The following is a 243,793-nucleotide window of genomic DNA, read 5'->3' as shown; positions in this document are numbered from 1 at the left end:
GTGTTAATTCCGTGTCTCCTGTGTGTACTGTGAGTTTATTCTTTTTCTACGGTGTTTACTGTGTGTTCATTACGTATGTACAGTGTGTGTATTCTGTGTCTTGTGTGTATTGTGTGTGTATTTGCATTATGTTTCCTGTATGTACCGTGTGTACTGTGTTCAATCTGTTTCTACTGTGTGTACTGTGTGTTCATTCCGTGTCTACTACGTGTACTGTGTTTTCATTCCGTTTTCTGTGTGTACTATGTGTACTGTGTGTTCATTCCGTGTGTATTGTGTTAAATGTCAATATAAATATTTTATTTATATGCAGGAAGATTATTTTTTCGATACCTGTAATCAGAACCAGTAACATATTATAAATGTGAATCCTATGTGTGCAGTGTGCATTTAATTACTATGAAACTATGTTTAAGATTATTGATAATTCTATTTTTATTACGAGAATAATATTTAAAACTTGCATTAAAAAAACTTTAATATTTTCTACGCAATTTTTATCTAGGAGTTATATTATGCTATGAAACTTGGTATTACTAAACTGTTTACGCAAATAGAAACAAATTTATTTATTTTTGACTGTAAATTCAAAAAGTAATTTTAGTTTTCATTTAGTAGTTATTCCTAATGCCGCTAAGTAGAAGTGTTTTTAGTAATCCTCTTCTTAATTGGATAAATTCAACTCATTTTGCTAGTGCCTTCATGTAAATAAAAATATGGTTTCAATACAGTTACTGCGTTTGTTTTAATTTAAATAGTTACATGGTCAAGGGGCTCAGATTAGTTCTGCCCTACCTCTATTAGTTACTCTCTTAAAAATGTTCGTTGAATAGGTGTGACATATGCAGTTATTATTGTAGGCGCATACATGCAATTTTATTTAAAGTGAAATGGTTTGTTTATAGTATTTGGTAAAATTTATGTCGGAAACAAAAATAATTTTCAAACAATTTTTTAACGAAGAAAATAAAATTATGTCAAAAATACCAATAAAGGCCTTTTATATGACTCAAAAAGCAGTACGCATCAACCAAAAAGTTTGCCGTAACAACAGAAAAGTGACGGGAAAAATGAGAGTAACTGGAGTCACAACATTCAAACGCCGAAATATTGTGGTCAAAATGTCTCCCAGTCGTAAAAGCAAATGGCACGAGACAGTAAAAATTGTATTCTGAAATTCAACGATAACAGCTGAGTGAGCAGGATGCAATGCAACTTTTATTTTTTATATTTTACTAAAAATAATGTTATATGCACAAGAAGGCAGAGTGTGTAGGCAATATGAGTGGGCGCTAGCCTTGCTCAGATGACCACTACAATAACATCACGTGCTGCAAATCACATGCGGCGATAAGACGCGGAGGCGGACTATGATAAGCGGCAGCAGGTGGTCGATAAAGAGAGTTGACCACTCCGCGCAGCTATTGATAGCGTGGTCGAACGTACTCTCACCATGCGATCCAACTACGCCAAAAACGCGATTTATTGTAGGCTGCTGCTGCTGGTGGCTGTGCCGACCTTGTACTACGTGGCTGTGGGACCAGCGCCGCGCCCTGCACCGCAATACACAGGTAGGTAAGCTACGTGGCCATCCACCTTAATAACATCTGACAGTATCTGTCCATCGCCCAGTTGCTGCTGGTTGCAGTTCAGTCGCTGTACTACATGGCCAAGAGACTAGCTTAGAGCCATCACTAACACACATAGATAAACCACCTGGCCATACATTTGTTAACTCACCTAAAATCTTCTGTCGGTAGCTGGAAAATGTATGTACCGGGACAGGAGAAGCAGCTGAGAAGTTGGTACTCTAATTGACTTACTGACAGCATAAAGTTTAGGCGAGGGTTGGGTGAGAGAAGCCTGGGTTAGAACAAGAAAATGGTATGAATAGGCAATCCTAGAATGCGATCTTCTACTGGGGGACATCATCATGGACGTAGGCCAGCAGACGATAACGTTACGAATACATCGATTCTTTACTAAAACGGAGAACTAGTTTGGCACCATATTATTACTATTACATTTTGAGTTAGGTTGTTCGTAAACGAATTGCAGAACCTTTTTCAAATGAGAGTTAACTTGGAAAGACTCATGACACTACGTGAAATCAAGACATATATTACTCTTAAAAAGGAATAATATAATATTGGATTGTCTCAAATATTATTCAATTTTAAAGGAATGCATCAATAAATTAATTAATTAAGTTTAAAAATATTGAAAATAAACCTATTTAACAGTTATGTATTACACATAACCCCATTATAATATATGTATATTATCTTATTGCATGGGAGTAGTAGCTATATAAAGGTCCTATGTCTGAGCCCTAGGTTCTGGGTGTGGTATCAGTTTCGATGGTGGTGTCTGCCAACTTGGATTCTGACGTCACTGCGGCCATCTTGGATGACCTTGAATTTTACCTGTGACCTTGACCTTGATCTTCAAACTTTTCCAATAATGACACAAACTTTTCCTCTAATTCACCAAAATCGGGTAAAATTACTAGGTTTTTTGTAAAAATATTTTAACCAAAAAAACTCAAAAAAAAAAGGAAAAATAACAGGAAAAGGATGATGAGCTTCATAATATTAAATAAACTATACTTTGTTGTTTTTCCTTTATAATTTGCTTATTTAATTGTGTTTGGGATTTTAGGTTGAAGTATTTAATAATAATACGGGAAACACTAGCTTTTACATAAAATGAGAATGTAGCTATCCATGAAATTGAAAACGATATAGAATAATGTGAAACTCCCAAGATGAAAGATTGTGATAAATCACTGACAACATATATGTGGAAACGATATGATAAAATGAATAATATTGATACAGCTCATGGTAACATTGGTGATAGATATGATGTTAATAACTTTAAAGACTGTGATAATGTCATGGACTCAGAGAATTTAAGAATATTAATAACAAATATGTAACGAAATTGGAAGCAGTAGCATACGAGACATATTGTACATTGAGAGACAATTATAATGATTGGTAAATAGGGTTCAACTTCTACTTGGATGCTGAAAATCAAAGAAATATAGAGGCTACTAAGAATTGCGGGTTTTCTTTAGAACAAAATGAAATTTTGTTTGATCTGGTGTATATTGTCGCGGGTTGAAATTTTGCAGGGTTGTTGAAATCAAATTTAGGGACTTTACTGACGGGACTCTGGGCTGGCTGCTCTGTTCACTCGTCAGCGCAAGTGGCGTGACCATGTAATTGGGGCACGGGGCCGGCGCGGCGCGCTGCGGGCTTGCAGAATTTTGTTTGTTTGTTTGGCCGCGCGCTGGCGCAGCCACGGGCCGCAGTTACTGGGGCGCGCTGTCGTAACAAGCCGCGCGGTGTGGCCTGCACATTGGGGTAGAGGGGGGGTAGTCTTCCCAGATGTTCTAGTTAGTTGTTTAGTAAATTTGACTTCAATAACGAGCTTTTGTTATGGTAGGCGCGGCAGGGCGCGCGAATTTAAGCGCAAGTGAGTGGTGACTCGGGGCTCACTCAGGCGGAGGCTATGCGTCTCACCTGTGGTCACGAGTTGTTAGTTCGTTCGTGATGTAGGAATTCAAGCTTTCGGGCGGAAGCTATGGTCGACGCCAGAGGCCACGAGTCGTTTAATTTAAGTTAGGTCATAATGTAGTCGTCAAGCTTTCGGGCGGAGGCTATGGCCCTCGTCAGGGGTCACGCGTCATAGTTTTTAAAATGTAATGTTCGTTCGGGATTTCAAGGGCAGGAGAGGCCCCTACGTTATTTTTTTAAAGTAATCGATCAAGAAAGGCTTTTCGGAAAATGTGAGTATGGACTTATCTTTGTTTTAATTTTAAGTATTAATTATGATTTGAGGTATTCGGAAGGACTAGGGAAGTGTTTAGTGAAGTTCTCTCATTCTCTCTCTTGTAAGGTCGTTCAATCGTTAAGGAAGTAAAGAGATTATTGTTTTAAATTGTAATCCTGCTATTTAAATGTTCTTTAAAATGATGTTGAGTATTTGACTTTAAGAATAAAATAATTTTAATTAAGTATTATGTTATTTTGCAAAATCTCCTTAGTTCAGCTCTCACCAGACATCCTGTACGGGATGACGAACCTATGATCCTAGGTACAGTAAAGTATTTTATGAAGTTAAGACTAGTTGATGCCAAGCGAGTTGTTTCTATGTAAAGAGCTACGATTCTCGCCCCCCCCCCCCTCTGAAGGTGGATCGTGACAGAAATGGCGGTGGCACCGGCTAGGTGCCACGTGACAGAAATGGTGGAGGCGCCGGGTAGGTTCTATTTCTGGAGAGAGAGAGAGGTAGATTTTTATGTTTATTATTAAGTTAGTTTCAGCTTCTGATAGCAGGTTATTAAGAGTTTACTTGAGGAGAGGATTACGGAATTTTAGTCTATAGTGGAGGAAGTCTTTGAGATTTTTTTTTTTTTGACGTAACAGATGTTTATTTGAGGATACTTGTAAGGATAAAGTTTATAGTGATAAGTTGTTTTAAGTCGTTGAATTTATTGTAGATTTATATCGGGGATTATTACGTGAGGAGAATACGTTATAAGTTAAATGCTTATTAGAGATAATGCAAGTGGTTTAATTTAATTGAAGTTCATTTTAAGATTGTAGGTTAAGAGAATTATAATTTAAAATAAAGTTTTTTGTCGTAAATAGGAATTATTTTCAAGAGAAGTTTGTTTTGTTTTCGTGCGCGTAGGAGACGAGACGTACGAATTAAATCAGTCGAGGGAAGGATAAACGTTAGAAAGGAATTAAAGAGAAAACGAGAGTTTATGTAAAAGAGAGTTATAGAATTTATAGTGATGTTTTGTTTTAATTAGAAAAATGTTGAGAGTTGTTTCAGAACGACACGTCAGTGGACGTGGCAGAGTGAACACGTGACTGGGAGGTGCTGAGACCTAGCGGAGAACGGAGGAACCGCAAGCGAGGGTTGGCGCACCTGATGGAATTCGGTGACGTCACGGGCTCATACGGAGACGTGGACAGGCCGTGACCTTGTTTTGATCAGCTGTACGGTAACTTAGCGATAAGAAAATAGACTATTGGTTAAATAAATTTAAATTTAAGTGTGTTTTAGGAGAAGAGGAACTTTCAGTATGTAAGTAATTTAATTTAAGAAGTGTATGATGTATAGGCTAGAAGTGTTTCGTTGTAAGTTGTTTATGTTTTTGTTAGTTAAATTCTACCTCGGTTTTAAAAATATTTTTTTGGGATTTGTAAACATTATTAAGGAGGTACACTATAAAATCGATAAGCATTGAGAAAACTGGGAAGGCTAGATTTTGTGTGTAGAGGGAATTTACTCCAAGGGAACAGAGAGACAAAATTAATGTTTTCTTTAAGGCGAGGGACCCTAAGGTGAGGTGTTGTGTCCCTGGGAAGAAAGGGAATTGTAGCGCAGACCATAGGAGATGGGCTGACTACGGAATTAAGGGTCAGGAGAATCCTGAGAGTTGTGAGTAGTTTGGGGCAGGAGTTCCCCATGGTAGTACCGAAGTGGCTATCCTGTATGGGATAGGGTACCATTTCAATGAAGTTTGTTGGTGGGGTTAGAGCCCCCTGTGTAGTGGGCCTATAGCAGATAGGCACTACAGTGAAATTTTTGGTTATTTTGTGAGGTAAATTCCCTGGAGGTTAAGTAAGATTGGATTCAGTTAGGAAGGAGGGAAATGAGAAACATTGCTGTAGAGAGTTAGTGTACTTGCCTAATGTGAAATTGAATTTTACTAAATTAATTTAGGAGAAAGTTTTGTTCGGTAAATAAATAATAATGGAAGATAGCTAGATAATTAATTAATTTTTTTTTGAGTAAGGTGTTTTAAGTAATGAAATAAAATAAGGTGAAGTAATTTGAATAATTGGGGAGGAGTTTCTTTAAGAGTTTAGATAATTGTTTTTGAATTTATTGAGATATTCAGCCAGTGAAGTTTGAGTGTGAGAGATACAGTGAGATTTTAAGGAAATCGGTTGTTTATTAATTAGGACAAATGAGATTTTATGATTAAGAGTCAGTAAGCATAGTTAAAATTTACGACATGATATTTGTTGACAGTTTACAGTTATTAAGGAGAAAACAGAGTAATCTATTTATTTTTATTTTAATGGTTTGAAGATAAGATTATGAATTTTTTTTGGAAGTTTCTTTGGCATGTTGGAATAATTTTTTTTGATTTTTAGAATTTACAGAGAAAATTTAATTGATTTACATTAGTTTGGAAGTATGGAGGTTTAGTGTTCGATTAGCCCTAACTTGATGGTCGGATCTCAAAAGAATGCCGTAAAACCGATAGCCAATTGAGAGGAATGCGGTAGGCGCTTGTGTAGAGAGGGGTTGTGGGAAAACTCCTTGGGACTGATGGCAGATCAGGGGCCCTAAATAGTGTGTGATGCTGTAAAACCAGTGCAGAGAAAGCCTGGTATGCTTAAATTTTTGGGCACAGGTTATGTAAACCTGGGGTTCCATGGGATTTAGTCATGTTAGCTGCTGTGAGACATTAAGATTTCCAGGCTCCATAGTAAATTCAATGTAAATTTTTGTTTTCTTAAAATAATAAATTTGTTTTTAATTTTTTTGAGATATTTGATTTGTAACAGTGAATACAGACCCCGAGGAATAAGAGTTGTCATGATGTGAGAGGAGAAGGTGGTAGGCCTAAAAGGGTACAGGCACCACAGAGGTTATTTGTATTGCATAATTTAAATATAAGGAAACTTGAGAATTTAAAATTTTGTTGTTGGTTTGTACACCCATAAGAAGAGTATAGGCAGAATTTTTATTGTTATGAGATGTCTAATTTAATTGAAAAGAAGAAAGTTTAAAGATGCAAGGTAACATTATTATTGTAATAATTGAAAGAGATTAAGAGGTAGAGAGAAATAGGCAGTTTTTGTTTGTAAGTACTAAAGTTTACATATAGAAATTTAGTAACTAAGAATGAATAATAAGTTAAGTCTAGTGTAAAAGTTTTTTTTAAGTTTGTTAAGTTAAGAGTCACAAGTAAATTTTTTTTTAGAGAGAATGTCTTTGATAGGAAGTATTAGAAACTTATGGGAATTTTAGGGTAACATAAATAATGTAGGTAATGAATAATAAATAGATGGTAGGTCTTAAGTTAGGATTAACATTTGAAGCAAAATTTAATTAAGAAGAAGGAAAATAAATAGGCCTAATGAAAAGAACAAAAAAGGATTTTATGGTAAAGCATTTTTTTTAAGTAATAAACAATGAATAATAATGTTGTTTCAGGGTAATGTGTACTAATAATACAATTTTTTTTTTAGGACCAAAGAACAGGAATTATGTAATTTAAATTAACATGTATTTTTGAAACTGTTACAGATTCCTTAAGATGAGCTGAGCAGCAGTCCAGTTTACAAGATGACAAGAGTTCGAGAGACAAGATACAAGATCACTGAAACAAGAGCCAAGACTGAAGATTCAAGAGAAGAGAAAGCTGGCAGCCATGGACTTACAAGTGGAGATTAATAAGGTCATGTAAAGTTTTATTTTTTTTTATGGAAGACAGTAACTGGAGTTTTTTTTTGTTATAAACATTATTTACAGAACTTTTTAGGTTATAGTAATGTAATGGAACTAGTGAGTTGTGGTAGCTGTCAAAAAGAACTAATACCTTAAGTTTAATTTTTAAAGTTAATTTTCTTAATTTACAGAGGGATTAGTAGTTTTTTTTAAAACCTTATTTAGGTTGGAATTTAAATACAATAGCTTATTATAAATGTGTACGAACAGTTCAAGTTCACAGTACTGATAGGTAGGTCAGATGATCTTATTGATTTTGATGATTTGTTGTTTTGAGTTGATTTTTAAGTGTTGTGAATTAGACAATGAAATAGTTCTGAAAACTTAAATTATTTCAAGCTAAGAAATAGTAAATTTAATTGTAACTCGAAGGACACCAGAATTTACTTTTTTTTGAATTAGTAATGTTTGAAAATTTTATACTTTACAAGAAAGGTTATAAACAAACAGATCGGATGGAACAAGGATGCAGTAAATCACAATTTCAGTTAGAATTATTGATTTGCTTTTGAGGTTATGAAGGAAAAGTTGCTATAATTTAAAAGTTTAAATAAAATGTTTTTTTTTTTTTTTTTTAAATTTGTTTGAAATAGAAAGTTTAAAAGTTAATTAGTCATGATCTAGGTGGGTGATGGGGTGGGAATTGGCCACTCTTTTTCCCTATAACCTCCCTAACATGGCCTTCTATTACATCTAACAGAATAGAAGAAGAAAAATACTTATTATTAGTTAGAATGTTTTTTCATGAAGATACCTGATGAACTTTTATTGTTTGGAAGAATAGAAGCAAGGTTAATCAGATATTTTTACTCAGAAGAAGAAGAAGAAGAAGATAAAGCAGTTTTATGACTCGACAAGCCAGAGATTGGTGTTTCCCCTCTGCGCTTCTATTGACTACGTTGTTTACTCTCATGGGATAGCTGGTTCGGCACCATGGAGAGAGATTGGTGGGCATTGTGGTTGCCCCCAGAAGAAAAGAAGAGTAGAAGAGGTTATGGGTGGGTCATGTGAACTGACCTTCAACCCAGTTACTTCGTGGGGACTATTTGCTGTATAGAGAAGATCAAGACTCAAGAGTTAGGGAAAATCATTGGAGGTCATGTTTCCCTTCCTTAAGTTTTTCCTATCAAATTATTTGCCTGATTAGATTATGCTAAGGGTGGGATACTTTATGTTAGCAGTTGAATTAATTAATTTTATTTTTTTGTGTGTTTGCATCCTTGCCCATCGATTGCAGTTTAGTAGTTAGTTTTGTATTTGTCAGGCGTGATGGTAATGCCTGTTGATGATGTTTCAGAATTGTAATCTGTTCGTGATGAGGATGGCACAACTCCGAAGCAGATGTGGGGAGAAGTTGTGAGCTGCCCTGGAAGCCAGTCCAGTAGCTGTTGGAGTTGAGTGGTGTTTGCTGATGGCCAGCCCAGGGAGCTACTCTTCTCGACAACACTGACTTCGAGGAGTTGCACCAACCTTCACGAGATAAGCGTTTAATTAATTGAAACACTGTAAGGACACTTAATTTTTTTTGAAGAACGAAAGAAGTATGGTAATAAACGGAAACCGAAAAAAAAAAAATAATAATAATTATCAAGAATTTGCACATTGTTTAACGAATACTGAGAAACTAAGAACAGTAATTTAATTTGTAAAGAGAGCTTCACTAACAGAACAATTTTTTTAGAATTGAGAACTCGAGCCTCTGAAGGTTCCTGTGAGAACAAACCAGATAAAAGTTTTACATTTAATTTTATGAATACTTGTTGTTTTAAAATAAATCTTATGCAGAATCTAGATGTATGTTCAGACAGCAAGGAACTAAGAAAATTATTATTTTTGTGAAATGAGGAATTTATAGTTATGGTTTAATGGAAAAAGACAATTTGTAATTTTGAGGTAGCTCGATGGGGCTCGAGCTCTGTGAGGGGAGGGTTATGTCGCGGGTTGAAATTTTGCAGGGTTGTTGAAATCAAATTTAGGGACTTTACTGACGGGACTCTGGGCTGGCTGCTCTGTTCACTCGTCAGCGCAAGTGGCGTGACCATGTAATTGGGGCACGGGGCCGGCGCGGCGCGCTGCGGGCTTGCAGAATTTTGTTTGTTTGTTTGGCCGCGCGCTGGCGCAGCCACGGGCCGCAGTTACTGGGGCGCGCTGTCGTAACAAGCCGCGCGGTGTGGCCTGCACATTGGGGTAGAGGGGGGGTAGTCTTCCCAGATGTTCTAGTTAGTTGTTTAGTAAATTTGACTTCAATAACGAGCTTTTGTTATGGTAGGCGCGGCAGGGCGCGCGAATTTAAGCGCAAGTGAGTGGTGACTCGGGGCTCACTCAGGCGGAGGCTATGCGTCTCACCTGTGGTCACGAGTTGTTAGTTCGTTCGTGATGTAGGAATTCAAGCTTTCGGGCGGAAGCTATGGTCGACGCCAGAGGCCACGAGTCGTTTAATTTAAGTTAGGTCATAATGTAGTCGTCAAGCTTTCGGGCGGAGGCTATGGCCCTCGTCAGGGGTCACGCGTCATAGTTTTTAAAATGTAATGTTCGTTCGGGATTTCAAGGGCAGGAGAGGCCCCTACGTTATTTTTTTAAAGTAATCGATCAAGAAAGGCTTTTCGGAAAATGTGAGTATGGACTTATCTTTGTTTTAATTTTAAGTATTAATTATGATTTGAGGTATTCGGAAGGACTAGGGAAGTGTTTAGTGAAGTTCTCTCATTCTCTCTCTTGTAAGGTCGTTCAATCGTTAAGGAAGTAAAGAGATTATTGTTTTAAATTGTAATCCTGCTATTTAAATGTTCTTTAAAATGATGTTGAGTATTTGACTTTAAGAATAAAATAATTTTAATTAAGTATTATGTTATTTTGCAAAATCTCCTTAGTTCAGCTCTCACCAGACATCCTGTACGGGATGACGAACCTATGATCCTAGGTACAGTAAAGTATTTTATGAAGTTAAGACTAGTTGATGCCAAGCGAGTTGTTTCTATGTAAAGAGCTACGATTCTCGCCCCCCCCCCCCTCTGAAGGTGGATCGTGACAGAAATGGCGGTGGCACCGGCTAGGTGCCACGTGACAATATTATTAAAAAAATTATATACTTTAAAATTTAATCAATATGAACTTTATTTAATATCATTCTTAGTTACTTACTTTAAAGTTTTTGGTGCCTAAAGTGTTCATGGATTAATTAAAACACTATAATACCTGGTTCTTCGAATCAGCGTGTATATTTTACATTTAAAATTTGATTTTGTTGAAGGTCAATAGTTGAAATAATGCATTTTATTAAAAATTAGTCTCTCTTTAACTGTTTTGATTTGAAAGACTGTCTTTTTAAAGTATGTATGACCGATAGGATATTATGTGACATTGGTTTGATACTCTGTATGAATGAAATTAATGGAATAATTTGCTCGTTTGAGCTCAGTATGATACATTGAAAAAATATTATATATATATATATATATATATATATATATATATATATATATATATATATATATTCAGCTTGGTTGGTCTCGTTAGCCAATAACGAAAAAATGGGACAGTGGAGTATAATGATTTGTGGGCCTAGGGAGGATACAACGAGAAAAGTATCGATGGGATATGAAAGGTAGGATCCGATTAGCAGTATACGGCTGGTAGGTTAGGTTAGGTAATAATTATTGAATAAGTTGTAGTGGGCCTATAATAACTTATGGTTCGGTGGACTCTTCTTAGGTTTTTAATACATTTGTTATTAAGCTCGGTCATGATGAGTTTTGTCACTTTAAATCTCATTCGTTGAATATGATTAGGTTGAATTTGAATTTTTTCTGTACTTCGAAGATATTTGATGTAAATTGTTGCAATATTTTTTATAGTTTTTATCATGTAGGTACGTTAGGTTTAGCTCATTATGTGAGTCTGACAGTCCAAAGCTTTTATCTTAAATGTTTGAAAGAGGTATTTTTAAAGCATTAAGCATGTTAAATACATCTATACAGTAGGTGTTGTGGTTTGGAGATTTTTGGCTTGTAAGTCTGACATTTCACATGACCTGGTTGAAAAGTATGACAAGTATAGAAAAAACATGCCTCGTGGTTCGGATGCGTTTGGTATATATGTCTGATATTTGGACAGGTCTTGGTTGAAAGGATTTCCTAGCAATCGAAAAAGAAGGTTTCCTCTTTTTTGGAGACATTTGGTTTAAACATTTGTAGTTAGCGTTATAGTAATCATAAGGTGCAATGAATACTGACTCTATTGTAGGTATATATATATATATATATATATATACATATATATATCTTTGGTTGGGTAGTTGTATTGTATAGAGTCATTGTTTGCAGTGAATATTATTATTGAAATATTTTTTTAGATCCAAAAATTAATTTTTCCTAGATTAAATTTTGAACTAAGTACCTACTGAAATCTATCTAATTAATCAATATATTAATTAATACTTTTGTATGAATTTAGAATGTTTTTAGAACAGTAATAAATTATTTATGCACTCTAACTCGAAAATTAAAATTCTTTGACGGCAACGCAAACTAGCAGATGTCGCGTGTGCTACATGACACTAGCGCTCCTAGCAACAATTACAAAAAAAAGACGGTGGCATCACTCTCTCGTATGTGATGTGTGTTCAATAGAGTTCCTCGTAGCATGTATTGAGAAAAATACGGTGGTTCGGTCTCGAACAGATAATGCTAATATTCCTTCAAATTAAAAAAAAATACATACCAGAATATAAGTATTATATTTTATATATTTTATCCGACAAATGTCTCAATAACAGTGCAGTTAAATGAGTGAGTTTTCCTGCCACGAGCTATTTAGGTTAAAATTTAATTTAATAATACGATAAGGACAGTAACAACGTTGAAGTTAATGGAACATCGAATTTACATGCATGAGACAGAGGGATGCCGACGCTCTCTATGAACAAACATAGATGACGGTGTCCAAGTTGGAGGCCTCCAGCAGAACAAAAAATAATGATGTCGTCCAAGATGGCAGTCTCCAACAGAAAAAAATAAAGATGGCTGACATTATGGCATCCACTATGGTGGACTCAAACAGATGAAAACAATATGGTGGTTGTGATGCCATAATCTAGTATATAAAACCTACAGCAGACGAAATCAGATGCGGTTGTGATGTCATGGTCCAAGATGTCGACCTGCATTGTCTCGATAGATGACTGGAGCGGGCGAGGAACTGCAGGTAACTGAAGGCTCCCAGGACTTCGGGTCGGTATTTAGAGCCTTAAAGGTGAGTGAGGTGGTAGGCGAGTCAGAAAATTGGGTGGGAATGTAGGCAGGGAGAGTGAGAAGGGAAGGGGTGACAATTTATTTGGGAAAACAAGGGGTGGGGGAAGGGATAGGGGTTAATAGGGAGAAAAAAAGTATTTTTAGAGAATTTTGGTGGGGGGAAGTGGAGAGAAATGTTTACAAAAAAAATTGTTGGGGGTGGTGGTAAGAGGTGGAGGAAGAAAAATCCAATAAAAATCATGTTTGGGTTACTGGGAGGATGAGTGAGGAGTGGGTGTTGGTGAGGGGCGTACTGCATATATGCAATGGTATTAGTGGTAGGGGTGAGTCTGCCAGCAGTCATCTTGGGGGAAGGATCTGTCGTCATTTTTATTTTACCCTCACAGTGTTCGAACCAAGGACTCTGACCTCAATTAATTAAGTGCGATTTTTAAATATATATTATTATAATTTAATTAATAAATGTTTTATACATTTTGACATTTTTCCCGATTTTATAGCATAAAAATACTGTTTTCAAATTGGCGGGCGTAACGATAATCGCAACAGTTACGTCAGAATTAAAGATGGGGTCATGTCATTCTATTTGTCAAGGTCATAACCAAGGGCGGCTTGTCCATATAAAATTTAAGCCACTTTGGGGAATTTTGAAGCCTTTGACATTTTTGAGAAATAACGGGAAATTTTCCTTTCGTAAACGGAATTTTCTCTTGAAATAGAGAAAAATTTATTTTTTTAATATTTTTGTGATTTTATGAAGGAATTTTTTTCCTAAAAAAAAAGAAAGTTTTGGCGGATTTCGGTGAATTTTGCGCAAATTTAGGCATATTTAGGGTTATTTTTGGCAATTTTTCGAAGGTCAAGGTCAAAGGTGAAATTCAGCCAATATGGCCGATGTGACGTAACTATTCAAGATGGCGGTCGGCACCACTGTATTAAAGAAAAAAGCATGGCGCCGGAGCCCCATTTATATACTTCTAATATTAAGAATTAACATTATGAGTTTTGTAGAGTTATTTGACGATTGTATCAACTTCCTACAACAAAAGAAATGGAAAAATGATATTTTGTATAATATTAAATAAATTTATGTTTGAATCAAATCAATCGGGAGTTATATTGAGCACAAAAATATTCATATAAAGCGTTATTTAAGTGTTTTTTTTAATATTATTTTTATCCGTCTCCAAATCGGTGGAAAGGGTATGGATAAAGTTTTAACATACAAAATTCATATTTCTGGGAGGTAAGAAAACCAAGACGAATAATTAACTTACTTATGTTTGTATTGATATTATTTTGTTTTTAGAAATGAACCTAAAGTTTGTGAAAAGGTAGTAGTTAATTATAATAATTTTTATCGTATCACCAAGCAAATAAAGCAGGCCATAAGAAACCTTTATTGCGAGTTGCTTATAGGGTTTTTAAAAAAAATTTGTGATTTAAATGCAAAGTCGGCTAAAAGGTCGTCACTTGGATTTGTAATGAAAGGTCGTGTCTCCGAAATAAATCAAGCAGTTCTTAAAAAATTGAGAAATGATAACTGATATATTATTAACTTTCAACGTATATTATTTAAATGTTTTAATAACTTAATGCAAAGGGGATTAAACGGCAGTGTGTGTGGGAGTTTCGTTTGATTAAAACCTAGCAAAACTACTATTCTACAAACATGCATGATTAGTATTTTAGTACTATTAATATAAATTTTAAATATATTTAATTCAAGTAAATTATTATAATGACAGGGGTGCCCACAAGAGGGGGTAACGACGCAGACTGCTTCATTAAAATTTCAGGGGGGGGGGGGGGGGTTAAAAGACGAGAAAAATGTATATATTATTTACATAATTATAGCTTCTAATGTGAAAATACGTTTATGGTGCTTTGATAATTGAAAGGGATCTTGTAAATCAAATTGGCAACCCCACACTTTCCTCAACAAAAGCAGTTTGGCATCTGTCGGTTCAGGATGGAAATGTTACCTGATATGACCAAAATTATTATTATTATTAGAAAATCAGTTTTAATTAATGCAAAATGTGATAAAATATAATACTAAAAAAGTATAATATTATAAAATAATTGAGTAAATCATTGACAAAATTGCATAAATATTGGGGGGGGGGGGGGGGGGCGGTCGCATCATTAGGTTGGGGGGGGGGGGGTTGAGGTTAAAAAGCGAAAAATTAATTATTAATTATTATGGCATATAAAATTTCTTAATGACTGTGTAAATGTAAAACTGGGCCAAAACTAAAAGAAAAAAATAATGGTTGGTGTTATAAGAAAATCAAAATATGTTATCTGATAAATTGAAGAAAAAAAAAGTGATTTCAAAATTTTAAAATAAATATTTGAACACACTAAAACGAAGATATAAAAACGGCGTACCTACTTAATCTTAATTAAAAATTGAACACTTTCCCGTTACAACATTTAAAATTTCAACTTGATACTGATTCGTTATGAAATAAATCTTATACACATTTGATACCTTACTTTTTCTGTATTATTTTTTTTTTAGAAAAAAGGTGTTGAGTTATTCACAAGCACTTCCTATTATGGTGAATTTGATGCGCGAGCGAAACCACGGGTTATAAGTGAGTATTATAGAAGTTTCTCGAGCTATACGAATAATATTGACAACCTGTACTCTAAAAACAGGAAACATGTATCTAATATATCTAATATAGCTGCGTGAGTTGAAGGAAGACTGGTGTGGGCGGGGTGTGGGCGGCGCGGGGAGGTAATTACAGGAGCCAGGAGCCGGCGGCACTTGAGCGGCTGATGGCCGCCCACTTCCCGGCCAATCAGGCGAGAGGTCAGCGCGGCCTAGGCACGCGGACAGGCAGGCTGCACCTCTGTGCCACCCACGCTAATCACGTCTCTGCGGCACGCCATGTAACACAACCCTTGCTTACTGAACATCAAGGCACACCTACGCACAATTAAAAATATCACTTTCCGAGAGAGAGAAGTGATGCATATAGACTTCTCAACTACGTACTGGAAACTTTACTATGCGATTATCAGTTTTGAAAACGTGCTTCTTATTTTCTAAGTGGAAGCGTCTATTCAAATGAAAGAATTTATTGAAATATAATTTTAATGAATATGGTAAGTACCACTTTTTGTTCAGTGCATCAATTTTCATTCGCTGTATGTTATCATGTATAGTCATGCATAGTCTTCGATAAGTTTCTCGTTTATTCTAAACTAAGCTATTAATAAAAAACAATTAAAGAAGGTTGATTTTGCAAGTAAAATGTATGTTAGACTATTGACTATCATTTTTAATTAAAATTTTAACTTATACACAAAAGCAATATTTAAATTTTAAGATTGTTACTTCATTAGGCACCTGCATTATAAAAATGTACGATATAACTGTATGAAACCAGTTATTATTATTCACATGCCTCACTCTTAGCCTTGTTTCTCTAATAATACAATACAAAGTTTGAAAGTTTCTAATTAATGTACCTCTACAATAACGGCTAACAAATATCTGTCATTTATATTAATACTGTAATAAAACTTTTCTATGTCAGTACACTTGTTGACATATGAAAAAAGAAGAGTGATGTTTAACATACTTTCGTACTGTAAAAATATATCTAAAAACTATTTACTGTTGTGCTCTTTGTCTGTTTAACAACTTTTCTGTTTGGTCCAGCATTAATCATAAACTCTTTGTGTTTTGCGGGAACTGTTTCAATAATTACTTAAGGGTTTTGGCTAACTTAAAAACTAGGCTTTATACAATTAACATCTCCAAACCTAGTAGGTTTAGAAGAAGTGCATATGATTCAAAATAATTTAATTTAGCTCTAAACTAAAGAAGTAAATGAAAAACTACTGGTAAAAAAATTAATGTACCAAAATTTCCAATTTCCTTTCACTATTTGATCTAATTAAAAACCCAAAGGGTGTAAAAGTGGTAATTTTGTTATCAAAAAAAATTAATACACACTTCCTTATCTACAACACCTTGAGGAAATAAAAAATTACAAACATTTATATATAGACCCATTAACCCACTTTTCTAACATAACAGTGTATCCTTAAAACAATAAAGCAGTTGGTTAAATATTGGGTAAAAAAATATTACGACATATTACATTACATATATTTTACCATTTTGCAAGATTCGTGGCCTAATATGTTTGAAACGGGTAAGATATCGTGCGGCCGAAGGTCGGCCATCTTGCATTTGTAATGTCATGGTTTCCATATTAGATGACATTTGACTTGATATTTGACCTTTACGAACTCAAATTCTATCTTCGATGACATTAACCTTTGATATGGAGACCGGCTGCCATTTAAAATTTGTGTGCTATAGCTCTTAGCCTTTTTTCGTCTGCTGGAAGACATCATATATTTTATATGCTGGAGGACGCCATCATCGTTTACAAGATTATATCTCACACATGTAATGTTGTAATAAACCATTGTTGTGTGTAATGGTTCCTCCGGCGCCATCTTCAAGGTCATATATTGTGGATTGCTTCAACATCTTTAATTGCGACGTCACGGCAACCATATTTTAAATCTTAATCTTTGAACTCGACCACTTCAGCTATTTAGGATCCGCCATCTTGGATTCCATCTTTTTGAATTCCGCCATCTGGGATTCTGCAATATTTAATTCTAGAATTGTCTGCCATCTTTAACTCTGTATTTTGAACTATGATGTCACCATTGCCATTTTTGTAATAGTCACGATCTATAAAATCCATATTTATTATGCTATAAAATCAGGAAATTTTTTAAAAGTTATAAATAGTTATATGATAAATTTTTAATAAAAAGAAAACACCACCATTTTTATATTATGATGTCACATCCGTTATTTTTTAAAAATCCATAATATTCAAGATAATAAAATAGAAAGAATACATTTAATAATAAACAGTAAATTTTACTTGAAGGGGTCCGCGGGTCGAACACTGTGGGGTAAACATTAATTATCTCCCTGCGGTAACATATGACAGACAAACTCCCAACACTTTTCCAAATGCATATATGAACTGACAACCCCCGACCCATTTTCAAGCCCATTCAAGAAATCAATTATTTATTTCTCGTCACTTCAACCTCTTTGATTCCTTATTGGCCAGCAACCATACCCTCTTAACTGTTTGCTATTTTTCCACATTTCCTATTGGCTAGCATACCTGCCCTCTTTACTCAACCCTTCACCTTAATTTTGTGCTATAAATACTGACTCGTTGGTCCGGGACCCTAAAGTTTTAAAGCAGTTCCTCACCAAGGTATATTTGGGTACAGAGGACCTGATCATATAACATGTAAAAGCCTCCGGGAAGTAAGTTCGTGCCAAACAGTTCCCGGCGCCGGTTGTATCCACGCCTGATGAAAAGCACCAATGAATTGCCGAAATCACAGCCGGTCACGCCGGAATCATAATAGACGTTTTTCGTGAAATCGTGATGGACATAAATACAGTTTTCAACGAAATGTACCCCGGTACAGCAGACGTACTCACCGCCAACTACATATCGGCCGCGATCATATCGCTTTGAAATGAGACGAGAGCCACCGCCGACTAGAGTACTAGGAGCACGTCATAGTTTAATTTGTTGCAGTTGCTGCTTCCATTCTCACTGCCCCCTCTGCTGAAGACACTTTACGCATCGAAATCTCCGAGTTTTATTGGACAGTAGCTGTGGCCAACAGGATCTCTGGTGTCATCGTCGTCAGCACGATTGCTTTTATCAAGTTCTCCAGCGGTGGTCAGTTACATCGATGTAATATCTCATCGATGGTTGTGGGAGGGCTTTGGGCCTGCCGGTCGTCCTGTGGTTGCCTCGTATCGAGCCACGGCAGCCCCATCTTTTGAACTCAACATATAACAATGACCCATGGCCCCCCCAAAACCCGGACGCCGCCGTCATGCCGCAGCAGCCCCAGAGATCATTCCCCATGGTTCGCCCAACGGATATCTGCCATCAACTATATGGAGGTAGCAGACTGTGAGAACGATGGCGACGACGAAGGTAAGCACGACGACACCACTTGGACCTGGATCACTGCCCGGTCCCTGGTCTGTACGAAGCATAATGTTCATTTTCGAACTAAATTACTTTTTTCATCCGAGCCGTATTGCTGTAGCAAGTTTGGTTATATGCGACTTCTTCCTGTGTGTTTACTTCCTCCATCACATACCTAATGTCATACCGAGATGGCATGCAATTCCTGCTGAAATGAGAATCGAAGGATCCATACAAGACAGCGAAACCTGTGACAACCTTTGACTGGGAGGACCCCAACTACATCGTAAAGCTACGTCACCCGTAAGCAAGTTTCTCCTGCACGCTTCAGGAACTCATAACCTCGAAACGTCGAACATAAAACTCGTTACACGAACAGTGTAGTGAAAAAAAACACTGTCGCTATATTTAAAGGGATTAACCGCAGTAACGAAGGTTCGACACACCCAGCTGCGGCCATCTTTGCCATGTGGCTAGGATACACCTTTTGTGCAAAGCCGACTTTTCCGCGGCAAACCATATGAAAAACGGTGTGGACTAAAAACTATATATATATATATATAGTATATATATATAGAGTGAGAGACGAACAAGTTATGAACTAAGGACCAGTTTTCGCAGTCGGCGTGGTGGGCTATCCTATTAATGGTATTTAAACCTTTACACGGAAAAAATATTCAGTCATGAAATAGGGCACAGCAAGTAAAGCTAGCTTGTGATATTCTCTTTGTTGAGACAAGATAGAGTTCTATTACAAGCCAGAATTTTGTGTATTTTTTGTTATTTTTTCAATTTAAATTTTTTTTGTAAATTTATTTTTATATTATTTATTAAATATTTTTTCTGTTATTTTATAATAACAAAGAAAAGTGAATTGGTTTTCTCCGTGTGCTCCCAATTATTCATGTCAATATTATGATGGTTTTCTCCGTGTGCTCCTGATTATTCCTGTGGTTTCTTCAAGTTCTTCTGTCTATTCTGAGAAACCGCACTCTGCATGATGGTTGTTTTTACCTAATATGTTATGTAATTTTATTTGGAGTTACATTTAATTCGAGAATTTCTGTTACTAAATCAGCACTTGCAATTATTTTACCAGGTGGAAATAAAAAAATAAACAACCATTACTCAGTCAAATAATATACCTTGAGACAATCTGTGAAGCACTAACATGCAAGACGAACTTCCTTCTCCTTGGTGTCTAGCGAAGCCATCCTTCTTTTGCGATCGTTAGTGAGCATCCCGCATCCTACATAAAAGAACTAAATAAATTATGACTCAACACAACACGTGGCGAAATCTCATGCTAATAATCGAGACCACATGTAACAATTTCTTTTGTATGAGGTAACTTAATTCTCGCTGATGAAAAATTAAAAAAATATATTTAAGTACGGTATCTAATTTATTACTCAGTATGTTTCTGGCATTAGTCTCAGTAACTAATATAAATCCTGATTCGGTGTCTGTTGCTGTATCGAAAGGACACAGGTGTAAGTTTTGCAGCAAAGAATTTATCTTGAGTAAGAATGGAAGACATCACGAGAAGAATGATTGTGTTAAAAATCCACTACGTAATATGATAAGTTGTGTTCTATGTAGCAAGTCGTTTACGCGGAGAGAGAGCTTAAAAAGACATGACAGAACTTGTAACGCCAAGCCTGCGTACAAGCTAGAGGACAATGATGGCTATACTAGACTAAGAAAGAGTGATCTGCATTACGACAATAATTTTCCTTGTCTTGAGAGAGATTATGTTAGCGGCACTTCCGATCTCGACAAAGAACTTAAATTGAAGGACGTTGATGATTTATGGAAGAATGAAGAGAATGGAAGAATCCTTAACGTGAAAAGTGAGAATACATTCCAGCCGAATTCAAGTCGATCTTTCCTACTTTGTAAAAATGATGGACTCCTAGAAAGGAAGTATGAAGACGATGAAGACACTTCGACATCATCGATATCGAATTCTTACGGTAATCTGGGTGAAGACGAAGGCTTCTACGGTGACTCTGAGGCTGTTGACAAAGGCATAGCCTGTGATGAAGCACCTAAAGCTGACAAGATCGAAGACTGTGGCAGTGTCCTGAGACCGAAACTATGGAAACGTGTTATAATAAATACATCTGATAAAGCTTATTATGATCACTGGGACGATTTTGATATTAAAAGTATTTATAATAAACAAGCAAGTAAGATTGTGGTAGAAGAGATTGATTACACGTCATGGAAAGATCCAAATATATTGGTTGACTGGCTAAGACTTCCACATGGCTCGCTTTGTGCGGGAAACTATTCGTGCATCAAAGAAATATCCTTCATACTCAAAGAACTGAGGAAAGCTGGCTACATACAATAATGGTGTGTTTTACTTGCATTTGTATAATGTTGAGTATTATTTAAATAATGAAAGTAAAAATTTAATGTTTTTATTTATTGTATTCTTATTTCTAACTACGAATCAGTTATCGTAACTTGTGCTTCCAAATTTGCTTCCTGTTTGTTGATGGTGCTTCCAAAATGTGCTGCCTTTTCGTTGATGGTGCTTCCAAAATGTGCTGTCTTTTCGTTGATGGTGCTTCCAAATGTGCTGCCTTTTTTGATTGTGCTTCCAAAATGTGCTGCCTTTTCGTTGATGGTGCTTCCAAAATGAGCTGCCTTTTCGTTGATGGTGCTTCCAAATGTGCTGCCTTTTCGTTGATGCTGCTTCCAAATGTGCTGCCTTTTCATTGATGGTGCTTCCAAATGTGCTGCCTTTTCGTTGATGGTGCTTCCAAATGTGCTGCCTTTTCGTTGATAGTGCTTCCTTTTTGTTTATTGCGCGTAGTATAATATGTAGTGACTGAATATTTACTAGTTCGAAACCTCTTGGTGTTACTAAAATATTTTTCAAGGTCACTTGGTCCTTTAGTATGTATAAAAAATTCACGTTGGTCTAATTGAATATAATTACCTAACGACGAAGAAGGTCATGAGGTCCGGAAATGACTAGCTTATACGTCTGACATTGTTAATGACCCGTTCTCGCGGTCCGGAGACCCTTGGCCTGTATGTATGGCTTTGTACATGAACTATTTATAGGTTATTCAGATTATTGAACAATTAGACTTTCATGTAAGGCATAGCAGCACTGTATTTAATACGTTGGTCAGGTATTTTGCCTTGAGTGGTTTTTCGTAGAGTGAATGATTAATAAATTCCACGAAAGGTAATGAAAAACAAAATAATTAAATATATTTAATATTTAGATACACCTGTCAGTGGTCCAGAATCTAACCGAGGACAGGAATCCATCGATTCCATATGTAAATTAATAAGTGATGTATTTAATGAATTTTGTATTTTTTTCCCGAATTTCTAGCTAAATAATTACACGATTCCAAGATGATGCCCAAATTTCAAGATGGCGGTCACCTCAGTAAAATAAATTATTACTGCACTCTAGCGGGTTAGAATAAAACTAGCATGATGGTAATGATAGTAAAACGAGTACACATACAAGATGGTGGCCTCCAGCGGACGAAGACAATGTGTGCGGACATAGTGTCATATCATTTGAATATATATATATATATATATATATATATATATATATATATATATATATCATATATAAAATTCTAGTGTCACAGTGTTAGTTACCATACTCCTCCGAAATGACTTGACCGAATTTTATCAAATTTTGTATGCCTATTCAGTAGGTCTGAGAATCGGCTACTATCTATTTTTAATACCCCTAAGTGATAAGGGTTATCCACCCCTAACATTTGTTTTTAAATTTTTGACAAACTTTTTATTTTTTGATAATGTGGCATTAAAAAATACATACAACCCTAAATTTTCACCCTTCTATCACCAACCCCTAATTTTTGATAGAATTTTATATTTTTCAACCCCGGTTGATAGCTGATCAATTAACACTTGATAAACCTTCCCCGCCTACAGCGAGCTCATTACCTGTATTAACACATAGACCACATATTAATATGAAATTCCATCCCTAAGAGAGTGAAAAAGTGATAATTTCATTTTATAACAGAAAAAAATCATATATCATAGACATAAAAATAGTGAATGAGTGTTATTTCTCTATGTCTGCCACACGATCATACACATAGTAAGGTCTTGCAAATTCATAATTTTCTCCTTGGTGAGACCAGCCCGCTTAGTGGAGCTCGCAGTGGCTAGCAAAATAAGGGCGCTCATAACGGTTTTGTTCTTAACTTCGTCAATATATAGTTAGTTGCCTTGAATTTTAAACTCACCATTATTTGATGCGTTCGTCATGTATTTAATTTTCATTTGTTTGTGCCGTATGCGTCCCTATACCATTCATCCGATTGCGATGAAATTTTGGTGAGTAGTTATGCTCATGCCCGTGAAGGTTTCTGAGATGGTAGAACTATTTTGCAATAGTTGGAGCACAAATCGTTTCAAAAAAAGTGTTTATTTCATATTTTATAGCAGCACTTCGTCTGTTTTTGTTGTATAAGTGCGCACGCATGACAAAATTTATTTAAATATAAAAGAGCTACAGAGATAGAGTGATAAATATAGAGTGAGATAGAGAGACACGGAGAGGTAAGTTGAGATAGAGCGAGTTATAGAAAAATGAATTGGGTTTATATAAAGAGATATATAAATGTATAGAGCTAAATAGAGATAGAGATAGTTGGAGTTATATATGTATATATGTAGATATATGGAGAAAAGTAGAGATAGAGAGATACATAGATATATATAGATGTAGCTGAAGAGCGCTGAACAGTGCTGCTAAGGATTGAGCAGCGGGAACTTCCCTGAACCAGGTACTACCTGCTCGTAGTGGGGACTGGCGAGACTGCGCTAAGCCGCTTTTCTCTCTTCAAGATCAGGAAAGGGGGCAGTGAATTGTAACCTGCCTTTTTCTGACCACTGAACCATGGAAGTGCAGAGTATATCAGTGCTGTCGTTCAAGTTCCTTGTGCCAGCCGAAAGAAACTTGCATCAACAGCTTCTATGTTCAAATATGTAATTAGTAATCATATTGAATTCTTTAACATTAATTTTTATTAACGTTACCGTATTTTTCCCTGTTCACTTACAATTTGGTTTATCTCACACATCTGCCTCCCTACTCTCAGTACGCCTTCATGGCCAGTGACAGTAAACCTTGTTATCATAAAGGCCCGTTATGTAATGACACGGAAACGTAATCAAGCGAAAACGCATATCGTAAACGCAAGACGACCATTTACGGTACACCGTCAGCTCATTCTAAAGTGTACGGATTTCACAGAACCATAACAAAACTTGCGCCAATAAGCGTAAAGAATACTGACGTCACGCAACATCATTGTAAACAAGCTCAAACGTGAAATTTTAAACATGCATCGGTTTTTATGTTTAGTTTACGTTGAATTATGCATGATGACTTCTGTTTGATGTATTTATCTAGTCAAAAGGCTTATAATTAGAGACGCATGAATTTCGCGAATAGATTTCCTGACTGGTTGTATTGCATATCACTGCATCTCATATTCACGTAACTGATTGGGTGCTTGTTACTCTCGCGCATCTGGGCACTTAAAAAAATATATGTCAAATATCGTACCACATGTACGCTAATGTATGATTAATCACTTACTGTAATTTTTACATTTCGGAATGCATTTATACACAACACATTCGGTTTCGTTTTGATCAAACTTAAACAATTAGCTTGTCTGTATTTCACGGTAAATTTATCAATGTACTGAAATGTCACTTTTGGTTTTAAAGAAATAAGTTTTATAAATCATATTGTATAAAAACATAAAACTGTGTGAATTAGCACATAAAAAACAAGGTAAACCACCTAGAATTAGAATTTCATAAAATTATTGCTACATCCACCGGTTTTAAAGTCACGATGTATGTAGATTAACCGACATGCTGAAGGCATTACTTGTTGGAATTTCGCGCTTAATCTAGCTCTAAAACTAAATATTTCAATTCGTTAAAGGTGTGCCGTAAATATACTTCTGTTTGTTTATTGGCTTTTTTTTTTTTTACTTGAGCCATTGTCGTTACCCAGCCTTTTTTGGCCGTTGAAAACTGGTATTCTCGAAAGAGAGGTGTACACCAAACTAGACTTTTTTGATATTCCAGACAGAAGAAATGACGTCTAAAATAATAAAGCGGAAACAACTACAAATACATAAATATCGTATGGGGAAGGTACCTAAGGGTAGGGTATTGTACTCCGAGTGCAGACTTGTTATTGGGCGCCTGTAGATATCTGCGTGCCCTAAGGGATAAAAGCAATGAAGCCCTGCAATGGCGAAGCGCTTGAATGAGCGGAGCGGTGGAAACGGGAGATATAATGGACATGTACATGGTTTACATAGTGATAAAATTGTGCATTGCTATTAGCTGCATGGAAGAACGCATGCACAAGAGTTCAGCATTGCCCATTTCTCCATCTCTCTGACGCTTGCAGATGCGAATATGTGTACACTTACGTGTGAATGTAGAACGAACTTAGAGTGTCTTACGTTTCCCTTTTCTTGATACGTATACGTTTGTGTGTCACGGTCAAACGGGCCTAATCATTACTTGCATAGCCGTTTCATAAATAAGTAGGTAAATACTTAAAATTAAATGTATAACTCCTGTGCCCAGAAAACTGCTCGTAACTAAATAGGCACTTCGTTAACGATGCTAAGACTTTGCTGCAACTATTTTAGTATACAACGTGTATTTTAGTTAAATGTATTAACATTTCTGAATGCGTACTGCTGTATTTTCGTAGAATTAATACCGCACACGTGATATCATGGAAGTTGTTATTATGGCATAGTTGTAATGCACGTGTTAATGAAGTATTGTTTTATATAATCATCCTAACTACACTATTAATTTCAACGACAGTTTGTCATTTATTTGGAAAAAAAAATATCTTGGTTTTCATCTGAAATAAGTGCATATGGCCTGAACACTGGCGAAGTACACTGCTTTCAAATAACACTACAACAATTTAAATTACAAAAAATTACAACTAAAACTTTTTTATATATCTGGTTATTTACTAAAAATACTTTAATGAAATTTTAAAGAAAATAGACCCTAGTTAACTTAAAAGAAACCGCGTCTCTATGAAGATTTGAACCACAAAATACTTTTCTCTATATTAATATATACACTGCTAGCTAAACATACCCCAGAACAAATGAACAAGAATCACCAAAACGAAAATATTTAACAGAATTAGCATAAAATGTACAAAATAAAAAAGTTTTTTTTTACAATAGCATAAAAATTACAATATACAATAAGCGCGGATGTGAGTGTCTTTTAGTGCCTGGTTGTAATACTACTATAACAACCACGATTTAGTGAATGATTTTGGACATACGCCATTTCTGTTTTGAACTGTTAGTCATGTAAAAACCTCCAAAAACCAAATAAATAAATAAAAATAATATTTAAAACAGAAAAAAATAATTTCCAAAGAAAAACAAGACCGAGTCAGATGTATTCGAACACAGTCTGAACCAGCAAGAAAAATAAAAATAAATATGGACAATACAACGAAAACATCACAGACCAAATATTTAACCTCCAAAAAACTAGACAGCACAATAATTCCGTGAAACGAACTTAGTCAAAAACAGATGTATTAAACACAGACGAACACTGGACATACAGTGAGACAGATTGGATGCAAGCAGACAGAAAAACTGGACAACGCAGCAGACACATAAACAAAACGATGAAAATAAAAAATTCTCTGAACAACTCAACAACGACAGCACTAAAGAACACAGAAGTTATTCAATGACATCAGGCACAAACAGTCTGTTTGTGCCTGATGGCGGGAACAGATGTCAGTTCCCGAAACGTCGCAACTACTGTCATTGAAAAACTTCTGTGTTTGTTAGTGCTGTCGTGGTGGTGTCCATAGTATTAGTCTGAATGCTCGGTTCGCCCACGCTTTGTTATAATAAGTCCTATAGCATCGATCATACAATTCCGTATTCTTGTAGCTATCTCGCCAGATGCTCAAAGCTGTCATGAGTTTTCAAGAAATGATACAACCTCAGAATATTTTTGAAAAGCAGCATAATTATAAATCGGCCCCTTTGCATTACAGTTGTTATATTGAGGAAAATACATTTTGTGGGAACAGATTTTTTTTTAGCTGCAACCAATAAATAGTTATTGACTAAACGAATGTAGCACTAATAAACAGTTCAGTGACTGAGTAAATATTATTAATGTTACATATGATCAACAGCGTACCAAGCTGCTAAGTTGGTCGATATTGTACTATTAGCCCCGCCTCGAAGCTTAGTCGTGTCCCGATTAACCATTTCGTGTTATTATGAGTTTGTTTTGATACAGTGTTTACCATTTCCTTAACTTGAACTTATACTTGCAACATTGCACTTATTCACTGTCACAGTAAAATAATTTACCTCCCTTCAATAATTTGACAAAATTAGATTTTAATACATATGCAGAACTCACAGTCTACTTGACCAATCACTTGCAGCACTGACAAGACATGACAAGTAGTGAGTGATTTTTTAATGAATTTTTGAATTTTTTCCCGAATTTCTAGCAAAATAATTACACAATTCCAAATTGGTGCGCAAATTTCAAGATGGCCGGCGCTTCATTAATAACAAATGAATACTACAGCCTAGTAGACGAGAAATAATCTAACATGATGATAGCACACTCTATCAGACGAGAACAAAATGGTGGCCTCAAGCAGACAAAAAATAATATGTATGACATATCATACTTGCTGGCGATATATATAGCTACCTTGGCATAAGTGGTGGGAGGTCAGTCTGCTGGCGGCTTTTGTGAAGGAAGGATCTGTCGTCATTTTTGTATTTTTGCTTTACCGTGTTTAAACCAAGTACATAAGTCCATATTTTATTAAAATTGTATTAAAATATTTTTAATTTATTTGTTTCATTAATAATAATTTTTTTTAATAAAAATTATATAATAATTATAGATTTTAAGATGTTAAACCTGATATCATAATCCAAGTTGGCGGAGTGTTATTATATTAATTTTTATTAATTTTTTTATCAATTTAAAATTTTTTCCCATTTTTCTATCATACTAATCACATCATTTCACAATGGCAGGCGTAACTATAAGACAAAGATCTAGAATTTAAGATGGTGCCCGTAATGGAATGCGCAACTATTATGTCATACACGTCCAATATGGCGGGCCTAACGAGACAGGTGACATTTCTAGAATCCAAGATTGCGTCTAAAACAATATATACAACTGTGTTTTTTAAATAATTTTTATTAACTTAAAATTATTTTTTTTATAATTTTTAAAGTTTTATCCGATGGTGGCCTTATCGATGATTGAAGTGGTTATATCAAAATCGGTGATGGCGGGTTGACCTATGATAATTTTATTCTTTTTTCAAGATTTATTAAGAAAATTACATTTTTACTCTTGCCATGATTTAAACTGAGGAAACCGAAATAGATTAAGATATAAACATTTGAATTTTGCAATTTTTTTATTTTTTTATTTTAATATTTCGGAAATTTACTTTTGAAAAGTATAGAATTGTTATTTAATCGTCAAGGTCATGGTCATCCAAGATGGCTGACAGAGGCTTAGGGCGGCTTATCGTTGGGGAATTTCTGCTTCTTTGAGAAATTTTGGTTCCTTCTTAGGCAAAAGTTTTTTGGGGTTCTTCAATTCAGAATTGTTGATGTTTTGAGGAATAAAACCGGAAATTTTCCTTCAAAACGGGAATTTTTCCTCTAAAATGGGACAATGTTTGTCTTTTGAGTCATTTTTAATAAAGTTAGGGTTTCTTAGTGAATAAAACTGAGAAAATCTACTTTAATATGTTTTATTTAAAGTTACGAACGATTGCACAGCAAGAACACACACAAGTCATAGACATCTAGATAAAAATATGTAACAATGGGCAACGACCCCGTGGCTATTCAACCAAGAAAAAAAAATTATTTTTCTTGTTCTTTTTTTAACACTCCCACTAAAATTTTACATCATGAGAGCAAAACATATTTTACACTTAAACATTACACTATTACAGCTTATCCATTATTTGTTCTCTTAGAAAAACAAAAGGTTGAGTGGGCAATGGCTTTGTTAATATATCAGCAAGCTGATTCTTACTTGGGACATAGGATATATTTATTAAACCATTCTCAACTTTCTCTCGGATAAAATTGTATTTGACATCTATATGTTTGGTTCGTTTGTGAAAAACTGGGCTATTAATTAACTTAATGGCACTCTGATTGTCGACATACATCTTAATACAATCATATTTTTCATCCAAGTCCAACAACAATCGCATACTCGCAGGCTGCAACCAATTCTGCTTTGGTGGGAGAGAGAGCAATGGTCTTTTGCTTTTGGCTTAACCATGTTACTGGCCCACCATTCATTAAGAATATATATCCAGTAGTGGACTTTCGAGTATCAACATCGCCTGCAAAATCAGCATCGGAGTACCCAATAAGATCATTGTTTCTCCATACCTAATAAAAAAATTTTTCTATTAACCAATCATCTAATCACACGCTTCACTGCATTAATATGTTGTAGACTAGGATTATTAATATACCGACTCAACATGTTCACCGCATATGAAATATCAGGTCTGGACACTGAGCATAGAAACAACAGTTAACCAATAGCTTCCCTATAAGGGAATTTCACAGCAGTTTCCTCAAGATTTTTACATATAACAACATTCGGATCAGCAGGAGTTGATGCTAGATTGCATTCACTCATATCAAAATTTTTAACAATTTTATCTATGTACTCTCGCTGATGTAAACATATACAGTTATCAGACTTTAACACTTCCATGCCTACAAAATATGACAAATTCAATTCCTTAATTTTAAATGCCGGTTTCAAGGAACTAAATATATCTATAATTACCTTTTTACTTTATGATATTATGAGAGCATCGTCAACATATATTAGCATTATAACCTTGATATTTCAAAATTTCTAACATATACACAGTAATCAGCTTGTGACTGAATAAAACCATATGATTTTAAAATTCAGTAAACTTCTTGTTCCAACAACTTGCTGCCTGTTTTAACCCATAGAGTGGCCTATTCAATTTCAATACATTACTTTTTTCAACAAGCACACCATCAGGAATTTCTAAATAAATTTCTTCTTCAAGATCCCCGTTCAAAAAAGCAGTTTTGACATCAAATTGTTGGATTTCTAAGTTATACTTAGCTGCAATATTTAACATAATTGTAATTGAATCATACTTTGTGGTAGGAGAAAATATTTTCCGGTAATCAATACCAGGGACATGATTGAACCCTCGTGCATATAATCGAGCCTTGTAACGGTTTGCTTTTCAATCGTCACCCCTCTTAATGGAAAATACCCACTTGGCTGTGAGTGTTCTCTGTCCAGCTCGCTTCACTGGGGTCCCAGTCTGATTATCATCATGAGACCTTAGTTCTTCTTTAACGGCTTTCAACCATTCATTCTTCTGCGAACTCTTCATTGCCTCATCAAATGATGATGGTAATAAAAATTGCACTAAATTGGCTTCTAAATTCAAATTTATCCTTGGTCTCAGATTCATTGGTTCACATGTAGAATCATTTAGGGTCTGTGATGGTTCATAATTAGGATCATCATTGTTACAACTGAGCATACTTTCCTCATTCTCATCCCTGAATTTTAATTTAAAGAATTATCACTCAATGCAGGGTCGTTTTTCAGTATGATTTAAGATTTATCCTGTTGGACATTTTCATTACTTTCTTCTATGAATATTTTTGCTATATTCTGTCTTCGTTCAGGATATTTATTCTCATCAAAAACAACATTTCTTGATACTTTAATTCGTTTTGTTTTCATGTTGAACATTCTGTAATTGGTATTATCATATCCAACCAATATCATCTTTTCACTTTTTTTTCTAGTTTGGTTCTTAACTGATCAGGAATATGTACATATCCGTCACTACCAAATACTCTTACATGCTCAAAAATTGGTTTAACTCCATTCCACAACTCTGATGGCGTTTTGTCTGATGTTTGGCTAGATGAGGTTCTATTAAGCGAGTAAACTACGCAATTTATGGCTTCTGCCCATAAATCCAAATATACGTCACGTGCATACAGCATGGATCGAGCGCTTTCTACTATTGTTCTGATATCTCTTTCTGCACGCCCATTTTGTTCTGGGGTATATGGAGCAGTACATTCATGAACAATTCCTTCTTTATCTAAGTAGTCTTTAAATGCAGTATTAATATATTCACATCCATTATCTGTATGCAAGGCTTTTACACTGTGCATGTATTTGTTTTTCACAATAGCATTATATTTCTTGAAATATTCAAGAGTATTGCTCTTATTTCTCATGAAGTACACATGTCTGTAGCTGGTTGCCGCATCCTTGAATAATAAAAAATACCTCATACATTGAACCGATGTATCACTCATTGGACCACAGACGACTCTATATACTAGGTTACCAGGTTGTAGTTCTGCCCAACTTGATTTCTGGAATGGAATAGAGATTGTTTCCCATAAGCACATGCTTTACACACTAAGTCAGTTTCATTACTTTTTTTTCAATATTTAAACCTTCAACTATATGGTTCACACTCATTTGTTTTATTTCTTGAAAGTTTATATGTCTTAATCTCTCGGGCCACTTTTTAATATCACTTTTATTTTTCTGCACTAAGTTGCATGTGTCAGGAACAATTGTTTCAATGTCAAGTTCATATAAATTGTTCAACTTCATTTTTGCACACATCACAACTTCATCACCATTGTAAATTAGAGCATTGCTGACCTTCTTTACTGTGGAATAACCTTTTCTTGTTATCATCCCTTCAGAAAATAAATTTCTTCTTAAGTTAGGCACATGTAGTACTTCATGTAACATACCTAACTCCCAATGTCCATTGACATATCTTTTTATTAAAATTTTTCCAATTCCACATACTTCTATGGACTCTTTGTTCTCCAATGTCAATGATTTCTGAGTACACGCTGTAAATTCTTCAAATAATTCTTTTCTATATGTCATATGGGCCGAAGTGCCACTACCCAAGATCCAGGTGTCTTCCTCTGAACCACTGCCTATATTTGACTCATCAACTACATTAAAAGCTAGCATGGTATTGTTATCTTGAGCTGGTTTCTTATGTACTTTCTTTGGTGCACGACATTCTCTGGCAAAGTGCCCCCTTCTTCCGCAGTTGTAACATTCCAAACGATGCTTTGCAGGTTTCTCTTTGCTAATTCTACTTGTAATAGGTTCATTTTTGGTTGATTCTTTCTTCAGTTTAGTATTAGCAACCAAAAAGCCATTTCTTGTTCTTCTTCACAAGTAATATTAGCTTCCTCATCAAGTAGTATTTCCGTTAAGTTATTCGAGTTTTGTTTTTCATAATCCAGCGACATCCATGCTTGCCTAAGGGATCTATATTTAAGGGGCAGAGTTCCCAATATTTTCGTGATTATAGCATTGTCGCTGAAGCTTTCACCACTTTTTTTGAGCTGTTTTGCGAGCTTTTCAACCTTTGCAATATGTTGTGCAACACTGGTGACATTTTATACTGGTAAAACCGTTCATGAATTAACATTTTGTTCAATTCACTTTTTTGTTCATATATGGATTCTAATTTCGACATAATTTCCAAGGCGGTTTCACAGTTTTCTATTAGGGTTATTTGATTTAAATCCATCTACGACGAGATAACGTACATAGCCATGCCGTCCTTTTTTAGCCAAGCATTCGCATTTGCTTCTGTTCTTTGTATCGAAACATCGATTCCTTTTGCTTTCAGGGCACATTTTATCTGGAATTTCCATTGCCTGAAGTTTCTTCCGTCAAATTTATCCACACTCAAAGTTCGTTCCATTTTGAGGTTAAATGGCGTGATTTATTCGAAAATGCAAAATATGACTACTTCTTTACTGTTTTCTTAATTCTTCAGTTTTCAGAGCTTCCTGGGCCCATAACCTATTAAAGTTAGGGTTTCTTAGTGAATAAAACTGAGAAAATCTACTGTTATATGTTTTATTTAAAGTAACAAACGATTGCACAGCAAGAACACACACAAGTCATAGATATATAGACAAAAATTTGTAACACAATGGGCAACGATCCCGTGGCTATTCAACCAAGAATAACATTTTTTTAATTTTTTTTTTAACATTTTTTAGTCTAAGATGGCCGGCATGACGTCACAGTCAAAGATGACATTCAGTTCCTCTGGCTCAAAGCCATAAAGCTTGTCCCAGTAGCACCATTTGTACACTACTTGCATTCTACACTACTACAAATTTGGGTGATCCAAAACACATAGTCAATTTACAATGTATTCTAGCAAATCTTCGTTAGAATAGACTTAAGGATACATGCGATTCATAAATTAGTACAGGCTTTCAGTCATTTTTTTTGTAATCGTCTAAACCAGGTTAAAAGTACATATATTTAATGCTGAGGAAACACTTATAATGTTTTCCGTACACTCTGTAGGTCATGTCATTATTCCGACCTGTGAAAGGTGTCAGGTATGGTCGGACCCTTCAATTAACTTGGTTTCCCCGTTTCGGTAATATTTTCTTGTGCATAAACATAAACTCGGTAATCGTAAAGACCTCTTCTTCTGGCGCAGGTTCTTATTTCCCCTTCTTTGCAATTGGCTACTCGTCATCAACTTCTGTTTTCAGAGGGATGGGTGGTTCTTCCTTATTTTTAAGTTCGTCGAGAAAACTTTTTTTTTTGGTATGATAATTCTTAAATTTTCCTTTCACATGAAATTTTGGCTCTTCTAGCAAGTAAATATTTTGCGCGAACATAATTTACAGCAAGTTGAAGGTCACTGGTTAATTTCAACGTTATACTGCCTAAATATAGGTCGAATTACTTTCTTCTATAGCATTTATTCGTCCGCAGAAACATTTTCAATTCGAGCCTATATACTGCTATAACCAAATGCTGGAGTTGTTATTATTTTTATTTTTAGTCTAAACTGAATGTTCAAGTGTTTGGCAGCGGAAAAGTTCGCATCGCGCATCAGCCATGATCCAGCCACAGGACACAAATGGCAACACCAGGATGTCTCCCGGGTCTGTTGCCACCATGGCGAATCACTATAAATGCATTGAAAATGTTTTGTTCCGCGATACTACTGGCTTAAGTAAAGGTCATTGTCTTTGTTTGAGGGGTTTAAGAGTTCTTGTGCTTTGCAGGGGAAACTCACGTTCACGTGAGTGATCTTTGTGACACAGTTTGGGTCCTCACAGTTAATGTTTGCAACAGGTTTCACTGTATTGTAAAAATCATTCGGGTTCCATTTCAGCCGGAAGTGCATGCTGTCTCCACACATCTCAATGTAGGTAATGGAGATGACTATCACATCAAAGATGGTGGCGTAGCACCGTATTTTAAATTATATGCACTGCAGACTAGCAAGAATGGAAAAGTATCTGATTTCAGACTTCAGAGATGTTGCACAGCGTGCACTTTTCTATCTTGTATTGTTGAGGGTTCAGAAGGGGTCCCAGGACGAATTGGAGATCATTTTATTTTCCTATTCCTTGTCACCCTGGTCAAAGTCACTTTCAAACACGCTAACACATCTTTGTATTATTTGATGTTGTGTGTCCGCTGTGTCAACTAAATAGTTGACCTCTGGGCCTGCAGTTTGACGTGGAGCTTCCACGTATTGTTGTATATTTCCCACAGCTCTTTCAAGACGTAGGGGTCTCTTAGTTCCACTTGCGATGGCCACAGCATGCCCAGGTAGGTGAGTGGTACTGAATATATGCCCAAAGTTCTCCGATGACTCTCAAGTTCCTCATTGACATAACTGCTGAGTCTCTCAACAGTAGGCATAGCTGCCCCTTGGACAGTGGTCTTAACACTAGATTAAAACTTGGGCCTTTATTAATTTACTACACGCGCTGTCAAATCCACGAGGGGCAGAATCCGACGGGAAAGGACGTGGCCCCATATGGCGTTTCATCGCAGCCTGGGGCATCGTGGAAAAGCTATGTCAAGAGGCTAAGGCTACACATTCCAGCATCGAAAAGCCCTTTCAGCTACCAATAGCTATCCTGCTGGCTAAGCCCAAATGGCAGGCAATAAAATTGCCTATCTGGGCCTCTCACATCTCTGCGACTCCTCATAACACCCAAAGAACCCGTGATCTGGCCGAGGATCTATCCAACCTCTACTACCTCTCCAGGTTATTGCTGAAGCAAAAACGCTGCTCATCCGTCTGCTAGAGTTGGATTGGTTAATCATGCGGCTTGTTCGTAAATCTTAGAGCGACCACACACCAAGTGCAAGACTGACACCACATGGTGTGGGACCTTTAAGGAAACCTCAGGGAGAATCTCCCAGTCTACGATTGGCCACCCCGCACTACCGTCTGGATTTTTTAGCACTATAAGTTTCTCCATCCTGTTAGCCCGTAATCTAATGGGGGTAATTGCAGCAGTTCACTGGGAACTGGAGACCCGCAGGACTAATCTCTCAGATACCCACCGTCTCCCAGAGCTTACAATTTTTATGGCCTGGTTGCAGTTCGCTCCTAGTCTGGAGCCCCACCCTGACTAGCCATTGCTATAACACCGCATTCACAGTAAAATTAAAGGCCTTTGGGATCCACGGCCTGAGGGCCCGACATATGGACATCCCTTTCGGTCACGTTTCAAGGCAGTCTGCTGTTGTATGCATAGGGGGCCCTTCCATCTCGCTAGATACCACTTTTCGACAACTGAGTATGTCGAGGTATGTGGACTCCCTGGCAGAGCTTTCGTTGGTCAACAACCCTTGGAGCCACAAGAAGGTGCGGAGAGGCTATGTATTCGCATCCATGCACCCTTTACATGTTCTTGTTAGTTTGTGCGTCGGATATTAGAGCCTGGAACAGTCCAACACCGCAAAGGGATCATTTCCACTTCTTAATTATTAGAATCAGGAACACTCTCAAGTTCGCATAACAGTTCGCACAATGGAAATAACAATGTATATGTTGTGTTTCATACTTGGAGTTGGCAATTGTCTGTTTTATAAATAACTTTTACTAGCTGGTGAACTGTCATGAACTAAAGGTCCATAGACAATCTAATCCGTAGTTTTATGTTTTACAAAGTGGACGATTTGAAAATGCCAATTAAAAAATTAGCATAAATTATACACCCAGAAAGAGCAGCCCTTAAAACTAAAAATTAGTGTTGAAGGGTGTTTAACGAATATATAGCAAGGGAGCTTATAGCGATTTTAAAAGTGTATAGAGGAATGACCAGTAAGAAATATTTTAATGGAGGTATGGCCAATAATAAAGTTGGGTGGTAAATTAAGGCAGGTCACAGATGTGAAGGGCGTAAAGTAAAAGTGGGTGAGGTGTATCTTCTTATACATTTCTTCGTCAAAATAGTTGTGGTAAGTATGCTTCTAGTCCTCATGGAAGAATTATATATATATATATATATATATATATATACTAGCAGACCCAACCGACGTTGTTCTGTTCAAACGTTTTAAATTCGAAACTTTACAGGAAATTTCCCTGAATCTAATCGCAGCGTCATCTGCCGGGTCGAACTGAAATTACTATAATTACTATAAGATACTATAAATGTTATTATGTTATAATTAATTTTACAAATGTATATTTTTATTTTCAAAGAAACATCAATACGTCATAAGTTGCATAGAATAAAATGAGAACTGACAATTTCAATTTGGAGGTTAAGTTTATTGGTATTGAATTCACGTGTATACATAATTAAAATCACGGAAAATCATGTAAAATACTCACTTCAATACTGTACCTCACAAATCTGCACCTATATTTTTAATTACACTTTAAAATGTTATTTCAATAAATAATAATATAATAATCTCAATAACCAATTATATTTTAATTTTAATGTAATAACGACAATTCATAAAATCCATCCAAAGATTAACAACAACACATAAATTAATACACAACACACACACATATATATACTGTAAACCTAAACCATTCAAAGATCAACAACAATTTATAAATAAAAAATTAATTAAATAAACATTTTCCAGTGGACAAAATTGTGAATCTAAACCATTCTCGAATCCCCGTGAACTCACACAAAAAATTTCATCAAAATCGGTCCAGCCGTCTAGGAGGAGTTCAGTGACATACACACGCACACAAGAAATATAGTATATATATACTAGATAATGCCCGGCATGCGTTGCAATTCCTCAATCAATTTTTTTTTGTAATTTTTTAAACGTATACTAAGCATCTCTCTTTATCTCTCTATGCATATCTCTATAATTCTCTCTATATTTCTATTTATATCTCTATCTCTCTATATATCTTTCTAGCGGACCCGACAGATATTGTCCTGCCCAAATGTACTTTTTGTGAGATATGGATATGGCAGTAAGTATTTCTGCGCTGGACATTTTGTATCTTCTCATTATACATACCCCTCCTCTTGGGCACGCCACTGCCGTTACCAAAAACCTTTCCATGGTTACGCAGAAGGCAACAACAATGCAAAAGCCCGTTGCCATAGAGGCTAATTATCAACAATGCTTAGTTTTTTTTGCTTTTAAAGCGTGTATTTTTAGTTTTTCTTAACTCAGAATCGAGATAAAATATCCAATTGTGAATCTAAACCATCCTCGAATCCCCGTGAACTCACACACAAAATTTCATCAAAATCGCGTACAAACAGACAGACAGAAAAAGTACAGTTTTATTATAGTAAGATAGATAGATTATTCTTACATGTTCGCATCCATGCAGTATATGAAAAATCAGCATGCATAGCCCCACACCTATAACTATACGTATCTGCTGCCCACGACTTTTTCCGAATGGAATTTTGTATTATCTTGCATCATTTAGAAATTTAAACATTATAACATAACAGTTGATACAGTTGTAGTAGATTTCTTATGTTCACAAATGATAATTTTTCTCACCTCTATTTCAGTATTTGCAATAAAAATATGTTACTACCTAAATTTTGAGTAAATATTTTTTTTACTTTCAAATGTAATGACGGGAAGACACTTCATAAAATGTCTTTGTAAACCACATTTACTGTTTTTTCCGTCTCGAGATAGAATGTAAAGATTGTCTGCATTACTGACCCGCGAGCAAGCTACATACATTTCAGAGAGAGTGAGAGAATGACACCTATTGAATGTCTATCTAACTAATTTTTTTATGAGAGCATATTTTCATTAAATAAATCATGAAATCATTCAACGATAAAAGCTGTTTATTTAATTAGGCGGACGGGTTCGCTCCAAGGAGAAAATTGACGCGGCGAGACCTCGTGGACATAGAGAAATGACACACACTATTTGTGTGGCTATGAAACATGATTTTTTTCTGCAATTTAAATTGTAATATACAAAAAAGGGTAATGAAAATTGAAACAAATATGGCGACACTATAAACTGTCAGGATCTTAATTTTTTTCTTACTCTCTACTTAGTTCCTTACAATAGCAAAACTTAATGGCTTCTAATAATGCGTTGCAATTTTTGCTTTTAAAGCGTGTTTTTTTAGTTTTTTATTAACTCAGGATCGTGATAAAATATCCAATTGTGAATCTAAACCATCCTCACTATTTGTGTGGCTGTGAAACATGATTTTTTTTCTGCAATTTAAATTGTAATATATAAAAAGGAAATTAAAAATTGAAACAAATATGGCGACGCTATAACTTCTCAGGATCTTTATTTTTTTCTTACTCTCTACTTAGTTCCTTACAATAGCAAAACTTAATGGCTTCTAATAATGCGTTGCAATTTTTGCTTTTGAAGCGGTTTTTTTTTGGTTTTTACTAACTCAGGATCGAGATAAAATATCCAATTGTGAATCTTAACCATCCTCACTATTTGTGTGGCTATGAAACATGATTTTTTTTCTGCAATTTAAATTGTAATATATAAAAAGGGAATTAAAAATTGAAACAAATATGGCGACGCTATAAACTGTCAGGATCTTTATTTTTTTCTTACTCTCTACTTAGTTCCTTACAATAGCAAAACTTAAAGGCTTCTAATAATGCGTTGCAATATTTGCTTTTAAAGTATGTGTTTTTAGTTTTTATTAACTCAGGATCGAGATAAAATATCCAATTGTGAATCTAAACCATCCTCACTATTTGTGTGTCTATGAAACATGATTTTTTTTCTGCAATTTAAATTGTAATATATAAAAAGGGAATTAAAAATTGAAACAAATATGGCGACGCTATAAACTGTCAGGATCTTTATTTTTTTCTTACTCTCTACTTAGTTCCTTACAATAGCAAAACTTAATGGCTTCTAATAATGCGTTGCAATTTTTGCTTTTAAAGCGTATTTTTTTAGTTTTTATTAACTCAGGATCGAGATAAAATATCCAATTGTGAATCTAAACCATCCTCGAATCCCCGTGAACTCACACAAAAAATTTCATCAAAATCGGTCCAGCCGTCTAGGAGGAGTTCAGTGACATACACACGCACAAAATAAATATATATATAAAGACTAGATAATGCCCGGCATGCGTTGCAATGCCTCAATCAATTTTTTTTTTTGTGATTTTTTAAACGTATACTAAGCATCTCTCTTCATCTCTCTAATTCTCTATCTCTCTATGTATATCTCTATAACTCTATCTTTCTATTTATATCTCTATCTCTCTATATATCTTTCTAGCGGACCCGACAGACATTGTCCTGCCCAAATGTACTTTTTGTGAGATATGGATATGGCGGTAAGTATTTCTACGCTGGACATTTTGTATCTTCTCATTATACATACCCCTCCTCTTGGGCACGCCACTGCCGTTACCAAAAACCTTTCCCATGGTTACGCAGAAGGCAACAACAATGCAAAAGCCCGTTGCCATGGAGGCTAATTATCAACAATGCTTAGTTTTTTTGCTTTTAAAGCGTGTATTTTTAGTTTTTCTTAACTCAGAATCGAGATAAAATATCCAATTGTGAATCTAAACCATCCTCGAATCCCCGTGAACTCACACACAAAATTTCATCAAAATCGCGTACAAACAGACAGACAGAAAAAGTACTGTTTTATTATAGTAAGATAGATAGATTATTCTTACATGTTCGCATCCATGCAGTATATGAAAAATCAGCATACATAGCCCCACATCTATAACTATACGTATCTGCTGCCCACGACTTTTTCCGCATGGAATTTTGTATTATCTTGCATCATTTAGAAATTTAAACATTATAACATAACAGTTGATACAGTTGTAGTAGTTTTCTTATGTTCACAATTGATAATTTTTTTCACCTCTATTTCAGTCTTTGCAATAAAAATATGTTACTACCTAAATTTTGAGTAAATATGTTTCTACTTTCAAATGTAATGACGGGAAGACACTTCATCAAATGTCTTTGTAAACCACATTTACTGTTTTTTCCGTCTCGAGCTAGAATGTAAAGATTGTCTGCATTACTGACCCACGAGCAAGCTACATACATTTCAGAGAGAGAGAGAGAGTGAGAGAGAGAGTGAGAGAAAGACACCTATTGAATGTCTATCTAACTAATTTTTTTATGAGAGCATATTTTCATTAAATAAATCATGCAATCATTCAACGATAAAAGCTGTTTATTTAATTAAGCGGACGGGTTCGCTCCAAGGAGAAAATTGACGCGGCGAGACCTCGTGGACATAGAGAAATGACACACACTAACTATTTGTGTGGCTATGAAACATGATTTTTTTTCTGCAATTTAAATTGTAATATACAAAAAGGGTATTGAAAATTGAAACAAATATGGCGACACTACAAACTGTCAGGATCTTTATTTTTTTCTTACTCTCTACTTAGTTCCTTACAATAGCAAAACTTAATGGCTTCTAATAATGCGTTGCAATTTTTGCTTTTAAAGCGTGTTTTTTAGTTTTTATTAACTCAGAATCGAGATAAAATATCCAATTGTGAATCTAAACCATCGTCACTATTTGTGTGGCTATGAAACATGATTTTTTTTCTGCAATTTAAATTGTAATATTCAACAAGGGTATTGAAAATTGAAACAAATATGGCGACGCTATAAACTGTCAGGATCTTTATTTTTTTCTTACTCTCTACTTAGTTCCTTACAATAGCAAAACTTAATGGCTTCTAATAATGCGTTGCAATTTTTGCTTTTAAAGCGTGTTTTTTTTTTAGTTTTTCTTAACTCAGAATCGAGATAAAATATTTAATTGTGATTCTAAACCATCCTCGAATCCCCGTGAAGTCACACACAAAATTTCATCAAAATCGGTCCAGCCGTCTAGGAGGAGTTCAGTGACATACACACGCACACAAGAAATATATATATAAAGATATACCTATAGATATTTTTTGCCCTTTCTGGGATCAACGTCTATTGCATACAATATACCTTCCAAAATTAAAAAAAAATACTTATATATTAAATTATTAATGCAAATTTTTTGATAATTTTTTATTAAATTACCCCATTCTGGTGACTAACCTGGTACACTGGACTTGACAATTTCCAAAAACAAATTATTATATTTTTCTATTTTTCAGATGATAGAAACATATTTTGAATTTGAGGTAAAAAGTAATAGGTGTGTCGAACAACCCACTATATTACTTGGGGTATCATTTTTAAGTTCACCAGAGCTTAAGATCAAGGTCAATGACAGAATTTAAAATGGTGGCTGGTTATTAATTCGCACCCTACACAACAGCCTGAAATCGGTCCTCAGACCTACCAAACAGGACTATTTGTAAATATTTAGTTCTTTGTGAAATTTATGTATCTTAATTTTAATTATGTTCATAAGTTTTTTAATCAATTAAATTTTACTGTAGTAAATCAAAAATAAATTTAGCTTCAAATTCGTGTACAAAATTACAGACACAAATTTTTAACAATGGTTTGTAAAACGTTTCATACCAGCCTGTATATTCCATAATTATAACATTAAAGTTATAACTTTTAAACTACACTAAAGTAAAATATACCTGTGTCTAAACACATGTATAGCAATTAAAGTTCTAACTAAGACAAAATTATCTACTGGAAAGTCATCGTAATTTTTAATATCAAGATGATATTAAATTAATTCTTAAGTGACACTATAGCAATACGTACTGTTTGTTATTTTGGCTCAAAACTTATAGCTGTGACTTACAATTCTGGTTACCATTCTGTATTCTTGGCCTAACTCTAGACACATACGAGAGTGCAAGAGGAGAGAGCAGTGCAGGTGGCAGGCGCCTGCTGTGGCAGGCCAACAACTGCACACCGCCGGCCATCCTGGACTTCCCGCCGGACCTGTTCACGCCGCAGCAGAGGCGCTCCGGAGCAGCAGTGCTGCATGCAGTGCTCGCCTGCTACCTGTTCGTGCTGCTGGCTACCGTGTGCGACGACTACTTCGTGCCTAGCATTAAGAAGATATGTCGCTGTGAGTATCTTCCGTCACATGTTCTCCAGAGTTTCTTCTCTTGTTTTACAGTGGGCATTACTGTCCTACCATAACGAATGATATTGCGCAAGTACATTTAAAAACTTGTTTTTTTTAGCATATTCTTGCCTACCACTAAATTCACAATGTCTTTACTTCAATTTAGCATTTCTTATAATAAAGTCTGTCACTAGTCCTTTTTGGCATCATTTCAATATCTGCTTAGTAGTCAGTATAGTTAGTAGGGCTCCTGGCTGCCTCGAGTGGAAATTGCGAGTACACTTGCCAGCAGTCAGAGTGTGCTTTCAGTGTTGGGGTCCGCCATCTTAGATTGTAACGTCACGGCAGCCATTTTGAATTACCTTGATATTTGACCTTGACCTTTACCCCGGCGGCAATCATGAATGACATCATGTCCGTCATATTTGATTCTGCCATTTTTAATTATGATGTCAGTATAATTTGGCCAGTCCTGTGCCTGGTTTTGCTCGAGGAGCGAGGAACTGGTCAATGAACCAAGCCACCATCTTTTATTATGACATCACGGCCGCCATAAATGAAGGCTTTTGGGTTATCAAGTAGATATCTAAGGCCTAAAAGGAGGGCTAGGGAGTAGGGCTGTCAGCAAATATGGTGTGAATGGGGGAAAGGAGATTATGAAGGGGGTTATTAAGAGAAAAATTTTTTTTGGAAAAGGGGGAATTGTGAGAAAAATGTGGTGTTTAGGAGGTGGAGGATTTTTTTAGTTTTTATATGCATAAGTATAAGTAGTGGGGGGTCATTCTGCCAGCATCCACGATGAGGAAAGTCTGCCTCTTCATTTTTGCCCTTATCGGGTTCTAACTGGGGTCTCCAAGCTCCTTGACGTAAGTTAGATTTTTATTAAAAATTTATTAAATTTATTATGGCGGCCATAACCAAAATAACAACGGTTACATTACAATTCAAAATGATGTTATTCGATTTAGCACAATTTTCTAGAAAACCAAATTGTGGATGTGACATTACAATTTAAAATGTTAGAATCCTAGATGTTGAATCCCAAGCTGGCCACCACTGTTTGCTGCAAAAATTTCTTAAGGTTTTAACAAATTTAAATGCTTTCTTCTGTATCTTATCGAGGAAAATTCTAATCATCCTCACAAACAAAAATCACTTTGTCCAAGGTAACGTACCGATTAATAACTGAAACTATCACTAGGCATCGTATAAGCGCAACCCGATATGCCATACAACAATAGAGGCAAAGCATTTTAACATAGCATCACACCACTATGATTTTTAACTAATTTTACTATGTATGTGATTCATCAAAGTAAAAACCAATGAAAATAACATAGTCCGAAAATCTCTGTACCAGCAAGCTTGCTGTAAGGACCTTACTTGATCTGCTCAACGATTACTCATATCTATATTTCCATCATATAGGACAATTATTTTCGAACATAGAAACCTACTAAAGAACCATGCTTGGTATGGTTTTCACCTGTATAGTAATACCCTTAGACATTTTGCTTTGAGCCTATAGGCTAAACATACCATAAACATTAGAACCTTCACAAACATACTGTTAGGCATTATGTGAAATATATAATAATACTTATAATGCTTTGCATCTGCCATAGGTCAGATTTAAACACCGAGAAGAGTCACGAAACTAAAATGTTTAGTTATTACAAAGAAATTCTTGGTAGTCATTGTGTTTACTTCAAAGCGAACATTTTTTGACCTATGGGTCCTTCAAAACCAAGCTAAAACTTAGGCCACACATACAGGATTTTGTATACACACTGGGCTACACACCAAACTACACAGAATTTAACACACATACAGACACAACGACGCAAAATTTTAAGTACATTCTCTAACACAAATGCACAATTAGTTGCACATTCACCAAAATCGACACACAGTTTTAAGTGCAACACCATCCTCACAATTCAATGTACATTGGTCATCATTTAGGCACAATTCAATGCGTAAATTTAACCAAATAAGTTCACGCATGACACATGATTTGTCGCACATTCCCCAACATTGACCCCTACTCTATCACACAGCTGTAAAAAACATAACTCTAAGCTTAGATTAAGCGACATATGGCTACAAATCGATACACATAGCTACACACTGGTGCAAAATGAGTTACACACTAGACTACATATGGCTAAAAATTCTACACATTTGTCTCTAAATACTCCGAATGGCTCTCACTGACTTTACAGGCTACATACATGTCTCTATCCGGCTTTATCAGCTTGCTCCATATGCTCCAATTTTATTCAAATAGCTGTAACGGACTTCTCCTACTGGCTTTTACTAGCTCCAACTGACACCAACTAGTTCGAAATGGTTAAACATAATTTTTCCCTTGGAGAATGTAGGAATGTTTCTTGGATGAGAAATTTATTAAATACTTAATAGATAATAATTGTCATTCCTCTCGACACTCTGTGTTCAGCGATTACCGATAGGAACATACTTTTTGTAATCGGGTTTTCCTAGCTCACCTACACTTTTGTCAAATCCTTATACCACATCCTTTGTACTCGTACATGGTATAAATAAAAATAAAAACATGTTTTTATTTATATTTCTTCTCTCTTTTATTTTGTGCAGATCTCTCTCACCAAACATATTATATTATACCCTGCAGTTCAGGGTACTTAACATAATATTAATGTTTTTTTTTGCGAGAAAAATGGAACAGTTTCTTTTAAGCACTATGAATTCTCTGCGTGTTAATGTGTAAAATTTTATAACACCTTTTTCTTCATCCAATATGTTGCTTGGTGATATTAATATTTTTACGAGTATAATGTGAGGAAACTGGGTTCATAAGGGATAGCATAATTAAGTTTTATACATTAATTTTATTAACATTACTAACAAATAATTGTACCAAAAAAAATTCTGAACACCAATCACTCACACTTAAAAGTGGTCATTCGCACGTCACTCAATGCCTGTCAAGTTCCACATTTTGCACTCCTCACTGGAGCTAAGCTCGACAATGATTCGCTCATTACCACGCACCTGTCCTCACACACAGCCTCGCGCCACTCAGTCGCACTTTCATGGTCCCGTCACTCCTCGTCGCACCACTCTCGAGGGGGTCTCTCACCATCTTACTTCCCTTCACTCGCGATACTCTCCAAACTCTCGGAACTCACTCAGAACTCCCGGGGAGGCAAACGTCGCCCTTTTATACCCGTGGCGTCCATATCGAAGGGGCGATAGCGGCTGTGATGTGTCGCATGATCCCGGGATGACCCGATACCCGAAAAGTCTAGAAAGGCGTTGTTTAATCGCGCCAATCCTCGCGGCGACCTCTGTAAGCTCGCAATTCTCAGGCCGCTAAAGGTGAGAATAGCCCGAGGCATGACGGTGCGCAGGAAGTGGAGGGGATGGGTAGCGAGGACCCTTGTTATCCGGCCAGGCATGCGTGGCATGCCTTACGTCAATGAACAGCACTTGACGTCAGTGGCCGTGAAGGGCTGCCAGCCAGTTCCGCACCTAGCGCGCATTGCGGTCCTGGCTGCGTTCGTAATATTATGTTAGCGTTATCTGATAATGATGTATTTTAGTAGCTAACTTGCAAAATATGTTACATCACTAGCATACCAGCAAGTACTTTGGAAGTAAACCTCTAGTGTCCTATACTGACAGCCACTACTTGGATTACATCTGGAACTATAAAGAGTGACACTATTTTCCAATAGAAGCAATTTTTTTAAAATATTATTTAAAATCTGTCGCTTCCCGGAATATCGTTGCTGAAATTACAGATGGAATTCTGTGTTAGCTCTTTTTTTATACTAAAGATGAAGTCAAACTAATCTCAGAAATACGGCAGTATTCTTTAGCAGTCTACAAAGCCCCATTGTAAAATATGGCTTCCCAGGAACAAAAATATCCTAAAAACAATACCGTAGTTATTCGATATTTTTGTTTATCCTATTTGATTTGTTATTGATAAATGTTGTGAACTTTTGTCTGGCATTCTTGCTTTGGTCCTCAAGATCACAGAATGCGACCATTTTTCAAAACTTACCACACCAGTATCAGGCGCTTATGAAATATAAATATACAACACAGATACTCTAGCGGCTTCTGCCTGCAGGCAGTGAAATCATCAATGAAGTCATCCAGCATGGCTAACATCGGCACACGACCCAATCAATGCCTACCAGTAAACATTGTTATCAAAATGGCGTCAATTATGTAATACAACATGGCCGACAAACAACATGTGTTGAGGGGTGGGTGGGAGGCCCCAAGTGTGTAACTTACTAAAATTCTAGCATAGTATATCCAAGACATACAGTAATTTATCCCTTGCCCCATGAATAGCACACCACGATTTCATCCAATGTATGTTATAGTATAACTATTGTGCATAGCGTAGAAACTTTAGATTTTTTAGTGGGGTTTGAAGTTATAAAGTTTCTGTGTCTTAGCTGGACCATTAGCTTGATGAGGCAAATTCAAATGGCTTGGTAAGTTCTATCAGTTTATTCTTTCAAAGCACAAGCTATCTACTTAATTAATATAGACTTGTATTTTAAGCCTAAACTAATTCTAAGAAATTTTATACTAGATATTAATTTATTTTCGTCCAACCCACTTGGTCTATAGTGGATCGTGTCCAGCTGGTTGGCCAAAGGGATATGGTTCGTTTTCGGGGGGAGGGGAACTTTTAAAACTCCCTGGGTCCCGGACTGGATGGTCGTGACGTACCTTTCACCTTCATCCCGCGGTAGACAATGGCAAACCATCGCAGAATCATCTTGGCTTGGTAATGGGTAAAAGAACTCATATTCATAAATTTGATTTTGCCCATCATTTTGGCCAGTCCCGGGGCCAGGCTTTAGGCTGAGGTGCCAGGTGCCGGTCCACCAACTAGGATTGTGACGTCATGCCGGGCATCTTGGATGACCTTGACCTTGAACTTAAAAATTTCCTAAATTTGACCACATTTCGCCAAAATCTATCAAGATTTAAGTAATTTTTTAATAAAATTTCAGAAAAAAACCTCAAAAATATCAGAAAAATTAAAATTTCTCTATTTCAAGAGAAAAATTCCCGTTTTGAGGTAAAATTTCCCGTTTTATTCCTCGAAAATTCAAAAACTGGGCTCTCGAAAAACTTCAAAGACTTTTCTCTAGATATAACCAAAATTTCCACAAATAAGCCTAAAGTATGCATCTACAAGCCTCCAATAGTTCTCTGACGACCATATATGACCTTGACCATATACATGTTTATTTTATTTTTGACCAAACATTTTGGAAAAAAATATTTCAAAATATAAATTAGCTTCATTCAAAATATTTGTTACTAAATCTATTTCGGTACTCGGTTGAAACCCTGCGAGAATAAAAATGTAATTGGTGTTTTTTAAGAAATTAGAAAAATACTGCCTATTATAATACCCTCCATTTTGAATAGTTATGTAATTACTGCAATTTTCACTATGGCCGCAATTTTGAAAATCCGTATATATTAGGTTAAAAATTCAATAATCAATTAAAAAATATTAAAAAATAAGCAATTAACGTTTTAATAAAAACAACATCCTGATATCGTTGATTATTACGTCACGACAGCTATATTGAAAATCCGTTTATTTTATTTTAGAAAAAAGAGAAAATATATATTTTTAATATTAATAAATAAATTTTTATTAACATTCTGCCATCTTGGATTCTAGAAATGTTTCACTTTTGTTATACCCATATTTTTTGGATGTGTATTGTGTCATAGTTTCGCGTTTAGTTCCAGTTGCCATTTTGGATTCTAGAATGATGCAATTTACATTATAGCCGTCACCATGAAAAACCTTAATTTTTATTTTAAGAAAATGAGAAAAATTTATAAAAATTAAAAAAAAATAAAAAAAAAACATTCTGCCATCTTTGATTATAACGTCACGGCTGCCATAATGATAATCCGTAACATTTATAAAAAAATTGGGGAAAAAGTTTGAAATAACTAAATAAATTTCAATAAAATATTATTATTAAAACGCACCTTTGTCATGGAATCCTCTGTTAGAACCCGGCGAGATAATTCTTTTCAAATGGTGACGGAAACTTACTCTACGCAATATATATATAAATATATATATATATATATATATCGCTAGCTAGTATGAGGCCATTTACCCTTTTTTTTCATCTGCTGGAGGCCGCCATCTTGATTTTGCCTCCTAAATGCAAAGACACTATGTTAGTTCAGTTTTAACCACTATGATGCATTTATCGTTTACTATTACTGTGGTTCTTGCCATCTTGAAATTTGGACACCATTTTGAATATCTAAATTTATTAAGCTAGTAATTAGGGAAAAACTCGGAAATTTAAAAAAAAAACTCACTTATTAGATATATACTGGATGATTCCATCGATTCCTGACCATTGTTTGATACTTAATAGCATAAAAAAATTAATATTATGGAAAAAAAAATATAATTTCAATATATATTAAGAAAGGTCGTACGAAAATCTTAAATACCTCAACACCAGCCTCTAGTACGCCGATGAGGACATATTGATCACCATCTTAGGAAAAATTCCAAAAATCATCAAAAAAATCACTCATTAATATATTGGTTGATTCGATCGATATCCATTTTTTGGTTCGATACATGATAAATGGGCAAAATTTATTTTAGATAAAAAATACTTATATAATAAATCATGTTAAAAATCCTATAAGCGACTAACGTTTCTCATATACAAGCTTCCAGTAAGCCAACATGACCGCCAAACTTGAAAACTTATATTTATTGAAATATTAATTAGAAAAATTTCCAAAATTCGTCATAAAATAATTTATTTGAATAATGAATGACGTTATAAATTTCCGTCCTTGGTTTAATTCTCTGCCTGTAATTAGAGTAACTAAAGCTTCAAATAAAATTTTGATTCATATTACCTGTTGTAGAGTTTATTAATCAATAAATCTATATTAAACAACTATAGGCAAAATACTTGTCCGACAAATTAAATATGTTGTCACGCTTCTTAACACAGAAGTCTATTTTTTATGCATAAAATACGTTCCAACCAGATATTGTTCTAATTTAAACGTATAGACCAAGCATCTCCGAACCAAGCGGTATTTTCGATGATACTCGAAAATCCTTTTAAAACAGGCAGTTTCCAATGTCAATCTTTTAGACCAGACATCTTGGAAAAATTAGACTATCCATTTCCTGAGTACAGACTTAATGATCCACAATCAAAGAAAAGGATGCACATTTGGATGCACAATCAAAAGAGGATATACAATAGGAAGCACAATCAACAAAAAGGAAGAACAATTGGAAGCACATTAAAAACACAATCGGAAGAACAATCGACCAAATGTAGCACAATCAATGAAACGGAAGCAAAATTTAAGCACAATCAAATAAAAGGAAGCAAAATCAACAAAAGAAAGCACAATTGGAAGCACATACGACAAAGAGGAAGCACAATCACGAAAAAAAAGTACAAGTGGAAGCACAATCAATGAATAGAAAGCAAAATCAACAATATGGAAGCACAATAAAAAAGGAAGCATAGTTCGAAGCATGGTTAAAAAAGGAAGCTATGTTAGATGAACTCTTTCTTAGAAATCATATTACAAGAAATAAATAAATTAAACTTTTGAATTCCCAATAATTGATTTATTTTTCAATATTATTCACATCCAAGATACAAAAGTGATGATTGTATGTAGCCAGTTTCCCTCAGTTCTTTTAGTATGGAGGCTACTTCGTCTCACACATCAACCATTATGTTAGGATCTTCCCATAATATATAATTAATTTCTTCTGCTATGGTCATTTTACTGGAATTTCTGTTATTAATATTTTTTTTGATCATTATCGTCCCAGTGATCACCGTAAGCATGATCAGAATAATTTATTTTATCATGTCTTTTCCATCATTTTGGATCCAGGGCTTTCTTTTTAAGAGTCCATCATTATTCCAAATTAGGGAGGATTTATCTGATTTCAGCTTTAATTTATTTTCACTTTTCATGTTAAGGAAATTATTGTCTTCATTCTTCTTTAAACCTTCAACGCCTTTAATTTAAGTTCTTTGTGAGATGAGAAGAGTTATGAACATAATCTCGTTCAAGACCAGAAAAATTATTGACGTACCGGTAATACAAAACACCATTCTTTAGAAAAGTAGCTCCATCATTGTCCTCTAGCTTGTAAGGAGGTTTAGCGTTAAAAGTTCTGTCATGTCTTTTTAAGCTCTCTTTTTGCGAAAACGACTTGCTACAACGATGGAAACTTATTATTTTGCGTAGCGGATTTTTAACACAGCCATTCTTATCGTATTGTTTTACCATTCATTCGCAAGTTAAAATGTCTTGCTGCAAAACTTACACCTGTGTTCTTACGATACTGCTGCAGACATCGAACAGGGATCCATGTCGGTTACTGAGACTAATGGTAGATCTTTTCTGAGAGTTTTAAATTGGAACAATTTTTAAACATAAATTTCTAAATATTTCATCAGTGATAATTAATTTATCTCATGCAAGAAACTTGTTGCAATTAGTAACTATTCCTAACTAATAGTAATACATTTTTTGTTGAAGTAAATATTATTTTTTTATGCGGGATGCTCATTCACGGACTCAAGAGAAGGAAGGTTTCTCTAGACATCAAAAAGAAGAAAGTTCGTCTTGAATTATAGTGCTTCTTAACTGTTTCAAAGCATATTATTTTACTGAGTAATGATATTTTTTTTTGTTTAAATTCTACCTGATTGAAATATCGTAAGTGCTGATTTATACGAACATCGGAATAAAATGAAATACCTGATAAATTAAAAATTATTTCATGCAGACATTAAGTTCTCAGAAATATCTAGAAGCACTCGGGGAACACCAGCAAAAGTTTCGATAGGAATAACAGACATTTTAGGAAGATGACGATAGCTGAAGAGATTAATTGTATGTTATGGGTAGATCCTAAGATAATGGTTGATATCTGAGACTGTTGGTGGCATCGTTTCGTAGAGGACACTACTCGCACGTTGATGAAGTAGCCTTCATATTTAAAGAACTGAGGGAAGCTGGCTACATAGAATAATATATTGTTTACTTGGATGTGTCAATATTAAAAAATAAATCAATTATTGGGATTTAATAAATTTAATGATTTATTTCCTGTAATCTGATTTTTAAGAAAGAGTTCTTCTAATACAGCCTCCTTATTTTGACTCTGCTTCCAAATGTGCTTACATTTTTATTTTGCTTCCATTTTGTAGATTTTGGCTTATTTCGTTGATTGTGCTTTCAATTTTGCTTCATTTTCATTGATCCTGCTACATTATGTCGATTTTGCTTCCGATTGTGTTTTTATGTGCTTCCCATTGTTCTTCCTTTTTGTTGATTGTGCTTCCTATTTTATATCCTCTTTTGATTGTGCTTCCAAATGTACATCCTTTTCTTTGATTGTGGATCATTAAGTCTGTACTCAGGAAATTAATAGTCTAATTTTTCCAAGATGTCTGGTCTAAAAGCTTGACATTGGAAATTGCCTGTTTTAAAAGGATTTTCGAGTATCATCGAAAATACCGCTTGGTTCGGAGATGCTTGGTCTATACGTTTAAATTAGACAATATCTGCTTGGAACGTATTTTATGCATAAAAAATAGACTTCTGTAGTAAGAAGCGCGACAACATATTTGATTTGTCGGAAAAGTATCTTGCCTATAGTTGTTTAATGTAGATTTATTGATTAATAAACTCTACGACAGGTAATATGAATCAAAATTTTATTTGAAATTTTAGTTACTCTAATCAAAGGCAGAGAATTAAACCAAAGACAGAAATTTATAACGTTATTCATTTTTCAAATAAATGATTTTTTGATGAATTTTGGAAATTTTTCGATTTTCTAGTTGGTTCAATAAATATAGGTTTTCAAGTTTGGCGGCCTTGTCGGCTCACTGGAGGCTTGTATATAAGTAATGTTATCCACTTTTGGGAAATTTTACAAGATTTATTGTATAAGTATTTTGGTCTAAAATTATTTTTTTTCATTTATCATGTATAGAAGCAAGAATGGATATCGATTGAATCAATCAGTACATTAAGAGTGATATTTTGATAATTTTTTTTTTAATTCTGCCCGAATTTCTAGGTTAATTAATAAATATGAATTTTTGAGATGGTGGTTAATATTTCATCATCGGCTTACTTAAGGCTGGTAGTTAAAAAATTTGAGTTTCTAATATGAGTTTTCACCATTTTTATTTTTATTATTTTACAAAAAAATATATAATTTTATTGCATTATCAATATTCAACATGGGACAGTAATCGAAAGAACCACTCAATTTATAATTATTAGTGACTTTTTTGACGAATGTTTTTGTGGTATTCCCAAATTAGTAGCTTAATAAATACATATTTCCAAGATTGTGTAAAAAATTTAATATGTTGGGCACCACAGTAATAGTAAATGATTGATACATTATTTTGGATAAAAACTGAACTACCATGGCGACAGTGCACTCTAGCAGATGAAAACAAGATGGCGGACGTGCCGTCATAATAGCTAGCGATTTATACACCTCGGCATTAGTGGTGGTAGGTAAGTTTGCCGGTAGCTTCCATGGTGAAAGGATCCGTCACATTTTTAATCAAATGAATTCGCCAGCTTCAAACCGAGGACTCCATGACATAAGTGCATTTTTGATAATCTATATATATAAAAATGAAACCCGTTTTCCTTGGTCACGGCATCACGCGTGAACGGCTGGACCGATTTCACTAATTTTTTTTGTTGTGTTTGCTATGGTCAGGAGAAGGTTCTTATGAAAGAAAAAATTAAGAAAATTGTGCGGAAAATTAGAAAATTTAAGAATAAAGAATTCCTATTTCCCTTGGTCACGCCATCACGCGTAAATGACTGAACCGATTTAACTAATTCTTTTTTTGTTGTGTTTGTTATTGTCACGAGAAGGTTCTTATGAAAGAAAAAATTTAACGGAAAATTAGAAAATTTAAGAATACTGAACCACCATATATAAAATTATTTCCAAACTAACCCAACACTTTGTACAATATAAATATTTTTAAAGTAACCTTATGACGTTTGACATAGAATTGACAGAATGTTTGCTGCAAATATCTTCAAAGAGGATGTAAAGAAACTGTATCGTTTAGGAAATATTTATCAACATTAACGTTTTACTATTGAACAATGTCATCGAAGCCACAATATTGAAAGGGAAGTACAAAGGCGAAGATGTTTTAATCCCACGCATCCCTATGATATCGAACGACATGCCATTCAGCTTTAAGCGTTTACAGTTTCCAGTGCGGCTTGCATTTGCAATGTCAATAAATAAATCGCAAGGGCAGTCGCTAAGTGTATGTGGCATCAACCTAGAAAATCCATGTTTTTCACATGGCCAATTATATGTCGCCTGTTCCCGTGTCGGAAAACCATCAACATTATTTATTTACACGCCAGAACATAAAACTAAAAATATAGTTTATCAAAAAGCATTAGAGTAGAGAGAAGCAGTGAGGGGTACAGAGACTATTAGTTAATTTATAGAGCGCGCGTGGTATTAAGCTCATTGTTTACTTAAAAATGCCAAGTTGTTCAATAGCAATTTGTAAAAACATTAGTGGAATTATTGAATCCTATGGAATAAACACTATTTTGACAATATATATTTTGTTTTTTATTTAATTAAATTAGTAAGGTCCTTTTCAGTTATAGTGATACCAGGGAATTATGGATTCATTTTTATATGGAGGATATTATAGATTCCAGTTCAAATTGAATAGGTACTCATACCTAAGATAGGTCAGCTATACAAAATAAAGTAGTACATCATTGCTACGCTAAGGCGGTACGAAGTTCGCCGGGTCAGCTAGTATTTTCATAAAATCTGACTAACTTTTTTTTTTATTTCTCCAAATGTTTCTGAAAATAGTTACGGATTATTTATTTAGGTTACGTGATGTCATAACCCAAGATTGTGAAATGTTATTTACATTAAATTTCTATTAATATTTTATAAATGTTTAAATATTTACCAAATAACTACTTCTATATGGCAGCCGTAATGTAAATTGCAACATTCTCGTATCTACGATGGCGACCGTAACTTAAAGTTAAACGATGGTGTCATACACATGCGAGAAGGTGGCCATAACGAAATGTACAACATTTCAAGTACCGTAGACAGTGACCATAAATAAATGTGCCACTGTAAAATTTCAAATCAAGATAGCTGAAACTTTAAAAAAAATATTATTTATTGAATTTTTTTTTAATAGTTCTCGGTGTTTTAGCATAAAACAAAAGGATTTTCAATTTAGCTGTAGTGACCTAATAATCCAATATGTAGAAATGTTTTTATAAAAATGTTTAATAATTAAATTTTTATTAATTTTATAATTTTTTCCAGAATTTATCATTTAACCTTTACGGATTTTCCAGATGGCGGTCGTAACGAAAATTGCAATGGTTACATTATTATTTAAAATGGAGGGTGTTATAAAAGTTAGTATTTTTTGAATTATAATTCAATTGTAATTAGGAATTTTATTTTTTTAATAAATTACATTTTTCTCTCGTTGGGTTTCAACCGAGTACCGAAATCGATTTAGTAACTAAAAATTTTACGTAAGCTTACTTTATATTTTTAAAATTTTTTCGGAAATTTTTGGTCAAAAATTACAGTATGTTTTACATGTAGGTATATGGTCAAGAACATAAAATATGGCCACCAGAGGCTTATTGAAAGCTTGTAGGTCTGTACTTTTAGCCTCTTTGTGGAATTTTGGTTCTTTCTAAGGCTTTCTTTGAGGTTTTTAGAATCCTCAATTTAAGAATTTATGAGAAATAAAACGGAAAATTTTCCCTCAAAACGTGAATTTTTCTATTGACATAGAGATAATTTTTTCGAGTTATTTAAGATTTTTTTTCGGACCGTTTTAAAAAAATGGATATTTTGGTGGATTGAACCGAATTTTTGGCAATTTTTGGCCAATTTTGAAGGTCAAGGTCATTTAAGATGGCTGCCGTGACGTCAAAAATCAAGATGGTGGACCGACACTTGGCACCTCAGCCTGAAGCCTGGTGCCGGACCGGCTAAGGTATACTACTCCTGTCTTGTTTTTCTATTTACATCAATGATGAAAGGCTGAGCTGCAGTTAGGATAATTGTAGCGAGATAACCAAAAAATAAAAATAAAAAAACGTTAGTTATAGGCATAAAATGTAATTTGTAAAAACATTTTCCAATAGATCAAATATTTAAATAACAAGTGGTGCATGTGCGTTGCAGTACTGAACATGTCGGACGATGTGGCGGGAGCCACCTTCATGGCTGCAGCCACCTCCAGCCCCGAGCTCTTCATCAACTCAGTCGGCACGTTCATCACGGAAGGAGACATAGGCGTGGGCACCATAGTTGGCAGTGCGGTCTTCAACATCCTGGCTGTGCCGGCTTGCTGCGGCCTTTTCGCAGGCCAGGTGGGTCTCTGCGGTCATTAGATCCGGTCCGTGTCGCGATGTGGCTGTCGATCCACCCTTATGGGACTGCCCATTTCTAGCCCTTACCTATATATTTACTATCTATTATGCTTGATTGCCTTCTGATATAAGTTAACAAACCCAACAAAAATTTCCATGTTTCACATTTTTTGATACAAAATTTAGTAAATATTGTATGTACTTACTCGATACCAATACATTAGAGCTTGTAACACACTGACCTATATTTATAACAAAAAAATTGTATATTTTTATACAGATGTTAAATCTTATACTTCTTTAATAACACAAAATGTCTGACCAAGTATTTTTTGAATATATATTTTAAAGACCAATTAAATGGCATCATCCAGTTTTTTGCTAAGTTTATTCTAAATTGTGACCTTAAAAGGAACTCCTCTGAATAAATTGGGGAGAATAAATTGGGGTGACGCCAACAAATGGCTTTTGAAAACTTGAAAAATTAGATTTATTTTGTAAACTGACACACATCTGGTATAGGCGCAGTCCTAGCCCTGGAAAATTGACGTAGTTTTTTTATTTTTTTAACCAATTTATTATGCATACAGAGCTCTTACTCAACAAGTAAAAAAACTTCCGCGATTTATTTATAAGAATATTTGAGAGTATTTTTTTGGTACAGAAAAGTTTAGCCAATATCTATAACAATCAGAATTTTTATTTAAAATGATATTATGGCTTTGTCCTTGTTTCTGGATAATTTGAGATAATTAGGTGAAATCGGTGGTTAGTTAATGAAAACTTTATCATTAAAATTTAAGGCACATCATATCAGAGGTTCTCAAAAAATTGTTGTGGATGCTCTTTCTCGCATTTTTTATAATGCCAAACCTAGTAGTCTCTTGATAGTCAGCCAAATTGTCATATAGCTACTTTATTATGATTTTTCTTTAACAAAAAAAAAATTCCAAATCATGAAGATAAAAAAGAAGTTTTGCAGAAATTCTTATAAACTATTAATACATCTCCAAGTATAATGTTATAAGTTATATGCGAGGGTGTGTACATCCTTAAACACAAGAGGTTCATAAGTACTCATTTATTCACAAAGCAAACTGATTCCCATCAATCATAAAATTATATATTATTCGATTAAACACCGAATATTAATTGTGGTTCATAGTAGTATATAACAGTGGCTCCGGGGACTGGCTTCTGGCTGTGGTGTGTGGCCTGTGCTGCTGAGCCACATCTTGGATTGTGACGACACGGCGGCCATCTTGGATGTGTGTGACCGTGACCTTTGACCTTTAACTTGACCCCAAGCGGCCATATTGGATCCACCATCTTGGATCCACCATCTTGGATCCACCATCTTTAAATCGAGCGCCCCACTCATTATGATGACATTTTCGTCTGACCGCCATATTGATTTTTTTTCTGTTCCACTAAAGGCCGCCATCTTGGATGCCATCGACTTTGTTTCTGTTGTTTATTCTTATTGAGCGCCGGCGTCGCTCTATATTTTTTTTGTTCTTCTGGAGGCCACCATCTTGGAAACCATTGACTTTGTTTCTGCTGTTTGTTCATAGAGGGCGCCAGCGTCGCTCTGATTCAAAACATAAGGTCGATGTTCCATTACCTACCATAGCTATTATGGTCCTTATAGACATATTAAATTTAAATTTTTATAATAAATACATTGGAAGCACTGTGATTCAAACCATCGCAGCTCTGATCTTTAGGTTTGGAAAACATACGCCTTTAACCGCACGGCCATCGAGACATTTACCTGACTGAGAATTAAATAAGGTTTATATAAAAATAACATGCATATTCGGACTTGTAATTTTTTTAATTTGAAGTAGTAATAGCACCACCTGTTCGAGAAATAACCACCATCATGTATTAAGACGTAACTGTTGCAATTATCGTTACGGTCGCCATCTTGAAAATCTTAATTTATTACACGATTTTAATAAAAAAATTCCAAAATTTATCAAAAAATTTACTTATTAGAATACTGATTGATTAGTTCGATTCCTGTCCTTGGTTCGAAACCACTAAGAGCAAAAAAAACATCAGATCCTTCCTCCACAGTAGCCACCTACAGACTGACCTACCACCACCAATATCAAGGTATACATATCGTCAGCTGGTATGATGTCATGTCCGCAAATATTGTCTTCATCCGCTGGAGACCACAATCTTGTTTTCGTCTGCTAGAGTTTGCTGATACCATGTTAGTATAATTGTCTGTTCACCATACCTTTGTCCTCAACTGTTCGTATTGAACTTTGACCTTGACCTTAAATTTGAACTTGACCTTGAAATTTGACTTTGACCTTGTAATTTGACCTTGACCTTGAAATTTTTCTTTCACCATGACGACCATCATGGATCCGGCATTTTGCATTCAGTACATGCTACCAGGAGCTATAACCGGCTAGAGGTCATTGCCATCATCTTGTTTTTGTCTGCTGAAGGACACCATCGTGTGCATGTACTCGTCTTATATAGTACATTACCATCATACTTGTCTAAGTTTTATCCGCTAGAGTGCAGTTATAACTGAGTGCCTGCCATCTTGAAAAATGGGTGCCATCTTGGAATCGTGTAACGTTTTAGCTAGAAATTCGGGGAAAATCCAAAATTCATCAAAAAATTCACTCATTAAAGTAATGATTGATTACATCAATTCCTGTTCTTGGTTAGATCCTTCGATGATGAAAAAATTAATTTTATGTAAAAAATAATAATTATAATAAATTATGTTCAAGTCCTTAAAAAGACTTAAAATCATCTACTACCTTCATCCATTAACCATTTCGACGGCTATCTTAAATTTTTGTATTTATTGACTTATTAGTTCGGGAAAAATTCCAAAATTCACCAAAAAAAATCACACATTATTTTACATATTGAACCGAAACTTACTTCGATCTATGGACGAAGCTGAAACTAAATTTAATTTAAATATCAGAAAATTGTCAGGTTCGAGAAATAAAACACCGCAAGTTCTTTTACAAACATAATATTTATTACATAATTTCTATCCTACTACAGGAACACTTGCGAAAGCCAGCAAACTTATAAATATATAGCCCTGCATAGATGTGAAACGACTAATTCTTACCTCCAACAGCTCCAACTGCTCCAAATGCTCCAACAGCTCCAAAGGCTCCAAATGCTCCTACAGCTCCATATGCTCCAAATGCTCCAAATGCTCCAAATGCTCCAAATGCTTCAAATGTTCCAACAGCTCCAATGCTACAAATGCTCCAATGCTACAAATGCTCCAACAGCACCAAATGCTCCAACAGCTCCAAATGCTCCAATAGCTCCAAATGTTCCAACAGCTCCAAATGCTACAAATGCTCCAACAGCACTAAATGCTACAAATGCTCCAACAGCACCAAATGCTCCAAATGCTCCGAATGCTCCGACAGCTACAAATGCTCCAAAGGCTTTAAATGCTCCAACAGCTCCAAATGCTCAAATGCTCTAACAGATCCAAATGCTTCAAATGCTCCAAATTCTCCAAATGCTCCAACAGCTCCAAATGCTCCAAATGCTCCAACAGCTCCAAATGCTCCAAATGCTCCAACTGATTTCAATTACTTTTTTTATCGAACTTGACATGTTTACATGCATGGCTTTATGAGTATACATTTTGTATCTCAGTGATGACTTTTTTACACCTTTTAGTTATAAGTTTTATTTAGAAATAAGCTTTCGCGTAATGATAAAATTCAATTTTGAAAAAAAAAATTATAATTTTTCTTCACGTTTATACAAATGCATTTAATTGAAACCGTTATTTTATGTAGCCAGCTTCCTTCAGTTATAAAAGTATGAAGGATATTTCCTTGATGTTCGAATAATTTCCTGCACAAAGCGAACAATGTAAAGGTCTTAGCCTGTCAACCAATATGTTAGGATCTTCCCATGAGGTATAGTCAATCTCTTCAGCTACGTTCATCTTCCTTGTATGTTTATAATAAATATTATTATCCCTGGTGTATTTTGTTTCAACACCAACCGCAAGGGCACTTTAATACAAACGCTGGGCTGCAGGTTAACACTCAAAAGTGAATAATTAAATTAAGGCCTTGGAAGCGTCAGCCCAGAAAACAAAACAATAACAACAATAATCACAGAGGTGCCCAGACGTCGTATAAAAGAATTTTATTTATAACCTCCTAGCAACTCTAGTAGGCTATGTGGATCGGGGATGAATACTAATGAAATAACAAGTCTGGTGGTTTGATTTATATAAGTGCCCTTTTTACTAAAGTAATTTACTTTTTTTTATCTTTTAAGTACACTGGTATTAAAACATATTGATTGCAAAATGGAGGGAGCCCCGGGGCAACAAAATACATATAAAAGTAACACCATAATACCTCTTGAATTTAATACTGGTTTTAAGTTAGCTCGCAGGCTCAAAAGAAAGAAACCATTACATTGAAATTTAATTATATCTTGTGTCCTGGCACCAGAGGTTTCGGCAGATTAAAGTCCAGAAGAAATCATTTTGAGTAGAAACTCGGAGTTAAACTTGGAGTGGAGCTTGCAGCTAATTTTGGAGCTAGCAGCTAATTTTGGAGATAAACTTCGAAGCTGAACTTGAAGCTAATTTTGGAGCTCATTTTGGAGGCTGATTTTGGAGGCTGATTTTGGACCTCAACTGGGGCCTCAACTTGGAGTTAAACCTCGAGGCTGATTTTGGAGCTAAACTTGAAGTTCAAATTGGACCTCAAATTGGACCCCGCCTGCAACCAAAGTCCCAAATTACTTAGACTGGTTAACAGGCGGCTAAACCTGGGCAAGACTATGCCCAGTGAAAGGCAAAAAAAAAAGGGGGGGGGGTAGAGATGACGACCACTTACCCAAAACAGCGGGGTGAAGTTCATGTCGGCTGCCTCCAGGAGCAGGGAAAGCAGCTCGCGGCACGGAAGTTCTCGATAATCATGATTAGAGAAAATGAAATAAATTTAGAATAACAAAAAAAATACTATTGCGGGCAGCAAAATTTAAAAATTAGAAAATTGAGGTCTCTATGCCTTGACGTTGGCGACTACATGACGTAGTGTCGAGTCTTGGAGAGAAACTTCGGAGATTAACTCTCTCGGATCGCGACGCGTGGTCCGCACAGACCAGGTGCTGCCCACCGAATCTTCAAAAAATGGCGTCGGGGCGCCTAATTAAAGGAAGCAACTGCCCTTAGCCCAAGAAGGGGGGAGAGGTGATTGCCCGAAGGTGTCCGGAGATGCCCGAAGAGGCGAAGCAGACTGCAACATGTTCGCTGCGCTCTCACGCGAGTCGTAGGCGAACTAAAATCGCAATCGCACTGCGACTGCTGCCAAGGTCGATTGTGACAAGCTGTCTCTTATGGGAGGGATGAGTATTGCACTCTGGTGGCCAAGACGAGAACCTGTCTGGAGGGTCACAGAAACGTCCGCCAGAGTGCAGTGGGCGCGCTCGCGACCATCGCTCAGAGCAAGGTTAGGGATTTTTCCCGCCGCTAGGCTACGCTGAGGGCTCTGTTAGACAAGTGGGAATGTCCTTGGGGAGACAATGCCTCCACCCGGGGTTCACTGGGGGTCGTTGCTCCGGGTTTGAGTTCTCGTGAAGCCACAGGTGGGTGATGAGGGGAGGGGGGTTTAAATTTGCTAAGTCGCCTGGTAAAGGCGTCATGTGGACCGTCCCGAGGCTTCGCCGCTGGCTGTAACTTGGTCCAGAGGCGTGACTGCAAAACCCTTACATATGCTTGCCTCCGAGAAATGAAAGTTGCTAGCAGTGGGGTTGGAGTAGCGTTCACTAACACGAACGTCATTTTGTTACATGGAGAAAACGTGACGCGAACCGCGGCCGAGATGCTGCGATCGCAAATCGTCAGCAAACAGTATCTAATTGAAGCCTGCGTACAAGCGCAGGTGCACTGGGTTGCACAAGATTACGTCGGAGTGTACAGTAATGGAAACAAAATTTAATAAAATAAAAATTACAAATTTATTATTGGTTTCCTTCTTTAAAAATTAAAATTTAAATTAAAATTCGTACATTTGTGCCTGAAAGTGGCACTGAAACGGCACAACTTTCATCATCGAACCAGTGATTATCACAAGCGTGATTAGGATAATTTATATTATTACATCGTTTCCATCGTTTTGATCTCAAGCCACCATCACTGTCTTCACTCTTGACCGCTTAAGGTGCTTCAGCACAGTACTCAATCATGTTAGCCTTAGATGTGTCAGCACAGTCATCGATAATGTTAGCCTCAGATGTGTCGACACAATCTTCAATCATGTCTGCTTCAGATGTTTCATCACAGTCTTCAGTCTTGTCAGATTCAGGTGGTTCTCCATCTTTCACATTTTCATGGAGACGACTAGATATTGGTGTAAATATATTTTCATTTCTAATGAGGTTGCTACTTTCTTCGTTTGCTTTTAATTTTAAATTATTGTCTTGATCTAAATCAGTATTTTTAGCATTAGTTTTTTTACATTCTTCATAATCATTATTGTCGTCTAAAATTCTGCCTTCGTTCCTCTTCCACGATGTTGGAGCACAGTCTTCGTTATCTTTATTCATCTTAGTTTTACAGTTATTGCAATGTATATCCAATTAATATCTTCTACCAAAGGATTTATGACACTGGCTGCAATTAAATGGTCTTTGACAAGGACCCAAACTACACTCGCTTCTCTCATGTCGTTTAGCATTCTTTCTCAAGGTAAACACCTGGCTGCAGTATCTACAGTGATGTCGGTTTGATACAGCTACAGGCAACGAACCAGGGTACATGTTAGCTTCTGCGACTAATGGCAGATGCAAACTAAGAGTTTTAAATTTAAACCATTACTAAAATAGAATTTTTTAAATATTTCGTCAGCGCGAGTTAAGTTAACTCATGCAAAAGGACTGTTTGTAAGTAGTTCTGGTTTTCATCAACAGATGACGCCACGTGTTGCTTGCAGGTAAATAATATTTATTACTTTTATGCGGAATGCGTGATGCTCACTAACGATCGCAAAAGAAGGATGGCTTCGCTAGACTCCAAGGGGAAGGAATTTTGTTCTTCCAGTAAGTGTTTCTCAGATTTCTCAGGGCTTATTAGGTATTATTTGACTGAATAATTTTTTTTTTGTAAATTCCACCTGATAAAAATATTGCAAGTGGTGATTTAGTAGCAGGAATTCACTAATTAAATGTAACCTTGAATAAAATGACATGTCTCATTAAGAGTATAACTCCTTCATGGAGAGATCGGTTTCTCAGAAATAACCAGAAGCACTTTGAGAAACTACAGGAATAATCGCAAGCACACGGAAAAAACCATCAAAATATTGACAAGAATAATCAGGAGCACACGATAAAACCATCATAACATTGACATGGATAATCGGGAGCACACGGCGAAAACCACCACAAATTTTCTTTGATAAATTAAAAAAAAATTTAAAAAAATTAAACAAAAATTACAAAACATACAAAAAAATTCTCGCTTGGACTAGAACTCTATCTTTGCTCAACAATGAGAAGTTCACAAGCTAGCAGAATCAGTTGGCTACATAAAATAAGTTTAGCTTGTCAAAAACCATTTCATTGCAAACAGTGTCAGAAATCCTTTGGTAGAAGATATTACTTGGATAGACATTGCAAGACCTGTACAATCAAGATGAATAAAGATAACGAAGACTGGGCTACAACATCGCGGAAGAACGAAGGCGATAAAGCTAATGCTAAAAATACTGATCTAAATCAAGATAAAAATTTAAAATTTAAAACAAACGAAGAAAGTGGCAACCACATTAAAAATGAAAAGATATTTACTCCAATATCTAGTCGTCTCCATGAAAATGTGAAAGATGGAGAACTACATGAAGCTTACAAGGCCGAAGACTTTAATGAATCATCTGAAGCTGGCATGATTGAAGATTGTGGTGACACATCTGAGGCTGACATGATCGATGACTGTGCTAACACATATAAGGCTGACATGATTGAGTACTGTACTGAAGCACCTAAAGCAGGCAGATTGAAGACTGTGATGGTGGTCTGAGACCAAAACGATGGAAACGACGTAATAAAATAAATTATCCTGATCAAGCTTGTGATGCTGACATGATTGAAGACTGTGCTGACACATCTAAGGCTAACATGGTTGAGTACTGTGCTGAAGCACCAAAAGCATGCAAGAGTGAAGACTGTGATGGTGACTTGAGACCAAAACGATGGAAACGTCGGAATAAAATAAATTATCCTGATCAAGCTTGTGATAATCACTGGCACGATGACGAAAGTGACCTTGTGGTTGGTGTTAAAACGAAAGACACCAGAGATAATAATATTTATTACAAACATGCAAGGATGATGAACGTAGCGTAAGAGATTGACTATACCTCATGGGAAGATCCTAACATACTGGTTGACAGACTAAGACTACTACATTGTTCGCTTTGTGCAGGAAACTATTCGAACATTAAAGAAATATCCTTCATACTCAAATAACTGAGGGAAGCTGTCTACATACATTAATGGCTTGAATTAAATGTATGTGTATAAACTTGAAGAAAAATTAATATTTTTTTCAAAATGGATTTTATCATTTCTCGAAAGCTAATTTCTAAATAAAACTTATCACTTATAGGTGTAAAAAAGTTACCACTGACATCCGAAATGTATACTTATAAAGTCGTGCATGTAAACATGTCAAGTTCGATAAAAAAAAGTAATTGCAATCAGTTGGAGCATTTGTAGTAAATGGAGCTGTTGGAGCTGTTGGAGCATTTTGAGCATTTGGAGCTGTTGGAGCATTTGAGCATTTGGAGCTGTTGGAGCATTTGGAGCTGTTGGAGCATTTGTAGCCTTTGGAGCATTTGGAGCTGCTGGAGCATTTGGAGCATTTAGAGCATTTGGAGCTGTTGGAGCATATGAGCATTTGGTGCTGTTGGAGCATTTGGAGCTTTTGGAGCATTTGGATCTGTTGGAGCATTTAGAGCTGTTGGAGCATTTGGAGCCTTTGGAGCATTTGGAGCTGTTGGATCATTTGGAGCATTTGGAGCTGTTGGAGCATTTGGACCCTTTAGAGCATTTGGATCAGTTGGAGCAGTTGGATCTGTTGGAGCTAAGTATTAGTCGTTTCACGTCTATTTAGGGCTAAATTTTTAATAAGATTGCTGGCTTTCGCAAGTGATTCTGTAGTAGGATAGAAATTATGTAATAAATATTAAGTTTGTAAAAAAACATGCGGTGTTTTATTTATCGAACCCGACACTTTTCTGGTATTTCAATTAAATTTATTTTCAGCTTCGTCCATAGATCGAAGCAAGTTTTGATTCAATATGTAAAATAATATGTGATTTTTTGGTGAATTTTGGAATTTTTCCGGAACTAATAAGTCAATAAATACAAATATCTAAGATGGCGGTCATAATGGTTGAAAGGTTGATGGTAGTAGATGATTTTAAGTCTCTTTTAGGACTTTGATCATAATTTATTATTATTATTATTTACATAAAATTAATTTTTTTCATCATTCAAGGATTGAACCAAGAACAGGAATTGATATAATCAATCTTTAATGAGTGAATTTTTTGATGAGTTTAGTATTTTTTTCCGTATTTCTAGCTAAATAATTACACGATTCCAAGATGGCGGCCAAATTTCAAGATGGCAGGCACCTTATTAATAATAAATTATTACTTCACTGTAGCAGGTAAAACGTAGACCAGTATGATGGTAATGTACTCTATAAGACGAGTACACAAACAAGATGGTGTCCTCCAGCAGACGAAAACAAGATGGTGGCAATGACCTCTAGCAGGTGGTAGCTCCTGGTAGCATGTACTAAACGCAAAATGCCGGATCCATGATGGTCATCAAGATAAAAGTCCAATTTCAAGGTCAAGGTCAAATTTCAAGGTCAAGGTCCAATTTCAAGTTCAAGGTCAAATTACAAGGTCAAGTTAGAATTTCAAGGTCAAAGTTCAAGGTCAAGGTCAAATTTCCAGGTCAAGGTCAATTTTCAAGGTCAAGGTCAAAATTTTCAATGCCAACAGTTGAGGACAAAGGAATGGTGAACAGACAATAATTATACTATCATGGTATCAGCATAAGAGCGACGCTGGCGCTCTCTATGAACAAACAGCAGAAACAAAGTCAATGGTATCGAAGATGGCGGCCTCCAGAAGAACAAAAACAAATATAGAGCGACGCTGGTGCTTTCTAGGAATAAACAACAGAAACAAAGTCGACGGCATCCAAGATGGCGGCCTCCAGTGGAACAGAAAAAAAATCAATATGGCGGTCAGACAAAAATGTCATCATAATGAGTGGGGCACTCGACTTAAAGATGGCGGATCCAAGATGGCGGTTCCAAAATGGCGGATCAAATATGGCCGCCTGGTGTCAAGGTAAAGGTCAAAGGTCACGGTCACACACATCCAAGATGGCCACCGTGACGTCACAATCCAAGATGTGGCTCAGCAGCACAGGCCACACACCACAGCCAGAAGCCAGTCCCTGGAGCCCCTGTTATATACTACTGTTCATGAATCTATGTTTGACAACTTCAAAATATCGTGCTTCGCTTATTAATTGGCTTTGAACATAAAAATATTAGGAATTAATTCTAAAACTAATATCCATACATTAACAAACAATTAAAAACAGAAATAACTGTGGTCATTAAAATACTACTGCGTATTAACTTTATTTCATATAGTTTCTCAAACTGCTCCCATGTACTTGTGAACCTGGAAATCACCCGAAAACTCTGCATTCATATTTTTGAGGGACGATTTATAATTGTGCCTTAATATTGGAGCTTAAAAACATATCAAACATTGTGCCTTAATATTGGAGCTTAGAAACACGTTAAAACATTTTTACAACTAGGCGTAGATAAATTAATGTTAAGGTAACCACCGACGAGCATGCGGTTACTTTCGCTGTGGTTACTCGCTTCATTTTATGGCCACACCATAGCTCTTAGCGGTACGGGGGCTTCCCCAACGAGCAAGGAACTCGCTATCATCGATCACATTTGGCTCCGGGAAGAGGAGAACTCGCTCACAGTCACATACTTTCACATCGACAAGGACTCGTAGTCTTCCTTCCATGTTAATACCCTCAGAAACTCACACTGGGTATCGAACCAGCTGCGATGTTTGAACACCTCAACATTCCTGATGTCTGCCACTCACTGCTCACAGGGCAAGCGAGTGTCCTTCACTCCTGCCGCACTGCAACACCTCACCCTCTGTTGTTTAGCCCGAATGCCCTCATGCTTTGTTGAACTCCTCTGCTTCCTCGTACTGATCGGGCTACTCTTGGGATTCCTTGGTCATCTAGCCATCACTTTACTCCACATAGGTGTTACTCGTTCCCCACGTTATTAACTCGTTACTCACTGAGCGAATATTCATATATTACTCTGTAATTTTACCTGGAACCCTTGGTATTGGTATGTCACAGCCAACACCTCAGTAGTGATACGTAGTGACTGGACGTACCCCTATGATGACGTCCTCTGGTCGGCGAGGTAGGTGGGCAGAGCTTCACAGGGTCACTCGTTGTGCGATGTGATTTCGTCGACCGTTGGTGCTGTCGTTCTGTGTCCTTTATGCTAGAACTCGGGGAGATATGTTCCTTCAGGGGCAACGGTCTTTAAAGCCCAGAATATTCTTTATTCCATTCGCCCCACCTGTCCATAATGCCGAACTCCCGTTGATATGTCGCGGTCTAATGAACGAGAACGATTCTAAGCAAGGGATCGTCCATTAATCACGTGAGGCTCTAAAGAGGGGGGGGGGGTCGGGAAGAATCACGAAATATCACAAGGGGGGAGGGGGGTGTAGAGAGATATCACGTGTGTATATTTTTTCGCGCGATTTCTACTAAACCGTAAAGCGACGCGTGACCTTGACTCGCCGTAGCCAGGCAACAATATTCCCGCCCGCCGCAACATGAACCACCCGGCTCGGCTTGCCAGTCACCAGTTAGACTGTGATTTTGGCGCCGAATACATGCGTAAATCGTTGCCGCGAATGTTATGCTTTAAAACAATGCAACGATGTCTAAACTAGGAGAACTGTATAAATACCTATTTGCAGAGTATAAGAAGGTGAAAAAACATAGCGTGGCTCAGAAAGAATTTAATGAGTTGTGGGCTAACGCGAAACAAAAATATACCACGAAAGAAGAATTTACAAAGTAGGCGAATGATCTTTTAGTGGATTACCATCGTAAGCATCAAGCAAAGAAGGAGTTCTCTTCGATGTGTTCATCCGGAACGCTTCGTGACACCACCTTACTCGATTTTGCAGTCGTTCAGTGGCCTATGTATTCTAAAGCCTCAAGAGCATGATGGCAAGACGTTTGCTACATTTCTTATGCGTCGGTCTCTTGAAACTACACCAATGCATGAGGGCTTTGACAAATTGCCTTATGATATGTATTGACCTAGCCTGAAGAATTATCGTCAGCAGCTTGTGGGAAGGACATGCCAGCGGTGTGGACTGTACTTCTGTACAAAGAAGAATGTCAAGGCACATGTAAATTCATGTCACAAGCAACCTAATGATCCGAGCAATGATAGTCCTGAAATGCACAATGTTCGGCCTTCGCGCATCCTCACGCGACGATCGATCGCTAGATCGAGAGAGATTCTCTGCGTAGTGCGCGAAAATGATGCCGCCGAGTGGCTTAATGAGACCGACGTTGTTCTTTAACAAAGCACAGTGCCAACAGCTGACTTGCAAGATTCTTATCCACTTGTTAGTGTTGAAGAAAGTCTCACTAGCCCGTGATCCGAGGACAATTTCCATTAAATATATCCATGTACCAATTTAATTATTAAGATATATGTTTTCTTCACATATAAGGCTTTCCTTTATTATTTTTATGCCAGTGAGAATAAACTTGCAACCTTAATGTGTGTCTGGACATTTTTATCACTGTGCTTAATTTTCAAGAATTAAATTAGATTATACCTATATTTAAAGATAATATTCTGAAATTTTTAAAAATATTTTGTACCAAAAAAATACACGTGATTTTGAGGGGGGGGGGAGTCTAAAACCTCACCACAAATCACTTGGGGGGAAGGGGGGTTAAAAATTTGCTAAAAAAACATCACTTGATTAATGGATGACCCCCAACCTGGCTGAATCTTTGCGGGTCCCCTAACATACAGGTGAACTGAGGGGCCCTCACGGATTGGGAGGGCTGTGGGTTGCAACCATCAAAGCATGCAACAAAACAAACTTTGCACATCGTGGGGAAAAAAACTCAATGGTTTGTCTTAAATCAGTCTAACAATCTAAACTCAGGAATTCAACAAAAGCCTTACTCTCTGTTAAGTTTTGTACTGTAAATAAAAAAATAAAAAACAGAAAGTTTTGTTCTACCAAAAGTTTTGAATTATGTTGTGTTTGAATATTTTCTCTCATTTCCTATTAGCGCTCATATTAATATCTATTTAACAATTGAAGAAATCCAGAGACTTTATTGGAAGGGCATGAACTCAGTAATTGCAGAACAAATAAAATTGTGTAACCTTTGTGCTCTTAGTAAACCTGCTGAAAATACTCAGGTTGTTGAGAAGCCTATGTAAGAACTATTAATTGATTCGGTTAGTCCTCTGCCTAAAAGTAAAAATGGAAATAAAATGTTATTGGTTTGCATTTAAGCTCTTTCTAAATATGTTGGGTTAATTAGTAGTATATGTTGGTTCCTCCTGTCACAGGGTCCAGGGTACGGATTGTTGATTGTCGACGCCATCTTGGATTGTGAAGTCACAGTGGCCATCTTGGATGATGACGCCAATTATGCATTTATCGTTATGGTCGCCATATTAAGTCTAACATTACAGTGGCCATTTTGGTTGACATTGACCTCGATCTCAGCTGCCATCTTGAAATCTAAAAATTTCAACCATATTAGATTCTATAACGTTGCTATTTTCGTTTTGGCCGTATCTTGTATGTGTATGACGTCACTGATGCACTTTTCCTTATGGCTGCCATCTTGAAAATCTGTAATTTATGTGGTAGAAATTTGTGAAATATTTTAAAAACATTAACAAATTTAATTATTAAAATTTTATTAAATAATCACTCGCCCACTTTGAAATTAATCCACCATATTGAAAATCCGTATTATTTGATTAGGATAATCAGGAAAAATTTTAAACGTCATAAAAAATTACTTAACTAAATAATAATTTTGGTAATAAAATTCAAAAAAGGACTGAGTTCATACCCGGTGAAGTAATTAGATTAAACATAGTGATGGATCCTTTCTCCAAGGAAGCCTCAGACTGAATGACCTCTTGCCATTAATACCAAGGCAGATTTTTAATCAGCCAGAATGACGTTATGGCGGCCATCTGGTTTAAGTCTGCTGGAGGACTCCATCTTGGATCCGACATATTGTTTTCTTCTGCTAGAGGGAGCTGTCACCATATTAGTTTAATTTTTAGCCGGTAAATGGCAGGTATTATTTATTTCCAGGATGCCCACCATCTTGTCGACCATTTGGCCTGCCATCTTGATATTCCGTTATTCTTTAGCTATAAATTCTGAGAAAATTCTAAAAAAAAATCATCAAAATAATTAAACAATTGTAATCACGATTGTTTCAATCGATTACTGTGCTTGTTTCAATCATTCACTTATGAAATAATTGTTTATTCTAGGTAAAAACCACTTATTTAATAATTAATGTTAAAAATCATATAGCAGCCTCCAGTAAGAAAATGATGACTTAATGGCTGCCATCTTTGAAATTCGTATTTATTAACCTAAAAATTCGGAAATATTTCCAACAGTCATAAAAAGTCAGCAATTAATTTACTTCATGATTCGGAAGATCCATGTATGTGGTTTTATACCAAGCCAAACATTGTTAATTAAATTGACAATATATATATTAATCAGGCTTAGGTCCAGAATACAATAAATAAAAATCATCAATATCAAATGAAACAACAGGAAACAGGAGAAAAGATTTATCACACTCACAAACATACACCAAGTGATAGTCACCCATGTGGCAAGGACCACGTGCTGAATACCAATCTGTAAATATTATATTTTAATTTGGTCTTGTATAGAAAATAACTTTCAAAACATGTGAAGCTAAACGCATTCATGTACGAATAGTCAAATACCTAAATTCAAGCTCGTTTACCACAAAGTTTTGAAAAAATTGTGAAGTTTAGAGACAGTGGCTGCCAGATAAAGCACGCCTACCGGTAACTTCAAATAAACATTGATATCACGCGCGAGAGTTGCAAGCTAGCAAAAGTCTCGAGTGGCAATCCAGCTGCTTGCTGGAGGCACGTGACGCACCGACCATCGCAGCAATATGTAAAAACATGGTTGTAATCATAACCCAGTATATTAAATTTACTTGTTGCAATGGCTTTAAAGTACAAAAAATTGAACGAGAGTATAACACTTGCCTACCAAAGTAACATTTTTACCCCTAATATATTTGGTTGTGCATACCCCAGAGTCGAAACCAGACCACATGCCACAAAAAAAAATGACATCGCCACGAATAATAAAAAAAAATTTCATACAGGCCAATTGAAACGGAACCACGAGACACTGTTTCATCGATAATCCGCGAACATTTAAAACATACCATGTACAAAATCATGCACAAACGCCAAGCGTCTTAAAACCAAGAGGTGTTTTGCGATGATACTCAACGAACATTTTAAACAGATCATGTCCAATGTCATTTGTTTAAACCAGGCATCTACGAATAACGAGAACATCCATGTCCTGAGTACAGACATACGACCCACGATCAATGAAACAAAAGCATAATTTTAAGCGCAATATGCGAAAAAGGAACACGTTTGGAAGCACAATCGGAAGCATAATCCAAAAATAAAACACAATTGATAAAAGTAAGTACAATTGGAAGCACGTCAAAAAAGGAAGCTCCTTCGGAAGCACGATCAAAAAAGGAAGCATAGTCAAAATAAAGAAACACAACTCAAAGCACAATTAAAAAAGGAAGCACTATTGCAAACACATTCTAAAAATAGGTACAACTGGAAGCACAATCATCGAAAAGGATCACGTTTGGAAGCACAATCAAAAAAGAAAGCACTTTTGGAAGCTCAATTAAAAAAAGAAGCTGTATTACAAAAACTCAGACTTAGTTAGAATTTAGATTTTGTGAAATAATCCCTTTTAAAATCCAAACATAATTTACTTTCCGCTTTATACAATGCAAGTAAAACAATTCATTATAGTAAGTAGTAGCTTTCCTCAGATATTTTAGTATGATGGCTAATTATTGGATGTGCGAGTAGTTTCTTCCACTAATCGTTGCCATCAGTAGATTCAGGCAATCGATAAATATGTTATGATATTCCCATAACCTATATTCAGTCTCTTCTGCTATCGTCATCTTCCTGGAATATTTGTTATTAAAATTTTAAGAACACTATGGTCCCAGTGATCATCTTAGGCTTAAAGAAAAATTCATTGTTTTATGTCGTTTCTATCGTTTTAGTCTCCGCACTTCATCACAGTCTTCGATATTGCCAGCTTTAGGTGCTTCATCACAGTCTTTGGTCTTGTCACCAGCTACAGTTTCACTGTCACAATGTCACGTGTCACGACTTCATCGTGGAAGTCAGCGTCTTCACCTGGATTTGTGTAAGAATTCGAATTCGTTGAAGTCAAATCTTTTTTGTCGTTTAAAAACTTTTTATTTAAGAGTCCATCATTGGTCCAAAGTAAGGATATTTTACCTGAATTGGGCCATAGAAGAATTATAAAAAAATATATTAAAATTACAAAACAACTTCTGCAACTTATGAAGTCGTCATTTGTTCAGCAAGGATATAGTTTCAGCAAAAGTCATAATATGTTTTGTAATTTTTACTCTAATATTTTTACTCAGACGATTACTTTGCTTTAAAACAACTGAGAAACGTTGTAATGCAAGATGTGTGTCAAGCTCACTCCTGTTCTTCGCAAGAATATAATGAGAGACCTCTGCATTTCGGCCAGACAAGATGGTTTCTCAGCTTGAGTTAATCCCGATGAAAAAATATTTGAAATCACCAGAGTAGCATTGCGAAGTCTTTAAATGAAATTCTCATTAAAATTGAAAGATTAGCAGGTGGTCAACTCCGTTTACTGCTTTTGTTAAATAAGACCTTTTGTGACTGCTGGTGCTATTGTTCACATTAGCAGTTCCACTCCTGAGAAAACACAAAGAAACCCCACACCTTTTGTTTAAGGATTGTCGCCCAGGTGAAAGATACTTTGTCAAAACTTGGTTCTGTCATCAACATTTGCCTCTGCCTAACTCTTTTCTTTTCATAACAACTGGGCTTCACTCGAGCTAACATAATTTACTCGAGAATGTTTTCCCTTAAAAAATTTCCAATATATGTACAGTAAAGGCTAAATTTTCCTTAATAAAAAACTTCCAAATGAAATAAATGGTTATATTGTGGCCCTTATAAAAACCTTCAAAGGAAAATAAATTGTCCCCATAAACCACATTTCATAATAACTGGAGAAGAAAAGTTTCTCTACTTTGCTATAATGGGTTGATGAAGGAACAGGGGGTGGGGGTGATCACATAAATATCTACCCCCCCACCCCCAGGGGCCAACAGAATTATCATCCTCACTCGCTAACTGTGTTACAGAACAATTCATTGTTGCTCCACTATTGACAGCTGAGTCGTCGAAGTGCGTCATTACATCTTGAATGGTAAGTCCCATAAATTAAGTCGTGTTAAATTATGTTTTAATAATCAACTTCGTTTTAAAAGTCTACTACCTTCGTATGATAAAAAAGTTAATATTTCAAAATTATAATTGTTTTGAAATATTTCGGCATGTGTAGTTAAATTTCCGCGTTATGTTTACTTGTTACTTAACTGTTTTATAATGACCTTTACTATAATTTGACCTTTTCCAAATTATTATGTTCGTGAACAAAATAAAAAAAATCATTTTTATATTAGTGAAAAAAAAACTTTATTTAGTGTACAGTTAAAATTTATAGAGATGTTTACTCTGTGATTAATCTACAAAATACTTTGTTAGAATATACAGAAATTATTCTAGGTCTTAATTTTCACAATCGCATACGACAGTCCTGCGGGCTGCGAGAACTTAACGTATTTTTCTAAGTCGCCCCCGCGGTCATTTCCTGCAGGGCGACACATAAACTCGGGATGGGCTTTGTACAATATAAGTCGGCAGACTTTGCTCGGAAAAACTGTTGGGTTGCAGCGTAGATCTGTGCTACAAAAGCGGATAAGTAGTTGCGCGCCACCCTGCGACGTGTTCGGATGACTTCTTGACTCGAGGCCCCGACAGCTCTCAGCGCGCCGGACTACGCAGCATGTGACAGAGTGACCCTCGGTCGGAGTGGGCCGGGTGTTGAAGAGGGGGGGGGGGGGGGTTTGCCAGGTGGAGGAGAGAATGATGAAAAGATTCGTAGAGCCAGAGCCAGTCAGTCGAATGAGACAGGAATTTTAATGATTCGCCGCTACTTTTTTTGAAATAAATATTAAAAAAAATTTAATTAGTTACTCGAAAGTGCTACCACTGTTTTTTTTTCTTTTTCATTTTTTTCTACAATTTTTTTTATTGTTCAACTGGTGTCAAATTTGGCTTTTTTCTCATCTGAAATAATTTAATTACCTAAGAGGAAACCTCCTATACTGTTTATCTTCTATTTTCTATAGCAAGTGTGTACACTAAATAATCAAATTTAGTTTATTTTCTAGTTTCAATTTTCTTTGCATTAATTTTATATTCAGCAAGAATTTACACTAACTTTATACATTAATTTTATAAACTAGTGTTTATCAGATAACACTACAAAACATAATTTGATAATGCTTTTGTTTACCTTATTTTCTAGGCTTAACTGCTTGTTTTGAAGATGCTGATCATGGATGATTTTCCTGAATGTCGATATTTTGGATGTATTAATCCATATTTCAGTATTGTTTAGAAAAACCAAAACAACAAGTCTATTTAATGTAACTATGGACGTAAAAGAGGAATAATATAGGTACATATTTTATTGGTTCTATAGTGGTTCACATAATACTGAATCATATTTTATTTTCAATAAAACAATGTCATCACTGAAAAATTTAAACGAAAACGGCTTTTCCTTTTATGTTCTTCGGATCACTCTGCAAGTACTATTCCCCATACATAGTTTACCTTCATTGCACAATACCAACGTTCCTTTTTTTTTTCTTTCTATGACCTGAAGGTCCTGGTCGAACCATTCTCCATATTCCTCACTCACCTATCCTTAATTTGGTCTAAAGAAATCAATATGGGTAAACAAATAATGAAATTCACAGGCATTCTGCACCCAAGCACACAGTAACTCTGTATCCAATATTCAAACAGTTCCTTGTAATTTTCATTTCTTTTATTATCCAGGAAATATCGCACTACCTTACTAAAAGCTTTAAAAGCATTACGTTCTTAAAAAGTTATTACATATATAAGTTATTTAGATGGTCAAATCGTACGAATTTGAGGTCCGGTAAAAATTCCCCCTTCTATTTTTGCTTCAGATATCTTGGGAAACATTTGTCTGATGAGAGTTAGAGCCACAGAGTTACCGTTAAAACCTTTGGTAAATTTTTTCATAGGTCCCAGTTTTATATGGATTGGGGTAACAGAATCTTCTCACTAAACCCAAGAGGTACATGTTTTACGTTGTGTGTGCTTGGAAGCAATTATTTTCTGGTTGTCCGATGTAATGCTGATCGTCTGCCCTGCTATCCCACAAGAATACTTAATGTAGCCGCCTTGAAGCCCCAGAAGAAACCCCAAAATTTTTAAATCACCACAAATATCCAACTTGTGGCACCCATAGTTGAGTTTTTCCAAGACTAGCTTGACGTTTTCACATGATTATTTCAGGTGAGTAAAATTGATGGGATGGAAGGAAACTTGTTCCTGTTGTAGAGTAGGACAGCTTTGAGACTTGTATTTGAGGTATCTGTGCAAAGGCGCCACTTGTATAATTCATAAGCAATCTCTATGTGTTGAAAGAGAGCATTAAAATTGCTGCAAAAACAAAGACGTGCTGACATTTCATAGAAGCAGGCAAAATCCTTGTGCCGTACTCTGTATTTTGTTTTTTTGCATCCTTCGGCACGAAAGTTATTTTCCGTAAGACCGGATGCAAGGCGTTCGGCCTTCATTTGGTTAGTTCCAATTCCCTTATTAGGTCTTCCAAAGTTTTTTGAATTGAGAGATGTAGATCCTTGTAATTTCTCTCTTCACTTTTGGAGAAATCACTGTCATCACTAGACTTTTATACTTTTTCTTTAGTATTAGAATAATCTGTTGGTAATGGAACAGGCAGCTCCTCAGAGTGCGATACTGGAGGAATAGATAATGATATGCTAGGATATGGAATATGTTTTATATTATTGGTACTTTTGTAATGTGTAATGTCAACCATAAAAAAGTACCAGTTGTCGTAATGGTTAGTTGGCTGTCTCTATAATCGAGGAACTGCATACGGCATTAATATTCTTGTTCTTGTAACCAACCCTCAAAGGTAGACCTAAAGCTACCACAAGACACATAAGGAGCCTATGCAACATTTTGATCTCCAAACTGGTTCACCGAAATAAACTTTGTAAGCATTGAAGAATGTTGTCCCAAGTACAATTATACGTTTCTCTTGTTGATATCCGATATAATGTCCACAAAAGTGGACACAATTATGTGTGCAGGCAAACTACAATGTCTGGATACTGACACGTTTAATTTAAAGAAAACAACCAATCCTTTTAATACCACAACAACAAACAGTATTCCACAAACAAGAGGAAGAATGTTTTACAACCAATCGATATATGTGGATAGGATTGTTACAGATGTATTGTATACTAATTTTAAAATTATAAATGCCACTGCCGTCTATTACTCGTCGCTTCGAACTACTAAGATTATCAGAAAAAAGCAGTAATTTAAAAACTATTAGTAAATTATTAAAATAATAGTATACATTTTAATTTTGGAAACTATCGACTATTGAAAAAATGGTATATTTGTGTACAGCTCGTTAATTTTATCCAATAAACACTAAAAAAAGGAAGATAAACAATGTTTTCTTACATAGTGTAATGTTTAGAAAAAAATATTTTGACATCAGGTACACTGAAGTTAAATATATTATTTTTACTTAGAGTAAATATTTTTTAATCATTACACAGTTTACAGTCAAGATTATTTTTAAGAAAAAAATCAACTTAAATATACTTTACTAATTATTTAGTTCATTTTGTAAGTAAACATTGTTTACTGAATACCTGTTACACCTATTCTTTTCAAAGTTTACATTTTTTCACTGGTATTCAACTGACATTATTAAGACTTAATTTGCTGGTATGTTTTAATTTATTCTGTTGGAATGATTTTTTGAACGTTTGTGTTTAAATTTTTAATCATACAATTTTACACAACTCTGACTGATTACATATTAGATATCACTTTGTAATTATACTATTTTTAAAGCATGTAGCATGTTCATTTATGTGTTTATATTAAGTTTAAACTTCGTTATATTGTATATATGCGTCCAATCGCAAAGCTTGTTTAATCATTGATAGTAATCATGAAAATACTTCTTGTACACTTTAATGGCAGGCTTTATGCCAGCAGTTAGATGTGGGGAATGTACTATTTTGTATCCTGAACGTCTAGAGGTTTTTGACATGAAAGGTATGACAGTAGTATATAATAGGGGCTCCTGCGGCTGGCGCCGGCGCGTGGTTGTGGTAGCGGTGTCAGCCATCTTGGATTTTGACGTCACGGCGGCCATTTTTGACTCAAAATTCCTCAAAAATCCTCAAAATTGACTCAAAATGACTCAAAAATTCCCGTTTTCGAGGGAAAATTTCCCGTTTTCAAAGGAAAAATTCCCGTTTCGAGGGAAAATTAGGATTTCGAAAAACCACAAAAGTCGTTTTGCATTAAAAACCACGAAATTCCTAAAACTGGCTTAAGCATCCTTAACTCAAGCCAGCGTTAAGCCATTTATAGGATTATGACGTCACCGTTGCTATTTTCGTTACGCCCGCCATCTTGAAAATCCGCAATTTTTATGTTAGAAAATCGGGAAAAAATTTTAAAATTCATTAAAAAAATTATTTGATCGAATTAAAAAAAAAAATTAAAAACCACTGTTGCAGTTTTCGTTACAGTCGTCATCTTGGATTATATAAATGTTGCATATTTCGTTACACCCGCCATCTTGGTTGAGTAACATGTCATTCTTACACTTTACGTTACGACCACCATATTGGATCCTATTAATGTTGCAATTATCGTTATGGTCACCATCTTGAAATTTAGTCACCATCTTGAAATTTAGACGTCATCTTGGAAATCCGTAATATTTATGTTAGAAAATCGGGAAAAATTCCAAAATTCATCAAAAAATTAACTTAATAGAATTCTGATTGATTATATCGATGTACGTCCTTGGTTCGAAACCGGCGAGGGCAAAAAATAAAAAAAATCAGATCCTTCCTCCACAGAAGCCACCTACAGACTGACCTACCACCACCAATAACTAGGTATTTACCATCAGCTGGTATGACGTCATGTCCGCCATCTTGTCTTTGTCCGCTGGAGGGAACCATCTTGTTTTCGTCTGCTAGAGTGTGCTGGAGTCATGTTAGTATAATGTTCTGTTCACCATAACTTTGACCTTGACCTTGAACTTTGACCTTGACCTTGGACTTTGACCTTGACCTTGAAATTTGACCTTGACCTTGAACATTGACCTTGAACTTAAACTTTGACCTTGACCTTGAACTTTTACCTTGACCTTGAAAATTGACCTTCGCCTTTGACCTTGACCTTGAACTTTGACCTTGACCTTGAAATTTGACCTTGACCTTGATGTCCATCACGGATCCGTCATTTTATGTTCAGTACATGTTATCAGGAGCTACCACATGCTAGTGGTTTTTGCCACCTTCATGTTTTCGTCTGCTGGAGGACTCCATATTGTGTGTACTCGTCTTACCATCATGATAGTTTTATTATAACATGCTACAGTGCAGTAATCATTTATTATTACTGAGGTGCCCGACATCTTGAAATTCGGCCGACATCTTGAAATCATGTAATTATTTAGTTAGAAATGCGGGAACAATTCCAATAGCCTCCTAAAAAATCAATTATTAATTTACAAATTGAATCGATGGATCCCTGTCCACGGTTCGATTCTTGACCAGAGACAGTTGTAACTAATTATTAAATAAATGTTAGGTTCCGTTTTCCATTACCTTTCGCGGAGTTAATTAATCAATCACTCTACGAAAAAAAAAAACTCAAGTCAATATACCGGACCAACGAATTAAATCAGTGCCGATTAGCCTATTATGAAAGTCTAATTGTTCAATAATCTGAATAACATATAAACCGTTTATGTACAAAGCCACACATATAGATCAATTGTCTTCAGTCCATGAGACCGAGTCATGTCATTAAAAGACGTATAGGCTAGTCATTTCAGGACCACATGACCTTCGTAATCCATCGTGACATTTTTATACATTCTAAAGGACCAAGTGACCTTGAAAAATATTTTAGTAACACCAAGAGGTGATAAACTAGTAAATATTCAATCACTACATTTTGTACTACGCGCAATACACAAAAAAGGAAGCACCAACAACGAAAAGACAGCACCACCAACGAAAAGGAAGCACATTTGAAAGCACCAACAAAGAAAAGGCAGCACCGCCAACGAAAAGGTAGCACATTTGGAAGCACCGACAAAGAAAAGACAGCACCGCCAACGAAAAGGAAGCACATTTGGAAGCACCGTCAACTAAAGGCAGCACCGACAACGAAAAGGAAGCACATTTGGAAGCACTGACAACGAAAAGGCAGCACCGACAACGAAAAGGAAGCACATTTGGAAGCACTGACAACGAAAAGGCAACACCGACAACGAAAAGGAAGCACATTTGGAAGCACCGACAAAGAAAAGGCAGCACCGCCAACGAAAAGGAAGCACATTTGGAAGCACCGACAAAGAAAAGACAGCACTGACAACGAAAAGGAAGCACATTTGGAAGCACCGTCAACGAAAAGGCAGCACCGACAACGAATAGGAAGCACATTTGGAAGCACCGACAAAGAAAAGGCAGCACCGCCAACGAAAAGGAAGCACATTTGGAAGCACCGACAAAGAAAAGACAGCACTGACAACGAAAAGGAAGCACATTTGGAAGCACCGTCAACGAAAAGGCAGCACCGACAACGAAAAGGAAGCACATTTGGAAGCACTGACAACGAAAAGGCAGAACCGACAACGAAAAGGAAGCACATTTGGAAGCACTGACAACGAAAAGGCAACACCGACAACGAAAAGGAAGCACATTTGGAAGCACCGACAAAGAAAAGGCAGCACCGCCAACAAAAAGGAAGCACATTTGGAAGCACCGACCAAGAAAAGACAGCACTGACAACGAAAAGGAAGCACATTTGGAAGCACCGTCAACGAAAAGCCAGCACCGACAACGAAAAGGAAGCACATTTGGAAGCACTGACAACGAAAAGGCAGCACCGACAACGAAAAGGAAGCACATTTGGAAGCACTGACAACGAAAAGGCAGCACCGACAACGAAAAGGAAGCACATTTGGAAGCACTGACAACGAAAAGGCAGCACCGACAACGAAAAGGAAGCACATTTGGAAGCACCGACAAAGAAAAGGCAGCACCGCCAACGAAAAGGAAGCACATTTGGAAGCACTGACAACGAAAAGGCAGCACCGACTACGAAAAGGAAGCACATTTGGAAGCACTGACAACGAAAAGGCAGCACCGACAACGAAAAGGAAGCACATTTGGAAGCACCGTCAAAGAAAAGACAGCACCGCCAACGAAAAGGCCGCACCATCAACGAGAAGGAAGCACATTTGGAAGCACAAGTTACGAGAACTTAGTCTTAGTTAGAAATCTGAATACAAGAAAAAAAAAACATTAAATTTTTATAATTACAATTATTTATTTCTTTACATTATACAAATACAAGTAAAACAAGCCATTATTATATGTAGCCAGCTTTCCTCAGTTCTTTGAGTATGAATGATATTTCTTTGATGCACGAATAGTTTCCTGCACAAAGCGAGTCATGTAGAAGTCTTAGCCGGTCAACCAATATGTTTGGATCGTTCCATGAAGTGTAATCAGTCTCTTCTACCACCATCTTACTTGTTTGATTATTGTAAATATTATTTTCTCTGGTGTCTTCCGTTTTAACACCGTCCTCAGGGTAACTTTCATTATCGAGACAATGATCATCACAAGCTTGATCCGATTTATTTAATATATCACGTTGTTTCCATCGTTTCGGTCTCAGGACACCACCACAGTCTTCGATCTTGCCTGCTTTAGTTGCTTCATCACAGTCTATACCTTTGTCAACAGCCGCAGAGTCGCTGTAGCAATCACCGTAGAAGGCATCATCTTCACCCAGATTACCGTAAGAATTCGATGTCGATGATGTCGAAGCGTTTTCATCATCTTCATGCTTCCTTTTTAGGAGTCCATCATTTTTACAAAGTAGGAAAGATCTACTTGAATTCGGCTGGAATGTATTCTCACTTTTTACGTTAAAGATTCTTCCATTGTCTTCATTCTTCCATAAATCATAATCGTCCTTCAATTTAAGTTCTTTGTCGAGATCGGAAGAACCGCGATCATAATCTCTCCCAAGACAAGGAAAATTATTGTCGTAATGCAGATCACTCTTCCTTAGTCTAGTAGAGCCATCGTTGTCCTCTAGCTTGTACACAGGCTTGACGTTACAAGTTCTGTCATGTCTTTTTAAGCTCTCTCTCCGCGTAAACGACTTGCTACATCGAACACAACTTATCATATTACGTAGTGGATTTTTATCACAGTCATTCTTCTCGTGTTGTCTTCCATTCTTTCTCAAGATAAATTCTTTGCTGCAAAACTTACACCTGTGTCCTTTCGTTACAGCAACAGTCACCGAATCAGGATTCATATTAGTTACTGAGACTATGGTCAGATGCAAACTGAATTAATTAAATTAGATACATTACTTAAATATAATTTTTAATATTTCATCTGCAAGAATTAAGTTACATCATACAAAAGAAATTGTTATTTGTGGTCTCGATTATTAGCATGTGATGTCGCCACGTGTTGTGTTGAGTCATAATTTATTTAGTTGTTTTATGTGGTATGCGGGAAGCTCACTAACGATCGCAAAACAAGGATGGCTTCGCTAGACATCAAGGAGAAGGAAGTTCGTCTTACATGTTAGTGCTACACGGATGTCTCATGACATATTATTTGACTGAGTAATGGTTGCTTAATTTTTATTTCTACCTGGTAAAAAAATTACAAGTGCTGATTTAGTAACAGATATTCTCGAATTAAATGTAACTCTAAATAACACGTCATGACTCATTAGGTAAAAAATCCGTTATGCAGAGAGCGGTTTCTCATAATAGACAGAAACACTTGAAGAAACCACAGGAATAATCAGGAGTACATGGAGAAATCCATCATAATATTGAAAAAATAATAGGGAGGACACGGAGAAAACCATCGCACGTTTCTTTGTTATCATATAAATACAGAAAAAATATTTAATAATAAAACAAATTAATAAAAAAATTTAAATTGAAAAAAAATTAAATTGAAAGCAGGAATAATCAGGAGCACACGGAGAAAACCATCATAATATTGACATGGATAATCAGATGCACTCGGAGAAAACCACCACACGTTTTCTTTGATATCATAAAATTACAGGGAAATTTTTTTTTTAAAAATAAATAAAAAAAATTCAAAAAAGGAAAAAATTACCAAAATACATAAATAGATTCTGCTAGCTTGTGAACTTCAATTTGTGTAACAAAGATAGAGTTCTAGTACAAGCCAGAATTTTATGTATTTTGGTAATTTTTTCCTTTTTTGAATTTTTTTTATTAATTTTTAAAAAAAATTTTCCCTGTAATTTTATATCAAAGAAAACGTGTGGTGGTTTTCTCCGAATGCATCTGATTATCCATGTCAATATTATGATGGTTTTCTCCGTGTGCTCCTGATTATCCCTGCTTTCAATTTAATTTTTTTTCAATTTAAATTTTTTAATTAATTAATTTTATTATTAAATATTTTTTCTGTATTTATATGATAACAAAGAAACGTGAGATGGTTTTCTCCGTGTGCTCCCTATTATTTTTTCAATATTATGATGGATTTCTCCATGTACTCCTGATTATTCCTGTGGTTTCTGCAAGTGTTTCTGTCTATTATGAGAAACCGCTCTCTGCATGACGGATTTTTTACCTAATGAGTCATGACGTGTTATTTAGAGTTACATTTAATTCGAGAATATCTGTTACTAAATCAGCACTTGTAATTTTTTTACCAGGTAGAAATAAAAATTAAGCAACCATTACTCAGTCAAATAATATGTCATGAGACATCCGTGTAGCAATAACATGTAAGACGAACTTCCTTCTCCTTGATGTCTAGCGAAGCCATCCTTGTTTTGCGATCGTTAGTGAGCTTCCCGCATACCACATAAAACAACTAAATAAATTATGACTCAACACAACACATGGCGACATCACATGCTAATAATCGAGACCACAAATAACAATTTCTTTTGTATTATGTAACTTAATTCTTGCAGATGAAATATTAAAAATTATATTTAAGTAATGTATCTAATTTAATTAATTCAGTTTGCATCTGACCATAGTCTAAGTAACTAATATGAATCCTGATTCGGTGACTGTTGCTGTAACGAAAGGACACAGGTGTAAGTTTTGCAGCAAAGAATTTATCTTGAGAAAGAATGGAAGACAACACGAGAAGAATGACTGTGATAAAAATCCACTTCGTAATATGATAAGTTGTGTTCGATGTAGCAAGTCGTTTACGCGGAGAGAGAACTTAAAAAGACATGACAGAACTTGTAACGTCAAGCCTGTGTACAAGATAGAGGACAACGATGGCTCTACTAGACTAAGGAAGAGTGATCTGCATTACGACAATAATTTTCCTTGTCTTGGGAGAGATTATGATCGCGGTTCTTCCGATCTCGACAAAGAACATAAATTGAAGGACGATTATGATTTATGGAAGAATGAAGACAATGGAAGAATCTTTAACGTAAAAAGTGAGAATACATTCCAGCCGAATTCAAGTAGATCTTTCCTACTTTGTAAAAATGATGAACTCCTAAAAAGGAAGCATGAAGACGATGAAGACGCTTCGACATCATCGACATCGAATTCTTACGGTAATCTGGGTGAAGATGATGCCTTCTACGGTGATTGCTACAGCGACTCTGCGGCTGTTGACAAAGGTATAGACTGTGATGAAGCAACTAAAGCAGGCAAGATCGAAGACTGTGGTGGTGTCCTGAGACCGAAACGATGGAAACAACGTGATATATTAAATAAATCGGATCAAGCTTGTGATGATCATTGTCTCGATAATGAAAGTAACCCTGAGGATGGAGTTAAAAAGGAAGACACCAGAGAAAATAATATTTATAATAATCAAACAAGTAAGATGGTGGTAGAAGAGACTGATTACACTTCATGGAACGATCCAAACATATTGGTTGACCGGCTAAGACTTCTACATGACTCGCTTTGTGCAGGAAACTATTCGTGCATCAAAGAAATATCATTCATACTCAAAGAACTGAGGAAAGCTGGCTACATATAATAATGGCTTGTTTTACTTGTATTTCTATAATGTAAAGAAATAAATAAATGTAATTATAAAAATTTAATGTTTTTTTTTTTCTTGTATTCAGATTTCTAACTAAGACTAAGTTCTCGTAACTTGTGCTTCCAAATGTGCTTCCTTTTCGTTGATGGTGCGGCCTTTTCGTTGTCAGTGCTTCCAAATGTGCTGCCTTTTCGTTGTCGGTGCTGTATTTTCGTTGTCAGTGCTTCCAAATGTGCTTCCTTTTCGTTGTCGGTGCTGCCTTTTCGTTGTCAGTGCTTCCAAATGTGCTTACTTTTCGTTGTTGGTGCTGCCTTTTCGTTGTCAGTGCTTCCAAATGTGCTTCCTTTTCGTTGTCGGTGCTGCCTTTTCGTTGACGGAGCTTCCAAATTTGCTTCCTTTTCGTTGTCAGTGCTGTCTTTTCTTTGTCGGTGCTTTCAAATGTGCTTCCTTTTCGTTGGCGGTGCTGCCTTTTCTTTGTCGGTGCTTCCAAATGTGCTTCCTTTTCTTTGTCGGTGCTGCCTTTTCGTTGTCAGTGCTTCCAAATGTGCTTCATTTTCGTTGTCGGTGCTGCCTTTTCGTTGTCAGTGCTTCCAAATGTGCTTCCTTTTCGTTGTCGGTGCTGCCTTTTCGTTTTCAGTGCTTCCAAATGTGCTTCCTTTTCGTTGTCGGTGCTGCCTTTTCGTTGACGGTGCTTCCAAATGTGCTTCCTTTTCGTTGTCAGTGCTGTCTTTTCTTTGTCGGTGCTTCCAAATGTGCTTCCTTTTCGTTGGCGGTGCTGCCTTTTCTTTGTCGGTGCTTCCAAATGTGCTTCCTTTTCGTTGTCGGTGTTGCCTTTTCGTTGTCAGTGCTTCCAAATGTGCTTCCTTTTCGTTGTCGGTGCTGCCTTTTCGTTGTCAGTGCTTCCAAATGTGCTTCCTTTTCGTTGTCGGTGCTGCCTTTTCGTTGACGGTGCTTCCAAATGTGCTTCCTTTTCGTTGGCGGTGCTGTCTTTTCTTTGTCGGTGCTTCCAAATGTGCTTCCTTTTCGTTGGCGGTGCTGCCTTTTCTTTGTTGGTGCTTCCAAATGTACTTCCTTTTCGTTGGTGGTGCTGTCTTTTCGATGTTGGTGCTTCCTTTATTGTGTATTGCGCGTAGTACAAAATGTAGTGATTGAATATATACTAGTTTATCACCTCTTGGTGTTACTAAAATATTTTTCAAGGTCACTTGGTCCTTTAGAATGTATAAAAATGTCACGATGGATTTTGAAGGTCATGTGGTCCTGAAATGACTAGCCTATACGTCTGATAATGACATGACTCGGTCTCATGGACTGAAGACAATTGATCTATATGTGTGGCTTTGTACATGAACGGTTTATATGTTATTCAGATTATTGAAAAATTAGACTTTCATAATAGGCTAATCGGCACTGATTTAATTCGTTGGTCCGGTATATTGACTTGAGTTTTTTTTCCGTAGAGTGAATGATTAATTAACTCCGCGAAAGGTAATGGAAAACAGAACCTAACATTTATTTAATAATTAGTTACAACTGTCTCTGGTCAAGAATCGAACCGTGGACAGGGATCCATCGATTCAATTTGTAAATTAATAATTGATTTTTTCGGAGGCTATTGGAATTGTTCCCGCATTTCTAACTAAATAATTACATGATTTCAAGATGTCGGCCGAATTTCAAGATGTCGGGCACCTCAGTAATAATAAATGATTACTGCACTGTAGCATGTTATAATAAAACTATCATGATGGTAAGACGAGTACACACAATATGGAGTCCTCCAGCAGACGAAAACATGATGGTGGCAGTGATCACTAGCATGTGGTAGCTCCTGGTAACATGTACTGAACATAAAATGATGGATCCGTGATGGACATCAAGGTCAAGGTCAAATTTCAAGGTCAAGGTCAAGGGCGAAGGTCAATTTTTAAGGTCCAGGTAAAAGTTCAAGGTCAAGGTCAAAGTTTAAGTTCAAGGTCAAATTTCAAGGTCAAGTTCAAAGTCCAAGGTCAAGGTCAAAGTCCAAGGTCAAGGTCAAAGTCCAAGGTCAAGGTCAAAGTTCAAGGTCAAGGTCAAAGTTATGGTGAACAGAACATTATACTAACATGACTCCAGCACACTCTAGCAGACGAAAACAAGATGGTTCCCTCCAGCGGACAAAGACAAGATGGCGGACATGACGTCATACCAGCTGATGGTAAATACCTAGTTATTGGTGGTGGTAGGTCAGTCTGTAGGTGGCTTCTGTGGAGGAAGGATCTGATTTTTTTATTTTTTGCCCTCGCCGGTTTCGAACCAAGGACGTACATCGATATAATCAATCATAATTCTATTAAGTTAATTTTTTGATGAATTTTGGAATTTTTCCCGATTTTCTAACATAAAAATTACGGATTTCCAAGATGACGTCTAAATTTCAAGATGGTGACTAAATTTTAAGATGGCGACCATAACGATTATTGCAACATTAATAGGATCCAATATGGTGGTCGTAACGTAAAGTGTAAGAATGACATGTTACTCAACCAAGATGGCGGGTGTAACGAAATATGCAACATTTATATAATACAAGATGGCGACCGTAACGATAACTGCAACAGTGGTTTATAATATTTTTTTTAATTCGATCAAATAATTTTTTTAATGATTTTTAAAATTTACCCGATTTTCTAACATAAAAATTGCGGATTTTCAAGATGGCGGGCGTAACGAAAATAGCAACAGTGACGTCATAATCCTATAAATGGCTTAACGCTGGCTTGAGTTAAGGATGCTTAAGCCAGTTTTAGGAATTTCGTGGTTTTTAATGCAAAACGACTTTTGTAGTTTTTCGAAATCCTAATTTTCCCTCGAAACGGGAATTTTTCCCTCGAAAACGGGAAATTTTCCCTCGAAAACGGGAATTTTTGAGTCATTTTGAGTCAATTTTGAGGAATTTTGAGGAATTTTGAGTCAAAAATGGCCGCCGTGACGTCAAAATCCAAGATGGCTGACACCGCTACCACAACCACGCGCCGGCGCCAGCCGCAGGAGCCCCTATTATATACTACTTATGACTTTCCTCATGATATTTTCATTAGTTGAAGACCTTCGAGAGGTTCAATAAAATTCCAGAGAATGTGTAGGCCTGTGTATACAAACAAGGATGTTTTGTAGATGTGGGCTTAAATTCTTTTACTCATGCAGTTGTTCATCCAATTCTCATTGCTTCTGCACGATATGATCGCCATATAAGTCTTTTGGGCATTGGTTTGACTTGTGCCCCCACTATTTTTTTCATTTCCTGCCAGTTAAAAGTATGTATTTTTTTCTTTGTTCTCACCTCTCTTGCTGTCATAAATGTATTAAGTAGGTGTGCAACAGCTATCTTCAGTATTTCCGTACTGAGGGTAAGTTGAACCCCCACATTATTTTGTTATGTCAACGCTCAGAAGTTCGCCCAGTATATCCCACTGAGGAGAGAAAATGTTTCGAATTCACTAAAGTTGCCAAGAAGTAATGTATGGGCTTTGTTACTTATTGCGACAATGAGACCTATCTTGAACCGATCTCCTCTTGTTTACTAGAGGCTTATGTGTCTAGCATAACGGCAATGTATGAGCACGTGCCTTATGCATGTATAATTGTATTATTTTGTTATTAAATGCTTTGGTTACCTGACTTGTGCACTTTGAAGGTGAGAACTTTTTACCGACATAATAATTATATTACATGATTGTCATTACTAATTGTGTGTGCGATTTATGCTAAAACCATTCCCATGAAAGCCCAGACTCCAGCCATTGCTGCGCAATTGGCAAGTGAAACGCTCTGCCATGTACGTAAGTAACAAGAAATTAGGTGACAAGTCAGTACTGGACCATGTACTCATGAGATTTGTGGATATGCATATTCTAAGTGTAAACTAGCATTTAGACTGTAGAAGAGCAAGCTAATATATGTTTCCATAATATACATAATTATTTTGCTTATGTTTTAATGGACCTGTTATTTGAAAGTTATATTGAACAGCTGGACAGTTCCTCCACTTTGGAAAATTCTGGCGAGGTTAAAGTCTTAGATCTGAATCTTAAATGTTACAAGAACATAACAAAGTACAAACCTGTTGTGCTCTAAGTGCTTGCCCTCTCCGTTAGTTTACCTTTGTTGTTATTAGTTAATGAAAACTTGCATTCGATGCTTGCGGGTTTGCAACCCGCAATGCTTGCGCGCCTAGAAAGTAGTCTGTCGTCCAGGCGAGCTGTGGTACTATGTGAAGATAAAAGTGTTCCAGTGATAATAAAAAAATATCATCATATTGTCATAATCCGCAGATGATGTCGTACCGGAAGGTTGCCATTGCTACGACTACCTAGAAAACTCTTCTATAAGGTTCTCTTCTGGGCCAATCGTCGCTACTACTGGTATATAAACTCTGTAGAGCGAGTAAGAGCAGAATCCCCCGGTGCCTACTACACCAAGCATCATCACTACGCCCGCCGACACATAGAATCCATAGACGCCGTTACGCTGCCGGATCGACGTTGGAACGACGCAAATGTGCTATTGCAATACAATACTTAGTCAAATTTTGGAACTTGAGGTGATAGAATATTTTAGAGGTGTATCGCTGCAAGTGTTGGGTAAAAATATTCTATGTCGAGTTGGGACTTTACCATCTTTGGGGGGGATTTTACTGTTGCATAAAATGACTGATGTAGCCAATGAACGTTTGATCCAAAATTTTGTTGGAGAAAATGAACGTTGGAACCAATGACTGATGGAGCCAGTGACTGTTGGAGCCAATGACTGATGGAGACATTTTATCCTATCTTAAAATTGGCGATCGCATCATATTTTGTAATAAGTTTTTGTCCTTTTTTTAAAATGGATGTAGTCAATATTTTATCTCACTGCTGAGAATGTATCCTTTTAGTTGATTGAGCTTCCAAATGTGCTACATTTTTGTTAATTGTGCTTCCTCTTTAGTCGTATGTCTGATTGTGCTTTCTTTTCGGTGATTGTGCTTCCAATTGTGCTTCCTTTTCGTTGCTTGTATTTTCAATTGTGCTTCCTTTTTGTTAGTTGTGCTGCCAATTGTTTTCCTTTTCTATTATTGTGTTTACAATTGTGCTTCCTTCTCTTTTATTGTGCCTCCTCTTTGACAAAAATACTTCCAATTTGGCTTCATTTTCTATGATTGTGCTTCAAAATGTACTTCCTTTCAGTTTATTGTGCTTCCAATTGTGTTTATTTTTCGTTGGTTATGCTTCCAATTATGCTTCCTTTTCATTGATTGTGCTTCCTCTTTGTCTAATGTGCTTCCGATTGTTCTTCCTTTTCGTTGATTTTCTTCCTTTTGTTTGGTTGTGCTTCCAAATGTGCGTCATTTTCGTTAAATTTATGTACTGTGTGTTCATTTCGTGTCCTGTGTGTACTGTGTGTTCATTGTGTGTCCTGTGTGTACTGTGTGTCCTGTGTGTACTGTGTGTCCAATGTGTGACCTTTGTGTACTCTGTGTCAATTAAGTGTCCAGTGTGTCAATTGTGTGTGTTCTTTTTTTGTTGAATGCGTGTGTGTGTCATTTCATGAATTGTGCGTAGTAAATTCTGTAGTGACGTAATATTGACTGGTTCAAAAGCTGTGTTTCTGGATAAAAGCGTAATATATGTTCCGTTGGTATAAATAATTGCTATTGATTTTATGTTAATATAGGTCTGACAGTTCGAAGACTTAGTCTTGACTGGTTGAAATTTGTGATATTAGCTAACGACGAAGATGGTCATGAGGTTCAGAAATGTCTGGTCTCTACGACTGAGATTGTTCATGGCCTGGCTCATGGACCTGAGACACTAAGCCTATACGTATACCATTGTACATGAACAGTTTGAAATGTATTCCATGCATCGAAAAATTAGACTTCCATGTTAGGTATAACGACAACTTAATAAATCGTAGAACAAGTATTTTGTCTAGAGTTGTTCTTCTTAGAGTGAATGGTTAATAAACTCCTCGAAAGGTAATGGGAAACAAAATATAAATCTTATATTTAAATTTCAGTTATCCCTATCACTGACCGATAATCAAACCAAGGACGGAATTCTATCACGCCAATCATTATTTGAATACGTGAACCTTTTAATTAATTTTAGAATTTTCCGTATTTAAAGGTCAATAAATACTTATTTCCAAGATGGCAGACATAACGACTTAATTAAGGCTGGTATACTACGAAACTATGCTGCTTTTAGAATTTTGAAAATGACTTATTAAATAGGTATTTATTTACATAAAAATAAAATATTTGCATTTGTCAAGGATCGAAGCAAGTACATGAATCCACCATTTCAATCATTAAATTAATAAGTGATTTTTGAACTTTTTGCCGAATTTCTAGGTTAATATTTACGAGATTACAGGATGACGGCCATGTCAGCTAATAGGAGGTTGGTTGGCTAGGAAACTAAGCTTATTTTAGGACTTCTCAACATAAATTATTCAAATTATTACTTTTTAATATATAATTAATTTTTTTTGATCGCCCAGGGATCGAACATGACAGAAACTAATAGAATCAATCAGTATATTAATTGCAAATTTATTTAATGAATTTGAAAAAAATTTTCCGCATTTATATTTGAATAATTACGGATTTCCAAGATGGTGCCAAAATGTCAAGATGGCAGGTGCCACAGTAATACTAATGATAACTGTACTTAAGTGGTTGAAAATTAAACTAACATGTCAGCAGCGCACTCTAGAAAACAAAAACAAGATGGTGACCTATAGGATACGAAAAAAAGATGTCGCACATGACATCACACTAGCTGACGATAAATATACCTTGTCATTAGTGGCGGGAGGTCAGTCTGCCGGTGGTTTCCATGGAAGAAGGAAGATGTCATAATTTTTTTTGCCCCCGCTGGGTTTGAACTAAGGACTCTATGATGTAAGTGCGTTTTTTATGTAATGTTTTATAACAAAATTGGTTGAATGAATTTTTTTATAAATTTTAAATCTTTTACTATTTTAATTAATAATAATCATGGATTTTCAAGATGGCGAACGTGATGTCATAATCCAAGATGGCTAAGGTTTTAATTTAAATTTTTATTAATTTTAAAAATTTTTCGCGAATTTCAAGCACAAAAAATACGGATTTTAAGGATGAGGGCTGTAACAAAATTTGCAATGTGGTTTTTAAATAAAATTTTATTAAAATTTGATAGATCTTTCTATGAAATTAAAAATTTTCCCCGCTTTTCTAGCATATAAATTTTCAATTTTCAGGATAACATCCGTAACGAAATTTAAAAATTTTTGGATTGGGGCATTCGATTCCAAGATAGTGGAAAGTTCAAGAAAACAAAATGCCAGATCCTGGATGGCAGAAAGTTCGTGAAAACCAAATTATGGATCCAATATGACCACCGGGGTCAAGGTCAAGGCCATCCAAGATGGCCACCGTGACATCACAATACAAGATGGCGGCCGGCAACACGGCTTCACAGCCTGAAGCCTGGGCCAGAGAGAACATTTAACTACTACTCATGGCGGCCAAAGTCATCCCAATCCGCCAAAGTTTCAAATTTAAAAAAAAATGAGCATAAATTTTAAACATAATTGAAAAATAAAAAGTTTCTCTATTTTGAGGGAAAAAATTCGCGTTTAGAGGAAAATTTTCCTGTTTTATTTCCTAAAAAATTCAAAAATTTCGAATTCGATAAACTTTAAAAGACTTTTGCCATAGAAAGAACACAAATACCTAAAAGTGTCTTAGGATTTCTAAAATCAAGCCGCCCTAAGCCGCTGATATCAGGACGTTGATCTAGACCGTAAAAATAAAATACTTTAATTTTTGACCTAGAAATTTGGAAAAGATTCCAAAAGGTATTTTAAAAATTGCTTACTCAAATGCTTAGTTACTTAATTGATATCTGCCCTTGGTTATATTCCCGTCAAAATTAAACTAATATATTTTAGATGATAATAATATATTAATGGATTCTTAATAAAAAATTAGAAAATAAGAAATATCATACTTCACACGTTATCTTTAATTATGATGTAATCGTTGCTATTTTCGTTACGGCCACCACCTTAAAAAAAACTGTATTTTTTTGCTAGAAATTCGGAAAAAAATATAAAAAATTTTAAAAATATTATTTAAAAATGCATTTACGTCCTCGATTCGAACCCGGTAACAACAAAAATAAAAAAATGGCAACCGATTATTTTTTCACAGAAGCCGCCGAAAGACTGACCTCCCACCACTAATGCCAAGGTATATATTTATATCGTGAGCTTGTATGACATCATGTCCGCCATATTGTTTTCATTTGCTGGATGTCACCATCTTAATTGCATCTGCAGAAGGCCACCATATTATTTCAATTTTTACCCACTGGAATACAGTAATCAATTTATCTTTACTGTGGCGCCCGCGATCTTGAAATTTTGAACGTCATCTGGGAAATTCGTAATTATTTAGCTATAAATTCAGAAAATTTTCCCAAATTTATTAAATAAATTTGAAATTAATATACTAATTGATTCGGTCGACTCCTGTCCTTGGTTTCATCCCTGGGTGATGCAAAAAAAAATTAATATTATGTAAAAAAATATCTTATTTAATACAATGTAGTGAAAAGGCGTAAAGAGGATAAAATTGTTTGTATACCATCCTCTTATAAGCGAATGATGACCGCCATATTGAAATTCTGTAATAATAAACCAAGAAATTCTTGAAAAATTACAAAAAATTTCAAAATATTCTCATTTATTTACTGATAGAATTGATTTAATTAAATATCACATTAATTTACCATAAATGTAAGAGCTACGAAAAAAAGTTGTTTTTTTCTTTAAATAAAATTTTTTACATAATTTCTACTGTACTTCAGGAACACTTGCGAAAATTAGCAATCTAATAAATATTTAGTCCTGCATCGGCTTAGACTGACTAATTCATAGATCCAAACGGTATTCTGATCCTTTGCCTCCATAGTATTTTTCTTCCCGACAGAGTTTCCCGATACTATGTTTAACAGACTGCCTCAAATCGTTAGCGAAACATTGTACGAGAATGATTCTTCATGCATTTACTCCGCTCATGTCTTCGTGCATCATAGACAAATGCAAACGACATATCGCAGTAGCCGCTAGGATGTCTAGTTGATGAATACGAATCGTTTAGACCCGAACCGAATACTAATGAAACAGAGGTGGTAATAGTTCCTGGTGTACTCTTAAGTGGTTTAATCAATCACTTAGTGAAACATTTACTTTCTGCCATGCAGTAACACCTCTGCACTTCTTCATGTGCGTTTAAATATTATCTTTTCTGTCAAACTGATTATGACATTTCTCACAGGCAAACATTTGGCGAGGAGGATTCTAAGCACATTCTGTATTTTCGTGTCGTCAATTATGACTGCTGTTTCAGAAAATCTTGCCACAGTAACATATAGATGCTTGATAGTTGTTGAAGAATCTCCAGCCATTGAAGTCTCCGTCGAGGGCAAAAAGTCATTCATTATATTTTCATCTGCAGCCAGCACTGCAAGCATTAAATTCTCTTCTGCTGGTGGATGACACCAGTTGAAGTCTCCTTTAGTGTTGTCGTTGACGTTGCCAACGGGATCTGCATTACAATCGTCGTCGCTGACATCAGGGATCCCGTAGACTATGGTACAACTTCCATCAAGTTCAACGTTAAATATGGTAAAGATGCCATCGAGTTTACAAGAACAGCTAATTACGCGGCATAGGCACCATATGAGACCAAATAGGTGATATTTACACCCGCCACAGCCAGTAATAAAATGAAATGACCTGGCGTTTGGGAACTCGAATATATACACACAACCAGTCGAATAAAATGCTAGTAAAAACAAGAACCAATTTCTATGATACATGAGTCAAATAAAAATTTAAAAAATAAGCACACTAAAAAAGCTAGCAAATTTGTAAGCAAACTCGACAAATGGAATGGGCACGTAATACACGCATTGGACACGCAATGGACACACAATACACATAGAGGACACGAAGCGTACACACAATCAGACACACTGGACACGCAATGTATACACAATACACAGGATGAACACGTAATGCTTACAATTACACACTGGACACGCAATACACACAATTACACACACTTGACACGAAATGTACTCATAATACACACAATGAACACACAGTACACACACTTGATGAGTAATAAACACACACAGTATACACTTGATGTGCAATGAACACACAATTCCACACACAGCGGACACGCAACGACCACGCAATGACCACGCAATGTACACACAAAAAACTCCATTTACACACCAAACATGCAATGTACACACCGAACACGTAATGAACATGCAATGTACACCGAAAACGTAATGAATACGCAATGTACAAACAGAACATGTAATGAACACGCAATTTACAGACCGAAAAAGTAATGTATACGCTGGACAAGCATTTTAAAAAAAGACGAACATTTGGACGTAATGTCGACTAATAGGACGCACACTTAACAAAAAGGACTCACATTTTGACGAAAGTTCAATTCATTTTGATACGATCGTCAATATAACAATAAGATATAATATCTCCAAAAGTCAATGGTTATTGGCTTCAACATCATTGTTTCCAACAGACATTGGCTTCAACGGTCATTGACTCCAACAGTCATTGGCTACAATGGTCAATGGCTCCAACGGTCAATGGCTCCAACGGTCAATGGCTCCAACAGTTATTGGCACCAGAGGACATTGGTTTTAACGGTCATTAACTTCAACGGTCATTAGTTCCATTGGTATTTGGTTCCATCAGTCTTTGTTTCTATCGGTCTTTGGCTCCAGCAGTCTTTGTCTCCAACAATCTTTGGCTCCAAAAGTATTTGACTCCAGCTGTCTTATTCTTGGCTACTATTTGGCAACGAGACTAAGAGGCTACGAAGCTGAGAGTCTATGGGACTACAAGGCCTCAACTGGCTACGAGTCTACAAGACTACTTGACTTAAGACTACTAGTCTACAATACTACTAAGCTACAAGCCTATGAGGCTACAAATCTACAAATCTATGAGACTTGTAGGCTACGAGACTACTTGTCTCTAACTGTCTTTGATACCATTTAAATGCAAGAGTTAATTTATATCATACAAAGGAACTTGTTATAAGTAGTCCCGATTCTTGCCAACAAATGACGCAACGTGTTGCATGTAGGTAAATATTTATTTATGTGGGATGCGGGATGCTTACTAATGATTCCAAAAGAAGGAAGGCTTCGCTAGACATCAAGGAAAAGGAAGTTCGTCTTACATGTTAGTGCTTCTTAGCTGTCTCAAGGCAAAGTACCTATTTGGCTGAATAATGGATGTTTCTTGTTTGAACTCCACCTGATAAAAAATATTTTTAGTGATAATTTGGTATCAGAAATTCACAATTTAAACGTTACTTAAAATAAAATTGCGTGTGTCGTTCAGTAAAAAAATATTTCGTGCAGAGATCTATTTCTCAGATATAGCCAGAATCTCTCGTTGAATATTAGCAGAAGACAACAGGATTAATTAGGAGCACACGGAGAAAATTAACTCACGTTTTCCTTAAATTAGAAATTAAGAAAAATTAATAAAAATAAAGTAATGAGAAATAAAATTTGAATAAAAAATTATAAAATGTTCTGGCTTGTACTAGAACTCGATCTTTGCTCTAAGAAGGAGAAGTTTACAAGATAGCAGAAGTTTTTTTTGTAATTTTTTATTCAATTTTTTGTTTATTTCTTTTTAATTTCTTTTTCTGTGATTTTCTGATATTAAGGAAAAGTGTGCTATTTTTCTCCGTGAGCTCCTGATTATTCCTGTTGAGACTTCTGCTGATATTCTATGAGTGCTTCTGGCTAATTCTGAGAAATCGAATTCTGCAAGAAATTATTTTTTTTTACTTAACGATCACGCAATTTTATTTTGAGGTACAAATAAATTTTGAATTTCTGATACCTAATTATCACTAAAAATGATTATCAGGTGAAATTCAAGTAAGAAACATCCATTACTGATCAAATAAAATGCCTTGAGACAGCTGAAAAGCACTAACTAAAAGTGAAGTCTTTATTTTTTTTGCGATCTTTACTGACCATCCCGCATCCCACATAAAATAAATAATATTTACCTACATGCAACACATTTCATCATATGTTGGCAATAATTGGTACTACTTACAAGTTCCTTTGCATGAGATAAATGAACTCTTGCAGCTGAATACAGTCAAAGACATTAATAGACATAGTCTCGTAGCCTACAAGTCTACGAGTCTCGTAGATTTGTAGACTTGTAGCCTTATTGGCCTGTAGCCTAGTATTCTTGTAGCCTAGTAGTATTCTAGCCTAGTCGTCTTGTAGCCTCGTAGCCATATGAAGTCTCGTAGTCCTGTAGTCTCACAGATACGTAGCCTCCTAGTCTCGCTGCCAAATAAAATCCAAAAACACTTGTAGCCAAAGATAGCTGGAGCCAAAAACTTTTGGAGACAAAGAATTTTTGGAGCCAAAGACTGTAGGAGCCAAAGACCTATGTTGCCAAAGACTTGTGAAGCCAAAGACTGATGGAGCCAATGACCGTTGGAGATAATGACCATTGAAGCCAATGACCATTGAAGCCAATGACCATTGAAGACAATGACCATTGGAGCCAATGATCGTTGGAGCCATTGACAGTTGAAGACAATGACCACTGGAGCCATTAACTTCTGGAGGAATTATATCCTGTCATAAAATTGACGATCGTATCTTACTGTGTCAATCATGTGCATTATAGGCACCTTTTTTTTAATTTTATAATAATTGGGTTTTTTTAATTTAAAAAAAATTATACTTAATTTTATTGGCCTCTTTCCTCTCCACCCCTTCCCCCCTTAACACCTTCAGATCTCAAACTCGCCGAAGCTGCGTTAAGCAGCCATCTCCCATAACTCCCGGCTCCAGTCAGGCCAGGCGTCTCAAAACCCTACACGATTTCGTGACCAGAAAAGCTGTGGCGAGCACTGGCGTCGCTCCCAACGGACTTGGTGGAAGTATGGCCATCAGCAGTCTTCAAGCCGGAGCAGACACGTAGCGGCGTTCATTTGCCGCGAATATCTATCCCCCAAGCAGAAATTTTCCCCTCTCCCCGCGTCTAGAACCCTGCCTGAGGTGACCCCGGTCAATGTTCCCGCTCAAGGCTAACCCCCCCCCCCCCCCCCCCACAGGGCCTCTACCTTGGTGGCCTTTCAAATAAACTTCTGGGCGCACCAGAAGTGACAGCTCGCCCCATCTAACGAGAGCTACACCAACTAGCCATATGTCCTTCCCCCGGACCACCGCCAGAGCGCTGCTCTGTCCACTACCTCTTTGCGAGGCAACTCGCAGGAGTCGACAATGCGCTTGAGGGTTCGAGAGATCGAAGAGTCCCCCTGGACCCAAAGGGCAGAGCCCTCGCTTTTAATTAGGACGTCCTCTTGATCGAGGAGGATTCTCTGGGCAGCTTTTCAACAGAGCAGACGGGCGGGTTTCTCCGCTGATCCGCACCTCACACGCATAGCGCCGAATTCCGTCATCCGCCTGCGGAATTTAGTTACCTACATCAAAGGCACCCTGGCCTTATTACTTTAGTCTTACATTTATCTTCGGTAGTCTGCCCAGAGCAGTTAGAAAAACTTGTAAATTCTTTTGTAATTTATTAAGCTCAAAGAACATGGCTTCCGCGACGGGCACCAACCCGGTACCGAGACGGCTGAGTTCTCCCTGCTCCGGTAAGTGTTCACTACTGCTCCTTTTTTATTTCATCCCTTCACGAGGACAAATTCCGCCCCTCCCTTAACCGCCTACAGATCAGGCCTAATTTCTTTGATTGGTTTGGTCTGTAGGCGGGTTCAAGAGTACCGCCAAGATTCCACCGACCTGACGGCTCCAGGAGTGCAGGCCGAGCCTCCATTGTTCAGCCCCATTAGCCGGTCATCAACTGGGATACCACCATTCTGGTCTAAACTTCGTCCCGGGCAACTGGACAGAGAATTTCCCATCTTCCGCCGGCAACATGCCCTAAATAAAATCAACACGTGCCAGCTGGGAGACAATTTAAATTTAGTTTGTTTTTGTCTTTATAAATGTATTTTATATTGTTTTTAAGGAAGGTTTTAACTTTAATGTATAACTGGTATAATTCTGTGTAGGGCCCGGGCCAACTTAACATTTGTTGTTGTTGTTTAAGAAATAATGTTGTTTATTACAATTGAACCAGAAAACTAAAAGAAAAGAATTTGAATGATTTAATTTAATACATCAAAAATAATCCTAGCAACCTAAATCTTGACTTTTTATTTAAGCTCATAACCAAACGATCCTCCAGCTCCTTGTAAGCCATTCAGGAACTATATGAAATTTCTTGTACACTCTCTCTCTCTCTCTCTCGTGCACCTCTGTTATTCTTTTGACCAGTTCGTTTCCAGCAATTTCATGTCATTCAGATTTATTTCAAAGTGTTTCCTAATTTTGATAAGGAACTTAAATAACTTTTACAAGACACCAGGGAGGGGCGTTAAACTACTGAGATGATGTTCGTGAAAATGTAAGTCCTTTTGTTAAATATACGTCCTGTTTGTCAATTTTTCGTTCAAAAGTGCGTCCTTTTTCGTTAAATGTGCTTCTTTTTGTCCACCTGTCGCGTTATTAACCTTACCGATAATCACTACGAAGACTCCTAATGATCGTAAGATGTTTAAAAAATTTTACTAGAAATACGAATACCCCATTTTCTTTATATATTGCAACTTTTTTAATTGCATTATAATCTGATGATACTAAAACGAAAAAAATGAACATGTATGTTGCAGGTGTTGGTTCTGGACTGGTGGCCCCTGAGCCGCGACTGCCTCATGTATGGAGTGACGGTGTGCATGCTGATACTGACTCTGTACGACGAGCGTGTATACTGGTACGAGGCGCTGCTGCTCGTGAGCGCCTACACGCTCTACATCTCAGGTACTCTTCCAGGGACATCAATATGTATTTCAGGTGCTTTCTGCCCTGCAGAGTTGTTTGTACTTTCGCCGAAACAAAACGGTTTTTTTAATCTATTAAATTTTTCAAATTAAACAATATTTACTATTTTAAAAACCCAAAAAGTTATTTAGTTACTATTAGGAAACATGCTTTAGGCTGAGGTCCGTTGTGTGTACGAATGATCAGAGCCTGGATACAGCCATTTTGTATTTTGGTACACTTTATGATTTAAAAATATCAAAAATTTCCCTAACTGTCTGATAATGTACCCTTTTCATTGTATGAGCTTCATTATGAGGAAAAATTTTTATTTTATTCCCAAAGATTTTCTGAAGCATATAAAACCTAAAAGTGACTTAATTTGTATTTTTTTAAATTTAAGTACGAATAGTTGCTTAATACCATTACATTTGAACTTCACTATGATTGAAACTTCACACTTCGAGTGAAATTTGATACCGTTATTGTGTTTTAACACAAACAATTTTTAAAAGTATAATATTTATATTTTGTAATAAGGTTTTTTTTCGTATGCCTTCAACTTCATAGTCCTTGGTTACAACCAGCCGAGTAAAATATGGCTATTAATCAAAAAAATTATTATATAAATTAAATAAGCTCTCCCTGTATATATGCATACATATAAATGCAGGAAAATAATAACAAAACATGTTGCCAGATCCAAAAATATTAGTTTATAGGTTAATGCATAAATGGGTAAACTTTATAAGGGGAGGATCAGATGAAATTTAAAAAAATCTAGGCGGGCCGAAAAAACTTGAACAAACACATTTCCATAAGTGATAAACTTTATTTTGTATTTTTTAATCACACAAAATTTATATTATATGCTACAATGTTAAAAAAACTTAGAAAATGTTACAAATTTATTATTCTTTAGAAAGAGTATAAAGGCGTATGTAACAGAAGAAATTATCTGAGCTTCTAAAAGTTGTTCATAATCTGGTCGATTCTGTAATGAGCTGATTCGCAGTAGTGTAGCTAAATTGTGGTCAGTCAATCGGTTTCTAGCGCTGTTTTTGCGAAGCTTCATAGTAAAACATATATGTTCACAGATGTAGGAAATTGCAAACATCGCAATTATCTTCTGAGCGTGAGATTTTAGGTTTGGGAAACTTGATTTTGACAGGGCGATGTAGAACTCAATTTTAGAAACGTTGAGAAAAAGTTGCTTCAATGCAATGTTACATTGCAACTCAATTAGTTCGATCTGCAATTCTGGTTTGACTGATTCACAATACACTTAAAATGGCATGCTAAAAATGTCCAGATCTTGCTCGATAAATTTGAGGTTTTTGAATCTTCGTTCAAATTCTTCATGAAGACATTGCACGCTTTTCTCAGAGCTCTAAATTTTTCTCCCGTAACTGCCATAGTTTTAAGTCTTGGAAAATGAGTAAAGTCTATCTTGACTAGTTGTTCGGAAAAAAGAATTAATTGGAATGTGAAACCCCTAATATGACCCCATATATCATGGTTTATTTGATTTCTTTACTGGAGTTTAAGGTTCAATTTATTTATGTGACTGAGAAGATCTTTAAAAAATGCAGTCCGAAACCCATACAATATTTTTGAAATTTTCACACTCGTCCCTTCCTTTTTCTTCTATGAAAGAGATTATTTCGTCTATAAGATACCAAACTCGTACGAAAACCCATCCTGCACTGAGCCACCATACTTCATTGTAGTAAAGTTCATCAGAATATTCAGACTGCAGACCTCTACTAAGGCACTATGCCTACGCGAGGTTGCGTACAAACTAAGTTAATATTAGATGATACCATAGTAGTATATATTGGCCGGTACTAGATCAGGATGCAGGTAGTGGAGCCGAGAGCCGGCTCCGCCATCTTGGATTGTGACATCACGGCGGCCATTTTTGACTCAAAATTCCTCAAAATTCCTCAAAATTGACTCAAAATGACTCAAAATTTCCCGTTTTCGAGGGAAAAATTCCCGATCCGAGGGAAAATTAGGATTTCGAAAAACCACAAAAGTCGTTTTGCATTAAAAACCACGAAATTCCTGATAGAGGCTTAAGCATCCTTAACTCAAGCCTCAGTTAAGCCTCTATCAGGATGTGACCTCGACCTTTGACCTTGACCTTGACCCCGACGGCCATTTTGGATCCGCCATATTGAAAATCCGTAATTTTAATGCTAGAGATTCGGGAAAAAAAATTAAAAATCAAAAAAATTAACTAATCGAATTAAATAATAAAAAATCCTTAAAACCACCATTGCACTTTTTCGTGACGGCCGCCATCTTGTCTTCGTTGCTGGACGGTGTCCGCCATCTTGGATTGTGACGTCACGGCGGCCATCTTGGATTGTGACGTCACGGCGGCCATCTTGGATGAGCGTAACGTGACACTTTTTCGTGTGTGCAGCCGGCGTAACGGGACACAGCGTAACGGGACATATCGTAACGGGACATAACGTAACGGGACAAGTAGATAACGGCGGCCATTTTGGATCCGCCATCTTGGATCCGCCATTTTGGATGACGTCATTGTGTTCTAGAAAATTCCGGTGATGTGTTTTCCGCCATATTGGATGATGACGTCACCGTTGCAATTTTTGTTACGGCCGCCATCTTGAAATTTGGACGTCATCTTGAAAATCTTTATTTATTATCCGATTTTAATGAAAAAAATTCCAAAATTCATCAAAAAATTAACGTATTTAAATTCTGTTTGATTATATCGATGTACGTCCTTGGTTCGATTCCCGACGAGAGTAAACAGTCTATCCTTCCTCCATGAAAGCTACCTAGACTGATCTATCACCACCAATACCAAGGTATATATCGTCAACTGGTATGACATCATGTCCGCCATCTTGTCTTCATCCACTGGAGACCACCATCTTGTTTTCGTGTGCTAGAGTGTGCCGATATCATGTAGTATAATTATCTGGTCACCACACCTTTGACCTTGACCTTGAACTTTCACCATGACCTTGAAATTTGACCTTGAACTTGAACTTTGACCTTGACCTTGAAATTTGACCTTGACCTTGAAATTTGACCTTGACCTTGAAATTTGACCTTGACCTTGAACTTTGACCTTGACCTTGAAATTTGACCTTGACCTTGAAATTTGACCTTGACCTTAAAATTTGACATTGACCTCGAACATTGACCTTGACCTTGAACTTTGACCTTGACCTTGAAATTTGACCTTGAACTTGAACTTTGACCTTGACCTTGAAATTTGACCTTGACCTTGAAATTTGACCTTGACCTTGAAATTTGACCTTGACCTTGACCTAGAAATTTGACCTTGACCTTGCCCTTTGACCTTGAAATTTTACTTTGTCCTTGAAATTTGACTTTGTCCTTGATGTCCATCACGGATCCGTCATTTTATGTTCAGTACATGCTACCAGGAGCGACCACCTGCTGGAGTACACCATCTTGTGCGTGTACTCGTATTACCATCATGCTAGTTTTATTCTAACATGCTACAGTGCAGTAATAATTTATTACTGAGGTACCCACCATCTTAAAATTTGACCGCCATCTTGAAATCATGTAATTATTTAGCTAGAAATGCGGGAAAAATTCCAATAGTCTCCGAAAAAATCATTTATTAATTTACAAATCGAATCGATGGATCCCTGTCCACGGTTAGATTCTTGACCAGAGACAGTTGTAACTAATTATTAAATAAATGTTAGGTTCTGTTTTCCATTACCTTTCGCGGAGTTTATTAATCATTCACTCTACGAAAATCAACTCAAGTCAATATACCGGACCAACGAATTAAATCAGTGCCGATTAGCCTATTATGAAAGTCTAATTTTTCAATAATCTGAATAACATATAAGCCGTTCATGTACAAAGCCACACATATAGATCAATTGCCTTCAGTCCAAGAGACCGAGTCATGTCATTATCAGACGTATAGGCTAGTCATTTCAGGACCACATGACCTTCGTAATCCATCGTGACATTTTTATACATTCTAAAGGACCAAGTAACCTTGTAAAATATTTTAGTAACACCAAGAGGTGATAAACTAGTAAATATTCAATCACTACATTTTGTACTACGCGCAGTCAACAAAAAAGGAAGCACCAACAACGAAAAGACAGCACCACCAACGAAAAGACAGCACATTTGGAAGCACCGACAACGAAAAGGCAGCACATTTGGAAGCACCGACAACGAAAAGGCAGCAGCGACAACGAAAAGGCAGCACATTTGGAAGCACCGACAACGAAAAGGCAGCACCGACAACGAAAAGGCAGCACATTTGGAAGCACCGTCATCGAAAAGGCAGCACATTTGGAAGCACCGACAACGAAAAGGCAGCACATTTGGAAGCACCGACAACGAAAAGGCAGCACCGACAACGAAAAGGCAGCACATTTGGAAGAACCGACAACGAAAAGGCAGCACCGCCAAAGAAAAGACAGCACATTTGGAAGCACCGACAACGAAAAGGAAGCACCATCAACGAAAAAGCCGCACCGCCAACGAAAAGGAAGCACATTTGGAAGCACCGGCAAAGAAAAGGCAGCACCGCCCACGAAAAGGAAGCACATTTGGAAGCACCGACAAAGAAAAGGCAGCACCGACAACGAAAAGGCAGCACATTTGGAAGCACCGACAACGAAAAGGCAGCACCGACAACGAAAAGGCAGCACATTTGGAAGCACCGACAACGAAAAGGCAGCACATTTGGAAGCACCGACAACGAAAAGGCAGCAGCGACAACGATAAGGCAGCACATTTGGAAGCACCGACAACGAAAAGGCAGCACCGACAACGAAAAGGCAGCACATTTGGAAGCACCGTCATCGAAAAGGCAGCACATTTGGAAGCACCGACAACGAAAAGGCAGCACATTTGGAAGCACCGACAACGAAAAGGCAGCACCGACAACGAAAAGGCAGCACATTTGGAATCACCGACAACGAAAAGGCAGCACCGACAACGAAAAGGCAGCTTATTTGGAAGAACCGACAACGAAAAGGCAGCACCGCCAAAGAAAAGACAGCACATTTGGAAGCACCGACAACGAAAAGGAAGCACCATCAACGAAAAGGCCGCACCGCCAACGAAAAGGAAGCACATTTGGAAGCACCGGCAAAGAAAAGGCAGCACCGCCCACGAAAAGGAAGCACATTTGGAAGCACCGACAAAGAAAAGGCAGCACCGACAACGAAAAGGCAGCACATTTGGAAGCAACGACAACGAAAAGGCAGCACCGACAACGAAAAGGCAGCACATTTGGAAGCACCGACAAAGAAAAGGCAGCACCGACAACGAAAAGGCAGCACATTTGGAAGCACCGACAAAGAAAAGGCAGCACCGCCAACGAAAAGGAAGCACATTTGGAAGCACCGACAAAGAAAAGGCAGCACCGCCAACGAAAAGGAAGCACATTTGGAAGCACCGACAACGAAAAGGCAGCACCGCCAAAGAAAAGACAACACATTTGGAAGCACCGACAACGAAAAGGAAGCACCATCAACGAAAAGGCCGCACCGCCAACGAAAAGGAAGCACATTTGGAAGCACCGGCAAAGAAAAGGCAGCACCGCCCACGAAAAGGAAGCACATTTGGAAGCACCGACAAAGAAAAGGCAGCACCGCCAACGAAAAGGAAGCACATTTGGAAGCACCGACAACGAAAAGGCAGCACCATCGACGAAAAGGAAGCACATTAATTTGTCATTGACTTCAATATTCATTGGTTCCAATATTCATTGGCTCCAATATTCTTTGGCTCCAATATTCAATGGCTCCAATATTCATTGACTCCAATATTCATTGGCTCCATCAGTCATTGACACCTACAGTCTTTTGGTTCCAAAAGTCTTTTGGCCCCAAATATATTAGGCTAGAATTCTTCGAGTCTAAGAGACTATGAGACCACATGGCTACAGAACTACGTGACTACGAATCTTCAAGTTTAAAGACTGCGAGGCTACAGAGATACGAAGCCTCTAGTACACAGGTTTACGTGACTGCGAGGATACAGGACTACCAGTCTGCATGAGTACTTGACTACGAAGCTACTTGTCTACAAGGCTACAATTACAGCATCTGTTTTCGTCAGAATTTTCTCTTTTGCTCCAACTGCACCACCAGCATTATGTTATAAGATTACAAGGCCGCCTGCTTACGTAGCTTCAAGTCTACGAGGATACTTGGATACGTAGCTTCAATTCTACGTGGTCCTAAGACTTCATGACTACGTGACTTCGAGCCATGAGGTTACGAGATTACGTGACTACGAATCTTCATGTTTACGAGACTGCGAGGCTACAGAGCTACGAAGCCTCTAGAAAACGAGTTTACGTGACTGCGTGGATACAGGAATACAAGTCTGCATGAGTTCTTGACTACGAAGCTACTCGTCTGCAAGGCTCCAATTGACACATCTGTCTTCGATGGAATTTTCTCTTTTGCTACATCTACGCCATCAGCATTATGTTATAAGATTACAAAGCTACTTGCTTACGTAGCTTCAAGTCTACGAGGCTCCAATACATCATGACTACGAGACTACGAACCATGAGGTTACGAGACTATGCGATTGCAAGTCTTCAAGGTTACGTCATCGCGAGGCTATAGGACTACGAAGCTTCCAGAACGCATGGTTACGAGAATGCATGACTAATTGGCCGCATGGCTACGAAACTTTATGTCTCTGACTGACTACAATAGCACTATTCAGTGGTGAGAGTTAATTTATTTCATGCAAAGGTACTTGCTGCAAGCAGTTCCGCTTTTCAACATCAGATGACGTCACGTTTTGCTTGCAGGTAAAATAATATTTATTTATTTTATGCGGGATGCGGGTTGTTAACTATCGGTCGCATAAGAAAAATGGCATCGATAGTCTTCAAGGAGAAGGAAGTTCGTCCTTCCTGCTAGTGCTTCTCAGATTTCTCACAGTCCGCCATCTTGGATTGCGACGTCACGGCTGCTATCTTGGATGGGTGTGACTTTGACCTTTGACCGAAACCGCAGGAATGATCGCAAGCACACGGATTAACCATCATAATATTGATAAGAATAATCAGGAGCACACGGAGAAAACCATCATAATATTGGCAAGAATAATCAGGAGCACACGGAGAAAAACGACACATGTTTTCTTTGATATCATAAAATTACAGAAAAAAAATATTTAAAAATAAAAATAAATTAATAAAAAAATTTAAAATAAAAACAAAAAATACATAAACTGATTCTGCTAGCTTGTAAACTTATCATTGTTGAGCAAAGATAGAGTTCTAGTACAAGCCAGAATCAGTTTATGTATTTTTTGTTTTTATTTTAAATTTTTTTATTAATTTATTTTTATTTTTAAATATTTTTTTTCTGTAATTTTATGATATCAAAGAAAACATGTGTTGTTTTTCTCCGTGTGCTCCTGATTATTCTTGCCAATATTATTATGGTTTTCTCCGTGTGCTCCTGATTATTCTTATAAATATTATGATGGTTAATCCGTGTGCTTGCGATCATTCCTGCGGTTTCGGTCAAAGGTCAAAGTCACACCCATCCAAGATAGCAGCCGTGACGTCGCAATCCAAGATGGCGGACTGTGAGAAATCTGAGAAGCACTAGCAGGAATGACGAACTTCCTTCTCCTTGAAGACTAACGATGCCATTCTTCTTATGCGACCGATAGTGAACAACCCGCATCCCGCATAAAATAAATAAATATTATTTTACCTGCAAGCAAAACGTGACGTCATCTGATGTTGAAAAGCGGAACTGCTTGCAGCAAGTACCTTTGCATGAAATAAATTAACTCTCACCACTGAATAGTGCTATTGTAGTCAGTCAGAGACATAAAGTTTCGTAGCCATGCGGCCAATTAGTCATGCATTCTCGTAACCATGCGTTCTGGAAGCTTCGTAGTCCTATAGCCTCGCGATGACGTAACCTTGAAGACTTGCAATCGCATAGTCTCGTAACCTCATGGTTCGTAGTCTCGTAGTCATGATGTATTGGAGCCTCGTAGACTTGAAGCTACGTAAGCAAGTAGCTTTGTAATCTTATAACATAATGCTGATGGTGTAGATGTAGCAAAAGAGAAAATTCCATCGAAGACAGATGTGTCAATTGGAGCCTTGCAGACGAGTAGCTTCGTAGTCAAGAACTCATGCAGACTTGTATTCCTGTATCCACGCAGTCACGTAAACTCGTTTTCTAGAGGCTTCGTAGCTCTGTAGCCTCGCAGTCTCGTAAACATGAAGATTCGTAGTCACGTAATCTCGTAACCTCATGGCTCGAAGTCGCGTAGTCATGAAGTCTTAGGACCTCGTAGAATTGAAGCTACGTATCCAAGTATCCTCGTAGACTTGAAGCTACGTAAGCAGGCGGCCTTGTAATCTTATAACATAATGCTGGTGGTGCAGTTGGAGCAAAAGAGAAAATTCTGACGAAAACAGATGCTGTAATTGTAGCCTTGTAGACAAGTAGCTTCGTAGTCAAGTACTCATGCAGACTGGTAGTCCTGTATCCTCGCAGTCACGTAAACCTGTGTACTAGAGGCTTCGTATCTCTGTAGCCTCGCAGTCTTTAAACTTGAAGATTCGTAGTCACGTAGTTCTGTAGCCATGTGGTCTCATAGTCTCTTAGACTCGAAGAATTCTAGCCTAATATATTTGGGGCCAAAAGACTTTTGGAACCAAAAGACTGTAGGTGTCAATGACTGATGGAGCCAATGAATATTGGAGTCAATGAATATTGGAGCCATTGAATATTGGAGCCAAAGAATATTGGAGCCAATGAATATTGGAACCAATGAATATTGCAGTCAATGACAAATTAATGTGCTTCCTTTTCGTCGATGGTGCTGCCTTTTCGTTGTCGGTGCTTCCAAATGTGCTTCCTTTTCGTTGGCGGTGCTGCCTTTTCTTTGTAGGTGCTTCCAAATGTGCTTCCTTTTCGTGGGCGGTGCTGCCTTTTCTTTGCCGGTGCTTCCAAATGTGCTTCCTTTTCGTTGGCGGTGCGGCCTTTTCGTTGATGGTGCTTCCTTTTCGTTGTCGGTGCTTCCAAATGTGTTGTCTTTTCTTTGGCGGTGCTGCCTTTTCGTTGTCGGTGCTTCCAAATGTGCTTCCTTTTCGTTGGCGGTGCTGCCTTTTCTTTGTCGGTGCTTCCAAATGTGCTTCCTTTTCGTTGGCGGTGCTGCCTTTTCTTTGTCGGTGCTTCCAAATGTGCTGCATTTCGTTGTCGGTGCTGCCTTTTCCTTGTCGGTGCTTCCAAATGTGCTGCCTTTTCGTTGTCGGTGCTTCCAAATGTGCTGCCTTTTCGTTGTCGGTGCTGCCTTTTCGTTGTCGGTGCTTCCAAATGTGCTGCCTTTTCGTTGTCGGTGCTGCCTTTTCTTTGTCGGTGCTTCCAAATGTGCTTCCTTTTCGTGGGCGGTGCTGCCTTTTCTTTGCCGGTGCTTCCAAATGTGCTTCCTTTTCGTTGGCGGTGCGGCCTTTTCGTTGATGGTGCTTCCTTTTCGTTGTCGGTGCTTCCAAATGTGCTGTCTTTTCTTTGGCGGTGCTGCCTTTTCGTTGTCGGTTCTTCCAAATAAGCTACCTTTTCGTTGTCAGTGCTGCCTTTTCGTTGTCGGTGCTTCCAAATGTGCTGCCTTTTCGTTGTCGGTGCTTCCAAATGTGCTGCCTTTTCGTTGTCGGTGCTGCCTTTTCGTTGTCGGTGCTTCCAAATGTGCTGCCTTTTCGTTGTCGGTGCTTCCAAATGTGCTGCCTTTTCGATGACGGTGCTTCCAAATGTGCTGCCTTTTCGTTGTCGGTGCTGCCTTTTCGTTGTCGGTGCTTCCAAATGTGCTGCCTTATCGTTGTCGCTGCTGCCTTTTCGTTGTCGGTGCTTCCAAATGTGCTGCCTTTTCGTTGTCGGTGCTTCCAAATGTGCTGCCTTTTCGTTGTCGGTGCTGCATTTTCGTTGTCGGTGCTTCCAAATGTGCTGCCTTTTCGTTGTCGGTGCTGCCTTTTCTTTGTCGGTGCTTCCAAATGTGCTTCCTTTTCGTGGGCGGTGCTGCCTTTTCTTTGCCGGTGCTTCCAAATGTGCTTCCTTTTCGTTGGCGGTGCGGCCTTTTCGTTGATGGTGCTTCCTTTTCGTTGTCGGTGCTTCCAAATGTGCTGTCTTTTCTTTGGCGGTGCTGCCTTTTCGTTGTCGGTTCTTCCAAATGTGCTGCCTTTTCGTTGTCGGTGCTGCCTTTTCGTTGTCGGTGCTTCCAAATGTGCTGCCTTTTCGTTGTCGGTGCTTCCAAATGTGCTGCCTTTTCGATGACGGTGCTTCCAAATGTGCTGCCTTTTCGTTGTCGGTGCTGCCTTTTCGTTGTCGGTGCTTCCAAATGTGCTGCCTTTTCGTTGTCGCTGCTGCCTTTTCGTTGTCGGTGCTTCCAAATGTGCTGCCTTTTCGTTGTCGGTGCTGCCTTTTCGTTGTCGGTGCTTCCAAATGTGCTGTCTTTTCGTTGGTGGTGCTGTCTTTTCGTTGTTGGTGCTTCCTTTTTTGTTGACTGCGCGTAGTACAAAATGTAGTGATTGAATATTTACTAGTTTATCACCTCTTGGTGTTACTAAAATATTTTACAAGGTTACTTGGTCCTTTAGAATGTATAAAAATGTCACGTAGGATTACGAAGGTCATGTGGTCCTGAAATGACTAGCCTATACGTCTGATAATGACATCACTCGGTCTCTTGGACTGAAGGCAATTGATCTATATGTGTGGCTTTGTACATGAACGGCTTATATGTTATTCAGATTATTGAAAAATTAGACTTTCATAATAGGCTAATCGGCACTGATTTAATTCGTTGGTCCGGTATATTGACTTGAGTTGATTTTCGTAGAGTGAATGATTAATAACCTCCGCGAAAGGTAATGGAAAACAGAACTTAACATTTATTTAATAATTAGTTACAACTGTCTCTGGTCAAGAATCTAACCGTGGACAGGGATCCATCGATTCGATTTGTAAATTAATAAATGATTTTTTCGGAGACTATTGGAATTTTTCCCGCATTTCTAGCTAAATAATTACATGATTTCAAGATGGCGGTCAAATTTTAAGATGGTGGGTACCTCAGTAATAAATTATTACTGCACTGTAGCATGTTAGAATAAAACTAGCATGATGGTAATACGAGTACACGCACAAGATGGTGTACTCCAGCAGGTGGTCGCTCCTGGTAGCATGTACTGAACATAAAATGACGGATCTGTGATGGACATCAAGGACAAAGTCAAATTTCAAGGACAAAGTAAAATTTCAAGGTCAAAGGGCAAGGTCAAGGTCAAATTTCTAGGTCAAGGTCAAAGTTCAAGGTCAAGGTCAAATTTCAAGGTCAAGGTCAAATTTCAAGGTCAAGGTCAAATTTCAAGGTCAAGGTCAAATTTCAAGTTCAAGGTCAAATTTCAAGGTCAAGGTCAAAGTTCAAGGTCAAGGTCAAAGTTCGAGGTCAAGGTCAAATTTCAAGGTCAAGGTCAAATTTCAAGGTCAAGGTCAAATTTCAAGGTCAAGGTCAAGGTCAAAGTTCAAAGTCAAGGTCAAATTTCAAGGTCAAGGTCAAATTTCAAGGTCAAGGTCAAAGTTAAAGTTCAAGGTCAAATTTCAAGGTCAAGGTAAAGTTCAAGGTCAAGGTCAAAGGTGTGGTGACCAGATAATTATACTACATGATATCGGCACACTCTAGCACACGAAAACAAGATGGTGGTCTCCAGTGGATGAAGACAAGATGGCGGACATGATGTCATACCAGTTGACGATATATACCTTGGTATTGGTGGTGATAGATCAGTCTAGGTAGCTTTCATGGAGGAAGGATAGACTGTTTACTCTCGTCGGGAATCGAACGAAGGACGTACATCGATATAATCAAACAGAATTTAAATACGTTAATTTTTTGATGAATTTTGGAATTTTTTTCATTAAAATCGGATAATAAATAAAGATTTTCAAGATGACGTTTCAAGATGGCGGCCGTAACAAAAATTGCAACGGTGACGTCATCATCCAATATGGCGGAAAACACATCACCGGAATTTTCTAGAACACAATGACGTCATCCAAAATGGCGGATCCAAGATGGCGGATCCAAAATGGCCGCCGTGATCTACTTGTCCCGTTACGTTATGTCCCGTTACGATATGTCCCGTTACGCTGTGTCCCGTTACGCCAGCTGCACGCACGAAAAAGTGTCAAGTTACGCTCATCCAAGATGGCCGCCGTGACGTCACAATCCAAGATGGCCGCCGTGACGTCACAATCCAAGATGGCGGACACCGTCCAGCAACGAAGACAAGATGGCGGCCGTCACGAAAAAGTGCAATGGTGGTTTTAAGGATTTTTTATTATTTAATTCGATTAGTTAATTTTTTTGATTTTTAATTTTTTTTCCCGAATCTTTAGCATTAAAGTTACGGATTTTCAATGTGGCGGATCCAAAATGGCCGTCGGGGTCAAGGTCAAGGTCAAAGGTCGAGGTCACATCCTGATAGAGGCTTAACTGAGGCTTGAGTTAAGGATGCTTAAGCCTCTATCAGGAATTTCGTGGTTTTTAATGCAAAACGACTTTTGTGGTTTTTCGAAATCCTAATTTTCCCTCGGATCGGGAATTTTTCCCTCGAAAACGGGAAATTTTGAGTCATTTTGAGTCAATTTTGAGGAATTTTGAGGAATTTTGAGGAATTTTGAGTCAAAAATGGCCGCCGTGACGTCACAATCCAAGATGGCGGAGCCGGCTCTCGGCTCCACTACCTGCATCCTGATCTAGTACCGGCCAATATATACTACTTACCATATTGAAAACGCAATAAGAAGAAAATCGTTATTCTATTCTAGCTACGCAGAAAATACATTTTGTCCTATGTGTAATCGTAGGGGTTTTCATAACCATGTCACAGGCCGGATTGACTAGCCCGAAGGTGCACTTGGTCCGCGGGCCGTACTTTGCCGAAAATTTAAATATTTCACTAAAAACGTGGACTATACTTAATGAGTTAAGAGCGCGGTATATATTGAATTTATGTAGTCTATAACCAGTTTGTGTAGATAAATTTTAAAGTAAAACATTTAGTAGATTTGAAAAATTATTGCTTAATTTCTCATATAACTACAGATATTTAAACATAAAACTTTATGAAACCATTGTCAATGACTAAAAACAATGGATATTAATGAGAAAGCCGTTAGAGAAATTAGAATTATTGGAACCCTCGAAGCAATTTAATCTAGCCGGAGGCAAATGCAAGTGTAGCCAGAAGGAGTTCAATGAAAAAAGTTGGATCTAAATATAATTTAAGCCAGTTGGAGCCAAATATAGTCAGTTCAAGCCAAAAACGTATTCAGCTGGAGACAATGTATTCAGTTGTATTTATTTCAGCCAGTTGGAGCCATTTAAGTAGTCATAGCTTTATACTCGTGTAGCTAGTTATATCCAAATGTTATTGGGTACTATAGTTGGATCAATTTAAATTTGCGCTCATGTATAGCCTTGCATGCTAACCCAGGGTTACAGTTCCTGTGATTCATAAACACTTGGTCCTGTAGTAAGCGAAACACATTATTAATGTGATCAATGTAGGATTATTATTTTGTGTATGATTTTATTATAACTGGAAAGAAATGATACTGTCTTTAGTTTTGTCTCTGTTATTCATGCAATATTTGGTTTATATGCTTGAAATGCACCTAATAGTATTCGATAAGCACTTCATGTTATTTCCGTACTGTAGTTGCGTCAGTTGGGAGAGGCTCGTTCTATATGCTTGCATTTGGTACTGTTGTAGTTAAAGCTGCACTGCATATGGTCTCTATGACCAGTGTTAATTTCACTATGTGACATATTTATTCAATCGGGCAGCTGCCTTGTTTATAGGGCTGGTTTCTAGTGAGGACAATTAGTATACTCATGGACAAAATTCAGAAAAAAGAAATGTTGTAATTTCAAGTGTATTTCATATATTAAAGATCGAATCATGGAGCGCAACCGATAATTTTTTTTATTAAAAAGCATATTAAAATAATTTTAAACATTTCTTTCTGAATTATTTGTCATATTTAAACATGTTCTAGATTGTTGCACAAAAACTGACACTAGGGTGGACACTGAAATCTGACGATCTGGTTGACACTCGTGTGAACTAGCATGTGTCTAATGAAGCAAGATAATGGCTGAAACTTTTTTACTCTAGCAGACTTGAAAATCCAACATGGTGGCACCTGTTCTGGTTCTCTTGGTGTCACATTTGCCGATATATTATACATTCCGGCAGTATAAGTGCAAGTCAGTCCACAATAAACATTTTGGCCAAAAAAATGTTACAATTTTTTTATGAGTTTACCCATTGTAAACAGAACTTGGGACATTGTTTGCCCGTAATTTAAATGTGTTTTTAATAAAAAAAAACCTTTATTTCTTAAAGTATTGTTCACCTTTTATATATATTTTTTAATTAAAATTATTTTTTGTAACTGAGGACACTAAACTTAATTAAGTAAGAATTTTTTTTTTATATTTCTTTAGTTAAAAAATAATTGAGTTTTTTAGTAAACACATATTAGACGTGTCAAATTTCACTTCAAAAGTGCAATTTCATTTGTAGTTAGGGTAAAATGATAAGGTATCGATCTAGAAGCTCCCAATTAAATTTTAAGAAACTTCATTTTAAGAAAAGATTGGGAAAAATTACTAAAATAAAATTTTTTGTTATATTTAGAACATTTTGAAGATCAAACCACAGTAGAATCCAATATGGCTGACCCAAAGTTCCAGTCGTTGAGGCACTTCTCGCACCTCAGAATGCGACTTGTATACTCGGCTGTTGTTTACTACTTGTTTATGTCATTTATTTTTTAGTTCGGTAATTTCCTAAACTTTAAAATTATAAAAGAAAACAGGTAAATTTTGCAGTAAAATCCATATTGGTGTTAAAGGATTCCTTTTAAAATGTTGATAAAAAATTCTGAGGAAGAATCAACTATCTTAAACAAAGAAAAGCAAGAAGGCATTGTATCCAAACGCAGATGGAGGCATTGTAGCCAAATGCAGATGGTAGCATAGATTTAAACACTATTTGCATAACCATGCTACAGAATGATGTAAGTTACATATTAGAGCAATAAACTTATCTTGAACACATACGAAAACTGACATAAGCAAAATGACCGCCCATTTTCACACTCCTCAATACACCAAACATGTTAAAGTCGCGCCAGTGAAGTAGCGGCCCGATCCATCATGACATACAAAGATGTTATGAAAAGATAATATACAACCTAAACAAATCTACTTAAAAACATATTTTAGCAGCATTAAAAATTAACATATTAAAGCTAAAACAGTAATTTAATTATTGAAAAGCTAAAATGTATTGAGTCTCAACTCTCTGAAACGATGTTTCATTAATAATGCCGTCCTACATCCTAAACCCAGTGAAAATTCTTGAATTATATTGTTTTATAGATGTATGACTTCACATTTGATGACTCCGGAGTAGTATATAATAGGGGCTCCGGAAACAGGGTTCAGGGTGTGTATTGAGATTGCCGAGCGCTATCTTGGATTGTGACGTCACGGCGGCCATCGTGGATGGACGTGACCTGGACCTTTGAATTTGACCTTGACCCCAGCGGCCTTTTTGGACCCGCCATCTTGGATCTGCCATCTTGGATCTGCCACCTTGGATGACGTCATTTTGTTTTCTCGAACATTCCGGCATTTTGTTTTCCGCCATTTTGAATTATGACGTCACCGTTGCAATTATCGTTACGGTCGCCATCTTTAAAATCTTTATTTATTATCCGAATTTAATGAAAAAAAATTTAAATTTATAAAAAATTCAATTAATAAAATTTTAATAAAACATATTTAAAAAACAAACATTAACGACACGGAGCTCGGAGTCCTTGGTTCGAACCTGACGAGGGCAAAAAAATAAAAATGGCGACCGATCCTTCCCCCGTGGTGGGTGCTGGCAGACTGACCCCCACCACTTTTACCAACGCATATACGAACTTACAACAGCCCCCCCTCCCACCCCCCTCATCACCTCACCAAAGAAATTAATATTTTACGCACATGACGATCCACACCTCCCCCACCCCCTTTTTTAATTTTTTTTTCCATCGTAATTAACCCCCCCCCCCCAACACCATCACTATTACTTTTGTTGTTCACCCTCCCTCCCTCTCTCCCTCTCTTTCCCGTCATTCTATTTTTTCCTTGGAATTTTTCCCCCTCCCCTAAATATTCGTCTCTCGGAATTTCCCCCCCTCTCTTCCCAAAATCACCCCACCTTCCCTCGGCCGAAAAAATTATGATTATTTTTTCCTACCATGAACCCACCATTACCACCTCCACCACTTACCCCCACCGCAAATTTCTGACCCCTATACCCCCTATCCTACCTTTTAGCCTATAAATACCAACTGCCGGCCCCGGTAGCCTTCAGTTTACATCCTCTTCGCCAGCATCGAGGTCCTTGCAGCAGCTAACATGTCAACGAAAAAATCAATCGATGACCCATGGATGCTGGAGTCCTCGACGCAAATACGTAGTGACGATATAAGCGATGAAGAAGACGAGGAAACGTACCTTCACAACTGGTATGCCATCGAGTGCTGCAGACGACAGGGACGTCGCTGGAAGCGAGACGAGCCATGGGGTCGATCCCCCGATCGTGACGACTCACCAGTAGAGTCTGCGCGTCAAGTGTTTGGAGAGGTGGACTCTCGATCCAGCTCCTTACCACCATTGCTGGTGCTGCCCGAGAGCCTGCTACATCTCGTGATGGATCACCATCTTTGTCATCTTCCACCCTAACGAGACCATTGTCGCCGCCAACGTCAATTGCATCACGTCGATTGGCAAATTCTGCGAAGTCTACACCGTCGCCATCGCTACCACAACACCATCCCGTGCCGAAGTGTACGGATAGTCAACGTTTTATACCAGAGTTCTCAGAAGAAGAACAATGATCTGCGTGACGTCAAGTATAGCGTGATATATTTACAGTGTTCAAGCTTTGTCACTCCTGTACGATAGTTATTTTTCCGCAGCTATATCAAAACTACTATGTGAATCAAGTGTGAACTAAATAATCATAATCATCATCAGTGATTTAAAATTACGTTTTATATTTTTATCACCCATAAAAATTTATATGATGTGTGTGAGATTATAAAGAAAATATACAAACTGAACTATATGTAATGAACTACGCCTCTACATTGAAATGCGTCCTCTGTATTCATCTGGTACCAGACGGGGAATTGTAGGAAATAAAATAAATCCAATTTATGTGTGTATCTTTATATTAACCCTCCATCACTATACTAAATTAATGTATCAAAAATATTAAATATTCTAGTTTCACGTTAAATATTATGTATTAAAAATAGCAGGGAAAAGTTATTTACATTTATAAAAAAGTTCATATTAAAAATAATAATAGGTTACACGTATAAAAAATTGATATTTAAAATATTTATGTGTTACATTTATAAAAAAAGTGATATTTAAAATAAAAATTTTCTACATTTATAGAAACATCTACGTGAATACAGTTCAGCAGTGCTAGGAGAGGAAACGAATGTATACCATGCATACGGCGGGTGATGACCACGAAGCACGTGCGTGTGCGTCTTAGGCGGATGGAGGAGAAATTCGCAAGCGCATGTCCGCTCACCGACGGAAGCGATAGCCCCGCCTGCTCCTCCAGAACCGCATGGAGGGGGAAGCTACCTTCATTTCTCCGTTGGACGCGCCAAGAAACACTGCGCGGAGGACACCGCTCTGACCATGCACACAATTTACAGCAATTAAAAATTTTTACTACGCACATTAAACGAATGAGACACATTCAACCATAAAAAAAACACAGGAAAAAACGGAATGTACACACAGGAAACGGAATGGACACACGGAAACACACAGGAAACGGAACGTACACAAGTACATACAGGAAACGGAAAGAACATACAGGAAACGGAATGATCACACACACACAGAAGCGGAAACACAGGCTTAGTTGGAAACCAGAATACAATAAATAAAACATTAAATTTCCATAACTTAAATTATCTATTATATTTCCCAACATTATACAAATGCAGGTAAATCAAGTCATTATTGTATGTAGCCAGCCTCCTTCAGATCTTTGAGTATGAAGGATATTTCTTTGATGCTCGAATAGTTTCCTTCACAAAGCGAACCATGTAGAAGTCTTAGCCGGTCAACCAATATGTATGAATCTTTCCATGATGTGTAATCATCTTCCACCATCTCCCTTGCACGTTTAGAATAAGTATTATTATCTCTGGTGTCTTCCGTTTTAACACCAACCACAAGGTCACTTTCATCATCGAGTCAGTGATCATCACAAGCTTGATAAGATTTATTTAATATAACACGACGTTTCCATCGTTTTGATCTCAGGACACCATCACAGTATTCGGTCTTGTCCGTTTTAGCTGCCTCAACACAGTCTTCGATCACGTCGCCAGCTTCAGAGTCACTGTAGCAATCACCGTAGAAGGCATCGTCTTCACCCAGATTACTGTAAGAATTCGATATCGTTGATGTCGAAGTGTCTTCATCGCCTTCATACTTCCTTTTTAGGAGTCAATTATTTTTACAAAGTATGGAGGATCTACTGAATATAGGCTTGAGTGTATTCTCACTTTTCACGGTGTTGATACTTCCATTAGTTTCAGTCTTCCCGAAGCCATCAGCATCCTTCAATATTTGTTCTTCATCACGATCGGCGTGCTACGGCTTCCGTCTTCTTTATATATTATTATTAGTCTTTAAATCTTCGTGTTCGTGTCACTATCACAGACGCAAAGTCAATCGTAACTACAAGTTATAATACCAGGAGCTCCATCAATATCACTCATTTTATGATATCGTTTCCACATTTCAGTTGTCAGAGATTTACCACAATCTATGATCTTGTTAGCTTCACAATATTCTCTATTGTTTTGTAGACATGGTTAGCTCCATTCTCATTTTCTTTAAAAGCCTATGTGTCCAGTTTTAGTATTTAATCCTTCAACCCATCATCCCAAACACAATTAAATCATCGTAGTATACAGAAAAAAAATCAACAAAGTTCCTCCATTTAATCTTAGGAACCGCATCATCCTTCCCAACTATATTGTATAGTTTCTTGAGCCCAAGAGTCTTACATTATATACCATGCAGTGTTCTTCAAGAGATGTGGTATACAACTAGTTCTACACACAAATCCATCCTATCATTGATTTGTCGACACATTAGAAAAAAAAAACATCCAAGTTAATTATTACGTGTTTTATTAAATTATCACTTCGACTAAAATAATCACCACACATAGTAATTCCTAAAAAAAAAAGTACACTTTTCCCAAGACATTTTAACCATCATCTCTGAAAACAACCATGTCCCATCTATAACACACAGTAAAAGAGAGTTAGAGGAGATAGGTCAAACGACAAGTGCTAGTCACTCATAGGGTAAGGAACATGTGTTCGATACCTATCTCAGTCATTGTAGCATCTATGTATTTTTCTTACCTCATGTAGAAAAATATCTTCCAATACATACGAATTTTAAATTATTCTCGTGCGACTAGTAAAAAGTACCTAAAATCAAGCACGTTAACCTCAAAGAAATTTAAAAAAAATTCTCAAGGATAGAGGCAGAGACTACACGATCGAGACACGCCTACCGTCACCCGCAAATGAACATTTACCCCATCGCGCGGGAGTTGCAAGCTAGCAGAATGCTGCAACAGTCATATGTTTGCCCGAGACAAGCGTAGGTACATCACGTCGCTAGTCTTCCCACTCATTTCACTTAAAACTCCAGTGAAATCGTAATCCAGCATACGTAAAGTACTTTCTTGCTGGAACCACTTCAAAGTATGCATCACTGAACCAGAGCAGAAAATCAGCTTACGAATGAATAACTTGCTACCAACAAAAAAATTTGTAGCACATATACGAGAGGAGTCGGACCCTACATACCATACTGTGAAAGTCGATACTCCGTTAATTATAAGCGGCAAAATATTTTTATTCAAGACCCCGACCAGTATACATTTTTTTTCATGTTGTAAAAATTCATGTTAGTCATCAGCAACGAAGGAGTGAGTAACTTGGACGAAGAACCGCTTACCAAGTATCCAGAATCTTACTGATACAGCCCATCCATTGCACCAGCTTACTCCGAAGTGTGTTTAAGTGATTATCATTCTTTAATTTTTTAATATCACCACCGTAGTGTACACCAATATATGGCGGGTTACGATTTAAAACCATAAATTTCCCACAAGTATGTTATGTCTATTTCGGGGAGTAATAAATTATTTCTCAGAAATAATAAATCAATTCCCTATCAGATTTGCTCTAATGTTACGGTATTACCTGTACCAACACATTACCAAAAAATAACTCATAAAAAAAATCTTAAGAATGCAGATGACATACTCAGACAATAATAATTTTAGCAAAAAAAAAACTGTCTTGGGCATTATTGGTAAAAAAAAATAATACACACAAATAAGACAAAACGCGCATTACAAATTCGGCCAAAATTACGTGTCACATTTAGTTTATTACATTTAGATAAACGATATAGGCTAGGAAAAATAAATAAAAAATTATTTAATTCTATAATTTATTTAAAATTTTACATATATATACAAAGAAATCTGACACGGTATGTGTATATATATATATATATATATATATATATATATATATATATCGTTTACATTTTTCAGTCCTTGCAACATTCATTTGTATTAAAATAATTATTATATTTCGTTTTAAGAGTGACAATATACAACTAATTCATACAGATCACGTTACATCAGATCAGGAGTGTAACACCTTATAGGACCAGAGATGATGCTAGAAACCCACCTTTACAAAATTTATAATGTTTTTTCAAGTAACATTTTCGTGTAACCTGTACACCGCACTTCTCACACAGAAATTTGACACGGTCAAGATTTCTTCTGCAGCCATTATTTTCATGGATACGTGTACTTCGTAGTCGTTCAAAACGTTTACCACAGTAGCAGCACTGATACAGATATTCATCGCAATTACCATCGCTTCCCCGATGTTCAACTTGCAAATGAACTTTGCTTTTACAATGCCTAATCAAATTACTTTTGTTTGTGAAATGTACACCACATGGCTCACACGGAAATGTCACACGATTAGCGTTTCTTCTACAGACATGATTTTTATGTCTTCTTGCATGTTGACGGTATTTAAAACTTTTGTCACAGTACGTACCCAGATGTCTCCTCGTTAGACCTTGAGTCACTGACGGCTCGGAAAGTATATTACTTTCATTGTAAACTGCTGTTGTAGGTGGCTAAGTCCCGTATGTTGCATGAGCTGGAGATTTCCCAGTCGACATTGACAGATCATCTGTACTGGATGTCAAAGAATCTGAAGTATGCACGACTGATGCAGAAGCTGGGAATTGCTCACAAAATGTTTTATTTACCAAATGCGGTGTAGTTGCAGGTATCGGAGTCTCCTCTGCGTTCGTTAATGCACACATTGAAGTCTCTTGGAGTGAAGAGACACTAGATACGGCCATCATCGGGATCTCTGGATATGGTAGCCTCGTTACCATCGGAATCTCTGGAGCTGCCCTCATCGTTGTCATCGGGATCTGCTTCGTCATAATCGCCTCCGTCGTCAGGGACCCCGGTGAAGACGCGAGACCCTCCGTCAAGATATCTGCAGCCCTTGACCCCGCCAACATTGAGATTTGTACCTATGTCGACGTTGCTACCATTAAGTTCGAATACATATGAATATTCATATACCAGACTTATATGCAGACAAGACAATTCATCAGATCTGCACTGTACCACTTCAAGAGGTGGACTGAGGGACCTGCTGTCTAAGACTCGCTTAAATAACAGTGTCCGCTTGTATAATATGCAAGTCAATACATCATCCATTGTTATTACTTAAAAAATAGGAATTTCAAGGAATAAAAGTTTAAATTATATATTCAAACAACAAATCGCACATCGTACATACAAGGTTCATTTAGACTTACTAGAGGAGCAAGAGTCTGTAAACAATGGAACTTTCAGAATCCAAACAAAATTTAAGCTACTCAAATGTAAATTTTATTATGTACAGCTACACATAACCTCCAACTGAAACCAAATGTCTACAACACATGACTAAATTATTTTATCCGATACCAGGCTAGGTCCAAAGTCAATTATTTTTTGTACATCTCATCTACAGTTCAGGGGAGCTTCAGTGTTGATATAGCTACAGCCAAGACATGCTCAGTACCACGCATCTTCAAAATCCTAACCCTTCAGGGTCGATCCTTGTTAAGCCTTACGACAAAAGTCTCCGAAACAAGAGACCTACTCTATAAGTTTACCAGATATTTTTAAGCTTGTCATAGCACACATCGGTAAATATATTCGTAAATAACTCTAAATATTATCAGACCACAAGCATTCGATTTATGGACATACAGTAGGTCACCAACATATTCATCAACACAAGTCCAATCTACATTAAGCTCCTCCCTTACGTCCATCAGTCTACTCGGCTACACTCAGCATACAAAAACTACAAGAAGTCAATTATCAACCTATTATTTATTTAACAGCATGCCGTCGGTTAGTTAAATAAGCCTGACAGTGAACATGTTAGCAAAGTTTACTTTTATATATGACCAGGAATCCATTGAACCTTCAGAACCTAGCTACACATACACAGTGCTGGATGCAAGTTAATTCTACACTCATTTGCCATCACTGACACTTATATTAGATCATAGACACTCGAGTCAGCACTCATTGTCCATAATTAACATGCAATCAAATGCAAATTAACCATCTTCGACACTCACTTTCCATAATTGACACTAAAAACAACACCCATTTTCCATAATCCACATTCAATTCGACACTCATTTTCCATCATCGACACTTAATTCGACACTCATTTTCCATCATCGACACTTATTTCGACACTCAATTCAATCACCGACACTCAATTAGACACTCAATTCAATCAACGACACTCAATTCAACACTCATTTTCCATCACCGACACTCAATTCGACACTCATTTTCCATCATCGACACTCATTTTACATCACCGACACTCAATTCGACACTAAGTTTCCATCATCGACACTCAATTCAACAGTAATTTTCCATCATCGACACTCAATTCAACACTCATTTTCCATCATCAACACTCATTTTCCATAATCGACACTCAAATCAACACTCATTTTTTCCGTCATCGACACTCAATTATACATACTCTTTCCAACTTCGACACTCATTTTCCATCATCTACATACTATAAAATGGAAACTTTCCATCATCCACACACACATAGATATATATTAAAATATTCATACTCAACTCAATTCTTTAAAGTAGCAAACACATGAAATTTATCTGGGTATTAATAACGACACATTTTTAATATTAATTTTCAAAATTATATTTATATATAAAATACAAAAGTATAAAAATTCGTCAGTCAATACACATTAATATCTTATTCTATATACCCTGAAATTCTTAGTTCATCAAGAATAGTCCACGTTTCTTTGATAACTGATAAAATTTCGTCATCTTGTGAAACAAGTAAAAGTCGCAACCTGTTCACCAACACGTTCGGGTCTTTCCACGATATATAATCAATTTCACTTGCTGACACCATCTTCTTCGAGTGTTTGCTAAACATATTCTGAAAATCGTTGTAATAATGTTTATGATAATTTAAATCATCATCATCGGTGTTATCCACATCTTTATCAAACGCACTGACATCCTCATCGTGCTTATCCCAGGATTTCGAATTTTTTGACATTGGAGTACCATCATTTCCATCAAGTTTACTTGATAATTCACCAAAAAAATATTCCAGTGTCCGTAGAAGTCTACCATAAGTCGACTTGCCACTTTTTGCTGGAGATGTTACCTTCATTGTCTTCTACCTTACTTATATCTCCAATACCATTTAAGCTATTTCCTTTCTCAAGACCTGAAGAGCATATCGTCTACATCTATTTACTTTATCTCCTGCGCGAGCCTGGCTTTACAAGATGGTGGTTCGGCTCCCGGCTCCACACCCAGAAGCCAGTCCCCGGTCCGTCATTTACATACTACTCAAGCCAAATATTTCGCAGAGCTCATAGTAAGCTGGATGAAGCCAGAGAGCATAAACGTGGCTTCATGCAGAAAGGTGGAGGTTGAGCATGCTAAGCGCCAGGCAGCTGCTCGGACTAGAAGCTCGGAGAAGGCGGAGGCTCAAGCCCAGGAAGGCTGATTGCGTCTCAGCGCGCATCTCAGACGGCCGGAGAGGCAGTTGTGCGTCAACGCGCTATGCTTAGCGACTAGCTTAGTGTCAGCAAGCACGTGCCAAGAACACTTGGGATGTTTCTGAAAAATGTGTACTTGACTATGATCAATCTTTTGAATATGGTAATCAAATGCTCATCAAAATTTACATTATCTGTAAGAATTGCAGATTTTGTGGGGCACTAAAATGTACGATAGAAAAGGCGGAATTATGTTGCACGGGGGCCAGGTAGCAATTCCCAGCTTGGAAGAGTCTGTGGATTCTTTAAAAGAACGATTATTTTGGCGAAACCAATGAATATTGGCACTTCCGGATAAAGAAATATAATTCGTGTTTCAACGGGACTTCATTCGGGGCAGATAGAGTTCTTGCATGCCGGGATTTTCACCCACGTTTACGGAGCAGGTGCAATTTCACCATGGAATAGGGCCGTTACTTCCTCTGTCATACAGTCAGCCATACATTTCCAGTTTACTTCATGGGAGACAAAGAAAAGGGGACTGATATAAGTTATCAAATTATTCAAGGAGTCGAATCGACGATGCTGCTGTATTATAAGTAAAATACATGACAATGTATGACAAAGCTGAAAATTTGTAGAACCATAACTGCAAATTTTGTTAACTGAAAAGAAAAAAAAGATTTAACATGTATTACTTTTAAGGGCCTGTAAATGAACCCTGCACAAGAGTGTTTATATATATATATATTTGTGTGTGTGTGTTTATAAAAAATCTCTACTGAATAGTTGATTAATAATAGTGTTACATGATAATTTTATGTTACGTTTCGGATGTTTAATGCTATGTAAATTTTGGTTTGCAAATGTCATGAAAATTTAAGCTATGTATAAATCAATTAAAAGACAATTAACTATCAAAATGAAGTGTAGGGGGTTAGGGATATACAATGAATTACCTCAAATATGAAAGCTCATAATTGAGCTTAGTTTGCGAGGATGTTAGTAAAACGGGCGTCACCCAGTGTTGTGGACAGCGTGCCCGTGATGGGAGACAGCCGGGACGAGGTGGCACGGTGTGTTGCAGCGATGTACTTCAACGAGGCGATCAGCGGCTGGTTCCGTCGCTGCTGCCGCAAGCCGTACACCGAGGTGGTGGTGTGCGGGGAGGAGGAGGCCCTGCTGCCCGACTCAGGTATTGTCCTGTCACCCACCAGTGTTTCAGCGTGGAAGCAGCTCAAAACATGTTTATTAATATGCCGTTAAACAATTTTATTTAATTAAGGCTTGTGAGATTTTTTTTTGTTCACAGCTGTCTGTTTGTTAATTTTTAATTCCTGTGTCAGAAAGGCGGTAAATCTAGTCACGCGCATGTGGTGATTTTATTATAGTATGCTACAATTAGATGAGGGACCGCAGCTCTTGTCACAGACGGCTAAAAGAGTGCGCGATCGGGTCGGCTGTGATGCATTGTTTTAGAAGATAACCATGGCTGGTCGCCCTTACCAAAGACTGCTAGGAGAGCGCACTGTAGGGTCGGGGGTGATGCATTGGTTTAGAAGATAACCATGGCTGGTCGTCCTTGCCACAAACTGCTAGGAGAGCGCACGGCCGGGTCAGCTGTGATGCTTTGTTGTAGAAGATAGCCATGAATGGTCGCCCTTACCAAAGACTGCTAGGGGAGCACGCGGCTAGCTTGTCTGTGATGTCTTGTGCTAGGAGATAGCCACAGCTCGTCGACTGGGGAATAAATAGTTTCGTGTCGCATATTTCACACATCGTGCACGAAGCGAGAGGGAATTATCACAATCCCAGCAGTACAATATTTTTTAAAAAATATCAATTTTGAAGTTATAATTTTTAGGCGCATTGAGGTTGTGACATTGGTAATCAACGGATTTGCAATAAAATATTTGCACACTATGGACCGAAATTGAACATAATGAAGTATATTGTATTTGTGTTGAAACATCGAGATTCTTTTTTATCAGGTTCTACATTCTCCTTTAGTCATCTATCAACATCGCCGTGTGTATGTACAGTAGCCTTCTTGTCAAATGTTTAAATCTTGGTGGATGTGGTGATGCAGGGTCCAGAGCCTAGAGCCTTTAAAATACTGCATTCCGTAACTTTAATTTTACAGGAACTATCTTGGATGAACTTGATCTTAAAACTAGTTATTTAAATGTAACACTTGGAAGGAAAAGTGATGGTGCGCCAATGCAATTTGACATTTTTTTTTTTCAACTTTTTGCTAAGAAATATTTATAATAAACCAAATATAAAATAATTGTAAACAATTATTCTGAATCATATTGAATCTGAACCAAGAGCAAACACTGTCCCGTGCTCAGTAAAAATTTTTTCTTAGTCTTGTGGGTCTGTGTATACCTTTCTAATAACCTTCTCTATGTAAGCAAATACCCGGTCTGGGGGGAATCATGGTTGTCCTGTAATTGGGAATATTAATTCAAATTCATTTACATATTAGGAGCTTTAAAAGCCAACCATTCTGACAAAATTATTTTAATAACATAGTTTTATTCTGGCCTACATCCGTCGAACATTAATTTGATTTTTTTTCTTACGAGTAAGTATCCACTTCAGTAAATAAACACACTGCTTTTAGAAAGTGAATCTTTTGAAGTACCTTTACATACCGAGAAACTATAAGCATGCCGAATGTAGTAACGACTATAGGTAACTCATGATTATTTTGGCAATCAAAAGAAAATACAGGAGGGTCATCAGATTTGTCCTTAAGAAAATTAAAGAAAGATTTAGTTTTAAGAGAATGTACTGTCTTTTAATCATAATTTTATTCTTTGTGCTTTGGTAACAACTTAAATTTTTTTTTGTCATTTAACTCTAGGCAGCGAGAGCACACTTGTACTGCATGTGTTTGAAAACCAATATTCAAATGTTTTATAGCATAGGATGTGAAAAAAATCATATTTTTAACCTTAAATTAATATTTTCACGTTGTTGTTTGTTCATTCGCCAAATTTTGTTAAAAGATAAACGACAAGCATCCAGTGTAACAGTGGGTTTCCTGCACTTGAAGTGTGTTAAGAAACTTAGTATTATTGACGTGACAACGTCTAATAAATCGATGAACGCCGACTACACGCACCAAAAAGTGTCCCGTAACGCACATTGTCCCACTACCATGTGTCCCGTTACGTTCATTATACGCTTGCGCCGCATCTATCTCTCTTCCACTCGATTGGAACAACCATCGATTTGACTTTTCAATCATGTTTTAGTCTTTTGAACTATTAATATTATGTAATTTAACGATCGTCCACCGATTTTCAGCACAATCGGTACGGTTATTTAAAAGTAATGTTGAATTTTCAAATACGTTTTTGTACGAACAATGGTGTTTTACAGTTACACATAATAATTCAAATTACACCCGGGATTTTTGCACAATGATTAAAAAAATATTGTAACACGTTATAAATAAGTTTGGTGTATTTGGGATGCATATTTGTTATAAAATCGTATTATAAAAACGAAATAATATTATTTACCTACAGTGCTGTCATCTACGGTGACGGACGCGAACCGAACGTATCGTGCAATCTATCCGCTTCCGCGGCAACCAGGCACTTGTTAATACATATTTTCCTTTGTTTATCACGAGGGGCGTTATTATTAATGAATTATAAATAAAATTTCGTGCCCGGGGCCACAATTGCATATCATTTTGAGCACTAGAAGACATAAAAACGTAAAATATTCTCGACAAATTTTAATCTCGGCCCCAGCGCACCACGACCGTCTGGGTTGGAGATTAAAGAGGAATTTCTTTCTTAAACTTACTAATACTTATTTTATTAAGTGCAAGGGCTTTTTTATTAAATTCTACGTTGAATTTCATGAGAAACAATCTTCGTGGTTAAATGTGTAATTGCGAAAAAGCGTAAAACATTCTCGACGATCTTGAAGTTAAATAGCAAACATGTATAAAAGTTATAGTTAAAATAATCTCTTCGTTAAAGTAAAAAACATATTTGAATTAATGAGTGCAAGTAAAAGTAAATTTATCAATTAAATAGTAGATTTAATTTCACTCCTTTGTATACATACAAAATAGTGATAATTCAATAAAAATTATTCATTTTTATTAACAAAAGTATGCAATCATTTCATTAATATTTTGTTATGACGTCACGTTAAACTATCGTCCGTAAACCGACTTTACAGACAACCAATTTTTTTAATTGGTATCTGTAATTTTACGAGATCTGGTAACATTACCCCTCGTTTATACTATTGGTTCACCAATGATGTAATGTTTCTTAAAAATATTTTGCACTCACTCCTTCAAAGTATTTAAAATAAAATAAAAATTTCTTCTGGCAAACAAAAACTTTTAGCTAGAATTAATTTTTTTCATTTTTACAGAATAAGAGATAGAAATAGTTTTCTTTGAACTGTTTGGTTTGCTTGACGTATGGAGTTTTGAATTTTGAGCTGAATATTATATTAGGATAAAATTATTCACCACAATTTTGTCTGGATGTTTATAAAACATGGCGTCGATGTGTTTAATATCACTCCTCGAAAGTTGATAAAATTTAAAGGCAGTTGAGTTGGGACCACAATACGGTCAAACAGGAGATCCATTTTGAAGAATACCTATAACTTAAAAATAAAACCGGTATTTATAGAGAAATTTCATATGAAATCATTTCAATTTCCAACCATCTTCAATTCGCTTTATGCTTAATAAACAACTTTGATTATTATTTTGTGTAATAGATTACATGATTTAAATTAAAACTCTTATGAAGAGTTGGTAGTGTTTACCATAGCCCTTACCTGTTTAATTTTTGCTTGTGTTTTTCATAATTACTGGAATTTATGGTTTGTTTACTTCCTTTTCCGGGTTGTTGAACAAATAACTCAATAGTTCTCCCCATTGCAAAGTTTATTGCAAAGCTGGTGGTTTTAAAATTATAATAGATAAAAATACATACATTTAACGAAAAGGATGCAATCGCCAATTTACGGTATGCTACAATTCTTCCAAATGTCTTTGACTCCAACTGTTTTTGTTTCAAAAAAACATTGGTCTTTGGCTCCAAATGTCATTGGCTCCAAAAGAAATTTGCTTTCGGTCAAGGATCGAACCAAGGACAGGAACTAACAGAATCAATGAGTATATTATTTGAAAATTTATTTAACGAAGTTTGAAATTTTTGCCGAATTTATAGGACAATAAATACAAATTTCCAAGATGGTGTCCAAAATTCAAGATGGCTGGTGCCTCAGTAATAATAAATTAATACTACACTCTAGGCAACAAAAAATAAATTAAAATTATGGTAGCGCACTCTAGACGACGAAAACAAGATGGCGGAAATGACGTCATACTAGCTGTCGATATATACCCTGGCATCAGTGGTGGGTGGTCAGTCTGCCGGTGGCTTCCGTGAGTGCAGTAATAATATGTTATTTAACAATTGACTAAAAAATTATGGTGATTCATATAATTGATGATAGATATTTTATTACAGTTTATTTATATGAAAACTTGTTCATAATTATATTTAAACTCTATAGCTAAACGCCAGTTTTTAAAATTAATTACAAGTCATCTACACGTGAACTGTTTCGTCGACTGTTTACAAAGTGAAGTGAAATGTTAATGTGGTTTTCATTGCTTATTCCAAAAACAATTTCGGCAATAAAGGTTAATTATTCTTGCATTTTAAAAATCTGAATACTAGTATAATTTCAAGTGTTTATTCTTTTATTATTAAAATAAAAATGATTAAATTTTATTCATAAAAGTATGCAATTATTTCATCTATGTTATGACGTTGTCAAGTTAAACTATCGTCCGTAAACCGACTTTACAGACACCCAATTTTTTAAATTACATATAGCAGGTATTTCATCAATTCTTGGAGAAGTAAACTTCATTTACACAACTATCAATATAAAGTCACGAGGAATAAGACCTTAAACAATTCTTTTATTTGTATATCATTAGTATCACTGCTATTTTATTATTATTATTATTATCATTACCAGTACTAGCAGGAGCAATCCCAATATTTTTAACTGATCGTAAGTCATCCGGAAGTATATATTCTAATTCTACCTGAATTTATTATAATCTCACATATTATTTCTTACGAAAGAGGTAAAAAAGAAGTTTTTTGTAATTTAGGAATAATTTTCGCAATACCTGCTATTGGTTAATTAGGTTTTGTAGTCTTAGCTAACCATATATTAACAGTAGGTATAGATGTAGATACCCGAGAACATTTTACTTCAGCAACTATAATTATTGCAGTACCAACAGGAATTAAAGTATTTATATGATTAACAACAATATATAGTTCAACATTAACATTTAGCCCATTATGTTTATGAGCTATAGGCTTTGTATTCTTATTTACATTAGGAGGTTTTACAAGTATACGTTTTATGTAATTAATATATTGATAGGTATTACCTTACATGACAATATGTAGTAGCTCATTTTCATTTTGTATTATCTATAGGAGCAGTATTTGCTATTATAGTAGGATTTATTCAATGATTTCCCTTATTTATAGGACTATCTCTAAATCCTTTATGATTAAAAATCCAATTCATTAAAATTATTATTGGAGTAAATTTAACAATTTTTCCTCAACATTTTCTTGGGTTAGCAAGCATACCTCGACGATATTCTGATTATCCATATATATTCAAATCATTAAATATTTTTTTCATTAACAGGAGCTTTAATCTCAACAATAAGAATAATAATATTATTATAATTATTTGAGAAAACTTATCATCTATACGACAAACAATTTTTAGATCACAAATAATTAGATCATTATAATTAAATCATAAACTTCCTTCAACCTTTGAATATATATATACTGTATAGAAGTCGCCAGCCCAGGTTAAAAATTTTAATACGGTTTGAGGTAGTTAATTCACATCCGCAATCGCCACCATCTCTAGGGCATCGACATGTGGTGGTCCCTAGCGGACAAGTGTCGAACTCTTCAAACACCCCTTCCCCACCCTCCCTCAAACACGCGTTGTCCTCCACCCACCCTCTACCCCACCTCTCATCCCTACAGTTTTGTGACGCACAAACTCCCGTTGAACGACCTTGAGCTGCAGTGAATAAATGGTGGGGGGTGCGGGGGAATGACAGCGGGCGACAGTACTGCGCTCTAACGTGCAAATAACAACCTAAGACGATACAGGGCGTTACGGCAGCGCACTGCAGCGGTGAAGTTCCCAAGCTGCTCATCATACACTCCTGAAAAACGTAGAGTAAATCATATCCACTCGCGACTTCTATATCTTTATATATATATTTCTTGTGTGCGTGTGTATGTCACTGAACTCCTCCTAGACGGCTGGACCGATTTTGATGAAATTTTGTGTGTGAGTTCACGGGGATTCGAGGATGGTTTAGATTCACAATTGGATATTTTATCTCGATTCTGAGTTAAGAAAAACTAAAAAAAAACACGCTTTAAAAGCAAAAATTGCAACGCATTATTAGAAGCCATTAAGTTTTGCTATTGTAAGGAACTAAGTAGAGAGTAAGAAAAAAATAAAGATCCTGACAGTTTATAGTGTCGCCATATTTGTTTCAATTTTCAATACCCTTTTTGTATATTACAATTGAAATTGCAGAAAAAAATCATGTTTCATAGCCACACAAATAGTGAGTGTGTGTCATTTCTCTATGTCCACGAGGTCTCGCCGCGTCAATTTTCTCCTTGGAGCGAACCCGTCCGATTAATTAAATAAACAGCTTTTATCGTTGAATGATTTCATGATTTATTTAATGAAAATATGCTCTCATAAAAAAATTAGTTAGATAGACATTCAATAGGTGTCTTTATCTCACTCTCTCTCTCTCTCTCTGAAATGTATGTAGCTTGCTCGCGGGTCAGTAATGCAGACAATCTTTACATTCTAGCTCGAGACGGAAAAAACAGTAAATGTGGTTTACAAAGACATTTTATGAAGTGTCATCCCGTCATTACATTTGAAAGTAGAAACATATTTACTCAAAATTTAGGTAGTAACATATTTTTATTGCAAAGACTGAAATAGAGGTGAGAAAAATTATCATTTGTGAACATAAGAAAACTACTACAACTGTATCAACTGTTATGTTATGATGTTTAAATTTATAAATGGTGCAAGATAATACAAAATTCCATGCGGAAAAAGTCGTGGGCAGCAGATACGTATAGTTATAGGTGTGGGGCTATGCATGCTGATTTTTCATATACTGCATGGATGCGAACATGTAAGAATAATCTATCTATCTTATATAATAAAACAGTACTTTTTCTGTCTGTCTGTTTGTACGCGATTTTTATGAAATTTTGTGTGTGAGTTCACGGGGATTCGAGGATGGTTTAGATTCACAATTGGATATTTTATCTCGATTCTGAGTTAAGAAAAACTAAAAATACACGCTTTAAAAGCAAAAAAACTAAGCATTGTTGATAATTAGCCTCCATGGCAACGGGCTTTTTCATTGTTGTTGCCTTCTGCGTAACCATGGGAAAGGTTTTTGGTAACGGCAGTGGCGTGCCCAAGAGGAGGGGTATGTATAATGAGAAGATACAAAATGTCCAGCGTAGAAATACTTACCGCCATATCCATATCTCACAAAAAGTACCTTTGGGCAGGATAATGTCTGTCGGGTCCGCTAGAAAGATATATAGAGAGATAGAGATATAAATAGAAAGATAGAGCGAGTTATAGAGATATACATAGAGAGATAGAGAATTAGAGAGATAGAGAATTAGAGAGATAAAGAGAGATGCTTAGTATACGTTTAAAAAATTACAAAAAAAAAATTGATTGAGGCATTGCAACGCATGCCGGGCATTATCTAGTAGTATATATATTCAAAGCTTCAACTGAACATACTTATAGAGAAATACCTTTACTAATTAAATTATAAAATGGTAGATTAGTACAATAAATTTAAGCTCTATAAATAAAGAATAAACTTTTGTTAGAAATAACTACAAGACCAAGAATTTATTAACAAGATATAAATTCACCTTTCATAGCACAATCAATAATTATTTTCATTATCATATCATAATAATTTTGATAATAATTATAACTTCTGTATCATACATAATTATGATATTTATTTTTAATATTAACATATATCGAAATCTAATTGTAGGAAAATTAATCGAATTAATCTGAACTATAACGCCTGCAATAAAATTATTCTTTATTGCAACACCATCACTACGATTATCATACTTAATATATTACATTAATAACCCAATAATAACTACTAAAGCAATTGGACATCAATGATAGTAAATATACGAATATTCAGATATGAATAATTTAGAAATCGATTGGCATATAATTAATAGAGAAAATAATAACTTTCGTCTACTAGATGTAGATAATCGAACATTTTTATTCGAATAATTGTTACATATATAGATGGAATCCATTTATGAACATTACCATCAAGAGGAGTTAAAATTGACGCAACACCTGGACAATTAATTCAAGAGAGTATAATATTAAACCGAAATGGATTTATTTATGGTCAATGATAAGAAATCTGTAGAACAAATCTTATATTCATACCTGTTGTTGAAAGTGTACTATTAATAATTTTATTAAATTATTATTATATTATTCATTATAATATTTAATTTTAACAAAATAATTTAAAAAATTTAGTAAATTGATTTAAAAAATAAATAATGAAAAAATCAGAACATTATAACAAATCTATTCTCGGTTTTAATCCAAAATCAAGAAATATTAATTTAAAAATAAACTTATTAGGATCAATAATTGGATTAAGAATTATACCTATCTACTTTTTATTAATAAATAACCAATTTAAAATTGTTATAATAAAACCATTAATATATTTAAATAGTGAATTCAAAAAATAATAATAATTAATACAAATAAATGAACAACTTTATTTTTATTTCATTATTTATAATAATTATAATTTATAACATCATATGATTATTTCCATACATTTTTACAAGAATAAGACACTTAATAATAACATTATTATTATCTTTACCTATATGATTATCATTTATACTATTTGGATGAACAAAAAATACAGAAAAATACCAATACCAATAGGAACACCTACAATACTTATACCCTTCTTAGTGTGTATTGAAACACTCAGAAATATTATTCTTCCAGGAACCCTATCAGGACGATTAACTTCTAAAATAATTGCTGGTCAACTAATTTTAACCCTATTAAGAAACACAACAAAAAAATTAAGATTAAATGTAGTACCAATTATACTTATTATTATTTTATAAGATTATTAACTTTAGAAACAGCAGTAACAATTATTCAAAGATATGTATTTGCTGTGTTAAATACACTTTATGCAAGAGAATGAAATTAATGTCAGCTAAAGAAAATCACCCTTACCATTTATTATAAATAAGACCTTGACCTTTAGTAGGAGCAATCTCAACAATTTTAATGTTAGTAAGACCAATTGGATTTTTTCAATTAATATCAAAATATATTATAATATTAGGAATCCAAATAACAACTAACAATAATTAAATGATGACGAGATATTTAGTACGAGAAGGAACTTATCAAGGAATACACACTAAAATCGTAATTAAAGGATTACAATGAGGAATAATTATATTTATTATTTCAGAAGTACTCTACTTCTTAACTTTTCTCTGAGCTTTTTTCCATAGCAGATTATCACAAACTATCCAAATTGTAACAATATGACCATCTAAAGAAATTTATCCTTTCAATCCTATACAAATCCCATTATTATATACACTAATCCTTCTTTCATCAGGGGTTTCTGTAAGTTGAGCCCATCATACTATAATAAATTAATAATAATTTTAAAAAATAAACCAAAGATTTATAATTACAATGAACATAGGAATTTATTTTAGAATCCTACAAATATATGAATATAATTATGCGCCTTTTAAAATTAGAGACTAAATTTATGGATCAACATATTTCACAATAACAGGTCTCCATGATATCCATGTAATCATTGGACAATATTTATTTGTATAACTATTACGACAAGTAAATCTCCAGATTTCAAACACGATCACGTTGGTTTCGAAGCAGCAGCATGATACTGACATTTTGTAGACGTAGTATGAATATTTATTTCTATTTCTATTTACTGATGAGTAATTACTTCATATACAATTATATTTAACTTCCAATTAAAAAGTCTTAAAAAATCAGACTATTTAATAAATACAATTAAAGTAGCAATAATGGCTTTATTAATTACAAATAAATAGTAATTATAAATGTCATTCTATAAAAATAATCAATTATAGACCAAAAAAAAATTTTACGTTTTGAATGTGGATTCGATCCTAAATCATCCCCACGAATCCCATTTTCACTTAAAATTATTTTTGATTGCAGTAATCTTCTTAACTATCGATATCGATATCACCCATATTACCAACTATAATTTCATATCAAATAAATCAATGAATAGTTATATCATTTTTATTTATCTTAATCATAATTATAGGACTTTATCATGAATGAAATCAAGGAGCATTAAATTGATCAAAATGGGATTTTAGTTTACTATAACATTTGACTTGCAATCAAAAATTATTTTTATCACAAATATTCTCAAATATGAAGCATATTTATTTATTAATTTTTGACCTAAAAAATATAAATAAAGTAATTTTTATTTATTAATTGAAACCAAAATAGAGGTTTAACAATGTTAATGACAAAATTTTATAAATATTCCGATTAAGGAAGTATGATCATCAAATAATAGCTGCTAACTAATTATTCTAACGGTTAAATTCCGTTTATATTTATATAGTTTAAACCAAACATAACATTTTAATTGTAAAATCAAAATATGATTTTTATCAATTTTTATAATAAATATTTTGCCTTAGTATCTTTAATAGTAAAACTCCATATAAACTATATACTTTAAGTAAATATTAATATAGTTAACCAAAATAAAATAATAATATAAAAAAATTAAAAGCTTTATTTTGAATAATCTGATTATATAAATAAATCTTCCCAGGTAAAAAAAAATAAACCTTTGACGCCTATAAACTTAAATCAACCAAAATATTTACATATACTAAACCACAAATCAAGTAAGTATTTTACAACCAGTCAACCAACTCTCGCATCACAGAAGCAGACTATCAACATGCACTTGCTTTGTAGCAGGCATATACTGTAATATCCTGGGAGAGTATGGTTATATCTACTTGAAGACTGATGTCCTATTTCCCGATGAATTTGATAATTTTAGAATACTGCCTGAGCACAAATGAACTGGATTGGATTCATACATGACTTCTCCAAGATGCGATGCTGAGAAAAAACACTATTGAACTAAAATATTTTTTTAAATATTATGTGTACAAGTTTCTCGGGCCAGGCTTACAGGGAGAAATAACCTAAAGTATAAAGCATCACTGCAAGTTTAACAGCGATTATTTGTAAGAATTTTATAATGAATGTTAACTATCGACGTATCTACATTATGTAAACACAAACAATCTGTATGGATGGTCAATGTCACAACCACTGCCCCTGCGTGACTACGAGTTGGTTAACACAGTGTGGAAGTACCTAGTGATAGCTAACATGGTACATAATCGAGTACATAAAATACTCAGATGAACTTCATGATCACCATAGAGATTTGCCATTTCTGCCAATAAATGAGCTTGCGCCTGGCTCGACACAATAAAAACTATTGACAACCATAAAATATAAGAAGAGTTGCATAAAACATTACCGGAACCTAAAAAGAGCTATGGAACGTGGTCTGAAGAGTCCATAAAATACAGTGTATATTTGTGTTCAAACAGGAAGTCTGGTTGAAACCATGTAGACATGAATTCTGAAAGAGGAAACATTGCAGCCAACGATTTTGCAAACGATTTCTAAACATTATCAAATAATTGTATATTTAGAAAATCGTTGAAGATCCTGAGAAAAATACAGAACATGGAACTTCTGTGCTAGGAGAGACACCCTAAGGAGATAGTATCTAAACCAACGGTCAGCAACAGACGGACCGCGGTCCGCAAACGGACCGCGAAAGGTCGAACCTCCTACCGCCAAATATTGTAATGTATTGTATACCAAGTTTTAATTAATACGAGATAAGGTATACTTTACCTTTATTAATTGAAATAATATTTTTAAGCCACATAGAAAATAACTTATTACTTATTCTATTTTAAGTTGCCTAGTTAACCTGTTTTACAAGTAACTACAACTGATATGGTTTGATTAGTTTCCTATCTAGCCTGTGTGTGTTAGTGCGAATTAGTTTTAGCTGATGTGATTTAAATATTTTTAAATCTTTGTTATTTACACGAAACATCCATAAATTGAACTACGTACCATTTTTATGGAAATATGTGCGGAAGCATTTCACAGCGCCCCGCGTACTTACCTTACTGCGGCGCGCTTGCGACTGTTTTGTTTTGTTGAAAGAAGCGCGAGTTGGTATCAAAATGGGGGGAGCGGGCGTGTGGGCGGGGGGAAGCAGACGCCAGTCGGCCAGTCGCAGCGCAAACCGCGGAGCAATCGTTCATTTGTTTTGTGATTTGTCGCGTTTTCGTTCCTTTAATAAAAATTATTTTATTACCTACGTTAATATGGATCTTAAAAAGCTAAAAGTGGACAGTGAAAATAGGATGTTTCTGGCAGAATGGACTGAACAATATTGTTTTACGCTGCCTGATAGGCCTCAAGCGGTTCCAGTGTGCCTTATATGCAATAAAACTATCGCTATTGTTAAAAGTGTAAATTTGAAGCGACACTATGAAATAACTCATCAGTAATTCCACAAAAAATTTCCTCTTGGCAGTGAGGCTCGTAAAGAAAAACTTCAGGCATATCTCAGTTCTTACAATAAAAGCACAAAATTACTAGTTCGTTGCTTTAGCGAGCAAGAAAAATCCACAGAAGCAGCGTTACATGTGTGCTGGATGCTTAATAAACACCAGAAACCTTTTTCAGATTCTGAGATAGTGAAGGAATGTATGTTGGCAGTAGTCACGGCACTGTTTGAAAAAAAAGCGAGAAGTAATACATGAAGAATTGAAATTTTAGCTGCTGATATTAAATGCACTCTTCTCAAACTTCTGCAAAAGTCACCTTGCTATGCCATAGCACTTGATGAATAATGTGACATTGTTGATGATGAACAAATGTATATTTTCGTAAGATTTCTTGACAGTGAGTGTCAAATTTTTAGGGAAAAGTTGCTAGCAATATTGCCTTTTAAAGGTAACACTCGAGGAGAAGATTTATTCAAGGTCATTGATGAATTTATTACTAAATCTAACATCAGTTACGATAAAATGGTGTCGCTTTCAACTGACGGGGCCCCAGCAATGATTGGCAAAGAAAAAGGTGTAGTAAAGAGAATCAGGGATAAAAATTAAGGTCTAATATCGTATCAGTGCATAATTCACTAGGCATCCCTTTGTGGAAAACTTAGTGCTACACTGAAAAAAATTATGGACAGTTTGGTTAAGTTAATTAATTTTGAGATCTCATTCTGCTCTTCAGCACCGACATTTCAAGGAGTTTCTTTCTAAATGTGATTCAGCGTATTCTGACTTACTGCAACACAACAATGTTCGTTGGCTAAGTAAAGGGCAAGTTATTCAACGCTTCTGGCTAATAAAAGATAAAGTTACCTCCTTCTTGCAAAACTTAGATACGCAGGGAGCCAGGAAGCACTTTGAGTTCGTAACAAATAAGCGCAATATGCTGGTTGTGGCTTTTCTAAAAGATATTTTGAAATATTTAAATGCGCTCAACACAGAGTTACAAGGAAATGGAAAATTAATACGTGATCTGATACAAAGCGTGTCTGCTTTCGTCGTAAGCTGGATATCTTTGAAAAAGATATTGCAAGACATGAATTTATTCATTTTCCGGCAATTCTTGAATATAAAAAGGAGAACTCTGAAGAAGATATTGCAGTGTTTGTAAAATTTTTGGCCGATCTTAGGAACGAATTTGCTATAAGATTCCAAGACTTTACAGAAATGGGCAAGCTATCTCCGTTTCTTAAATCGCCATTTGAAATTGATGTAGTGGCATAATGGACAGATGTGGCTGCCAAGTAGTTTAACATGTCAAAGCCATCACTTTAGACGGAAATAATTAATATGCAAGAAGATGTGTCTTTTCAAATATATAAAACTGTATCCACTGAAGAATTTTGGGCCAAACATGTTCCAGAAAAATATGAAAATTACAAAAAACTAGCTATCAATTTGGCCACTATGTTTGGCTCGACATACGTATGTGAATCATCTTTCTCAAAGATGAATTTTTTGAAAAACAAATATCGTTCGATATTAACGGACGCCCACCTAGAAGACGCACTTAGAATTTGATGTTCTTCTCGAGAACCAAACTATAAAAAAACTGGCTCAAGACCGTCGGTGCAGTTTCTCACATTAATTTTAAGTCTTGTGTTTTATAATTCAGAATTTTATTTGAAACCATTCAATAAATAAGTAGCACTTAATTATCATTAGTTGTTTTTTTCTGGACCTCGTTAAAATTTTCCCACAGTATCCGGACCCCACCTAAAACTACTTGCCGACCCCTGATCTAAACCTATATTCAAAGAACGAAATGTATAATCTGAAAATTTTTCACTTGTGAAGTTGGAAAAGGAAAGAATATTATTTAACCAACCAATGTACACAGAATTTTCAGTGGTCGACATATTCAAGAGCCTAATACATATATTTTATTATGATATAATGAAGAAGTTCAAAGACAATACTGCTTTAGCATACATGAACACTGATTCAGTCATTAATGAGATAAATTAAAGAATTTTCTATCACTTATGATGGGTATTTTGGGAATATATCTCGATGTATCGCTCTTTGACAGATTTTGCTGTTCTTCAGTATGTTTCTCTGACTGCAACAGCTGGTACAACTTAGTTATATCACTTTTGTCCCTCAGGATTGGATTTTTTTTAAATTATACTGTGACTGTTACGCTCTCTGGCAGCTCCCATTTGGGGTGAAATTATAGGTATTACCAATAATAGGGTTGGGTTGGGAGGAGTAGAGATATAAGCACGAATGGAATATAACGATATCTACAATTACTTTTAACATAGTGTCAAGCAAAGATGTAACATATTTTTGAATTGACAATAGTGTACCATAGTTTTAGGGTATGGCATACCATAATTTGTACCCCTAAATCTGCTCTTAAGCATATGGAATTTTATATGGCTTCGAATGACCTAACTTATTTTAAAACCATTTCAATATTTTCTGGGTATTTTATGTGTAGCTTAATTATTTGTATGTATGTGGAGGGGGGGGGGGGGTTACGAGACGCATCACCTTACAAACCTGCGCTCGAATATACAAAAATAAATTAAGTGATTCCAGCTGGATGGAACACACAGATGTTTCTGATGTTGCGTTGAATCAGAACAAATGCAAATTTCATACATTTAATCCATTATGGATATTTATTCCGTCTAACAACGACTATAATGTATATGATGTATATATAAATGGTAAACACAACGAATTTATAGAAACAGGTACAGATAGTATCATGTAACGCGCAATACAGGCTCCCAAGCATTTCATTAATATGATTATATATATATATATTTCTACGCAATTGCGTATGCTAACACTGACATTCCAGAAATTATACATTATAAGTAAAGCGACATGTTTTCATAGGTGGGTAGGTTATAAGCACTCGCAGTTGCTATAAAGATGAATTGGCTCATTAAAACAATATTAATTAATACCCATAATAAAAGGCAAAGGCCTTTAAACATTTAAACACTACGTCGTGGGTCTGCGCATTCATACGTGCCTGGTCGGCAGGGCTAAGGGCGCACATGCAAACTATGAGACTGTGAAGCAAGCTAAGGCGAACTTAAATAAGGAAAAGAGAAGAATGTTCAAATATGTTTAGACAAATTACTTTAGGAAAAGTCTCATATCGCAAGGCGACAAACAACAATAACTATTACTGCTCACCACAAGTGGGTCAGTCAAAAGGGAGGGGGGGGGGGGGGGCCGTTGCGCCTTTACAAGTTTAACTTGCCCGGTTGCAAAATATGATCCAAATGGTTACTTTAAACATGGCCAAGCGCAAAAAGAAAAAAAAAACGCCAGGTCACGGGAATGCAATCCCGCGGAAACAGATATCAGGAGAGCTTATGGTCGGGAAGGTACTAGGTTGTTACCGACACAAGATAATATATAAACTAAACATTTAGCTCTAGAAATGATCGCAACAACAAGAGCACAAACTTTACGGGGAACAGAGCCGGTTACGGTACGTTCGCGATGCATGGCTGCAACATGCACAAAATCAACAAGAAACCAAATACCGACCATGACGAAGCCCAGACGACCAGCACCCGCAGTTGATTTGAAGGCAAGAGAACAGCGACAACTAAGCGACAGACCCGAGGCCAAGTGCCTCGCACCCTTATATAAAAAACAAAGATGGCGCTAGAGTCGCGGCGCTGCGAATAGAGGTGGGCACGACCTCATGAAGACGGTGTAGCCTCTTCAACCTGTTAATTGTTTATTTAGTAATGTGGCTAGCACTCCTGATTTTGATCTTTGATATTAGCAAATGCAGTCTTGGTGCAAAACCAAACAATTTCTCATATTTTATTTTGTAAAACTAGCATTTTCTAACAGTGAAACGAGGCACAATCAGTGACGTTATCCACCATTGCGGACATATGCAGTTGACACTAGTGATGTTAACCAAAGAGAATGGGATTCAAAATTCTGACCAGGAAATTATCCATCGTGACTGTCGTCAGCAGACGAAAGCAGGAGACGAAACTGGGTGGGTAGGAGAGGGAGAGAGGCGTGGGAAGACAGGAGTGTATATCATTGTTTTTCCTTGCACACATACAGCATTCGATAATACCTCACTTGTTTACAATCAATTCCTGGAATATTATAACATTTTTTCCAGCATGGTGTACCATGATTATCCTGCTAGCTAATTTTTTTTATGACAATATAAAGCTTACATCTTTTCACTCTCTTAAAAAACCAAATCCGGGAAACTGAAAACAAAAAATATAATTCGTAACATTCTTAATTTCTAACCTTTAGATCTAGTAATTTTAGAATTATGATTTTTTTTCTATTAACCAAACTTAAACACATTACACTCCTTATGGGCGGAATCTTACGAATCAGTAAATTAATAATTTGATGTATATAATTTTAAAAATTTTCATTTACATCTTATTTATTTAGTTGATGAGCTACATTTTTTTTAATTAAATAAAAACTTAACCAGTTATTTATCCCCATTTATAAACAAATTCTTCTCATAAACACTAAAAATAAGAAATACGTTCTTCTAGATGTATATTTTTTAGTGTCAGGCTTCCAAATCTATTATTTTAATAATTTGATTTTCTTTTTAAAAACATACCTAACTCTTTTACCAACCTTAGGATTTGAATTTCCCAAAATTGTATAATTATTTATGGTATTTTTCGTGTATTTCTTATTGGTACCCATTATAATTTATTACCTTTATTAAATTTGGAGAAATAATTAATAATGTTACGAACGTTAGCAAGGCCGCGTCACGCGCAGGTGCACACCGTAACATGAGATGTGCCGTGCGCACCTGGATCGCCACTTTATCTCCCTCCAGCCCTCCGCTCCCCCCCCCCCATCACCCCGCGACACTGTTAGTTTGACATCCGAAACCTTCCAGCTACGAGCCGCCGACACGTGTTACGAGAGATCTCTACCGTCGTGTCGGCGTGCAATGACGCGACAGGCCTCGGCCGCTTTCGTTAGTTCTGGAATTGCACCGAGGCCTCTATATATGCCCGAGGACGCCGGCAGAGTCAGTCAGTGGAGTTCAGAGTGAAGTCGAGAGTTTTCCCGCGGCGGAATTTCCGGGCGATAGAGTGGCGAAGTCCCTGGACGAAAGTTCCAGGGCTGAAAGTTCAGTTCCGGGCGATAGTGTCGCGGGTGCAGTGAAGTTCCGAGCGAGGCGTTGAGTGGGATCTCGGCGAAGGGGAAGTGCGACAGCGGCGGTGGAGTGCGGCGACGGAGTTCTGCGACGGAGGACCACGAGGGGAGCTGCGTCGAGAGTTGCGCCAGAGGCGCGGCCCAGAAAAGTGTGTGTATTGCGAGAAGCAAGTGACTGGAGGAGGCAACATTTTTTTTAGTGCAATTGATTAATTGGCATTTTTAGTTTATTAGCTAGTGATGTAAATAGTGGCAATAAATAAAACTGTGTTGGTGATAAAAATCTTTAATTGGGCTATCCTTTGAACCCGCAGTAAATCGTATCATTTTGGGGTCAGAAGTGGGATAGCCTTAATTAAATATTTTGCAAATAGTTAATAGTGATTAAAAAATTTAATTAGAGTTTAGATTGTCGGTATCAAAATTAGTGTTGGGAAACATAGTTAGTTTTGAGTGTTAGTGTTTAGTAAGGGTTTAGGTTAGCTCATAGGGGAAATAACAGTGGTGTTAGTCTTGTAGTGTATATGGACAAGAAATATGGCTGCCGACGACCTTAAGAATGTCATGGCATTCTTGGTCGTAATTAAGAATGACATGAAGAGTAACAAGGAAGAACTGAAGAGTAGCCAGGAAGAAATGAAGAATAAAACTGATAACAGCCAGAAAGAAATGAAGAATAAAATTGATAACTGCCAAGAGAAAATGGAAAACAGACTGGACGAGATGAAGAATAAAATTTTTAACTGCCAAGAGGAGAATGCTATGAAGACAGAGATATAGGACATCAAGAAAAACCAAGAAGAGATGCGAAACGAAATAGTTGCTGCACAAGAAGACATGCGAAACGAAATAGTTTCTGCACAAGAAGAAATGAAGTAGAAGATGGATGAAACCAGCATCCATTTGGAAGGCAAAGTGCAGTGTTTGGAGCAGCATCTTGCAGAACAATAGCAACATGTAGTAGAACATGAAGAACTAGTAGCGCAACAGCTGGCCCAACTCGAGCACACTACAGAACAGCAATTGGCACAGCAGCTAGTTCAGCTCAAGCAGGCCACCGAACAGCAAGTAGCAGCTGTAACAGAAGAGTGCCGTCGGATGATCAAGGAAGCTGCATCGGCTACGAAAAGGAGCAGTTATTCTGGAGATGTGAAGGTGGAAGGTGCAACTGGTACCCAAAATACAAGCCACCCACCTTTGATGGGCAATCGTCGTGGGCTGTCTACAGTGTGAGGCAGCTGCTAAAGTAAATGGGTGGGACGATGAAGAAAAGCCTACGGCACTCGTCTTGGCCCTGCGAGGATCTCCACTAGAGCTGCTGCAGACCATACCAGTTACAGACCAGAAAGAATATGGGGTATTAGTAGAAGCTCTTGAGCTGAGGTATGGCGTCCGACACATGGGCGAGGTGTATATTACAGCCCTGAAGACACATCAACAGAGATCTTCGGAAACCCTCCAAGAGTTCGAAGCCGACATCGAGCGCCTCGTACACCTTGCCTACCCAGAAGAACCAACAGAGTTCTGCCAGCAGCTAGCAACTAGTGCTTTTATAGACGGGCTCCGAGATGCGGAGGTTCAGCAAACTCTTCATTTGGACTGACACAAGAAGAGCTGCGAGGCCTTAGTTCATGCCCTGGAAAACAAGGCAGCACACAGTACCTCAAGAAACACAAGAATCAGGACAAGGATAGCTGGACTGGAGCCCTACAAGGCAGCAAATAATAGAAACAACACTTATGAAGTAGATATTCTAATGGTATTGAAGAAGCCGCTGAATGATACTCCAGGTAACCAGATCAAAAGATCAGGAGGACGCCCGGGGTGCTTCATCTGCAATGAACTAGGACACATCAAGTGGGACTGTCCGACACGCAGGAAGACAACACAACAGGAAGAAAAAAAAGATCAACAGGGAAACGAGCAATATATGGTATGAATGGGCGCATGCCAGCTCTACATGAAATGGTAGCCCCTAGGGTTTTTCCTGTATCCGTATTTTGTAGAGGCCATGGCAGTTTGTTGCTCAATGAATGGATCAATGGCAGACAGTGTTTACTTATTGTTGACACAGGAGCATTTGCATCTATTATGCCCACAGATATTGTAAATAGAGAAAAACTGAAGAGAACACCCATTCCATACAGACTAAAACAGCAACCGGCGATACATCACCTGTGCATGGACAGTTGGATCTGGAGTTAAGGATTGGAACATGAACATTATCACAGACCTTTCGTGTTGCTGATATCACCGATGAGGTAATATTAGGAGTAGACATCATGAATCGATACGGATTCGTTATTGACATGGAAGGACTGGTACTGCGTATTAAAGATGAAGAGGTGGCTTTGTTTACTCCCGACCAACTAGAAGTTCCTGTAATGCAAGTTGTAGTTAGCGAAACTCTTTCAATTCCAGCAAATCATGAGAAGATTATAGCAGCTAGGATTACGGGAAACCCTAGGGGCAACATGAGCTACCTGATAGAGCCAGATACGAAGTTAGGATTGTAGACACTCCTGGTAGCTCGAATCATTGCAATATGCGGAGAGTTTGTACCACTCAGGGTGGCCACCCTCGACTCTCGAACAAAGGTCCTTAAACCAGGGGACCCAATAGCTAGCTGTGAACCAGTCTCTTGGGTAGGCCAATGCGAGTCTTCCTCACCTGTTAGTCATGATGCGCAAACACTTGACCCGAATATGGAGCAACTACTAATGCGATGCCAAAATAATCTGACAGATTGGCAAATAGAAGAAGTAGCAGCTTTTCTGGTAAACAACCAGGAGGTAATTTCCTCAGGGGATACTGACCTTGGGAGAACAAACCTAGTCTATCTTCTCATCAACACAGGTGATGCAGAGCCGATCCGACAGGCACCATGACAGCTGCCTCTAGCAAAACAGGAAGAAGCTGAGAAGTTGATCGCTGGTATGATGGAAGGTAGTGTAATAGAACCATCAGCAAGTCCTTGGGTTTCCCCAGTTGTTTTAGTAGCGAAAAAGGATGGCCAACTGAGGTTTTGTGTGGACTACAGGAAGCTGAATGACATCACCAAAAATGACAGCTACCCCCTCCCACGTATCGATGACACACTTGATACATTCTCTGGCACCAGATGGTTCTCTACATTGGACCTGAAGAGTGGTTACTGGCAAGTGGAGCTACACCCAGAGGATAAGGAGAAAACTGCTTTTACGACAGGCAGTGGTCTGTTCCCGTTTACTGTGTTACCATTAGGGTTATGTAATGCTCCTGCAACTTTTGACAGATTAATGGAGCTCGTCCTTCATGGCTTGAATTGGAAAACATGCCTAGTATATCTGGCGACATTATTGTAGTAGGTAATACAGTGAAGGAACATTTGCAAAATCTCCAGGATGTATTCCACAGGCTTCGCCATGCCCAGCTTAATTTAGGTCCTAAGAAGTGCTTCTTGTTCCAGCATGAGGTAACATTACTTGGGCATATAGTATCACAGCATGGAGTGCGAACAGATCCTGAGATGATCTGTTCTGTTTTGGAGTGGCCTCAACCTAAAAACAAGCTTGAAGTAAGAAGTTTTCTGGGACTCTGTACTTATTACAGACAGTTTGTGACCGGGTTCTCGACAATCGCAAAACCGCTGCATCAGCTGACTGAGGACAAGAGACAATTTATTTGGACCTCGGCATGCGAGACTGCATTTCAAGACCTCAAGAAATCCCTGTGTTCTAGCCCCATACTTGCCTACCCCCATCTACATGGAGAGTATATCCTCGACACAGATGCGAGCGGATATGGTTTGGGCATGTCCTGTACCAGGTTCAGGGTGGAAATGAACGAGTAATAGAATACTACAGCAAAGTTTTGTCTAAGCCTGAACGCAACTATTGTGTCACAAGACGAGAACTCTTGGCTGTAGTAAAGTCTTTGCAACATTTCCACAAATATTTATATGGGAGAAAATTTATTTTACGCACTTACCATGCCGCACTTAAGTGGCTACTACAGTTCAAGAATCCAGAGGGACAACTTTCTAGGTGGATTTAACAGATACAGCAATATAATTGTCGGATAGAACACAGGAAAGGCCGAATTCACAGCAATGCTGATGCCCTCTCCCGAAAGCCATGCAATGTAGACTGTAACCATTGCAACCGGGGCAGAGAAAAATGGGGCGATTGAAGATATTTGGTGAACAACGATAATTAACGGGGAAGAAAAATACGATTGTCCAGCTTGAAGGCAGCGCCTTTGAGAGTGGTGCTGGACGTCCAAAATGGCATGAAATCTCCATTGACCGAAGGGCGGTGAAAGCTTACTGGGCATAGTGGGATTCCTTGAGAATTGTGGATTGGCTTTCAATGAGGGCGTGGGAGAAGTAGTTACCATGCAACTACTCCTTCCAAAGAGTCTAGTGGCAGAGGTGTTGAAGTAAATTCATGATGGTACATCTGGTGGTCATCTAGGGGTGAACATAATATTAGCCAAGACCCGTTAACGCTTCTTTTGGTTGAGGTGTCGCCAGGATGAGAAAGCTTGGTGTAGACAATGCGACGCATTCTCGGCTAAAAAGGGGCCACAACTCCGGAGTCATGGGAAAATTAGGGCATGCAATGAAGGAGCCCCCTTTGAGAGGATAGCCATCGACATCGCTGGACCATTTCCCAAGACTAAAGATGGTAACCGGTATATTCTGGTAGCAATGGATTATTTCAGCAAGTGGCCAGAGGCTTATGCACTTCCTAATCAAGAAGCCTCCTATTTTGCAGATGCAATAGACAACAACTTCATTTGCAGATTTGGAGTACTAATGGAGCTCCACTCGGACCAAGGCCGCAATTTTAAGTCGACAATATTTCACTAGGTGTGTCGGTTACTGGGAATAAATAAAACAGCCCTACATCCTCAGTCCGATGGCATGGTGGAGAAGGTCAACAGAACTCTGTGTGACCGAGCATCAACAGCATTGGGATCAACACATCCAGTTGTTCCTAATGGCATATAGATCTTCCATCCATGACTCCACTGGGCAGACCCCTGCGAGTATTGTGTTTGGACAGGAGTTGAGGCTGCCCTGATATGTCAACTTCGGTCGTCCGCGCAAGTAGCCGACCAGCACCACTGAATATGTAAATCATCTAGAGGAGCGAATTTTACTTGTAAACAAGGAGACCCGCAGGAATCTTCGATTAGTGACGAATCGAATGAAGACTAGGTATGACCTGAAAGCCAATTCATCCGAATTCCAGAAGGTTGATTTAGTGTGCTTGTATAACCCGCAACGAAAAAAGGGAAGATGCCCTAAACTTCAACCATCATGGGAAAGCCCCTATGAGGTCTTAAAGTGCCTAAATGATGTAGATTACAGGATCCAGAGAGGAAAGAGGGGATGTATGCAAGTGGTACATTTGGACCGCTTGAGGGAATATGCAAAAAGTTATGCGATTCCTGTTCGGGACGAACAGGTTTAAGAAGGGGGCAATGTTACTAACTTTAGCAAGGCCGCTTCACGCGCAAGTGCACGCCGTAACATGAGATGTGCCGTGCGCACCTGGGTCGCCGCTTATCTCCCTCCAGCCCTCCGCTCCCCCCACGCGGCACTGTTATTTTGACATCCGAAACCTGCCAGCTGCGAGCCGCCGACACATGTTTTCGAGAGATTTCTACCGTCGTGTCGGCGCGGAATGACGCGACAGTCCTCGGCCGCTCTCGTGAGATCTGGAATTGCACCGAGGCCTATATATATGCCCGAGGACGCCGGCAGAGTCATTCAGTGGAGTTCAGAGTGAAGTCGGGAGTTTTCCCGCGGCGGAGTTTCCGGGCGATAGAATGGAGAAGTCCCTGGACGAAGGTTGCAGGGCTGAAATTTCAGTTCCGAGCTATAGTGTCGTGGGTGCAGTGAAGTTCCGAGCGAGGCGTCGAGTGGGATCTCGGTGAAGGGGAAGTGCGACAGCGGCGGTGGAGTGCGGCGACGGAGTTCTGCGACGGAGGACCACGAGGGGAGCTGCGTCGAGAGTTGCGCCAGAGGCGCGGCCCAGAAAAGTGTGTGTATTGCGAGAAGCAAGTGACTGGAGGAGGCAACATTTTTTTTAGTGCAATTGATTAATTGGCATTTTTAGTTTATTAGCTAGTGATGTAAATAATGGCAATAAATAAAAGTGTGTGATATAAATCTTTAATTTGGCTATCCTTTACGAACCTGCAGTAAATCGTAACAATAATATTAAATAAAAGTATTTTCACCCCTTGTAGTAAGAATTTTAGAATATAATAATTAAGTTTTTGGAATTATTCAAATGTTAATTACTGGTACAAAAAAATTAAAACGCTTAGTTAAATTCTGATTCCTTATTATTGACCTTTAAAGCATTCTTAAACCAGTTCACGCCATAGGAGTGGATTTTGCTAAATAAAAAATTTAGGTTAGTATTTTCGTATGTTTATTAATAGTACGAATATAATTCACAACAATTGATAAATTTGTAAATAAAATTATTTTTCTTATATTATACATAAGTACTATTTTTTCACCCCTTTGAGATAGAATATCGGAAAATATAAAAAAAAATTTTTAGTATTCGTACTTGTGTTTGTTAATGTTATTTTTCATATTTTAATTATTGGCATCTAAAGTATATATTACGCTTTCTTAATTTTGAGTTATAATATTTATTCTTTAACCATACTTACCTCTTATTTACCTCTTATGTTTTCAATATAGCAAAATAAAAATTAGGGTGGTAGTTTTTGTATGTTTATTATTGATGCCCAAATTCATTTAATTTCTTTAATTAAATTCGGAGATATAATTATTAATCTTGAAAAAATTGTTAATAATTTTACCCTTAGTTTTTGAATTTCGCAAAATAATAATTGTTTTTCGTAAGTTTTTTATTGGTACCCAGTATCATTTAATAAGCTAAATAAATTCGGGGATATATATTAAACTTTAAAACATACTTAACCGTTTTCCCCTTAAGAGAAGAAATCAGCCAAATATTAAAATAGTTTTTGATAGTTTTGAAATGTTTTTTATTGGAACCAAATATAATTTGCTATACTAAATTAAATTCGTACTTATTATTATTTATCTTTAAAAATTATTTTCCCTTTTACCTCCTAGGGCAATATTATTAAAAAAAATTAAAATTTGAATGGTCTTTTTGTATGTTAAATGTTGGTACCGAATAAATTTTATTTAGCTGAGTTAATTTCAGAGATATTATTAATTATCTTAAAACAATAATTTACCACTTTTTTTTTCCTTATTTAAATCTGTAATTAAAACTAGCCTAGTTTTTAAGTTACCCATCGGCTTTTCTAATAAAAATAGTTCATCGAAATACGTCAAGTAATTAACGATTTATTCTCGAACAAACAACTGACAAATAAAAAAAAACAGAAAAAAATATAATTGTTGAGTTCTTAATAAAGTAAATAGCCATTTCCGATGTGTTTTTTTTTATCAGCAGTTAACTGCATCTGTTACGTATTTTCCATGCTTCTGCTATCTTTGATTTTCTCCGTCATTTAGCTCTAAGTGTCACCTCCCCTACCATTTCCCCCCTTGTTATTCCCTTTCCTTTCCTTCGCCACTCCCTTCTTTTCCTTTGGTTGTGCATTTCTCCCACTCATTCACCTGTATAGCTACTTTCGCGCAGGAATACATTTTCTAGATTATATAAGGTCATGACAGCTTTAACATCCTTCTTGTTAGTTTAGTTCTCATGAGCAGATAAGTGTTGGTGTCAGAATCGTTCAAGGGAGTGTAAGTATATTTCCTTGAAGATATACTTATGTTTGCATTTCTTAAGTGCCTTAGTATGTAACTTGTTTCATAATTCTCTAATCATTTTTTTGTCCGCCACGCTCAAAATTTAGTTAACTTATTTCTTTGTTTTGCTACGTCGCTACTCAGGCCATGATCGTTTCCGCCGAGGCTCGTTCTTAAATATCTTATATTCACCTAAACATATACATGTCTACCATAATGATTTATGGATAATTATTCATATTTACTTAATTTTGTTTTGAGTTACATATGGCGTATTGCCTTGCTCACATTCTAGTCGGTGCATGTATCTTGTTGCATGTTGCATGTTTAGGTAAACTATGAATTTGTTTATTAATTTATTATTGGTTTATACTTGAATAAATACTTAAATTTCTTTTTTTATCTTATCTTCTTTCATACATGAACTAACCAATTGCAGGAGCCTTCTACCATTAGGGGCGAAATGTTCTTGACATGATTTTTTCTTCCTTTTTTTTTTAAACATATTCCTGATCAAAACTTCTATCTCCTCAGCAGGTTGTAGCATCCTCTGACGGAGATTGTTATCTGTTGTTTTTATTGGTCACTGCACTGTATGCTGCATATCAATTCATCCATTGTACAGACGTTTTGTTTCGAACAGTTTTATTATTATTTTATATGAAGAAGAAGTGGAAATCTTCAAACGGCAGCACAATGTGGACCCACTGATATACCCACCAACACATATCTAACCATGTGACGAAGGAAACAATAAATATAAGTAAAAAGTAGTAAGACATATATAAAGACTCAGAGAATAATATATGATCAAAGAAAACGTCCACTATATCAAGATCTTAACAAACTAACAATGTCTAGGATTAGTCTGACCGCCTATAGACACCACCCAAAAATACCTACGCCCATTTAGAATACAAAGCGTAACTTTTATAATGATATTCTATTTTAATATTTTCCTTTAGGTACAATGGCAAACCAATAAGGGGGGGGGGGGGGAGAGAATCAGTTAAAAGAATAATGTGACGCATAACTTTACACAAATATATAGCTGGATACTGGTTTTGTAGTTCCTCATGTAGTTTTTTTTTTCTTTTTAGATAAACTGCAAAAAGTCTACACAACAGGCAATGAAGAAAAAAATGCAATGTTTACAGAACCAAATGGAGCAAAAGACGTGGAAGACTGTGATGATGGTAAGGATTTCTTATATTATTTACGTTCTGAATATAAGATAAAAAATTCGAAGTTTATTTTAAAAATTTTGTATAATAAAAAAAATTCTAACTGCGCTTATACTTTATAAACCGTAAAAAAATCCACATACATGATTTCAAAATATATTATGATTAAATTTTTATTATAATATAATTATTTTTTATTTTAATAACTAATAAGATTCTATTAGAAGGAGTATTTACAGTTTTTTTTTAAATGAAACAACAATTTTCTTAATTTTAATGGTTTTATGAAAATAAATAATACGATAAACTTTGTAAAAAACATTTATTTAGGAAATAATGGAAATTGTATAACATACCATTTTATACATATTGTAAATAAGTTTGTTAAAATGCCAATTACAAACATATTAGTGCAAACAGATCAGATCCTTAATAAAAAAATTAGCTTTAGTCTTATACACATTTGTAGAATGAATTTTTGGTGTAAAGAATTTTTTTTGTTTATTGCAGCTTATTTCATTAATGAATTAAACAAATTTGTTGCCAAAACTTTAGTCCTTAAAATATTTTTTTACTATAACGCAATTAAAATGTGTATAAATATTGAAGCGTTTGTTAAAAAAACTCAATTACAAGTTTATATGAAAATATGTTTTGTGGATAAAATGTTTTATAAATTATTTAAGTAACTGTGTTCAGATACATAATTTTACAATTTTCGTTAAAAATGTATTGTGAATTGCAAAAATATACAAAGAAAAAATATTATAATTCGTGTTTTGAATATAGCATGTTCTTTTATACAAAAATATAATTTTTTGGAAAAATAAGAACAAATGAAAAAATTAAATACTGGACAAAAAATGTTAGGATACTAAACTCGGTATCAGCAGAGCGCCCACGCTGTCGAGATTGTTTGTTTGTATAAATTCCACATACATTTCCACGTCTCTAATAAATTAATAAATTTTCATTCTTCCTTTAAGAGTACATATTATTAAAATGACATTATTTGGACTGCTATTCATTTAATTGTTATACATAATATTATATTACTGTCAATATTATAACATATATGGTTTTGGCACCATGCATATACCTTATGGTAAATTCGTCGCAGGATGAAGAAGGTACATAATTTATTATAATTTAAAACAATGTTTGAAAATTGAACCTAAAGACCAAAATAATATTTTAAAAAATAACTAGAATTTACCTTTAGTAGTTTTCCCATATACATTTGTGCTTGACCACCACAGTAGCAGAAGACCACAGTACTCGCTGTTGTTGCAGTCTCTAGCCCGTGGACCTGGCCCCAGGCTGCCACACTGGGCGTGAAGCTCTGGTGGCTGTTCACGTGGCCTATCATGTTCGTGCTTGACCACCACAGTAGCAAAAGACCAGAGTACTCGCTGTTGTTGCAGTCTCTAGCCCGTGGACCTTACCCCAGGCTGCCACACTGGGCGTGAAGCTCTGGTGGCTGTTCACGTGGCCTATCATGTTCGTGCTTGACCACCACAGTAGCAGAAGACCAGAGTACTCGCTGTTGTTGCAGTCTCTAGCCCGTGGACCTGGCCCCAGGCTGCCACACTGGGCGTGAAGCTCTGGTGGCTGTTCACGTGGCCTATCATGTTCGTGCTTGACCACCACAGTAGCAGAAGACCAGAGTACTCGCTGTTGTTGCAGTCTCTAGCCCGTGGACCTGGCCCCAGGCTGCCACACTGGGCGTGAAGCTCTGGTGGCTGTTCACGTGGCCTATCATGTTCGTGCTTGACCACCACAGTAGCAGAAGACCAGAGTACTCGCTGTTGTTGCAGTCTCTAGCCCGTGGACCTGGCCCCAGGCTGCCACACTGGGCGTGAAGCTCTGGTGGCTGTTCACGTGGCCTATCGTGTTCGTGCTTGACCACCACAGTAGCAGAAGACCAGAGTACTCGCTGTTGTTGCAGTCTCTAGCCCGTGGACTTGGCCCCAGGCTGCCACAATGGGCGTGAAGCTCTGGTGGCTGTTCACGTGGCCTATCATGTTCGTGCTTGACCACCACAGTAGCAGAAGACCAGAGTACTCGCTGTTGTTGCAGTCTCTAGCCCGTGGACCTGGCCCCAGGCTGCCACACTGGGCGTGAAGCTCTGGTGGCTGTTCACGTGGCCTATCATGTTCGTGCTTGACCACCACAGTAGCAGAAGACCAGAGTACTCGCTGTTGTTGCAGTCTCTAGCCCGTGGACCTGGCCCCAGGCTGCCACACTGGGCGTGAAGCTCTGGTGGCTGTTCACGTGGCCTATCATGTTCGTGCTTGACCACCACAGTAGCAGAAGACCAGAGTACTCGCTGTTGTTGCAGTCTCTAGCCCGTGGACCTGGCCCCAGGCTGCCACACTGGGCGTGAAGCTCTGGTGGCTGTTCACGTGGCCTATCATGTTCGTGCTTGACCACCACAGTAGCAGAAGACCAGAGTACTCGCTGTTGTTGCAGTCTCTAGCCCGTGGACCTGGCCCCAGGCTGCCACACTGGGCGTGAAGCTCTGGTGGCTGTTCACGTGGCCTATCATGTTCGTGCTTGACCACCACAGTAGCAGAAGACCAGAGTACTCGCTGTTGTTGCAGTCTCTAGCCCGTGGACCTGGCCCCAGGCTGCCACACTGGGCGTGAAGCTCTGGTGGCTGTTCACGTGGCCTATCATGTTCGTGCTGGCCATCTCCGTGCCTGACTGTCGCCGGAGTGCCTGGCGGAGCTGCTACCTGCTCACCTTCTTCATGTGCATCCTGTGGATCGGCACAACATCATACACAGTCGCGTGGATGATAACTGTTATTGGTGCGAGCATTTCCCCCCTCATTTACGTCATTTGTGCGTTTTCAAGCTTTATTATAAACATTCATGAGTAAATGTTATAGGTTTGCATGCTATTTTTATTTATATCTTAGCTTTTAAAACGCCCAAATTCCATCAATTACTGCTCGCTGTCAAAGTTTAATACAATACGAACAGTTATAAGAAATCATTCATAGTTAAATAAATTTTGCTTGCGGTTTTTGCATGCATCAAGTTTGATGAAATATTTGCGCAAACTCAGTTGAAATTGCAGTCGTTACAACCCTGAAAATATGAAACCTTTTAATACCTATATCATAAAGAGGATCTATAAAAATAATGTAAATGTTTACGTCATATTTAACGTTGTTTCTGTATTTGCTACCTTATCAGCCTAAAATGTTCCATTGTTAACCCATTTCAAATGAATCAAGTCAACACAACTTGTATAAAAGAAAACAGCTAATTTTAAGCAAAATTATCACACCAAACTTCCAGTTTGACCCCTCCTCTGGTGTGCCGATGTGTGGCAAATTTCTGTTGTGGGACGAGCACTATTTCCAGCCTCACCAATTCCTATTCACGATTTATTTGAGCGTAAATAGTTTCTTTTTCATCACTTAAAATGGCCAAAAAGGAAGCACAACACCACCTCCTGTCGATTTGTTTTGCACCCCTGCCCTTAATGTGACACGTAGTTGCCGCTGTCCTTGTAGGATGGGCTGCGCTCACTTCGCGCCTTTACTCAGAGGCTCTGTGGAAACATCTCCTGGATCGTAGTTTTTATCTCGAACTTCACTGAACAGTCTTCAAGCAATTGGGATTTTCGTTATAAATACTTTGAACATTTTATTTACACAAAAATATAGACATACGCAGTATGTTTGGTGGTTCAGAGACTCTCGTTCTATATTGGTTTTCACTTTGTTATAATGCGTACCAAGCATCATTACTTTATACATAGTGGTTCGAAAAACATTAGTATATTAATTGGAGACTAATACTTTTTTTACTGATAACCAAAATGACCTAAATAGACAGGAAAGAAATTAACTTGACCACTTGTGCTTTCATGATTAATTTGGTAAATGGATTTTTTGCGGTATATTAATGTAGACATTGTTAATAACTTAAATATAGATATTAAAACCAGCATGCTTAATAAGCACATAGTATGTCTAAATTAAAAAAAAAATTAATGTTTTTGCTTACGATTCGCAGAAGTTCAATTTTAAACAGGTTTTGATGCAATATACATCTTTGACACACTTAAAAATTTATAAGTCCAGATGACTCTACCAAAGAGAAAAGTTTCAAAGCATTTCTGATGAGAACTCTTATTTTATAAAAAAAATTTTGAATTTAAGTATTTTGGTTATGTCAGGGATAGGATTACTTAATTATGGGTGATGTGGAGGAATCGCGGGTATATTTTACTGCAGCTGTTGTGCTTATTCAAGTACCTTCAGCCAAGTGTGAGGTCAGCAGCGTGGCTTACCTGCAGGGGACACGCTGCAGATACCTGACTCGGTGATGGGGATCACCTTCCTGGCCGCGGGCACCAGCGTTCCTGAAGCAGTCTCCAGCGTCATTGTAACCAACCAAGGTCAGGCCTTGGCTCCATGCTGGTTGCTATGTCTCAGCATATTTCACATTTAGTAAACAATTCTAAACAAACTAAGCCAATGTAAGAGATATTACCAAATTTATAATTTTATCCACTGGATTCGCAATGGAAAAATTTAAATAAAGTATTATTATTGCTTCAATTTCTTATTTTTAAAATCTTATTACAAAGTTATTGTTTTTATTTAAAAAAAATACTTTTTTAGTTATAAACAAGTTCAGAAATATGGAGAGCCATTAAAAATTAATGCAATTTTATCTATATATAATTTTTTTTAATGTATCCTGCCACATATAGAAAAAAAAACATTCAGTGCAGCATAAACGTTCCATTACTCTTATTGATTGAATATCTTTAAGTTAAAACAAGAACAAGTATTTACAGAACATAAGTTAGGAAATATAATTTTCAGCCATATGTGACATTATTTATTGCCATAGAAAAACAACTGTTATAAACTACAATCTGTGTTGCAGGTCACGGTTCAATGGGGATCAGCAATTCCATCGGCTCCAACACATTTGACATCCTTCTGTGCCTAGGGCTTCCATGGCTTCTCAAGTCTACATTCTTACCCGTCATCCCAGGACAGCACTACGTTATCATAAACTCCAAAGGGATTGGATACAATGCTGGCTTGCTAATGTCCACACTCTTGCTGCTGTACGTCAGCTTCGCCACCAACGAGTTCAAGCTGGACCGCAAGATTGGTATCATCACCCTGTTCATATATTTGGGCTTCCTCACGCTCGCCTCGCTCATAGAGTTGAATGTGTTCTTCCCCGTAAACTTGCCAACCTGCCCTTCTTGACCTGACTTGCACAGCCTCACATAGAGCTAAACATATAATTCCCTGCAAACTTACCAACTGGTCTTCTTGACTGGCCTTGTAATGTCTAGCTCATCGAGCTGAACAAGATCTTTCCCGTAAAATAACCAAACTTCCCTTCTTTAGATGCCTTGCACAGCCTCGTTCATAAAACAGAATCACTTATTCCCCGTCAACTTGTAAACAGGCTCTTCTTGACTTGCCTTGCACAACTAACCTTATCAAGCTAAGCATGTTATTCTCTATGAACTTTCCAACTTGCTATGCTAGATATTCATTTCACTGCCTCACTCATAAAGCTAAAAATTATTTTTACCAAAATATTGTCAAGCTGCCTTTCTTGATTTGCTTAACAAAATTACCGCTTTTCGAGCTAGGCATGTTCTTCCTCAAAAACTTGACAACTTCTCTATATTGACAGGCCTTGCATAGCCTCGCTCATCCAACCGAACATGTTCTTCCCAATGAACATTTTAAACTGCAATTCGAGATATACCTTGGACAAAATCGCTCATCCAGCGGAACACGTTCTTCACCATTAACTTTTAAACTTTACCTTCTTGACTTGCCTTGAAAAGCCTCGCTTGTCAAGCTAAGACTTTTTTCTCTCATAAACTTGCCAACCGCACTTTTGACCTTCCTTGCACAGATTATCTCATTGAGTCGAGCATGTTCTTCCCAATGATATTGCCGTCTTGGCTTTCTCAACCAGTCGGCGTGTTTGACTTCTGAAACTTGCTCACCTGCACTTTTGGCCGGCATTGCATAGCCATGCTCACTGAGCTGAACACATTTGTTCCCATGAACATGCACAGCCCAGCTTAGCGATCTGATAATTTTCTTTGCTCTGAACTATTCTAATATTATCTTTCTTTCTCTTTTTTACTTATTATAAGTTAAAAGTATCATTTCCCTATTCAAGTTAATCTTCGTGCATTCGCAAACCTATTTTACTATAGAATTTTAGCATAATAATTGAAAGTTTTACTGTTAAATCAGAATACATAAATATTTTTATATTTTTAGTTTTTTCCGGATGATTCATTTACATAAAAAATTTATTTATTTATTATAATTTACTTTTTATTTACACGTGGCAGTTGTACTAGTTTTAATGTCAAATGGCAACAGAAATCATTATGTTATATATTTTTTTTTGTTTGGTGAATATTTGTTCACATTAGTCAAAGAGAATGATTTTATACCATTTTTAAAAATACAATAGACTTTAAATTATTTTTTAATTACCTTCTTGTCTTATTACATGTTTGTATTCAGGTGTGTGTGGTTTATATCCCTATTAAACCCACTTATACAAATTTCATACACATAAATGTTTAATTCTTTTGATTTATTTTACTATGTTTTATCATAGTTGCTTTGTCCAAACAACAATATTTATGCTCTAAATAACAAGTTATGCAAGCTCGCAAAATACCCATTGCATTATATAACAAACTAATCGATTCTTTAATTATGCTCAGTGTTTAAAATAAGTTTAAACTTAAAACTACACTGTTATATTGACTTTTTGGGTTAATATTTATGTGTGCATTTTTTGTCCAAATAATTTGCAAGAATGTCTTATATAATAAGCAAAAATTCTAATAATTGGGGATCTAATATTAAAACAAGTACATTATATGTAGAATGCAAGTGGCTGCGTTTGCTATGTTCAACAACAGATATTTTTTTTTCTTTAAGGATGTGCTTGTGAAGATAATAATTGTTACACACGTTTGTCTTAGAACTATCAAGTTATCACCGTAGAAAATTATTTGCGTAATTGTGTAAGTTTCAGTGTTTTACATAATATTTGAATGATTTTTAATTGAGTGAAAATTTTTGTTTTGACTGATGTGGCCTGAATATTACTGTAAACACCTAAAGTATTATAATAAAATATTACTGTTACATAAAAGGATTATATATCTGTTGATAATCCCTTCCTTGTTGCACTTGACCACCAATGTCTGTCGCCTTTTAACTCATTAATCCTTTAATTTTAATTTAGTAATGAAAGTAAAATTATAGTAGTGTCTGTCCATTAAGATAACGCAGTGATGAAACAATTGTGGACTTACGGGCCTAAACATAATTACATAAAGAAAAAAATAAATATAACTTAAAAATACATATATAAGTGAGTACGAAAAGTAAGAACAGTTAAAATAGAACCCCTAAATTCCAGTTGGAAAATCCTAACCCTTAAATAAAGCTATTAAAGTAAAAGTATGTAAGATATTCAAAGCCATTTTGGGCATCCAAGGTCCAAGACGCATTTAAAATTAAATTAATTTCTAACAAATTATTTATTATTTTATAAATTTTTATGCAAACTATTTAATAATATCACAATGTCGGTTGAGTTCAAGTTCAAAGATCAAAGGTCAAGTTCTTGACCAAAAGGTATGAGTTTTTGCAATTTTAAGTAACTTAGATATAAATCAGGGAAATTAAGCTGGGAGTTTTTAAGGAACAAAATGAACTTTTTCCTCAAAAACGGGTAAAATGCCCTCAAATAGGGAAATTACAATGAATTTTTTAGGAATTAGGTTAGTTGGAGGAGGGAGCCGGTTCTGCGACAGTGTAAACATTGCTGATGTAATGATGGCAGGCACCACTTTAACGCCACTTTGACGTCGTCTGCAGGAGGCCACCATATTATTGACATCCGCCATCTTAGTTCTACCTTTCGCTCCCAGAGCGCGCCACCATCGCTCCGAAGGTAGAAATAGTGTACAAAAAACCCAAACAGCAGCTGGGATTTGATAAGGGGGATGTGAGCACATCAAGGTTAGAAAGCAGTGACCTTAGCCACGAGACCAGTTGAGGAGTAGAGAAAGAAATAAGGAATATATGCTACAGTACTATATACCACCAGAGTATAGTACGGGCTATGTTTAAATTTAAAAACATAACACCTCCCACTCCGAGAGAATACCACAGAGCACTAGCTATGTTTAAATGTCAAAATAATACCAACCCTGCTCTGAGAGAGCACCAGTGTAGGTACTAGTTATGTTTAAACTTTAAAAATATAACACATCCTGCTCCGAGAGAGCCACAGAGTACTAGCTATGTTTAAATAAACGCCACCATACTACTATGTTTAAATACAGCTCCCAGCGAACACCACATACACTCTCAGCCATCTGTAAGGCCAACACATGCCACCAGAGTGCACTGTCATGTTTAATGCCAACAATCACCACCAGAGCACTCCACAGAGGGAGCTCCACAAACCCTCGCCGTCATCTAGTTGTCGTCTGCTGAGACTCTACGTACACAGTGCATAACAATAATTCCCCACATAATATTTTATAGTAATAAAATAAAAACATATAGTACTAGTTCATAATATCACATAAAAATAGCATAACCATACCTTTAATGTGTGAAGTGCTGAGTAATAAAATAATATAAATAAAAATGTATCATACTGGTTTACATTTAAAGACTATTAATTTAAAAAACTAGTCCATAACAAAGATAACAAAACATATATACTACTAGCTCTCTTCAGTAGCATTACAGTGTGTAATCCATTATGAATAGTAGTATAAACACTATAGTGCTATCACTGTGCTGCATATTATGCTCAAAATCATATAGTTTTTGCGGTCCGGGAATGAAACTTTCCAAGAGGCTAGCACACGATGATACAGGTGTCAACTCCCTTGACGAGGTGTGCCATCTCCACGATATGAGCTATTCTAAAAATGATAGCCTAAATGACAGACACATAGCTGACGGTAAATTAGCAAACAAAGCTGCACAAATACATAGAATCCCACAATAAAATTCGGGGGAAAAGTCGCAGCGAGGGGTGTAAATAAGATAATGAAAGTAAAACGTAAGATCGGCGGTGGCTTCTCAACAAAGAAAAACCGTGTGAAAAAAGGTAGACTATTAACTTTCATCTTCCCAGCGCTAATAGAGCTAGGCAGTTAGATAGGCGAAGTGGCAGGTATAGCCAAGGCGAGAACATGGTTAAACACAAGGCTAGATTGTTTAGTCAGAATGCACAGCACAATAGTAAAAAGCCAGCACTTGCAAAAAATGGTACAGTATATAAATTCGTCCCTACCACAAGTCCGGGGAGGAGTCAAGCAGAGAAGAAGGAAGAGGGAATAAAAAGGAAATGCAGATACTGAGTAACCTGCTAAATGACCCCTTTACCACCACAGACATAAAGAGAGCAATTAGGAAATTAAAAATCCCACATTTTAGAAATGTATTTATGAAGGATAAACTACCCACAAAACCCTACACAATGAAAGCAGTATTATTAATTTAGTTACAAGTACAGGACCCAGAACACACTGGGTGGCGTACACCAAGTCCGGTTGTACGGCTCAGTATTACGATAGTTTTAGGGACCTGCCACCTCCTTTAGAAATGCAGAAATACATGAGGGGCTGCAAAATAATATATAATTACGATAGACAGTAAAAGCTAAATTCATTCAACTGTGGTTAATTATGCATAAAGTTTCTCATCTCTGTAAGCATTGTGAATAACATGCAGTCGAATAACCATAGGACTTCTAAACCTATCCTGAACTCTGCATTGTGTTATAATCTATCCTAAACATGTTCATCACGACAATACTAAGTGGAAACACATCGGAACTGTGTTCAACACACTTCCCTCCGATCAATGTAAGTGAAGGGTTATGTCAGCTCGCCCTCGTGAATTTTACCGTACACAATTCTATCCCGAATGTGGATGCAAGTATCCCGATATTCAGGTACAAGCTGAAGAATGAAGAAATGGCATGAGAGACACCTATAGGTTCTTACAAAGTCTTAGACATTTAAATTTATATTAAACAACACCTACCTGCAGACAAAACATTTTGGTTGAAAGGTAATCCAAACACTCTAAAGTGGGTATCGCAAAGCAATGCGCGAATCGACTTCAGTGGCGATGGCTCCCTGGCCCCAATGCTTGGTTTCGAACCAGAAATCTATGAGGCGAATGAAGTTCATGAGCCGACCCAAACCATAAACGTGATTTCGGTAAATGTGATTAGAACCACGGCGAATATCATTGGCCACAATTTCCTTAATTGAAAACCAAACATTACAATACACTAATTATCCCCGAACATTCCTCCAGGATATAAGATCAATAATATGCCTCAAACACTCATTTACAGTCCAGTTACCATGTAAAAAATATGAGAGTTGGTTATTAGAGTGTTAGACCAGTACAGTAAGTCAATCAACTTTAGAAACGAGGTGATTATTTACACTTATAATTGAAAAAATTATGGTGGTAAGATACTTTGGTTTGCATAAAGGATCGGGAGTGAGCAAGCATGGATTCAGTACGAAGGCAAACATCAAACGTTTAACAACGATTAACATGAGGTTTCTACAAAAATTAGGTTTCAAAGTATTTCCAAATGAAATATAATATACTCGACATTGAACAGTCACCACAGATTGACGATGCAGTCTCAAATTGTGAAATGAACACGTATAAACCATACATTGTGGGACCATATGAGCCAAGTTCCGAGATAGTAATAGCAATACAAAATTTCAATGTGTATACACACAGATCTAAATCGTTTCTGTGAATTTGCGATACTTTCATGAAACTAAATGGGCCAAAATCCGACAATGCAAAAATCGTAGACAATGGTATATTGCATATGATAAATCGAATATTGCTTGAACTCAATGGGGTTACAATTGACATGGTATGCGAGGTTGGAATTGTGACAACAGTAAAATAAACTATTATTTGTTGTGCACACATGATGAAAAGGTAATAAATTAAGGTGGTAGGATGATTCACCGATGGTGATAATAGTTTGCCACTTATGGCGCAAGGGGAGTTTTAAATATGTGTCCCTTTGGACCAGTTGCTAGGCTTCCCAGGAAAATACAAACAAATACTAATAAATTTTAAAAACACTCATCATCACCATAAACAATTATATTAATGCTATAATCGACACAAGTGATCAGCCACAACAAGTGACATTTATTTTGTAATCAATCGAGCATGTAACGTTTAGCCCCACCCAGCGCACACGACTGTTGAAAATGGTTGAAAAGTGTTGCGATTAGACATTGCTTTCAGATCGTGAGGAGTAAAAGTATACCAGAGTTTACTACCATCACAGAGTGATAGTTGGGCTGTAAAATCTAGCTTCTCTAGCGAACATCCCCATTATATAATAGTGCCATTGCAACCTGGCAGGCGCAATGTCCTAGCCGCAAACAAATCTAAGTTGGTTCATTGTAATTTACAAAATATCAAGGTTAAATTAATTCCTTGGCATACCCTTATTCGGACCTAGCAATGAACTTAACGAATAACTCCTACCTACTTTCCTATAATATATACTCAGACTTCCAAGCGATCTACTATGGTGGACTAAATACACCTATAATTGACCCAGAGGGTTTTAAAGATAAAGCCCCTCATTTGTTTTTGATGTTTCGCATTTAACCGAAAAATTAACCTATACTATGATGATTATAAAATAGACATTACCACAGCAAACAACATACCACCACTAACACAGGCATATGCCAATATTCTGCATGATAGATTAGTATTGTACAACCTCAGGGATCAAAATATTAGAATAATGAGCTAAACGCAATGTAGGCTCACTCGCATCTCAGCTGCCATGGCAAAGTGTGTAAACCTTCAAGGCTTCTTCTCGCAGTGTAGGTTTATTGTTAATGAAGTTAGCATTGCCGACTCGGAGGGAATGTGATTTTGTGCTCGTTTCAAACACCATTTGCATGGTTAATTAAAGGCATCAAAGAACAAATGCATGGCTCACTAACAATTTCCACAAAATGAAATGATAAGACGGAATATTTCCCTACACAAGCCTGCCCACCATATTGGTGGCGCACTTGAGTGGGACTATAATGGTCGCCTGGAGCGAACAAAACGTTGGCTGGTAAACTTTGTCGAAAATGTATGCGAATAGTCAGCATTCAAAGTGAATATGGCTGACCATCATTAAAGTTATTATATAAATCTTATTATAGTAACAACCACTGAAGTATAAGACCGGTTTCGTATCGTCAGAACGCAGTGCTTCTCGAAGCCTGGATGGTTGAAAACATTGTTGGGAACAATAAGAAAGTGGAAATGCCAGAGGAGGTCGAATTGCTGGTATAAATACCCCCAAGTATGCCTAGGGTAGCTATTAGACTTGCAACCAACGTGCAACAGCTCATGCAAGTACTACTACTACACAATGTAGTTCGACCTGACCACTCAATAACGTCGATGTATTGGCCGGGTATCAGTCGGTTAGTTACATAGCCATTGATGGTCGCAATTGGATGGAGGTGTGCACAGAGCTGGGCCTCAGTATTAGTGGTGAACTCGTAGATGGTTACCCTGACGATTTCGAACTACCCTGAACCATTCAAAAATGCCCTATCAGGTTACTGCATACCGGTAGCCAGTTACCATGCTCACTAGAGGTGCTATGTAGTGCCGCTGCAGCTGAATACATTACTGTCGCTGGGCAGGGTCAGGGTTCTGTCACCTATGATTTACACCGCCCTAATGACATTCTTATAAGTTGGAGCGACGAGTGTGATGCTTTCCATCATGTCAACTACCTCGAAAAGGGCAGCTTCTCATGGTCGGAAGAATGTAACACTGTTGTGTGTTAGCTATACCTCAACGAAGCCATCGACGACAAGATATAGAGAAGAATGAAGAGGAGGTGAGATACATGCGGGACCAACTTCGCAGCTAGACTTCAGGGTTGCAGAAAATGGCGAGGAAGTAAAAATCATTAACTGGGGATGTCGAGATGCTTGTATAAATAGACCTGGGAGGTCCAGAGCCAACCAGTCAACAGGCAGTCTACAGCTGTGGGGAATGACACTAGCCAAATCTATGATGTTCGACCCAACAGCACACTACCTGGAGGTAACGCCAGGCTTCCGTCGCGTGAACTGTCACTGAGGACGTTCGGATCCATCTGCAAATATGCAACTTCGATCATCATTGGGTGAGTGACTGCGATGAGGAGAACCCTGACATCCGCGAGATGCTCTGCAAGCTGTCAGACTGTGTTGTAAACCATTTATGACCAGATACTACATTTCCCACAATTTCCCACAATGCTAGAAGAACTTAGGGAAGCAGCCACCACAGAAACTATAAGCTCAGTTCCTGACTATTCCTCTGTAGTGTGTGAACTGACACACAGCACAAAGCAGAGACAATCATCCGTTGTGTAAAGCGGTGTGGCAGTTTTATTCAATATACTGTATATGGTAATCATAGATGGTACACATCATGCAGTTTCCTACAGTGTATATTCAACTGCTTCAACCCCCTCATGTAACATCGCTGTCTGTAAATGCTAGTTAACTGGAAACCATAGCAGACTCTGAGCGAAGCGGCTTCAGCAAGACGTGATGTTGGGTGCTGGGATGCCGACTATGTCCCTGATGCTATATACATACACAATTATCCTGTATTTTACCCGCTGTGGAACCTACCACCGGAACCAACACCCCGTGAAAAGCAAGCACGTATTTTGTTTGACCCTACTGAAAGAAAAGATACATGATTAACTGTGAGGGTTTGCACTGTATAGAATACATAGTATGATTCTTGGCTACAGACAAACCAAACATTATCACAGCCTTCACATACTTCGAGTCTTGCAGGGGCAACATGCAATTTTGATTGAGGTGGGAACCGAAACAGCCATATAATACTGTGCGATGTATGAGTGTGTTTCAGTGTGAGGATAAAGAATTTGTTGTAAATTTGAGCCATCCTTGTGCACCCTTCTCATGTACACTCCAAGATCTCGAAGCATCCAAAATACCTGCTAAAGAATCCAGTTATATCAAATCATGTAACGGATCATCACAATATCGCTGTGACCCGCAAATAAAAACAAGATAGATACAATCAAATGAAACACCTTATATTCACCATTTCTGTCCCTTGGCGTGAGCCTACATATTACAATCAAAAAAATTGTAGTGTCCTATATTTGCCCTCGGCCTCCTCTCTCTGCAACCAACATGGCCGTCTCGCAAAGAAAGCCGTATCCCAACAGGCTTCTCTACACCAGCCGTGGGATATAGGCTACGAATGGTGCCGCAAACATACCATAGATGGCAGCAAGCATTTTAATACTTTTATAACAGTGGATATGGATTAATTAATGAATGTATAATATAAAATGTGTGTAAGTGCTATGTATGTTTTAAGTAAATAGTGACCTGGTGTGTGAATTATTGGGAGAGCACAGAATGACCCATGTGGGGCAAAATATGTCGCTCTTGTCAGTCACCATTGTAGGGAGGAGATCTATTTAAGCTAGGTACAAATTGTGCCTAGCTAGAGCTCCTCTCCAAGTAATTGGCAAATACAACTTGATAAAATTGGAAACAGAGGAAAAGTTATTGATCTCTCCCTTGCTCTCACCTCCCTTCCTCCCTCTGGAGTGGTCCTTGGGTGCTCGCTCTAGAATCTCTTCCCTCCTTCCTCTGGAGCGGCCTTCGGGTGCTCGCTCTAGAATCTCTTCCCTCCTCCCTCTGGAGTGGCCTTCGGGTTCTCGCTCTAGATCTCCTCCCCTGGAGCGGCCCTCGGGTGCTCGCTCTAGGAACCCTCCACTTCCCCCCCTTGGAGCAGCCTTAGAGTGCTTGCTCTAAGACTCCAACTTCCCCCCCCCCCCTCTTCGCTCCTCTCGACACATTACTGAACTGCCCTCCCATCCTCATGCCCAGCAAAAGGGCTGGCAAGAAACACCCTAAGGGGAGCAAGGTGCGTGGCCAAGAGCATCAGAGAGCTCAGCAACGGGAATACTTCTCTGGACCTGTGGACGCTGTGGCATCCAGCCCAGAATACAGCCCCCTCCACTCCTTCGACTTCGACCCCGTTCCCTACTCTCCCACACCCCTCTCGCCACCCGAGCCACTGTTTCCTCATTCCCCGACCCCCAGCCAAACTCCCCGCCACTCCCTTGTCCTCGTTGACATCCCGCCCCCTCCAGCTCGGCGTCCACCCAGGCCCGACCTCGAGGACCACCAGCCCAAGGACCCGCGGCCCCAGCCTCTTTCTGCCCGACTCGCTGCCCGACTCCAGGAGCTGTTCGGCAGCTGCGACTGAGGGCATCCAGCTCCAGGGGGTGTGACCTCCCACCACTGGCCTCTACAGCACCAGCCCCGGTGCCGGTACACGTCAATTTGGCGCCCAACGTGGGGCCAGCAACAGTCTGGATAGGCTGAGGACCATGACCTACCGCTGCTAGAGCTTCGCATCACTGCCGGACCAACATCCACTTCCAGGAGTGCAGCAAAAACCTGGTGGCGCCCACCCACTACTATGATGGCATCATCACAGGGTACCGCATCTGATGGCAGCACCCAAGAAAGAGCCAACATCAGCTGCGTATGCTGCGGAACCGCTCTCCACCAACCCGGCGTAAGGGAGGCCGAGCTCGACAACAACTCCCAAGACTTTTTCTACATTTGCTGCTCCTGTCAAGAGCAATTACGAGATCAGAAGCCCACACCTGTAGTACCCCGGCGATGCTTCGCCCCGGGGTGTCCACAGACTGCAGTCCTCTTGACAACATGCCAGAGTTGTTCTCAGGGTACCATCTTTCTTGTCTAGGCTGGGAAGGAGTCCCACTAAACCTGGCAGAACTATCATTCAAGTGTGATGAGTGCAGGAACCCTCCGAGTCCCGTAGCACTGAAGGTGATGGAGACCAAGGTTACCCTCAGACCTTTTAGGGGGCAAGACCACGAGGATCCGCATCAACAAATCAGGCAATGGGAAAAGGCATTATGATCACAAGGAATTCCCCACACCAAAAGGGTTGACCATATCGGAGAGTTACTACTAGAGGAAGCAGCCCGGTGGTGGAAGAACCACGAAGGACTATATTACGACTGGGAATACTTCGCCTCCAGCTTCATAGACAATTTCAGCAGTCAGACCCGGATAGCTGAACTCACGTCACAATTGTTTGGTAACAAACAGAGGGAAAGTGAAGATGTAGAGAGCTTTATCACGCGGAAGAAGAGGCTCTTCAAGAGGTTGCACCCCAACAGGGATGCCAAGGAGTTTCTCCCGACTGTCCTAGAACTCATGAGGCCCAATCTACGGCCATTCCTACGGCACCCAATACTTCAAGACTGGTCAGAACTATGTCGCCGAGCTGTGGCGGTACAACGAGACTACCAGGAGACTGGAAACACGAGCACCAACAAGAACAATGTCTCACCACCCCAGGAAAAGGAGAAGAATGCTGCTCAAAGAGAGAGCCCGAAGTACTGGTTCTGCCCTGGAAGACACCTGAATGCAGACTGCCCGGTCCGAGGCCAAGCACCAACACCCCTGAACCCGAGGACCAACCAGGAAAACCTTTAAGGGAAAGGAATGCAGCCCCCATAATCTTTCCCGATAGGAATAAAAAGCCTCATGGCAGTCACAGGGGCAACCAGGAAGCTGGACAAATAACCAGCATCCTCCAAGATCTACCTCAGATTCTTCCCCGCCTCTCAGTACAGCTTGCGCACGAACAAATTATGCCCTGTTAGACTCAGCGGCTACAAACAGCTATGTAAAAGCCAGCTTGGTCAGACGCATTGGCGCATCCATAACCTCCCATATACAACAGGCCCAATTGGCACAGCAAGGCGCCCGACTGAGACTACAAGGGTGGACTGCCTTACAATGTCAAATTGGAGACAGGGAGGTGACGATAAGCTGTCTAGTAGCCGAGGATCTACATGAGGATCTAATCCTGGGACAAGATTGGCTGGTCGAGCAACAAGCCATCATGGACTTCGAGGCCCAGAGAATATGCTTTGGTAAAGCACCTCGCCAGTCCCTCTACTGGGTGACCAAGCGGGGTTGCGAAGAGGAGGTCCCCGCGTTGACACTGAAAGACCTCCAACAGGGATTCCCTGAACCACTGCAGCAGCAACTCCTGCTGACCCTGCAGCCTTTTCGGACAGTGTTTAAACCCAATGGAAACCTACCGAGAACCGCCAGCGCATGCCACCAGGTGATTCTGAAGGATGACCGACCCATATACATTCGACCCCGCGCCCCATCTCATCTCAAGCGAAAACTGATCATGGATCAAGTAGCAGAAATGAGGGCAGCGGACATCATAGAACCCTGCCGGTCAGCCTACAATTCCCAAATTGTAATAGTAGAGAAGAAAGACAAGACACCCCGATTCTGCATAAATTTTCAACCTCTGAACCATGCAACCATCAGCGCTGCACCACCCGCCGTGAACATTCATGAGACACTGAAGGACATCAGAACGGGGCGGGTCTTCTCAACCTTGGACCTCAAGTCTGGCTATTGGCAAATCCCCATGCACCCAGAATCTAAACCTCTTACTGCATTCACCACACCCACCGGAGAGCGATACCAGTTTAAGGTTATGCCCTTTGGGCTTAAGAACGCACCTAGCACCTTTCAGCAAATGATGACTCAAGACGTACTGCCTGACCTCATCGGCCAGTGCTGCTTTGCATATCTAGATGATATAATAGTGTTCTCCAACTCTTGGGAAGAACATCTCCAACACTTGGCGCAGGTACTGGAGCGGTGCCAACTACATCACTTGACTTGCCATCTGAATAAATGTCATTTCGGAAAGGAATGGCTAGAATACCTAGGGCACTTGGTGTCAGCTGAGGGGAACGAAGCCAACCCGGAGAATATCCAAGCCATAATGTAGGCAGAAACTCCCCGCACTGTGAAGCAAGTTCGAAAATTTCTGGGACTATGAAATTAGATGAGGGAGTTCATTCCACACTTCTCCAGTATCTGTGGACCCATCTCACAGCTACTCAGCCCACAAGTATGCTTCCACTGGGGCATCGAACAGGCTCAGGCTCTGGCAGATCTTCGAGAAAGATTCTCTAACCTCAACAAGCTGAGTAGACCCGACCTCACGCAGCCTTTCATCCTTCAAACAGACGCCAGTCAACGAGGGTTGGGAGCCGTGTTGTACCAGGTGTCTTCTTCCGGAGATAGACGAGTCATCTCCTATGCCAGTACCAAGCTCTCCCCCACTGAGCAGAAATACCACAGCAATGAGTTCGAGTGTCTGGCCATCATGTGGGCAATCAAACGATTCAGGCCCTACCTTGAAGACAGGCACTTTACGCTACGTATGGATAACAGGACACTCACCTGGCTGGGCTCCATGAAGGACAGTAAAGCCAAGCTCGCACGCTGGGCACTGCTGCTGCAGGAATACAACTTCACAATCGAACATTGCCCTGGGAAGGAAAATGAACTCGCGGACTCGCTATCCCGAAACCCCACCGGCCCACTACTGGAAAACAATTTTTAGGATTGTGATAGAATGCTGTTGGACCCTAACGAGCTCCAAGACCCAGGAAGTTCAGAGATAAGCCTCCAACAGACCGAGGTACCTGGGGAAAGTCTTTGTCACGAAGTAATAAGGAATCAACAGTCTGATACCAGGATATGCGCTTTGGTACAGCACCTGCAGGACCTGCAATGTCGATTGCCTTCAGAACGGACCCCTGGTGACCAACGTTTCTTCCAGACTCATCGCCTCCACTCGGGTAGTTTAGTCTGGTGGCCCGAGAATGGAGACCCTCCACAAATAACCGTTCCCCGGGATTTACGGCAAAAGGTGCTGAGGGAATACCATGACACAAACCTCGCCGGCCACCCCGGCATGGCCGAAACCCGACGAGCCATACACAAGGGCTACACCTGGGAAGGAATCAAACGGGACGTTGAGGAATACGTGGCAAGGTGCCGCCGGTGCAACATCGCCAAAGCACACCGTCCAACCAGACATCGGCAGCTACGACCCCGGCAACCTGAAGGAGTGTGGGAAACCATGGCAGTCGATCTTATGGGACCCTACCCGAAGAGTGTCCGAGGGAACCGATTCCTGTAAGCAGTGACTGACCTATGCTCAAGATGGGTGGAAGCATTTCCCATGAAGACCGCTAAGGCACCGAAGGTGGTACAGGTCCTGGAGACCGAGGTCTTTCCCCGCTGGGGATTCCCCAGGCAAATCCTCAGTGACAATGGGAAACAGTTTACCAGGGGACAATGGAACCAGGCCTGCCAACTGTGGCGGGTCAAAATATGGACAACTGCCTTGTACCATCCTCAGGGAAACCCAACCGAAAGGCGAAACCAAGAAATAAATAAGGGCATACGCCTCCGACACCGGGAGGACCATCGTCAATGGGATCGCCACATTCCTGCCATCCTCTTCACACTCCGGACCAGATTCAATAATGTAATCGGCTGCAGTCCCAGCCGATTACTGATGGGACAAGACCTCCGACGACCCGGGGAGTGGGACTTACCAGCAGTCCAAATTAACGTGAATCAAGGTGTCTCACCAGGATGTCCTTGCTCCCAAGCCGAAGCGAGACAACAAGCGGCCAGAGAGCACCAATCATAATACCATGTTCGGACCCAAGCCCCAACTTCCGGAGACAAGCCGGACTCATCTCTCCGAGTAGGGGACCTCGCATACTGGAAAACCCACCACTTGTCCTCCAAGGATGACAACTTCTGTGCCAGCCTTGCTCCACGCTGGCAAGGTCCATACCCAGTAGTGGGAAAACCAGGACAGGTTTTCCATCTGCAGCAGAAACCGGGGAAAGTCATCAAGGTCCACCAGCAAGAACTCCATAAGTCCTTGCAGGGGGATCAAGACTCATCGTCCAGTGTACCCCAAAAGGACTGTCCTACCAACTCACCGCGAGACGACAACCTCCCAGAAATCCCGCAACCCCAGAAACCTGCTAGTCCCTCCCCACCAGGTCCAGAGTGTACCTCCAGAACCCTCAGACCACGGGACCGGCTGATCAGACCAGCCCGCTACCTACTAACCTCCCCATAGTGCAGTGGCCAGTGTAGCGAGGTCAGCCCTGGGACTGAAGCCCAGGGTACTAACCTCTGGCAGGTGCAATGATCCAGGCCGAGGCCACAGAGAGAGAGGGCGAATTGTTGTGTCCTATATTTTCCCTCGGCCTCCTCTCTCTGCAACCAACATGGCCGCCTCGCAAAGAAAGCCGTATCCCAACAGGCTTCTCTACACCAGCCGTGGGATATAGGCTACGAATGGTGCCGCAAACATACCATAGATGGCAGCAAGCATTTTTAGACTTTTATAATAGTGCATATGGATTTATTAATGACTGTATAATATAAAATGTGTGTCAGTGCTATGTATGTTATAAGTAAATAGTGTCCTGGTGTGTAAATTATTGGGAGGACACAGGATGACCCTTGTGGGGCAAAATATGTCGCTCTTGTCAGTGACCATTGTAGGGAGGAGATCTATTTAAGCTAGGTACAAATTGTGCCTAGCTAGAGCTCCTCTCCAAGTAATTGGCAAATACAACTTGGTAAAATTGGAAACAGAGGAAAAGTTTTTGATCACTCCCTTGATCTCACCTCCCTTCCTCACTCTGGAGCGGCCCTTGGGTGCTCGCTCTAGAATCTCTTCCCTCCTTCCTCTGGAGCTGCCTTCGGGTGCTCGCTCTAGATCTCCTCCCCTGGAGCGGCCCTCGGGTGCTCGCTCTAGGAACCCTCCACTTCCCCCCCTTGGAGCAGCCTTAGAGTGCTTGCTCTAAGACTCCAACTTCCCCCCCCCCCTCTTCGCTCCTCTCGACACATTTCTGAACTGCCCTCCCATCCTCATGCCCAGCAAAAGGGCTGGCAAGAAACACCCTAAGGGGAGCAAGGTGCGTGGCCAAGAGCATCAGGGAGCTCAGCAACGGGGATACTTCTCTGGACCTGTGGACGCTGTGGCATCCAGCCCAGAATACAGCCCCCTTCACTCCTTCGACTTCGACCCCGTTCCCTAATCTCCCACACCCGTCTCGCCACCCGAGCCACTGTTTCCTCATTCCCCGACCCCCAGCCAAACTCCCCGCCGCTCCCTTGTCCTCGTTGACATCCCGCCCCCTCCAGCTCGGCGTCCACCCAGGCCCGACCTCGAGGACCACCAGCCCAAGGACCCGCGGCCCCAGCCTCTTTCTGCCCGACTCGCTGCCCGACTCCAGGAGCTGTTCGGCAGCTGCGACTGAGGGCATCCAGCTCCAGGGGGTGTGACCTCCCACCACTGGCCTCTACAGCACCAGCCCTGGTGCCGGGACACGTCAAAATTTTCAGTGGGTTTATATATAAATACCTAAGTAACAGGTCGTGCATCGACATGACGCCTATTCGCTCCACTCCCCATGTGAATCCATCCATGACCCTGCTATTAGGAAATGAACTTTTCAGACTGTTGCGAATGCATAATACATTTCATTACCCATTGGTAAATATCGTTTTAAATAGACACACTGGCTCTTGTGTGAATAGTCGTTCCGAAACATTGACGGTGTGAAGATGGCTAGATTTAATCCCCGGAACATGTATTTAAATGAAACTCCAGGCATGGGCAGTGTTGAATACAGCGAGTGGAGTCAGGGTGAATTAAGACATGTTATGGAAGAATGTGACTCTACCGTCCACTCGAAACATATACGCAACCCAAGACCGGAAAACCTGTCTCTAGAAGTGTTTGCTTGCCCTGGCTTTAGAGAGTGCTGAGTTAGTATGCTACACAACGATACAGCTCTACCCGCAACAACTGAAGAGGTCCACACACATGCATTCGACCTACCAGCTACACAGCCACCATTGCCTGCCTGCAGCCAGACTTCCCACTATGTGAGCCCTACATCACCGCAGCCACCATCGGTAGAGGAGACACCAGCGCCGCACTTCCTCCCGCAGAGCGCGGGACTGTGATGAAGGAGATCTAGGTCTAGCGGTGAGCCATGATTGTTGCCAACCATCGGACAAAAGAATGTTAGACATTGCCAGAACTTCACTGCGTAACTTGCTTACAGACCTTATAACGAAAATATAAGTTAGCAATGTTAACTAAGTACATGTAATTTTGTTATACTATGTAATGTGTTTTCACATCATAATATATAAAAGTGTTTTCACATTAAATTATATAATCTTATAGTTTATTATGTTGATTCTTTTTAAGTCAAGTTATATAAATTATACGGTTTACTACATATATGTAACCTGATTTTAATAAAGTTTTCACATTGCATTATAAACGTTTATAGTTTAATACATTAATTGTTTTCCTACTTTGATTTTAATACCATTTTCACATTGCATTATATACTTTTATAGTTTAATATTTTGATTGATTAGGTACACATTAAAGTGTTTGTTTTTATAGTTTAATATATAAATTGTTCTTAGTAATTTGGTTTTACCATGTATATTCATTTTCTACTGGAATATATATTTTTATAGTTCAATACATATATGTAACTTGATTTTAATATGTAACACAGTTTTCTTGTTGCATTATATACTTTTGTAGTTTAATAAGGAAGATTGTTTTCACATTAAAATTGTTTGTTTTCAGTACCATGGTTTTAACACATACATGTAAATATTTGATTTATATATGTATATGTAATTTGATATTAGCACAGTTTTCACATTTAATTGTTTTCAGCAGCTGTTTTCACCTTTAATTGTTTTCACATTTAATTTTTTGTTTTTATAGTTTAATACATAAAATTGTTTTCAGTAACTGTTTTCACATTGCATTATAAACTTTTATTGTATAATACATTAATTGTTTCCAATAACTATTTTTATTACTATGTAAGCCTATATTCGTTTTCAAACTGGAATGTGCAGTTATATGGTTTATTATGTACATGTATTTGGATTTTTGGTTTTTCTACAGGATTGGTTTGTAACTTTTGTGTTGTTGCCCACGGGTGTGTTTTATCCGTTTACTATTTAATAAATAACGAATGTCTCGAATCTTTTCTTTTCTAATTTACCACTGAAAAACTTCATAAGACAAATAAAAGTGTGGTGTTTTCCAGGCTTTATGAAATAATGTTTTCACTTGGTAAAAAAATATAATTTATGTCTAGGTGGTTCTTAAGACAAAGTGGAGAAGGAGGGGAAACAGGTTGGTTTGGAAACTTACCTGTCACACATGCTTAGGGTGCGCGCATAGTAACATGGTCATGGCCGGTCACATACCCAGATAGCAAAATAAGCTTAATTCAAGCTTGAATCAAGCTTGCCATGTCAAGCCTGCAAGCTTGAATCAAGCTTGTCACGACAAGTGTGTTAGCTTGAATCAAGCTTGATTCAAGCTAAGCTAGTTTACACATGACAAGCTTGCAGCAAGCTTGCCATATCAAGTTTGCAACAAGCTTGCCGCGACAAGCCTACAAGCTTGCTGCAAGCTTGTTATGGCAAGCTTGATTCAAGCTTGCAGCAAGCTAGCCGCATTAAGCTTGCATAATGCTTGCCGCGACAAGCTTGCAGCAGGCCTGCCGCGACAAGCTTGCATAATGCTTGCTGCGACAAGCTTGTGGCAGGCTTGCCACGACAAGCTTGCATATTGCTTGCTGCGACAAGCTTGTGCCAGACTTGCAGCGTCAAGCCTGTCGCGACAAACGTAGGCTTGTCGCGACAAACTTGTGCCAGTCTTGCCATGATATTCTTAAGGCAAGGGTAAAAGAATACAACCTAAATTCTCGCTTATATATTGTTCAGTCAACAATATCCAAAAGGAATATTACCCAGGGTCAGCTGCAATGAATTCAACTACAATTTGTGTGGTAATACTAGCTTAAACAATTGCTAGGTACGTTGATGAAATAAAAAAGATTTAGGTTTGAGACCCAAAAGGTGTATTCAAAAGATAATAATTTACAAAACTTTGTTGTATGTTGGTGTTTCAGAAAACAACACACACAGTAAATTTTTTTTATTAAAACCATAGTAAACTATATATGGATACCAGATAATTGCACATATTAAGATTTTGAAGAAAATTTAATGAAAAAATAATAATTGAGTTTTAATGTAGCAATTCAATAATGCAAACAATTCAGATTCAGTGCCATTTTATCACTTTAAAACATACTCCATATTTCCTAGTTACAAAGTTTTCTTGCATAACACTATAAAATTGCTGTCATTGGTATACTAATTCAAAAGAAAGATGACCACTCAGTTGCTGGTTCAGAATACACATTGTTAAAAGTAGTGTATGCTAGACATACACTTGCTTCATTGTTATGATCTTTATTACTAATAATTTAATTAGAGACATGTGAATGTAGAAACCACATCATTCATTAACTCTCTACCTTCTAAGTTACATAAAGTTCTGGACCTTATGAGATGTATTGAAATGTGTGCAACACAAACATAGCAAAACAGCTTGTAAGAATTCAGTAACCTAACTTAATAGTATTATGTAATTTGGTAATGTATTAAACTTAAGCCTAAACCTTAACATACAACTTTTCACAAGGAATTTCTCAAAGTTGTTATAAGTATGAGTAAATGTCGGAAGTAAATGTGACAATGTCAACAAAAAAAATTCTGCTCTTTCCTTAATACCTATTGGCTTCCTTCATTGTCTATTTTTAAAAAAAATCGAGTGTTTAGCCAACTTTTACATTCTGAGATTTTGCGTGTCAACAGCAGCTCTGCTGATAAAGTCAGACAGTTATATTTTTATTTAGAATTTAAATTGAGGTTGTTTAATCAGTTTTTAATTAGTAAACTGTTTTCCTGAAACAAATTGGGGTGTAACTATGAGGGACGGGTATTACAGAGTTTGTCTTGAGGTCGGGATAAAATATTTCCCCGAACATCACTTTAACAGTGTTTTTCAATTATCCATTGACCCCTTGCCAGTCATTACACCGGATAACCAGGAGTCTACTGTATTACAAAATTTAAAAAAATGTAAGAACAGAGATGACAAACAAAAGGAGAAATAAGTCAAAGCATATTACAGTTACTAAAAATTTATTAATATTATAATTTATACAATAAGCAATCTACTATAGTATCATATATAATTTTAGTGGCCTGGATCATTTTCAGCTGGTCCTTGTTGCTGGTTTCTGTTTCCTCTGGAACAAAAAAAAATATATATATAAACACTGAAATTGATGCATCACATTAACCAACACATTTGCAAATACCTGTTGCAAAAAAAATTTTTAAACAATAACACATGCTTCTACTTATTATTGGCATTTCAATAAATATCTGTTGTTTTCAGATTAAGTCATAAGGTTTTAACATTTTACTGCACAAATTACATAGTAACAATCAACAACATGGCTAGCATAAAAATAGGGCAGACAATACATATGCTATTACATACTCTAAAACAAAATATGTGCGTATTGGCCCGAATGTAAGGCAACCCCTTAATATCAGGCAACCTGCAGTTTCAGGAGGCCAAACAAATGTAAAAATTCATTAGTCATTACATTTGTATGATAAATCCTATTTGTGTTGACTGATGTATAATAATATATTTATGTCTATTTATCTCATTACATATTTGAAAAAAGTTTGAATGGCCTACCCCAAAAGTCAAAAGAAAACAATTACAAAATATTTACTGTGTTTTATTATAATATAATCGTCGCGCATGTGTAATTGTCGCACTGTTATTTTAGGGCTAGGGCGTTAAAATTTGGAAAAATTTATTTCACAAAAACGTTGCATGATGTTTTTGGCCTAGCTGTTCAGTTCCTGGCTTTGTGTAGGTAGTAAATAGTAAACATGACAGGATAAAACGAGAAACAGAATCGGTTTTCAAGTTGTCAGGCAGTTTAGTAGTTATAATCAGAAAGTACAGTAATTAAAATTTTAGTGAATCTCATTTAAGATTTAAATTGCACAATGCCTACGATTTCCCGTCCAAAATGATTGAATGAATTGGTCCCACCATTTTCTTAGTACGACAAACTATTTTTTTTTAAAGCTGTTGACTAAGTTTCTAGTCTCGTAAGAAACGATGTATTTTAAACCCAAAACTTATTATTAGTTTAAATATCACCGCTTACTAATTTAATGTGCCAATTTTTTAAAAGATGTTTTAAAAAGTTTTAACTTTTTACACGTCCCATCTTTGTCGCCGTCCACTATCGATAGCTCGCCGATTGTTGCAGTGTGCGCGATCTCGTTCCGAGTAAACTACATTTCATAGCCCGCATTGTCACACTATTTCTTAGTGTGTACTAAGACTACGACAATAATTATGCATTAAATTCTGCCTCTAGTTTGAAATACCTAGGTTTTTTGTTTTTCTATTTTAAGTTGATCATAATAAGTTTTAGTTTCACGATTTATTAATTTAAATGGATTTGTGTGCTTTGGTGTACTCTATTTTCAATTAAACGTACTTTCCATAATAAAGTTATTGTCATTTTCAGAGCTACTTCCTTCCTCTGAAGTACCACTTGCCTCGTCCAATTTTCGCATCTCTCATTTAAGTAAAAATGGTCGCCCTATATACTACAGACCCATAGTCTACGGTACTTTTATGATACTGTTTTAGCCAGTTCTATAATGACATGTAGATATATACTGGAACCACAAATTAGATTTGGCATATTTAGCTACCAATTATACCCCATATTCTTTCTCAGATTTCTCCAACACATATGAACTGCCAAACACAGTCTCAATGTCCATAAGAGCCAACCTAAAATAATGAGATCATGCTAAAATTCTGTGTACAATGAGATGAGTACAATATAAATAAGTGATGCAAAGACATATTTTTATTTAGTAACATAATAGCCAAAGTGATTAATACACATGTAGTTAAACTAATCTCTCACTTAGCACATCTTTAAATTGTGCACACTTATTTAGCTTGTTATGAATTTTACAACAGTGAAACCCCTTATTTACATTACCGTTATTTACAATTCCCATTTTTTGCACAATATTCTTCAGGTGCCGTTTGGTTCCCATTTAGTCCAATACAATACTTTCACGTGAATTAAATCTCAAAAATTGCATCCATATTTCTAGTTAAATCATGTAACACGTAACACACAAGCAACTTGGTGCAATCGCCATACATGATGAAACTGTAAAAGAATTGTCCGAGAATAAACATGTGAAACGTGAAATTAAAAACTGTATTTACAAGTTGCCAACACTGGCCTAGTAAAGGCAGGCTTCGAGAAAACATTAGCACATGATGCTAGAGATACAATTTATAGAAATTCCTTATTTTTGTTAGTACTTATACATACAGAATTATGTACATTATGTATTTATTTCTGGTGTTAATCTTAGTCAACGTCTAACTTTTTCAGCAATATATAATTATTGTAAATAAGGAAAATTTTTTGACTTTTATCTGTACGTTTTTTACAAGATGGTAGAATGTAAAAAACAAGGAAAACATTTTAGATTGACGAAAAACTCAACTAAGTGCATGAACGATGACAAAGAAACTTGTGTTTCACTCACTGAAAGGTTAGGCGTGCCGATTTCCACTCTGAACAAAATTGTAAAAAATCGCGAAATGATTGAAGAAACTGCATCCCAGTTGTAGTGTTTCTAATACATATAAAATACATTCGTGAATCGAAATATAAGGAAATTAAAGTACTTTAGAAAGAATGGTTGGTGGGTGCACGGGCCCTGGAATGAACCATAAAATGTGTTTTGATTAGACAAAAGGCGCAATTTTAGCTACATGGCTCGGAATTGATGAGTTTCATATATTCATTGATTGGATTGACAATTTCAAATGACTAAATGTCCATTGGAATTTTTTTTAAATACTGAAATAATGTTTTTGTAAAACTTGCTGTATGTTGTTTTTTAAATGTAACTTTTACTGTAGTAAACTATTCTTATGTATTTACATTTTTATCAATATTCTTAATCTGCAAACATCTGATATGAATTGCCAGCTACAGTATGAAAGTACGTATGTATTTTATAGATGCTTACCTACACTTCACAGAATGTAAATAAGAGATTAAATATTAAATGTCAATTATTATTTTTAGATATGCTTTAGACACTCATAATAAGGAATAGTTATGTTTATATGTTAGTGCAATATGTTAAGGTTGTATAATATGACAGTTATCTGACCAAAAAATGATTTTCCATACATTTCCCTTATTTTACACTTTTTTACTTTGTGCCCACGAACAGTGCAAATAAGGGGTTTCATTGTATCCTAGTCTAGTATTAACACATACGTAAATTTATCATCACATTGCAGAAAAAGAAACTACATAGTTAAAGATTCCATTCAAACTGTGCTCCAAATTAAATTCAACAAGTGTTAAATTAAGCAGTACTGAATCGAAAACCAAATATATTTTATTTTAATTTTTGTTGCAGAAATACACAGATGAGAAATATCATGTAATGAAAGTCTGTAGTTCTTAATTTTTTATAGGACAAAAATCTGGAAATCCAAATTCCACTCACTACCAGAATTGAAAATTGTAAAATAAAATTCAAAATTAATTTTTTTGTATATAAAAGGCAACTAGACAAAAATACAATCATGGACAGCTTTCAATGTTACAATAAAAAAGTTGTTAAAATAAAGTTGTAAGAATAACTAAAGTTTTACCTCCTCATTACTCTTGTTTTGCTCTGTTGCAGCCACAGGCAGTCACCTCAATATGGGTAACTTTATGAAGTTTCAGGACAGCAGCTGCAAAAACCAATAAATAAATAACATATCAGCCATATTCACAATAAAGATTAATTCAGACACTTTATCCCCAAAATTTTAAATTATGTCTAGCAAGAGCAGATCCAAGAATACTGCACTTTTAATTAAGCTGTGCACAACAATTTTGGTCAATTATAAGTTGTAAAGCTAATTACTTCAATGCCTCTTTTCTAACGTCCAAAAGATGCATTAATAAATTTATTATTAAAAAAGACCAAGAAATTCTAAAGTTATGTCTCTTAGCCCTCATTTAATAATTATAATGGTATCTTTGCCTCGTAAGGAAACTTAGGGAGACAGGATTGGAATTATATATAATATTGTGGAAGCAAGAGTACAGGACTTTAATAATATCATAGAAAAGCGAAAATGAGATAGTAAGGCCACGTCCACAGAAAGGCAAGAGAGAGGCAGACTAGGCATCAAGAAAGAAGACCTACATGACAACACTATTCTAACTAATGGATGTTCCTGCATTTTATATACAGTGGTTGGCATGAAAACAAAATGCAGTAGAACTGACCCAGCCAGTAATACCAGATAAGCAAGTTTCCAGGGTACAAAAAAATCCTACAAATTCAACAAAGCACATGACTTACTTTTCATAGTTACTACTGGCAACGGTTCTGTAATAAGGGAATTGTGATAATTCAAATAAATTAGAGTTATGTTTGTTTTCAGTTTTAACAACTAGGCCTACATATAAAATACTATAACATATATGTAGGTGGTTGGTTAGGTTAATTTATTTATAATCAGTAATTCATAATCAAATTCATGATTTAAAGTTATTTTTAATAAATATAACTAAACTTCTTATTAAAACTCTGTAATAGTGAAGCTAAACTACTTTACGTATCCTGTTATGAATATATCCTGTTATGGAATACTTAGTTTAGTAATTATATAAATTCAGTGAAATAATTTTCAGATATTTTGAACATCTGGTATTTATTAAGATAGGCCTCTTTTTCGTAAAAATTAAGATAAAAAAAATCTGAAACAACTTTCATTAAGTGCATAAAAATTTCCTGTTTTTATAGCAAAAAGGTGTATTACGAAATTCCTTCCCGTTTCAGAGAAATAATAGTTTACATGAAAGTTTAAAATACCTATTCCTTAAAATGCCAACGGACATTTGTTGTCATTGTAAGTTCGTGAGAGTGGTTTTTAGTAGTTTTCAAACATTTTACGTTCCATTTTTTATCCTAAAACAAATAAAAATTTTTGAAACATGGGTTTTTGGCAAATATGTAATGTAGTTAAGACACTAAAGTCTGCGTATTTTCATATATGTAGCCATCATTGTTTGCACGACTGCAGGACTACGCTATTCAATTGGGGTGTTTTTCTTTTGGAGAATGTATTCAAATGTATTCAAACGGTGTTTTATTTCTTTGTTAAAGACGGCCTACAGCGCAGCGTTTAGAACAACAGAAATTTGCGCTATTATGTTGCAGCCGTTAAAGGGAATACGTCAATCTAAATAAATAAAAATTCCCATTTTTATAGCAAAAAGGCACATTACGAAATTCCTTTTTGTTTCGGAGAAATAATAGTTTGCATGAAAGTTTACAATACCTGTTCCTTAACGCTGACATTTGTTGTCATTGTTTGTATGTCCGTGAGAGTGGTTTTTAGACGTTTTCAAAGGGTATTTTTTCTTTTGGAGAATGTAGTCACGTGGCAGGCAAATTTGAAAATCTATTCAAACAGTGTTGTATTTCTTTGTTAAATACGGCCTACAGCATTTAGAACGGCAATTTGCACTATTAAATGTTGCGGCCGTTAACGGGAATATGTCGATCTAAATCCTTGTAAATTCTGATATTGATATGGCTAACTGTCTGGGTACTAGAGAACTATGTGGCAGATGTTCCTTGGACATATTAGATTTTGTACACAATGAACTTTTTTATAATGCATCACAAATCCTTACAGTAGATGCAACGGCTGCCATGATAATTTTTGTTTACGTTCATTTATATTACATACACGACCATGTTCTTAAATAAAAACAAGCATATAGTGACTGACCTAACCCAACCTAACCCTTCGCATTTTTAAATTTTAATTTTTGATTGATCCCGGGGTTTTGCTGGCAGCGAAGGATTTGTACCCGACTCCAATATATTAATGTTAGTTTTGAACGTTTAAAATATTATGTTAAATGTTAGTTTCGGTTAGGTCAGGTTATGATAGATTAGGTCAGGTTAGGTTGGGTTAGGTCAGTCATAATAATTATGCTTGTTTTTATTTATGAAAATTGTTGTAAATATAATATAAATGTACGTAAACAACAACCAACATGGCGACTACCGCCATCAATGGTCAGGTTTTATAATGTAAACAATAAATGGTAATTACTCCGAAACGGTAAGGAATTTGGTATGCGCGCCTTTGCTTAAAAAATAGAGTAAATTTTTTGCACTTAATGAAAGTTGTTTCAGGTTTGTATCTTAATTTTTACGGAAAAGGCGCCAATCTTAATAAATACCGAACATCTTTTAGTGAGAAGCCCCTCGTACTAAGTTGGGTTAATAAACTACGCAAGAAATGCCAGATGCTAAAGTTATATAATTTTATTGGTAAACTACCCAAAAGGCGAAAACACAATGCAAGTATTGGCCAACTTTCAACTCCTTGTATTTCTGCTTGCATTTCTGTCTTTCGTATTTGAAGTAAAGTATTCCAAAATTTCTCAAAAATGCAATAGTTGTGAGCATAGAGTGCCAAAATGGTTTTATTTGAAGGTACCTTTTTACTTTTTAAAATTTGTAGTTACAGAAAATAACACTTTCAAAACCAATTATTGAAAATTGCATTTTTTTTCTGTAAATATAAAATATCAAAAGCATGCGGTAGATTGTTTCCAATATTATATACACCCCCTTGTGCGACTCACTGACTGACTGACTGACTGATCTATACAAATTCTAACCCACTGCCAGCCGTGCTAGAAACTAAAAAATCTCACAGGCGGTAGCTCTCGTCCCGCAACCGATAAGGAAAATTCCGAAAAGTTGAAATTTTTCATTTCGAAAAAAAAAAAAAAAAAACCTGCCAAAAAATTGCGATGCTAGGCCATAATAGCATTGTTGTACACGTGACAACACGAATCGGGCCAATGTTTATTTGCAAGCCATGGCCATAGACAAAATAACACGCAAATACTGGACAAGCTTTGCTCTCTTCATTGATCGATGTATTTTTTTGCTACCGAATCTAACATAAATGTGTCTATGATGTTTAAGTTGCTACTGAAATTGTGCATGTATTTAGCCCCCAACGAGCGATGGAATTTCTTATCTCCGCCGCTTTTAATGAAGAGAGGAAGTTTAAGAGCATATAATAAAGGTATTTTTGGATTTTTAACATTTTTTTTTCGCAAATACCGCTCAACTACATATGATGAAATTTAAAAATTCGATATCTCCTAAATTATTTGGAATTTCTTACCGCCGCCACTTTTAATGAAAAGAGGATGTTGAAGATCATAAAATAAAGGTATTTTCGGATTTTTAACATTTTTTTTCGCAAATACCGCCCAACTACATATTACCTTTGACTATTATAAACAACCGTAATTTTGTTGCATTAAGGCCGCTGCACACGACAAAATGTTTTTTTACAAGCTTTAGTATTGGATAGTTTACAATTTTCAAGTTTCCAAGCTGACATACTTTCTATGATACAAGTTTTCGCTGCACATGATACTGGCTACTTTGATGGTTGTGGTCTGAGCATTTTCAAAACAATGAGTTATCAAAACGATTCTTTTCAAAACTGCAATATGAAAAATTTAAATGTGGTAATTACTACATTTCACCACATACAAACAAAGAAATTCTATGTAAAAATGTATTATTGTTGTTAATTGGTCTTTCGTCCACTTCTTTCCTTCCATATTTATGTTTCTCAATCTTGCGCGCCAAATTCTAATGTTTTGATTCATTCTGATTGGCCGCTGCTTAAATATAGTAGTGAAACTCGTATGAAAAATAGGACACTGAGATTAGGCTAAACCAGTAGCCGATCTCTCAGGGCTGCTCGTAGCCAGCAAGTTTTTAAGTGATAAAATTTATAGCAAGCCAGGATAACATCTCATGTACAATATTATATGAAAAATTGTGTCGTGTGCAGCGGGCCACTTGGAGTTGCATCAATCACTTTATAGTTTATAAACCTAGCCTAACTGATGTTAGGTTAAATACATTAATAGAAATACTGTTAAATTTTTAGAGAACTTAAGTTAAGCATTACCTATTTTAAATGAATACACCTAACATAACCTTCAACACTACTTTTGAGAATTTTTTTCCATAGCTTTCCTAACCTCGCCAACTTTTAAACAATTTAATGCTATGAATGTAACTAACAACTATTACAAGGGTAAACAACTACATATAAATATACTATATATATGGCAATGAACTTTCACAAAATTATCATTAAACATGTAAGAAGTAAGAAAATGCAAGTAACTTTTTTTTACATAGTATCATTTAAGTAGGCCTTCATGCTTAATAATTTTTAAAAAATCTGCAATAACCCACTCTCATTAACCACTCTCATTAGTAGTATATAATAGTTCCTCCTGAAACAGGCTTCAGGCTGTGGAGCTGTGTGTCCTTTCCGCCATCTTGGATTGTGACGTCACGGCGGCCATCTTGGACTCAAAATTCCTCAAAATTCCTCAAAATTGACTCAAAATGACTCAAAAAATCCCTTTTTAAGAAAAAATTTCCCGTTTTCGAGGGAAAAATTCCCGTTTCGAGGGAAAATTAGGATTTCGAAAAACCACAAAAGTCGTTTTGCATTAAACACCACGAAATTACTGATAGAGGCTTAAGCATCCTTAACTCAAGCCTCAGTTAAGCCTCTTTTAGGATTATGACGTCACCGTTGCTATTTTCGTTACGCCCGCCATCTTGAAAATCCGCAATTTTTATGTTAGAAAATCGGGAAAAAATTTAAAAATCATTAAAAAAATTATTTGATCGAATTAAAAAAAAATATTAAAAACCACTGTTGCAGTTATCGTTACGGTCGCCATCTTGGATTATATAAATGTTGCATATTTCGTTACACCCGCCATCTTGGTTGAGTACCATGTCATTCTTACACTTTATGTTGCGACCACCATATTGGATCCTATTAATGTTGCAATTATCGTTATGGTCGCCATCTTGAAATTTAGTCACAATATTGAAATTTAGACGCCATCTTGGAAATCCGTAATTTTTATGTTAGAAAATCGGGAAAAATTCCAAAATTCATCAAAAAATTAACTTAATAGAATTCTGATTGATTATATCGATTCCCGTCCTTGGTTCGAAACCGGTGAGAGCAAAAAATAAAAAAAAATCAGATCCTTCCTCCACAGAAGCCACCTACAGACTGACCTACCACCACCAATAACTAGGTATTTACCATCAGCTGGTATGACGTCATGTCCGCCATCTTGTCTTTGTCCGCTGGAGGCAACCATCTTGTTTTCGTCTGCTAGAGTGTGCTGGAGACATATAAGTATAATGTTCTGTTCACCATAACTTTGGCCTTGACCTTTAACTTTGACCTTGACCTTGAACTTTGACCTTGACCTTAAAATTTGACCTTGACCTTGAAAATTGACCTCGGCCTTTGACCTTGACCTTGAACTTTGACCTTGACCTTGAAATTTGACCTTGACCTTGATGTCCATCACGGATCCGTCATGTTATGTTCAGTTCATGCTAGTGGTCATTGCCACCATCATGTTTTCGTCTGCCGGAGGACACCATATTGTGTGTACTCGTCTTACCATCATGCTAGTTTTATTCTAACATGCTAAGTGCAGTAATCATTTATTATTACTGAGGTGCCCACCATCTTGAAATTTAACCGCCATCTTGAAATCATGTAATTATTTAGCTAGAAATGCGGGAAAAATTCCAATAGTCTCCGAAAAAATCAATTATTAATTTACAAATTGAATCGATAGATCCCTGTCCACGGTTCGATTCTTGACCAGAGACAGTTGTAACTAATTATTAAATAAATGTTAGGTTCTGTTTTCCATTACCTTTCGCGGAGTTTATTAATCATTCACTCTACGAAAATCAACTCAAGTCAATATACCGGACCAACGAATTAATACAGTGCCGATTAGCCTATTATGAAAGTCTAATTTTTCAATAATCTGAATAACATATAAGCCGTTCATGTACAAAGCCACACATATAGATCAATTGTCTTCAGTCCATGAGACCGAGTCATGTCGTTATCAGACGTATAGACTAGTCATTTCAGGACCACATGACCTTCGTAATCCATCGTGACATTTTTATACATTCTAAAGGACCAAGTAACCTAGTAAAATATTTTAGTAACACCAAGAGGTGATAAACTAGTAAATATTCAATCACTACATTTTGTGCTACGCGCAATCAACAAAAAAGGAAGCACCAACAACGAAAAGACAGCACCACCAACGAAAAGACAGCTCATTTGGAAGCACCGACAACGAAAAGGCAGCACCGCCAACGTAAATACAGCACATTTGGAAGCACCGACAACGAAAAGACAGCAGCGACAACGAAAAGACAGAACATTTGGAAGCACCGACAACGAAAAGGCACCACATTTGGAAGCACCGACATTTAAAAGTCAGCACCGCCATCGAAAAGGCAGCACATTTTGGAAGCACCGACAACGAAAAGGCAGCACCATCATCGTAAAGGCACGGACCGCAAGAACGGGTCATGTCAATATCAGACATATAGACCATGAACTCAGTACACACAGGAAAAACGAATGTACACGCAGGAAAACGGAACGTACACGCTGGAAAACGGAATTTACACTCAGGAAAACGGAATGTACACGCAGGAAAACGGAATATACACTCAGGAAAATGGAATTTACACTCAGGAAAACGGAACGTACACGCAGGAAAAACGGAATGTACGCGCAGGAAAACGGAAGGTACATGCAGTAAAACGGAACGTACACGCAGGAAAAACGGAATGTACACGCAGGAAAACGGAAGGTATACGCAGGAAAACGGAACGTACACGCAGGAAAACGGATCGTACACGCAGGAAAACGGAATGTTCACGCAGGAAAACGGAATGTACACGCAGGAAAACGGAAGGTACACGCAGGAAAACGGAACGTACACGCAGGAAAACGGAATGTACAAGCAGGAAAACGGTTCGTACACGCAGGAAAACGGAATGTACACGCAGGAAAACGGAATGTTCACGCAGGAAAACGGAACGTACACGCAGGAAAACGGAATTTACACACAGGAAAACAGAAAGTACACGCAGGAAAACGGAACGTACACGCAGGAAAACGGAGCGTAAATACAGGAAACGGAATGTACAGGCAGGAAACGGAATGATCACAGGCTCCAAAATTCGTTGGCTCCAATATTCATTGACTCTAATATTCATTGGCTCCAATATTCATTTACTCCAATATACATTGACTCCAATATTCATTGGCTTCAATATATATTGGCTCCATCAGTCATTGTCACCAACAGTCTTTTGGTTCCAAAGGTCTTTTGGCTCTAAATATATTTGGCTAGAATTCTTCGAGTCTAAGAGACTATGAGGCCACATGGCTAAGAGTCTAAAATGATCAAGATATTTACGAGTTATACACGGCTTGCGAGGCTAGAGCTACGAAGCTTCTAGTTCACAAGTTTACGTGACTGCGAGGATACAGGACTACAAGTCTACATGAGTACTTGACTACGAAGCTACTCATCTACAAGGCTCCAGTTGCCGTATCTGTCTTCGACGGAATTTTCTCTTTTGTTCCAACTGCACCAACAGCATTATGTTATAAGATTACATAGATACTTGCCTACGTAGCTTCAAGTCTACGAGGCTCCATTACATCATGTCTTCGCGACTACGAGCCATGAGGTTACGAGACTACGTGACTACGAATCTTCAAGTTGACGAGACTGCGAGGCTACAGAGCTACGAAGCCTCTAGAAAACGAGTTTACGTGTCTGCATGGATACAGGAATACAAGTCTGCATGAGTTCTTGACTACGAAGCTACTCGTCTACAAGGCTCCAACTGACACATCTGTCTTCGATGGAATTTTCTCTTTTGTTACATCTACGCCATCAGCATTATGTTATAAGATTACAAAGCTACTTGCTTACGTAGCTTCAAGTCTACGAGGCTCCAATACATCATGACTACGAGAGAACGAGCCATGAGGTTACGAGACTATGCGATTGCAAGTCTTCAAGGTTACGTCATCGCGAGGCTATAGGACTACGAAGCTTCCAGAACGCATGGTTACGAGAATGCATGACTAATTGGCCGCATGGCTACGAAACTTTATGTCTCTAACTGACTACAATAGCACTATTCAGTGGTGAGAGTTAATTTATTTCATGCAAAGGTACTTGCTGCAAGCAGTTCCGCTTTTCAACATCAGATGACGTCACGTTTTGCTTGCAGGTAAAATAATATTTATTTATTTTATGCGGGATGCGGGTTGTTCACTATCGATCGCATAAGAAGATAGGCATCGATAGTCTTCAAGGAGAAGGAAGTTCGTCCTCCCTGCTAGTGCTTCTGAGATTTCTCACGGTCCGCCATATTGGATTGCGACGTCACGGCTGCCATCTTGGATGGGTGTGACTTTGACCTTTGACCGAAACCGCAGGAATGATCGCAAGCACACGGAATAACCATCAAAATATTAATAAGAATAATCAGGAATAATCACACGGAGAAAACCATCATAATATTAGCAAGAATAATCAGGAGCACACGGAGAAAAACCGACACATGTTTTCTTTGATATCATAAAATTACAGGAAAAAAATTTAATAATAAAAATAAATTAATAAAAAATTTAAAAAAATTAAAAAATACATAAACTGATTCTGCTAGCTTGTAAACTTATCATTGTTGAGCAAAGATAGAGTTTTAGTACAAGCCAGAATTTTATGTATTTTTTAATTCTATAGCCTCGCGATCACGTAACCTTGAAGACTTGCAATCGCATAGTCCCGTTACCTCATGGCACGTAGTCTCGTAGTCATGATGCATTGGAGCCTCGTAGACTTGAAGCTACGTAAGCAAGTAGCCTTGTAATCTTATAACATAATGCTGATGGAGCAGATGTAGCAAAAGAGAAAATTCCGTCGAAGACAAATGTAGTAATTGGAGCCTTGTAGACAAGTAGCTTCGTAGTCAAGAACTCATGCAGACTTGTATTCCTGTATCCATGCAGACACGTAAACTCGTTTTCTAGAGGCTTTGTAGCTCTGTAGCCTCGCAGTCTCGTCAACTTGAAGATTCGTAGTCACGTAGTCTCGCTACCTCATGGCTCGTAGTCGCGTAGACATGATGTAATGGAGCATCGTAGACTTGAAGCTACGTAGGCAAGTATCTATGTAATCTTATAACATAATGCTGTTGTTGCAGTTGGAACAAAAGAGAAAATTCCGTCGAAGACAGATACGGCAACTGGAGCCTTGTAGATGAGTAGCTTCGTAGTCAAGTACTCATGTAGACTTGATTACCTCTATCCTCGCAGTCACGTAAACTCTTTTTCTAGAGGCTTCGTAGCTCTGTAGCCTCGCAGTCTCGTAAACTTGAAGATTCGTATTCACGTAGTCTCGTAACCTCATTGATTGAAGTCGCGTAGTCATGATGCATTGGAGCCTCGTAGACTTGAAGCTACGTAAGCAAGTATCCATGTAATCTTATAACATAATGGTGGTGGTGCAGTTCGAGCAAGAGAGAAAATTCTGACGAAGACAGATGCTGCAATTGGAGCCTTGTAGACGAGTAGCTTCGTAGTCAAGTACTCATGTAGACTTGTAGTCCTGTATCCTCGCAGTCACGTAAACTTGTGAACTAGAAGCTTCGTAGCTCTAGCCTCGCAAGCCGTGTATAACTCGTAAATATCTTGATCATTTTAGACTCTTAGCCATGTGGCCTCATAGTCTCTTAGACTCGAAGAATTCTAGCCAAATATATTTAGAGCCAAAAGACCTTTGGAACCAAAAGACTGTTGGTGACAATGACTGATGGAGCCAATATATATTGAAGCCAATGAATATTGGAGTCAATGTATATTGGAGTAAATGAATATTGGAGCCAATGAATATTAGAGTCAATGAATATTGGAGCCAACGAATTTTGGAGCCTGTGATCATTCCGTTTCCTGCCTGTACATTCCGTTTCCTGTATTTACGCTCCGTTTTCCTGCGTGTACGTTCCGTTTTCCTGCGTGTACTTTCTGTTTTCCTGTGTGTAAATTCCGTTTTCCTGCGTGTACGTTCCGTTTTCCTGCGTGAACATTCCGTTTTCCTGCGTGTACATTCCGTTTTCCTGCGTGTACGAACCGTTTTCCTGCTTGTACATTCCGTTTTCCTGCGTGTACGTTCCGTTTTCCTGCGTGTACCTTCCGTTTTCCTGCGTGTACCTTCCGTTTTCCTGCGTGTACGTTCCGTTTTTCCTGCGTGTACGTTCCGTTTTTCCTGCGTGTACGTTCCGTTTTCCTGCATGTAAATTACATTTTCCTGCTTGTACATTCCGTTTTCCTGCGTGAACATTCCGTTTTCCTGCGTGTACGATCCGTTTTCCTGCGTGTACGTTCCGTTTTTATGCGTATACCTTCTGTTTTCCTGCGTGTACATTCCGTTTTTCCTGCGTGTACGTTCCGTTTTACAGCATGTACCTTCCGTTTTCCTGCGCGTACATTCCGTTTTTCCTGCGTGTACGTTCCGTTTTCCTGAGTGTAAATTCCGTTTTCCTGTGTGTATATTCCGTTTTCCTGCGTGTACATTCCGTTTTCCTGAGTGTAAATTCCGTTTTCCAGCGTGTACGTTCCGTTTTTCCTGCGTGTACGTTCCGTTTTTCCTGCGTGTACGTTCCGTTTTCCTGCATGTAAATTACATTTTCCTGCTTGTACATTCCGTTTTCCTGCGTGAACATTCCGTTTTCCTGCGTGTACGATCCGTTTTCCTGCGTGTACGTTCCGTTTTTATGTGTATACCTTCTGTTTTCCTGCGTGTACATTCCGTTTTTCCTGCGTGTACGTTCCGTTTTACAGCATGTACCTTCCGTTTTCCTGCGCGTACATTCCGTTTTTCCTGCGTGTACGTTCCGTTTTCCTGAGTGTAAATTCCGTTTTCCTGTGTGTATATTCCGTTTTCCTGCGTGTACATTCCGTTTTCCTGAGTGTAAATTCCGTTTTCCAGCGTGTACGTTCCGTTTTCCTGCGTGTACATTCGTTTTTCCTGTGTGTACTGAGTTCATGGTCTATATGTCTGATATTGACATGACCCGGTCTTGCGGTCCGTGCCTTTACAATGACGGTGCTGCCTTTTCGTTGTCGGTGCTTCCAAAATGAGCTGCCTTTTCGATGGCGGTGCTGTCTTTTAGATGTCGGTGCTTCCAAATGTGGTGCCTTTTCGTTGTCGGTGCTTCCAAATGTTCTGTCTTTTCCTTGTCGCTGCTGTCTTTTCGTTGTCGGTGCTTCCAAATGTGCTGTCTTTTCGTTGGTGGTGCTGTCTTTTCGTTGTTGGTGCTTCCTTTTTTGTTGATTGCGCGTAGCACAAAATGTAGTGATTGAATATTTACTAGTTTATCACCTCTTGGTGTTACTAAAATATTTTACAAGGTTACTTGGTGTTTTAGAATGTATAAAAATGTCACGATGGATTACGAAGGTCATGTGGTCCTGAAATGACTAGTCTATACGTCTGATAACGACATGACTCGGTCTCATGGACTGAAGACAATTGATCTATATGTGTGGCTTTGTACATGAACGGCTTATATGTTATTCAGATTATTGAAAAATTAGACTTTCATAATAGGCTAATCGGCACTGTATTAATTCGTTGGTCCGGTATATTGACTTGAGTTGATTTTCGTAGAGTGAATGATTAATAAACTCCGCGAAAGTTAATGGAAAACAGAACCTAACATTTATTTAATAATTAGTTACAACTGTCTCTGGTCAAGAATCGAACCGTGGACAGGGATCCATCGATTCAATTTGTAAATTAATAATTGATTTTTTCGGAGACTATTGGAATTTTTCCCGCATTTCTAGCTAAATAATTACATGATTTCAAGATGGCGGTTAAATTTCAAGATGGTGGGCACCTCAGTAATAATAAATGATTTCTGCACTGTAGCATGTTAGAATAAAACTAGCATGATGGTAAGACGAGTACACACAATATGGTGTCCTCCAGCAGACGAAAACATGATGGTGGCAATGACCACTAGCATGAACTGAACATAAAATGACGGATCCGTGATGGACATCAAGGTCAAGGTCAAATTTCAAGGTCAAGGTCAAAGTTCAAGGTCAAGGTCAAAGGCCGAGGTCAATTTTCAAGGTCAAGGTCAAAGTTCGAGGTCAATGTCAAATTTCAAGGTCAAGGTCAAAGTTCAAGGCCAAGGTTAATTTTCAAGGTCAAGGTCAAATTTCAAGGTCAAGGTCAAAGTTCAAGGTCAAGGTCAAAGTTCAAGGTCAAGGTCAAAGTTATGGTGAACAGAACATTATACTTATATGTCTCCAGCACACTCTAGCAGACGAAAACAAGATGGTTGCCTCCATCGGACAAATACAAGATGGCGGACATGACGTCATACCAGCTGATGGTAAATACCTAGTTATTGGTGGTGGTAGGTCAGTCTGTAGGTGGCTTCTGTGGAGGAAGGATCTGATTTTTTTTATTTTTTGCCCTCACCGGTTTCGAACCAAGGACGGGAATCGATATAATCAATCAGAATTCTATTAAGTTAATTTTTTGATGAATTTTGGAATTTTTCCCGATTTTCTAACATAAAAATTACGGATTTCCAAGATGGCGTCTAAATTTCAAGATTGTGACTAAATTTCAAGATGTTGACCATAACGATAATTGCAACATTAATAGGATCCAATATGGTGGTCGTAACATAAAGTGTAAGAATGACATGGTACTCAACCAAGATGGCGGGTGTAACGAAATATGCAACATTTATATAATCCAAGATGGCGACCGTAACGATAATTGCAACTGTGGTTTTTAATATTTTTTAAATTCGATCAAATAATTTTTTTAATGATTTTTAAATTTTTTTCCCGATTTTCTAACATAAAAATTGCGGATTTTCAAGATGGCGGGCGTAACGAAAATAGTAACGGTGACATCATAATCCTAAAAGAGGCTTAACTGAGGCTTGAGTTAAGGATGCTTAAGCCTCTATCAGTAATTTCGTGGTTTTTAATGCAAAACGACTTTTGTGGTTTTTCGAAATCCTAATTTTCCCTCGAAACGGGAATTTTTCCCTCGAAAACGGGAAATTTTTTCTTAAAAAGGGATTTTTTGAGTCATTTTGAGTCAATTTTGAGGAATTTTGAGGAATTTTGAGTCCAAGATGGCCGCCGTGACGTCACAATCCCATATGGCGCTAAGGACACACAGCTCCACAGCCTGAAGCCTGTTTCAGGAGGAACTATTATATACTACTCTCATTATTAATAAAATCACTTCATTTGATTCCCTAACAAAAAGTTTTAATGATTTCATTATTTAATGAAGTTATCTAACCATTCTCTTAATTTAATGTTACTACTAATGTACAAAAACTTATGTTAAAACAGTAAACTAATTGTTAACGAATTGAAGCAGGCCTATTGTAATAGGTACCATTTCATGGGGGTTAAGTTTGTAACACCTTTGGCCAGGCCGATGTGTTAGTGCCGTGATAAGTAACGTTTTATCGGTATAACTATCATAAGGAAGAATAAATCTAAATCATATTCATTTAACTATCATGTGTCGAATTAAGATGCCTATAGCCGGGCCATTCAACACAAAAAAGCCGTAACATGCATTATTTTTAACATAACCTCTATAACCGTACCATCAGTTGGGGTAACATTGGCCCTTTGAGGGTAACTTTGGCCCAAGACAAAAAAAATGTTTACCCATGTTACAACTCTTCCAAATATTTATTAGATGTGATGATACTGTGTGTGACGTACCACCAAACAGGTGTATTAGTAAATTACTGGTAACCCTCATGCTACATAATAGTTATGTTGTCCATGCTAAAATGCTGTGGCACTATGTTCACTGTGGGGGGTCATCGGCCATGTTCACCACATGTTGCAGTTTTTGCAGGCGGCCTGGATGAGGGAATACAAAACCTTTAATAATTTTGGGCGCCCCCAGGCTTCGAACCCCTTCGATAAATCGTTTTTTAAAATAATTTTCAACAGTGTATATGGTAAAAGTTTGGGTAATACACGCAAACAATGTGATATACGTACTGCTTCGCGGTATGACTCTATTTATGGGGCTGCTGAGCTTATTGGTCGTCCGACATTCAAGGCTCGGCAAATCATCGATTACAGTTTGTTATTATAGAGTTGCAGAAAGGATAGATTACCGTTGGCAAACCTTTGTACATAGACATCGCAATTTTATATTTGTCTAAATTGGTTTTATATGATTTTCATTATAATTATATACAAATAAAATTCCCTCCGCAGTCTCTGCATCGCTTCTACTCAGATACCGATTCATTAATTTAACATGTTGTGTGTGACAACATTTACGATTCGATTTGCCCTGATATAGCTTCCCCCAACTCAACCAACACGATGGATGTACTCATCCCCGAGATAGCGGCGACAGCCTTCTTTGCGGAAGAGTGGACACGGCATGCGCTCTTCTCCACAAGTCTACCCAAGGAGGCGGAGATGGTGGCAGGGCTCCCCTCCTTTGGGCCAAACCCTTACCCTTCGATTAGATATGGGTTACGGGCTGCTTCCTCCTTTCCTAAGTGGTATTTATATAAAATAAACCTACATACTTTTTAACCTTGTGTTGTCTACATTATTAAATTTTCCACTCTGCTATTTATGTCCCTTATTGATTCTCATTTACTATACACAGAGGCCTGAGTTAACTCTGACAGCTGCTATAGTAGGTGGTGGCCCGACCTTGCGCTCGCAGCAGTAAACACTTTCACTGTCACCCTGCAGGTAAACAACACTTTCACAGTGCTGGTCACGGTGTGCGAGCAGTCTTCCAGCTCACAGTCTAGTGAGTCTTTCCTACACAGCATTTGTATAGCACTTATTTTAAAAAAAGTTTATTTTATTTTAAATATAATTACTGAACATATGCTTATTTTATATACTACTTGTCACACTGGAAGAGAGCTAGTACTATATATTTTTATTGTTATACTTTTTTACTATAGTAACATTCTTTTTTTTTTAACTATATGGTTTTGAGCACAACATGCAGCATGGTGCTAGCACTATAGCATTTATATTACTTTTCATAACAGATTACACACTATAATGCTACTGAAGAGAGCTAGTTGTATATATTTTTTGTTATCTTTGTTATGGACTAGTATTGTAATTTTTTTTGAACAGAACTAGTACATACTATACATTTTTATTTATATTATTTATTACTTAGCACTTTACACATTAAAGGCATGGTTATGCCATTTTTACATGATGTTATGAACTAGTACTATATGTTTTTATTTTATTACTACAAAATCTGATATGGGGAATTATTTTTGCGCACTGTGTGCATGGAGTCTCAGCAGGTGACACCTAGATGGTGGCGAGGATATGTGCCGAATCCTCTGTGGAGCGCTCTGGTGGTGATTGTGGACATTAAGGATGGCGGTGCACTCTGGTGGCATGTGTTGGCCTTACAGATGGCTGCAAGTGTATGTGGTGTTCCCTGGGAGTTGTATTTTAACATAGTTGTATGGCCGCATTTATTTAAACATAGCTAGTACCCTGGCACTATCGCGGAGTGGGGTTGGTATTTTTTTTTTACATTTAAACATAGAAAATACTATGTGGCACTCTCTCTGAGCAGGATGTTATTATTTTTATCAATTTCAGCGAGTGTATTACAATATTCATGTATTACTCCTATAATAAGATATCGGCCTGTGAACAACAAAAATAATTTTCTGCTTACATAGTCCCAATTTTTTGCTGTTAGGAGATGTTTTATGCAACACCAAGTCTCCAACAGTAGTATAGAAAAGGGGATTCTGCACCTGGCACTGGTGCTAGGTGCCTGGTGTAGACCTCCATCTTGGATTGTGATGTCATGGTGGTCATCTTCGATGACCTTGACCTCTGACCTTGACCTTCAAAGTTTGACAAAATTGACTCAAAATTTGCCCATAATTCGCCAAAATCCACTACATTTTCAGTTATTTGGAAAAAATACCAACAAAAAATCTCAAGAAATTTGAAAAATCAAAAAATTCCTGATTTCACTAGAAAATTTCCCGTTTTAGGCATTAAAAATATCAACGGCATGAAAAGTCCCTAATGAGGCTTAAATTCCGCATCTACAGCCTCCGATAGGCCTCTGAGGTCATCTTGGATTTTGATGTCACCGTTCCAAATTCCGTTACGACAGCCTCCAAGAAATTATTTATTTATTAACTGATTTAAAGGAAATATTTTTAAAATTTATAAAAAAAATTAATCAAAATTTAATTATTATTAACAACATACATCATGAAGTCCCCTGTTTAAACCCGGCGAGAGCAAAAATAAAAAATTATGTCAGGTTCTTCCTCCACGGAAGCAGCCAGCAGACTGACCTCCCACCACTAATGCGAAGGTATATATATAATGACAGCTAGTATGATACCATGTCTGCTATCATATATTTTATAATTATTATCCGATTAAAAAAATTACAATTCATACAAAAATTTAAATAATACAATTTATATAAAAACACCATTGCACATATCGTTACAGTCGCCATCTTAGATTCCAGAAATGTTTCACATTTCGTTATGCCCGCCATCTTGGACTGTATGACATCATCGTTGCGCATTTCGTTATGTACACCATCTTGGATTCTAGATCGTTGCTATTTCCCTTATGGGAACCATCTTGAAAATCTGTAATAATTATATTCTAGAAATTTGGCAAAAGTTTAAATTTAAAAAAAAATTAATTTATCAAATGTTAATAAAATATTATTTAAACATTGCACTTTAATCCTTGGTTCGAACCCAGTGAGGTCAAAAATAAAACTGACGATAGATCCTTTCTCCACGGAAGCCAATGACCGACTGACCTCCTACCATTAATGCCAAGGTATATATTATATTGCCAGCTAGTATGACGTCATATCCGCCATCTTGTTTTCGTCTGCTAGAGTGTGCTACCACCAAGTAATAAAATTTTTGTCTGCAAGAGTGCAATCTTCATTTATTATTACTGAGGTGCCCACCATCATGAAATTTAGATGCCATCTTGGAAATGTGTAATTATTCAGCTAGAAATTAGGGAAAAATTAAAATAATTCATTAAAAAAATCTGAAATTAATAAAATGATTGATTCGATCAGTTCTAGGAAGCACCATCGGAAGCACAAAAACAAAAAGTAAGCACAATCGGAAGCACCACCAAAGAAAATAAAGCACAATCGGAAGCACATTCGACAAAAAAGTAAGCACAATCGGAAGCACAATTAATGAAACGAAAGCAAAATTGTAAGCACATTTGACAAAAAGGAAACATAATTGGAAGCACAATCAACGAAGAGGAAGCACAATTGGAAGCAAAATCAACGAAGAGGAAGCACAATCGGAAGCACCACCAACGAAAAGGAAGCACATTTGACAAAGAGGAAGCACAATCAACAAAAATTTCGGACAATCGGAAGCACAATCATTGAAAAGGAAGCACATTTGGAAGCACAATAAACAAACAGGTAGTTGTATTACTCTTAGTTAAAAATCAGTTTACAAGAAAAATATATTTTTTTAAAATCTAAATTATTTATTTATTTTTCAATATTATACACATGAAAATTACACAAATTATTATTGTACGTAGCCAGCTTCACGCAGTTCTATATGTATCATACTTAGTCCGGATGCGAGTAGTTTCCTCTACGAACAGATGCCACTAACAGTCTCAGGCGATCAACTAATATGTTAGGATCTTCCTAAGTCATATAATCATTCACTTATGCTATCACCATCTTCCTGGAATGACTCGTTCTTAATTATTTTAAAATCACTTTATTCCCAATGTTCATCATAAGCTTGATCAGAACTATTTATTTTATCACGATATTTACACCGTATCTGTGTCAGGACTTCATCACAGATTTTGAATCTGACAGCTTTAGTTGGTTTTTACTGTCGTTCGTTTTGTCACCAGCCTCAGAGTCACTGTCGAAACCACCGTAGAAGTCAATGTCTTCACCTGGATTACTGCTGTAATTTTAAATCGTTGATGTCGAAGCTTCTTCATCGTCTTCAAGCTTCCTTTTTAAGAGTCTGCCATTTTTATAAAGTATAAAGATTCTACGTGAATTCGGCTTGAATGTATTCTTACTTTTCATGTTAAGGATTATTCCATTATCATCATTATGCCATAAATCATCAAAGTCCTTCAATTTAATTCTACGTCGAGATCGGAAAAGCCATGAACATAATCTCGTTCAAGACAAGGAAAATTTTTGATGTAATGCAGAACACTCTTCTTTAGATTAGTAGATCCATCGTTGTCCTCAAGCTTGTAAGCAGGCTTAACGTTACAAGTTTTACCATGTATTTTTATGATCTCTCTACGCATAAACAACTTGCCACATCGAACACATTGGGAAGAGAATTTTTAACACAGTCATTCTTCTCGTGTTTTCTTCCATTATTTCTCATGAAAAATTACTTTCTACAAAACTTACACCTGTATATTTTCGATACAGCGGCAGACACTGAACAAGGATCCATATTAGTTACTGAGACTAATAGCAGATGTTTACTAAGACGTTTAAATTGGAACCAAAACTTAAATAGAATTTTTATAATATTTCATCAGAGAGAGTTAAATTAACTAATGCTAAATAACTTGATGCAAGTAGTACCGATTCTTGCCAACAGATGTCTCGTGTTGTGTTGAGGTGAAAATATTTATTTATTTTATATGTGATGCGGGATGCTCACTAACGATCGCAATAGAATGATGGCTTCGCTAGACACCGAGCTAGTGCTTCTCACCTGTCTCAAAGCATATTATTTGACTGAGTTATGAATGTTTCTTTTCTGATTGCCAAATTTTAAAAAATATTTTTAGTTAAGTAATTTGGTAGCAGAAATACTCTATTTAAATCTACCTTTAAAAAAAATGCATGGCTCATTTAGTAAAACATTTTTCATGCAGAGATCGATTTCTCAGAAACTACAGGAATAATCAGGAGCACTCGAAGAAAACAATCAAAATATTGTCAGAAGTAATCAGGAACACACGGAGAAAACTAACTAAAGTTTTCCTTAATATGAGAAAAATTACAGGAAAAATAATGTAAATAACAAAAATTAAAAATAATAACAAAAAATTAGATAAATTACAAAAACAGCTTCTGCCAATTTGTGAACTTCTCTGTTGTTGAGCAAGGATAGAGTTCTAGAACAAGCCAGAATTTTGCAAAATTACGCAGTGCGAAACAAACTGAAAACTAAATGGCCATATCGTGATACAAACTTACAGTCATTGTGGCGTAGGTACATGAAGTTAACGTCATCGCCGATACTGACCAGAGCTATAGCGACTCACCCAACTGCAACCGAACGACATAGACAAAAGACAGAAAAGGGCAGACAGACAGACGGACAAAACCAAGAAGTGCTCGAGGCAAAGGCCTACAAGCCCTTAAATACAAGTAGAACAGAGGGCGCTAGTGCTGCGGCAGAGAAACAAAACCACTGGTAATGGAGAGGGTATTGAAGGGGAAAATATACAAACCGAATAGGCGATGAGGAGGATGAACAACGAGGAGATGGGAAAGAATCCCTAGGCTATGCGCCCAAAGCAAGTGTACCTAATAGCCTTTGGGTCTACAATATATTTAGTAAAATAAATAAATAAAATTATAATAATTTAACTAAGAAGTGGTGGGATTTAAAAAAGAAACTGGCTAACAAAACTTAGTACTGTGACATATATTTTGACTGAAAGGTATTCATCTGTTATAGCATCCTACATAACCTCAATGTGTGGCATTGAAGGTTACCCAAAGACAGTATAACATATGAAAGTTTCAGACATGTCAGATCGTTTACATTTACTGTACTATGTTATTATGTATTAACCAAAGAATCAGTATAAATTACTATAGAGAAATAAGAACATATTGACATTTATAACCAAACATAATATATTAAAAAGAATTAAGACATATTAAAATAAACAACTGAGAAACAAAATAACACGTAAATATCTGATTGGTGCAGGTTGTAATTATAGGCCTTTGTAAAAAAAAACAATGTAAAACAAACATCAACAAAACAATTAACATATTAACAAAACATTACTCAGTATTATATATTAAGTAACGAGCTCCTGGACAAGTAGGTACGTACCAAGTATTTATATTAGATTGAAGTAGAAAAATGGTTAAAGGGTTAACTTACTCAACATACATTATTTAAAAAAAAAATTAAATCATCAAACAAATATTAAATTATTGAAGTCTTCTTAGAATTCTTTCTTCAGAATGAAAATTAATTGCCGGAAATTTTCCAAAGTGTAGAAATCCATGATAATTCATTGATTCAAGTTCAATAACAGAAACTTGCATTATGTTCACAAGGAAGCTATGATCACGCAGAAGTTGAAAACGGTTACATAACCTTAAAATAATAATAATAATAATAATAATGAAATTTCTGGCCTTTGTTTTGAAGAGGTCAGTTCCCAAAAATTAATTTATATTCCTGGAACACCAAAGCCAATATGAGGCCCATGTCTCGAACCGCTATGGAATGAAACCACAAAAATATTAACCTCCATACATAAAAATAATTATCATGGAATACACTTTCCACGATACATTTACTCACCCAAAATGGTGGTGAAAGATAGGTTGTTACATTTTATAATCAATTTTTACATCAGCACCAAAAAAATACAGGCCAAATGGCCAAAAAGAAATTGAAAAGGCAAGGTAAGTCTTTTTCATTTGGCACGACAGAAATCATAGAATTTACAATAACTAGAGGGTATACAAACAATATATTCATAGAACCACTATTGTATTACTTAGTGTTTCCCTTAAACAATTGATTATAATAGAAAAAAACACATTTAAGACATTATTAATTGAATAACTACACAAAACTTTAACATTAAGATAATGAAAATACATAAAGATAAATAAATATTAAATACAATCTTTGCAAAAAATATTTTAAAATTTATTTAATATGAAAGATTAAAAAAAAATGTAAATAAACTAATTGCTCATAAAATCACGAATGCCATAACTAGAAACGGCACACACTCCTCCCCTCAAAACAGATGCTACCGTCTTTAAAAAAAATCTCGGATCCTTGAAATAGTCAAAATTCACGGACAGACACGAGCATAAAACCCAGATAATTACGAGAATCAATGGAACACTATCCTTAGAAACTCAATGCACAATGAGGAATATACTACTCTACATGTTTTTAAAACAAAATTGGGACTATTCACCCCTGCATATTAAAACTAATTAAATGCTCACTCATGTAAGCTAAACAAAAACTCGGTCTCGGAATCGACATCATTTAGCTGAACGTAGGATGATCACATACCTACGAGAGACAAATCTCAAAGCTAAAATGGGAATGAAAATCGAAGATCAAAATGCCAAAGGACAAAAAAATCAGTGTGTAATTGTAGAAACAAACAATATTTTGGATGACAAGAAAAGGAAAAAAACAAAGCTAATAGTGTTATTTTAAATTATGACACTAGCACACAAAATAGAAAAGCAATAATACAAAATTAGCACTCAAAAATTAATTACTAATCAAAAACAAATAAAATCACAAAACATATTATGAACCAAAATATATACCTTTTTTTGAAATTTCTGTTTTGTAGATTATGTGAAGACACAATACTTATGATAGCACACTAGCTCTGTCCTATGCTCCACTTACTTGCTCTAATATATGCACTTGGAATGTCAATTTTCTGTTAAGTTATTTCAAGCTGCGAACTAGGAAGAAGAGCCATGACTCATGCAACATACCTGAGTGGGTCCTCCAGCAGTAGTCTGGCCTGGGGCATCTCACAGGGCCACTGACGTCATACGCACATTAGCGCGGCTTGATATCACCATCCCTTCCCCTTACACTTCGTCATCCTTCCTCGACGCTGTTATCTATCCCTGAGCGGCCTTGGGAATTCCGCGGGCTGCCGCGAGGAGTGGCATGAATAAACACCGCCTTTCTGGACTTTTCGGGCGTCGGGTCGGCCTGGGATGACGCGACTCATCACAGCCGCTCTCGTCGGTACGAGAAGGGCGCCACAAGTATATAAGCAGCGACGCCAGCTTCAGCAGGAGTTCCGCCATAGATCCGAGTCCTGAGAGTCCGGAGCGTCCCGCGAGTGAGAGTAAATGTGACATCGGCTAAGAGGGTGAGAGACCTCCTCGAGAGTGGCGCGTTGCGGAGTGACAGGATCGAGGTATTGTGACTGAGAGGCGCGATACTGTATGTGTGGGCACCCGCTAGGTGAAGGGCGAACCACTGTTGAGCCTAGCTCCACTGAGGAGTGCGTACTGTGGAACTTGACAGATATTAAGTGGCATGTGAATAACAATTAGTGATAAGTCATTTTAAGTACAATCTTTTATTAGAAATGTAAATATTAGTTAATAATAAATGGTAATAAAACATAGCTGGGCTACCCATTACAAACCCAGTAATTCCCAACCATTATGAGGTAACATTTCGGTGTCTGAAGTGGGATGGACCTAATTAAATAATAAATGAATAGTTAATAGATTTTAAATAAATAATTAGAACTTTTTCATTAAATTTAGTGATAGGAACTGTAGTTATTTTGAGTGTAGTTGTAGTAAAGTTAGTATTAGTTTTCAACAGAAGTTTAGGTTAGCTCATAGGTAAAATAACACTGAAGATTGTAGGACAGTAATGATAGTGACAGACTGGTAGTTTATGTAGACAAGAAAGATGACTGCTGACAAGCTTAAGCATGTAATGGCTTTCCTAGCCGAGTTGAAAATTGATATGAGTGAAATGAAGATGGGCCAGGAGGAAATGAAAAAGGGGCAAGAGGAAATGAAAGAAAAAACTGAGAGTAACCAAGAAGAGATAAAGAATGAAATGAAGAACTACCAAGAAAATATAAAGAATAAAATTGATAATTTCCAAGAATAGATGATGAATTAAAATGATAACTGCCAAGAAGAGATAAAGAATGCTTTGAGGACAGAGATTGAGGACATCAAGAACAACTATGAAGAAGTGAATAAGAAGACTAATGAAACCAGTAAACAGTTGTAAAGCAAATGCAGTGTTTGGAGCAACACATAGAAGAAATTGAATAACTGTAGGTGTAACAGCTAGCTCAACACTAGCAGGCCACCAAACAGCGAGTAGTGCAACAGTTAGCTCAACTCGAGTAGGTCACCGAACAGCGAATTACAGCAGAAACAGAAGAGTGCCATCGGATGATGGCAGTATGTTTTGGTTCCTTCTGGCGCAGGCGCCAGGTGGTGGTGCCAGTGCCATGGAGCTGGCAGATTGCTCGACGTCACGGCGGCCATCTTGGATGAGCGTAACCTTGACCTTTGACCTTGACATTTGATATTGACCTTGACTTTGACCCCGGCGGCCATATTGGATCCGCCATCTTCGATCCACCATATTGGATCCGCCATCTTTAAATTGAGTGTCCGACTCACTAATGATGAAATTTTCGTCACGGCCACCATATCCAGGGCAGCAACTAGAGTCTCTGGCACCCGGGGCATGAATGGATTCATGCGGCCCCCCCCCCCCCCCCCTCTTTTTTTGCACATACCACACCAATAAAGCGGGTGGTCCGGGGGCTCTCCCACGGAAAAATGGTGCTATTTAAGCATTTTCCATACCTACATGTAACAGTTTCTGTGCTACTGTAACTTCCATTCATGAACCCACTATGTCCATAAAGTAGTCCGTATAATCACTAGACTTGTTCATTAAATATGTTGAGACTTTGTATTGTAAATCAGATTAGACATTCCTGGCATGCGAGTTAAAAAACATTTTTACCAGTTATCAGTTGTAGTAGGAATTAAAATGCAAGCGATTTCGGCGCCCCAACAGCTTTGCGCCCGGGGCGTATGCCCCGCTTGCCCCCCCTTAGTTGCGGCCCTGACCATATCGATTATTTTTCTGTTCCACTGGAGGCCGCCACCTTGGATACTGTCAACTTTGTTTCTGCTGTTTGTTCCTAGAGAGCGCCAGCGTCGCTGTCTCATCACTTAAGGTAGATGTTCCATAACCTACCAGAGCAATTATGGTCCTTATCGTCATATTAAATTTAATTTTTTATGCAAAATACATTGGAAGTGCTGTGATTCGAACCATCGCAGCTCTGATCTCTAGCTTGGAAATCATACGCCTTTAACCGCATGGCCATCGAGACATTTACCAGAATGAGTATTAAATAAGGTACTTATATATAAAAAATAACAGGCATTTTCGGACTTGTAATTTTTTTTTATTTTGATTAATAACAGCACCACCTGTTCGAGATAGAACCGCAATCTTGTATTAAGTCACAACTGTTGCAATTCGCGTTACGGCCGCCATCTTGAAAATCCGTAATTTTAATGCTAGTAATTCCGAAAAATTTCCAAACAATTTTTTAAAACATTTTATACTACAAATGTTTAGTTACTTAATTGTTTTCGGTCCTCGGTTCGATTTCCGGCGAAAGTAAACCAGTAATTTATTTAAAAAAATCTCAATAAAAATTAATAAAAATGACTTACGCCACACCCGTCGTTTTGAATTTTGTCACCACTGTATCAATTATCGTTACGGACACAATCTTGTAAATCTTTATTTGTTATCCGATTTTAATGAAAAAATGTCCAAAATTCATCAAAAATAATTACTTATTAGAATACTGATTAATTAGATCAATTCCCGTTCTTGGTTCGAAACCTGTAAGGGCAAAAAATAAAAAAACAACAGATCCTTCCCCCACAGAAGCTACCTAGACTGACCTCACACCACCAATACCAAGGAATATATCTCGTCAACTGGTATGATGTCATGTCCGCCACCTTGTCTTCGTCTGCTGGAGGCCGTCATCTTGTTTTCGTCTGCTAGAGTGTGCTAGCGCCATGTAAGTATAATTTTCTGTTCACCTCAACTGTTGGCATTGAACTTTGACCTTGACCGTGACCTTGAACTTTGACCTTGACATTTGACTTTGACCTTGAAATTTGACCTTGAACTTTGTCCTTGACCCTGAAATTTAACCATGACCTTGACATCCATCTAAGATACGTCATTTTGTGTTCAGTACTCGCTACCAGGAGCTATCACATGCTAGAGGACATTGCCACCATCATGTTTACATCTGCTGGAGGACACCATATTGTGTGCACTCGTCTTATAGAGTACATTACCGTCAAGCTAGTTTTATTCTAACCTGCTAGAGTGCAGTTATCATTTATTATTACTCTGACACCCGCCATCTTATCATTTGGGTGCCATCTTATCATTTGGGTGCCATCTTGGTAATTTATAATTATTTAGCTAGAAATTTGGGAAAAATTACAAAATTCATTAAATAAATTTGTTATCAATATACTGATTTATTCGATCGATTAACGCCCTTGGTTCAATCTCTTGTCGATAAAAACATTTAATTTTATATAAAAAATAATAAATTCAATAAATCATGTTTAAAATCCTAAAAGAGGCTTAAAATCAACTACTACCATCATTCTATAAGCCATTACGACTTACATCTTGGATATTTGTATTTATTGACTTATAAATTCAGGAAAAATTCCAAACTTCACCAAAAAAATAACTCATTAATTTACATATTGAATCGATGGACTACTGTCATCGGTTTGCTTCTTGACCAGTAGCAAGTGTAACTAAATATTAAATAAAATTTTTATTTTGGTTTCCATTACCTTTCATGGAGGTTATCATTCATTCATTCACTCTACGAAAAACAACCCAAGACAATATACGACAATGTTCGACGAATTAAATACGTTGCCGATAAGCCTTATATGAAAGTATTGTTTTTCGATACTAAGAATAACCTCTAAAACGTTCATGTACAAAGCCATACATACATATAGATCAAACGTCTTCGGACTGCGAGACCGGGTCATTAGCAATGTCAGACGTATAAGCTAGTCATTTCCGGACCTCATGACCTTCTTCGTCGTTAGCTAATTACAGGCAATTAGACCATCGTGAAATTATTTATACATAATAAAGGACCAAGTGACCTTGAAAAATATTTTAGCAACAACAAGAGGTTTTGAACTAGTAAATATTATGTCACTTCATATTTTACAACGCACAATCAACAAAAAGGAAGCACCATTAACAAAAAGATACCACATTTGGAAGCACAATCAAAAAAAGGCAGCACATTTTGGAAGCACAATCAAAAAAGGAAGCACATTTTGGAAGCACCATCAACAAAAAGGGAGCACATTGGGAAGCACAATCAAAAAGGCAGCTGTGTTACGAGAACTAAGTCTCAGTTATAAATCAGAATACAAGAAATAAAAACATTAAATTTTTACTTTCAATATTTAATATATTTCTCAACATTATACAAATGCGAGTAAAACAAGCCATTATTGTATGTTGCCAGCTTTAATCAGTGGTTTGAGTATGAAGGATATTTATTTGATGCATGAATAGTTTCCTGCACAAAGCAAGTCATGTAGAAGTCTTAGCTGGTCAAACAATATGTTTTTATCTTTCCATTATGTGTAATCAATTTTTTCTACCACCATCTAACTTGCTTGTTTATTATAAATAATTTTAATATCAGAATCGTCCCAGTGATTATAATAAGCTTTATCAGATTTAATTATTATAAAATGTCGTTTCCATCGTTTCGGTCTCAGGATACCACCGCATTCTTTGATCTTGTCAGCTTAAGGTGCTTCATCAGTCTATGCCTTTGTCAACAGACTCAGAGTCACTGTAGCAATTACCGTAGAAGGCATCATCTTCACCCAGATTACCGTAAGAATTGGATATCGATGATGTCGTAGTGTCTTCATCGTCATCATGCTTCCTTTTTAGGAGTCCATCATTTTTACAAAGTAGGTAAGATCTACTTGAATTCGGCTGGAATGTATTCTCACTTTTCATGTTAAGGATTCTTCCATTGTCTTCATTCTTCCATAAATCATTAACGTTCTTCAATTTAAGTTCTTTGTTGAGATAGGAAGAGCCACGAACATAATCTCTCCCAAGACAAGGAAAATTATTGTCGTAATGCAGATCACTCTTCCTTAGTCTAGTCGATCTATCGTTATCCTCTAGCTTGTACGCAGGCTTGACGTTACAAGTTCTGTCATGTCTTTTTTAACTCTCTCTCCGCGTAAACGACTTGCTACATAGAACACAACTTATAATATTGCGTAGTGGATTTTTAACACAGTCATTCTTCTCGTGTTGTCTTCCATTCTTTCTCAAGATAAATTCTATGCTGCCAAACTTACTTCTGTGTCCTTTCGATACAGAGACAGACACCGAATCAGGATTCATATTAGTTACTGAGACTAATGGCCGATGCAAACTGAGTTTTTTATATTAGATCCATTAATTAAATATATTTTTTTTAATATTTCATCAGCGATAATTAAGTAACCTCATACAAAAGAACTTTTTACAAGTAGTCCCGATTATTAGCATGAGACGTCGTCACGTGTTGTGTTGACTCATAATTTATTTATTTATTTTATGTGTGATGCGGGATGCGCACTAACGGTCGCAAAAGCAGGTTGGCTTCGCTAGACACCAAGGAGAAGGAAGTTCGTCTTGTATGTTAGTGCTTCATATATGTCTCATGGTATATTATTTTACTGAGTAATGGTAGTTTATTTATTTTTAATTCCACTTAGTAAAAAAAATAATTAAGTGCTGATTTAGTAGGTAGCAGAAATTCACGAATTAAATGTAACTCAAAATAAAATGTTATGACACATTAGGTAACAAATCCTTCATGCAGAGAGCTGTTTCTCAGAATAGACAGATCACTTGAAGAAACCACAGGAATAATCAGGAGCACATGCAGAAAACCATAAATATTTTGAAAAGAATATTCAGGAGCAAACGTATTGACAAAAATAATCGGGAGCACACGGAGAATACCATCAACATATTGAAAAGAATAATCAGGAGAAAATGTATTGACAAGAATAATCGGGAGCACACGGAGAAAACCATTACACTATTCTTTGATATCATAAAATTACAGAAAAATATTTATAAATAAATCAAAATTTAAAAAAAAAAATTACTAAAAATACATAAACTTCTGGCTTGTACTAGAACTCTATATTTTCTCAACAATGAGAATTTCACAAGCTAGCAGAATCTGTGTTCCGCCAGCAGCTAGCCACCAGTACTTTTATAGACAGTCTGAAAGTGGCGGAGGTTCAGCATACCTCTACAAGAAGAGGTGAGGGGCCATTGTCCATGCACTGTAAATCGAGGTAGCACACAGTGCCTCAAGAAACAAAAACATCAAGACAAGGAGAGCAGACTGAAGCCCTATAATGGAGCAAATACCAGGAACACCACTAATGTGGTAGATATTCTCAAGGCAATGACGAAGTTGCTGAATGACACTCCAGGTATCCATATTAGAAGAGCAGGTGATTCGTCTACAATGAACCAGGACACATCCAGTAGGACTGTCCGGCACGCAGGAAGACATCGCAATAAGAAATTAAATAGGAAAATCAACAGGGAAACGAGCAAAGCTGGTGAAAGGGAGCGTATTCCAACTCTACAGGAAATAGTAGCCCTAGGGGTTTTCCTGTATGTGTACTTTGTAGAGGTCATGACAGTTTTGTTGCTTAATATATTGTTACGAATGTGAGCAAGGCTGGGACAGGTGCAGGTGCAGAGCTGGCTGGCGGCTGCCGCAACATGAGATGCACCGCGCGCTCCTGGAAGATAACAAGGATTGTCGCTTCCCCCCCCCCCCCTTACAACATTCCCCGCGCGACGCCCAGCCTTTGACTCATAACTGACACCGGACAGCTGGGAGTTACGCGAGCCGCCGACACGTGTTACGAGAGATTTCTACCATCGTGTCGACGCGGAATGACGCGACGGGCCCCGACCGCTCTCGTGAATTTCGTAATTGCGCCGGGGCCTATATATATGCCCGAGGACACCGATCGGAGAGTCAGTGGAGTTCAGAGTGAAGTTGGGAGTTTTCCCGCGGCGGAGTTTCCGGGTGATAGACTGGCGAAGTCCCTGGACGAAGATTCCAGGGCGAAGAGTTCAGTTCCAGGCGATAGTGTCGTTGGCGCGGCGGAGTTCCGAGCGAAGTTCCGAGCGAGGCGTCGAGTGGGATTTCGGCGAAGGGGAAGTGCGACGGTGGCGGCGGAGTGCGGCGACGGAGTCCTGCGACGGAGGACCACGAGGGGTGCTGTGGCGAGAGTTGCGAAAAAGGTGCGGCCCGGCGAGGCGTGGGGATTGTGAGAAACGAGTGACTCGAGGAAGCAATATTATTTTTTAAAGTACAATTAATTTATTGGAATTTTTAGATTTTTAGCTAGTAATGTAAATAGTGGCAATAAATAAAACTGTGTGTGATAAAAATCTTTAATTGGGCTATCCTTTACGAACCCGCAGTAAATTGTAACATTTTGGTTTCAGAAGGATTTAGGATTAGTTTATAGTGCATTAAAATTTAATTAGATTTTCGAGATTGGAACTGTATGTAGTTTTAAGTGTAGTAGTTGGGAAATTAGTGTTAGTGTTTAGTAGGGGTTTTGGTTAGGTCGTAGAAGAAATTACAGTGTCGTCTTAAGATACTAGTGTTAGGCTTGAAGTATATGTTGACAAGAAAGATGGCTGCCGATGAGTTTAAGAATGTCCTGGCATTCTTGGCCAAACTGAAAAGTGGCCAGGAGAAAATGGAAAATAGGCTGGACGATATGAAGAGTGGCCAGGAAGAAATAAAGAATGAAATGAAGAGTAACCAGGAGAAAATGGAAAATAAGCTGGATGAGATGAAGAATAGCCAGGAAGAAATGAAGAATAGCCAGGAATAAATGAAGAGCAGCCAGGAAGAAATGAAGAATAAAATTGATAACAGCCAGGAAGAAATGAAGAATAAAATTGATAACTGACAAGAGAAAATGGATAATAGGCTGGACGAGATGAAGAATAAAATTGATAACTGCCAAGAGAAGATGAAGAATGCTATGAAGACAGAGATAGAGGACATAAAGAAAAAAACAAGAAAATATGCGAGACGAAATATTTGCTGCACAAGAAGAAATAAAAAAGAACATCGATGAAACCAGCATCCATTTGGAAGGCAAAGTGCAGTGTTTGGAGCAGCATCTTGCAGAACAAGAGCAACATGTAGCAGAACATGAAGAACTAGTGGCGCAGCAGCTGGCCCAACTCGAGCACACCACAGAACAGCTCAAGCAGACCACCGAGCAGCAAGTAGCAGCTGTAACTGAAGAGTGCCGTCGGATGATCAAGGAAGCTGCATCGGCTACGAAACGGAGCAGTTATTCTGGAGATGTGAAGCTGGAAGGCGCAACCTGTCACCTAAAATTCAAGCCACCCACCTTTGATGGGCAATCGTCATGGGCTGTCTACAGGCGACAGTTTGAGGAGCTGCTAAAGTAAATGGGTAGGACGATGAAGAAAAGACTACGGCACTCGTCTTGGCCCTGCGAGGATCTCCACTAGAGCTGCTGCAGAGCATACCAGTTACAGACCAGAAAGAATATGGGGTATTAGTAGAGGCTCTTGAGCTGAGGTATGGTAACTGACAAATGGGTGAGGTGTACAGAACAGCCCTGAAGACACGTCAACAGAGATCTTCGGAAACCCTCCAAGAGTTCTAAGCCGACATCGAGCGACTCGTGCACCTCGCCTTCCTAGAAGCACCATCAGAGTTCCACCAGCAGCTAGAAACTAGTGCTTTTATAGACGGGCTCCGAGATGCGGAGATTCAGCAAACTCTTCATTTGGCCCGACATAAGAAGTGCTGCGAGGCCTTGGTTCGTGTCCTGGAAATCGAGGCAGCATGTAGCGCCTCAAGAAACACACGCATCAGGACAAGGAGAGCTGGACTGGATCCCTTCAATGCAGCAAATGCTAGAAACACCACTAATGAAGTAGATATTCTAAGGGTATTGAAGAAGCTGCTGAATGATACTACAGGTAAACAGATCAAAAGAGCAGGAGGACGCCCGGGGTGCTTCATCTGCAATGAACTAGGACACATCAAGTGGGACTGTCCGACACGCAGGAAGACAACACAACAGGAAGAAAAACAAGATCAACAGGGAAACAAGCAATAGCTGGTATGAATGGGTGCATGCCAGCTCTACAGGAAATGGTCGTCCCTAGGGTTTTTCCAATATCCGTATTTTGTAGAGGTCATGACAGTTTGATGCTCAATGGATGCATCAATGACAGACAATGTTTACTTACTGTTGACACAGGAGCATTTGCATCTATTATTCGCACAGATATTGTAAATAGAGAAAAACTTAAAAGAACACCCATTCCATACAGACTCAAAACAGCAAACGGCGACACCTCACCTGTGCATGTCCAGTTGGATCTGGAGTTAAGGATTATAACTTGGACATTATCACAGACCTTTCTTGTTGCTGATATCACCGATGAGGTAATATTAGGAGTAGACATCATGAATCGATACGGATTCTTTATTGACCGGAAGGACAGGTACTGCGTATTAAAGATGAAGAGGTGGCTTTGTTTACTCCCGACCAACTAGTAGTTCCTGTAATGCAAGTGGTAGTTAGCGAAACTGTTTCAATTCCAGCAAATCATGAGAAGATAATAGCACCTAGGATTACGGGAAACCCTAGGGGCAACTTGAGCTAACTGATAGAGCCAGATACGAAGTTAGGATTGAAGACACTCCTGGTCGCTCGAAGCATTACAAGATGCGGCGAGGTTGTACCAGTCAGGGTGGCCAACCCCGACACTCGAACAAAGGTCCTTGAACAAGGGGACCCAATAGCTAGCTGCGAACCAGTCTCTTGAGTAGGCCAATGCGAGTCTTCCTTACCTGTTAGACACGATGCACATACATTGAAGCCGAATATGGAGCAACTACTAAGGCGATGCCAAAATAATATGACAGATGGGGAAATGGAAGAAGTAGCAGCTTTTCTGGTAAACAGCCAGGATATATTTTCCTCAGGGGATACTGACCTTGGGAGAACAAGCCTGGTCTATCATTGCATCAACACAGATGATGCAGAGCCGATCCGACAGGCACCACGATTGCTGCCTCTAGCAAAACAGGAAGGGGCTGAGAAGTTAATCGCAGGTATGATGGAAGGTGGTGTACCAGAACCATCAGCAAGTCCTTGGGATTCCCCAGTTGTTTTAGTGGCGAAGAATGATGGCCATCTGAGGTTTTGTGTGACTACCGCAAGCTGAATGACATCACCTAAAAGGACAGCTACCCCCTCCCACGTATCGATGACACACTTGATACACTCTCTGGCACCAGATAGTTCTCTACATTGGACCGGAAGAGTGGTTACTGGCAAGTGGAGCTACCCCCCGAGGATTAGGAGAAGACTTATTTTACGACAGGTAGTGGTCTGTTCCAGTTCACTGTGTTACCATTCGGGTTATGTAATGTTCCTGCAATTTTTGAGAGATTAATGGATCTTGTCCTGCATGGCTTGAATTGGAAAACATGCCTAGTATATCAGGACGACATTATCGTAGTAGGTAAAACAGTGAAGGAACATTTGAAAAATCTCCAGGATGTAATCGACAGGCTTCGCCATGCCCAACTTAAGTTAAGTCGTAAGAAGTGCTTCTTGTTCCAGCATGAGGTAACATTCCTTGGGCATATCGTATAGCAACATGGAGTGCGAACAGATCCTGAGATGATCTGTTCTGTTTTGGAGTGGCCTCAACCTAAAAACAAGCATGAATTAAGAAGTTTTCTGGGATTCTGTACTTACTACAGACAGTTTGTGACCGGGTTCTCGACAATCGCAAAACCGCTGCATCAGCTGACTGAGGACAAGAGACAATTTATTTGGACCTCGGCATGCGAGACTGCATTTCAAGACCTCAAGAAATCCCTGTGTTCTAGCCCCATACTTGCCTACCCCCATCTACATGGAGAGTATATCCTCGATACAGATGCTAGCGGATATGGTTTGGGAATGTCCTGTCCCAGGTTCAGAGTGGAAATGAACGAGTAATAGAATACTACAGCAAAGTTTTGTCTAAGCCCGAACGCAACTATTGTGTCACAAGACGAGAACTCTTGGCTGTAGTAAAGTCTTTGCAACATTTCCACAAATATTTATATGGGAGAAATTTCTTTTATGCACTTACCATGCCGCACTTAAGCGGCTACTACAGTTCAAGAATCCAGAGGGACAACTTGCTAGGTGGATTTAACAGATACAGCAATATGATTGTCAGATAGAACACAGGAAAGGCCGAATTCACAGCAATGCTGATGCCCTCTCCCAAAGGCTATGCAAAGTAGACTGTAGCCATTGGAACAGGGCAGAGAAAAATGAGGCGATTGAAGATATTTGGCGAACAATGATAATTAACGGGGAAGAAAAATGGGATAGTCCCAGCTTGAAGGCAGTGCAGTGGCAAGATCCTGAACTGGCACCTATCATAAGCTGGTTAGAGAGTGGTGCTGGACGTCCAAAATGGCATGAAATCTCCATTGACCGAAGGGCGGTGAAAGCTTACTGGGGACAATGGGATTCCTTGAGAATTGTGGATGGGCTACTAATGAGGGCACGGGAGAGTCCGAATGGAAAATTAGTTACCATGCATTTACTCCTTCCAAAGAGTCTAGTGGCAGAGGTGTTGAAGTAAATTCATGATGGTACCTCTGGTAGTCATCTAGGGGTGAACAAAATATTAGCCAAGACCCGTTAACGCTTCTATTTGTTGAGGTGTCGCCAGGATGTGGAGGCTTGGTGTAGACAATGCGAAGAATGCTCGGCTAAAAAGGGGCCAAAACACTGGAGTCATGGGAAAATGAGGGCATACAATGTATAGGCCCCCTTTGAAAGGATAGCCATCGACATCGCTGGACCATTTCCCAAGACTTAAGATGGTAACCGGTATATTCTGGTAGCAATGGATTATTTCAGCAAGTGGCCAAAGGCTAATGCACTTCCAAATCAAGAAGCCTCCACTGTTGCAGATGCAACAACTTCATTTGCAGATTTGGAGTACCAATGGAGCTCCACTCAGACCAAGGCCGCAATTTCGAGTGTACAATATTTCAGGAGGTGTGTCGGTTACTGGGAATAAATAAAACCACGACAACAGCCCTACACCCTCAGTCCGATGGCATGTTGGAGAGGTTCAACAGAAATCTGAAGGAACTCCTTGCTAAAGTTTGGGCCGAGCATCAACAGGATTGGAATCATCACATCCAGTTGTTCCTAACGGCATATAGATCTTCCATCCATGACTCCACTGGGTAGACCCCTGCGAGTATTGTGTTTGGACAGGAGTTGAGGCTGCCCTGATATGTCAACTTAGGTTGTCCGCGCAAGGAGCCGACCAGCACCACTGAATATGTAAATCATCTAGAGGTGCGAATGTCACTTGTACACGAGGAGACCCGCAGGAATCTTCGATTAGCTACGTATCGAATGAAGACTATGTTTGACCTGAAAGCCAATTCTTCTCGATTCCAGAAGGGTGATTTAGTGTGGTTGTATAACTTGCAACGATGAAAGGGAAGGTGTCCCAAACTTCAAGCATCATGGGAAAGCCCCTATGAGGTCTTAAAGCATCTAAATGATGTGGTTTACAGGATCCAGAGAGGAAAGAGGGGACGTGTGAAAGTGGTACATTTGGAACGTTTGAGGGAATATGCAGGAAAGGATGCGTTACCTGTTCGGGACGAAAGGGTTTATGGAGGGGGCAATGTTACGAATGTGAGCAAGGCTGAGATACGTTCAGGTGCAGAGCTGGCTGGTGGCTGCCGCAACATGAAATGCTCTGCGCGCTTCTGGAAGATAACAAGGATTGTTGTTCCCCCCTCCAATAACAACACTCCTCGCGCGGCGCCCTTCCTTTGACACATAACTGTCACCAGATAGCTTGGAGTTACGCGAGCCGCCGACAAGAGTTTCGAGAGATTTCTACCGTTGTGTCGACGCAGAATGACGCGACGGGCCCCAGCCGCTCTCGTGAGTTCTGGAATTGCGCCGGGGCCTTTATATATGCCCGAGGATGCCGGAAGAGTCAGTCAGTGGAGTTCAGAGTGAATTCGGGAGTTTTCCCGCGGCGGAGTTTCCGGGCGATAGAGTGGGAAGTCTCTGGTACGAAGGTTCCAAGGCTGAGAGTTCAGTTCCGGGCGATAGTGTCGCGGGCGCGTCGGAGTTCCGAGCGAAGTTCCAAACGAGGCATCGAGTGGGATCTTTGCGAAGGGGAAGTGTGACGGCGGCAGTGGAGTGCGGCGAAGGGGAAGTGTGACTGCGGCGGTGGCAGAGTTCTTCGAAGGAGTCCTGCGACGGAGGACCATGAGGGGTGCTGCGGTTAGAGTTGAACCAGAGGTGCGGCCCGGCGAGGCATGTGGATTGTGATAAACGAGTGACTGGAGGAAGCAATATTGTTTTTTTAAGTATAATTTATTAATTGGCATTTTTAGATTTTTAGCTAGTAATGTAAATAGTGGCAATAAATAAAACTGTGTGTGATAAAAAAATTTAATTGGGCTATCCTTTATGAACTCGCAGTAAATTGTAACAATATGAATCAATGGCAGACAGTGATTAAATACTGTTGACATGGGGGCATTGGAATCCATAGTTCGCACAGGGAATGGCTGAAGAGAACACCTACCTCCAGAGACTCAAGACAGCAACCGGAGACACTTTACCTGTGCATGAACAGCTAGATTAGGAGGTAAGGATAGGAATTTAGACATTACCACAGACCTTTCTTGTTGCTTTTATCAACGACGAGGTAATTCTAGGAGTGAACATCATGAATTCATATGGATTTGTTACTGGCATGGAAGGACAAGTACTATGTATTGATAATGAAGAGGTGGCCTTGTTTATCCCCGACCAATTAGAATTTTCTGTAATGCAAGTGGTACAGTCAGTTACTTAAGAACATACGGGGTATAACTTACAAATTAGGGCTCGGGGGAAGCGGGGGGTGGTATTTTTGAAATCAGGAGACACAACTCAATCATGCATCGATGTTAACTCCTAAGCCGTTACGATCGACTAATTATAGTGCAGTAGCTGCTGCACAAGTTGCAGCATGACACCTATATTTGCACGTCGGTCTGGTGCACATTCAATGCACATGCACCCTGCTAGCGGATCGATCGAGACCTAAGCTCATACAGGTACATAAGTGAGTTAGGATACCTACTGGACGCGGTGTCGCGGCAGCTTATTCTATGTCTATAAAACCAAGAAGTATTATATAATGATTTTTATTTTAAAAAGTAATAAAAATAAAGCATTGCAATAATAAGTAAATCTAAAAACCGTACAGGTGACATAGTACATGAAACGACCATCTCAAACAGTATAAAGTTATTTATTATGATAAAAAACTTGAGTATTGATACGCGTCTGAGCCACCGAGAAATCCAATTCAGGTCCTCATCAGCCGTGATCGCTTGACGAGGTAAGAGTGTGCTTTCGCCAATTTGTGTGCTTCGTGTGCACTGCGCAGATGGAGCTGGCGAGATCGGTGAACTAAAAATAGAAAAATTAACATCAATTTCGTTTGAGCTTACAAGACTTTCCGAAGGGTTGGCACACACGCCAAACTCTTTGCTCAGAAGTTGCAACAATAATAAGAAACTTGGACAACGTATCGTTGATATGAGTTTGTAGAAATCATATACTCACTTCTTAGCATCCTGTGCATTCTGCAGTCTTTAAAGTGACACAATCCAGTAGCTGCAAATGAAAAGAAATGAAATATTAAATTCAGTTACTAAAGAGGTGCTCCATCCATGTAAGGAATGCACAGGAGAAGTATCAAAATGCAGAACATCATAAAATTAAATATTGAGTACTTACATAAAAAACGGAGGTTGATGTCCAGGTCTTTGGTCATAGTGTTGCTATAGACAAACTTGTTTACTCGGTAGCTGTTTATGAGCTAATGCTTGTAAGGAATTTATTGATGCTATATAAAAGCCAGGTTATGCCTGTTCCAAGACAATAATCAGAGAAATTTGAAATCAATGACACAAAATGAGATAGTAAAATAGGCAATATTTTTCAAGTACAATTTACTAAAACTGCCTGCATAATTTCTAATCGTGATCACTTTTAATATTATTAAGTCAACCGTTTGCTGATTACAGAGATTTTCTTAAATCCTGACGTCAATATCATTACGAGATATGTATGCCTAATTAAATAAAATCAGTCATATTGTTGCGTTCCAGAATTTCTCGGAGTGGCCGAATTCAGATTTCTGTCTTTCATGGCGCGAGCTGTGGGTGGGTCGATGCGCCCGTGCGAGAAACGGCCTAGTTTCGTAGGCGACCGGCCGGCGGTGTGCCGTTTGCCCTCGCTGCACATTCCTCATGAGTCGCATGGGTCATCGGCCCTCGCGAAGCGGCGGTCTGCTGGCGTCACTGGGTCGCAGCGCGGTGCTCGTTCAGCGGGCTCGGGCCCTCATTGCGGAATTAGGAGGCGGCGGGCCGATATTTTCTGGAAACGTCGGCGGGGCCGAGAGGGTTTTTAAGCGGCCGCTGGAGGTAGTGCGGGGCTCACTCTGGGGGAGGCTATGCCTCTCGCCAGTGGCAACGAGTCGGTTAGGGTTTAAGGATGTTAGGATCTTTGAGGCGGAGGCTATGCCCCGGAACAGCAATACGTTCATGTAAAGATGGTTGGGGTCGCGGAAGTAATGTTTGAGTTATTTTTGAAGAGGCCAGACCTGAGCGGATATTGAAGACCTCATGCTGGACGTATAGTTTTATGTTTTGACCTTAGATAATTTAAAATAATGTTTAAGTTAACTTAAAGGACTTAGAACGAGTTTTAACGTCGTAGAAGATTTTGATACTCTCTAGCTGCTCGTTGATCAAAGCGTTTGTAAATCATGATCCCCTTTTAGTTCATTCAAGTTAAAGTACTTAATTATAAAGCAACTAATAAAACTGATTTTCAGATTGCCCAAGATTTTATTTATTAAGTTTAAATGTAGAAGTTAATACTTTATTATTGTCTCTCATCGACTAGCAACATTTTGTATGAGGTTAAGGTCTCGTGTAATAAACGAACTTTCTTTATAACTAAGTTTTAACTCATTTTAAGTAATTCCTTATCTCTCCAGACCTCCTGTACAGGGGGTGGAGCCTATTATTTTAAGATCCCGGGTTATGAACAGTTTTGATTACAAAGTACCTTTTGTTGCCAAGCGAGTGTACGTTTTATGAGGTCCCCCCCCCCCCACCCCCCCAATTGAGCTACCGATACAGTCAGTGCGACACAAGAGCGTACTATGGGCTATAACTTCAAAGTTAAGGCTCAGGGGCAGCGAGGGGTGGTATTTTTGAAATCAGGAGCCATAACTCTATCATGCGACGATGTTAACTTCCAAGCCGTTACACTGGACCCATTAGAATGCAGTAACTGTTGCACAAGTTGCAGCATGACGCATATATCTGCACATCGGTCCGATGCGCATTAAATGCAAATGCAGCCTACTAGCGAACCGATCGTGACCTAAGCTCATCGGTATATACCTACGTGAGCTGGGATTCCTACTAGACGAGGTGTCGCGTCAGCTTATTCTATGTCAATGATACTAAGAAGTATTTGATAATATAACTTTTATTTAAAAAAGTAAAAAAAAAATGAAGCATTACAATGAGCAAACTTATAAACCCCACGGTTTACAGAGTAAACACAACCATCATCTTAAAAACAGTATCAGGTTAGTTATGAAGATTAAAAGTTCCAGTATTCATTCGGATCTGGCCCACCGAGAAATCCAATTCGGGTCCCGAGCGTCCCTCCTGATTTCTTGACGACGGGGTAGGGTGCTTCGGTAGTTCGGTTCTGCAGCGGGACTTGGTGGGATCGGTGAACTGAAAATTAAAAGAATTAACATTAATTTCGTTGAAGCTTTTAGCAGAAGTTCCGAAGGGTTGGGTCAGACGACAAACTCTTAGCTCAGAAGTTGCAACAGTAATAATATCCTTAGACGGATCGTTGATATGAGTTTGTAGAAATTATATACTCACGTCTCTTGGATGGCAGGGCAACTCCGGCGTAGGTTCTGGCCTCGCATCCGCCATCAAGAACAAAGCCATCAAGAACAACAGACTGTTCATTTTGCAGAGTCTTTGGGTGTCACGATACAACAGCTGCAAATGAAAAGAAATAAAAAATTAAACTCAGTTGTTGAAGAGGTGCTCCATCCCTGAAAGGAATGTGCAGAAGTAGTAGAAAAATGCATAAAATAATTAATTTAAATACTTGATACTTACATAGAGAGCGGACGTTGATATGGACGGTCTTTGCTTTGGAGAAGCTTGGTCACAGTGTTGCTCTGGAAGAACTTGTTCACTGAGTGGCTTTCGATGAGCTTATCAATATCAGGAGGGATATAAGGACGTTATATAGTAGCCCGCTGATAAGAGTTGCCACATATTAAACAATGGAATTGAATAAACCCATGACAAAATTCAAGGAAAAAAAGTTAGGCAATCGTTCTGAAATAAAATTAATAAATAAATAAGTCGAAATCGGTTAATATTATTGCATAATTCATTACAAATAATGGTGAAAATATTCTTATAATAGGCAACTATTTCAATATGGTCTGTTAATCCTGCGGTCTAGGATTCAAACTGAGTATTTGTCAAGAACGAAGGGGGGAAAATATACCAGAGTTTCGATGCCATAGTGAGTCACAACTTACATACTGTAAACAGCTCCAGGAAGGCATTAGTATCGCCCCCCCCCCTTTCCCAGGAACCAAGGCAGCTACATGACAGCTTGCCTCCCTTCCTGACCCCTCACCCATCGCTCATCTGAGATATTTGCCCCTGCACAAATTATTTCAATACAACAAATATAACATTATAGCTTTCCTATTACAGATAGATACATGCAGTCTGAAACTTTTATGATCTAAATAATTTGCAGAATATGCCTTAATATTCATTTTCTATATAAAACGGACAGCCTGTTTAGAATAGAGTATTGAAAAACGAACAAGTCATTTAAAAACTATGTTAAAATGTTATTAAAAAATGGGTATTAACGCAAGTGTTTACCTGCATTGTCTGCGTTTTGGTTTTTATTTCCCCTTTTTATCTTATTTGGTGTCTACATAAAACATATTTTAGTTAACATTGATTTTCCTATACTGGCAAGATGCCAGCACCTGGCCATCCAAGAGCCTTAATATATATATATATATATATATATATATATATATACTTAACTTTAGGAATACAAAATATATATAAAATAAGTATATATAATATATAAAAATAAGACATATACAAAAATAAGAATATATATAAAAATTAATTGCTTTATTTATGAGAGATAATCCCTTGAGAACTGCTTGATCGATATAGTTTTATTTTTGTGTGTTCGTAATCGTCAAAACAAGATTTGTACGAAAGAAAATTTTTAGAAAATACACCGAAAAACTCTGAAATATTCTTTTAGTTTAAGAGTTCTGCTGTCACAGGTTTTCATGCAACAAATTTCGCATTCAATATTTCAGTGTTTAATTAGCACACATTTCTTAATATAACATAAACTTAAATTTCATCAAATTACACATTGAATATTTCAGTGTTTTATCAGTGGTTATATCTTTGGTGTATTGAAAACCATAACATGTTTTCATAACATAACTGTAAAAATTATCAAATTGGAACATTCAATTGATTGCAGTTCGTAGTTAGTTGACATAAATGCCGCCAGTGAGGCATCAATATCGGTCGGCGTACGCGCAACGCAAGCCAACTACATGATCGTCGAGTAAATGCGACTGATGAAGAGCGTAGACACCGTTTGGAAGAAAATTAAGTTAAAAATTTCTCAAGCGCGATCCATTATGACTCCTGAACAACGAATACAGTCGAGTTCGAATCGCTCAGTTGGAGCCTACGCACAAAATAATTTGGAACGGTGACCAAACAGACTGCCGAAAGTGACATTACGACATAAACGTTTTGCGTTCAGATATGATTCAACAGTCGATTACGCCGCGGATGTATCGGTCGACTTCGAAACAATGATCACTGTTAGTTAATATTGCAATGCTTAGATATTTCCACATGAACTGCCAGGATTATGTTGTGCGAGCGGAAATGTTAAATTACCACAATTAACACCACCACCAGAGCCTCTGGCATCATTGCTTTCTGGCCAAGAACCTTTAACGGAGCATTTCTTGCAGAATATACAAAAGTTAAACAATTCCTTTCAAACGACATTGTTTGGGGCGAATATTAACGAAGAACAAGGTTTTAACCCAACTTTTAGGGTGAATTCTCTTTCGACTGCATCACACATCACATATACAAACACATTACACACCAGTTTACCGAGGCTCATAAATCAAATATTTGTTTACTATTTTACAGATTCAAAGACAAATTAACCATCGTGCAGGAGCATTGTTGCCGTCAGTGAAAAGTGATTACAAATTTCTTCAGATTTATTTACTTGGTAATTCTGATGATGAACTCAATCAGCGTTGTGCCATAAGTCATACCTGAATCGAGATATTATTGTGCAACTGCAACAACTCTTGCGTGAACGCAATCAATTTGTGAAATTATTCAAGACAGCACTAGAAATGATGTCTTCAGATAATCAAAAAATAGTGATCAAAGCAGTTCAAAGACCAGTCATGCACCGATGTTACATAAAGTTGTCATTGTGTTTGTTGGCGAGGATTTGGTGTCTCGCGAAATTGTGATTCGACTGCGTGAGGGTGATAACCTTCAGCGTATCCTCGAAACCCATAGTTCGTATGATGCAATACACTGCCCGCTGATATTTTGGCAAAGAGAGGATAGATATCATTTTTGGAACAAAATGATTAATCCATGAACAGGTAAGTAGAATTTTTATTTGTTTTTTAAATAGTTTCCTTATTGCGTATTCAGCACATTTGTTAATCAATTTATTAAATATATTCCTAACTAAAGCTCATTACTGATTTAGATTAAAAGAATAATGGTTTGTTCGATATGAATAATTCATAACCGTTTACTTATCAATGTTGTTAGTCTTTTTACAGTTGGATTCCTAACTGAATTTCATTATTCATTTTCAGGTCAAGAAATTAACAAAATGACCAGCTCGATGAATATATATATATGTGTGTGTGTGTGTGTGTGTGTGTGTGTCTTTTGTTGGTTTGTGTACGCTTCAAAAACTCAAAAAGTTCTGCTCCGATTGAGTTCAAATTTTGGCACGATATACAAACCGCTTCAAAGATGGTTTTTATATATTTTTCGCGTCAGTAACATACCCGCGACCGCAAGAAAACTGTTTTTTAACGGTCAGCCTGTGTACCAGCAACCATGCCATCTGCCGGAAGCAGTCACATGTGAAACATTACCTGTTCCCAATTACAGTGTTTATTGGCAAAAAAGTATCCACAAATCGTAAGTAGAGGTTATGTTTTTTATGAGAGATGGACATAAAACAATATTATTTTTTTTAATTATAATTCAACTGTTTTATTTAACGAATATTTTACTTATTTATTTAAATTCATGTATTTAACTCATACTATTATTTTTAACAACTTTTTAATACTGTCTGTCCGGTTTCTCATTGTTGTCAACATGGAGTTTATAAGAAACTATGAGGGATGGGCAGAAAAAATATCAATAAAAGTGTTTGCCCTCTTAGAATGGCAGATTTTTTAATATAATTTTTTTGTCCCTACAACAAGCAACATCTTGATTGAAGTGCTTTATAGTGGTCGCATTGGGATTTCACTGTGCTGTTCGCCAAAATGTAAGTACACTTTAAGCTTTGTGGACTTTGTAACAAAATTTTTGCAACTTGCCAATACGTTTTGTCCTTTGTCTCATCGTAGTCGAGCTGCAGCTATGAAAACCCCAAGAGATAAGTGAAAAAAATTTAAATAATAATGTTTTGCCTTTTCAAAATGAAAATTTTTCGTTATTAAACTTTTTGTCCTATCTCTTATGGTTTTTAACCTAGAGCTGTAAGAGCCATAAGAGGTTATAATCTTATCCCTTCTTTCTATTCCAATGAAAACTGAAATAATGCCTCGCAGAAAAACGAATTTGGGTCGTCACACTCGCCACACAGAAGAATCGAGAAGACGGCTCACGAATATGACTGAGGGAGAGCGGCCATCTGTACGAGAGACGAACAGACTAAGCACCATCCAGGCGCGTAACACGGAACCAGCAGAGAGACGAGCAGCCAGGCTTGAGGATTCACGATTGCGAGCACGGCAGTCGCGTTCTGCAGCAACAAATTTGGTTCGTTCTCAACGGAATGAAGCGAGGCGTCGAAGATAACTGGAACACGTACCCAAAGAACAGCCAATCTGAATCTATAATACAATAAATATTCTTGCATTCCGGTACAATCCAGCTGTTGATTATAGTTAAATTCCGCATGTTGTCATTGGTCAGATAAGTCATGTCTGTACCTAGTGCCAGGCTCTTAAGTTCAATAATGAAACGAAAGGGATGTGTTTGCTCTGGCGGAAAAATCAAATTGCCTTAACTTGAAGCACAACCAGAGCCTCTGGAAACTCTACTTGCAGGATATACCGCTGAATCGAAGCATTTTCTATAAAACATCATGAAATATAACTCTTGCTTCCAAATGACATCGTTTGGTGCGGAAATTGTTACTGCTTAATTCATGCCATATTTTAAAATCAAGGGACAAATATATCCGTTCCCAGGTGGTTGCCATAAATTCCTTCAAATGTACTTCATCGGTGAAGATAGAGATGAAGACAATGCACATTGTGGAATACATACCTGGCTAAGAAGATCTATCATTTCGCAACCGCAGGAGCTCCTTCACGAAAAGAACAATTTGATGCGTTTGTTCAAAACGGCAATGTACATGATACCCTCAGATACCCACAAGATTGTCATTCACACCGACAAAATGCTCGCTGGAAAGAAGTCCGGAGATATAATGCTCTAACTATAGACGAAAGTAGCAATTGTCTTAGTCGGAGATCAGTTTCAATATACAGATATTGTTCTTCATCGAAGATACGATCAATTGATAAACGTCGCAGAAACTCACCGTTGTTACTATGCCTTGCAATATCCAGTTATCTTCTGGGATGGTGCCGATGGATATCATTCCAATGTGAAAATGTTAAACCCAGTGAATGGTGCAGATATCAAAAAATTTCAAAGCAGTCATTAAGACTGCCGACAGAAGTGAAAACTCAAAACTATAAACAAACAATTGTCATTTTTGGATTTCAAATTAATTGTCTGATCGTCAATTAAAACTTGTAAATCATTTTACGAAAAAAAATATTATCACACAACAAATTTGTTTTATCACGTTAGTAAAATAACTTCTAAATTGCTATAAAATACGCATTGTATATTAATTTTCGGTACCTATTAAAAAAATAAATAATGATGTTCTTAATTTTTGGGTTATATTGATACAAAGGCTCCATTTTCCACACAAAATCGAAGATCTAAAAAAAAAAATTAAAAATAGTTATTTAGCAAGAATAAAAATATAATGTACCCAAAAAATTTTTTCCTAAACTTCAAATGATAGAATTAAAAATAATAATAATAATAGAAGTAACTTTTATTAATATTAATAATAGAATTAAGAAAATACAAATATAATTTGAAATAAGAAATACTAACTTTGTAAAATATAATTATGTAACATAAGAAAATATTTTTTGATAAAAATCAGAAACGTTTTCGCAATTTTTACGAAAAAATATTATCACACAACAAATTTGTTTTATCACGGTAGCAAAATAACTCCTAAATTACTATAAAATACGCATTGCATAGTAATTGTAGGTATATATCTATATGAAAATATTCATATGTTTTATACTCACTAATTACTGCACAGTAATCGTGTACATAAGATTTTAAAAAAAATTAACAAAAACACAATTTGAACACTGTATACATACATTCGATTTACATATGCACAGCACTGATGTACAGGGACTGAAGACGCGTACTGGCTGCGCGCGCACCACTGAATCAATACTAATATTATAAATGAGTAGCCCATTTCCAAACACCACTATGTCCATCAAAACACATTTTGAGATAAAGAGCAAAAACACTTTCACACAAAACGAATGGTTTTTAAATGCCATAAATGATCTCAGATGTTCATGTCGCCCTTCAGGTGGATCCAATGAAAGAATATAAGTGTAAACCCAATAGTTTATAAGTTATTAAGGGCCAAAGTTTGGACAAAGCTATTTTTGGAAATCATTGTAGGACAAAATGAGTTATGGAACTGTTGTACTTGGACAAAGCTCTGTTTGGAAATGAACTACGCTATAGTGATTTCATGTTTGTTTTTTTAATTTTAAATAATAAGTAAACAAAATGTGGCAACATGTTTATTACAAAGACTACATTTAAAAATGAATCCTCTTTCAGCAGACTGTAAATCCATTTGTATAATGTCACTGTGTTTCATCACTCTCATTTACTTCTAATGTTTAGTTTTAACTGATGACACCTTTGTCCATTGAACTAGAATTAAAATTACATGCAGATAAGTTCACAAACTGCAAAAACATACACAATATCACCATTTCACATTGAAAAAAAAAAAAAGCACTGATGTGTAGACACAAAAATGCATTTTATATACTCAGTCCTTCATCAAAGTCCATTGTTTCATTATCTGTGTTATCATCGCTATTACCTTCGATTGGGTGGCTGTCCACAACAGCATCATTGTTCAGCAAGCGTGCATAAAAATCCAGCTCAGCATTGTTTTTCCAGCCTTTTCCGTAGTGTTTTGAGAGGAGTTTGTCAATGCAATTTAATTTGCAAGGCTGAATTTTGACATCCTCAACCAGAAGTTCAGGTACTATATTTTCTGCTCTCATACCTCTTTAGCATATCCCACGGGCATTTCCAACGTCTGTCTTATAGAATGGTTCACCTCTCACTGATATGTTACAACGATGCGTACATGAACGTGTAACTATAATTCTTTTGCATTTGGCAAACTGAAAATGCCATGCTTTTGTTGGCTTAACCTTGTTGCACACAGATTCTTTCCAGTTGTAGAAAGTGAATCCATATGAATTCCCAGGTTTGATCACTGTGTCATGCTTTTTGAATATCTCTACATACTCTTCAGCCCTCACAATAGTCTCAATCTTTCTTACATCTTTCTCGATACGACCAAAAATCCTGTCTGGAGGTATATACGAATGACCAGGAGCTGGGAAGATTATGATAACCTTTTTAACGTGAGGTACTGCCAATGTAAGCCACTTACAAACCATTCCAACTTGGATGGAGTTCTTATTCTGACCACCACAGCCGTCAGCAAAGAGGCGAACTGTGCTGATCCCTTCTATGTCAGTGTTTTGTAATCTATGATAGACAGCTGATGCAATCTAATTTAACCCCTTTGCAGCCTTATTTTCGAGCCAGGTGCACATAAAGTGTTACTTTTATCTTGTTTCGATGTTGATGTTCCCTTACATATAGTAAGATTGTAGAGGTACAGTTGCCTACTATAATAGGAAGCTTGATCAGGAAGCTTGGGTAACACCATATTTTTTTGACAGTCAAATGACAATGTTAATTGGTCCTTTTCTTCACGTCGGAGAGACTCGAAGAAAGCAGATGCTCTCAATTTATGGACTCTGATTTCAAACATCAGGGATTTCCTTTCTTCTTGTGTAGTGGCCAACTTAATTTTTTGTTCCTGATTCAAGACAGTAAGAACACATATCAGAAGAAAGTGTTTTGAAGCTAATATTGAATTCAGTTGTAAATATTACCCTGAAGAACTCTTAAGGGACCTTCAGGGCTACATCTTGCCCACTCTGCAGTGAATTGTAACCTCTCCACAATTTCTTTATAGATAAGTGGCTTGGTAAGTAATATGACTTGGTGGTCTGTGATCTAAAGTAGTGTGAATGAACAGATTTCAATGAGGAGATGTATTTACGAACAGCATCTTTTTTGAATTGGTATTTTTCAGACCTTTTGTATCCCCATCGTTTTTCCTCAGGGGATTTTCCTGTAGTTATATAATATTTGTTTATTCTCTTCACTCCATCTTTGCTTACACCCAGAATCGACAAAAAAGCCTTTTGACATACCCTTATTAATTATGTACGTGACTGTGTTCTAAAACATTGAACAAAGAACTTGGTGGATACCTGTTTTATCTTATACTTTTTATCTTCCCCTCTGATCCTTTCCCGTTTTGGTGTTTCCGCAGTGCAGTATTTGTGGATAAAGTTGTCCTGTTCCACTTTGCTACTCGTGGAGTAGAATCTCTGATGAAAACGTCTTACATCCTGGAGATTTAATTTTCTACACTTTAAGGCAGCAGATGAGCGATGACAGCACGTTGGCAGTGATGGTGGCTTCTTCGAAACATGCCTGTAACAAAATAAAAATTTGCCTGTAATCTTTTCATAGAACTTTAATGGTAATTTATAAACTATTTATAAGCAGTATAGAACTACTATGTGTATAATTTCATGAAGAAAATATGTACATTCATAAAACTCTGACTACCCCTCTTACCTTTTTCGCTTCAAAATGTTTTTGTGCCAATTGTATGTATCTCGCTGCTTCCTCCTCCCTCTGTTTGGCATGGCTGGTGTAATTTTCCTTTCCTTTAATATATTATGTTATTCTATTTTACGATTTGTAATGTTTTACAACAGAAAACCGCCAACATACACACAACCTAATAACACAACGATGAAACCTCAATAAAAACAATATCATTCTTCTTCATAAATGAATTCAGTGTCACCAATGTTTGAAAATAATATTTATAAATGACAACATCATGGAAACAAATACGTTTCGAAATCAATATCCCGCTGCAGCACAAATTATTGCTATAACTCTGCATTCTCGTGCACGAGAATGGACAAAGCAGGTTTTGTAATACTCTGGGTTGATTGTATATGGTGTTGTATTGGACAAAGTGTTGTTTGGAAACACATTTTATGCTGAACAAAATGGTGTTTGGAAATGGACTCGAGAGTACAAAGAGGTTTTTGGAAATAGTATCATATTTCTGTCATTATTTACACATGGAAAATGTGGATTTCGACGCAGTATTTTCTTGTCAGAATGAGGATTTGAACCTGCACAAGTAGATCGCAGAGTCATCCCATTTTTTTTTTTGGACATAGTGGTGTTTGGAAATGGGCTACTCAAATGCGAAAATAACTCTGTCTGTCTGTTTGTTTGTTACCTTTTCCCGGCTAAACGGTTGAACGGATCGTAATGAAATTTGGCAAGGAGATAGATTATATCCTGGAGATGGACATAGGCTATCTTTTGTCTAAAAAAAAAATTGGTTGTCTGTAAAGTCGGTTTACGGACGATAGTTTAACGTGACAAACGTCATAACAAAACATTGATGAAATGATTGATCCAGAAGAAAAGGAAATATCATATTCGGCCTGAGACTGAGCCGTAAAAGGTTTTGCAACCAAACCATTTAGGCATTACAAATATTATATTCTTTGAGGAAGATTTTTTTTTTTTTTTTAATTTTTCAATCTTTTGCATGATAAAATCTACCTCTGCATACTTTTATGAATAAAATTGAATCATCTTTATTGAAGTATCACTATTTTGTATGGATACAAAGGAGGGAAATGAAATGTGCAATTGAATTAATAAATGTAATTTTATTTGCATTCATTAATTCAAATATATTTATTACTTTTGAAATGATGCGTCCGCCATATTTATTTTTACAAGTACAAAAATATTTCGCAGCTGCGGGGTTTCGAACCGACAAACTTTAGTTTAAGAGCTAGGTACGCTAACCACACGCCCACGAGGCCATACTAGGTTAATGTAATTTCAAATATTATATATATATATATATTTATAAACACTTTGTTCACAGTAGGGGTATAATATTAACACGATTTTATAGCAAATACGCATCCCAAATACACCAAACTTATTTATAATATGTTACAATATTTTTTAAAACATTGTGCAAAAGATCCCGGGTGTAATTTGAATTATTATGTGTAACTGTAAAACACCATTGTTGGTTCAAAAGGTATTTGAATTTTCAACATGACTTTTAAATAACCGTACCGATTGTGCTGAAAATCGGTGGACGATCGTTAAATTACATAATATTAATAATTCAAACGACGAAAATATGATTGAAAAGTCAAATCGAAGGTTGTTCCGATCGAGTGGAAGAGAAATGCGTACAATGAGCAAACAGAACACATCCATAGTGGGACATCCGTAGTGGGACACTTTTTCGTGCGTGCAGCCGGCTTTCTTCGATTTATTAGACGTTGTCACTTCAAAATCATCTTTAAACGGGTTAAAAAAATATATAATAATTGTATGTAATGTGTGTCATAGATATACAAACTGTTAGTGTCATTCCTCTATGTCTGCCGAGCAATAGCTCTCAACCCATTACATTACGTTTTGCAATTGTAATGAATTGAGTAGAGAGTAATAAAAATTAAAGCTCTGCATCGTAGTACTTTAATACATCAGTAGATGTCACTGTATGTTTTTTATTAATCGTTTTATAGTTTGCACATCCTAACTAATAGTATTATAAAAGCGAGTGTTTGTTTGCGAAGCCATGAAATTTTGCACAGAGATAATTTATGGGCTGGAGATGACATAGGCTTATTTTTATGTACGGTTCCAGTGGAATTTTGTAAATACCTCTAAAAATACGTAATTTCTAATGTTACATTTTGTTTGGTTGATCGCAAAGTAAATTTATTTATATTGACATCGTACCTCCGTGGGCAGTAAAGCCCGGTCCCCACCCCGCCAGCACCAGCCCCCGCTGGCGGAACACACCCTCACACCCCTCCTCAGTGCAGTCACCATCGCTAGCCAGTCTTCGCCCGCGCGCGACCCAGGACGGACGTGTGACCCTGTGAGACCCCGGGAGATGTGAGACCGCGAGACGTGAGACGTGAGTAGTGATATATGTGAGTGTTTCCCGAACGCGAACTCCGCACCACCGGCGAGCCTAGTGAGCTGCACAGGGGCTGACGACCCACACCCACCGTGGCCTAGCTGCAAGCTAGCCTGGCGCCCATCCGGACTGAACAGTACACCAGCCGACTTCCCTACTAGGCTCACCCGCTAACGCAGCCTCCGTTACCAGGACGACGGCATTTGGCGCCCCTGCGTGTGGCAAAAATCAAGGAAATTTCAGTGTTCTACAGCAACTTTTCAACATCCAAGCTGAGCGGTATGCGGGAAACGGCCATTTCGTGCGCGCGACGTGATTAGGGTCAGACAGGCCGGCGCGACCAGCTCAGCGAACAAAGAGCACCCCTCCCCACCCACACAACATTCCAGCGGAGCGAGCTACGCAGCTGGGTGACGTCACGACCCAACACCTGTCGGAGCTATCGCCCGCCCTTTTGTGCGATCATCCGGGCAGCTATCGCCCTCCCTTTTGTGCGATCGTCCGGGCAGCTATCGCCCTCCCTTTTGTGCGATTGACCGGGCAGCGGTCCACACTCCTTCCTCGACGCTGCACGCGCAGACAACTACAGCACGACCTAACCTCCCACTCCCTCACCGCCAGAGCTATCACTCTCCTCTTTTTGCGGTCGTCCGGGCAAGGGGCCACCACGCCTCCCCTAAGTACAGGGAGCGCGCGCACGACCATGTAACTAACAACTACGATCAAAACAAACACCAGACACCACTCCATTAGTTTTGATTCTTAAAGATTCCAATGTTAAAAGCAATTTAAATTTTTTATTAAACATTTATTAAACATTTTCGACTGACCATCTCACCTCAGATCTAATAGAAACACCAACACAATGTTACCCCACACAATGACCAACTTCTGTGCGAAATGCTCCTTGACAAGAAACATGGATCCACTGTCGGGAACATTACCATGGCACAACACGTGCCTGTGTGCACCGGACATGGGAAAAGTCCCAACCAAATGTGAGACTGTGGCCAATGCATGGGACATAGGGTAGAGTAAGGTAATTTCGTGATATTTTTAGTTTTTTATATTCAAATATGGAATGCGCGAAAATATATTGCGTAAATACTGTTTATTTACAGATATGAGGCGAACTTTAAACATAACATATCACGATTACTACTCATATTAAGTTTCTGAAATATAATTTAAACTTAAACATCAGGTAAAATGTAAGGTATGTTCGTTATAGAGGTATTTAATGTCGTGATAATGGTAAGGTAATTTCGTGATATTCTGAATTAAATTTAATAATGATAAAAATAGCAATATTTTATCTCAGACCTTTTGACATATATTATAAATCCATAAACAAATATTTTTTTTAACACTAAGTTTAGTTTATAGGAGCCTTTCATATTATTCAGACTGGTCATCTTTACCATTGCACACTGTCACTCATAAAACATTTTGTGATATTTCTACTATAATTAATAACCAAAAAGCAATCGTTTGTTTGAGTACAAGATAGACTAAACTTATTTTAAATCAATTTTTAAAATCTGAGAAATCTTTAAAACACCAAGTTCAGTTTATAGAAGCCTTGCATATTGATCAGACTCGTCATCTTCCACACTTGCACACATGTCACACATAAAAACTTGTTCTTCGGCATCAGTCGGTTGGCAGGATACATGATATGGAACACTGTACCCATTTGGCACCATTCTGAACTGTGACATCATGAGAAAACTTAATTCTACACTCACCACACTCCCAGTCTTCGTCAGTGTGTCTTGTATTTTTTGACTTAGGCCTACTCGCAACATTTCTTCCTTTTGATGTGGAAGGTTCAAGCTCTTGTGTTGGAATTCGCAGCACAGATGTGGCTGACTTGGATCTTGTCTCATCAGGTGGAGTTAAGCATTTTGCTCTTGAATCAGTTTTCCTCTTGGTCACCCTTTTCCTTGGTTTCTTGGGCAAATGTGGAAATGTCAGGATTCTGTCAACTGTCAACGTTTTGCTAGGGGAGATCTGTTGTAGTTCTTCCGCGAGTGGTCGGTTTGTCAACGGTGATATTTGAAGTTCTTTGACAGGAGTTTGGTTTGTCAGCTCTTGTGGCTGAAGTCCTTCATCAAGGGATCGATTTGTCAGCTGTGATGGTTGCAAATCTTCGGCACAGTCTTGGGTTATCAGCTGTAACGGTTGCAGTCCTATTGGCAGAGCTTTGTTTGTCAGCTGTGATGGTTGAAGGCCTTCGGAATGTGGTTGGTTCGTCAGCTGTGGTGTTTGAAGTCCTTCATCAAGGGGTCGATTTGTCAGCTGTGATGGTTGCAGAGCTTCCCTGGGAATAGTAGATTTGTTAAGAGGACAAATCCCTGTTTTCTGAAATGCATTAACTATGTTCTTCTCGCAAAAACTTTGAATGAATGCAGGATTAAGTATGGTATGAAAATGAGTTCTATTGGGTTTTTCTGTGGGATTTTCCTTCATGTAGGAATTCATGCTCTGACCCCAATGTGATTTCAGTGATTTATAAATCCCAACATCTAGGGGCTGCAACAGATGTGTTGTGTGCGCAGGAAATGTGAATAAGAAAATTGAATTTTCTTTTCCTAATGAAATGACAGCTAGATTGATGTGCGAAGCGTGCGAATCCATGAGAAGAATAACTGGGCGAGCAGGAGGAATGGCACTGATGAAGAAAGTAAACCACTCTAAGAAAAGCTCACTGTTGATCCATCCCTTAAAAGATAATTTGACCAATGAATTTGGAAGACAATCTCTTCGTAGATTGTTGTTCCATCGAACTCCATTGAAGATTATCATGGGCGGAATCCATGTTCCATCAGCACACACACAGCCAAGCAGTGTGTGAGTTTCACCTCATACTTCATATGTTCATTTGTAAATATAAAGTTTCCGCAAACTTGTGACAAACTTTCATGGTTTAACCACAAAGAAAAGACCTGTTTCATCGCAGTTCCATAATTTACCAGCAACATTTGTGACCCCAAGATCGTTCATTAAATTTTCTATTTTATCAAAAAAGTCCCCAATTATTTCTTCGTTTGCCATCGATGCTTGGTACAATGATAGATTTTCTGGGCATCTTAATGTAAGATTGTACCTCTGTTTAAAGTTCGCCTACCACCATTTACTTGCACTGTCATTTTGACTACTGAAAAATTTCTGATGTCCAGCACTTCTTGTCAGGCCAAATCCGAGCTCCTGCATTGCTATTATATAATTAAACAGGCGAACTTCCAAGTCTGTAGTTAGGGCAAATGGCCGACCCAGCTTAGGCAACGATTCATTTAGACCACAGTGAGGATTTTTTGCGAGATAGTCTTTCAGCGAGCTCCACGGAACACCCATTGATTTTGAAGCTTTATAGATAGACATATTCTGCTCTTTAACTAGTTGTGCTGCTTGTAGGAGATCTTTGCCATTGTATTGCCGATACTTTGATCTTTCTTGTGGCATTTTCACCTGAAAATATAATATTGTTTTTTTGAGTGTTATGATTTAAAATTTAAATGGATTGACACACACACATATACATAATACATTTATATAAATTCGTGCATTCACATACAAATTTAAATTTTCTAATTTTAAATTAATGGCCTGTGATAGGAAATTTTGTGTCACAGGCAATTTCGTGAGATAGGAAATTTCGTGAATGCGTTTGTTGTGAAAGTTCTTTGTTTTAACACAATGCTTTAAGTATGACTAATCTTTTTTTTAAAATGTTTTATTAAAATTATGCACGCAAATAACATTTTTATGAGCAAATATTATTCACTGCACGAACTCAAAATTGTCAGAGTGAAAAATGTTAAGAAAACTCATTTACTACTTAAGCGTTTGTGGCTGAAAATCGCTTCTATATGACTCATTCTCTATTTCATATTAACGTACATTTTACAGGCTACAAAATACTAAAACAATCACTTTCTTACCAGTATTGTGTTGTTTATGGTATCATTTACTAAACAAACGATGCACAACAAACTGTAACTATCTCAAAAACTTCCAGGATAAAACTACTATTTTTTCTGCTCCTGGAACAGCAGCACTACCGATCCGGGACCTCTAGTGATATCTGTAGAGAGTTGCTGGAACTAACAACGCTTGTCCAGTCATGCTTGCTCAATAGGTATGTTCGTAGTAATTTCTTATAAAACTATCACAAAGATACCTATGTCGCGAAATTACCTTTCTTTACCCTAACAGGGAACCCCATCTGGAGAGGGGAGGCAGAGGTGAAGCCACCACTTCCTTGGCAACCAACCCAAGAAAACCCCAACAATGGTAACCCCTCCACCGGGACACCACCCGTCGACACGAAACCAACCCTATGTAAAAACTGCGCTCAGTGCGGCTCCGAACAGACGCCCATGCAACAGTACTCACCACTGGTCGACCTGAGCCCACCATGGGTAGCAGCACCACATGTGGAGATGAGTGCCGAAAGGACCACGCTACCGGAGTTAAGCGGACTATCACATGAAGACACAAGGGCCTTCCTGCGACAGTGCAATGTACGCTTGGCGCGAGCGAGGGTACCAGTTGACGAGTGGGCACAACGGACGAGCGAACAGCTACGAGGCGCCGCACAGCAGTGGTGGAGCCTTTGGGGCCAGTTCGACATGCATTGGCACGAGTTCGTGGACCGGATCACACGGCGGTTTAACACTGGCCAAGCGATGGTACTCTGCACGTCTCAATTCTACGGGGAACAGCAGCGGGACGGGGAGCAAGTGGAGCTGTTCATCGCCCACAAAGTACAGTTGTTCCGGTGGATCACCCCAAACACTGATCTGACGTCTGCGCTCCCGACCATCACCACACTGCTACATGACGAGCTCCAGCCTTTTCTCCACAGCAGCCAACACCTCTCAGTAGAAGACTACGTGCAGCAGGCAGTGGCCACGGAGAAGAACTTGCAGAAAGTCTGGCGGCGAGGTGCACCAGCCCCAGAGCGGGCAAACAGCAACCACTTCACACCACAGTGCAGCCGGCCGACAAACCAACCAGTCAGGGCAACCGAGTGGCAAACTCCGCCCAGACGACAGCGGGCCATCGAGGGCGCGACAGAACCACTAATGGCACTCAACCCACAGGGCTATCGTGAACACTCGCAGCCATGTGAATATGACCGGCCACCACAGTGCCAATGAGGCTGTCCCAGCGGAACATACCGCTGGCATCGTGAGTGCTCCTCCCTCCATCACAACGCCAGCACCCGACGACACCCTAATCGGGAAACGAGCCACCGGGGCGCGGAACTGAGGAGACTGCCCCCCACAAGACCACCATCTGCACCACCAGCCACGCTGGCACCACCTACCACAGACCCAGCACCATTAACATCATCGGCACCACCTGCCACAACACTCTCCCGGGCACCAACTGCCCCACCACTGGAGGCCCCACTGGCACCTCCGGCTACCGGGAGCACAACTGGCCCCAGGCCAACCCTGGGCCAGCTGTCCCAAATTCAAGACTACCTGCTGCACATACAGGTGGAGGTGAATGGCTGGCCGGCCGCAGTGCTGGTGGACACAGGCGCCAGCCATGTGTTCATCACCCCGAGCTTCGTACCACTAGGGGCGCTCCGGCCTCACCGTGCGGAGCTGCGCCTAGCGACCACCACACGACCAGGAGTGACGGTGGGCCAGGCGGAGATTGAGGTTAGCCTTCGGGACCTTACGACCAAGTGACTGCCCTTGTTGTGGAAGATTTACACGAGGCCCTTGTCCTGGGACAACCATGGCTAGCAGCACATGATGCTGTAGTGGAGCTAATGTCGTCCCGCGTCCACTTGGGAATACCGAAACGGTTCACAGTGTATGGCATAGGCTTCACACCTGAACCACCTAGTGAGCCGCTGACTCTAAGACAGTTACACCACGATGTCCCCCTACAGTATCAAGCCGCCATCGAACAGGTACTCTGCGAGAGGCAGGGTGTGTTCGCCACGGCCAGCCCACTCCGACGCACCACAGTAGCGGAACACCAGATCCCCACCACCCATGATCGACCTATCCACCAGCCACCTAGGGGGTATGGCTTCAGGGAGTAGCATGCCATCCGGGAGCAGGTGTCAGAGATGCTGCAAGATGGTGTCATCGAGCCATCTAGTAGTCACTACAATTCCTGTGTGGTGTTGACCCCCAAGAAGGAGGGCTCATTACGTTTTTGTGTCGACTTCCGGCCCCTGAACACCATCACCGTCAGTACTCCACCCCTCAGATAAGTGTCGAGGCTGCCTTAGCTGGGCTAGGATGGGCCAAGGTGTTCAGCACCCTTGACCTGAAGGCCGGCTACTGGCAGGTGCCCATATGGCACGGGTACAGGGAAAAGACGGCCTACACCGTCCCGGATGGGCGGCGCTTCCAGTTTAGAGCCATGCCTTTCGGCCTTAAGTGCGCGCCTGCAACATTCCAGGAAATGATGACACGAGTGCTGGAGGGCTATTTGGGGCAGTTTGCCATGGCCTACTTGGACGACGTCATTGTGTTTTCTGAGACATGGGAATACCATGTCCAACACCTAGCACTCGTCCTGGATCGGCTGGCCACTCACCACTTAACGGTAGCCCCACTCAAATGCCACATCGGTGCTTCAGAAGTCGAGTTCCTGGGACACGTCGTGGACGCAGCAGGCAACCGCCCACAGCCCAGCCACCTGCGGAAAATCGCAGAGGCCGAGGTTCCCCGGACCCGCAAGCAATTGCAGCGGTTCATCGGCCTCGTCAACTGGCTTAGGAGTTATGTGCCGAACTTATCTCACGTCATTGCCCCCCTGACTGACCTCCTGTCCCCACAACACCGCTACCTATGGGATGCAATTGCTCAGAAAGCATTCAGCCAGGTCAAAATGGTGTTCACACAATGCCATACTCTGGCATGGGTCGACCCAGAGCGTCATTCGTACTTGCAGACCGACGCCAGTACCCTGGACCAGCATGGGGGTCGGCAAGTTAAAGTTTATGCCAGCGCGAAGTTCGGCTCGGCAGAACGTCGTTTTCATAGTAACGAGCAGGAGTGCCTGGCTGTCGTGTGGGCGATGAAGAAGTACCGCCCACATTTGTAAGGGAAGTCCTTCACACTTCGCACAGACAACCAGTGCCTAACCTGGTTGCATACAATGCAGGGAAGGAAGGGCAAACTGATCCGGTGGGCGTTGTTCTTACAATCCTTCGACTTCAACATCGAACACGTCCCCGGAGCAAACAACCAGCTGTCCGACCTGCTGTCCCGTGAGCCGGACGAGCGCAATGAGCTGGTCGACCCAGAAGAGTGGGAAGACATGTTGCTCCCCAACAGCCGAGACAGGCTACCTCACCCAGAAGCGAATTCCACTCGGATCACAGCCGACACACTGGAAGAGGGCGATCCTCCGTGTACCTCGAACGACGTCCACCGACGGGTATTAGAGGCACAAGAAATCTCATCAGAAGCTGCCTGTCAGCGCCAGCAGGTGACTGAAGGATATCAGGAGACCTGGAGTACCCAGGACGGGACATAGATGAACCAAGCACCCGGGGAACAGGTTGAGTGGAAAACATATGTACCACCCAAAGCACGGGAGGCTGTGCTACATTTTCACCATGACCATGACTTGGCCGGCCACCCAGGTACTGACCAAACACGACGGGCAGTGAGTCGGTTCTACCACTGGCCCGGAGTCACCCGCGATGTTCGAGATTATGTGCATGAGTGTGAGATATGCCAGTCGTGGAAGGCTCGAAGACGAGACAGGGAGGAACAACAGCATCCCCGCGAGCCCACCACGGCATTGCAAACACTAGCGTTCGACGTGATGGGCCCCTACTCACGAACTCCTAAAGGACACCGCTTCATCCTCGTAGTAACCGACCTCTTTACATGCTGGATGGAGGCCTACCCATGTCGGAACATGCGGGCGGCCACGATCACCAAGATCTTGAGCACAGAGTTCCTGCCATGCTGGGGCTACCCACAGTCGGTTCTCACGGACAATGCCAGTCAGTTCCTGGGCCGGTGTTGGAAGGCCTGGTGTGGAGAGCAACAAATCCGGCACCACAGTACACCTGCCTACCACCCGCGGGCCAACCCCACAGAACGCAGGAACCAGGAGCTGAAAGTGCAACTCCAAATACATTTGGGCCAGGACCATGCCCAGTGGGACCAACATCTCACAGACGCACTCTTTTGTGTCCGGCGCCGGACGAACGCCGCCACCGGTATGACACCCGCCGAGATGGTCCAGGGGCGCAACCTGCCACTGCCCGGGAAGTGGACCACTCATGGGGTTCCGCACACAGCGGAAAATTTGGAGGAACGGGCCTAGCGTGGCAACCTTGCACACGAGGGCGCACACCAGAGGCAATGGGCATATGCACAGGAGATTACACCTATAACAAATAAACCCCCTACTGGGGTGCGGGCCGGGGATCAAGTCTATGTCCGGGTCCACCCGTTGTCATCTGGCCCTCGCAATTACTGTGCGGGGTTAGCCCCACGATGGGGCGGGCCCTACACCATTCAGAAACGGCTCGGCCAGACGACATACCAGGTATGCCTAGGCAGGCGCCGAGTGAAGAAAATACACCGGGATGACCTACGACTCGCCCCACTCCCAGGAGACAGGCTCCTGGGTACACCGACTCCCAACTGCCCATCTGTCAACACGAGGTCACAGGGGGAACTAGATGAACCGCAAACACCCTCCGCTGGGAGGAATAGCGAACTACCTTATGTACAAACCAGGTGCCGACCGCAGTCTCAACAAGAAAACCTGGGGCAATTCAGCATCACAGATGTCTCAGCAGAGGAATCTGAGCCCGAAGCTGATGGCACGCTGCCCATCCTACCGGTCGTGACTGAGCCGGAGGAGCTAGACCCAGAAACACTGGAGTCGCCAACTCGCGGTGCCTGGGATCACCTTGTGCCCCTAGAAGGAGCCACCTTCACAATGTATGTGAGCGACCCGGATGAAGAACCACCCATCAGACCACACCGACCGTCACCGCACCCCTCCCCCCCCCCCTTCGTGGAGGACTATGCAGGAGACCGGCCCACAACACCCCGACCAAGAGGCCAAAACCTGAGCTGCCCATGGTGAGGACCGAGGCTTGTGAACGGTGGCAAAACAGGGAGCCCCCAGCGCTATCAGGCTGCTGAAACCAACAATGCAGACATGTCACCAGGTATCCCTGAGCGGGACACGGTGCCCTACCGGTCATCATCAGTCCAAATCGGCCTGGAGAGAGAAACAGCTGCATCAATGGACCCACAGATGGGCCCCTCGGTAGGAAGCCCAGAGCAGGAAAGGGGTCTATGCCATCTTCAACAAACGCTGGGGAAACCCGAATATGGGGTAACCACCGTAAAGACCAATGACAGCCAACAACCTCTGGGGAGTCGGGCAGGAGACGGTCGAACTGACCACCCACGCCGAGTACGACGGCCACCCAGGTACCTGGAGGCATACCACATGGGAAATATCCCAGGGGCCCTCGTCTGGAGATGCCGCCCCCAGGTACACCATGAGGGACGCAGGGGGAAGCAGAGCACAGACCCTACCAGCGGCAGCTCTCACAGGCGCCTCCCACCTGGACCTGCTTCCAGCAGTGAGGGTGCAAACACGCCACGGGGGCCCGAGCGCGTGGTAAGACCGGGCTTCTCCAGAGGGGGGGGGGGGGGGGCATTTGACATCGTACCTCCGTGGGCAGTAAAGCCCGGTCCCCACCCCGCCAGCACCAGCCCCTGCTGGCGGAACGCACCCTCACACCCCTCCTCCGTGCAGTCACCATTGCTAGCCAGTCTTCGCCCGCGCGCGACCGCGAGAAGTGAGACGTGAGTAGTAATATATGTGAGTGTTTCCCGAACGCGAACTCCGCACCGCCGGCGAGCCTAGTGAGCTGCACAGGGGCTGACGACCCACACCCACCGTGGCCTAGCTGCAAGCTAGCCTGGCGCCCATCCGGACTGAACAGTACACCAGCCGACTTCCCTACTAGGCTCACCCGCTAACGCAGCCTCTGTTACGGGGACGACGGCAATATATCTTTTTTTATTCTATATGTATTTTCTCCCTACATAGGGCACCCATAATTCTTTTAAATTTCACCTGTATGTTTTCAATGTCATTCAAGTAGTACAATTTTTTGTCAAATTATTCATTATGTATACTTTCTGTTTCATTTTGGAAACATACTTTTTTTTAGGTATTATGACAAATAAAAAAAATAGTTTCACTAACATTCTTAGGTTTTTATTGTATGGATAGTTACAAGTTTAATATTATGCAGGTACATAAATCCTTAAACTTATAAATTTCTTCGAAATTTATTCATAGGTATGTAGGGCCTACTATTTTTTTTCTATCTGTCAATATTGTTATTTTTTTACAGTACCTTCTTATTTGCAACGAGTTTGGTTTAGTGTTTATAATTTATCTGCTGAGCGTCAAGTGTCTCTTAGGGCTGCCGAGACCGAAGACCAGAAATATTTGTCAATTATGTAATATATTGTTGAAAAATTTTAATTTTAATATTTCAGGTAGGTTGATATTTTTTATTAATTAGAGTAGTTATGTGTAATTGCCTTCTTCCTTTATTACATATTAAATATTATGTCTGGTTGAGTGTGAGATAATTTTATTTATGTTTGTTTTAATTTCATTTAATTTCTTATATGTATTCTTACCTACCTACTTCTAATAAATTTCAGGTGGATGTTAACATTGTCATTCGAGTAGTACAAATTTTTTTGTCAAATTGGTCGTTATTTATACCTTTTCTTCATTTGGTACTATGTTTTTTTTTTACTTAATTCAAAGATTTGTGGTGTGTACAGGGAATAAAATCTCTATTAATTTCTATACTCCTTTGGATATGCGGAATATGGCCACCACAGTTTTACATATAAACAAATCCTACAAATGTTTTAAACATTATGACTTAAATAGAAAATAGTTTCAGTTTTAGTGTATATAGTTTGAAGTTTAATATAACATATGCACGTAAATTCTTAAAAATAGAGTTATTTATTAATTTATTTAGAAAATTATTCATAGGTAGGTAATAAGTTTTTCTATTTGTCAATATTGTTATTATGGTAGATAGTAGTACAGTAAATGCCTACATTCTTATATTCCTTTAGATCTCTTTCGATTTGGAGTAATTCCGAGCCATTCGGGGTCCTAAACATCCCCCCCCCCCCCCCCCAGAGGTCAAAGCCCCAAAATTTTTAAAGTTTAAAAAATTTTAAAAATCTTTCTCTTTCGATTTAAGTGTTTTCGTGCCATTCAGGGTCCTTTGGTCTCATGCCACCATCACAGTCTTCGCTCTTGCATGATTTAGATGCTTCAGCACAGTACTCATTCATGTCAACATCACTAGCTTGATCAGGATTATTTATTTTATTACGACGTTTCCACCGTTTTGGTCTCAGGCCGCCATCACAGTCTTCGATCTTGACCGCTTTAGGTGCTTCAGTACAGTACTCAATCATGTCAGCCTTAGATGTGTCAGCACAGTCATCGATCATGTCAGCCTCAGATGTGTCATCAAAATCTTCAATCATGTCACCTTCAGATGTTTCATCACAGTCTTCGGTCTTGTCAGCTTCAGGTGGTTCTCCATCTTTCACATTTTCATGGAGACGACTAGATATTGGTTTAAATATCTTTTCATTTCTAATGAGGTTGCTACTTTCTTTGTTTGTTTTTAATTTTAAATTATTGTCTTGATCTGTATCAGTATTTTTAGCATTAGAATTTTTACATTCTTCATAATCATTATTGACGTCTAATATTCTGCCTTCGTTCCTCTTCCACGATGTTGGAGCACAGTCTTCATTATCTTTATTCATCTTAGTTGTACAGTACTTGCAATGTCTATCCAAGTAATATCTTCTACCAAAGGATTTATGACACTTACTGCAATTAAATGGTTTTTGACAAGGACCCAAATTACACCCGCTTCTCTCATATCGTTTAGCATTCTTTCTCAAGGTAAACACCTTGCTTCAGTATCTACAGTGATGTCGGTTTGATACAGCTACAGGCAACGAACCAGGGTAGGCCTACACCCACATTCACGTCACATGACCATGCCGATGACGACTTACATTAATTCACTTCCTATCCAAAACTTCCTATAGAAGTTTTTTACTTCAATAAAAAGTGCATCACAATAAACTTTTACGCCTATCACTTAGTAATGAGCTAATGGATTTCATTGTGAAACATGAAGTGTTTTGATCTGTGCGCTGCTGGACGTATTTAGTAGAATGGCAAAATAGAAGATTGCCTCATGTGCATTTACTAATCTGGCTCTACGATAAAATAACTTCAGACGAAATCGACGATATGATATGCGCTGAGATTCCACGGGCCAACGTCGATAATGAATTGCATGCAGTTGTTATCAAAAACATGATACATGGACTATGCAGTACACTAAATCCGAATTCACCATGCATAGTGGACGGGAAATGCTCTAAGCAATATCCTTGAGCATTAATAGCCAACGCAGTATCAATTGAAGATGCCGGGAATTCGGCAACTATACACATGCGAAATGGTGATATTGATGTAGACAACCGTTGGGTGGTCCCATATTCGCCTCTGTTGTCAAAAACATCAAAGCGCACATAAACGTAGAATACTGTAATTCTGTCAAATCTATGATACACATCTGTAGGCCTTAGTATGTGAATAAAGGCAGCGATATAGAAGTTTTTGGTGTTCAACCAGAAAATA

General features: G+C 38.0%; 1 protein-coding gene across 2 annotated transcripts; it reads left to right on the top strand.

Annotated features, from left to right (window-relative positions):
* Nucleotides 1–1,416: 1,416 nt before the first annotated feature.
* Nucleotides 1,417–159,124, top strand: LOC134531573 (sodium/potassium/calcium exchanger 3-like). 2 transcript variants are annotated; one of them, XM_063367284.1, is made up of 9 exons: nucleotides 1,417–1,571; nucleotides 42,050–42,283; nucleotides 55,608–55,795; nucleotides 99,429–99,576; nucleotides 125,012–125,119; nucleotides 151,854–151,949; nucleotides 154,541–154,750; nucleotides 156,252–156,353; nucleotides 156,851–159,124. In XM_063367284.1, exons 1-9 carry the CDS (start codon nucleotides 1,454–1,456, stop codon nucleotides 157,183–157,185), a joined length of 1,539 nt encoding a protein of 512 aa, XP_063223354.1. In that variant the 5' UTR covers nucleotides 1,417–1,453; the 3' UTR covers nucleotides 157,186–159,124. The 2 variants fall into 2 exon arrangements, with proteins under 2 accessions (XP_063223354.1, XP_063223355.1); XM_063367285.1 differs by lacking the exon at nucleotides 154,541–154,750 and having other exon boundaries at nucleotides 156,851–158,190.
* The last annotated feature ends 84,669 nt before the right edge of the window (nucleotides 159,125–243,793 follow it).

This window comes from Bacillus rossius, chromosome 5 (genome assembly GCF_032445375.1).
Source record: "Bacillus rossius redtenbacheri isolate Brsri chromosome 5, Brsri_v3, whole genome shotgun sequence".
NCBI lineage: Eukaryota > Metazoa > Arthropoda > Insecta > Phasmatodea > Bacillidae > Bacillus > Bacillus rossius.
The sequence above is the reverse complement of the archived record's forward strand: the minus strand, read 5'-3'. Positions and strand labels throughout refer to the sequence as shown.

What these genes read in the sequence shown, in the direction of transcription:
- LOC134531573 (XM_063367284.1), top strand. Translation starts at nt 1,454, where the DNA reads ATGCGATCCAACTACGCCAAAAACGCGATTTATTGTAGGCTGCTGCTG. An exon ending in CCCTGCACCGCAATACACAG is followed by an intron (nt 1,572 to 42,049) that starts GTAGGTAAGCTA and finishes GCCTAACTCTAG; the next exon opens with ACACATACGAGAGTGCAAGA. An exon ending in GGCCCTGCTGCCCGACTCAG is followed by an intron (nt 125,120 to 151,853) that starts GTATTGTCCTGT and finishes TTTTCTTTTTAG; the next exon opens with ATAAACTGCAAAAAGTCTAC.